Source organism: Eschscholzia californica, unplaced genomic scaffold, assembly GCF_041429995.1.
Source record: "Eschscholzia californica isolate CP2 unplaced genomic scaffold, dmEscCali1.0.p SCAF_2, whole genome shotgun sequence".
Taxonomy (NCBI): domain Eukaryota; kingdom Viridiplantae; phylum Streptophyta; class Magnoliopsida; order Ranunculales; family Papaveraceae; genus Eschscholzia; species Eschscholzia californica.
In genome coordinates this window covers 29,678,277-29,938,092 of record NW_028238309.1, presented here as the reverse complement: position 1 = coordinate 29,938,092, position 259,816 = coordinate 29,678,277, and the positions used below count along the sequence as shown (strand labels likewise).

The window sequence follows — 259,816 nt, the reverse complement described above, 5'->3', positions numbered from 1 at the left end:
ATAGGTAATGAGCTAGCACTACTAAGAGAACTAGACTAATCATTAGTGGAGACTTAACCCAGTGAGGACTTCTGAGCCTTTTTATGTCCTTCGAGTGATCTCTTCTGCATAAACTCCGAGTAGAATGAAGAGCTACTCAACCTCGTAATTTTTAGAAAACTCATTTGATCTCGTGAGTTAAATTCTCCAACCACTGAGGGTGTCATCAGGAATGCGAATAAACCTCATGCTTGTAGTCTGAAAAACTAGATAAACAGTACCATAGTAGAGGATAACAAATCATACAACCGTACCACTTAGTCCAAAAGAAATCTGAGAGGAATCAATAAAAGAAAAGGGAGAAGATGTGAAGATCTCTATTGAAAAAAATGTTACAACCACAAGAAGATGAAAAAGAATAAATTTTCAAAGGAGTAAAGTTCCGATGATATCAAAGAGTCTATATCCTCAAAAAACCAAAAATTCCATTTCGACATCATATCCGTTACCTCTAGGACGGTACTGTTAGATAGTTAATCATGTGAGAAGATGACTGAGCTTCCCCACCCTTAGTAAAGTGGTTGAATTCCTTCCATGAGATCGTTCATCTAAAATTTTAATCCTTTTGAAAATTATGTGTTAAGTCATTTTCCATACTCATACTCACACATGCGAGTAAACCATTCCAAGTGATTTTTATTTCTGAGGGTATGTCCGTGAGGCTGAAGTCGAGACGAAATGTATTATGAAAGGGATTGAAGTTTTGTTTTCTCAGAACTGAAATGGTGCTCGTATTGGCTTGCAACAGATACTTTGAGTCTAGATTACTAGTGAGAAAATTTTAGTACTTGAATAGTGTCTTAAACTTTGATTTTCTTCTATTGGCTTTCTAAAGTCTGACGTTGCACGAACTAAATTCTACTTTGACTCCTTCTATACTCTAAATAGTTTGAACCCTATTGTATTTTGGAATACGAATTTTGTGGGTATATTCACTGGAAACTCTCACGAGACACAACTCGTCCACTAGGGGAAACCTAGGGGTTTAACGGCTTGTTGCACGTGCTAAGTGCAATCGCGATTGCCTGCGAAAGTGAGTTAGGAATTTGTTTTTATTAGTATAGTATTTTTCTGTTTTGCTCAGGGACTAGCAAAATGTAAGTTTGGGGATGTTTGATGAGTACGTAAAGTACTCCCTTTTTGGGCTTTATTTTACAATCTTTACGTGTTAATTTTTGTGGAATTAGTTAAGTTGCATGGTTTTTGTAGGAAACTCCTAAAGATACAAAGAAGTTAATAATTATAAGAAGTTGGTGAAAACATCAAACTGGATCTATGATTTGGTGCTTGAGGGTTGAAGCCGTTCAAGAGAATAGTTAATATAAGATGTATTTGGAAATTAGAGATTTCATATGAGGTTTGGACTTCAAATACTAAGGTCTGGTGGACTCAAATTTGAACCACAGTGGAAGTGGGCATTGCTGGGCACGTGAAGGAGAAATTATAATAGTGATGACATCACTATGACATCATCAATTACTTGGTGCCAAATATATTATGTGGGTCCCACTTAAAAGCTTAATTTAAATTAAAGGGATCTTCTATGTCCGTGGCACGAGAAGAATTCAAAGTTTGCTCATAGCAGTACTTTTGGACCGCCTCCAGCATTACTTCTAATTCAGTGGAAGCAGCAACAGTGAGGCGGCGATTCCCTTGTAATATTCGGTTAACCATTAAAACCTACTGTTTCCAATTTTGTGTGGTTTCTAACATATGGGTTTCCAAATCTTTAACTACTAGGACATTACAAAAGCTAACCAACCCAAGGAATTTAGACACAACTCCACACACCAACATTGAGTTCAACTTTAGAGGAGCAACACAAGAGACTTATTAGCTTCTTGTGGAGTATAATTTTGGGAGATTCTTGAGCTACAATTGTAGATAATTTTTGGAGAAAGACGGGAGTAACGGGCTTCATCAATTATCAATTCGGTTTTATCTTTTTCTCTCTTCTCTTTTCTTTTGCTTGTTTATTATTATTGAACCATGTATTTAATATCCATGAGTTTCTAACTCTTCCACTAGGATAGAGGATGAAACCCTAACAAGATTATTTAAATTCTAGTACCATATTTATATTATTATCTCTTCTAATGTGCCTTAATGTGTTACAATTAATCGTACTTCGGTTAGCCTAAGAAACTAACAACTTAATTCTTAATTGCATGATGTTTTAAGTGAAGTGGGTTATGGGTGTAGTTAATTGAGAAAGGTCTTTTATTGTTTTATCTTCCGAAAATTGAAGATTGATTTCTAACAATTTTTGAGTTATCAAAGAGGGATAATGATTTGAATTAGATATTAGATTCGAATATGATTGTTAGTGGTGAATTCCAATATCCTAGATTTACCATCTCATAGTTTTTCCTCACAACTTTATTTTGTTTGCTACCTATTTTGTTTTCCAAATTCTCCAATTTTTTAGTTTTTCAAATATCTTCTCTAAAATAGATTGTCCACTTTCCTAGTTTGTTAGTAAATTTTAGGTTTAGGTTTAATTCCAAACAAATCCTCGTGGGATCGACTTCGTAATACATACCATATTCACATACGGTTAGTGCACTTGCGAGTTTTATTTTGGTCTAGTTAGCCTATTATTTAGGTTGACTAGATTTCACATCAAGGTCTCCTCTTCACCTCATTGAGGCAAAAAGATAGTGGTTTTCCATAGTTACTGTTCCCAAAGGCAGGTAACTATCATAAGATTTTGAATCAGTAAAAAAGAGTTTAACGGTGCTGAGGTAGGCCTTAGAAGTGTTGAAACACCTTGGTGGACCGCATTATTGTATGTAAAATGGCATAAATTAGTAATGAATATAACAAGCTTTGCTGAAACACATATAGGAAACCCAGAGTATATACATATATATATATATATATATATATATATATATATTCATGAATTCTTCTGCCATGATACATGAAAATGCTAAACCTCTGAACCTGAAATGAAAATCCATAATCAAATTGATAATCAATTTCATAAAACAAAACCCTAAATCAATTTCATAAAGCAAAACCCTATATCGTAGAAGAAATGAAAGAAGAGCGAGAAGAGAAGAAGAAATGAAACCTGCCTGCCAAGATTCATGAATTCTTCTCCCATGATTCATGAATTCTTCTTCCATAATCAATTTGATTGAAGAGGTGAAGAAATGAAATTCCATAATCAATTTGATTGAATAAATGAAGAAATGAAACAATAACCACGAACCCTAAACACCATTTTGAACTACCAACCAAATCTTCTGCCATGATTCATCAAAATCCTAAACACCTGAACCTGAAAGAAAACAATTAAAAACCATAATCTATTTGATTGAATAATAATTTGATGAAGAATTGAAGAGGTGAAGAAATGAAATTCCATAATCAAAACCCTAAACACCTGAAGCTGAAAAGAAAACAACACCATTTTGAACTAACAACCAAATCTTCTGCCATGATTCATCAAAACCCTAAACTCCTGAACCTGGAAAGAAAACAATTAAAAACCATTAGAAACCCATTAAAAACAAAGGAAGGAAACCCTAAATCCCTAAACCAAGAAGATGAAATTCTTCTGCTAAGATTCACCATTTCGATTTGGAGAAATGAAGAAAGGAAAGAGGGGTGAATTCCATAATCAATTTCTTCATCAGCTTTGTAACACCAGGTCATCAATTTCTTCATCAATTTTTGCCATCAATGTTGTAACGCGAGAGGGAAGGAGGAATCTAATCTCTAATCCATTCTACCATTTCTTCATCAATTTTTGCCATCAATTTTTGCCATCAATTTTTGCCTTCAAATTTGCCAAGTCTCAATCAGACGCGACTCCTGCTTTCTCTCTCTACAACTCTCGTTCGAGCATTCTAATCTCTAATCCATTCTACCATTTCTTCTTCGAGTTTTTTGGCTGAAATCACTCTAATTGGACATTAATCTCGAAGCATCTTCAATCTTTGCTTCCATACGAAGGTTTAAGTATGAAAATCTCTTCATGTTCTTAACCGAAAACTTGGGGAAAATTGGGTGCTCGGTTAGGGTTTTTCCAATTGTTGAGGTAAGTTCATCTTGGCTAGGGTTTTGGGAAATTTTATCTTCATTGTTACTTTATTTCATATCATGTGTTGTTTTCTTTCATCTTGTCTAGATTTTTTGAATGATTGAGTTATTGTTGATCTTACTAGGGTTATACCTTATTTCGACTTCATAATTACATTGTTTTATCTTATGTTTTGGTTGTTTGTCTATTTTGGTATGTTAGATTTACCTTATCCGTTGTTGATTTGTCAATTTTGGCTAGGGTTTTACCTTAATCTTATGCATTAGTTACTTTGTTTAACAATGTTCACCATGTGTTTATTCATACTTTATCTTCATTGTTACGGTTATTTATCTTATGTATTGCTTATTTGTCAATTTACATGTTGAATTCATCTTATGTGTTATTGGTTTGTTAATCTTGGCTAGGCTCCACTTTCACCATGTGTTTGTAAGTTATCCTCAGTGGCTACAGTATTCATTGTTTTGGTTGTTAATGTTGTACAATGCCCAACAAGTGTCTGTCAATAATCCCCAATGTGTCGGTGTTGTATATATAGCTTCTAAATGTATCGCTTCTTTTTGTTGATGCTTGACTATCTCCTCCTTGTGTTGGTTAATAATCTTCAAGCATAAAATCCACCTTTTGCGTATTCCTACGAAATTAGTCAGATTTAGAGGTGCATATTGTTTGTAAGTATATTTAAAGTTGGTAGTACTAACAGGGCACCTACTAACAAGTGTTGAATGTCCTTCGCATACGTGTAACTTTCGGATGCCGATGCACGTACTAACATGGTACCTTGATTACATCCACATGCATTTTGTTGCAGTGTGTGGTTCCTCACACAGTTGGCATACCTCGATAGAACTTGAACTACTCAGCGTTTTTAAAATTTGAGACAAAATAAAACATGACAACAATAGAAAGAGAAAAATAAACTTACCAAAGTAGCCTTGTATCCCTTTTATACCCCCAAGGACTTATTGTTTTTTTTATTAAACCATAATTCCATTCATAAGTGATAACAATCACAAGATTACATGATAAATAATTGTTATTCCTCTGAGAACTACATGCGAGTTACCTAAGTAAAGTTCACAGATCTTTCAAATCTAAAGTGCCCCATGAAGGGAAAGGAATTGACAAGACACAGACTCAAAGAAAAGACCCTAAAGGTCGAAAAAAGAGATTCTTAAAATCGAGAATGAAAAGACCCTAAATGTCACAAATTAAAGATCATATAAGATCATCGATAATAAAATAATACTAATAAGATGAAGTTGCATGATGATACTAGAATTGATACCAATTCGATGAAAGATTACTTTGTCAAATCCCGTCGTGTGATTTATTCTTTTAACCCAGATCTTCGTAGTTATTCATTTACGAACCAGATCCAAAAACGATCTTCTCTTCGTAGGTCGACTTTGAAACCTTTAATTTGATTAGTGTCTCTCATGATGATCTACACCGATCGTATGAAACCCATCCATCTCACTCTCAAAGAGAAATAGTAACTTCAAACTTAAACCTAAGACATAGAAAACTCAAATAGAACTTCATCCAATTCAAAACCAAAGGGGACTCCGGCGAAGGAAGGGCTCATTCGCCGGAAAAAAAAACCCAAAAACTAAAATAGTAACTTCAAACTTAAACCCAAGGACTTATTGTTGGCAGACGAAAAAACAAAAATTAATTGTGATTGTACATAAAACAATTTTATATGTTTTTTAAATGGTTTCACCATAACTCCGATTCCTAAAAGTTAAAGTATTTATATTACAAATCAGATCAATGTGACTATGACAAAATGAATGATACTTTTAGTGACTAGGACTGCTTATTAGGACAAATACTTGGACTTAGACAAAAGCTACAATCTGTCTGTCCCAAAGCATATCGATTTTAATCCAAACCACTGATTTAGTTTGGTTCATATAATCTGACTGTCCCTTCATCCAAAATGATGGTCCAAATGTCTAAAATAAGCGCTTCATCTTCAATCGCGCATCCCTTGTTCTTCCACTATCTTTCTCTTCAATCGAACATCCCTTGCTCTTCCACTATGTCTCTCTCTTTCTTCCAAATGAAACTTGATTCTACTTCCTCCTTCCATTGGCAACATAGGTAACATTGACCTAAATTGTTCATTCAGCTAAAGCCCTAATTCTATCTTTATATACATTTTGTCTTGCAATCTCTGAAACTATTGTGATTCTCTGGTAGTTTTTGTTTCAAGTTTTCGCTTGTCAGAATTAGGGAGAGAGGTCTATTATTATTCTTACCATCGGATTTATAGATTTTTTTGTCTAATATGTCCTCTGCATATATCTTATTCATCACCCAAACATTTTCACATGCTTCTTAGTGATTAACGGCGATATTAGTTTATATGATAGTTGATATCATAGATATAAGTTTGTACTAACCTATTATCAACAATGAGTCTAATATAATGGTTGATGTTAATGGTGATTTAGGCCGAATTTATCTTTTGTTTTAGATCATCTTTATAGAGCTCCATTAAATTGAAACTAACCTATTACCAATATTTAGTTTTAATTTGTCTTTATGTCTATGGAACTCTTTACGCACGTTAAGACTTGAGTTGGATTCAATCTGTTTTTTTAGGTCATTTAGGTTGATGATTAATGTTGAGACCTCTTACAGAAAATCATTTGTCATTAAATGCCAATTGTTTGCTTCTTTTTAAATACTGCTACATTTTTTTTTCTTAATTTACAGTTTTTTTTAACTCCAGTGGATCTCCTATAGATTAGTAATTTCTTTTACTTTGATCGTTCGTTTTCATTCAATCTCAATATCTTAATTTTGTTATGTTCATATTAAAATTTTCCGATCGGAGACCTTCGTCGGTGAAGTGAGGAGTGACTTGGAGAGAGAGATGTGAATTGGAGAGAGAGGTGAAGTGTAGAGAGAGAGAGAGGTGAGTTGGAGAGAGAGGCGAGATGGAGAGAGAGATGTGAGTTGGAAAGAGAGGTGAGGTGTAGAGAGAGAGAGGTGAGTTGGAGAGAGAGAGAGGTGAGTTGGAGAGAGAGAGAGGTGATGTGGAGAGATATGTGTGGTAGAGAGGGAAGTGAGGTGGAATTCAAGTTTTTTTTTTTATGTTAAGAAAATATTTATAAGAATGATAATTATGACATTTACATAAAAAAAGGGGGCCATATTTGAATTTACAGAAAATAGGGGGCCATAAAGGAACCTGGTCGCAAAGTAGGGGGTCAAATAGGAATTAACTCTTTAATGTCTTGGTTTGAATCTGTCTTCTTTCTCATTAGTTACGTATTCAAAAGTTGTTCTGATAGGTTAATATTTTGGTCTGAATTTGTCTTCTCTTTCATTGGATACAGATCAAAAAATGTTTTGATTTGAATTTTTTTTTGCTTATTTAATTTTAATGTGAGTTAATTCCATTTTGGCCCCCTAAAGATAACCAACTCACCAAAATGGCCCCCTAAAGATGACCAGCTTCCAATTTGGCCCCCTTTTTCGTTTTTCCGTCTATTGCACCGTTAGACGTTAATGAGGTGGCATTTTCTTTCCATTAATACCCCTACCTGTGTCAGCTCAAAATATTTGGAATCTCAAGACTCTTTATAACATGTCAAATCAGTTTGCTTTTCTCAATTTTCATTTTTTTTCTTCTCTCTCTCCAGCTTCACATCAACTCTTTAAATTTCTACTAAACCTTTATCTCTCTTCATTTCAACCAATTTCCATTAAAACTCCAAAGAGTTAATTCCATTTTGCCCCCTAAAGATGACCAATTCACCAAAATGGCCCCCTAAAGATGACCAACTTCCAAAATAGCCTCAATCACTTTTCCGTCTATTTACCTTTAGACATTAATCTTTTTTCTTTTTCATTACCAGTTTTACCCTCTTGTCATTACTCTCAATGTTTATGGTCCCAAGATCATTAATCACAATTTACAAATCATGTCATTTATTATTTTACCATTTTCATTCAACAATTTGTGTCTTTTTTATTCTTTATTAATCTTTTTCATTTCCTCCATTATCTTGAACATCTTCTCATTTCCACCTTCATCACCTTAGACATTTATTTTTATCTACATCTTCATCATCATCTTCAACATTTTCATTATCATCACCTTTAACATTTTCATTATCATCATCTTCAACATTTTTTTTTATCTCCATCATCTTCAACATTTTTTTTATCTTCATCATCATCTTTAGAGATGAACCTATCATCATCTTAAACAGTTCTTTTTTATCTTCATCACCAACATCGCAAACATATCTTTTTTATCTTCAACATCAACTTCTTCAACATTTATTTTATCTTCAACATTCTAATTGTAATAACCCTAAAAAATTATAGATTAGTTGGTTTTTTCGTACATTAGTTGATTTTTTTCCTTCTTCATACTTTCTCTCTCTAGATTAGGCCTTTTGAAGCAACAAATCTTTACCTTTTCTTCACCTAAATATAATCAATCTTCAACTTGCTAGAGTGGCGATTTATGAGAAAAAATAAACTTAGAAAAAGTGATTAGGAGAAAAATCTAAAAGAAAATATGGAAGATTGTGATGACAAAGATGGTGTAAATATTGAAGATGAAGATGTGGGTAAGAACTTTTGACGATATGAAGAGAGAAGAAACACTAACTAAAAATAAAAAAATTTAATTGTTTAGAGAAAGAAGAAAGTTAGTAATGAATTGACAAGACTTATTAGTTAATGTTTTTGAGACCATAAATAGTAGATAATTAATGTCAGAAGGGTAAAATTGGTAACACAAAAAAGAGATATTAATGTTTCACGGACAAATGGACGGAAAAATAATTTAGGGGGCTATTTTGGAAGTTGGTCATCTTTAGGAGGCTATTTTGGTCAGTTGGTCATCTTTAGGGGGCCAAAATAGAATTAACCAAACTCCAAAACCTCCATTAAAACCACCAAAAGCTTTAGAATGGTTCTTTACATCTTGCATTTGGATTTTTTTGGTTGTTAATTTTGGTCTGCCTTCACTCTTAGTGCTTTCTTTCTTTTATCCTCTCTCATTTTCCCTCTACTCATTTTGGTGAAATTGTAAGAAAATGAGAAATATATATTACATTTGTTTACCTTGGATAATCCTAAATTGGATTTCAAGAGAGAGAATGTGTAAGGTCATTTAGGAGATGGATTTGACTATGAAATCTGAAAAAAAAAATTGGACTTATAGTGGACTTTGAGCAGACCAAGGAGCATAAGCAGTTGTGGTTGGTCGACATCTTAAATTCGAACCATAAGAAGATGATATTATGGATTAAGATTGCATATTCAGTGTTGAAGGTGTGTGCATTTATTATTTGATAATGAAAATCAAAGAGCAATAAACTTTCACTTTCTCTCTCTAAAATCTTTGAATTGAGACTACAACTTGAACCAGATCAAAGATCAAAGATCATGATCTTCTTTTTGTTTGCTACAAATTTCAAGCTTAATCACTAAACAGATACATAATAATGTTAGCATACAAGTACCAAAGTCAATCTTCAGATAGGCATCATGATTCATGATGATTTTATAATTATCTGTTAAGCTAATCATATTTTCGCTTATATATGAATATTGAGTGGAAGTTCTGTAATACATTCCTCTTTAGTCATTCCTTAATCTGTTAACTTATGAACATTAGTGGCCGAGTTCTTCTCTTTAGCTACGGCAACATAAAGTTCTTATAGAATCAAACACGAATGAGTCTCTGAGTCCTATTTAAATTATTGAGAGAGTTGAATTCAAAATCATCCATCTGAAATCCACTACCCCAGTTTTCAAATTTATACCTTAATTGAATCATCAACTTTAAGATCCAGCAAGTGTTATGGCCTATGGGAACCATAAATGATGGAAAATTAACTTGACCTCCCAAAATTTCTTATCTAAAGTTAGAGAGAGAGAAGTTAGAGAGAGAAAGTAAGATATTCCTTTCTTTGTGAGTTAAGAGTCATGGAAGACTGGAGTGAAGTTAGAGAGAGAAAATATAAGAAAAATGGTAGTCTAGGTGATTTTTTGACAAGTATTAATTAGCTTTGGGAGTTGCGACCTGAAAAGTTTAACCTGACAAAGAAGAAATGGTTAGAAGGGTAGATTTGACAAGAAAGTAACATGTCTTTAACCTCTAACGGAGCAATAGACGGAAAAACGAAAAAGGAGGCCAAATTAGAAACTGGTCATCTTTAGGGGGCCATTTTGGTCAGTTGGTCATCTTTAGGGGGCTAAAATGGAATTAACCCTTTTAATGTTAAGGTTTTGAAGGTGTTTGAAGAACTGGCTCGGAGAATTTTGCTTTGTTTCAGGTGTTTGAAGCTTGAAGTTTCTCACTCCCTGTAAATCATATTGGAAAGTTAATATTTTGATTTGAATCGGTCTTCTTTGCCATTGACCAAGAGCATCTCCAATACAACATTCAACAAAAACTCAATTAATTTAATGTGTCAAGTATGAGTTGAGTTTCTCTTTCCAAGGTAGCACTATTGAGATACTTAACTCAAAATACTTCTCCAATGCAACACTAAAAAAACTCACCATTTATTTTGGATTTACTCTTTGTTTATTATTTTAATATATAAAACGATGATGTGGACCAATTGAGGTACAACAATAAATGTTGAGATACTCAAAAGAAAACTCAACAATTGCTGTATAGGTGACCTAAATAACGTTACATCAAACATGTAACGTTACATCAAACATGGAAAAATGGGGTTGTTTTACATCTATCCCTTTTCCTATTCAATTTAAATCTTTCGTATTTCAAGCGGGTTTGATGGATTTGGGCTTCAATAGTCCCGCTTATACATGGACCAACGGCAGATCATACGACCACTTAACAAGAGAAAGACTGGACATAGCCTTATGCAATTATTCCTGGATTCTACAATTTCCTGATAGTGGTCTTTTCCACCTCCCAAGATATAATAGCGATCATTCTCCAATATTGCTTAAACTTAAGACAGAAGGCCACGCAGTGCAAACGATTAACAAATTCGAAGTGTTCTGGTCAAAACATGATCAATACCACACGGTATTTCAAAATAAAATGGAATAACACTCGAGAATCCTTCTACGACAGAGTCAAAGGGGTTAAAGACTCCATTAGAGACTGGAGTAAACATGCATTTGGCCACCTTTCCAACAGAATGAAGATCCTACACAAACGACTCAATGATATACAATATCAGGACTCAACAACAAATTCTTTAGTTATCGAAAGTTCAATTCAGGAGGGATTATTACACCTTGAGGAAATCCATCGGTGCAAATTAGAACAATGATCAACTTATCCACCATTGCATTGATCCCTAAGGTGAGACATCCTAACACGACCTCTGAATTTCGGCCTATTGCCCTTTGCAACTCAATTTATAAATTTATCACTAAAATAGTTGCGAACAGAATTCATCCCTACATAGAAGATGTCATATCTTGGACCCAAGATGCATTTGTCCCAAGTAGACAAGTCCTAGACAATATTGTATTTACTCAGGAACTTCTGCATTCTATGAAGCAATCTAAAGCCCGAAAGGGGACTTTCTCTTTAAAAATCAACATGGCCAAAGCCTACGACCGGGTTAATTGGGACTTCCTAAAACAAGTCCTGATCGCCACAAGTTTTTTCGGCCCTTTGTTAGAGCTCATTCTTTCATGTACCCCTCACTATAAAATTAATATCAACGGTAGTCTCTAGGGGGATTTTGCAGCGACTCGGGGTCTAAGGCAAGGGTGGGTGCCCACTGTCACCATACCTTTTACTCCTAGTTACACAAGCTTTATCACTCCTTATTTCTTATGATGAGTTACAAGGTTCTTACAAAGGTTACAAGATCAACAATTTTAGTCCCACAATCTCGCATTTCCTGTTCGCCGACGACCTCATTCAGTTTGGGAAAGCCACTCAAGACAACCTCCAAGCTATCCATAATATTATGAATACTTACTGTTTTTTTTTCAGGGCAACTAGTCAACTTCAGTAAGCCCTCTATCTTCTTCAGTAAAGGTACCCCTAAGATATTCGCTCCTCATATACCAACTCCCTTCGAGGTCTATTTTAGACATAAGAGAGACGATGTATAACAATATAATTTGGCAGATAGGACACGGAACTACTACTAGCCTCATTCATGATACATAGATCCCTGAGTTAACTAACAAACTTCCTGATCTAGTGCAGAATTCGCCTGATCATGTGTACTGGGTTGCAGACCTCCTCCTTCCAAACCAACAGACTTGGAACATCCCATTGATTTATAGTCTCTTTACTCTTGAAACATGTAGAGCAATTCAGAACATAATTTTACCTACTTATCTTTCTTCTGACAGACTCATATGGACACCAATTGATTCGGGGAAATTTTCCCCTAAATCATTTCACACGTCTATTAGAGTCGGACCTATTTTAAACCCGAGTATAAGTGATTTCCCGTGGTTAAAACTTTGGAAGCAGACCACCATGACCCCTAGAATTATTTTGTTCATCTAGAAATTGATTCATGATGGTCTCCTCACTTTAGAGAATTTAGGAAAACACAATGATTCGGTCCAACAAGTTTGTAAAATGTGCAACTCTTGGGAGTCGGAGTCAACCTATCACCTATTCGACATTTGCCCTAAATTGAGAGATCTAATCTCTCTCACAGGCCATCAAACTACAATCGATTTTGACCTGAATCCAATAGTTAACCTAGATACCATGCTCAATCATATGAATCAAATGGATAATATTTGGGTTATTTATACTCATTTGCTTTGGAGGTGGTGGAAGACCAGGAATGATCTCATTTTCAACCAAACTGCAATCGATTTGAATAGGTGTAGGTGGCTAATTCAAAATGAGGTAAATCTTACTCAAGCTCCATTATTATCTACTTCTAACCTCCTCATGCAGGTAGACCAATGGACTCCTTCTCTACTTGATATCAAAATTAACGTGGATGGAGCATACAAATCTGATCAGGCGACGACAGCTATTGTAGCTTGTAATCATATGGGAGAGATTATAGGGTCGAATTCGGACAAGATTGAAGCCGTTTCCCCCATTTACAGTGAACTTTAAGCCTTTCAAATGGGAGTGAGTTTGGCAGCAGATTTAGGGTTGGAAAGATTTATCTTAGAGGGAGGGAGACTCAGATCTCATGGTGGGACACATCACACGGGTCGATGCTTCCAGACCCTGGCGCATATCAACGGCGGTAAACAACTTACGAGAACAGCTGCGATCATTTAACCTGTCGGTCAAATACTGCCTAGAAGTTGCAATCTGATGGCTCATTATTTGGCTCAGTCGGAATTTGTCTCCCACTTTTGACTATTTGCTATAAGGCCCGTGTTTTGGGGAAATAAGTAAAATTTCCGGAGCAATAAGTTTTGGGTGGAAACAAATTTCTTTTGTTTCCTCCAAACATTAACCCTTTCAATTTTTTATTCCTTCTTTTTCTCCTCTCACCTCAACTAGAACTCCGACGACCTCCACTGGATTCCGACAACTTCCACCATTAATGCCGGCGATCATCATCAACAGAGTTTTTTCTTCTTTCTTCTCTCTCTCCTCTTATCCTCTCTCCCTCTCTCATTATCTCACGAAATTTCGTCTGTAACAAAAAAATATATCTTTTGCTTATCTTATATTCAATTCCAGTAATAGTTTCTAGTTTCCGTTGTTTAATAATCGAAATGAGTACGAGATTTCTCGATAATAACCTAACTTCCACATGTAATCTTCATCGTCCTGTATTTTTCTTGCTTTTTTTGTTTTTATTTTTATTTTCCTCTTTCAAACCCTAATTCTTGTACTGATTTTTTGCTTGAAAATTTGAAGGACTTTTTTAATCTAGAATGGGGGAATTAACTGATCATCTCACCACTTTTGATTCCTATTCAAATTGGGGTGATAACAATAGGGAACCCTCGAGGTGATTCCTTAAACCCTAACTTTTTCGTCCTCTCTTATTAACCTTTTTTTTTTAAACTGCTTCAAATCTCATGTCCGACCATGGCCTCCGAACCCCTTAAATCTCTCTCTATCTTCTTCTTCTTCTTCTTCTTCTTCTCATCATAAAAGTCATTTCTTCAATTTATCATCATCATCGGAATTATGTCCTGCAGCAGCCATAGCTCATCATTCTCCATAAGGGAAGCCACAATCAGTGACATTCAAACGGCTTTCTCACAGAATAAGCTAACATCAAGACAACTAGTAGAATTTTACCTTCAAGAAATCAAATCTCTTAATCCTCTTCTTCCCTCAGTTATTGAAGTGAACCCTAATATACTGAATCAAGCTTATTCCAAACAAAGAGAGAGAAAGAGAAGAGAGAGAAACACGCTGGCCGCCGCCTTTATTCCGGCGACTTGAGGGGAGTGTTTGATTTGAGTTTTTTGGTTTTCCACCGTCTTCCCTGAAAACTTTTCTGCTTTACCCAAAACGACGGCCTTGCTATAATAGTCGCCCCTATGCTTTTTCATTGTACTTGGTCCTTACTTTGTATGTCTGAAGAATTATGCTTTAATGGAATCTTATTTCAAAAAAAAAAACAATATAATTTTCTTAAATCCAAAAACGGCAATAGATGACCATCTTAAAAGAAGTCCAGATACACGACGTACCTGGTTCCCGTCCTAAACCAGAGAAAGTTACTTAATGCGCATCCTCCTTTGCTCCACAACTTATTTCCTTATTACTCGTCGCTGCATACAAGAGGTGACTATTTTTTATGGTCAACGTCCATTATGAAAGCTACAAAACACAAAGATAAAGAGCAACTCAAGCCAATAGAGTACATGTGGAAATGACCTTAGCCTGTTTCCTTCCAACATCATAAATTTTGAGGTGTACGTTGCAGGTTCTTGACGCCTCCTCATCTTTTTTATTTGAATTTGTCAGCGGGTTAAAGGGCCCAGCGCATTACAAAAAATCTAATAAATTCAAAAAGTAATGCAAAGCTAACAAAAGAAAACTATATGTTCTATTTAGTTATGTCTTACTCTAACTACACCTCTCTTATCATCTCGCACAACCACTTGAAGTTCAGCGTAAGTGAATTTGGTAGCAACTCAATAAAACCCGAAGCTGGTTTCATTTTCGAAAGGTGCTGCTTGGTTAATTTCTGTGTACACGTGTGTAATGAAACAATCTTCAAACTGTAGCCATAGTGCTCGGATCTCTCGTACTATCCGGTTAAAGTGCGAAGGAGGTGTGTTCTCTGCATTCGTAAGAATAGAGACTGCTAATGAGGAGTCCGTTGCAATCTTTAAGTTTTGCTTACCAAATTCCGTTCATGATAACCGAGTTACTCTCTATCTCTTGCCTATAACTAAAAGTAATACTTAATTACATTAACCACTTTTTTACAGCTAATCTTGTCTACTTAATCCACACTACTTATACATTTATTTGGAAACGGGGCCCATTCTGCTTTCCTCTCTCACTTATCCAAAAGTGGACCATTCGGGTCTGGAGAGAACTAACATCAAGATCGACAGTACAAAAGCAGAAAGCCCACATGTGGAGAGTAAAAATAATCATAAAAATTGGAACTCATGTAAGAGTCACCAACAAAAGAAGCCACAGACCTGCGGAATGCTTGAAATTACTAAGATTGGAGAAAATCATTAGATGAGAAGTTGATGTCGTTTCGAAAGTGAACATAAAACTGCTTCTTCAATTTCACCACTTTCTCCTTCACTTGTCCTTATATATTAAGTTAGAATGCAAATATGAAGATAAAGTACAGACTACGGAAACGTTCACAGAAATTAAGCTTTAATTCCAATTCCAAACAAAGAGATTTATTTTTTACCATATCGTATCCTTAGCATTGTACAAGTATGGAAGGTCTGGGAGCTCAAAAACAAGTGAGTTTGGGTCCTTAGGAGTCCATTAGAAAGCATAATGGAAGAAGTTTGAACCCTAAAATGGAAAACATAAGTGAGTATAAGCTGAACAAAACAAGTTCAATTGGAATATATAAGTTATCTAGGATTATATCATTGTACTTGCTATCCAAGTTTTCTCCATCAATCAAAACATCTTCCTCACACCCACAACCAATAACTCAATAATTAGTGCTTTAATGTCGATGGAACTACTTCAAATTTAATAAACTATGTTCTCGCGTACTTTTGACAAAAGGTGCATCCGCATGAATTTTATATACCTCGAGGAATAAAAGTAGCACTCGTAATTTTTTCAGTTTCTCATATAGGTAATATGATAACAATTTGTTGATCATCATCAAACATGGAAAATTAGGCAATATGGGATCAACATGTGCTAGTTTTATCCTGAATTAAGGAAATTTTGATATAGAATAAATGGAAAATAAACACTGCCATATAGGCAGTTCTTCTCACACTGAAGGTTCACAAGGTCATGGTTTATACTTTCCTTACCTTTAAATAGCTCAACCATAGTCCCTCAAGCAACCACCAATGTAACCAATTTCACAGGAGACAAAGAAAACAAAAGGTAAGGATGTGATATTAGCAAGCAGACGAGAAAAACGCAAATAATAAACTGGAGTAAATCTAGAAGCATACCTGGTCAGACTAACTCTTTGTACATTAAATCTTGATGCGCGAGTTAAGACTTTTGATGAGAAAATGACATTTAAAATTAGAAAAATCCATATCAAGAAATATATAGATACAAGCATATATTCTTCCCAATAGATTCTAATGTCAAATTATTAGAATACAATGCTAAAATAACATGTTCAATCTTAACGAAACATGAAAGAAGCTCCTTAACAGATATCTCTTATTTACCTTCACAACTGCCTACTGGTGGTTCTCACAAACCTTCCAACCGAGATTCCATTAGTATCACTCTGTCACAAGCCCCAGACAACAAACACACGAGTTGTTAATGATTTGGCGGGACAAGGAAAAAGCGAGATGTAAGCACAAAAACAACTCCTTTACCTTTCCAATCAGTAGTCACGATCAATCAACCACAGTTTCTGCGACTTTCTTGTAAGCGTCTAGCGCGTGAGTTTACATTTACATCAGTAAGAGAACACTGGTTACACTTACATAAATAACTCACTTTAGAGAAGTTATAGGATAGGATTCGACAAATTTTTAGTTACATGGATAAAATAACATGTTCTTAGTTTTCATAACAACGAAGGCAGAGTGAAAAGTTTATACAACCAGTGACATTCAATAACAACACATATACGCTTCAAGAAAAAAGTAAAAAAAACAGATTTCAGTTCCAATATGAATTCAATAAAAGATGACATTCAGATCTGTTAACATGCTTAAAGAATACGAATAACAATCAATTGGATGTCAAATCCATGCGGTCGATCAACATAAGGGGATTCCAATGCTACACACTACACGGTAAATCGATAAAAGATGATTTCAAAGCTACGCGGTCCAATCAATTTCCTTGTAGGATTTTACGATTAGGAAAAGCAACATACTTGTGATTGCATGTACTACTTCGCTCAGGAAACTCGGAACTCACCATAATTCATGAACCTACAAGATTTAAAACTACCGTGTTATACAAAAATTGAGTTCATCATGGATTTAGCTAACTAACCCATTTGTTGTTTACATTTGTAAACAATGAGAACGTCGGTTCCACAAACACAATACCCAAATGGCATTTTTCAGAAGCCTCATATTCATCATATCCTTGAGTAGGATATCGTTCAAATTCTGTGACAAAACAAACCTTAAAAACAAGCAATCTAATATTAGTTGTTAAAGGACAAACCAAAGAGACTATGTAACATCTTCACGAAAGCTTAAACTTGAAATGGTCTCTTCAACATGGTAATCAATAAATCTGCTGCAAAAAACTACCATCAAATACCAAACCACTTGCCTCGATACACAAATCAAAGTCATAAAAGAAAACAAGGTATTTTGAAGCAGGGGGGAACATTTTTACTTAAATGCTTAACCCTCTATTGCCAATATAATTTTCTTACCTCTAGACATGAACGATAACAAATAACCATCTTAAAAGAAGTCTGATTCTAGAATAAAGCCTGCCATGATGCGTCTATCAAAATCTCATGGTTTTTCCCTCGACTCATGACAATAATCTAACCCTCTTGACTCGCCAAATATGCAATTCAAATGAAGTTTTCTAGTTATAAACATAGCTAAAGAAGAGAGATCTCAACTTTCAGAGATTTCACGCAGGTAGATTAAGGGGACAATAAAGGCAACAAGAACAAGATAGCATTTTTCCTAGGCACAAGAACAAGATAGCTTAAACTTGAAATGATCTCTTCAAATGAAGTTTTCTAGTTATAAACATAGCTAAAGAAGAGAAATTTAAATGATAGCATTTTTCCTAGGCACAAGAACAAGATTTTTGAATATGACAGATTCCTGAAAATATTAGGGTAGGTAATTAGGTAATAATATTCTCAAGTCTCAAACACCCTTGAGAGGAAACCAGGTCAAGTCTCGTTGCAAACTTGTAACCCCCTGGGGGCTTCAACTTATTAAGGATGCATCAATTATAACGATTCCAACATGGATAAAAATCAAAGTAGCAAGTTCGGAAGCCCCCTTAACTCAGTTAACTTGGCAGTGTTGACTACAATCCTCCAAGCAAACCAATAGACTATGGCTGAATATGACCAAGCATTCCATCACAAAAATCCCTGATAAGCCTGAATGACATCTCGTTGGAGCAGGTCCGATTCAATGATACCTCGAAAAAGAAAATCAACAAACTAAGATCTTATTGACAAAAAGCAGAATACCAACTGGAGAAAACAACAATCAATTCAAACCATTCTCAAAGTTCAACCCTAGATTAAAGTATCTCATTGATAAATAATTGTTTGTTACAAATAATCCTTCAAATGACCAAGCTGATGTTTTAAAGTTATGCCAACGCGTTTATATAATTATACCCATAAAAGCAATCCATTAATCAGAATGTTTTTTTTAATCAAATCAGCAGGCTTTAAGGGAATGTGGTGGTTATAGATCACTAGAAAGACACCAAACGAAAAGATAAAACAATCTGCTGACAAAGATGATGTTCTAGAGTTATGACAAGCAGCTATACCGATTAGCCCAAACAAATCCAGAGAGGAGACCTATGTACCCGTCAAGAAAACCCCAAGGCAAGAAGAGCACATTCTAGATTAACGCTCGAATGTGCAAGGTTACTTAAATTTAGGTAATAACACCCTCAACACCCTAAGGGAAGAATTTTACAAAACAATGTAAATTAAGAACACCCCCTAAATGGTACTGTCATACCGAGGAAGGCCATAGGCGAAAGATGGAAATTAGATTTTTGAATATCACAGATTCCTGAAAACTATTTGGATAGGTAATTAGGTATTGACACCCTCATACACCGAATACATATGCAACAAGATAAATCAGGAAAAACCCTTCAGAGGAAACTATACCGCGTCATCTTGAGTTGGTCCAAGTTGCAAATCCCTGGAAAATATAAATTGATTTTGCTTCCGTTAATTATAGTTTCTCTAACAAGGACAAAGTCGACGAAGCAAGTTCAGAAAGCCCCCTTCACACAATTAACATAGCAAAGTTGACACCAATCATCCTAGCAACCGAATAAAATCAAATCAATACTTATAACTAATAAGAAATCCCCTAGTATGGAAAGATCTAACATCAACATGGCAGAATATTCTACATTTTTCTTACACCTAATGTGGGGTTTAAGCATGGAACTAGTGTCCATAACTATGCATTTATGTTCGATCTGACCCGGCGACTCGAAAATTGACTCAGGTTGGGAGAAAGTACTAGTCTGTCCTTAGTCCAATTTCCGATTCAGTGGTTCGACGAGCAAGTGAGCAACTCAATGAGTATGGTAGGTTTCTTTTTTCTTGAACAAAAAAATATCAGAAATTAGAAAATAAAACTAACAAGTAATGATTCTTAAAAAAGATGAAGTGAGAGAGCAAAAATTTTCCGCCTTCTTCTTTCTTTCGTTTTGGTGGTGTAGTAGTCTGATGGCTGAAGGTGATAATGTCGATTGGGGTATGTTTAATAATCGTGAAAAGGTGTGGTTGCAGTGGTGGTGTATGTTTAGTAATCGTGACGGTGGGGTAGTGGTGGTTGTTTAGTTATAGTGCGGTGGAGGGGGTCGGTAATGGTGGTATGGTCTTAAAAAGGAGAAATCTTTAGATTCAAAACTATTAAAACTTTAAAAGAAAGTCAAAATTTCATCTAAATGAAGTCGATAGTATTTGCTTTACTAAATAAGTAAAAGACCTATTTCTTTTTTTGTTGCCAAACGACCCTAAATTGTGCCAACTAAAATGGAGTAAGAAAAAATATAATGTAAATAAAAAGATGCATAATGTGGGGATAAAACCTAGGTTGTTTGGTCTCCTTACCAAATCGTCAACCAACTAAGCTAAAGTAGAATATTTGTTACTTCTAGAATTTTTATCTAAATATATAAACAAAGTCGAGGGCCCCCTATATTTCTAATTTTGCATCTTCCCGGGAGGCCCTTTGACCCCTAGGGCTCGAAGCGAGGCTTTGCCCGCTTTGGCCTCAGGGTCGGCCCTGCCAACAAGGATAAAAGTTAAAGAAGCAAGTTAAGAAACACCCCTTCGGCTACATCCCAGTTACATCCTCATAGCTGACCTCTGCGGCCCTTCTTCCTACCAACCAATAAAGTGAAATAATTACTTATAAGGGGACAACAAGCCCACAAAAAGAAAGAAAACAGGTAGATTAAAAAGCCACCGCCCATGGAAACACAGGACGAAGAGGAATAACTATTGCATCACAAAGAGGCCTGGGAAAGAAAATGGAAACACAGTTAGCTATTTTTTATTAGAAGAAATCATCGTTAAGCAGAGAGCTCAACTTCCTCCCGAAGACACCAACTTCCCTGTATAACATCATAAAACTTTTAAAAATGCATATTAGATTAGTAATAATGACCTAAGGAAATTGGAATGCATTGCATAAGCTATTATCCACGTAAAGATTTTCATTTTAGTCCCGCAAGCCTCCCAAGAAAAAGAAAAGCAACAACCTGATATCTTATTGACAAGAAGTAGGACACCAACAAAAGAAAACAACAATCAATTCAAACCATTCTAAAAGTTAAGCCCTTAATCCGAGTATCTACAACTGTTTGTTATGGATATTCGCAAATGGAAACTTAACCTTCTAATGACCAAAATGATGGCTTAAAGTAATGCCAAAGCAACTATACCCAAAACAGTAACCCATTAATCAGAATTTGGTGGTTATAGATCATTATAAAGATATCAAACAAAAAGAATAATCCTTCCGCTCACCAAAATGATGTTCTAAGTTTATGCCAAAGCAACTATATCGACTAGTACAAAAAAATCCGGAGAAGATACCTACGAATCAGTGAAGAAAAACTGAAGGCGATAACTGATTCTAGATTTACAGTTACAGAAGAACTAATCAATTTCAAAAGTTTCTATAGCGACATCCAAATACATCAACAAAGTGATCGTGCGGTTTCCCCGATATCTACCTTGGAGACCATACAGGGAAGGCTTAATAGGACGAATATGAATGTGCTTTACCTGAAGAAAAATCAAGTTTAAGAGACAGAAACACCCTTCAATAAACAACCAATTAGTAATTGGAAAGGACGAAACCTGAAGATGCAAATTTGAAATGGAACTCGTCACGAAGATCTCTTCAAAAAAAAAGAAAACCTCCTCTGAAGTCCAATCATCCTGAAATTGAAAAAGAAAAGAAGTTCATCACATGTTAAGGAATGCAAATATGGAGAAATATGCTGAAAATAAAGCATGCTAGAAACCGAAGAGAAAACTTAACAGCGTACTGTGTACACGAAAGACATGATAAATCAGGACAAACCCCTTCGTAGGAAACTAGATCGCATTTTATTGGAGTCGGGCCAAGTTGCAAATCCCTGGAAAACATCAATTGAGAAGGAAATAAAAGCTTGAAACACAAGTTAAGGAAGCAATGTTACAACTAAACTTTTTATCAGGACAACACTTTCGTCCCGCTATAGGAGCCAAATCCTAAAAGTAACGTGAATGAATTTTGAATACGGTAGCACAAATGGACGCATTGCAAACTAAACTTTCAGAATAGCAACTCCAGTAGGAAGCCCCTTACTATTTAGCAGGCTCAACTTAAATCCGACTCCTGGAATAGCAAACACCAGTGATCATCTGAATCTCAAGAAGCACACAAATACCACCGTTAAATCCAACTGCACCTAGTAGTTGCGGAACTAACATAATGAAACAACAAAAACTTACTCCCACGGAGCAACCAAGGAAAGAAAGGCAACAACCCTTGGCTGGAGTGGTAAGAGGTATAATCTTCCACCTTAGAGGTCAAGGGTTCGAGGCACACGCTGAACAATTCCAAAAAAAAAACCAAGGATAGAAAACTCCCTTCAAAAGAAGAACCATACCAGTTCGTCAAGTGCTAAATCCTAATCAACGCATTGAATGAGCAAGGGATCTTCAGAATAACTAATAGAGAAAATAAGTTTTTAGGGGTCAATTAAAACACTACTGCTTCCTAAATTAGGTTACGACCAGGTATAGAGTGCATAGACTTCCAACAAGAAGAAGGAGAAAGAACAAAGTTAGCATATAGAACCTCCTTTACAACAAAAAACCAAATCGCTCATCATCTGGAAATAATTTAAACAGCTAAGAGATCAAGATTCATTTATCCCATCAAAATGGAGATCATCTGAATTTTAGAAACTAACACTCCATAACGTTGTCCCTGTAATAAAGTGAAGGAATAAATATTGGTCAACATTCGAACGTGATATCAACCGACACAAAAACCAAAAACTCCTCTGAAAAATCCGCTTCAAATTGACTTCCCTGTAGAACATGGTGAAACTTATTATATTGCATATTTTCAGTATTAACAATGAACTGAAAAACCTACAATGCATTGCATATTTTGATGTAGAAGTGTGCTGCCAACTGGACAAAAAACAATCACTTCAAAGACATTCTCAAAATTTAACTCCGGGTTGAAATATACGGATAACCAAGATGTCATGAAGTTATGCGAAACCTAGCATACCCATTAGCACGAACGGAAACCTAAATGTGTAAAGAAAACCCAATCGAGAATAGATTCTAGATAAACAATAACTGAAAAAGTAGATAATGTTTAAGTTTCTATACTCACTAATCTGATACATCGACACAGCTAATCTTACTGTCCGCCTGAAATCTTCCTTGCAAGCCACACAACTGAGGCTCAATTGAAAGAATATGAGTTTATGATTGTAGACACGATAAGATCACTTCATAAAAAAAATACACGATAAGATCAACATCAGAATCAGTATCTAAAGCCATCAAAAAGTAATTATGACTGAACTAATTACCCCCCTCAATATCAAATACAAACTTGAACCCAATTTGTAGTTGAACCCAAAGACAATCGAAATTTGAAAAATTGAGTAACTATCGAATCTGCAAAAGCAATCAACTGATCAAGAATGAAAATCCAACCCATATTATAGTGCGCCTAATCAGAGAAACGATGAAGGAATCAAATCTAGATGTTTGAAACGCAAACCAAAAGCAACAAAAACAAATTAACTACAAAACCTAGATTAGTTGAAAACGAAAGAATGGAACGGCATTGTCATAGTACAGGAAGCATGGAACAGATATCCGCCACTGGAAGATAACTTCCACGACAACAATCAATTAAAAAAGAAAAACAGATTTCAGGTCAAGTGTTAGTATTTTCCACCAGGAAATTATCCGATTTGTAGTAGCTAACACTCCACAATGCTGTCCCAATGACAAGTGGAGGAATCCCAATTGCTCAACAATTGAATCAGTAGGAAACACACAAAACAAAAACCCCACGAAATAATCAACTTGAAACTGAAAACACACAAACCAAAACTTCTGCACATATATCCAAACCATAGAAAGCTACGACTAAGATGAAGTCCAAGACATCTATACCAAATGCAACTAAGCAGCTAGTAGACAAAACATACTTTGAGGTATTATCCAAATGAAACTCAAGACAAAAACTCACTTTTTCCACATTTAACTTCAGACTGGAACCCCATTTAAGAAGATAAATTAGCTTCTCTGTACACCACGGTAGTCCTAGAATACCAACACTAGAGAAAGGGTCCACGCGACATGTTATGGACGAATTGTTAAAGAAAATTCCTCAATTTTTATGCTAGCTAGAAATTACAAGAGAACAAAAGAAATTGAAATGGTATTGTTCTTCCGAAAAAAGGCCATAAGCTAAAGGAAAGCAGATTTTTTAATATTGCAAATTCTTGAAAAAAATTGGATAGCTAATTATGTATTAACTCCCTCATACAGAGAATACTCACGTACCAAGATAAATCTGGAAATCCCCTTCCGGAGGAAACTATTGCGCGTCTTCTTTGAGTTGGTCCGAGTTAAAAATCCCTGGAAAACATCAATTTGCTTCCGCTGAGTATAGTTTCTCTAACAAGGATGAAAATCAAAGATGCAAGTTTAAAAAGCCCCTTGAAGCTTGTTTCATTCAACATTAACATGGCAAAATAAGACTAGACGTCCCGTCAAAGATATGCGTGAGAAAGAGAACAAGAACAAATACAAATACGTACATCAATTCAAGAAGATATGAAGAAAGAAAAGAAACTGAAAGAAGAAAGTCTTATTACATAACCCCATTTCAAAAATAAAAAGAACCTAGTCGTGAGATAGATCACCATTGGAAGGTAGAGTACTTTTTCAGTATTGTAGGGTCCTGAAAAAGTATGATGTAGATTCATTGTTTCTATATTTTCATAACTAACACCGCATTTCACAATTTCCCTAGAATAAGTACGATTTCACATCTCTGAGAAAAAATAAATGAACTTTTCATGCTTCTACAAATACCTCTCTAACAAGTATAAAAATTGAAAAAGCAAGAGAGAGAGAGAGAGAGAGAGAGAGAGAGAGCTGAGGTGGAGAAGTATTTTGCTTTCCCCCTAAATAAAATTGTCAAACAAAATTGACCAATTTTTGACCAAGTCTTCACACCCCGGAAACTATTTAGCTTTCCCCAAAGCGCTGGCCTTAGGTTATAACACTCTCCCTTGAGAGGAAACCAGATTGTGTCTCGTTGTATATCCCTGGAGACGTCAAGTGATATGGCATGTGTTAACTACAACTTCTCCAACATGGATAAAAAAAATCAAAGAAGCAAGTTCAAAAGCCCCCTTCATATAACTTTGACAATGATGACCACAATCTTCCTAGCAAACCAATAGACTATGGCAGAATAGGACTTACCATTCCATCACGAAGATCCTTGATAAAAATAACGAAAATAAATTATTTCTGTCAATTCAAGAGACCACCTAATGAATCACCTAATGAATAAACCGAAAGAGGAAAGTTCAATGAAAAAGACTCAGTTAACAGAAAACAAAAGCACCCAGTTCTCAAATAGAACACCATAACGACTTAGCTGAAATGAATTCACTGGTTTCACCGTTTCTATATTTGCGTAACTAACACCTTCATAAACTACAAATAAGGAAGAAAACTATAGAACAACAGAAGATAGGAAAACACCCCTGGCAAAAAAAAGATGGACTTTGCATGCTTCAATGATTACTCCACCTAACATGGTTAAAAATCAAAGAAGAAAGTTAAAAGACGGGAACCACCCTTCCAAGATAAACAACTCATTGGTGATTATAAAGGACAGAATCATAGAGGCAAATCCTAACAAAATTCAACAGACAAATCCTCTCTAAGGAAAATCTCTCAAAGGCGAATCCTCTCAAAGAGATGTAATTGAAGTCGACTCAAGATGCCACTCATCCTGGAAACCAACAAACACAAAGGAGGAATTCACATCTTAGCGAGTCATAACTCGTAAGATAGAGCAAGGTTCTTAATAGAGCATATTAGAAATTGTGAAGGAAATTTAATATTGTATCGTTGCCAGATGGACATGAAACAATGTTTCAAAATTCGGTAGAGTATTCGCGCATTTATGCAGAACGGGGACCAGATTTTTGAATATTGGAGATTCTTGAAGAATATTTGGATAGGTAATGAGGTGTTAATAGCAGCAATTAAGAGAATACCTATGTAACTAAGTAAATCAGGAAAACTCCCTGTACAGGAAACTAGATCGCGTACCCTTTGAGGAGGTCCAAGTTGCAAATTCCTGGAAAATCAATTGATTTGGCCTCCGTTAACCATAATTTCTCTAACAAGAACAAAAATCAAAGAAGCAAGTTCAGAAATAAATTGATTTGGCTTTCCGTTAATCATGGTTAACTTGACAAAGTTGACCCCAGTCTTCCTAACCAATAGAATAAAGTGAGTACATACAACTATTGAAAACACCCTAGAACGAGTCGAACTAGAATGGCTTTTTAACCCATCGCCTCTTAACATTAACATGTCAGAATCAGGCTAAGAACCAAAACAAAAACAAAAACGAAGTATCAATCACTTCAAGAAGATATGAAGAAAGAAACAAAACTGAAAGAAAAAAGTTCTATTAGATAACCCCCATTCAAAAATTAAATAACCTAGTATCACCATTGGGACGCAAGTACTTTTTAGTATTGTAGGCTCCTGAAATAGTATCAACTAGATTCATTATTTAATACTTACATAACTAACACCTTGCTAAAGCAAGAATAAGGAAGAAGACTTCTATAGGACAATAGAGATCAGCTTTCACCCTGCATTTTACAAACAATGTAATGTCTCCCTAGAATAAGCACAATTCTCACATCCCTGTGAAAAATAGAAATGAACTTTTCATGCTTCTACAAACACATCTGTCACAAGTACAAAAACTGAAAAAGCAAAGAGAGAGTGAGGGAGAAAACCAGCTTCCAATATAAGAAACTCCTTCGTAATTCAAAAGAACTAAACCCAAGAATCAAACTGGCTTGGACCTCAGACAACAAAATCTCTTCTAAGAAAATAAATTAGTGTGTCCCTATAACACCTGTCAACCTGGAAACCAAACCAAAAAGGAGTTCATCACATGTTAGGAATTACAAGATAGAGCAAGAATCTTATAATATAGCACGCTACAGACGAAAGAAAAGGAAACTGAAAACAGAAAGATCAGTCAACAAAACCTGTCACAGAAAATAAAAGAACCCAGTCCTCCAAAATGAAGAACCACAAGAATGCTTTAGAGACTGCAGGTTCCCAGAAAAGTATTCAATAAATTCACTTTCATAAAGAAACAAATAAGGTTATTACTCCCTAGAGAGAGTCCTATTCTCACAAAATAAAAGAAGTTCAAAAAGCGCCTTCACACAGTTAACTTGACAGAGCTGACACCAATCATCGTACCAGACCAATAAAATCAAATCAGTAATTATAACAACAGAAAAGCCCCTAAAAATACAGGAACACGCGTCGCCTCTCTGACATTTTACATTGCAAATTAAGAATAGCCTCCCCAACAAAGAGATGCCTGACATAACTTTAGATGCTCAAAATGATTCTCCAACAAAGAGACTTTAAGGATTTGTGGATATTAATCCCTGTAGCAATTTGTTGGTCCATTTGGATCGCTAGGAACTTAGGCATCTTTAATGATTCTCCTAGGAAATTAGTGGTCGAAGTGGAGGACGTCCTTGGTCTTCTCTTCCATTGGAGTAGAAACATGAGCTGGGCGAAGAGCCTGTCTTACTTAGACTTTATTTCTAATTGGGAGGTTATCATGAAGTAACATCTTCAGTTGTGATACAACCAATTCTTTTGTACATCCTTTCTTCCCTTAATATTAATTCAAACTTTTCAAAAAAAAAAAGATATTAAACAAAAGGACAAACCTTCCGCTCACCAAGATGATGTTCTAAAGTTATGTCAAAGCAACTATATAGGCTAGCATGAACAAATCCAGAGAGTATACTTACGTATCTGTGAAGAATAACCAAAGGCGAGAAAAAATTCTAGATTAACAGTTACAGAGAGACTTGTAAATGTCAAAAGTTTCTATATTGACATATCCTGAAATCTACATCAACAAAGTGACCTTGCGGTTTCCCCGAAATCTACGTTGGAGACCACATAGCAAAGGCTCAATAGAATGACTATAAATGTGCTTTACCTGAAGAAAAATCAAATTAATAAACTGTTGCTGGTTTAAACCACCAGCTTAGCAAGCACGCAAGTTCATCCGGATGTAGATTTTCTCCTGCATATAGTCATGATAAGATCGGCATCAGAACAATATCTAAAACCATTAATAAGTAAATATCAGTGAACTAATAGCACTGTCCTATATCAAATATAAAAGCTAACAAAATTTAGATGCTCAAAATGAAAATCAAAACAAATGACCTTTTCATGATTCGATGACTACCCCTATAACAGTGAAAAAAATTGAAAAAGCAAGTTAAGAGAGATAAAAGCCATTAAAAAGTGAATATCAGTGAACTAATAACACCGTCCTATATCAAATATAAAAGCTAACCAAATTTAGATGCTCAAAATGCAAATCAAAAGAAATGAACTTTTCATGCTTCGATGACTACTCCTATAACAGTGAAAAAATTTGAAATAGTTAAGAGAGAGAAAACACCCTTTCATAAACAACTCATCAGTAATTGGAAACAACTCATTCGAACACTACACCTGCTAACAGGAGAGTGCTTCCATACCGCTACAGGCGCCAAATCCTAGAAGGTGAAGGAATTTTTAAGACGGTAGGAAAAATCGACAAATTGTAAACTAAGCTTTAAGGAGAACAAAAAGTAGAAAACCCCTTGAGTTGAACAAGTCAGCTTAAATCCAAGTCCTAATATACCAAATGTGAGCGATCATCTGAACCTGAACCTGAACCAGCAAAATCACGCAAATAGCACTGTTAAAGCCAACTGCATCTTGTAGCTGTCGCAACGAACATAACCTAAAAATAAAAATTTAGCAACAGAAAACTTCCTTCAAGAAAGAACCATGCCGGTTCTTCAACGGTTAAAGCCTCACAGCGCTGCACAAATGAGGAAGGGAGTTCAAAAGAAGAACAAAAGTGAAACTAACAAAAAAAATTAAGTTTTTAGGGGTCAATCAAACCTTACTGTTTCCTAAATCGATGCAAACAGGTACAGAGTACAACCTCCAATGCAGTCCCTAGAATAAGAAGAAAGAAATTGCATGTACTCAATAGTCAAATAAATAACCTATCAATTAAGAGAACAAGATTTGTTAATCCCCTAGAAATGAGGAAAAAGTAACCAGAAGGAGCGAAAACTAGGTCGTGTCTACTTGGAATTGGCCTAAGTTGCAAATCCCTGAAAAACATCAATTTTATTTTGCTTCCATTAATTATAGTTTCTCTAAAAAGGACAAAAATCACAGAAGCAAGTCAAACAAAATGGCCCTTCACACAGGTGATTTGACAAAGTTGACCCCGATCATCCTAGCAAACCTATAAGAATCAAAGGAGTACTTATATCTATTGAAAACACCGTAAAAAGAAACGAACTAGTGTGGTTTTTTAACCCATCGCCTCTCTGACGTTAACATGAAAAACTAAGACAAGTCGTCCCATGATCCCATCACATCGATACCTCAGAAAGAGAACACAAAACAAATACGTAAATCAATCCAAGAAGATATGAAAAAAGAAAAAAAAAACTGAAAGAAGAAAGTTCAATTAGATAAACCCTTTTTCAAAAAATAAAAAGAACCGAGCCCTTAAATAGATCACCATTAGGACGCGAGAGTAGTTTTGAGTATTTTAGGCTCCTGAAGAAGTGTTAAGTAAATTCATTGTTACAACCTCATACAGTTACAAACGACGACTGATAAAGGATGGACATTGTGGAACCGATGTGAAATAGAAAACCCCGCTCAGACAAAAAAGATAGCCCAATCTTCCTCCCGAAGACATCAACTTTCCTCTATAACATCGTGAAACTTTTAACAATGGATATTAGATTAGTAACAATGAACTAAGAAAATTGGAAGGATTGCACAAGCTACACTCCACGTAAAGATTTACATTTTGGGTCCCAAAACCCTCCCACGAAAAAGAAAATCAATAGACTGATATCTTGTTGAGAAGAAGCAGGTAACCAACTAGAGAAACCAACAATCAACTCAAATGATTCTCGATGTTAAAACCTTGATCCAAGCATCAATAAATAACTGTTTGTTACAGATATTCATAAATCGTATCAACAAACCTTCCAACGACCAAGATCGTAACTTGAACTTATGCCAAAGCAACTATACCCAAAACCGCAATCCATAATCAGAATTTGGTGGTTATAGATCATTATAAAGGTATCAAACCAAAAAATAAACCTTCCCCTCACCAAGATTGTTTTTTGAAGTTATGTCAAAGCAACTATATCGACTAACACAAACAAATCCAGAGACGTGACCTGCCTAACTGTGAATAACAACCAATGGCAATAACAAATTCTAGATTGACAGTAACAGAAAAGCTAGTTAATGTCAAAAGTTTCTATACCGAAATATCCAAATACGTACGAAATCTTCCTTGGAGACCAGATAGCAAAGGCTCAATAGAATGAATATGAATTTGCTTTACCTGAAGAAAAATCATATCAATAAACTATTGTTGGTTTAAACCGCCAGAATAACAATTACGCAAGATCATGCGGATGTGGATCTTATCGCCCATATAGACATGAAAAGATCGCGCATCAGAACAATCTCTAAAGCCATTAAAAAGTAAATATTAGTGAACTAATAACACCCTCCAATATCAAATATAAAAAGAAATGAACTTTTTATTTGCATTTAGATGCTCAAAATGCAAATAAAAAGAAATGAACTTTTCATGCTTCTATAACTACCCCTGTAACAATGAAAAAAAATTGAAAAAGCAAGTTAATAGACACTGAACACCCTTCACAAAACAGGTTACGACCAGATACAAAGTGCAAAGACTTCCAAAAAGGAGAAAGGAATTGCCTGTACTCTATGTAAAGTGAAGGAATAACTATTGGTAAACATTCGAACCTGATAAAAAACTACACAAAAACCAAATACACTCTAAAAAATCCGCTTGAAATTGACTTCCCTGTAGAACGTTGTGAAACTTATCATATTGCATATTTGATATTTCAGTATTGACAATGAACTGAAAAACCTCTAACTCCTTGCATATTTCCCAGTAGAAGTGTGCTACCAACTAGAAAAAACAACAATCACTTCAAAGACATTATCAAATTTTAACTCCAGGTTGCAATATACAGGTGCAAGCAGACCACCTAAATAAAGAAAGAAAGAAAAAGAAACTGAAAGCAGAAAGTTCAATTAACAAAACCCCAACCCAATCCTCAAAAATGGAAAACCACGACGATGTGAGAATAGATACTGCCGGTTCCCAAAAAGGTATTCAATAAATTCACCATTTCTATGTATGTATAACTAACACCTTCATAAACAAACAATAAGACAGAGAACTTCAACAGAACAATATGAGATAAAAAAAAACCTCAATTTTTAAAACAAGGTTATTCCTCCCTAGAGAAAGTCCTATTCTCACAAAATCAAAGAAGCGAGTTGAAATATCCCTTTCACAAAACAACGTAATGTGTCCTTGCTTATATAACAAATGAACTTTTCATGCTTATATAACTACCCCTCTAACAAGGAAAAGTTTGAAAAGGCAATTGACGAAACCCCCTTCCAAATAAAAATGCATTAGTAATTGGAAAGGATGGAACCCTAAGAGGCAAATTTGAATGGAAATTTAAAGAAAAGAAATTAACGTCTCCTCTAAACACCAATCTTCCTCAAATCGAAAAAGAAAAGGAGTTCATCACATGTTAAGGAATGAAAGTAAAACGTAATAGTCACTGTTTCCCTAAGGGGCTTGAGAAAAGCACGGATAGCTGGGTCTTTGGGTATTTGGTTCCCTTAATGATGAAAACAGGAAACCCCCTAGGAGACATCCAAATCATATCTCCTTGGAGTATCTAATTTGTAGATTTCCCTCGGAAAATCCAATGAATTTTGCATGCACAAATTTATTCCTTTAACATGGATAAAAATTAAAGAAGCAGGTTAAGAAAACACCAACTCGTCCTCCAAACCGAAAAATAACATAATGGAAGACTGCACGGAGTGGAAAATATTGCAAGATTCAAAAATAATGGCTCAATAGAAAAAAAAACCAGGAATATATATTAGTAATGTTTTCCCGTGGGGCATGAGAAACACATGGACAGCTGGACCAATCAATAGATTAAAAGTTATTAACATAAATAGGTGAACCCTGACGCAGAAGGATAAACCAACGATATGGGAGAGCTTTATGCAACCTATGGAAACCAAAGCGATACAATTAACACAAACAGATACCTAAACTTTTGTAAAGAAAAATCCAAAGCAAATAAAGTTCTCAGATTAACAGTACCAGAAAAAGTAGATTATGTTTAAGTTTGTATACCTGACATATCCAAATACATTAACACAGCTAATCTTACTATTTGCCGAAAGCTTCCTCCCAAGCTATGCAACTGGGGCTCAATTCGAAGAATTCCCCCTGAAGAGCAATCAAATCAATAAACTGTTATTGGTTGAAACCACCACTAGAGCAAGTATTGAAGGTGATTCTGATGTGAAACCACCACCATAGACATGAAAAGATTGGCATCAGAATCATTCTCTAAAGCCATTAAAAACTAATTATTAATAAAAAAAATAACCCCCTTTCATATCAAATACAAACTTGAATCCCTTTCGTAGTTGAATCCAATTGACGATGGAAATCTCCAAAATTGAATAACTATGGAATCTGCAGAAGAAATAAAATGATCAAGAACGAAATCCAACCCATATTGTACTACCCTAATCAGAGAAACGATGAAAGAATGAAATCTAGATGTTGGAAACGCAAACAGAAAACAACGAACCCAAATTAACCACGAAACCCTAGATTAGTCAAATAGCAAATACGCTTGCAAGCATCGCCTGGACAGCGAAAGTTCCTGCAACGAAAATGGAAAAATAAGGAAAAAAAATACCCTAACAGAGGAAGGAAGAAACGGAGAGAGTAGAAAGATAAAACGAAAGGGGAACAACAAAAACTCTAACAGAGAGTATAAGAGAAAATGAAAGAGGAAAAGTAAGCAAATACCTTGACAAATGAAGGAAGAGGAAGAGAGTAGATAGAGAAAACTGAAATCGTAAAGCAAACCTTCTTCGAGAAGAAACCATGAAACTATGTCAACCAAATCCCATGCTGCAGAAAAGATATCAAGAAAGATAGTCTTCATGAAAATACAAGAAATTTTGTGGAACTTGTAGCATAAAAACCTATAATGAAATGCATATTATCCTATATAAGTGTGCTACCAATTGGACAAAAAAAATTTCTAATCCAGGTTGAAATATACAGGTTCAAGTAGAAACTCCCTTCAAAATAAGAACCATACCAGTTCGTCATGTATTAAATCCTAATCACTGTGGAAAATGAGCAAGGGAGGTTCAGAAGAAGAAAGTAAAACTAATAAAAGCTCAAGTAGACCACCTAAAGAAGAAAGAAAAAGAAACTGAAAGTAGAAAGCTCAACAGAATTAACTAAAAATAAAAGAAACCAGTTCTTAAAAATGGAAAACCAAAACGACACGAGAAAACCCTCTATGTTGATATAACTACGACCCGACCTTCATAAACAAACAGTAAGGAAGAGAACTTCAAAATTACAATAGGAGATAAAAATAAACCCTCAATTCTCAAAACAAGGTTATTCCTCCCTGGAGAGAAAACCCTATTCTCACAAAATCAAAGTAAATTCTAATAGCCCTTTCACAAAACAATGTAATGTCTCCCAGGAATAAGTCCAATTCTCAAAACAAGGGTTTACCCATACCTCGATCAAGAAATCGACATTACCAGGTAAGAAAGTTCTTGACCACGAAAAACATGAATCCCATTCCATAGATCAAAATGGATGCTCAAACAATGTTGAGGTTCGTACTCTCATAACACCTGAGGAACAATTTAATGGCACTGTCATAGTGCCGGAGCCCAAAATACCGAATAGAACGATAACTTCCACATAAGAAATCAGTTAGGGGAAAAAACAGATTTCCAAGTGGGACTTCAAGCGTTATCGTTTTCAACATCAACAAATTATCCCATTTTTTTTAGCTAACACTCTGTTAAGCTGCCCCTATAGAAGGAAACCAATTGGTTCAACAATTGAATCAGATGAAAACCTACACACCAATAAAACACCATCTAAGTAATCAACTTTGTTTTTTTTAACAACTCCTCAGAACCTAGACTTGTCCACATGTAATCCAAGCCCCATATAACAACCAACCAAAATGAAATAAGTCCAAGACAAAGAAAAAGAATTTAGATCCATACCCAAATGAAAACTTGCCCCCATCTCCACCCGAATGAGAGTTGAAACAGAAACCCCTAATAAGAAAATAATTTAAGTTCTCTATGCATACCTCAGTTGTCTAAAGTATCGACCATCAACAAAAGGGTCCACACGACATGTTAGTGGACGAAAAAGACATGCAAATTTCTCAGTTTCTACAAGTTAGAAACTAAAAAGAACATAAGAAATTTAAATGGTATTGTTCACCTTGAGGGTATTGGAGGAAGACAAGAAGCTGATTCTTTTCACCACAATTAGACACTTGCACACTGCAAAATCAGGAGACATCCAATATTCTCTTCCAACCAGGACATGAGCCAAATATAGATTGTGATCTTCCAAATTGGATGCCCTGAAAGTAGTTGAAAAGATTGTTTATTTGATGCTAAAATTAGATATACCTCACAAAAGAATGAAATAGCAAGTTAGAACAAAAACACCCAGGCGGTCTATCTGCAGCATCCAACAGAAAACCTTCGGCTACAAACATGACAGAAAACCTTCAGCTCTAAGAGAATTACTCCATTTAACTAGAAATAATTGTTATCTTCTCAAAACTTATCCAGCTATAACTCTTACGTCATAATATAACATTAAAAAGGAAGAAAGCTAAAAGAGAATGTACACTGTCAAATAAATTAGCCGCACATCCCTCCTAATCAATCTATCTTGTTATCTTGATGCCCCACTAGAGAGGACAACAAGTGACCATGCAAACGAAAAAATCAAAATAAAATAAAAAGGGTTAACTCAATTTTGTCCCCTAAAGATGACCAGCTCACCAAAATGGCTCCCTAAAGATGACCAACTTCCAAAATAGCCCCCTAAATCACTTTGCCGTCTGTTTACCTTTAGAAATTAAATTTTTTCTTTTTCATTACCAATTTTACCCTTCTGACATTCTTCCATTATTTATGGTTTCAAGATCATTAATCATAAATCATGTCATTCATTATTAAAATATGGCACGAAATAACAACTTCCGTCCCTACAAAAAAGTGAAGGAATTACAAAAGAAGAAGCGCACATGTTAGGATGGATACAACAAGAATCTTAAAATATGGATACAAATTGTGGTATCTCCAAAAAATAGGAAAACCCCCAAAAGAGAGAACCAAATCACATCTTCGTAAAGTAAGTCCACTTCGAAGATCCCTGCAAAAATCAAATAAATGCATGCTTTGTTTGTTGTTTCTCTAATAAGGAAATAAACTAAGGTTGCAACTTGCAAGTTAAAAGACAGAAAATGCATTGCCAGAGAAGTCATAACTAATTGAAAAGAAAACCATATCAGAGGCCTGTTCAAAGTTTTCAAAAAATATTAAAGGTCATGCACCTCCAAACAGAAATCATTTCTATGAAGAAGCTTCGACAAGACACCAGCCATCCTAGAAACTTACAAATAATACTCAGGAGGACCAGACAACTTAGGAAATGAAAAGGCATAAAAAGATTCTTAAAATATGCCATGCAATAACCAAAGATAGGTAGTACTACTACTTTTCAGAGAGCCAAAGCAAATAACACGAAGAGCCGGTCTTTAGATGTCGCATGTTATTGACCAAGGATCAAAGAGTCCTGCGTGTGGAAAGCAGACATCCGCATGGTCTGGAAACAATTTGGTGTAACTGTAAGCAACATGTTTGCATAGATATTCCCCTATAAAAACATGGAAATGTACAAAAAGTTGGGCTAGAAAACCTCCTGCAAGAAGGAATTGCCGCGCTCCTCCTAGGAAAAGAAGATAATACAGAATGATAGTTTTTACACCACTTCAAGCAATGCAAAGAAACAAGCTAACAGGATTAGGGTTTCTCAGGAAGAAATTCAAATGTTGTGAGCAAACTTCCATGCGCCAGGCGCGAACCCCTAAAAATTAATATGAACAGATAATAAATCGCAAAAAACTAAACTCAGCTGCCATTAAAGAAACTTTAGTAGAAAGCCCCCTTTACGACAAAAGCGGATTAGCGTAAATCCAAGTCCTAGAATACCGATTGCCAGTGAGCATCTGAAACTGGACAAAAGGAATACCCAAATAGCACTGATAACTCCAACTGCATCTTGAAGTTGGAACAAGCATAACCCACACAAAAATGCAGCAAGCTGTTACAGAAAAATTCCTTCAAGATAAGAACCCATGTGTAATTCCTTCACTGTTATAACAGAGTGAAGGAACTACACAAGAAGAACCGCAAATGTTAGGGTCGATATAACAAGAATCTTAAAATATGGGATGCTCGGAAGTCGGAACCAGAAAAGAAATTTAACGGTTCTATCACTTATTTTCATGGAAAGAAGAAATAAATAGACAATAGGAAACAATTGTGGATTCTACGTAAAGTATGAAAACCCCCACAAGAGAGAACCGAATGACATCTCCTTGAAGTCCAATTCGAAGATCCTCGCAAAAATAAAATGAGTGCATGCTTCAACTATTATTCCTCTGATAAGGAAAACATTAAAGTAGCAAGTTAAAGATAGAAAACACCTTCAAAGATAATGTCATAACTAAATGAAAAGGAAAGAATATTAGAGGAAATCTGGAGGACCACAAGACCAGTCTTGGAAACCAACATGTAATACACAGGAGGACCACATAAGAAAGGAAAGGAAATGGTTTAGAAAGATTCTTACAAATGGCATGCAATAAACCAAAATAAGTTACTAGTACTATTTTCTCGAGAGACATGCAAACAACACGGACAGGGCTGAGGATGTTGCATATTATTGAGAAGTATTAACTGTTATCGACATAGTTAGTTAAACCTTCATATAAAAGAATAAACCGACACTAGAGAAGAGTTTTATGGAAGTATAATATGGGAAAGAGAACGCTATAAAGAAAATGCCAACCTATAAAACCCCTTTAGTTAAAACAAGAAACCCCTTACAAAGACAGTGACATCTCTACAACGTCGTTTACGTCACGTATCAACCATTAGTAACACATAACTAAATAAAATATATAATGCAGTGAATATAATCTCCCCTCACTTAAATATTTACCTTTTCGGTCACGAGGAACTCCAAGAAAAAAATTGAACAGACTGAAATCCCATAAAAAAAGAAGCTTGCTGCCAACTGCAGATAACAACAATACATAACTATTCTCAGAATTCTACTTTTGGTTGAAATATCTCAGCAGTAAAACAATGACTGCTAAAAAAAAAGTTTATCTCATTACAGATTTTGATAGATTGGAAAGGATCAATCTTGGCCAATATGATGTCCTACAATTACAGAACCGCAACTGTACCCAATAAAACTCAACATGAATACCTAAGCTTTCGAGGAAAGCCCAAAGGTGCAAATAGGTTCCACATTAACAGTAACAGAAAATGATGATCAAGTTCAAGTTCCAAAACCAACATCTCTGATGCATCACAGGGTCATCTTATTAGAAAACACAAATAAGAGCTCATTGGGAAGAATTTGAAAGTGTACAGTACTACAGTTTCCTAAACAGTTGGATCTTATCGTGCACACAGCAAGAAAACTTATTTTTTGGTTAACAAAATCACCATGCACACTGTAACAATTCAGAGCAGATAAGCAAACAGAAAACCTAGATAGAGTGTAAACCTACTATTAGCATAAAATTTTCAATAGTCAATACTGAAGAAGGGAAAATCAAAAATGCCCAACGAGGAACCAGTTAGGGGAACTTATAATAAAGCCACCAACCAAACACTGCGAGTTGAGAGAAGTGGTTCACTCTCGATGTACATGAGCCAAATCAGATCACAGACATCTTAAATAGTCTCTGAAGCCGATAATTCTTCAACCACAAGAGTCCCTGGGAAAAACAAAAAGCAAAGCCAAAAAATAAGGTCACAAAACACTAAGAAATTAAAAAAACACTTCCACAGTCCACATCCTAACACGAAGGGTACATCATGCTATACTATGTATATTCAATGAATTGAAGAAGAGTACTTCAAGACAACTACCCCGCGTAATATAACTTCTATCCCTACAACAGAGTGAAGGAATTGCAAAAGAAGCGCACAAGTTAAGGTGGATACAACACGAATCATAAAATATGGCACACTTGGAACCAGAAATGAAATTTAATAGTTCTGTTTTTGTCTGACGGGTATGAGAAAAACTAAAACAGATGATCTATGGATACTATATTTTCATGTAAAGTAATAAGACAATAGGGACGAATTGTGGATTCTATGTTTTTTTTTATGAAAAGGATTCTATGTAAAATAGGAAAACCCCCACAAGTTAGAACCAAATCACATCTCCTTAGAGTAAGTCCAATTCAAAGATCCCTACAAAAATCAAATTAATGCTTACTTTAATTGTTATTCCTCTAATAAGGAAATTAATGGAGGTAGCAAGTTAAAAGATAGAAAACGCCTTTACCAGATGAAGTCATAACTAATAGAAAATAAGACTATTGGAGGTCTGGAGTGCACCTCCAAGCAGAAATCGTTTCTAAGAAGATGTTTCTAGAAGACACCAGTGGTCCTGAAAACTACTAAATAACACATATGAGGACCAGATGACTAAGGAAATGAAAAGGTATAGGAAGATTATTAAATCATGCCATGCAATAAACCAAAAAAAGGTAATACTACAACTTTCCCGAGAGGCATGCAGATAACAAGGAGAGCCAGTTTTTGGACGTCGAATATTATTGTGAAGTGTTAAATGTTAACAACATAGACCGGCACTAGAGAAGAATTTTATGGAATCTGTGCATAATGTGGGAACTCCCTTGAGAGAGAACGCTGAAAAGACCAACTCTAACCTAGACAACTCCTTCAGTCAAAACAAGAAACCCCATTTTCCCTTACAAAGACAGTGACTTCTTTACAACATCATAAAAACATTTCAATTGCGTATCAACCAAGAAACTTCAATTTCCCTTACAAAGACAGTGACTTCTTTACAACATCATAAAAACATATCAATTGCGGATCAACCAAGAAACCCCAATTTCCCTTACAAAGACAGTGACTTCTCTACAACATCATAAAAACATTTCAATTGCGTATCAACCATTAGTAACGCAAAACTAAATAAAATCAATAGTGCAGTTTAATATAAACTCCCTTCACTTAAAGATTTACTTTTTTTGGTCAAGAACTAACCGATGAGAACATTTGAACAACCAGAAATCCCATCAAGAAGAAGCTTGTTACCAAGTGGAGATAACAACAATCTATACAAAACTATTGTCAAAATTTTCTACTCTCAGTTGAAATCTCATCAATAAAAGAATTACTGCTAGAAAGAAGAAAAGTTTTTCTCATCACCAATTTTGATAAATTCGAAAAGTTAACCTTGACCAAGATGATGTCCTACAATTACGCAACAATAACAACTTTAACGAATAAACCTAAAAAAATCAATTAGGATACTAAGCTTTTGATGAAAGCCGCAATGAGAGAATAGATTCCACATTAATAGTAACTGAAAACCATAATCATGTCCAGAGATCCACTAGCATCATATCTGATGCATCACAAAGTGATCTTACCTTTTTCCCGAAAACTTTATTGGAGAACACAAATAGGAGCTGCTCAATGGGAAGAATTTCGAAGTGTGTTTTCCCTACACAACAACTGGATCAATAAACCGATGAAGATGCAAATCCAACCCTGAGTCCCAAATCAAAGAACAAAATTAAGAGCCAAATCAGAACCAAAACTTCTAGATGCTCGAGATGCAAACAAATACCAAACAAACCAGTTAGATCACGAAATCAACACTGTTTCAAACGCAAATATGTTTCAGGCACACCACCAATCACCAAACAACATGGAACTGTTCATACCAAATTCACAACTTTAGTCCTCGCATCAACTTCAGAGAACAACAATCAATTCAAAACAGTTCTACGATTAAACTTTTGGTTCAAGTATCTTGTTACAAACCAAAGTTAAAAATTTTATTATGTATAGTTTCTATAGCGTCAAATTCACACTTGCAACAGATTGATGTTCATGTTTCCCTCAAGGCTCTAATAAAAACAGGGTTGAACTGCGAGATTATGAATATGTGGACTCCCCAAAGAGTAATCAGATTAATAAAAACTTTGGTGGTCTAAAGCATCAACAAAACCATTCTGAGATCGGCAGCATTATCCCTAAAGCCTTTAAAAATACTACCAATAAATTAGGACCCCCTCAACTAAACTTCGTTTAACAGGATAAAAATCAAAGAGTAAAAAATATTACAATACATTCAGAGTTTCACAAAAAAGATAAAAAATCAAAGAAGTGGGGTAAAAGACCAAAAAAACCCTCCCAATAGGGCGTATTTGATAACATTACATTTCAGCAACTTTCAGTTGGCGAACACTATCTGGAAGTTGGCCCCTGAAATTTAAAAAAGGTGGATTCTAAACGACCCTCCAGATATTACTAACTCACTATTATATGTTGCGCAAGGAACAACCAATTGGCACATCTAAAATCAGATGAAGTAGAATTGAAACAGCCATTAATATGTCACAAAATCTTAATATCCAATATAAATTAGTAGCAGGCAATAACTGAATTGATTCACAATCGAAGAAGAAAAGAATTTGGAGACAAGATTAGAAGGTGAGATGGTCATTCCTAGCTAATAATAAGACTATACGAGCAACAAGCCAACAACTACTCAAGCGTTAGAGCTCATGTTACATACAAATAACACTAGATTATGTCTCAGGCAAGGAGCAACATAAGACACAGCTAAAATAAGATGAAGTAGATTTGCAAAAGCTAACCTCCCAAGTAAGTATACCAACCGAAGTTGAAAATGAAAAACCTACGGAAAAGTTTGCATCAACATGATAGTGCTCCTAAGATAGCATGTCTTCTAAATTACCTTTAAAAGTCAGAAAATAAAGGAAAAGGTAAAGAACTTTGGCACTACGGATTTTACTCATGGATCTGGAATAGGACTGAAAATACTTGAGTTACCCATTATAAAGGAAATTAGTTCAGTTTGAAATCTTCTAACCCTATCCTACATCAAGAAAAGACCACCAACGATTTTACAGATGTAGATAACCTAGACACGACATTTTAAAACGGAAAAAGATAACAAAAACTATATCCTGATGACAACCAGGGAATATAATAGCAACATCAAGCAAGTTCCAGCAACCCCGACAAGAAAGATTTTCCATTTTGTAAAACCAATCCAACATCTTTTAGAAACAAAGGAACACAACCAAAATAGAGAGAATAACAAAAATCATCATGTACATTATAACAAATTACCTATTTGGAGAAAATGAGCAAACAGAAAACCTAGAAAAAAGTGCAAAACTGTGATTAGCATAAAACTCAAAACTGAAGAAGGGAAAATGAAGAATTGCCGATGAGGAACCACTAAGGAAACTTAGGATAACGTGACCAAACACTACCGCGTAAGAAAGTTGGTTCACTCACGATTGACATGAGCCAAATATGGATCGCAGACATCTCAAATAACGTACCCAAGAAACCAAACCAAATCATCAAGCAATAAAGAATCCTTCGGAAAAAAAAATAACCAAAGAAAAATAAGGATCCAGCACACTAAGAAATTTAAAAGAAACCCCACAAGGTTGAGCAAGTCAAAAAACAAATACTAACACAGAAATAGGTGGCAAGCAAGACTCGTAACTCCATATTTTCCCCTCCCCACGTCAGATATTGAACTCAGTATTGATATCTACCAACCTGTAGCTCATACCCCTAAACATCAGGCGGGAAAAAAAATATTTGTACTATAATAAAAATCTATCAATAAACTTCCTCACTAGCAACTTGAAATAAAAACTCCTTTGGGAGACACTCAAGTCAGAATCCCTTGTCCTCCAACAACCGGAAGAATGACAGAATCTGCACAGTGGATATCACCGGTCACACATTGTGAACATAATTTAAAGTAAATGTGAACAAATAGCTTGAAGAAATGACCTCTGTACGAAATGTAACTGCAAGTTTATATAAGAAAGAAACCCTTCGAAGAAACCCAAGAACCATGGAAACCTAATCATCCATTAAACAAAGATAATCCAGCAAGATAAGTTCTTCCACCACTGCAAGAAACGCAAAGCAAGTTAATTTTTCCGTGACAAAACGTGTGACACGCTAACCCTTCCAGGTCCTAACCACATATTCTTAAAAGTAAGGTTAAGGAATTTCGTATTACGTATAGGAAAAAGATCTGAAAGACTAAAATAAACTTCCATGAAAGCACCTTAACTAGAGATCCCCCTTTAAGCCCCGTTCAAGATTACCAACCGTCGGAGGATGTCTGAAATGGCGGCCACCCATACCTGAACACAGTTACATGCAATCAAATCTTAAAGGTAGAAGAGATATATAACATAAGCAAACAATCTCTCTCAGGGAACAAGCTAGTATAGAAAACACCCTCCCTTCACAACAGACAAACCAAACCTCTTCTGCAAGTATTTAAATCCTGAGGGTTCGGACAGGAAATAATACTGCCAAATTTTGATCTTTTTCCCAAATCACGAAATGATTGAGGTAAGGATTCCATAACAAATCCCTAATGATAAGGAGAGAAATTTTTACCACTCAATATCTTAATAGCGAAGAAAATGAATTTAAAGCCCCGTGCTTGGGTAGAGAACCAATTTCAAAATAAAAATGGAATCGCTCTTTAGGCAAAAACCATATCATCTAGGAAATGAAGATTACGAGGAATCACGTAATTGAGAAGGCAAAGCCAGATAAGAACATCAAAATGCTCCTTCCCCCATCGAAAGTTGAGCCTGTATATTTAGGGATTAAGAGTAAAAATGTTAACAAACTTCCGGGAATCAAGTAATAAGCAGAAAGCTTTTTTGAAGAAAGCAGAGTAGTTTTTAAATTATAATTACCGCTCGGATCCAAGAAAATGTTACTCCCATGCAATAACTCCCTTCAAGAGAAGAACCAACTAGTTCTCCATGAATTAAATCCTTATCATCTGGGATCCAAGAAAATAGTCTAGCCAAAGGTTGATCTCTCCAAAACTGAGAGAGACAATCTAATTGAGCAGAAAGAGAAAAAAATCTAATCACACTATAAGTTTGTACGGGGAATAAGACTGTTACTTTTTCGTAAATCAAGAAATAACCAAGTATCGGTAGGTAACACTTCCATAACAAATCCCTGCAATATTGGGAGAGAATTGGTATATTAAATATTTGAATAAAGAAACAATGAACTTAAGATATAAACCTGAAGTACCCAAGTTCGCATATAAAACTCTACAACAATGAAAACGTAATCGCTTCCCCAGGTAGATCCTATCACCCAGGAAACAGACAACAGCCAAGATGATTCCCATACCTGCAGAAATGAGGAAAAGGAAACCAGCTTGAGTGGAAGAAAATAGAAACCAAGTATGTGGTATCCACTGTTTCACTTCCGGCATGAAGAGGTCAGACGACTATTTAAACTTCCAGAATCATTTTCCAATCACCAAGTGTCTGTGATCATGTTATTCAATGATTAAATAAAGAACACTGCAAAACATAATTAGTACACGGATAAAAAAAAAGAAAAGCAAGTAAGGAAAGACCCATACGAATACAGCCTATAGAACTCCTATGACTCCACCCCTCTTTTTTTTTTTGAAACTTTGAATTAATATTAAAAAGGAAAAACTATACAAGTGGGGGGAGGTTAGTGGATATGTTAACCGATCCACGCCTCCCAATTGAAAACGACATCATTAAAATGTGCAGAGCCAATACAATTTAAATTTTTAGCCCATCCAAAAATAACAGACTTAATGTCCTCCACATCATTAAAATAACAGACTTAATGACTCCACCCCTCTTACTAAACAATCAAGCAAAATAAAGCATAATTAGTACTTGGACAACTAAAAAGCCGAAAGTTTAAAGCCACCATCCACTTTTCATTTTAAAAGGTCACGCTCGAGAGAAGAAAAGAAAAAGAACTGAAACGAAAGAACACCTACTATCCTAAAGAACATAGTGAGACTTTATACTATGCGTATTCCATTACTAACAAAGAACTAAAAATACTGCAATGCATTAGATATAGACTCCTCTCACGTAAAGGTTTAACATACTGGATTGCAACAACTACCCCATGAAATCTACACAGACTGAAATTCTGTCGACAAGAAGCATCACCAATTGAAGAGAACAACAGTCAATTTAAAACAACTTTGAAAATATTAACTCTTAGCAGAAATATCTCATCAATAATTGATGACTGCTAGAAAGAAGAAAAATTGAAGGTTGGTGAATCCAAATAAGCTTAACAGAAAACTAGATCAGGTTTAAGTTTCTATACTGACTAATCTAACATATCACAGAGTCATCTAATATAGGATCAATACCTTTACTAGCTAAACCCGCAGTGAAGCAAGTATTTAGGATGATCCTGATGTGAGATCGACATCAGAATAATCTCTAACTCCAAATTAATTATCAATGAGTATTAACTCTTAGCTGAAATGTCGCATCAGTAATTGATGACTGCTAGAAAGGAGAAATATTGGTAAATCGTGAAAGGACACTGAACCAAATGCAACCTTCCCACTACAACGACCAACTAATCATGTTATACAAAACGTTTTTAGGATAGCAAATCGAAACGATTAACGTTATAATGACCAAGATGTTATGCCAAAACAGAAGTATTTAAGATGATCATGATGCGGTATGGCATCAGAATCATCTTTAAATCCATTAGAAGTAATTACCAATGAATTAGTAACCCCCTTCAATCTCAAATATAAACTCAAGGGCGATGTGTAGTCGAATCTGGATAAGCCACCAACTGATCAAGTACTAATATCCAACCCATATATTCTTTTCTTCCTAACCAAAGAAAAAATTCAACTTAGAACCAGATCAAAATCAAACTTTTTAGATGCTTGAGATGCAAGCCGAAAAAACAAACTGAATAGATTAGATTGATTGAGAAACCATAGATTACTAAAAAAAAGCAAACCGCTTTTAGGCACCACCAATCAATCAGCAAAAGCTTGAATAGCTTGAACTGTTCACACCAAATTCAGAGAACAACAATCAAGTCAAAACCAATCAAGTCAAAACCATTCTCAAATTGTAACACATGCTTCAGATTGTAACACATGCTTCAGATATATCATCAACAAAACAACAGGTAGATGGACAGTAATCTTTAGGCTGTTAATACTGTGGTAAATAACTACACAAGCTAATACCCCCAAATTCAAAGAGAGAAAGTGCAGCTTCTATATACAACCCACAAGTTAGAAGCAATTCCAAATTAACAAGAAGTAAAAACTAAATCATGTATAGTTTCTATACCGAAAGATTTGATACACCAACAGAGTGATCTTACTTATTTGATACAACTACCCCATAGCAACTGTAACAGTTCAAAATATATTTAAAAAAACTCAACAAGAATACCTAAGCTTCTATAAAAAAAAAAAAAAAAAAAAAAAAAAAAAAAAATATAACCAAGGCAGAAAATCATGCATAAAGCACGTAAAAAAATGGCTAATAAAGATGACATCAATTATGTAAAAACATAGGATAACAAGTTTTTCTACTTTACTACCATAGTATAAAGATCTGAAGTATTGCCAAACAACTAAAAATAACAGTGAAAAGGAAAACCAAAACTTCTAAAGAGGTTATTGGATTCGAAAAACACAAACATCGATAATGGCTTAAAATACGTATGCTTCGAGGCGGGCCTCCAGGCATACACCTCAACCGTTTTTCAAACATTCAAGCATGGTTTATTAAGGAAATCTCGAAACTTTACTCATTCCCTGAAATACAATGGCATAAGAAATCAATAAGCAGGGTTCAGTAGAGCAAGTATTTAAGATGATCCATATGCGGATCTTATCCTGCACACGGGCCTGATAAGATTGCGGGCAGTATCATCTTTAAATCTATTAAAAGTAATTACCAATTTTTTTCATGATTGCTTCCATATAAAATTTCGAGAGGCAAATCAATCAATCAAGAGAAAAATCCAAACCTACTATGCAATGCCTGATCAGAGAAAAGAACTGAGAAGCAAATCAAGATAAAAACTTTTGGACAGTGTTATCAAAATCGTGCGAAAAGAATTTCTTACGTGAAGCCTTTTTCTGGGCTAGGGGCCGCCAACTTCAAATATAGAACTTGGCTTCAGCAGAGTTAAAAACATTGATCAGTTGTGAGTGTCACACCACCTCAGGACTTGACACAACTCATATAACTTCACATAGACACGTTGACCACAATTGCAACAACTATTAATACATCGCACCAAACAATATCCAATATAATATGTCGCATCTCAGGACATGACACAACTCATAACTTCACACACACATATTGACCACAAGTGAAACAACTACAGAAGCAGAAATGAGTTTGGAGGCAAGATAAGTGAGGCGGTCACAGCTGGCTACCAATAAGACTATAAGACCGACAAGCAAAAAACTCGAAGTGTTAGCGCTTATGTTGCAAACATTAGCACTAGATTATATTTTTAGCAAGGAGCAACATACTGACACAGCGAAAATAAGATCAAGTACGATTTCGAAAGCAAATTTAAGTTAGTAATACAAACCGAAGTTGAAAAGAAAAATCTATCAAGCAGCTTGCACCAGCATGACGAAGCTCCTACAATAGCAAGAAAATCTTCTAACATATCTTTAAAAGTCAAAAAATGAAGGAAACAAAAGGTGAAAAACTTAGGAACCATGGATTTACTACTCATGGATCTGCAATAGGACTGCAAATACTCAATTTACACAAGATGAAACATAAAACTCCGGTGTTTTTTTGTGTCAAAAGTCAGCAAATTGTGATTCTCTCCACTACGATTCAGGAAAGTAGTTTTGTCCACTCAACATATATCGGATATAGATAGCAGACTGTCCACATTGTCCTACAAATAGTTGAATGAAACTATATATCGGATATAGATAGGAAAAAAGATTGCACAAAGAGAAAACTAAACTCTCATGAAAACACTTAAATAAAGATCCTGCTTCAAACCCCGTCGGTGAATGTCTGAATGTGGATAGCGGCCACCCATACCCAGAACACAGTTAAAGCCTAAAGGCACTTACATATTAAAGGTGGAAGAGACGTAGCCTAAGCAAAACATTTTTCATGGAACAAGCTACTATAGGAAACTCCATCTTAAAGGTGGAAGAGACAAAGCCTAAGCAAAACAGTTTCGGGAAACACCTTATAAACAGAAAGCTTTATCGAAGAAACATATAGATTTTTAAATTATAAATACCACTCAGAAACCAAGGATCAGGGTGAACACTCAAAACATAGCAGCTACTTAATTGAGGATTCCGAATTTGAAGTAAATTGGCTTCATGAAATGAACATGGACAGAATAAAAAATCTTATCTGAAGGCATTGTTTAGAACAACCAATGAAGGACCCCCTTCTAATATCATACTTACAGTTGAATTAGATTTCAAGTGGAATCATTGACAATATCAATTTCCAAAATGGCATAGATATCAAATCTGCAGAAAGAATATCAAGAACATAATTTGAACCCTCGTTTTACGAAACGTCAGACCTAAATAACCAAATTGAAAGGAAACTGATAGATGCTTAAAAACATAAACCAAGAAACACAAAATGAAATCAACCTGACAAACCAATATTAATATAAACACAAACAGCGAGGAACCAGCTAAAGCTTCAATAACTTGAAAGAAGCCTGCAACAGATACCAAGAAATCAGGAAGAACACAACCGTAGATAGATCAGTTAAGGGGAGACAGAGAGAGGGGGCCAAGGATTTATAATGCAAGATTCATTTTGTTTGTGAGGGATAAAGGTTTTAGTTTTGACCTACCTTCCCCAAACAATAAAAGCAAAATAAAAACTTAGGAACCATGGATTTACTACTCATGGATCTGCAATAGGAGTGCAAATACTTAACTTACACATGATGAAGGAAATGAGTCCAGTTCGGAGTCTTCTGACCAATCGACCCAGCACCAGAAAACTGTTTTTTGTCCGTTCTACTAAATTCCACATATCCTATCAACATGATGGAGTTTCTGAGAAAACAAAACTTCTAACACACCTTTGAAAGACAAAATGACGGGAACAAGAACTTGGAACCTTGAACCCAGCAATCCACGTAAATTGCTGAAAAAAATGTAGACCAAGCCAAGGAAATGATATCAGTTCCAACCCATCCACCCAGCACCGGAAAGTTAAATCTTCTCCCGTCGAATTGGGAAGTTCCGCATATCCTACATCATGATAAGACCATCAATATTTTTACACATTTACTTCATCTAGAGTCTAGACATAGAACTTGAAAAGTGAAAAAAGAAAAGATAGAATTTTATCCTCATAACATCCAGGTGATCTAGTTGTAGTATCCAGCAAATTCTCTCAAACCAGAACAATTTACCAAGCAAAGTAATGGCTACCAACATGACAGACCTTCTATTCTGAGAGAGTTATCTATGTGGAACATAGCTGTTATCACCTCAAACTTTATCCACTGCAAATCTTATGTTATAATATCACATAAAAAGAAGGACCACAGCTAAAGATAATGTCCTGTGTCTAATAAATTAGCAGCACATCCCGCCTCTCTCCCATTAGTACTAATGCCCAAGTAGAGAGGACAAAAAGTGACCATGCACCAACTACCTAATCAATCACATGCAAACAGAACGGACCAAGATAAACGCATAAAACTAAGGGATCTTTCATTTGTTGTGTCAATAATCAGCAAATTGTGATTCTACACTACGAGTTCAGGAAAGTAACTCCGCCCACTCAACATATGTCGGATACAGATAGCAGACTCTCCACATTGTCTACCCTACAAGTAGTTGAACGAAACTATATGCCTATTTTTAAAGAGAGGTATGCTCGAGAAAGAACATAAATGCAAGTTAGAACAGAAGACCCCTGTTCGTGGAGAAACCTAATCAAATCTGAAGGTAAATAATATGTCCGTTGAAAAACAAAACAACAAAGCCAAAATAATGTTTGAGAGCACTAAAAGAAATTTAAAAGAAACCTACCAAACCCTATAACTCATAATCTACACAAAACGATGAAAAAGAATTTTACTATCAAATAAAAGATATATCAATAAACTTCCTAACCAGCAACTTGAGATAGAAACTCCCTTCAAAGAGACCGAGTAAGATTTCATTATAATTCCCAGTCGTTCAACAACCAGAAAGAGTGACTAAATCTGCAAAGCACACATCCCCGAAAACAATTTGTGAACATAATAATGTAAACAAAATGTGTAATTACACAGAAGACCCCTGTAAAAACGTAACTGCAAGTTTACAAAAGAAAACCGCCACTCGAAGAAACAAAAGCTCTCCCACAATCCAGTAAGATAAGTTCTACAACCTTTTCAAGAAGTACATATCCCTAAAAGAGAGGTTAAGGAATTACATATTACGACTAGGAAAAAGATTGCACAAAGAGGAAACTAAACTGTCATGAAAAACCTTAAATAGAGGTCCTCCTTGAAACCCCTATCCAAGAATATCAACCGTCAGTGAATGTCTGAATGTGGACAGCAGTCATGCATACCCGAAACACAGTTAATGGCACATTTTAAAGGTGGAAGACATAGCCTAAGCAAAAAAATTTCAGGAAACAAGCTACTATAGAGAACTCCATCTTAAAGGTGGAAGAGACATAGCCTAAAAAAAACACTTTCGGGAAACAATTTATAAACAGAAAGCTTTATTAGAGACACGGAGTGATTTCTAAATTATAAATAACAATCAAATACCAAGGACCAATGTGAACCCTCAGAACAGACTAGCTACTTAATTAAGGATTGCGGATTTGAAGTACATCGCCTTCCTGAAATGAACATGGGCAGAATAGGACTAGCCATCCCACAACAAATATCCTTAGGAAACGCAAAGCAAACCGATCACCTATCTTCAAAACAAAAGATAGCCTCGACAGAAAAAGGGAAAAAAATTGAAAGAGGTAGTTTCAATTTTGCACAAAAGAGAAACACCCTTCCTGAAATAAATCAGCATTGGAACATAACAGTACCTAAGAAATTGCAACTGCACTCAAACCGCAATCCCTGGAGAAAATTTGAAATTCTTAAGGTTGTGTATTCCATTGTTAACAGAGAACAATAAACACTTATAATGATAAGAGAAAGCTCCTTTAATTAAGTCATTTCTTTGACAAACTTAGAGAACGACAATTACTTCAAACCTGTTTTGTATAAGAAATCAATACTAATGTAAACAACTGCACCTGCTATTTTGCTAATACCCCCAAATTCGGATGGAAACCACAAATCCTATATACAACTCACGAACCAGAACAGATTCCAGATTAACACTATCAGTAAGTTAAAAAATCCATTATGATAATATCTCTACCACCAAATTAAATTCAACAACAAATTGACGTACCTCAAATTTTTGTGCCCTCAAAGTAGTAGAAAGAGACTGTTTGCTTAATGTTGAACATAGATACCCCGCACAAAACAACACAATAGCAAGTTAGAACAGAAATCATATCCCCAACTAAATACTGGATCTTTTAAAAACAAATGCAGTCAGAATAATGTGCCAGGATCTCTAAGAAATGAGAAGGGTAACCAGAATAGATTCACCAAACCCAGAAATAGCTGCCAGTGGGAACTCCCAAGTGTTCCTCCTTGCTCCAAGTGATGGACTGAGTATGAACAGCTAGAACTTAATGCATACCCCCGAAAATAAGCTAAAAAAGTTTTGTACATTCAAAATTGGAGTTAGTACAAATTTAGAAAGAATCAACAAAAATACATAAGGAACTTCAAATAGAAAACACCATACGGACATGCCAAGTAACTTTTTAGCATAACCCATAGTCCTAGAGTAGCAAGGATCAAAGAGTGCTGGACATTGAAAGCAGACATGTCCTCGAAATAGAGTAACATAAAACTAAATCTGGTTTAAGTTTCTACACCAACTAAATCTAATATATCACGAAGTAATCTAATGTAGGATCAATACCTTTACTGGCACAGACCACAGTAGAGCAAGTATTTAAGATGATCATGATGTGGGAATTCGGATTGACATCAAAATCATCTTTTAATTCATAAGTAATTCCCAACGAATTAATAACCCTCTTCAATCGCGATTATAAACTCAAGCTTGATGGGTAGTTGAATCGTTTGACAACTGAATTTTCCTAGACTGCGTGTAGATATTGAATTGCAAAAGAAACCAACTGATCAAGTACTACGATCCAACCCATATTTTTTCCTGCAAAATCAAAGAAATAATTAAACTGAGAACCAAATTGAAATCAAAACTTTTTAGATGCAAGCCAAAAACCAAACAGAATTGATTGATTGATTGATTGATTGATTGAGAAACCCTAGATTAATAACCTATTTCAAGCACCACCACTCAATTTCCAAAATTTGCAATATAAGATCGGCATCGGAATCATAACTAAAGGCATTATAAAGACCAATCAATGGAGAACCCCCACTCAATATCATACTTACAGGCGAGTTAGATTTCAAATGGAATCATTGACAATCTCAATTTCCTAAACTGCATAGACATCAAATCTGCAGAAAGCATTCGATCAAGAACACATATTGAACCATCGTTTCACGAAATGTCAGGCCTCAATAACCAAATTGAAAGGACAATGATAGAGGCTTAAAAACATAAACCAAGAAATACAAAAAAAAAAAAAACAATCACACAACCTATACTAATATAAACACAAACAGTGAGGAACCAGCTAATCAAATAATGGTTAATAACTTGAAAGAAGCCTGCAACACATACCAAAAAATCAGGAAGAACACAACCCTAGACAGATCAGTTAAGGGGAGAGTGAGAGAGGGGGCCAAGGATATATAAGGTAAGATTCATTTTATTTGTGAGGGCTAAGGGTTTTAGTTTTGACTAATATGAAGAAATGGGGGACTGAAGATCTAAATCTAAAAAGACTGGACTGAAGATCTAAAAAGACCTAACTTCCCCAAACAATAAAAGCAAAATAAATTCATAAAACTACTAAAAAGACCAAAAAATCCAACCCTATTATGCAATGCCTGATCAAAGAATCCAATTGAGAACCAAATCAAAATAATCATGGAATTAAATCTGTAGAAGCATCTAAATCTAGGGTTTTAGATGCTTGAGACGAAAAAGAAAAACAAACCAGAGGTAACGAAACCCTAGATTACCACAAACTCAAATAGCTTTCAGACACCACCGAATCAGCAAACCCTACAAAATCGAAGCCATGAATCGTCAAATCTCTAATCGAGAAAGCAAAACTTACAAACCTAATCAATCTCTTCAAGAAAGGACTAAGGAAGTCCATCCCTTTTCTTCTTCTCACTGGCAAACAAGTAATGCTCGATATCCATTCTCCATTTCAAGGGTTAGAAGTGATTGTTAATCAAGAGAGGGGGAGATTAGAACGCAAAGGCACTCTAACGGCTATAATTTTAGACGAATCTGATGAGCGGTGGACTGAAAGATGTAATGATTTATGGGACAAAAGGATAGGTAATTTTTAGAAAGGTCAAAATAATATTGAAAATGAGTAGAAAAGCACAAAATATTTGAAAATTATTATTCAGGTCAAAAAGTGTGCAAATACTAAAATACCCTTTTTTGTCATTTTGTGTAACTAAATTCTTTTATTTTTCTTTAAATTTTAAATCGATATAACTTTTGTTTGAGATGTCGGATTTCTATAAAAATTATATATATAGAAATGATTTTTCATTAGCTTTCTAACAAGATCCACTTTCAATATTTTTTTCAAAAATAAAAACCCAGAAAAAAACGGCATTTTTTCCTTTACGTTTTTCTGCAAACGTGTTTGCAACAATCTGTTATGCAAACGTGTTTGCAACAATCTTTTATGCAAACGTGTTTGCAAAAATCTGTTATGCAAACGTGTTTGCAACAATCTGTTATGCAAACGTGTTTGCAACAATCTGTTATGCAAACGTGTGTTTGCATGATATAAACTGCAAATGTGTTTGCAAAATATAGATTGCAAACATGATTTGCAAGCTTTGCAGAATATCATTTTGAGTTGCATATATTGCAAACTCGATTTGCAAATCGAGAATATAAACTAAGTATGTGTCTACGAAATTTTGAGTTTGGAATTGATTTCATCATTCATCATATAAAACTCATGAAGAAATTTTGTGATCGAGTTTAAGATCAAACCTTCAAAATTTTTATTATTTTTCTACTTTAAGATTACACCTTCAATACTTCAGGATGAAATAATGTAGAAAGGGGAGAAACTTGATCAATGAATATATACATAAACACACCAAGAAACAAGAAGAAAGAAACAAATGAATAATAGGTCAATGCAAAATCGAGGCAAATAATGGAGCCATTCACGGTTTATCGAACGCTTTTGAGAAGGTTTCATATCTCCAGACATGATTCAATTCCCTCTAGTTTCATTTTTTAAAACATTTTATCGAACACCTTCTGAGCAATATCTATATCACCAAGTTTTGACAAATCCGTTGTGTAACACGAGCGCCTTGTGATGCAGCTTGTTGAGTTAATGCTAATCCGATACCACTGATCCACCAGTAATGAAGACATAGCGGTTTTTGAGTTGGATCTTAACTGGTCTAGAGCAAACAATTATAGTTTTGTTTTTGAATGAAAGCTTTATGTCCTGATACCACAGTAAGAAATATAGTTGTTTAAGCAAAATAACCCATAAACCTGCTACCCCAAATAAACATACTAACCAGCAGCTGAAGTTATTAAGTATGTCAACTCCTCCTTAGGAAGTGGATGGAGCAACAAAAAGTAATATAACCCGATTATTTTGGAAGAACTATCATAAAGAAGTACTGTGTGCAATTAAGAAAGAATGTATTGAGTGGCGGAGTCAACAATGTACCTTTTTGCACTCTTGGATCCCGGAATTGCATCTTCAACTTTTGACAAATCCGCTATGTAATATGAGCGCCAAAGAAGCAAAACAGTTTTAGAGTTTAGCTGCCACATCCAGCAATCAGTTCTTTCACAAATTGAAGCAGGGCCAATCATCACGGGCAGCTTCTACCTCCTCTCAGAGCTCAAGGTTGATGAACTCGTATCAACAACTCGTAAGGGAGAGAAAACATCATCAATGTATAAAGACAACTGGCAAAAGTTGTGGGATGATACTGAACTAAGAACCAACTCCATCAACGTTAACCAATTAGAGTTCAAAACTGATCTTGAGTGGAATTTATAAAAGATAGTCATTTATCAACTTCCGGAAATTGCGTGAGCATAAATATTGTCTTGCCCGAGAACAAAAGCTGCATTTGCTGATATTGAAACTAGTTCCTGAATCTTTTCATTTGTGAATACTGCTTGGCTAGCTGAAATCTAGATAACACAAAACCGATAAGAAAACCATCAACTGAGAGACAAAATTTAGAACACCTGCAGCTTTTGAGACAATTGATTTGCCAATCGAGAACATTAAGCTTGAACTACCACTACAAAAAAAACGGTCAATAGGGACACACATTTTTACGTCTGTCCCTAATATATATATGATAGGGACAATTTTTTACTATTTGTCCCTAACAAAATTTTATCTGGGACAATTGAAAAAGGGCGCAAAATTTCGGCCAAATAAACTGGCGCAAAAAATACGCAACTTCCCTCTTTTTATTTTCAAAAAGAAAAAAATTCCCTCTTTTTATTTTCCTTTTTTTTCTCCTCTCTTTCCCCCTTCCCTCTAGCACGACAGAGAACATGGCTTCTTCTTCTACTCGTTAGGGTTAGGGTTTGTTGTCTTCCTCCTGTTCATCTCTTCCTCAATCTATCTCCTGAGCGTGGGTCTTTGTTTATCTTCTACTTCTAGGGTTTTCTGGTGGGGTCATAGTGCGATTTGCACCACCAGGTATGTTTTTATTCTTCATCATCTTCTCCTTCTTCTTCTTTCAAATAAATCGATCAAGAATTTGAGTAACTAAGTGCAAAACCACGGTTTGCACCCTAGTTCGGTTTTGCAGAAAATCGTTTCGGTTCATTGTTTAACACACTCAGATTGTTCCAAGGTACCAATGTTTCTTTCAAAACCACGACCAGGTTGTTGTTGTTCTTCATATTCATCTTCTTCTTCTTGTTCTTCTTCAAGTTAAGCAACTAAGTGCTTAATTATGACATAAATTCCTAATTCGACTTTAAATCGATTTTATTCAGTTTGATTGTTCCAGGACCAGGATTTTGCAGCAGAACCACACAAGGTTTGTTGTTTTTGTTCCTCTTATTCAGTTTGATTGTCGCAGCAACCCAAGGGTTGTAGTTGCAGCTACTTGTTATCCCTGTTTTTAAATGAGTGATTTAAAGGGTCCAGAACTGAACAAACACACGAGTGATTTGAAGTCTACTCTTTTAGTATAAAGTTATTTACTTGTTTTTTAATACCTATCTGATTGTCTGTCAATTATAAACCACAAGGAACTGCAGGAGTTGCAATAGCTGATCTTTTGGGAGTTGTTCGAGCATAGGGAAAACCATTGATAAACTTCCCGAAGAAAGATGAAACCATACACAACTACGTTGTTGCTTCAACTCAATCCTAGCTAAGTCCAGAGTCCTGACCAATGGCTTGGTTAAGATCTTTCTACTTTAGGGTTCCTACAAGATTTTCTTCTTCGCAGCGTGTTTATCTTTACTTACTTGGTAATTTGCAGTAACACTGAACAGTGGAGGTTTTGATGCTATATTTTACATACTTTACGGTACCTTGTGCTTAGGCCTTAACTTGGTTTTACTGAATAGCCTATCTATTAATTTTTCAAACAGGTCCAATGTTGGTAGTGTATGTTTAAAGGGACAAGAATATAACTGGTTTATCTTAATTTCTCAAATAAACCTTCATATATTCAATTACAATGTAATATCTTTCAGAGTTCTTGTTTGTGATCATATATTCCATTATCGCTATATTATATATTGTCTGTCACCCGTTTCAGTATTTTACAAGCATGACTTTTTCTTATATTATTTTTGCCTTCTCCATTCGGACATTAGGGTCCACTTTCATTTTCTGGTATCTCATTTATGATTACTTAGAAAGTTCTAACTGATGCATATATACATATTTTTTGTAGAAGAAACTCTCTTCAGAAACCTAAAATAGGGATTTGTTCTCAAGGTAATCAACTTAGAAAAAGGGAAGTATGATCTATACAAACAAAGGAAGAAATGATTCCTGGTAATATTTACTTTTATCCTTTTTTTCAATTTCTCATTATTTGGTTTGACTTGTAGTTGTGGGATTAAGCAAATTGAGTGAACTCCGTAATAATCTCCTGCTATTTTTTAGGTTTTATGTTTAATTTCATGAATTCTAATTATTTTGACTGATATTCTAGTCTATATATATTACTGGTCGTTTATTTTAGGGTAATCTCTACTTGTTCTTGTCCTTAAAAGGGAAATTAAATTATTGATATCTCTATGATTGATGACATTGATTAAACTAGTTCAAGACTTGCTTGTTAGAGGAGTTGGCTGCTGCAATGCAAAAGAGGAGAGGATAAACCCTTCTCTCTTTTTTAATGTCATTGATATGGGAATCTTAATTAACCAACTTGAATAATACATCTGGCTTCTTTAGTATGGTGTTTTCAAAGCATTTACGGTTTCTAGTTTCATATTACTTTTTCTCTCAAGGTCTGGTATTCTAATTAGTATCTTGCTAGTTTTGTAGTGAAAGAAAAGGTTTGCTTAATGTTGTAAAATTGACCCACCAACTGTTTACCTATTGGACATTGGCAGACTCGTTCATTTCCATTTGCTTGTAAATTTGCACTAAGGTCATATTAACGAGTCCTCTGCTTCTGCTGCAGCGTCGCAGCAGCTCATGGGTTGCTTCTACTGCGGTGATTGATTGTGTTCTGACATGAAAATTTTGTCGATAGGTTATAAGTTTTCTGAGTTATGATAGAAGTCAGTGGTGATAGTACTTGATTGACTTTCCCATATTTAAAGCTTTTTTATATTACTAATTTATCTTTCAGTGTTGGGGAGTTTTTTTTTTCAATTTTAGTTCCCTTATCTTTTGTTTCAATTTTAGTTCCCTTATCTTTTGTGTGAGAAATGTTTATCTTGTTAATGAAAAATTGTGAGATTATCTTTATTGTGGATGTTTCATCTTAGTTATGTGTTACCTGCAGGAATTGATGATTATCAGTTATTGAAGGCATTCACAACTACAATATCAAAGTTATAGAAGATTTGGAACGACATTTTTGTTGCTTGCCATGATTTTTGTGATGGAGATTCAAGTGAATAGCATGTTTAATAACATCTGTAATATTTTTTTTGATAATATCTTAAGTATGTTAGTAAATGTTTTGATTGACAATAGCTACATATGAAATACATTGTCGTTCGGTATAACCAGAACATTTTGATTATCAATGTTGGGACTCATTTTAAGTGGAAGCATCTAATTTATTGGATTAGAGACAATTTCAATTAAAAATGGAAAGGAAATTTGTGCAATATTCTTTGGGATAACTCTTACTTCCCTAAATGCAAGCTAGAGAAAATTCATGCCAAATTCATAGGACGGCTATTACCTGTCTGAAATACGAGGGAGAGAAGTTCCCCTTAAACTTTAAGGACAGACACTAATTGTCCCCAATATATGCAATATGAAATTCTGCGAAATTTTTAGGGACAGCTAATAACTGTCCCTAATAACTGTATGTTATAGGGACAACTCAAAGTCGTCCCGAGTACATTATCTGGGACAAAAGGAATCTGTCGGTATAACTGTCCCCAATACCATTTGGGACGCCACTTTCTGGGACGGACAAAAACCGTCCCCATTAATCTATTAGGGACGGATTTTACACTTTTGGGACGGTTTTTTGCTGTCCCTAATGGCCATGTTTTTTGTAGTGTACCACTTAAAAGCGATTTACTACTAGCAAACACATGTTTCGAAAGATTCATCCCTTGAATAGCAAACCATTTTGCCTTCTCAACTAGATCTTCCCTGCTAATAAGTAGTTCACTGAAAATGACATTTAACTCTGTATAAATTTGCCCCCATTCTCGGCTGCTAATAAGCTTTCTAAGACTCACAAGCTTTACAACATACAGGGACTGACTCACCGGAACGGCCGAAGGTTCTGATGAGTTCACGGGAGGCGGAGTTCTCACAAAACGCTTAACCCCGGTAACAAGTTCAGTCAAGTTATACTGCATTGCCAAACCATCCACGGTTTCGTAAAATTGTGCACTATACTTGTCCATTAATCTAGGAACATCGTTTTCTTCCATCCATTTCATAAAACCCATACTATCTGCATAGTTACTACTCTTCATGTGGGATTTTAGTGTAACTATAGAATCTTTACCCTCAACTCCTATCGTATAAGAGAAGAAAATCCCACCAACCAAAGATCCGACGATCATCCAAACAATCAACCCAATAGCCACAATGGTTTTCAACCTTTTAAGAATCCCACTAGTCAAGTAAGAACTCAACCTGTAACGGCGAAAACTAGTGCTTCTCAAACCAGCATTACTATTAGCAAATAAAAACCCTAAAAGTATAAGCGAAAGAGACCCATAACCACCAAATTGTTCATAAACAATCACAAATGCCCCAAATGCAACTAACCATCTAACAACTTTAGCAAAACCAGTTCTACTTTTCCCTGAAACTTGTACTTCATTTCGAATACGAGTTATTCGAAAAAGGGCATACTTTAAATCAATAAGGGTACCTAAATAAACCCTAAAAAGAGCAATAGGAATGGCTAAAATAGTTTGGGTAAGGCCTAGCTTTAAGGGTTCAGACCAAAATTCAACAAAAGCATCTTGAATCCGTCTGAGAGGAATTGAACATAAAATAGCCCATTGAATTGGACGAAGATATTGTTCAAGTAATTTATAAACACCAAAAAGTAAGAAGAGAGCAAAACCAAGACCAGCATGAGCCATGGCTATGTAAACAGCAAGACGTACCTGATGATCATCATCACCCAAACGGGTATTCTGGTTGGAATTTTGGGTTTCAGAAGCTAAATTTTCCATTGATGGAGTATGATTTTGTAGTGAAGAAAATGGAATGGTTTGTGAGATTGGGTCAGGTTTTCGAACTGAGGCGGATCGAAACATATCTTGCCAGGGGAGATTAGAAGAAGATGAATTATTATAAGATGAATCTGGCATATTATATCACACGAACCTGAATAAACTTTGTCGAATCAAGAAGACGAAGAAGTCCAAGAACGAGAAGCACCGAAGAAGAATCGAGAGAAGAGGAATTGGAGAAGAAGAAAAATAATCGGAGAAGAAGACCCTAAAGTTCAATATTTCTTTTACAGAGGGAATTTAGTTTTATTGTGTAAGGTTATTTTGGGAATGAAACAAAAAGAAAATGACCTTATTGATAATTATCAATAATATTTTAAACTCTACATGTTATTACACATAAAATTTTGGTAACTTATACTTAATAGGAAAAAATCTAGGCTTTTTTGGTTATTATGATAATTTTTCCAACCTAAATAGTTATTTTCTCTAATCACTATGGGTGAGCAAAAACGGAATTGGCCGAACCGCACCGATCAATTTTTGGGTTGAGCCCATCATCGTTTGACTCGGTCCGGCCGACAAACTGAACAACCCAAATCGGTCTGGTTTGGCCTCGACTTGAGTTTCTAAAAACCGCCCAAACTAACCGAACCCTAAGGAAAAATGAATAATAATTTTATAAATTTAATAATAATTTTATAAAGTTAGAAAATGTTAAACTAAAAAAGAAAAAATTTAGAAAATCCTAATCAAAGTCTTGCATATCATTGTCCGTCCTCTTTTTTAGTTGTTGTTGTCGGCATCATCAACCACAACCTATTCAACTTGATTGAAAGGTTTTCTATCTACTACAACTTATTCTTAGTTAGTAACTTAAAATAGTAGTCGTTTCATTAGCACTTCTAATTCTTTTTTTGTCATGGTAGAAAAGTACGATGAATTTTTAATTTTTTTTTTCAGTGTATGCAATGGTGGAAAAGTACACGATGGATCCTTAATTTTATTTCGGTATATGCAATGAAAAGAATAACATTACTTAACAATTTTATCTAAATTATGTTCGGTTAAACCGAGTCGAACCGAGTGGAACTATGTCGGTCGGCCGAATGATCGGCTCGACCACTTAGCCAGACCGCCACTTATTGGTTCGGCTTCGGCTCGAACCAAAACTGATAAAAAACGACAGTTGCTCACCCCTAGTCACCATAGGATTTTTTTTTGTGGATGTTTTGGGGAAATAAGGATATTTTCTGGGGAAATTTTTTTGGACGGAAACACATTTATTTGTTTCCTCCATGCACTACCCACTTCTTGTGTTATTATTTTCTTCTTCCTCCGTCTTCCTTCTCACCACCATCAATTCCGACGACCCATTAATTCCCGCGACAACAACTTTAGTCATCTCTCGCCCTCTCTTTCTTCATCCATCTCTGTCTCTCTTCATCCCTCTTTTTTCTATTCTTCTTTATTCATGGTTCCAGGTAAAAGACCATTCCCTTTGCCAGAACTTAGAGAGAGAGTGAGAAGATAGAGACAGTGAAGGGAGAGAGATAAGGTGCGTTTGGTGACTTGTCTTTTTAGCTTTCCACCTTTTTCCCGGGAATATTTTTTATTCCCCTGAAACACCGACCTTTTTTTCTGCTTCTTTTTTGCATTCATTTATGGGATATATTTTTTTAGTCGAAAAATTTACTTGTCAAACTTTTTCCTTAATCTTCATCCCTCTCTCTCTCTTTCCTTCTCTCTTTCTCTCTCGACTCTTCACTGTCTCTCTCTCGTTCTTCTACTCTCTCCCAATCTCTCATTGTTTTCCTTCAATCTCCTAATGTTCCTCTTTCGATTACATCTCTCTCTGTCGTTTTCCTACTCTCTGCCAATCTCTTGTTTTTCTCTCAATCTCCCAATGTTTCTCTTTCGATCTCTATCTGTCTATCTCTTTCTCCCCCTAGGAAATCCCATAATTTCGGCGAACTGAAGTATTCCACTCGCCGGAACCAGTCCTCGCTTCTAGCGAAACTTTCCTCGACGGTTTCGTGGTTGATTGACCAAGAAACACTTTGTGAATGGTCGCCCATGAAATTTTTTTATTGTTGGTCACCACGAAACACTCGAGGAAGGTTTCTCTTCCTCGAGGTCCCCTTCGCCTCAAACGAAGGGGGTTCCAGAATTGTATGAGAGAGGGGAAATGGTGAGATAGAGATAGGCGAATGAGATAGAGATAGGCGAGTGAGATAGAATCAGTGAGAGAGAGAGAAAAAACAGTGACAAATTGAGATGGAGCGGGAAACATAAAGAGAAAAAAAGAAGGTGGCACATACGTGGGCAACCGTTTTTCTTATATGGACAACTATTTTATGTGGATAAGCAGAAAAATAAAAAATTTATATGGACAAACTTCAGTGTATCAAGCAAATAGTCATAAGACCGATGAGATTCCCAGAGGACAGCTGTATTAAACATTCGGGAAGAAAATTAAGTCCATGTGATATTTGTGAAAATATTTTGGAGAGTACAGAGAGTTCCACGATACGAAAGATGAGTGTCAGGAGAACAAAGAGAAAATGATCTAGAGAGTTGGTAAGAAAAAGAATCTCATATGTCGAGACAGTGGTACAACAATTTTTGCACCAGAAAGACGCAACGAATTGATGACGTGCATTAAGTGCAGAATAAAATATGTTCCCGATAAGATCGACATATTAAGCGCAATGAACCTTTATGTTTTTTAATTACATTATGCTTTTGATATATTGATCAATACGTTTTTATTTTGACATTACAATTTACTTGGAAAAATTTAGTGTTAGGGTCAACGTAAAGTACCAACATTAGTATTTGGGTCACAAACTAACGGTTGTTAACGACTGTCTCTAGTCAACTGGGTCAACAGTTAGTCTGTGACCTAGACTCTATAACGGATAAACTCTTGACCCAAGTGCTAATGTCAGTACTTTTCTTTGACTCAAACACTAAATATCCCTTTATTTTAACTCCTTCTTTTTTACATAAACTCTAAGTTTGGTCTTCTTCTTCTTCTACTACTTCTTCTTCATCTTCTACTACTTCGTCTTCATCACCGACACCAAAGTTTATAGAGAGAGATTTTTTAGCGAGGCATTGTTGATTACGACACCAAACAAAGGGAAGGGAATTGTTGAAAAATCTTCACAAAGAGAGAGGTTTTATCTAAGTCTTCTTCATTAGGCTTAACTATGACTTTATTTCATATCCAACCCCTTGCTCCCTTTGTCCACGAACCTGGAATAGTTTTCATAGAAGTGTCGACAAAATATACATTATCCTGTCATATACAATTTTTTATCACGATGAAAGTATTTATTGCATTGTTAAAACTTAAAGTAACTACAGAAGGAAAATTTGTCAATTAAATCACCAGGCATAGACATTTTTATTAAAAAAAAATGTCGTACTAGATAGCCTAGATTAACGATAAATATAAACTGAGTTCAATATACAAGATCAAATGAAAAAAATAGAGAGACATGATAAATAAGCACAAAATCGGCAACAGAGAATTCCCATTTCATTATTTTCCACAATATCCATCCTTTGAAGCCATCACCTCAGTATAGAGGTATCAACCACTTCGGCACTTATATTCTGGATAACATGTAATTGTAGTTTTATACACATGCCAGTTATTTATTCATCACGAACATGAAGAAAAATGCACATGCGCATAACAATCTTCCCTTTATTACTTACGAGCAACTGGAAATCTGACAAGGTAAGTTATCTGATCTACCTTATCTTACAGCTATAAAAAATTAACAAAAAGAAGTGTACACAAACAAGTCAAAAATTTTTAACAACAAGCCCTTGCCATTTAAAAGGACTATTACTAACGAGGCTTTTTTCCCTGAAACTGGTTATAATTTCGCTCCATAACTAAGCAAATTTTATGCACTATATATGGAAAAGAATTTAGAGGACTGAAAAAGTAGAGAATCGTGAAAGCCACGAAGCATATATTTTGCAGTGCTAAAACTGAAGTAGCCAAGACATGACATGTACAAATAAACTACGACATTATTTGAAGAAGAAAGACTTATGAAGAGATCCGAGTTCGCCGGTACCAAATAAACTGCGACGGAAGGGAGATACTAAAAAATCACCATGGTGTTTCAGAAGTCACAATTAATATTTGGTGACATATAGTATTATCAATCAATTTTAGGTTTTGAGCATTATGCCTTAATTGCTGACATGTAACACCACCAGAACGCTTTGCATTTCTAATTAGGTACAAATTTAAGTTGAAACTAAAAAAGATTACTTCGAATGCAAATTGGACCATCCATTTTAGTGTGCTTTTTCTTCTTCTCTTTTGAATCCTACAGGCTTTCATTATCCTGGTCTATATAGAAAAATCAAGTTGAGTGCAAAAAAAATAAATATTTACTTCATGGGAAAAAAGGAAATACCTTCCAAGTAATATAACAGAACAACCCCTTCTCGCTATCCTCAACGGTTGTTTGGTTAAGCTCCTGTCATCCAGAGAATTTTGAAATTAGCGTACAACATGAGAGCCATTTGAATAAAGTAAAAATTAATCCAACCGATAACTTTCTCATCATTGGATTAACCTAAATAAGTCAAAAAGGTTAACAACTCCAAAATACGAGTTGAAATGTGCAGTTTAAAAAATTCAATCGCATCAATTCTTGATGAACTTAGATTTTTTAACGCCAAAAAGCATTTATTTTTGTCTGTTGTTGTCACTTCTTCTATCCAGCGATTGAAGATCTCGGTATCGAAGACTATACCACTTGAAAATGGAATCTCCTCTAATTAGGGAATCTAGAACATAACCAGCATATTCAAGTGTAGGGGAGGACGCGAATTTGACAGGTGAAACAAGTACAAAACTTGGGGTAGGGGAGCGAGAAATGGTTGTTAGTGAGGTAGTGCCAAATTCCATAACATTTAATTCCAATGCCTAACTTGGCATACACAACATGATCTATACACAACATCTGAAACAAGTATTAATGTAAAATATTTACATGATCTATACACAACATTTAATTCCCATCATTAATCTACTCATGTCTAACATGTTCGATTACTCCCACTGGACTCATCACCTATATGATGTGTTTGTTGGAGGAAGATGAGAAACTATTTCTCAACTTCTTTATGGTCATCAAATTTTTGACTTAAATATTCACCATCTCGATCCAATCGAATGACTTATATTTTTGTCAAGTGGATTCTGGTTAACTCTAGTTAGTGTATTAATAGTTTTTCATACATCCGTATGTACGAAGACTTATTAATTCACTAGTCATAGATTCATTTCGAAAAGGTGACTTTGTCAAATAGTCCTTTTGAACAAAATTCACATGTGTCGTATGATTCAAAATCATTAGACTTGGAAGTCCATACCATTGGATCTTCCTCATGTGTCTTATGTCAATTAGACGCAATGACAAAACCAGAGTTGACCGGTTTGACTCCTTCGATCTTTCTCTCTCGATTCTTCACTGTCTCTCTCTCGTTCTTCTACTCTCTCCCAATCTCTCACTGTTTTCCTTCAATCTCCTAATGTTCCTCTTTCGATTATATCTCTTTCTGTCGTTCTCCTACTCTCTGCCAATCTCTTGTTTTTCTCTCAATCTCCCAATGTTTCTCTTTTGATCTCTATTTGTCTATCTCTTCCCCCCTCTTTCCAGCCTACAATTTCGGCGAACAGAAGTATTCCCCTCGTCGGAACCAGTCCTCGAGGAGGGCTTCTGGCGAAACCTTCCTCGACGGTTTCGTGGTTGATTGACCAGGAAACTTTCAAGGTCGGGCCGCTAAAAATTTTTTTTTGGTCCAACGACCACGAAACACTTTGTGGATGGTCGGCCATGAAATTTTTTTGTTGTTGGTCCCCTTAGCCTCAGACGAAGGGGGCTCCAGAATTGTATGAGAGAGGGGAAATGGTGAGATAGAGATAGGCGAATGAGATAGAGATAGGCGAGTGAGATAGAATCAGTGAGAGAGAGAAAAAAAAAACAGTGACAAATTGAGATAGAGCGGAAACATAAAGATAAAAAAAAAGGCGGCCCTCACGTGGGCAACCGTTTTTCTTATATGGATAACAGAAGAGAAGACGAGAATGTTTAGAGATAGAAACTTTATTTGTACACCATCTTATTAGATGGTAACTGAAGAAAGTACGAACTAGAACAAACCCGAGTATCATCATAAAAGGTGATCATGTAAAGGAACATGTGAAAGAGACGAAAAGATAATCTCTAGAAATGTAAAGACAATAGACTTACAAACCAGAGATTGAAGTGACCTAAAAAATTGAATTTTTAGTCGCCATCTACGAGTCTCTTATCTGAACTGACTGTTAAATTTTGTGTGTATCTAATACAACTATCTAGTGTTCTAAGCGGAATCTCAAACATCTATATGTTAACACTAGATTACCAGGATCGGTAAAGCATGAACTAATCAATGAACTAGAAGAGGGATAAATACCTTGAACGTGTTTTTCCCTCGAACCTTTCCAATCACGTGTGAAGATCGAGAGCTTCACAGTTTGGTCATCGTTATCCTAGCTGAAAAATTGATCGCATTGCCATCTTGGTCGAAGGACACTCCTTCGGAAGGACATCTCCTTCAGACCGAACGGATATATCCTTCACTGACATCCCCAATTCCCTCACTCTCAGAAGCTTAATGGTTTTTTTTCATCTTGCCGTGGGAATTACAGGAACAGTAATCTCATCTTCAACTCAGTTAGTTCTCCTTCCATTAAGAAGAGTCTCTGCTTTACTTAAATTTCTAAAGGATTTGAGTGTTCTGAAGACCATTTATTCATATACAGAAATGTCACATTACATTGAGGATTAATAAAAACCCTAAAATTGAAAACCCAAATTTTAAAACCTAAAAGGTTAAAACACAGTAATTGATACAAGGAACATAAGGTTAATATAGATCAAAGCTTCAACTAAGATAGGTTACCACTTTCTCTCTCATCATCATCATATTTTCATTCCCATGAATCTTCAAAATTTGTAGTCCATTAACACAAGATCATTCATCTCCATTAGAAAAACTTTGAACATTTGAATCAACAACTTTATCAGATACCTCCTCACATTTCTGGTTTTTCCTACTGTTGGGTTATAGTGTCTCCTAGTGTTGGTAACGGAATCTCAGAAATCTAACATGTCTAACACTGGTATCCCCAGGATCTCATGCATAAGCTAATAATGAACTAAGAGTTAGTGATTACCTTAATCGTTAAATTTTCCCTCGAACCTTTCCAATCGAATGTGAAGACGAAGAACTCTAATTATTGTTCCTCTACACAAGACACCCGAATGATCAACATGATCTCCCTCCTTGTTTCTAGCTAGAACTCCAATGGTGGTTTGATGAAGAACACTTCTTCTTTTGACTAGATAAATAGTTTAGGAATTATCTCTCTTTCTTTCTCTACTTGATGTTGTAAAGAAGAGAACTCCTTGAGAATTTTTCTGCACCTTATTCAAGTCCTAATAGACATTATATAGAACCCTAAGTTAGAGTCCAACCCTGATTAGGTTTCCCAAAAAGTCCCTTTTGAATAAGATTAAGGATTTTATCAAAAAGAGAAACTAGTTTCTATTTCTTAATTACCCTAGCATGGCCGGTCATATGAAGCCCTTCTTGGGCAGATCTGGTCGGCCCCTTTATGGTCCCCAAAACATGTCTTTTGGTAACCGACCCAAATCCCTTTTTTTGGGCCTTTTGCACTATCTTTGCCTAAACTTCTTTTAGGCTTTTGGGACATATTTATGGGACTCTCCCATGATTATATGTCTCGTCCCTCTAGTCATATCATCCGATCAAATCGTCATTCTTTGGTGTAACCCGATGTAGGATCCGGTCGAGGTTAGCCGCTAATTACATAGTAATTCGACGATCGTAGTTGGTTTCTAGCTAAACACTACGACGCCTAAATCGTCCAGATTTGATGATCTTCTTCATCAATTGTCCTATCCGACAAATTACTCGTATTGCATCTTTGGTCGAAAGACATCTCCTTCACCTACCACCAACAATAACTTCACCACGGAGAGCTTTCGGCAAGAAGAGATGATGAGAGGGAGATATCTGTCCCCTATTAAATCAAAGTCAGCTAAGTCAATCATAGTTGACTCGCACTGGACCCGCAAATAGTTGTCCACATAAGATATTTGGTTGTCCATATATTGACCAATTTTTTGGCTTATAGCTAAAAAAACGGGTCCTAATACCAGATATAGTCCTCTCTAATCCTATAAAGGGTTTCAAAACCAAAAAATAATATAAATGGATATCTAGTTCATTTGGTCTCATCTAGAGAGAAAACACAAATCCCTATAATACATATTAATTTATAATACCTATACTAACCTTCTTTATATATAAAATCTGATTTACATTCTAAAATCCAAAATATTTTTTTTCCATTTTTATCTCCACATTCTCTCTCCAATCACGTTTAAATTCAAAGTAACCACTATCTTTAATATCTTCCGTAACTGAAATCTGGAAACTTTCTCTCTCTAAAAACGAAAGCTCCAATAAACCTCCATTAATCTCACCAGCAGCAGTACAAACCTCTATTGTATCATCTTCATTACAGCAGCAGTAAAAATCTCCATTGTTTATCAGGTTTTAAACTGTGAAACTCTTTCTTCGAACCATTGATAAGATCTAATATTGCTTCTCAGGTTAAAGAATCATATTCTCTCTATCTTTTTAACATTAAACATATCAGATTTTGATTTTGTTTTCAAATGTTTGTTTACTAATTCATTAACTTCGTATTTGTGAGGTTTACTTTCTAGTACATTGCGCAAACATCTTCCGTACTATGTCTTTATAAGAGAACGTAAAATACGCGTAATTTCTTATACATTATATATAATTTATAATAAATTCTAAAACATCGTATAAGTGCACATAAATTATGTATTATTTATTTACCATTACGCGTACTTTTCATCCAAAACAGTATCCTTGTTAAGCTTACCAAATTACTCAAAACCTTCGAATATTGCCAAATTTGACAAACATTATACATAATTTACGAACTGTACATGTAGTTTATAATACAATATATGATTTTTCGTTTAATGTATGTGTATTTATGTGTGTAGATTTGATATAACAGATGGAATTTCAAACTGAATCATCAAATCAAAGTAAGTCAACGAAACTAGAATCTGATGGCTGGGATAAAATATTTACTGAAGTTGGTCAGTTGTTTCTTGGTGGTGCAAAAGCATTTGGATATGCTCTTCGACAATATAGTGTAACCGTTGTTTGTCCTGCTCAAGACAACAAATGGTGAGTACATGGATGGGCACCATATTTGAACTAGAGAAGATTTTGTACGTTTTTTTTTGTAACGTAAAAGAAATTATATGTAATTTATTGAACATGACCCACATACATTTGATAAATTACATTGTGTACATGACAAATGATGGTTTCCTCGTCATAAATACCACATAATTTACGTATTTGTTTCATAATTTGTATTCGATGTGTATTTATGTATGAGTAAAAACGAAACAAATTCTGCTGTAATGTTCCCAGAAAAATATACTATTTCCAAATCTGAAAGTTAAATGAGAGAAAGTGATCTATACGTTTTGTATAGGCCGCGACTTTGGGGAATAAAGAAAATTCTCCTGTGAATAAATTCTCGAGGGAATCCAGATTTTTTTGAAAGTTCTCCGGGGAATAAATTTTTATGGGGAATACAGAATACATTTTTTTTGAAAGTTCTCCTCCATCTCATCTGTTTTCTCTGCCACTTCATCTTCACGCCACCTCATCTTCTTCGGCGAAGGTCGCCGGCCGACCAATTTTCCGGCCGGCGACCTTCAAACATAAAAAATAATAAAAAAAAAAATTTCTCTTCCCCTCTCTCTCTCTCTAATACTCCGGCGAGGGGAGACCTTCGCCGGAGGTCTGGTCTGTCCATGAACAGACCTTGAAGGTCTGTTCACGAACAGATCCGGTCTGTCCATGAACAGACCTTGAAGGTCTGTTCACGAACAGATCCGGTCTGTCCACGAACAGATCCGGTCTGTCCACGAACAGACCAGACCTCCGGCGAAGGTCTCCCTTCGCCGGAGTGTTAGAGAGAAAATAAAATAAAATAAAATAAAATAATTTTTGTTTGAAGCGGGCCGGCGACGACCTTCGCCGGAGAAGATGATGAGGTGGCGTGAAGATGAGGTGGTAGAGAGAGGTGATGAGATGGAGGAGCCTTCTAAAATTTGTTTTATTTTGAACTCTCAAAATTACAAGCCCCTTAGCAATAAAAAGAAACATAAAGGTCAATCTTATTTGACTAATTTTAAGAAAAGTCTTTATTCCCCGGAGAATTTTCTTTATTCCCCAAAGCTGCGGCCTTTGTATATTAACCCCTAAAACACGCTAAATTGATCCCAGAAAATATACTCTTTCCAAACTTGAAAGTTAAGTGAGAGAAAAAGATTATTGGAAAGAGAAAATTTGATTTCCAACTCTATTTAGAGGAGAGACAAATTATGATTTGGGAAAATATTTGATTTCCAAAACGGTTTAGAAGAGAGAGAAAAATCAATTTTTCTCTTGCTACCATTGCCAGCTTTAAATCCCCCAAATCATGGCCGCTCACATTAGAAACTTTCCGGAAAATTAAAAATCCCGCGATTTTTTTGGGAGGGACGTGGACGGTATAATTTCATAAAGTATGTGTTATTTCTATCCATAATGTAAAAGGACTAAATATCCATATTTTGGGAAGATTGGATCATATACCTTTTTTGAACATTATTTTGGTCTATATACCCATGGACCCTTAAATTTATAACATTTTATTTGATATTAATCACAAAAATATAATAGAAATTTACAGAAAATTATAACTTGTCGAGGTACAACGCTAAGAACAAAATTGTTCAATTTCCAAAATGTCGTATTGAGATAATTAAACATCAAATTAAGTGCAAATCACACTATTCAGTAATCAAATCCTAAAATGTTTAACGGGTAAATATAAGATTTATCTTTATGAATCCATCTTAATGCCAGTACTTGAGTGAAATTGAAGCATACAAACATTATACACCTAATTTACTTTGATATCCTTCAAAATTAATTATCTACGGATTTAACTCAAACCAACGAATCCATTTGTATCTTCACGTCACAAAGACTTAACTCAAGCTCCGGTTCAACCACTTCAACACTATTTACAAAAAATCAAACATAAAAACTAATTCATATCCACTAGTGGTATTTCTAAGATCCCATACATTTACAAAGTAAGAGTTTGATGACGACTTACCTTGATTAAATCTTTTACTCGGAATCACTAGTTGCAGTTTTCTTTTACAATGACAAATGAACACGATTACTTTCAAAAAGGTCATCACATCCAAAGGCATATACAAACCTGAAAATTTAGTTGAACCCACATAGGTGATACTTCAAATAAACTATGTGTTGAAAGTGTCTTGAATATGTGTTGATTTTCTTGGTTTACTTGATTTCGTCACAATACTACGTAAATGATACTACTATTTATTGACCCTAAGCTTTTATGTGATTTTAGTTACTTACCTCTAAAATTATTAGTATCTTTTTTTTCAAGACATAATGAATACTCCAAAATGCCAATGTAAAGATAATCATGAGCTTTCTCGTACTCCTTACTCCTTCCAAGGGTTTACAAGTAACTATTCCCCACAAGGAAATATGCTCTAGAGATTTTGCAAATAAACTTGGATTTTAAAGAAGATTTGTTCCTCCAAGATTTTTCTTTACTTCCGAAAGTCGCGACCATTATAAAGTGTCAAGCGGTTCAGATATTAGCTTTTAGTTAAAAAAAAGGAAACAAAAGAGTAGTGGTGTATTTAAATTAGAAGCTAAGTTCGAAGGGTTTTATTAAGACACCTTTTTTCTCTTCCTCTCTCTCCTTTATCTCACTGATTTCTCTAGCATGATTTTAGCATCGTGATCTTCTATTTCTTCCGTCCACTCTGCATTTTTTTAACTTTATCACCACAACATATTCGTGCACGCACACGTAAAGTGCTCGACGGAAGTGTATGTGTCGGAGGCAAAGGTCATATATAGTATTTCATGAAGTAGAAAAAGAAATTTATAGTCATTAAAAAAATATGCGAAAAACTATTCTAAAATACAAATTTTTAAAATGAAGTAAAAATGACCCGACAAAATGAACCGTGTTCAAGTATTACACCAAAACGAAAAACGCTTAATCGATCGCTTAAAACTTTAGGAGCACTTTTCCTGGTTGATTACTTTTTTCTTAAATTGTAGCTTGTCGTGCTTCGGAACTCTATAATACAAAACGAAAACCCTAAACTACAGGTTTAAGAAAAATAATTTTTAGGTTGAGTATCAGTCTGATAATTATAAAGTAGAATGTACCTTATAATCCCTCCTGAAGATACTTCAACTCTTACTAGAAGTGTAAAAAACAAAAAACCCTCAACATGAACATTAGAGGAAGCCAATGCTAGTTCAAATGTGATTCAAAATTGAACACAAGGAACCCAATCATTTTAATCGAAAGTAAGCGAGAGAGCCAAGGTCTAGAAAAAGAAGAAGAAAGATAAGCTCGGCTCATCCATTATACTAAGGTAATTATAGACATAACCTCAATAAGATAAACATATAAAAAAGAGTCTTATTATAGACAAAATATTAATAAAATCAGAGTGATTAACAAAAACTGAAAAAAAACTAATACCATCAACTAACCAAGCAAATCAAATCAATCAATCTATAAACTATAAGCTTGATGCTGGATCAAGATAGAAAGGAGTACCTGAAGCAATTCGGGAAAGCCAAAGAGCCACAAATCCAAAAACAACAATATTTAAAGGACGAGAGAAAAGTAATCAAACAAATCTTATTAATTTCTTCACTGTTAAAAGAAGGTTTGTGGAGAGATTGATTTGAGAGACAATTTCATGACTAATGAGATCGTAAGAGGGAACTTTCGTTGACGAATTGGTTCCCATCAGTTAGGAAGAAAGTAAAAAGTTCAGGATGTTAATAGAGAGAGGAAGTGTAGAGAACAAAACTGAAAATAAGCATTAATAAAATTTGATATTAATGTGTGATATGGTATGCAAGAATTGGGTGGTGGAGATTTAGTCTAAAATTGGTATCAATCGTTTTGTATAAGAGATTTGATTTGAACCTTTGATATGTCCAAATTAATAGAAAGGGCTATTGCAAAAATAAAGGGTCTCTAGAAAATATCTTTTATTAAGAAACTAGAAATAACCCGTGCCCTCGGCACAGACATTCCCCTTTCCGGATTGCACTATATAGTAGTGAACCTCTCGTTATAAAAAATAAATAACTTTCACTTGGTACAAATTTATCCCAAAATTAGAATTGGTTACATCTATAATATTTGGTTTCAAAAACTACATAATGTGTAACAAAAATGTTGAACTTCTTTGAGTTCAATACTTTTGCAACATTTTCTGAACACAACATTCTTCAAACATTCATAGTATATGGAGTACAAAATTAGAAAGCTTAAATGTTAGAACTACAAAGAAGATAATAAAATAAAGGGTTGATCTCAACATAAGTACATGAAAGTTTTTCATCAAAAAAAATACATGAAAGTTCTCTTGTATGACAACCAAAGAAGGTAAAAAGAAATGCAAAAATTTGCGAAGTTCCTTTCTAATGTAATCTATGTTTGATTTTCGCACCTTCGTTCCTTGCCCAATGATGGGTTATGAGAAATACTATAAGACCTGACAAAATCACTATAGAAGGATATCATACTTGAGGGTCGTTTACCTTCATATTTGTACATGTTACACAGAAAGTGAGTAAACATAACAATTATTATTTTGCAACGAAAAACGTGGGCTGAGTCTTGCTAAGATTTAAGCTCATTTGATTCTGCTTTATTTATATTAAACAGATAAACACCTGCGATATTTGTAGCAAAATTGAAGTAATTCAAACCATTTCTGTCCAGCAAATGAAGTAAATAACTTCTACAATGAATTGAGGTTACCTTGGAAATCTCCAATTGAACAAAATTTGATGCTACAATGGGAGATTATCAACCATATTAAGCATATGCTTCCCAGTTTTGGTGCAAGATAACACCATAGTATTATTCCTTCGAGCAAGCTTACAGTTCGTAACTTCCTAGATTTCACATTTTTTGGAAAAAGGTGATACCAATGTCTTATATCACGTTTAGGAATAATTTCATCGCCACTCTTACTTTTGATACTCATGTCATAAGTAAGTGCTAAAAAAACATTTAGATATTTTATTCTACTCATATTCATTTTTTTTTCTTTCTAAGTTTAGTTCCAAACTATATATATATGGTTGTTTGAAATAATTAAATAAGTTCAGATTTTACCTCAAAAGTGATCCATGTTGCACTAAAATTCAGAAATTTAATTCAGTTATGTTCCTGAAAAATACATAGTTTGGAACTAAACTTAGAAAGAAAAAAAAATGAAACTAAAACGTAGTTTATCGCGACAGAAGAATTACGAAGACTAAGTCACATGTATCTTATGCTTATTATAGGATAAGAATATAGGCAGAGCACATACCCAAATCCAAAATCAGAGGCTTGATTTTAGTACGTCTTTCCCCTTAAAGATATACTACCATATGACATACGGAAGAATGTATGGTTGAGGAGCTCACTCATCCATGTGCGCTTTTCATTTTTTTCTTACTTCGTTCATATTGACCAAGCTACTTAGACTCCTTCAGTTATTCTTCAATTTGTAATTTTGTTAATAAAGTTACCCTGTCGCGTTGCATAGCAGCAAATGAAATGCATCATTACATTTCAAGCATCTCCTCTACCACATCAATGTAACCATAGCAGTTTCTCCAGATTGGTTAGGTTTCCTGCTCGTGCCGCAGAATGCAAGGGTGTGTCTCCTCGTTTTCTTTCAACTGTTTCGCCATTTTCTTCCGATTAGAGCTTTTTTGACTCGTCGGAACAACCATCTCTTACCTAGTTGCAAGAAAACTTCCAGAACCAGTTTCAGCTATTTAGACAAAATCTTTTACTCCATGATCAACCCAGATCATCAAACTCCAATTTTTCACATGATAAATTATGGATTTTGTAATTCCTAAATCTCAGAATTCTTCACCCCTATTAGTTACCTGTTAACAACCCACTTTGATCATCATCTTAAACATGAAAATAAGATTAAAATGTGAAGGGCACACTTTCCCAACTTATAATATTATAAACTCAAAATCTTCTCAACCAAAGCAAGTAAATGTGTTTTGTTTCTTTGATTGAAATCCACAACATAATCATACAAAATGGGAAATGGTTATCCATGGAATTGTAAGAAAAAAACATAAATGTCAGTGAAGAAAAGATTTGCTTACTTGAGTTAAAAATGAAATAGCTAGTCTTCATCTCTTGTCCATCTTGAAACAACTATAAATTAACCATTTCTAATTTCCACCTTGAAACAACCATAAATTAACCATTTTATTCAGAGAACCATATTAGTGTCAAATAACCTTATTCTCTAACGGATGTCATTTCATCATATTTGAATAAAAGAGCTATGCAATGTAATGAATCCAGTCTGAAGCTATGTAAATGGGTCATTTAACTACAAGTGTTAGTCTACACTGCAGATCTAATTCAGAGTTAAAGTGGAAATCTCGGAAACTAACTTATGGACATTGAGGATCCTTGAATTCGTTATGTTTCAATCAACCACCAAAAACAACAGAATCTCCAATAACAACCTGCTTTTCACCAGGAGGCATTTGGTTGCTGCTATCTGGGATACCTTTGACCGTTACCCAATGTCAATTCCATCTCAGTTTCCATGATCGATCCTCATCGACAGGGTATTTGAAATGAAAAAAAAAACATGTCAAAAGTCAAATCAACAAGACTAACGAATAATACAAACATAATTATCCAATATATAACTTACTTGCAGTCACGAACTTATATCGACTGCAACACTTTTGGTGGCTACAAGGAAGTCAGTAAGAAACTCTATAACATAATTGCACTGGAGAAACAATTGAAAAGGCATGAGCAAAACAAAACTTCGTCAAAACTTTTCTGAAAAAATTTTCTAAGTAGCATTTTGTATTTTGCATCTTGCGATAAATAAAAACTCAAAAATAATGTGGCAGTAAGAGCAAAAGAAAATCAAAATTAAAAGAAAGATATGTGGATGATGGATCGGATTGAATAAGATATAGTATAGGAGACTGGAAGAAAGAAAATGGAAGAAATGTACCTATCATCAACAATTTAGTACGTGTATCCTGCCCTACAATGACTAAAACAAAAAAAAGTTGGACACCCTTTAACAACAAGAAGGATTTCAAATTTATTAAATCTCACATTAGGTACGAATGATTTTACTTTAAGAAAGAAAAAAAAAATTAAAAGAGAAAAATGTTTTCTAACATACCAATTATGTGTCACAGAGACATTTTAACAAACACTTAGTATACACATATTATTAGAACCATGATAAATTGACATGAGATTCTCATTCAAGAGTGGTGTGAACAAGTGGAGCAAAATCACATTCCGGGGTTTGTGATTCAGTGAGCTAATCCAATTACTATAACTTTGAAACTTGATAAATGAAATAGAAATAAGGAAACAAACCGATTTGCAACGTTTAGCAGAAGTACCAAACCAATTTGCAACGTTTAGCAGAAGGATCTGGTTCATGTCATGATACAATCTGCAAGAGGAGAAAAACCCTAGAATTACTAAAAAAAACTCACAATGAATTGAGAAAATAAACAGAGACAAAGTGATAAAAAAACACAGATAGATGATGAATAAGAAGAAATTTTTTACTTCACTCTATTAAAGAAGGAGAAGAGGAAATGAAGGGCTTAGGCGTTTGGAAATCTAATTTTCTTTTCTGTATGTAACTCCTTTTCTATATCTTTAACTCGTTTTCTCTATCTTTAACTCCGGTTTAAGGTGCTTGGCCGTTTGGGCGTTTCATAGAATCACAGAGTAAATGGAGAGAGAGAGTTATATTTAAATGGCCGTTCAAACATTGTTGACGGTGTAGATCAAAACGATGAGGGGATTTTGAGGGTCTAGATTTATCATGTTGTTGACATTCTCTCATTGAGTGGGTTAACAAATCTTCATTTTTAAGGGTGGTAATAGATCTAGTGATTTAGATTTGTAGAAAAATACAACGAACGACCGAATTTGTCTTTCGGTTTGTCCCAGTCAGCAAAAAACTTTGCGTTTTATATAATAGACTAGGGATAACCCGTGCCCATAGGGCACGACCCATTTGTTCGATTACAATGTGAAGCATCCAACCAAATGAAATCAGGTGACACTCTAATGAAAGTTTTAGAGTTGAACCAGTTTGAAAGATAATAACTAATGAATGGTATTGAATTTTAAGAAGTTATAGTCAAATTTATCAAGTAAATGGAAACAAAATTTATGTACAGCTTAAATCTTTTCGAGACAAAGGGTACTTAAAGAGAATGTAAGTGTATTTACTGGAAGAAAGTATAAACAACCTCAAAATGAAAAAGTTCAACAAAAAAAAAACCTCAAAATAAATAAGAAGTGTGGAGGGTGAAAAAAAATGGCACGTTTAAAAACTTGGTTCATCTCCAGACTATTCTAATTTGGGTGAACTAAATAATCAATTTTATTATATATCCTAATATGTACCAGGAAATTTATAAATGTGTTCAATAACATTATGATTGTACATTCATTTTTTTCTTACAAAATTGATTGCATCTCGGCAAATATTTCATCTACATAAGGAAGAAAAATAGAAAAAGACTTGGAGTAGTAACAAAAAAATAAAGAATTGAAATATATAGTTGTCATAAATTCAAATACTATAACTCTAAATTTACCGTCCTATCACGTTTTCAATGCCAAAATATGAGGGATTTGAAACTTACTAATTATTCTTTTCTTTTTCTACATAGGCAACCACCTGACCTTCACAGGCAACCACCTGAACTTCACCGGCAACCACCTTCTTTAACAAAAAATACTAACTAAAAGTTGGGACGATGACACAACCGACGTTGATCGTAACCAAATTAAGATATATCACAGTAATTTGTCCGGAGACTTCTTTCATCACCACATAATTACACACATGTTCTATAGGATGAACAAAGAACAAAAATAAGGGTATAGGAAACCATATGTTAGAACATTTACTTAACCTTATAGCATTATCCCATAGATGATAATGTTTCAAACTCTACCATAAGAAGATAACCAATGTAGTAATAATAGTCAAACATATCTGAAATGCTTGAATATCTCCAGATAAATGGAATGCCCACAAAAAATTTGACCATATGATTCATACCTAACAACTTTTTAGCTGCCTCACAATAGGTCCTTATTTTACTTTTGCTTAATTGAGCTCCAAACCCATGCTTCACAGCTTCATAGAAAATTAAATGCAAAAGAAACATATGAAAATCAATTTCTTTAGTTGATTAACTGAAATAGAAATGATTCATATCAAACAAAGAAAGGGTTGCAAAACAAACCCTTGAACAACAAGTAGCATGATCTGAAATTGTAGTATTAGACGTCGCAATTGCTCATGTCTATCGGCGTAAAACAATTAGCCTCATCTTAATTAACTTCCTCCATTCCCCTTGAGAATTAGTTGTAAAAAAAAAAAGACTAAGCTGAATCTTTAACTTGCATCTTGATGGGCCTAGAAAGGTTACCCTAAATAGGTATACACCCGCAAGTGCACGGGTGTCAAGTTGTAATAATTTCCGGTAAGACCGGTTCGTTCCTCAGAGACTAAGTGAAACCTATTCTAAGACTTGGAAGTAAGACGGTTTTTGTTTTTGAAAATTTGTTTTGGTGATAAAATAAAATATATAAAATATTAAAACAAATAAAAAGATGAACTCAAATGGGGGGAGAAGTCTAGGGGTTTCGGAATCTATCACATAAAATCATCTTTAGAACAAATAGTTAACTAGTCAATTCTCCCTTTTTTATAACTCGGAATTTCAGATAATGAACTATCTTAATTCCGGAAGATGTTTTCGTTTAAAACCAATAATCTATAACAATGTAATTGTTTATTTCGAAAATAAAATCTATAAACTATTGTTTATCAATCTATAAGCATATATCATCAAAGAATCTAATCTAAGCATGATATATCAAATTTAAAAGTATAAACAATGAAAAGAAAATCAATTCTACAAATTAAAACAATTTTAACTTTGAATCACAATCAAGATATTAACAAAATAAAAATATGTCTCTAAAGGCTCAAGAATGAGTTGTTGGGATTTAAACCCTTATACTAGTGTTTATAGCGGATAACGACATCTAATGTCTAACACTAGTATCCCCAAGATCATCATGCAAAACTAGTAATTAAACTAATGGAGATAGTAGATTACCTTAATCGCTTTTCCCTCGAACCTTTCCAATTGCTTATGAGAAGATCAAGAGCTTCAAGTGTAGCTCCTCTACTTGGGACATGAGCAATCAATTTGATCTCCCACCTTGTTGTATAGCTAGCACACCAATGGTGGTTGGAAGAAGAACTTCTTTCTTCTTGACTAGATAGATAGTTAATGGGAATTAGCTCACTTTCTCCTCTCTACTTGATGTGGTAGAGTAAGAAAGCTTAGAGAGAAATTCCACACCTTATTCTCTGCCCTAAGAGTGTTTATATAGAACCCTAATAAGAATCCACCTCCTTTTAGGTTTCCCAAAACACCCTTTAGAATAAGATTTAGGGAAATAGTCGAAAATAGCAACTATTGATATTTTCTCAATTCCCTAAGGAGGAGCTGTCCAAACACCACGAAAATTTGCAGATATAATGTTTATTATATCAGCAACTAACCCTCCAAAATTCAGCCCAATCCGAGTCCTAGAAGTACCCGAACCGGTCTAGGCCCAAAAACCCTGTTTTTGGCCTTTTTGTACTATCTTTGCCTAATTCCTTTTTAGGCCTATGAGATATGTTTTTGGGACACTCCCATGATTATATCTCACTCCCACTAGTCATATCCTAGATCAATTTGTCACTCTTATGTGTAACCCGTTGTAGGATCCGATCGAAGTTAGCCGCGAATTACTTCGTAATTCGACGATCGTAGTTGGTCTCTAGCTACAACTCTACGATCCCTAAATCAATCGGACTTGATGATCTTCCACATCAATTATCCTATCCGACAAATTGTTCGCATTGTCACCTTGGTCGAAGGACATCTCCTTCAACTCCTTCATGAGTTTCATCCTAAAACCCTAGATGGAGAAAATTAGCTACTCATGAGATAAAAGATAAACATTTAAAAATATATAAGTATGAGAGTAAAGAAACTTAATTTTCCTTCTGATTTGCAACCAAACAGACCCTAGAAGATGTATTTTCCTGCTGTTCTTTCCGAAATTCTGCCAAACAGACCCTTAGGGAAAATAATTTTCTCGTCTTTCCGGAAACGATTTCCTGGTGAGAAAATTATTTTCCTCGACTGGTTTTCTCTCTCTCTCTCTCGGTTTTCTCTTTCTTTCTCACTCTAAACTTTCTCTTTCTCTCTCTAAACAATAATATAACTCTCTCTTTCTTTCTCTAACAGGAACAGTAAAGGGAGAAGAAGATGAAATGATTTTAATGTAGTTTTCAAATTAATTCAATCTCTCTCTCTCTACAAACCATGAGCTTTCTCTCTCTCTACTCTTTCAATCTGATCTTCTCTCTCTCTCACAAAGAGAAGAAGCAGAAAACAGTAAACTCGAATTCCTTCTCTCTCTCTAAACCTCTTTCTTCTTCTTTTGCCGTCAGATGATCTAACACCGAGAGCTCTTTACATCACTCTCTCTCTTTAATATAGTCGGTTTTGGTTGAGCTACCAGAGGAAGACCCCCCAGTCGAGATGTCCTGTTGTTTCCCTGTTCTGTAATATATAAGAAAAAGAAAAGATAAAAACTCTCTGTGATATATTTGTTCTTCAATCAGTCTCCTTTTGAATCTCTCTTCCTCTGAAATTTCTATATACCACCTTGATTCTCTGATTTCTATAGAAGAAAAGAAATCAGGAGAGAATAATAGTAGGTCCTGTCTTCATTGCTCCTCACGGTTCTCTCTCTCTAAAGTATATGTCATAAAGAGAAACCGACCGGCTAATACCCTAAATCCATCTCAATCGAAATCTCCCCGCGATTTCTATCCGTCTTCATCTCTCTCTCCGAAAATTTCCACTATCTCTAATATATCTCGACTTTCCTTCTCTGTTCTAAACCTCTTTCTCTTTCTTCATGTCCTCTGTTTTGCTCCCATCTTCTGTTTTAATTTCTATTATTATATAGATTTTTGAAGACAGCTAGAGAAGATAAGAGAGAGGATCAATCGGTTAGCATTGCTGGCAAGTGGAGAAGATTGATTCAGTACATTGCGGGCTAGCTTAGAACATTAAGGCGCCATCTCAGATAATCCCACGCGTCACTTCATCACCAGAAACCGTCCGATGCGCTTCGGGACACGGCAACATAATGAGTTCTGGGGTACTGAATCGGTAACCCCATTGAATTCCCGAGACACACCCATAATGACCGAACATAGCCCACGTAACGTTGTCACCGTCTGATCTGGTACCATCTTGTGCGCCATGTGTCATTGAAAACCTTAGGTTGACTTGATTTTGACCACAACTTTGACTCGCTCTATTTTCTCCATCCGGACACCGATCCGACCTCTGTTTTCGCCTACGGACTCTTCATGGACCCCACTTCTCATCCGAGCACCAACGTTGGTTAAGAATTTCAAGAGCACCAATACCAAGAAATGACCAAAATATCCCTCACACGTCTTTCTCTTGATTTTATCCGTTTTACGCACTGAACTCCATAAAAAGACACCTGGGAAAGAGAAACAAACAATTCATCATAATAACGGCTCGAACCGGACTAACTACCCCGAGTTAAGAGATTCAGATGGGACATTTTCATGTCTCATCAAACATCCCCAAACTTAGATTTTGCTAGTCCTCGAGCAAAACAGAAAAGTAAAACTAAACCACTTTCACCACTTTCGTAGGGGATCACGATTGCACTTAGCACGTGCAACAAGCCGTTAAACCTCTAGGTTGCCCTAGAGGACGAGTTTTATCTCGTGAGGGTTTGCAGTGAATCTACCCACAAAATTCGAAAAAACGCAAAAGGGTCTAAATATGATAAGGACTAAAAATGTTTATCCAGTAGATTTTCGAAAGTTAATAGAAATGAAATCCAAATCGACCAAACCATACAAATGCTAAAAATTCCTTCACTAGTAATCAAGACTCGAAGTGCACGTGACCAGCCAATATGAGTATCATTTCGGTTCTGAAAAGACAAGACTTTGATTACCGTCTCGATACATTTCGCCTCGACTACTGCCTCACGGTCATTTCTAATATAATCTCGCAACTTTTCAATTAATAAACAAAGAGACTGAGAGACCAAAGCGTAGAGATAAGGTGACAGTGGACAAGATTATCTTAAATCTCTAGATGATTTGAACTCCCCATATTGTTTACCAAATTACCATTGATGATGATGCTGAATGTGAGTGAAGTAACACAAATCTTATAGTTGTTACCTTAAACGGAAAGTAACGAAGGCATCTGCATGGGATCTAGTTTTCACCCTCGTCGGTCAAGAGTTTGAGGGTGGGGTTTAAGCCTTGAGAGGCTCTTGGTCATTACTTTATTAGTATTGAAAAAATGTTACAAATTTATAAAGAATGATCGATATAGGATGACGGTTGGTTATAGGCCCAAAAGGGATCTATTCCCGCAAGTATACGGGATCTTTAAATCTCAAATTGACAACCCATTTATTAATCTTGGTTTTTTTTGGAAAATGATTTAATAAGAAAACACTAATATATAGATTAATGAAGAATGAAATCAAGATAGGAAAGAAATCTAGGGTTTTTTTATTCCACCACATAAATAGACTTCCTAAAAATACACTTAATTAACTAATCATTTTTTTTATATAACTTAAAATCTAACATAATGAACTATTTAGATTTTGGAAGATATTCTTTATTAACACATTTCCTAATCATGTATTTCTAATTGACTATCATTTAAAGACTATATACTCTTTTAACTATCATTCATCATCTAACGACCTATTTCATATAACAACTTAACGAAAGCATGAGATATCTTGAAGCATGAACAATAAAAATATTATAAAATATATATTGAATGACAATTAGCAGACACTAAAACTCAATAAAAGGATTTAATTAATTAATAACATATTTCAAAAAGACCAAGTATGGGTTTTCCTTAGATACAAGATTAGCTAGTCGTTGAATTTAAAGACATATACCTTCTCTTTCTTTTGAGGAGAAGAAATTACATTCATAAAAGAAAGTTACATTGTTCAGTCTGGAGGACTAACTTGAAACAAAAGACAAGTTACTAAGGACCAAGTTGTAACGAAATTAACCAAAATGTACTAATAAAGAAATCACCCAAATCCTTACTACATATGTTCTCCAACTATGATCCAAATTATATTCCAAATTCCAAGTGCTAGATCTTTGGTTGATTAGAGAAAGTAGGATGTAGAAAAGAAACGGGAAAAGAAAATATGATAGAAATAAAATGTAGTTTTAGAAATTAGAAATAGAAAGAAATTGAACAGAATAGATGAAGGTAGCTAGAGAAAATTGAAAAAGATAATTTTAGGATTTTACTATTAGAAAAGGGAGGGGGAGAGAGAGAGAGCGAGAGAGGCCAACAACTAGTAATAAGTAATAGGATACGTGATATAAGACGGATCAAAAATAAGAAATCCAACGATCAAGATGAGTTCCAGACATAATAAACGTGTGTAACACGTGTAAACACGTAACGGATCGAGAAGACGATATCCGACGATCAAGAAGAATTCAGAATATTTCAAGATATGTGAAGATCTATAACATTTAGCATAATATATTCAGAATATCTCTTGTAACTGTCTAATGGTAATATTAGATAGATTTTATATTATTTTCTTGTTTAATTTTAGAGATTTTCCGGGGAAATAAATTTTAAAGGGAATATGTATAATTTTAGAGATTTTCCGGGGAAATAAATTTTAAGGGGAAATAAAAAAAAACACTCCACCTCACCTCAATCTATCTCCACCTCACCTCACTCTCTCTCCACCTCACCTCTTTGTCTTCACCGATTTGGTCGCCGGCCGGAAAATTTTCCGGCCGATGACCATTAAAAAAAAAAAAAAAAAAAAATTTCACTCTCTATCTCTCTAAACTCCGGCGAAGGGGTTTCCCTTCGCCGGAGTCCCGGTCTGTTGAAGAACAGACCGGACTGGTCTGTTCTTCAACAGACCACTTCCGGTCTGTTGAAGAACAGACCGATCTGGTCTGTTCTTCAACAGGCCAGATCTGGTCTGTTGAAGAACAGACCGGAACTCCGGCGAAGGGAAACCCCTTCGCCGGAGTTTCTAGAGAGAGAGAGTGAAATTTTTATTTTTTTTTTTTTATGGTCGCCGGCCGGAAAATTTTCCGGCCGGCGACCTAATCGGAGAAGATAGAGGTGAGGTGGAGAGAGAGAAGTGAGGTGGAGAAAGAGAGAGGTGAGGTGGAGAAGCTATTTTGCTTTCCCCTAAATAAAATTGTCAAACAAATTTGACCAATTTTTGACCAAGTCTTCACACCCCGGAAACTTTTTAGCTTTCCACAAAGCGCTGGCCTAAAAATATTATAAAATATATATTGAATGACAATTAGTAGACACTAAAACTCAATAAAAAGATTTATTAATTAATAACATATTTCAAAAAGACCAAGTATGGGTTTTCCTTAGATACAAGATTAGCTACTCATTGAATTTAAAGACGTATACATTTTCTTTTTTTGAGGAGAAGAAATTACATTTATAAAAGAAAGTTACATTGTTCAGTCTGGAGGACTAACTTGAAACAAAAGACAAGTTACTAAGGACCAAGTTGTAACGAAATTAACCAAAATTTATTAATAAAGAAATCACCTAAATCCTTGCTACATATGTTCTCCAAGTATGATCCAAATTATACTCCAAATTCGAAGTGCTAGATCTTTGGTTGATGAGAGAAAGTAGATTTAGAAAAGAAAATGAAGAGAAATAAGTTGTAGAAAAGAAACGGGAGAAGAAAATATGATAGAAATAAAATGTAGATTTAGAAATTAGAAATAGAAAGAAATTGAACAGAATAGATGAAGGTGGGTTAGAGAAAATTGAAAAAGATAATTTTAGGATTTTACTATTAGAAGAGGGAGGGGGGAGAGAGAGCGCGAGAGAGGCCAACAACTAGTAATAAGTAATAGGATACGTGATATAAGACGGATCAAAAATAAGAAATCCAGCGATCAAGATGAGTTCCAGACATAATAAACGTGTGTAACACGTGTAAGCACGTAACGGATCGAGAAGACGATATCCGACGATCAAGAAGAATTCAGAATATTTCAAGATACGTGAAGATCTATAATATTTAGCATATATATTCAGAATATCTCTTGTAACTGTCTAATGGTAATATTAGGTAGATTTTATATTATTTTCTCGTTTAATTAGGAGAAACTAGGAAACCCCAAATCCTAAGTTATTAATAAACATGAGAGGATCTAGGGATTAAATCATCGAATTATGCCCGACAAATGTGGTGGGCTTTTACTTCTCTAGAACTCAGATTTTAATATTACTATTAACTTTTCTTCCAGTAAACTTAATCATGTTAAAGATCCTAATGGTTCCCCAGAATGGAACCTTTTATGTATTTACGATCCCCCTAGAATCAGAGAGGGGGTTATTTTCTGGCCCAATTTAATTACCGTGATTAATGCTATTACTAATCCGATTTGCTGTATAGGAGACTTAAATAACGTTACATCTAACATGGAAAAATGGGGACGTTCAACATCTATCCCTTTTGCTAATCAATTTAAATTTTTCGCATCTCAGGCGGGTTTTGATGGATTTGGGCTTCAATAGTCCTACTTATACATGGACCAGCTGCAAATCATACGATCACTTAACAAGAGAAAGACTGGACAGAGCCTTATACAATTATTCCTGGATTCTACAATTTCCTGATGCTGGATTTTTCCACCTCCCAAGATATAATAGCGATCATTCTTCGATATTGCTTCAACTAAAGACAGAAGGACACGCAGTGCAAACGATTAACAAATTCGAAGTGTTATGGTCAAAACATGATCAATACCACACGGTATTTCAAAATAAATGGAATGACACTCAAAGATCCTTCTACGATAGTCAAAGGGGGTTAAAGACTCCATTAGAGATTGGAGTAAACATGCATTTGGCCACCTTTCAAACAGAATGAAGATCCTACATAAACGGCTCAATGATGTACAATATGAAGACCCAACAACTAATTCAATAGTTATCGAAAGTTCAATTCAGGAGGAATTATTACACCTTGAGGGAATCCATCGGTGCAAATTAGAACAACGATCTCGATCCAAATGGGCCTAAAATGAAGATCGCAAGTCGAGGGCCTTTCATGTCTCCATGTCCCAGAGAAGACAAAAAAGATCGGATCCATCAACTAACATTGCAAATAGGTAGTATTTTTACAAATGAAATTGAAATAGCTAACGATTTGGTGGACTATTTTCAGAATTTATTTTCAGCTGAATTGATAGGCCCAACGCCGTTAGTGATCCTCCAAGCTTATAAAGTGATTTCAACCGATAATTCGAGTCATATGTCTAGGATCCCCACAACAAATGAGATTAAAGAAGTGGTAATGGAGATGGGATTGATCAAGAGTCCGAGCCCGGATGAACTCCCATGTTTCTTCTAACAACATAATTGGGAAACAATTAGCCCACACCTAATCAGGTATATTCAATCCGCTTTCTGTACATGTACTATGTACCCTACTATCAACTTGACTACCATTGCATTGATCCCTAAGGTAAGACATCCTAACACGGCCTCTGAATTCCAACCTATTGCCCTTTGCAACTCAATTTATAAATTTATCACTAAAATAGTTGCGAACAAAATTCGTCCCTACCTAGAAGATGTCATATCTTGGACCCAAAATGCATTCGTCCCGAGTAGACAAATCCTAGACAATATTGTAATTACTCTAGAACTTATGCATTCTATGAAGCAATCTAAAGCCCGAAAGGGGACTTTCTCTTTAAAAATCGACATGGCCAAAGCCTACGACCGGATTAATTGGGACTTCCTAAAACAAGTCCTGATCGCTACAGGTCTTTTTGGCCCTTTGTTAGAGCTCTTTCTTTCATGTATTACTACCCCTCACTATAACATTCAGATCAACGGTAGTTTCCACGGGGATTTTGTGGCGACTCGGGGTCTGAGCTAGGCAAGGGTGTCCACAGTCACCCTACCTTTTTCTCCTAGTCACACAAGCTTTATCTCTCCTTATTTCTAATGATGAGTTACACGTTCTTACAAAGGTTACAAGATCAACAATTTTAGTCCCACAATCTCGCATTTGCTGTTCGCCGACGACCTCATTCTGTTTAGGAAAGCCACTCAAGACAACCTCCAAGCTATCCATAATATTATGAATAGTTATTGTTCTTTTTCAGGGCAACTAGTCAACTTCAGTAAGTTCTCTATCTTCTTCAGTAAAGGTACCTCCCAAGATATTCGCTCCTCTTATACCAACTCCCTTCAAGCTCCTATTATGACCGATCAAGCTAAATACCTCGGATCTCTTATCCTTAAACCTGGTAACAGAGTGAACAGTTACAATTGGTTAATAGAAAAGTTCGACAAAACTCTAGCAGGATGGAAACAAAAGCTAACTTCCCAAGCGGGTCGGACGGTGCTAATTAAATCTGTCATGGGAAGCTATTCTACATATCCTTTTAGCTATCAAATTATCCCCAAGCAGGTTATCAATCAACTAGAAAAGGCAGAAAGAGGCTTCTGGTGGGGTCATGAGAAAGGGGAGAGAAAATTACACTTCATCAACTGGGATATTATAACTTCCTCAAGGAAACATGGTGGATTGAGTGTAAGGTCATAACATGAAGTTAATCTATCTCTATTAGGCAAAATGCTCTAGCGATTTCTTACCAACAAGAAAGCTGTCTGGGTCAAACTGATGCATTCCAAATATATGGTTCAGACAATTTTTGGACCAGTAATACTCATAGAGTTGCTTCTCCATTTTGGAGGTCTATCTTAGGCATAAGAGAGACGATGTATAACAATAAAATTTGGCAGATAGGCGACGGAACTACTCCTAGCCTCATTCATGATCCATGGATCCCTGAGTTAACTAACAAACTTCCTGATCTAGTGCAGAATTCACCTGATCATGTTTACTGGGTTGCAGACCTCCTCCTTCCAAACCAACAGACTTGGAACATCCAATTGATTCATAGTCTCTTTACTCCTGAAACATGTAGAGCAATTCAAAACATAATTTTACTTACTTATCTTTCTTCTGACAGACTCATATGGACACCAATTGATTCGGGGAAATTTCCCCTAAATCATTTTAACGTCTATTACAGTCAGACTTATTTTAAACCCGAGTATAAGTGATTTCCAGTGGTCAAAACTTTGGAAGCAGGCCACCGAGTATAATTGATTTATAATGGTCTCCCCACTTTAGAGAATTTAGGAAAACACAATGATTCTGTTCAACAAGTTTGTAAAATGTGCAACTCTGGGGAGTCGGAGTCAACCTATCACCTATTCGGCACTTGCCCTATATTCAGAGATTTAATCTCTCTCACAGGCCATCAAATTATAATCGATTTTGACCTGAATCCAGTAGTTAACCTAGATATCATGCTCAATCATATGAATCAAATAGATAATATTTGTGTTATTTATACTCATCTGCTTTGGAGGTGGTCGAAGACAAGAAATGATCTCATTTTCAACCAAACTGCAATCGATCTGAATAGGTGTTGGTGGCTAATTCAAAATGAGGTAAATCTTACTCAAGCTCCATTATTATCTATATACTTCTAACCACCACATGCAGGTAGACCAATGGACTCCTCCTTCTCCACTTGATATCAAAATTAACGTGGATGGAGCATACAAATCTGATCAGACGACGACAGCTGCTGTAGCTTGTAATCATATAGGAGAGATTATAGGGTCGAAATCAGACAAAATTGAATCCGTTTCCCCTATTTACAGGAACTTCAAGCCTTTCAAATGGGAGTGAGTTCGGCAGCAGATTTAGGGTTGGAAAGATTTATCTTAGAGGGAGACTCAGATCTCATGGTGGGATACATCACACAGGTCGATGCTTCCATACCTTGGCGGATATCAACGGCGGTAAACAACTTACGAGAACGACTGGGATCATTTAACGTGTCGGTCAAATACTGCCCTAGAAGTTGCAATCTAGTGGCTCATTATTTGGCTCAGTCGGAATTTGTCCCCCAATTTTGACTATTTGCTATAATAGTCCCCCTATGATTTTCATTGTAGTTGTTCCTTACTTTGTATGTCTGAACAATTATGCTTTAATGGAATCTTATTTAAAAAAAACAATATAATTTTCTTACCTCCAAAAACGGCAATAGATGACCATCTTAAAAGAAGTCCAGATACACGTGCTACATACCTGGTTCCCGTCCTAGGCCAGAGAAAGTTACTTAATGCGCATATTCCTTTGCTCCACAACTTATTTCCTTATTACTCGTCGCTGCATACAAGAGGTGACTATTTTTTATGGTCAACGTCCATTATAAAAGCTACAAAACAAAAAGATAAAGAGCAACTCAAGCCAATAGAATACCTGTGGAAATGACTTTAGCCTATTTCCTTCTAACATCATAAATTTTGAGGCCTACGTTGCAGGTTTTTGACGCCTCCTCATCTTTTTCGTTTGAATTTGTCAACGGGTTAAAGGGCCCGCCGCATTACAAAAAATCTAAGAAATTCAAAAAGTAATGCAAAGCTAACAAAAGAAAACTATACGTTCTATTTAGGTATGTTTTACTCTAAATACACCTCTCTTATCATCTCGGACAATCACTTGAAGTTCAGCGGGAAGTGAATTTGGTAGCAACTCAATAAAACCCGAAGCTGGTTTCATTTTCGAAAGGTAGTCTGTCGCTTGGTTAATTTCCCTGTACACGTGTGTAATGGAACAATCTTTAAACTGTAGCCATAGTGCTCGGATCTCTCGTATTATCCGGTTAAGGTGCCAAGGAGGTGTGTTCTCTGCATTCGTCAGAATAGAGACTGCTAATGAAGAGTCTGTTGCAGTATTTAAGTTTTGCATACCAAATTTCATTCATGATAACCGAGTTGCTCTCTGTCTCTTGCCTATAACTAAATGTAATACTTAAATACATTAACCACATTTTACAGCTAATCTTGTCTACTTATCCACACTACTTACACATTTATTTGGAAACGTGACCCATTCTGCTTTGCTCTCTCACTTATCCAAAAGTGGACCATTCTGGTTTGGAGATAACTAACATCAAGATCGACAGTACAAAAGCAGAAAGCCCACACGTGGAGAGTCAAAAAAATTTTAAAGATTGGAACTCATAAAAGAGTCATCAACAAAAGAAGCCACAGACCTGCGGAATGCTTGAATTTACTAAGATTGGAGAAAATCATTAGATGAGAAGTTGATGTCGTTTCGAAAGTGAACATAAAACTGCTTCAATTTCACCACTTTCTCCTCTACTTGTCCTTATATATTAAGTTAAAATGCAAATATGAAGATAAAGTACAGACTACGAAAAAGTTCACAGAAATTAAGATTTAGTTCCAATTCCAAACAAAGAGATTTATTTTTTACCATATCGTATCCTTAGCATTGTACAAGTATGGAAGGTCTGGGAGCTGAAAAAACAAGTGAGTTTGGGTCCTTAGGAGTCCATAAGAAAGCATAATGGAAGAAGTTTGAATCCTAAAATGGAAAACATGCGTGAGTATAAGCTGAACAAAACAAGTTCAATTGGAATACATAAGTTAAGATTAATAAGAAAAGCTCGAAGATTAGGGTTTCAGGGATCAAATAAGGATACCTCAAGACAACTGCATTATCTAGGATTATATCATTGTACTTGCTATCCAAGTTTTCTCCATCAAACAAAACATCTTCCTCACACCCACAACCAATAACTCAATAATTATGCTTCAATGTCGATGGAACTACTTCAAATTTAATAAATTATGTTTTCGCGTACTTTTGACAAAAGGTGCATCTGGCGAACAAAATCCGCATGAATTTTATATACCTCGAGGAATAAAAGTAGCACTCGTAATATTTTCAGTTTCTCATATAGGTAATATGATAACAATTTGGTGATCATCATCAAACATGGATAATTAGGCAATATGGGAGCAACGTGTGCTAGTTTTATCCTGAATTAAGGATATTTTGATATAGAATAAATGGAAAATAAATACTGCCATATAGGCAGTTCTTCTCACACTGAAGGTTCACAAGGTCATGGTTTATACTTTCCTACTTACCTTTAAATAGTTCAACCGTACCCTCAAGCAACCACCAATGTACCCAATTTCACACGAGACAAAGAAAACAAAAAGTAAGGATGTGATATTAGCAAGCAGACAAGAAAAACACAAATAATAAACTGGAGTAAATCTAGAAGCATACCTGGTCAGACTAACTTTTTGTACATTAAATCTTGATGCGCGAGTTAAGGCTTTTGATGAGAAAATGACATTTAAAATTAGAAAAACCCATATCAAGAAATATATAGATACAAGCATATATTCTTCCCAATAGATTCTAATGTCAAATTATTAGAATACAATGCTACAATAACATGTTCAGTCTTAACGAAACATGAAAAGAATCTCCTTAACAGATCTCTTAGTTACCTTCACAACTGCCTACTGGTGGTTCTCGCAAACCTTACAACCGATATTCCATTAGTATCACTCTGTCACAAGCCCAGACAACAAACACACGAGTTGTTAATCAATAAACTTGAAATGATCTCTTCAACATGGTAATCAATAAATCTTCTGCAAACAACTACCATCAAGTACCAAACCACTTGCCTCGATACACAAATCAAAGTCATAAAAGAAAACAAGGTATTTTGAAGCAGGCGGGAACATTTTTACTTAAATGCTTAACCCTCTATCGCCAATATAATATTCTTACCTCTAGACATGAACAATAACAAATAACCATCTTAAAAGAAGTCTGATTCTAGAATAAAGCCTGCCATGATGCGTCTATCAAAATCTCATGTTTTTTCCCTCGACTCATGACGATAATCTAACCCTCTTGACTCGCCATATATGCAATTCAAATGAAGTTTTCTAGTTATAAACATAGTTAAAGAAGAGAGATCTGAACTTTGAGAGATTTCACGCAGGTAGATTAAGGGGACAATAAAGGCCACAAGAACAAGATAGCATTTTTCCTAGGCACAAGAACAAGATAGGTTAAACTTGAAATGATCTCTTCAAATGAAGTTTTCTAGTTATAAACATAGCTAAGGAAGAGAAATTTAAATGATAGCATTTTTCCTAGGCACAAGAGCAAGATTTTTGAATATGACAGATTCCTGAAAATATTAAGGTAGGTAATTAGGTAATAATCCTCTGTCTCAACACCCTTGAGAGGAAACCAGGTCAAGTCTCGTTGCAAACTTGTAACCCCCTGGGGCTTCCACTTATTATGGGTGCATCAATTATAGCGTTTCCACCATGGATAAAAATCAAAGTAGCAAGTTGCGAAGCCCCCTTAACGCAGTTAACTAGGCAGTGTTGACTACAATCCTCCAAGCAAACCAATAGACTATGGCTGAATAGGACCAAGCATTCCATCACAAAAATCCCTGATAAGCCTGAATGACATCTCGTTGGAGCAGGTCCGATTCAATGATACCTCGAAAAAGAAAATCAACAAACTAAGATCTTATTGACAAATAATCCTTCAAATGACCAAGCTGATGTTTTAAAGTTATGCCAACGCGTTTATACCCATAAAAGCAATCCAGTAATCAGAATGTTTCTTTTTTTATTAAATCAGCAGGCGTTAAGGGAATGTGGTGGTTATAGATCACTACAAAGACACCAAACGAAAAGAACAATCTGCTGACAAAGATGATGTTCTAGAGTTATGACAAGCAGCTATACCGATTAGCCCTAACAAATCCAGAGAAGGGACCTATGTACCCGTCAAGAAAACCCCAAGGCAAGAAGAGCATATTCTAGATTAATGCTCGGATGTGCAAGGTTACTGAAATTTAGGTAATAACACCCTCAACACCCTAAGGGAAGAATTTTACAAAACAATGTAAATTAAGAAAACCCCTAAAAAGAAAAATAGATCGCGTTGCAAATCCCTAGGGGCATCAAATGATTTTATTCTTGTTCGGATAAAAATCACACAAGGATGAAAATCAAAGAAGCTGGGGCTAAATTGAAAAAATATGAATCAATGACTACCATCACAGCAAGCACTGAAAGTAATCCTTTGATGTTATCAAGCACAAAGAGATAAGAAGATCCACGTAGGGATCAATTTATAAGGTCATTAAAAAGCAATTGTCGATAGACTAATAACCCCTTCATTATCAGATACAAACTTGCCCTAATTGTGATTGAATCCAGTAACACTCAAAATTCCCAAAATTGAATGACTATGGAATTTGCAAAAGTAATCAACTGAGCAAGAACGAAAATCCAACCAATATTAGACTACACCTAATTAGAGAAACAATAAAAGAATCAAATCTAGATGTTCAAAACACGCACCAAAAACAACAAAACTAAATTAACTACGAAACCCTAGATTAAACAATGGAATGGCGCTGTCATAGCACAGGAAGCATAGAACAAATATCCCCCGCAAGAAGTTAACTTTCATCTAAAAAACCAATTAAACAAGAAAAGATAATTTAGAGAGGGAGTTCAAGAGTTACTAGTTTGCACCAGGAGATTAGCCGTTTTTTATTAGCTAACACACCATAATGCAGTCATGCTGATATGCGGAAGAATCCCAATTGCCAGAACCAGTAAAAACCCTACACAAAGCAAATACACCTCTCAATAATCAACTACAAATTCAAAACCCTCTTAGAGAACCAAGAATTCCGCACATGTATGCAAACCCTATAAAGCAACGACCAAGATGAAGTCCAAGACACGTACACAAACTAAGCAACTACAGGACATAAAAATTTTAGAAGTATTCTCCGGATGGAAGTTAAGACTATAAACTCGCATTGAACTTGAGATGGGAACCCCATTTAAGAAGATAAATTAACTCCTACATACACGAGTACACGAACGTGTTCCTAGAGAAGACAATAAAGAAAAGGGTCCATGTGGCGTGTTAGGAACAATCTATAGAGAATATTCCTCAATGTTTATGCTAACTACAAACTAAAAGAGAACAAAAGAAATTTAAATGGTACTGTTATACCGAGGAGGGCCATAGGCGAAAGATGGAAACTAGATTTTTGAATATCACAAATTCCTGAAAACTATTTAGATAGGTAACTAGGTATTGACACCCTCATACAACGAATACATATGCAACAAGATAACCAAGAAAAACCCTTCAGAGGAAACTATACCGCGTCATCTTGAGTTGGTCCAAGTTGAAAATCCATGGAAAATATAAATTGATTTTGCTTCCGTCAATTATAGCTTCTCTAACAAAGACAAAAATCAAAGAAGCAAGTTCAGAAAGCCCCCTTCACACAATTAACATGGCAAAGTTGACACCGATCATCCTAGCAACCGAATAAAATCAAATCAATACTTATAACTAATAAGAAATCCCCTAGTATGGAAAGATCTAACATCAACATGGCAGAATAAGACTAGACATCCCATGACAAAGTTGCCTGAGAAAAAGAACAAAACAATAAGGAAGAAGACTAACATAACTAACACCTTCATAAAGCAACAATTAGGAAGAAGACTTGTACACGACAGTAGAGGATAGGAAAACCTGCATTTCCCTGAAATAAGTACAACTCTCACATTGCTGCGAAAAAGGAAATGAACTTGTCATGCTTCTACAAAAACATCTCTAACAAGAATAAAAATTGAAAACACAAAGAGGGAGGGGAAGAGAGAGAGGGGGAAATCCCTCTTCCAGAATCAAATTGCATGTGGCAACTATTATTCCTCATTTCCTCCAACAAGGCAACAAGGATAAAAGTTAAAGAAGCAAGTTAAGAAACACCCCTTCGGCTACATCCCAGTTACATCCTCATAGCTGACCTCTGCGGCCCTTCTTCCTACCAACCAATAAAGTGAAATAATTACTCATAAGGGGACAATAAAGGCCACAAAAAGAATGAAAGCAGGTAGATTAAAAAGCCACCGCCCGTGGAAACACAGGATGACGAGGAATAACTATTGCATCCCTGGGAAAGAAAATGGAAACATAGTTACCGATTTTTTATTAGAAGAAATCATCGTTAAGCAGAGAGCTCAACTTCCTCCCAAAGACACCAACTTCCCTGTATAACATCATAAAACTTTTAAAAATGCATATTAGATTAGTAATAATGACCTAAGGAAATCGGAATGCATTGCATAAGCTATTATCCACGTAAAGATTTTCATTTTGGTCCCGCAAGCCTCCCAAGAAAAAGAAAAGCAACAACCTGATATCTTATTTACAAGAAGTAGGACACCAACAAAAGAAAACAACAATCAATTCAAACCATTCTCAAAGTTAAGTCCTTAATCCGAGTATCTATAACTGTTTGTTATGGATATTCGCAAATCGAAACTTAAACTTCTAATGACCAAATTGATGGCTTAAAGTAATGCCAAAGCAACTATACCCAAAACAGCAACCTATTAATCAGAATTTGGTGGTTATAGATCATTATAAAGATATCAAACAAAAAGAATAATCCTTCCGCTCACCAAAATGATGTTCTAAGTTTATGCCAAAGCAACTATATCGACTAGTACAAAAAAATCCGGAGAGGATACCTACGAATCAGTGAAGAAAAACCGAAGGCGATAACTGATTCTAGATTTACAGTTACAGAAGAACTAATCAATTTCAAAAGTTTATATAGCGACATCCAAATACATCAACAAAGTGATCCCCGATATCTACCTTGGAGACCATACAGGGAAGGCTCAATAGGATGAATATGAATGTGCTTTACCTGAAGAAAAATCAAGTTTAAGAGACAGAAACACCCTTCAATAAACAACCAATTAGTAATTGGAAAGGACAAAACCTGAAGATGCAAATTTGAAATGGAACTCGTCATGAAGATTTCTTCAAACAAAAGAAAACCTCCTTTGAAGTCCAATCATCCTGAAATTGAAAAAGAAAAGAAGTTCATCACATGTTAAGAAATGCAAATATGGAGAAATATGCTGAAAATAAAGGATGCTAGAAACCGAAGAGAAAACTTAATAGCGTACTGTTTACACGAAAGACATGATAAATCAGGACAAACCCCTTCGTAGGAAACTAGATCGCATTTTATTGGAGTTGGGCCAAGTTGCAAATCCCTGGAAAACATCAATTGAGAAGGAAATAAAAGCTTGAAACACAAGTTAAGGAAGCAATGTTACAACTAAACTTTTTATCAGGACAACACTTTCGTCCCGCTATAGGAGCCAAATCCTAAAAGTAGCGTGAAGGAATTTTGAATACGGTAGCAAAAATGGACGCGTTGCAAACTAAACTTTCAGAATAGCAACTCCAGTAGAAAGCCCCTTACTATTTAGCAGGCTCAACTTAAATCCGACTCCTCGAATACCAAACACCAATTATCATCTGAATCTCAAGAAGCAAAATCACACAAATACCACCGTTAAATCCAACTGCACCTAGTAATTGCGGAACTAACATAATGAAACAACAAAAACTTACTCCCATGGAGCAACCAAGGATAGAAAGGCAACAACCCTTGGTTGGAGTGGTAAGAGGTATAATCTTCCACCTTAGAGGTCAAGGGTTCGAGGCACACGCTGAACAATTCCAAAAAAAAAACCAAGGATAGAAAACTCCCTTCAAAAGAAGAACCATACCAGTTCGTCAAGTGCTAAATCCTAATCAACGCATTGAATGAGGAAGGGATGTTCAGAAGAACTAATATTACGACCAGGTATAGAGTGCATAGCTTTCCAACAAGAAGGAGAAAGAAATTTCCTGTACTCAATAGTACAAAAAGAACCTATGAACTAAAGAACAAAGTTAGCATATAGAACCTCCTTTACAACAAAAAACCAAATCGCTCATCATCTGGAAATAATTTAAACAGCCAAGAGATCAAGATTCATTTATCCCATCAAAATGGAGATCATCTGAATTTTAGAAACTAACACTCCATAATGTTGTCCCTGTAATAAAGTGAAGGAATAAATATTGGTCAACATTCGAACGTGATAACAACCGACACAAAAACCAAAAACTCCTCTAAAAAATCCGCTTGAAATTGACTTCCCTATAGAACATGGTGAAACTTATTATATTTCATATTTTCAGTATTAACAATGAACTGAAAAACCTACAATGCATTGCATATTTTAATGTAGAAGTGTGCTGCCAACTGGACAAAAAACAAACACTTCAAAGACATTCTCAAAATTTAACTCCGGGTTGAAATATACGGATAACCATGATGTCATGAAGTTATGCGAAACCTGGCATACCCATTAGCACGAACGGAAACCTAAATGTCTGTAAAGAAAACCCAATTGAGAATAGATTCTAGATAAACAATAACTGAAAAAGTAGATAATGTTTAAGTCTCTATACTCACATATCTGATACATCGACACAGCTGATCTTACTGTCCGCCTGAAATCTTCCTTGCAAGCCACACAACTGAGGCTCAATTAAAAGAATATGAGTTTATGATTGTAGACACGATAAGATCACTTCATAAAAAAAAAAGACACGACAAGATCAACATCAGAATCAGTATCTAAAGCCATCAAAAAGTAATTATGACTGAACTAATTACCCCCCTCAATATCAAATACAAACTTGAACCCAATTTGTAGTTGAACCCAAAGACAACCGAAATTTGAAAAATTGAGTAACTATCGAATCTGCAAAAGCAATCAACTGATCAAGAATGAAAATCCAACCCATATTATAGTGCGCCTAATCAGAGAAACGATGAAGGAATCAAATCTAGATGTTTGAAACGCAAACCAAAAGCAACAAAAACAAATTAACTACAAAACCTAAATTAGTTGAAAATGAAAGAATGGAACGGCATTGTCATAGTACGGGAAGCATGGAATAGATATCCCCCACTGGAAGATAACTTCCACTCCAACAATCAATTAAAAAAGAAAAACAGATTTCAGGTCAAGTGTTAGTATTTTCCACCAGGAAATTATCCGATTTGTAGTAGCTAACACTCCACAATGCTGTCCCAATGACAAGTGGAGGAATCCCAATTGCTCAACAATTGAATCAGTAAGAAACACACAAAACAAAAACCCCACGAAATAATCAACTTGAAATTACAAACACACAAACCAAAACTCCTGCACATATATCCAAACCATATAAAGCTACGACTAAGATGAAGTCCAAGACATCTATACAAAATGCAACTAAGCAGCTAGTAGACAAAAAATACTTTGAGGTATTATCCAAATGAAACTCAAGACAAAAACTCACTTCTTCCACATTAAACTTCAGACTAGAACCCCATTTAACAAGATAAATTAGCTTCTCTGTACACCACGGTAGTCCTAGAATACCAACACTAGAGAAAGGGTCCACGCGACATGTTATGGACGAATTGTTAAAGAAAATTCCTCAATTTTTATGCTAGCTAGAAATTACAAGAGAACAAAAGAAATTGAAATGGTATTGTTCTTCCGAAAAAAGGCCATAAGCTAAAGGAAAGCAGATTTTTTAATATCGCAAATTCTTGAAAAAAATTGGATAGGTAATTATGTATTAACTCCCTCATACAGAGAATACTTACGTACCAAGATAAATCTGGAAATCCCCTTCCGGAGGAAACTATAGCGCGTCTTCTTTGAGTTGGTCCGAGTTAAAAATCCCTGGAAAACATCAATTTGATAGTTTCTCTAAAAGGGATGAAAATCAAATATGCAAGTTTAAAAAGCCCCTTGAATGAAACAAGCTAGAATGGCGTTTTAACCTATCGCCTCTTTAACATTAACATGGCAAAATAAGACTAGACGTCCCGTCAAAGATATGCGTGAGAAAGAGAACAAGAACAAATACAAATACGTACATCAATTCAAGAAGATATGAAGAAAGAAAAGAAACTGAAAGAAGAAAGTCTTATTACATAACCCCATTTCAAAAATAAAAAGAACCTAGTCGTCAGATAGATCACCATTGGGAAGGTAGAGTACTTTTTCAGTATTGTAGGGTCCTGAAAAAGTATGAAGTAGATTCATTGTTTCTATATTTTCATAACTAACACCGCATTTCACAAAACAATGTAGTTTCCCTAAAATATGTACGATTTCACATCTCTGAGAAAAAATAAATAAACTTTTCATGCTTCTACAAATACCTCTCTAACAAGTATAAAAACTGAAAAAGCAAGAGATTGAGAGAGAGAGAGAGAGAGGGAAAGAGAGAGAGAAAGATTGAGAGAGAGAAACCCCTTCCGTTATAAAAAACTACTTAGTAATTGAAAAGGACAGAACTTTAAAGGCAAAACGGCTTGGACCTTGGACAGGAAAATCTCTTCTAAGAAATTAAATTAACGTCTCCCCGTAACAGCAGTTATCCTCTGAACCAGAAAAAAGGAATTCATCAGATGTTAGGGAATGGAAAGATATAAGAAGATTCTTAGCTGAAAACTGATAAGTAATACCCAGGGACATGAGAAAAGCATGGAAAGCTGATCTTCGGGTAGAACATATGAACTAAAGAACCAAGATAGCATATAAATCCTCCTTTACAACAACAATCAAATTTCTTCTCCAGGTAGATCCTATCAAATAAGTAATACAGCTAAGAGATCGACATTAATTTATCCCCTCAAAATGAGAGAAAAGTAACCAGACTTAGTGGAAGAACAGAAAAACTGAAGATGAGACAATATTTCCACATTCAAAAAAAGAAAGCAGATTTCAGAGTGGGAGTTCAAGTGTTACTCTTTTCTATAAGAGGATATCGTTCGATTTTTATAAACTAACAATCCTTAACGTTGCCCCAGTAAAAAGAGTGAAGGAATAACTATTAGTCAACATTCGAATGTGATAAAAACCTACACAAAAAATAAATACCTCTCTTAATAATCAGCTTGAAATAGAAAAATCCTTCCGACTCTACCCGTTTCAGTCCCTACAAGACAATCGACCAATGTGAAGGAAGTCCAAGCCACGCAAAAGAAAAGACAACTAACAACTACAACACAGAAATGTCTAGAGGTATACCCATATGAGGCTTGGGCACAAAAGCCGCTACCGAATCGAAACTTGAGGACGCACCGACTTCCCTCCGTAAAGAAAGAGTCAGTTGTCCTAAAATACAAGCAGTTAGGGAAAAGATCCAGACAACATGTTAAGGAGTGGAAAAGATACAGAGTGCTTCCATAGTTTGAAGAAATTACCTCTGTACGAAATGTAACTGCAAGTTTATATAAGAAAGAAACCCTTCGAAGAAACCAAAGCGCTCCCACCATGGAAACCTAATCCTCCAGTAAACAAAGATGATCCAGCAAGATAAGTTCTACCACCACTGCAAGAAATGCCAAGCAAGTTATTTTTTCCGTGGTAAAACGTGTGACACGCTAACCCTTCCAGGTCCATACCACATATTCTTAAAAGTAAGGTTAAGAAATTTTGTATTACGAATAGGAAAAAGATTGCAGAAAGACTAAAATAAACTTCCACAAAAGCCCCTTAACTAGAGATCCCCCTTTAAGCCCCGTTCAAGGTTACCAACCGTCGAGGAATGTCTGAAATGGCGGCCACCCACACCTGAACACAGTTACATGCAATCAAATCTTAAAGGTAGAAGAGACATAACATAAGCAAACAATCTCTCTCAGGGAACAAGCTAGTATAGAAAACACCCTCCCTTCACAACAGACAAACCAAACCTCTTCTGCAAGTATTTAAACCCTGAGGTTTCGGATAGGAAATAATACTGCCAAATTTTGATCTTTTTCCCAAATCACGAAATGATTGAGGTAAGGATTCCACAACAAATCCCTAATGATAAGGAGAGAAATTTTTACCACTCAATATCTTAATAGCGAAGAAAATGAATTTAAATCCCCATGTTTAGATAGAGAACCACTTTCAAAATAAAAATGGAGTCGCTCTCTGAGCAAAAACCATATCATCCAGGAACAAAGATTACAAGGAATCACATAATTGAGAAGGCAAAGCCACATAAGAACATCAAAATGCTCCTTCCCCCATCAAAAGTTGAGCCTGTATATTTAAGAATTAAGAGTAAAAATGTTAACAAACTTCTGGGAATCAAGTAATAAGCAGAAAGCTTTTTTCAAGAAAGCAGAGTAGTTTTTAAATTATAAATACCACTCGGATCCAAGAGAATGTTACTCCCATGCAATAACTCCCTTCAAGAGAAGAACCAACTAGTTCTCCATGAATTAAATCCTTATCATCTGGGATCCAAGAAAATAGTCTAGCCAAAGGTTGATCTCTCCAAAACTGAGAGAGACAATCTAATATAATTGAGCAGAAAGAGAAAAAAATCTAATCAAACTATAAGTTTGTAAGGGGAATAAGACTTACTTTTTCGTAAATCAAGAAATAACCAAGTATCGGTAGCTAACACTTCCATAACAAATCCCTGCAATATTGGGAGAGAATTGGTATATTAAATATTTGAATAAAGAAACAATGAACTTAGGATATAAAACAGAAGTACCCAGGTTCGTATATAAAACTCTACAACAATAAAAACGTAATCACTTCTCCAGGTAGATCCTAACATCCAGGATACAGACAACAGCCAAGATGATTCCCATACCTGCAGAAATGAGGAAAAAGAAACCAGATTGAGTGGAAGAAAATAGAAACCAAGTATGCGGTATCCACTGTTACACTTCCGGCATGAAGAGGTCAGACAACTATTTCAACTTCCAGAATCAGTTTCCAATCACCAAGTGTCTGTGATCATGTTATTCAATGATTAAATAAAGAATACTGCAAAACATAATTAGTACACGGATAAAAAAAAAAAGCAAGTAAAGAAAGACCCATACGAATACAGCCTATAGAACTCCATTGACTCCACCCCTCTTACTAAACAATCAAGCAAAATATATACTTGGACAACTAAAAGGCCGAAGGTTTAAAGCCACCATCCACTTTTCATTTTAAAAGGTCACGCTCGAGAGAAGAAAAGAAAAAGAACTGAAACGAAAACACCTATTATCCTAAAGAACATAGTGAGACTTTATACTATGCGTATTCCATTAGTAACAAAGAACTAAAAATACTGCAATGCATTAGATATAGACTCCTCTCATGTAAAGGTTTCCCATATTGGATTGCAACAACTACCCCATGAAATCTACACAGACTGAAATTCTGTCGACAAGAAGCACCACCAACTGAAGAGAACAACAGACAATTCAAAACAACTTTGAAAATATTAACTCTTAGCAGAAATATCTCATCAATAATTGATGACTGCTAGAAAGAAGAAAAATTGAAGGTGAATCCAAATAAGCTTAACAGAAAACTAGATCAGGTTTAAGTTTCTATACTGACTAATCTACCATATCACAGAGTCATCTAATATAGGATCAATACCTTTACAAGCTAAAACCGCAGTGAGGCAAATATTTAAGATGATCCTGATGTGAGATCGACATCAGAATAATCTCTAACTCCAAAGTAATTATCTATGAGTATTAACTCTTGCCTGAAATGTCGCATCAGTAATTGATGACTGCTAGAAAGGAGAAATATTGGTAAATCGTGAAAGGACACTAAACCAAATGCAACCTTCCAACTACAACGAACAACTAATCATGTTATACAAAACGTTTTTAGGATAGCAAATCGAAACGATTAACGTTACAATGACCGAGATGTTATGCCAAAACAGAAGTATTTAAGATGATCATGATGCGGTATGGCATCAGAATCATCTTTCAATCCATTAGAAGTAATTACCAATGAATTAGTAACCCCCTTCAATCTCAAATATAAACTCATGGGTGATGTGTAGTCGAATCTGCATAAGCCACCAACTGATCAAGTACTAATATCCAACCCATATATTCTTTTCTCCCTAACCAAAGAAAAAATTCAACTTAGAACCAGATCGAAAGCAAACTTTTTAGATGCTTGAGATGCAAGCCGAAAAAAGAAACTGAATAGATTAGATAGATTGAGAAACCATAGATTACTAAAAAAACAAACCGCTTTTTAGGCACCACCAATCAATCAGCAAAAGCTTGAATAGCTTGAACTGTTCACACCAAATTCAGAGAACAACAATCAAGTCAAAACCATTCTCAAACTGTAACACATGCTTCAAATATATCATCAACAAAACAACTGGTAGATGGACAGTTAACTTTAGGCTGTTAATACTGTGGTAAATAGTTACACAAGCTAATACCCCCAAATTTAAAGAGAGAGAGAGAGAGAGAGCGCAACGTCTATATACAACCCACAAGTTAGAAGCTAATACCCCCACAATCGTGCGATTTAGAATTTCTTACGTGAAGCCTTTTTCTGGGCTAGGGGCCGCCAACTTCAAATATAGAACTTGGCTTCAGCAGAGTTAAAAACATTGATCAGTTGTGAGTGTGGCACCACCTCAGGACTTGACACAACTCATATAACTTCACATAGACACGTTGACCACAATTGAAATAACTATTAATACATCGCACCAAACAATATGTCGCATCTCAGGACATGACACAACTCATAACTTCACACACACATTGACCACAAGTGAAACAACTACAGAAGCAGAAATGAGTTTGGAGGCAAGATAAGTGAGGCGGCCATAGCTGGCTAACAATAAGACTATAAGACCGACAAGCAAAAAACTCAAAGTGTTAGCGCTTATGTTGCAAACAATTAGCACTAGATTATATTTTTAGCAAGGAGCAACATACTGCCACAGCGAAAATAAGATCAAGTACGATTTCGAAAGCAAACTTAAGTTAGTAATACGAACCGAAGTTGAAACGAAAAATCTATCAAGCAGTTTGCACCAGCATGATGGAGCTCCTACAATAGCAAGCAAATCTTTGAACATATCTTTAAAAGTCAAAAAATGAAGGAAACGAAAGGTAAACAACTTAGGAACCATGGATTTACTACTCATGGATCTGCAATAGGACTGCAAATACTTAATTTACACAAGATGAAGCATAAAACTCCGGTGTTATTTTGTGTCAAAAGTCAGCAAATTGTGATTCTCTCTACTACGATTCAGGAAAGTAGTTCTGTCCACTCAACATATACCGGATATAGATAGCAGATTGTCCACATTGTCCTACAAATAGTTGAAAGAAACTATATGCCTACTGTTAACGAGAGGTATGCTCGAGAAAGAACAGAAATGCAAGTTAGAACAGAAGACCCCCTTTCCTGGAGAAACCGAATCAAACCTTCATGTAAATAATAAGTCCCTTGAAAAACAAAACAACAAAGCCAAAATAATGTCTCAAAACACTAAAAGATATTTGGAGGAAACCTACCAACTCTATAACTCATATTCTACACAATTGCATGATGAACAGAGTATTGATATCTAACAACCCAATAACTCATACTCTACACAAATAGGATGAAAAAAAGGTAATATCAAATAAAAATCTATCGCTAAACTTCCTCACCACCAACTTGAAATAAAAACTCCCTTCAAGGAGACTGAGTCAGAGTTCATTATAATTCCCAGTCAGTCAACAACCGGAACAAGTGACTGAATCTGCAAAGGAGACATCACCGGTAACACTTCATGAATATAATTTAAAGTGAATGTGAAAAAAATGTTTCTACAAATGATCCCTGTACAAAATGTAACTGTAGCTTTATATAAGAAAAAACACTTTCGAAGAAACAAAAGCACTCCCACTATGGAAACCTAATCCTCAGTAAACAAAGATAATCCAGTAAGATAAGTTCTACAACCTCTTGAAGAAATACATATCCCTAAAAGCGAGGCTAAGGAATTACATATTACGATTAGGAAAAGAGATTGCACAAAGAGAAACCTAAACTCTCATGAAAACCCTTGAATAAAGATCCTGCTTCAAACCCCGTCGGTGAATGTCTGAATGTGGATAGTGACCACCCATACCCAGAACACAGTTAAAGCCTAAACGCACTTACATATTAAAGGTGGAAGAGACGTAGCCTAAGCAAAACATTTTTCATGGAACAAGCTATTATAGGAAACTCCAGACAAAGCCCTAAGCAAAACAGTTTCGGGAAACACCTTATAAACAGAAAGCTTTATCGAAGAAACGTATAGATTTTTAAATTATAAATACCACTCAGATACCAAGGATCAGGGTGAACACTCAAAACATAGCAACTATTTAATTGAGGATTCCGAATTTAAGTAAAGTGGCTTCATGGAATGAACATGGGCAGAATAAAAAATCTTATCTGAAGGCATTATAAAGAACAACCAATGAAGAACCCCCTTTTAATATCATACTTACAGTTGAATTAGATTTAAAGTGGCATCATTGACAATCTCAATTTCCAAAATGGCATAGATATCAAATCTGCAGAAAGCATTCAATCAAGAACATAATTTGAACCCCTCATTTTACGAAACGTCAGACCTAAATAACCAAATTGAAAGGAAACTAATAGATGCTTAAGAACATAAATCAAGAAACACAAAATGAAGTCAACCTGACAACCTATATTAATATAAACACGAACAGCGAGGAACCAGCTAAAGCTTCAATAACTTGAAAGAAGCCTGCAACAGATACCAAAAAATCAGGAAAAACACAACCGTAGATAGATCAGTTAAGGGGGGACAGAGAGAGGGGCCAAGGATTTATAATGCAAGATTCATTTTGTTTGTGAGGGATAAAGGTTTTAGTTTTGACCTACCTTCCCCAAATAATAAAAGCAAAATAAATGAAGGAAACAAACGGTAAAGAACTTAGGAACCATGGATTCACTACTCATGGATCAGGACTGCAAATACTTAACTTACACATGATGAAGGAAATGAGTCCAGTTCAGAGTCTTCCGACCAATCGACCCAGCACTAGAAAGCTGATTTTTGTCTGTTCGACTTGAAATTGCACATATCCTATCAACATGATGGAGTTTCTGAGATAGCAAAACTTCTAACACACCTTTGAAAGACAAAATGACGGGAACGAGAACTGAAGAACTTGAAAACTAGAACCCAGCAACTTTGGATCCATGTAAATTGCTGAAAAAAATGTAGACCAAGCCAAGGAAATGACATCAATTCAAACCCATCCACCCAGCACTGAAAAGTTGAATCTTCTCCCGTCGAATTAGGAAGTTCCGCATATCCTACATCAAGATAAAACCATCAATACTTTTACACATTTACTTCATCTAGACATGGCACTTGAAAAGAGAAAAAAGAAAAGATAGAATTTTATCCTCATAACCTACATCAAAGATAAGACCATCAATATTTTTACACATTTACTTCATCTAGACATGGAACAGGAAAAGTGAAAAAAAAAAAAAAAAGATAAAATTTTATCCTCATAACACCCAGGCAATCTAGTTGTAGTATCCAGCAAATTCTCTCATACCAGAACGATTTACCAAGCAAAGTAATGGCTACCAACATGACAGACCTTCTATTTTGAGAGAGTTATCTATGTGGGAATATAGGTGTTATTACCTCAAAACTTATCCAGCTGCAAATCTTATGTTATAATAATGTTGAAAAAGTCGGGACTAGTCCCCTGCTAGTCCCCGACTACTCCTCAGTCCCCACTTTGCCGACTCGCCTAGGGTTGAAAACCCTAGTCGGGCCTAATTTCGCCTAAAGCCCCGACTCGGCCCGACTAGGGTCGAGTTGACTAGTCCGACTAGTCGGGACTTATAAGGGACAGCATGTACGGAATATTTTTTATTTTATTTTCTATTTTCCAACGAGAAGACTGCTCTAGGGTTTGAAGCTTTGCCTTCTTCACTCATCCTCTCATCTCCAAACATCAACCAAACAAGATTCAAGTAGATTTTGAAGCTATCCTCTTCTTCAAACAAGATTTCAAGCTAGTTTCTCTCTTTATTTTCTTCATTTTCTTTTAACTACCTTTCGCTCTCTAGAGACCATATGTTGTTTTTTTTTTACTGATTTCTTAGTCTTTTAAAGTTGAAAGCATGTTTATAATTGGAATGTAGTTATTAGGGTTTGAATATATCCGTGATTGTTGAATGATTTCATAGCGTTTCATCTAGTATGATGTTAGAATACTTTGGTTGGTTTGAATTTGTCTCAAATGTTTATATTTATACCTATAATAATTACTTATACAAAATAAATTATATATTTATATTATACGACTAGTCCTGTGTAAATACGACTATTAGCGACTAAGCCCAGTCCCGGGTCCGCCGACTAGTCCCCGTTGCCGACTTTTTCAACATAGATAATATCACATGAAAAGTGAAAAAAGAAAAGATAAAATTTTATCCTCATAACATCCAGGCAATCTAGTTGTAGTATCCAGCAAATTCTCTCAAACCAGAACGATTTACCAAGCAAAGATATGGCTACCAACATGACAGACCTTCTATTCTGAGAGAGTTATCTATGTGGAAAATAGCTGTTATCACCTCAAAATTTATCCAGCTGCAAATCTTATGTTATAATATCACATAAAGAGAAGGAACACAATTAAAAGATAATGTCCTCTGTCAAATAAATTAGCAGCACATAAAAAAGAAGGAACACAACTAAAAGATAATGCCCAAGTAGAGAGGACAAAAAGTGACCATGCACCATCTGCCTAATCACATGCAAACAGAAAGGACCAAGATAAAAGCATAAAACTCAGGGGTCTTTCATTTGTTGTGTCAATAATCAGGAAATTGTGATTCTCCACTACGAGTTCAGGAAAGTAGTTCCGTGGGCTCAACATATGTCGGATATAGATAGCAGACTCTCCACATTGTCTACCCCACAAGTAGTTGAACGAAACTATATGCCTGCTGTTAAAAAGAGGTATGCTCGAGAAAGAACATAAATGCAAGTTAGAACAGAAGACCCACTTTTGTGGAAAAACCTAATCAAATATGTAGGTAAATATTAAGGCCCTTGAAAAACAGAACAACAAAGCCAAAATAATGTTTCAGACCACTAAAAGAAATTTAAAAGAAACCTACCAAACCCTATAACTCATAATCTACACAAAAGGATGGAAAAGAATTGTACTATCAAATAAAAGATATATTGGTAAACTTCCTAACCAGCAACTTGAAATAGAAACTCCCTTCAAAGAGACCGAGTAAGATTTCAGTATAATTCCCAGTCGTTCAACAACCAGAAAGAGTGACTGAATCTGCAAAGCACACATCCCCAATAACAATTCATGAATATAACTGCAGTTTACATAAGAAAAACCCCTTCCAAGAAACAAAAGCACTCCCACAATCCAGTAAGATAAGTTCTACAACCTTTTAAGAAATAAATAACCCTAAAAGCGAGGTTAAGGAATTACATATTACAACTAGGAAAAAGATTGCACAAAGAGGAAAGTAAACTGTCATGAAAAACCTTAAATAGAGATACTCCTTAAAACCCCGGTCTAAGAATACCAACCATCAGTGAATGTCTGAATGTGGATCCATGCATACCCAGAACACAGTTAATGGCACATTTTAAAGGTGGAAGACATATAGCCTAAGCAAAAATTTTCAGAAGACATGCTACTATAGAAAACTCCATCTTAAAGGTGGAAGAGACATAGCCTAAGAAAAACACTTTCGGGAAACAACTTATAAACATAAAGCTTTATTAAAGACACAGAGTGATTTCTAAAATCCTCAAAACAGAGTAGCTACTTAATTAAGGATTGCGGATTTAAAGTACATCGCCTTCCTGAAATGAACATGGGCAGAATAGGACTAGCCATCCCATAACAAACATCCCTAGGAAACACAAAGCATACCGACCAACTATCTTCAAAACAAAATATAACCTCGACGGAAAAAGGGAAAAAATTTGAAAGAGGTAAGTTCAATTTTGCACAAAAGAGAAACAGCCTTCCTGAAATAAATCAACATTGGAACACAACAGTACCTAAGAAATTGCAACTGCACCCAAACCGTAATCCCTGGAGAAAATTTGAAATTCTTAAGGTTGTGTATTCCATTGTTAGAGAACAATAAACACTTATAATGATAAGAGAAAGCTCCTTTAATTAAATCACTTCAAACCTGTTTTGTACAGGAAATCACTACTAATGTAAACAACTGTACCTGCCATTCTGCTAATCCCCCAAACCCCAAATTCAGATGGAAACCACAGATCCTATATACAACTCACGAACCAGAAAGTTAAAAAATCCATTATGTTAGTATCTCTACCACCAAACTAAATTCAGCAACAAATTGACGTACCTCAAATTTCTGTGCCCTCAAAGTAGTAGAAAGAGTCTGTTTGCTTAATGTTGAACATATATATCCCGCACAAAACAACATAATAGCAAGTTAGAAGAGAAATCACATCCCCAACTAAATACTGCATCTTTTAACAACAAATGCAGTCAAAATAATGTTCCGAGATCTCTAGGAAATGAGAAGGGTAACCGGAATAGATTCACCAAACCGAGAAATAGCTGGCCGTGGGAACTCCCAAGTGTTCCTCCTTCCTGCTCCAAGTGATGGACTGAGTATGAACAGCTAGACCTTAATGCATATCCCTGAAAATAAGCTAAAGAAGTTTTGTACATTCAAAAGTGGACTTAGTACAAATTTAGAAAGAATCAACAAAAATACATAAGGAACTTCAAATAGAAAACACCATCCGGACAGGCCAAGTAACTTTTTAGCATAACCCATAGACCTAGAGTAGCGAGGATCAAAGAGTGCTGGACATCGAAAGCAGACATGTCCTCGAAATAATGTGATGTAAAGGACCCACTTAAAGAAGAACCTGAACACTAGATTCTAGAATAGAGTAACGGAAAACTAGATTCCTGAATATAGTCACATAAAACTAATCAGGTTTAAGTTTCTACACCAACTAATCTAATATATCACAAAGTCATCTAATGCAGGATACCTTTACTGGCATAGACCACAGTGGAGCAAGTGTTTAAGATGATCATGATGTGGGATTGGTAAATCGTGAGAAACCAGCTGATCAAATACTACAATCCAACCCATATTTTTTCCTGCACTATCAAAGAAACAATTAAACTGAGAACCAAATCGAAATCAAAACTTTTTAGGTGCAAGCCAAGAACCAAACAGAATTGATTGATTGAGAAAACTAACCTATTTCAAGCACCACAACTCAATTTCCAAAATTTGCAATATAAGATCGGCATCGGAATCATAACTAAAGGCATTATAAAGACCAATCAATGGAGAACCCCCACTCAATATCATACTTACAGGCAAATTAGATTTCAAATGGAATCATTGACAATCTCAAAAGCCTTAATTGCATAGACATCAAATCTGCAGAAAGCATTCGATCAAGAACACATATTGAACCCTCGTTTCGCGAAATGTCAGGCCTCAATAACCAAATTGAAAGGAAACTGATAGATGCTTAAAAACATAAACCAAGAAATACAAGATAAAACCAACCAGACAACCTATATTAATATAAACACAAACAGTGAGGAACCAGCTAATCAAATAATGGTTAATAACTTGAAAGAAGCCTGCAACACATACCAAAAAATCAGGAAGAACACAACCCTTGACAGATCAGTTAAGGGGAGAGTGAGAGAGGGGGCCAAGGATATATAAGGTAAGATTCATTTTATTTGTGAGGGCTAAGGGTTTTAGTTTTGACTAATATGAAGAAATGGGGGACTGAAGATCTAAATCTAAAAAGACTGGACTGAAGATCTAAAAAGACCTAACTTCCCCAAACAATAAAAGCAAAATAAATTCATAAAACTACTAAAAAGACCAAAAAATCCAACCCTATTATGCAATGCCTGATCAAAGAATCCAATTGAGAACCAAATCAAAATAATCATGGAATTAAATCTGTAGAAGCATCTAAATCTAGGGTTTTAGATGCTTGAGACGAAAAACAAACCAGAGGTAAAGAAACCCTAGATTACCACAAACTCAAATAGCTTTCAGACACCACCGAATCAGCAAACCCTAGATTACCACAAAATCGAAGCCATGAATCGTCACATCTAATCGAAACCAAAACTTACAAACCTAATCGATCTCTTCAAGAAAGGACTGAGGAAGTCCATCCCTTTTCTTCTTCTCACTGGCAAACAAGGAATGCTCGATATCCATTCTGACAAACTAACACTCCATAACGTTGTCCCTGTAATAAGGAATGCTCGATATTCGTCCCGCAACAGGAGCCAAATCCTAAAAGTAACGTGAAGGAATTTTGAATACGGTAGCAAAAATGGACGCATTGCAAACTAAACTTTCAGAAAAGCAACTCCAGTAGAAGCCCCTTGCTATTTAGCAGGCTCAACTTAAATACGACTCCTGGAATACCAAACACCAGTGATCATCTGAATCTCGAGAAGCAAAATCACACAAATAACACCGTTACATCCAACTGCACCTAGTAGTTGCGCCTTGCGGAACTAACATAATGAAACAACAAAAACTTACTCCCATGCTTCTACAAATACCTCTCTAACAAGTATAAAAATTGAAAAATCAAGAGAGAGAGAGAAGAGAGAGAGAGAGAGAGGAGAGAGAGAGAGAGAGAGATCAAGAGAGAGAGAGAGAGAGAGAGAGAGAGAGATCAAGAGAGAGAGAGAGAGAGAGAGAGAGAGAGAGAGAGAGAAACCCCTTCCGTTATGAAAAAACTACTTAGTAATTGAAAAGGACAGAACTTTAAAGGCAAAACGGCTTGGACCTTGGACAGGAAAATCTCTTCTAAGAAATTAAATTAACGTCTCCCCGTAACAGCAGTTATCCTCAGAACCAGAAAAAAGGAGTTCATCAGATGTTAGGGAATGGAAAGATATAAGAAGATTCTTAGCTGAAAACTGATAAATAATACCCAGGGACATGAGAAAAGCATGGAAAGCTGATCTTCGGGTAGAACATATGAACTAAAGAACCAAGATAGCATATAAATCCTCCTTTACAACAACAATCAAATTTCTTCTCCAGGTAGATCCTATCAAATAAGTAATACAGCTAAGAGATCGACATTAATTTATCCCCTCAAAATGAGAGAAAAGTAACCAGACTTAGTGGAAGAAAAGAAAAACTGAAGATGAGACAATATTTCCACATTCAAAAAAAGAAAGCAGATTTCAGAGTGGGAATTCAAGTGTTACTCTTTTCTATAAGAGGATATCGTTCGATTTTTATAAACTAACAATCCTTAACTTTGCCCCAGTAAAAAGAGTGGAGGAATAACTATTAGTCAACATTCGAATGTGATAAAAACCTACACAAAAAATAAATACCTCTCTTAATAATCAGCTTGAAATAGAAAAATCCTTCCGACTCTACCCGTTTCAGTCCCTACAAGACAATCGACCAATGTGAAGGAAGTCCAAGCCACGCAAAAGAAAAGACAACTAACAACTACAACACAGAAATGTCTAGAGGTATACCCATATGAGGCTTGGGCACAAAAGCCGCTACCGAATCGAAACTTGAGACGCTCCGACTTCCCTCCGTAAAGAAAGACTCAGTTGTCCTAAAATACAAGCAGTTAGGGAAAAGATCCATACAACATGTTAGGGAGTGGAAATCGAGCATATTCCTCAGGTTATGCAAGCTAGAAACAAAAAAGACAGAGGAAATTTAAGTGATACTATTTCTCTCGAAAGGTAAAGAAGACTCAAGAGGTTGACGGGATACCAGATGTTTGAATATGACCAGGTTCCTCAAATGTTTAGATAGCTAATTAGGTAATGACACCCTCAGAGAAGAATTATACATTATAAATCAGGAAATTATGCATTATAAATCAGGAAAACCACCTAAAAACGATGCTAGATCACCTAAAAACGATGCTAGACACAAAAAGACAGAAGAAATTTAAGTGATACTATTTCTCCCGAAAGGTAAACAAGACTCAAGAGGTTGACGGGATACCAGATGTTTGAATATGATCACGTTCCATAAATGTTTAGATAGCTAATTAGGTAATGACACACTCAACACCTTCAAAGAAGAATTATACATTATAAATCAGGAAATTATACATTATAAATCAGGGAAACCACCTAAAAACGATGCTAGATCACCCTAGGGACAACAAATGGTTTTGCATGTGTTAATTGTAACTTCTCCAACAAGAATAAGAACCAAAGAAGCTATGTTCAGAGGCCCTTCACACAGGTAACTTGACAATGTTGAACACAACCCTCCTGGAAAACCAATAAACTATGGCTAAACTGAGCAGCCCATTATGAAGATCTCTAAGAAGGAGAAGGAACATACATTATGTCTTAGAGTTCAATTAGACATCATAAAGAAAGAAAAAGAAACTAAAAGAGGGAAGGTCAATCAGAAAAACCCCTTCGCAGGAAACAAAAGAACCTAGCCCTTAAATAGAACACTACTACGACACGAGATACTGATACTTTAGGTACTGAGGGAGATCCATTGTTTCTGTATTTGCATAATTAGCACCTCTTTAAACCACTAATAAGGAACAAGACTGTATAGAACAATAGAAGAAGGAAAACCCCCTCAATTCCCAACACAAGGAAATGCCTCCCTGGGAAGAGTCCAATTCTCACATCCCTGGAATATCAAATGCATTTTGCACACTCCAACATAGATCTTTAACATGGACTCGTTCTAGAGGTAAATTGAAAAGGACTAATAGGTAAACTTCATACGGCAGAAAATCTCGTCTAACGTCTCCACTACACACTAACTCGTCCTCGAAACCAAAAAATAACACTATATAGTTGTAAAGCATTATAAAGATTTCAAACCACAAAAACCTTCCAATGACCAATATGACATAAAGTACGCAAAACAGTCATACCCATCACCACGAGCGGATTCACAAACAATCATGTTCATGTTTCCATACCGACATATCTAACATCAACTAGCACTTTCAGAAGGCGAAAAAAGAAAAAAAAAAAAAAAAAAAAAAAAGGAGGAAACAAAGGGTAAAGGACCTGGCTAGAAGCTTTAACTCCTGCTAAGACTGGACAAGAAAATAGCCTGCAGATCCTCATCACATCACAAATCCACTAGAACTGGACCACCAGTCAGCATATAACTGCAAAAGGAAGACAGAACTAAAGAAAGCAATAGACCCTTATCCTCCTGGAACAAAAAAAAGTAACTTCACATAAACAATCACAGGAGACATACAAATAGCAAATAGAAAAGAGACAGCCAATTGTTTTTTTCACATCAGCACACGACCCAAATATAGATTGTGATTGTCTAAATCAGGCACCCTGAAGTAATAGCAGAAAACTGTATGCCTTCAATTGGAAAATATATATGTCGCACAAAAGAAGACGAGCGCAAGTTACAACTTTCAAATCTTCACCTAAAATCCTCATAAAAACAAAAAATGCAGCAAGAACAATTCCCCAAGATATTAAGGAAATCCCGACCAGATGGTGCACACAAGACATAAGCCACCAGGAGAACACAAAATGTTTCTCTTAATCGCGGACAGCAGCAACTACCGTAATGCGAATTCCTAAAAATAACGAAAGGATCAACACACTGCTACACAGACAACCTAAAGTAACGACTCCCTCAAGTAAGACCAAGTCATGTTTCAACGCGATGTGTAGTCCTTGAATATGGAGGATGAAGATGAGTGCTGGATGGCAAACATCCACGGAAATTTCCTCGAATAGTTTGATGCAATTTCTCTAACAGTATGTTGTAAAGATACCGCGGCAATACAAAAATTCAATGCACTTAAAGATAAAAAAGACAAAGAAAACAAAAGTTTCAGACCAATTTTAAGGAAGAAATTTGAGCACCAGACTTTTTATGATGAGAACACTTTCATGCTGCAACAGGCGCCAACTCCTAAAAGTAAGGTGAAGGAATTTTAATACGCTAGCAAAGATGGACGAATTGTAAACTAAGCTTTCACAAAAGCAAAAAGTAGAAAGCCCCCTTACGATTAAACAACCTCAGCTTAAATCCGGGTCCTAGAATATCAAATGCCAGTGATCATCTGAACGATCATAACCCAAAAACAAAAACTTACTCCGATGGAACAAGGAGAAAACTCACTTCTTAAAAAGAAGAACCTTACCAGTTCTCCAAGAGTTAAATCCTAATCACCGCGGGAATATGAGGAAGGGAGGTTTAGAAGAGGAAGGAAACTGAAAGTAATGAAAACAAATTAAGCTTTTAGGGGTCAATCAAAACATTGCTGGTGACAAAATCGGCGTGTCCAGGTACGGAATGCTAAAACCTCCAACGGAGTCCCTAGAATAAGGCGAAAGAAATTGCATGTACTCAATAGTCAAATAAAGAACCTATGAACTAAAGAACCAAGTTATCACATAAAACCTTCTTTACAACAACAAATCGCTTCTCCAAGTAGATCCCATCATCTGTAAATAAGTAATACAGCTCAGAGATCAAAATTAATTTTTTGTCCCCTCGAAATGTGGAAAAAGTAACCAGACTGAGCGGAAGAAAAGAGAAACTGATAAGACAATATTTATACAACCAATCAAAAAAGTGAGCAGATTTTAGGGTGAGAGTTAAAGTATTACTCTTTTCTACATCAGCACATCGTCAGATTTTGACAAACTAACACTCCATAACGTTGTCCCTGTAATAAGGTGAAGATATACCTACAAAAAAAAAATATACCCATTTAAATAATCAACTTGATAGAGAAAAACCCTTCAGACTCTAGATGTATTCAATCCATACAAGACAATCCACCAAGATGAAGCCAGACCAAGACACTTAAAGAAAACACACCTAATAACTACAACACATAAAAGTTAAAGGTATACCCAAATGAAACTTTGGAAGCAAACTTTATGCAAAAAAGAAAAACTTCGGAAACAAACCTGTTTTTCGAATGAAACTTGAGACAAAACTGATTTCTCTCCATAAACCTTAGTTTACCTAAAATACCAGCAATTAAGAGAAGGGTCCAAACACAACATGTTAGGGAATGAAAATAGAGCAAATTTGTCAATATATGCAAGCTAGAAACTAAAAAGCAAAAAATGTAAGTGATATTGTACGACACATGACAAGAGGACGAAGGGAATCAGATTTTCGAATATAACAGATTCCTGAAAATATTTGGATCGGTGAAGGTACTAACACCCTAAGAGAAGAATTTATTATAAAAAAATATTTGTATTTGAATCCAATGGCAACCGAAATTTCCAAAATTGAATACTATTTGCAGAAGCAATCAACTTATCAGGAACGAAAATCCAAGCCGTATTATACTACGCCTAACCAGAGAAAGATTAAAGAATCAAATCTAGATGTTCAGAACGCAAACAAAAAACAACAACACAAAATTAAATACGAAACCCTAGATTAGTCGAAAAGAAAAACCATGGAAGAACGCCTTCATAGTACAGGAAACATATAATAGATATCGCTCACTGTAAGGTAATTTCAATTGAAACATCCATGCTTCTACAGTTATAATCAGTGTTGTTAAAATCGTGCGATTTGGGATTCAAATCGCACGATTTAAATCGAGTCGGTTGTATTTCGATTCGAATCGCTCTTCAAATCGGATCTGACCTAAAATCGTGGGATTTTCTTATTAAATCGTTTAATGAGTCGAGAATCGTGGGATTTATTGTGAATCCCACGATTCAAAATTGGACCAGAATTTCAAGGGTTTTGGCTTCTGAATTAGAAATCCAACTCCCAGTTAAAGAAATAAAGGGGGAAATCAGAAGAAGTAAGAATAGAAAACCCTAATAACTTTGAGCTCTGATCTTTGATTTCTGGTTCCTGGTTCTTTAACTCCTTTTCATGGTGTCTCCTCTCTCTCTCTCTCTCTAGAAAAATATACATAGCTCTCTCTCTCTCTAGAATGACGAGTCTCTCTCTCTAAAGTCTATCTTTCATCTACTGTAATGTTTTTTTATTTACTTGCCTTTTTTATTATTATATTAGATTAATTGTTATATTAGATAATAGTAGGACACGTCAACAACGTTACTGTTTTTGTCTTCTTACTTTTACCAGTTATTATATTATTAATAAAAGTTACTGTTTATCTTCCTTTTATACCCATGTCTGATTTCCAGTTTTTTCTTTTCTTTCTTTACTCTTTTTTTTTATGAAATTCTTTCTTTACTCAATACTTTTTTTTATGGTATAATAATAACTATAATAATATGTTATTGCTTATTATATTAGATAAGTATAAAAATCAGTAACTTACAATTATATTAGATTATACTCGTATAAATCAATAACTTATTAATATAGCAATAAATTAATATATATATATATATATATAAATCCTACGATTTTCGATTCACAGATACGATACGATTTAGTAAATTGAAAAACGATTTACGATACGATTGACGATTTGACAACATTGGTTATAATGTCCTCCTGGAATGAACTTCCATGCTTCTACAATTAAATGATAGTGTTTTGCCTAGGCACAAGAGGAAGACAAGAACCAGATTTTTAAATAAGACAGACACCTAAAAATATTAGGGTAGATAATTAGGTTATAACACCCTCAACACCCTTGAGAGGAAACCAGATTGTGCCTCGTTGCGTATCCCTGGAGACGTCAAGTGATATGGCATGTGTTAACTAAAACTTCTCCAACATGGATAAAAAATCAAAGAAGCAAGTTCAAAAGCCCCCTTCTTACATATAACTTGACAATGTTGACCACAATCTTCCTAGCAAACCAATAGACTATGGCAGAATAGGACTAACCATTCCATCACGAAGATCCCTCATAAAAAGAACGAAAATAAATTATTTCTGTCAATTCAAGATACCACCTAATGAATAAACCGAAAGAGGATAGTTCAATGAGAAAGACTCAGTTAACAGAAAACAAAATAACCCAGTTTTTAAATAGAACACCATAGGAAGAAAACTATAGAACAACTCATAGCAGCAATTAAGAGAATACTTTTGTAACTAAGTAAATCAGGAAACTCCCTTTAGAGGAAACTTGATCGCGTACCCTTTGAGGAGGTCCAAGTTGCAAATCCCTGAAAAATCAATTGATTTGGCCTTTGTTAATCATAATTTCTCTAACAAGAACAAAAATCAAAGAAGCAAGTTCAGAAATAAATTGATTTGGCTTTCCGTTAATCATGGTTAACTTGAAAAAGTTGACCACAGTCTTCCTAACCAATAGAATAAAGTGAGTATATATAACTATTAAAAACACCCAAGAACGAGACGAACTAGAATGGCTTTTTAAACCCATCGCCTCTTAACATTAACATGTCAGAATCAGGCTAAGAACCAAAACAAAAACAAAAACGAAGTATCAATCACTTCAAGAAGATATGAAGAAAGAAACAAAACTGAAAGAAAAAAGTTCAATTAGATAACCCCCTTTCAAAAATAAAAAAACCTAGCATCACCATTGGAACGCAGGTACTTTTTAGTATTGTAGGCTCCTGAACTAGTATCAACTAGACTCATTCTTTAATACTTACATAACAATGTAATGTCTCCCTAGAATAAGCACAATTCTCACATCCCTGTGAAAAATAGAAATGAACTTTTCATGCTTCTACAAACACATCTCTCACAAGTACAAAAACTGAAAAAGCAAAGAGAGTGAGGGAGAAAACCTGCTTCCAATATAAGAAACTCCTTCTTAATTGAAAAGAACTAAACCCTAGAATCAAACTGGCTTGGACCTCAAAACAAAATCTCTTCTAAGAAAACAAATTAACGTGTCCCTATAACACCTGTAAACGTGAAAACCAAAACAAAAAGGAGTTCATCACATGTTAGGTAATTACAAGATAGAGCAAGAATCTTATAATATAGCACGCTACAGAGGAAAGAAAAGGAAACTGAAAACAGAAAGATCAGTCAACAAAACCTGTCACAGAAAATAAAAGAACCCAGTCCTCCAAAATGGAAAACCACGAAAATGCTTTAAAGACTTGCAGGTTCCCAGAAAAGTATTCAGTAAATTCACCTTCATAAAGAAACAAATAAGGTTATTACTCCTAGAGAGAGTCCTATTCTCACAAAATAAAAGAAGTTCAAAAAGCGCTTTCACACAGTTAACTTGAAGAAAGAAAAGAAACTCAAATATGGAAAGTTCAATCAGGTAACACCCTTTCCACAAAACAAAAGAGCCTAGCCCTGAAATTGATCACCCTTCGCGAAAAATATTAAGTAGATTCATTATGTCTATTTACATGACTTTTTTTTCTTGAAAAGTTTGAATTAATTAGAGAAAGGAGAATGTACAAAAGAATTGGTAGGATCACAGATGAAGATGTGCTACTTCATTATATCCTCTTAACTAGAAAAGAAATCAAAATAGAACAGCTTATGAGCTCAACCAATATTTCTACTCCAGTGGAATAGGAGACCTAGGACATCTTCTGCTTCTATTATAAGACTATGAGCTAAATCATTAAAAGTGCTATCCTTTCTAGCTTTCCAAATGGACTAGCAAATGGAAAAAGGGATTAAAACCCACAGCTCCCTCTTGGTTCTTTTGTGGGATTAAAACCCAATTACCCAAAGCTAATGGCAAAAGGGATTAAAACCCACAGCTAATGGCAAAAGGGATTAAAACCCACATGTTGTTTATTTACATAACTAACACCTTCATAAAGAAACGATAAGGAAGAAGGCTTCTTTTGGACAATAAAGGATCGGAATACCCAGTTAGTTCATTAACAATGTAATATCTCTCTGGAATAAGTCCAGTTCTCACATCACATTGAAAACAAATGAACTTTTCATGCTTCCATGACACCCCTCTAACAAGGAAAAGATTGAAAAAACAAGTGACAGCAAACCCCCTTCCAAATAAACAATGCATTAGTAAGTAAAAAAGGCAAATCGAATGGAAATTCGACAGGAAGATCTCCTTCAAGAAAACCAACAGTTAACGCAATGAAGGCCTCCAAATATCGGGAAATGAAAATTACCAAGATTCTTTATATATTGCACACTAGAAACCAGCTATGTTTCCCTAGGGGAGGAGAAAAACACAGACAACCTACCTATGGATATCGCACATTGCTTGGATTATTCAATAAATTCAATGTTATTAACATAATAACGGCAACCCTAGATAAGTAAAGAGTTTTATGATATATGCAAAAGAGGAAAACCTCTTCGAGAGCAAACTGAATCACATCTCTTTGGAGTCAGTCCAATTCGAAGATCCCTGGAGAAAAACAAAAGAGACCAATCTTCCTCCCGAAGAACCAAATTCCCTGTATTACACCATGAAACTTTTAATAATGCATATCAGATTAGTAACAATGAACTAACAAAATTGGAATTCAATGCATAAGCTACACCCTATGGAAGAAATATCATTTTTGATCCCGAAACCCTCCCATGAAATAGAAAATCAACAAACTAAGATCTTGTTGACAAGAAGCAAGAACCAACTGATCAACTGTTGAAAACAACAATCAATTCAAACCATTCTTAAAGTTAAACCCTTAATAGGAGTATCAATAAATCGAAATGATAGACCTTCCAATGACAAAGGCTTAAAGTTATGCCAAAACAAATATACCCAAAAAAGCAATCCTTATCAGAATTTGGTGGTCATACATCATTATCAAGATATTAAACAAAAGGATAAACCTTCGCTCACCAAGATGATGTTCTAAAGTTATGTCAACGCAACTATATAGACTTGCATGAACAAATCCATAGAGTATACCTACGTATCTGTGAAGAATAACCGAAGGCGAGAACAAATTCTAGATTAACAGTTACAGAGAGACTAGTAAATGTCAAAAGTTTCTATATTGACATATCCCGAAATCAACATCAACAAAGTGACCTTGCGGTTTCCCCGAAATCTACGTTGGAGACCACATAGCAAAGGCTCAATAGAATGATTATAAATGTGCTTTACCCAAAGAAAAATCAGATTAATAAATTGTGGCTGGTTTAAACCACCAGCTTAGCAAGCACGCAAGTTCATCCGGATGTAGATTTTCTCCTGCATATAGTCATGATAAGATCGGCATCAGAACAATCTCTAAAGCCATTAAAAAACTAATAACACTGTCCTATATCAAATATAAAAGCTAACAACATTTAGTCGCTCAAAATGAAAATCAACACAAATGACCTTTTCATGATTCGATGACTACCCCTATAACAGTGAAAAAAATTGAAAAAGCAAGCTAAGAGAGATAAAACAATTTATAAAGCCATTAAAAAGTGAATATCAGTGAACTAATAACACCGTCCTATATCAAATATAAAAGCTAACCAAATTTAGATGCTCAAAATGAAAATCAAAACAAATGACCTTTTCATGATTCGATGACTACCCCTATAACAGTGAAAAAAATTGAAAAAGCAAGCTAAGAGAGATAAAACAATTTCTAAAGCCATTAAAAAGTGAATATCAGTGAACCAATAACACCGTCCTATATCAAATATAAAAGCTAACCAAATTTAGATGCTCAAAATGCAAATCAAAAGAAATGAACTTTTCATGCTTCGATGACTACCCCTGCAACAGTAAAAATATTTGAAAAAGGAAGTTAAGAGAGAGAAAACAATCTTCCATAAACAAATCATTAGTAATTGGAAACAACTCATTCGAACACTATACCTGCTAACAGGAGAGTGCTTCCATATCGCTACAGGCGCCCTATCCTAGGAGGTGAAGGAAATTATAAGACGGTAGGAAAAATCGACAAATTGTAAACTAAGCTTTAAGGAGAACAAAAAGTAGAAAACCCCTTGAGTTGAACAAGTCAGCTAAAATCCAAGTTGTAATATACTAAATGTGAGCGATCATCTGAACCTGGACCAGCAAAATCACGCAAATAGCACTGTTAAAGCTAACTTCATCTTGTATCTGTCGCAACGAACATAACCTAAAAATAAAAATTTAGCAACAGAAAACTTTCTTCAAGAAAGAACCATGCCGGTTCTTCAAGGGTTAAAGCCTAATAACACTGGAAAAATGAGGAAGGGAGTTCAAAAGAAGAACAAAAGTGAAACTAATAAAAAGTTAAGTTTTTAGGGGTCAATCAAACCTTACTGTTTCCTAAATCGATTGCAAACAGGTACAAAGTACAACCTCCAATGCAGTCCCTAGAATAAGAAGAAAGAAATTGCATGTACTCAATAGTCAAATAAATAACCTATGAACTAAGAGAACAAGATTTATTATTCCCCTAGAAATGAGGAAAAAGTAACCAGAACGAACGAAAACTAGGTCGTGTCTACTTGGAATTGGCCCAAGTTGCAAATCCCTGAAAAACATCAATTTGATTTTGCTTCCATTAATTATAGTTTCTCTAAAAAGGACAAAAATCACAGAAGCAAGTTAAAATAAATGGCCCTTCACACAGGTAATTTGACAAAGTTGACCCCAATCATCCTAGCAAACCAATAAGAATCAAATGAGTACTTATATCTATTGAAACACCGTAAAAGGAAACGAACTAGTGTGGTTTTTTAACCCATCGCCTCTCTGACATTAACATGGAAAACTAAGATAAGTCGCCCCATGATCCCATCACATCGATACCTGAGAAAGAGAACACAAAACAAATACGTAAATCAATTCAAGAAGATAAGAAAAAAGAAACTGAAAGAAGAAAGTTCAATTAGATAGAACCTAGCCCTTAAATAGATCACCATGAGGACGCGAGAGTAGTTTTGAGTATTTTAGGCTCCTGAAATAGTGTAAAGTAAATTCATTGTTACAACCTGATACAGTTACAAACGACGAATGATAAAGAATGGACATTGTGGAACTGATGTGAAATAGAATACCCCCTTCAGACAAAATGCAGAGCCCAATCTTCCTCCCGAAGACACCAACTTTCCTCTATAACATCGTGAAACTTTTAACAATGGATATTAGATTAGTAACAATGAACTAAGAAAACTGGAAGGATTGCACAAACTACACTCCACGTAAAGATTTACATTTTGGGTCCCAAAACCCTCCCACGAAAAAGAAAATCAATAGACTGATATCTTGTTGACAAGAAGCAGGTAACCAACTAGAGAAAACAACAATCAATTCAAATGATTCTCAGTGTAAAAACCTTGATCCAAGCATCAATAGATAACTGTTTGCTACAGATATTCTAAGATCGAATAAACAAACCTTCCAATGACCAAGATCGTAACTTAAAGTTATGCTTAAGCAACTATACCCTAAACCGCAATCCATAATCAGAATTCGGTGGTTATAGATCATATAAAGGTATCAAACAAAAAAATAAACCTTCCCCTCACCAAGATGGTTTTTTGAAGTTACGTCAAAGCAACTATATCGACTAACACAAACAAATCCAGAGACGTTACCTGCTTAACTGTGAATAACAACCAATGGCAATAACAGATTCTAGATTGACAGTAACAGAAAAACTAGTTAATGTCAAAAGTTTCTATACCGAAATATCCAAATACATACGAAATCTTCCTTGGAGACCACACAGCAAAGGCTCAATAGAATGAATATGAATTTGCTATACCTGAAGAAAAATCATATCAGAAAACTACTGTTGGTTTAAACCGCCAAAATAACATTTACGCAAGATCATGCGGATGTGGATCTTATCGTCCATATAGACATGATAAGATCGCGCATCAGAACCATCTCTAAAGCCATTAAAAAGTAAATATCAGTGAACTAATAACACCCTCCAATATCAAATATAAAAGCGAACCACATTTAGATGCTCAAAATGCAAATAAAAAGAAATGAACTTTTCATGCTTCTATAACTACCTCTGTAACAATGAAAAAAAATTGAAAAAGCAGGTTAAGACCAGATACAAAGTGCAAAGACTTCCAAAAGGATAAAGGAATTGCATGTACTCTATGTAAAGTGAAAAAAATTGAAAAAGCAAGTTACGACCAGATACAAAGTGCAAAGACTTCCAAAAGGAGAAAGGAATTGCATGTACTCTATGTAAAGTGAAGGAATAACTATTGGTAAACATTCGAACCTGATAAAAAACTACACAAAAACCAAATACACTCTAAATAATCCGCTTGAAATTGACTTCCCTGTTTGCATATTTGATATTTCAGTATTTACAATGAACTGAAAAACCTCTAACTCATTGCATATTTCCCAATAGAAGTGTGCTACCAACTGGAAAAAACAACAATCACTTCAAAGACGTTATCAAATTTTAACTCCAGGTTGCAATATACAGGTGCAAGCAGACCACCTAAAGAACGAAAGAAAAAGAAACTGAAAGCAGAAAGTTCAATCAATTCACCGTTTCTATGTATGTATAACTAACACCTTCATAAACAAACAATAAGGCAGAGAACTTCAACAAAACAATATGAGATAAAAAAAAAAACCTCAATTTTTAAAAGAAGGTTATTCCTCCCTGGAGAAAGTCCTATTCTCACAAAATCAAAGAAGCGAGTTGAAATATCCCTTTCACAAAACACCGTAATGTGTCCTTGCTTATATAACAAATGAACTTATCATGCTTATATAACTACCCCTCTAACAAGGAAAAGTTTGAAAAGGCAATTGACAAAACCTTTCCAAATAAAAATGCATTAGTAATTGGAAAGGAGGGAACCCTAAGAGGCAAATTTGAATGGAAATTCAAAGAAAATAAGTTAACGTATCCTCTAAACACCAATCTTCCTCAAATCTAAAAAGAAAAGGAGTTCAGCACATGTTAAGGAATGAAAGTAAAACTTAATAGTTCACTGTTTCCCTAAGGGGCTTGAGAAAAGCACGGATAGTTGGGTCTTTGGGTATTTGGCTCCTTTAATGATGAAAACAGGAAACCCAATCTTCCTCAAATCTAAAAAGAAAAGGAGTTCAGCACATGTTAAGGAATGAAAGTAAAACTTAATAGTTCACTGTTTCCCTAAGGGGCTTGAGAAAAGCACGGATAGTTGGGTCTTTGGGTATTTGGCTCCTTTAATGATGAAAACAGGAAACCCCCCTAGGAGACATCCAAATAATATCCCCTGGGAGTATCTAATTTGTAGATTTCTCTAGGAAAATCATATGAATCTTGCATGCACAAATTATTATTCCTTTAACATGGAGAAAAATTAAAGAGGCAGGTTAAAAAACACCAACTCGTCCTCCAAACCGAAAAATAACATAATGGAGACTGCACGGAGTGGAAAAGTATTGCAAGATTCTAAAATAATGACTCAATAGAAAAAACCAAGAATATATATTAGTACCGTTTTCCCGCGGGGCATGAGAAACACATGGACAGCTGGACCAATCAATAGATTAAAAGTTATTAACATAAATAGGTGAACCCTGATGCAGAAGGATAAACCAACGATATGGGAGAGCTTTATGCAACCTATGGAAACCAAAGCGATACAATTAACACAAACAAATACCTAAACTTTTGTAAAGAAAAATTGAAAGCAAAAAAAGTTCTCAGATTAACAGTACCAGAAAAAGTAGATTATGTTTAAGTTTGTATACCTGACATATCCAATACATTAACACAGCTGATCTTACTGTTTGCCGAAGGCTTCCTCCCAAGCTATGCAACTGGAGCTCAATTGGAAGAATTTCCCCCTGAAGAGCAATCAAATCAATAAACTGTTATTGGTTGAAACCACCACTAGAGCAAGTATTGAAGGTGATTCTCATGTGAAACCACCACCATAGAGATTAAAAGATTGGCATCAGAATCATTTTCTAAAGCCATTAAAAACTATCTGTTGATGAAAAAATAACCCCCTTTCATATCAAATTCAAACTTGAATCCCTTTCGTAGTTGAATCCAATTGATGATGGAAATCTTCAAAATTGAATAACTATGGAATCTGCAGAAGCAATCAAATGATCAAGAACGAAACCCAACCCATATTGTACTACCGTAATCAGAGAAACGATGAAAGAATGAATCTAGATGTTGGAAATGCAAACAGAAAACAACGAAACCAAATTAACCACGAAACCCTAGATTAGTCAAAGAGCAAATACGCTTGCAACATCGCCTGGACAGCGAAAGTTCCCGCAACGAAAATGGAAAGATAAGGAAAAAAGATACCCTAACAGAGGAAGGAAGAAACGGAGAGACTATAAAGATAAAACGAAAGGAGAACAACAAAAACTCTAACAGAGAGTACAAGAGAAAATGAAAGAGGAAAAGTAAGCAAATGCCTTGACAAATGAAGGAAGAGTGGAAGAGAGTAGATAGAGAAAACTGAAATCGTAAAGCAAACGTTCTTCGAGAAGAAACCATGAAACTATGTCAAACAAATTCCATGCTGCAGAAAAGATATCAAGAAAGATAGTCTTCATGAAAATACAAGAAATTCTGTGGAACTTGTAGCATAAAAACCTATAATGCAATGCATATTATCCTGTAGAAGTGTGCTAGTAACTGGACAAAACAAATTTCTAATCCAGGTTGAAATATACAGGTTCAAGTAGAAAACTCCCTTCAAAATAAGAACCATACCAGTTCGTCATGTATTAAATCCTAATCATCGTGGAAAATGAGCTCAAGTAGACTACCTAAAGAAGAAAGAAAAAGAAACTGAAAGCAGAAAGCTCAACAGAACCCCTTAACTAAAAATAAAAGAAACCAGTCCTTAAAAATGGAAAACCAAAACGACGCGAGAAAACCCTCTATATTGATATAACCACGACCCGATCTTCATAAACAAACAGTAAGGAAGAGAACTTCAACATTACAATAGGAGATAAAAAAAACCCTCAATTCACAAAACAAGGTTATTCCTCCCTGGAGAGAAAACCCTATTCTCACAAAATCAAAGTAAATTCTAATAGCCCTTTCACAAAACAATGTAATGTCTCCCAGGAATAAGTCCAATTCTCAAAGCAAGGGTATACCCATACCTCGAGCAAGAAATCGACATTACCAGGTAAGGAAAGTTCTTGACCACGAAAAATATGAATACCATTCCATAGATCAAGATGGATGCTCAAACATAGTTGAGGTTCGTACTCCCATAACACCTGAGGAACAATTTAATGGCACTGTCATAGTGCCGGAGTCCAAAATACCGAATAGAACGATTACTTCCACATAAGAAATCAGTTAGGGGGAAAAACAGATTTCCAAGTGGGAGTTCAAGCGTTATCGTTTTCAACATTAACAAATTATCCCATTTTTTGTAGCTAACACTCCGTTAAGCTGCCCCTATAGAAGGAAACCAATTTGTTCAACAATTGAATCAGACGAAAACCTACAAACCAATAAAACACCATCTAAGTAATCAACTTTGTTTTTTTATTAACTCCTCAGAACCTAGACTTATCCACATGTAATCCAAGCCCCATATAACAACCAACCAAAATCAAATAAGTCCAAGACAAAGAAAAAGAATTTAGATCTATATCCAAATGAAAGTTGAAACAGAAACCCCTAAGAAGAAAATAATTTAAGTTCTCTATGTATACCTCAGTTGTCTTAAGTATCAAGTATCAACCATCAACAAAAGGGTCTACACGACATGTTAGTGGACGAAAAAGACATGCAAATTTCTCCATTTATACTGGTTAGAAACTAAAAAGAACATAAGAAATTTAAATGGTATTGTTCACCTGGAGGGTATTGGAGGAAGACAAGAACAATTAGACACTTGCACACTGCGAAATCAGGAGAGACATCAATATTCTCTTCCCACCAGGACATGAGCCAAATATAGATTGTGATCTTCCAAATTGGATGCCCTGAAAGTTATCTGCAGCATCCAACAAATTCACTCGAACTAGAACAATTTACCAAGCAATGTAATGGCTTCATATATGACAGAAAACCTTCGGCTCTAAGAGAGTTACTTAACTAGAAATAATTGTTATCTCCTCAAAACTTATCCAGTTGTAACTCTTATGTTATAATATAACATTAAAAAGGAAGAAAGCTAAAAGAGAATGTACACTATCAAATAAATTAGCCGCGTATCCCTCCTAATCAATCTATCTTGTTATCTTGATGCCCCACTAGAGAGGACAACAAGTGACCATGCAAACGAAAACATCAAAATAAAATAAAAAGGGTTAACTCAATTTTGGCTCCCCTAAAGCTGACCATCTCACCAAAATGGCTCCCCGCAAAAATCCAATTCGAAGATCCCCGCAAAAATAAGCATGCGATATCCAATTCGAAAATCCAATTTTGGATATCGCATGCTTAGTTTGTTATTCCTCTAATAAGGAATAAACTAAGGTTGCAAGTTAAAAGACAGAAAATGCATTGCCAGAGAAGTCATAACTAATTGAAAAGAAAAGTATATCGGAGGCCTGTTCAAAGTTTTCAAAAAATATTAAAGGTCATGCACCTCCAAACAGAAACCATTTCTATGAAGAAGCTTCGACAAGACACCAGCCATCGTAGAAACTTACAAATAATACCCAGGAGGATCAGACAACTTAGAAAATGAAAAGGTATAAAAAGATTCTTAAAATATGCCATGCAATAACCAAAGATAGGTAGTACTACTACTTTTCAGAGAGCCAAAGCAAATAACACTAAGAGCCGGTCTATGGATGTCGCATGTTATTGACCAAGGATCAAAGAGTCCTGCGTATGGAAAGCAGACATCCGCATGGTCTGGAAACAGTTTGGTGTAACTGTAAGCAAAATGTTTGCATAGATATTCCCCTATAAAAACACGGAAATGTACAAGAAGTTGGGCTAGAGAACCCCCTGCAAGAAGGAATTGTTGCGCTCCCCCTAGTAAAATAAGATAATACAGAATGATAGTTTTCACACCACTTCAAGCAATGCAAAGGAACAAGCTAACAGGATTAGGGTTTCTCAGGAAGAAATTCAAATGTTGTGAGCAAACTTCCATGCGCCTGGCGCGAACCCCTAAAAATTGATATGAACAGATAATAAATAGCAAAAAAGTAAACTCAGCTGCCATCAAAGAAACTTTAGTAGAAAACCCCCTTCACAACAAAAGCAGATCAGCGTAAATCCATGTCCTAAAATACCGATTGCCAATGAGCATCTGAAACTGGACAGAAGGAATACCCAAATAACACTGATAACTCCAACTGCATCTTGAAGTTGGAACAAGCATAACCCAGACAAAAATGCAACAAGCTGTTACAAAAAATTCCCTTCAAGATAAGAACCCATTTGTAATTCCTTCACTGTTATAACAGAGTGAAGGAACTACACAAGAAGAACCGCAAATGTTAGTGTCGATGTAACAAGAATCTTAAAATACGGGATGCTCGGCAGTCGGAACCAGAAAAGAAATTTAATGGAAAGAACAAATAAATAGACAATAGGAAACAATTGTGGATTCTACGTAAAGTATGAAACCCCCCACAAGAGAGAACCACATGACATCTCCTTAAAGTCCAATTCGAAGATCCCCGCAAAAATAAAATGAGTGCATGCTTCAGCTATTATTCCTCTGATAAGGAAAACATTAAAGTAGCAAGTTAAAGACAGAAAACACCTTCAAAGATAATGTCATAACTAAATGAAAAGGAAAGAATATTAGAGGAAATCTGGAGTGCGACTCCAAACAGATATCACTTCCAAGAAGAGGCTTCCACAAGACCAGTCTTGGAAACCAACATGTAATACACAGGAGGACCACATAAGAAAGGAAAGGAAATGGTTTAGAAAGATTCTTACAAATGGCATGCAATAAACCAAAATAAGTTACTAGTACTATTTTCTCGAGAGACATGCAAACAACACGGACAGGACTTTGGATGTTGCATATTATTGAGAAGTATTAACTGTTACGGACATAGTTAGTTAAACCTTCATATAGAAGAATAAACCGACACTAGAGAAGAGTTGTATGGAAGTATAATATGGGAAAGAGAACGCTGTAAAGAAAATGCAAACCTATAAAACCCCTTTAGTCAAAACAAGAAACCCCTTACAAAGACGGTGACATCTCTACAACGTCGATTACGTCACGTATCAACCATTAGTGACACATAACTAAATAAAATCTATAATGCAGTGAACATAATCTCCCCTCACTTAAATATTTACCTTTTCGGTCACGAACAACTCCAAAAAAAAAAATTGAACGGACTGAAATCCCATAAAAAAAGAAGCTTGCTGCCAACTGCATATAACAACAATACATAACTATTCTCAGAATTCTACTTTTGGTTAAAATATCTCAGCAGTAAAACAATGACTGCTAAAAAAAATTTCTCATTACAGATTTTGATAGATTGGAAAGGATCAATCTTGGCCATAATGATGTCCTACAATTACAGAACCGCAGGTCCGCTACTGTACCCATTAAAACTAAAAAAACTCAACATAAATACCTAACCTTTCGAGGAAAGCCCAAAGGAGCAAATTGGTTCCACGTTCACAGTAACAGAAAATGATGATCAAGTTCAAGTTCCGAAGCCAACATCTCTGATGCATCACAGGGTCATCTTATTAGGAAACACAAATAAGAGCTCATTGGGAAGAATTTGAAAGTGTACAGTTTCCTAAACAACAATTGGATCTTATCGTGCACACAGCCAAGAGAAAACTTATTTTTTGGTTAAATAAATTAGCAGCACATTCTGCTGAATCTATAAGGAATAATGCCCAAGTAAAGGAACTTAAAAATCACCATGCACATAGTAACAATTGAGAGCAAATAAGCAAACAGAAAACCTAGATAGAGTGTAAACCTACTATTAGCATAAAACTCAATAGTCAATACTGAAGAAGGGAAATCAAGAATGCCCAACGAGGAACCATTTAGGGGAACTTATAATAAAGCTACCAACCAAACACTGCGAGTTGAGAGAAGTGGTTCACTCTCGATGTACATGAGCCAAATCAGATCACAGACATCTTAAATAGTCTCTGAAGCCGAAAATCTTCAACCACAAGAGTCCCTGGGAAAAACAAAAAGCAAAGCCAAAAAATAAGGTCCCAAAACACTAAGAAATTTAAAAAACACTTCCACGATCCACATCCTAACACGAAGGGTACATCATGCTATACTATGTATATTCAATGAACTTCTGAAGAGTACTTCAAGACAACTACCCTACGTAATATAACTTCTATCCCTACAACAGAGTGAAGATATTACAAAAGAAGCGGACAAGTTAAGGTGGATACAACACGAATCATAAAATATGGCACACTTGGAACCAGAAATGAAATTTAATAGTTATGTTTTTGTCCGACGGGTATGAGAAAAACTAAGACAGTTGATCTATGGATAATAAATTTTCATGTAAAGTAATAAGACAATAGGCACGAATTGTGGATTCTATGTTTTTTTTATGAAAAGGATTCTATGTAAAATAGGAAAACCCCCACAAGTTAGAACCAAATCACATCCCCTTACAGTAAGTCCAATTCATAGATCCTTACAAAAATCAAAATAATGCTTACTTTAATTGTTATTCCTCTAATAAGGAAATTAATGGAGGTAGCAAGTTAAAAGATAGAAAACGCCTTTACCAGATGAATTCATAACTAATAGAAAAGAAGACTATTAGAGGTCTGGAGTGCACCTCCAAGCAGAAATCATTTCTAAGAAGACGTTTCCAGAAGACACCAGTCGTCCTGAAAACTACTAAATAACACATATGAGGACCAGACGACTAAGGAAATGAAAAGGTATAGAAAGACTCTTAAATCATGCCATGCAATAAAGCAAAAAAAGGTAATACTACAACTTTCTCGAGAGGCATGCAGATAACAAGGACAGCCAGTTTTTGGACGTCGAATATTATTGTGAAGTGTTAAATGTTAACAACATAGACCGGCACTAGAGAAGAATTTTATGGAACCTGTGCATAATATGGGAACTCCCTTGAGAGAGAACACTGAAAAGAAAACATTAACCTAGACAACTCCTTCAGTCAAAACAAGAAAACCCAATTTCCCTTACAAAGACAGTGACTTCTCTACAACATCAGAAAAAAATTTCAATTGCGTATCAACCATTAGTAACGCAAAACTAAATAAAATCGATAGTGCAGTTTAATATAAACTCCCTTCACTTAAAGATTTACTTTTTTGGTCAAGAACTAACCCATGAGAACATTTGAACAACCTGAAATCCCATCAAGAAGAAGCTTGTTACCAAGTGGAGACAACAACAATCTATACAAAACTGTTGTCAAAATTTTCTACTCTTGGTTGAAATCTCAGCAATAAAATAATTATTGCTAGAAAGAAGAAAAGTTTTTCTCATCACCAATTTTGATAAATCCGAAAGGTTAACCTTGACCAAGATGATGTCCTACAGTTAAGCTTTTGAGGAAAGCCGCAATGAGAGAATAGATTCCACATTAACAGTAACAGAAAACCATAATCATGTCCAGAGATCCACTAGAAACATATCTGATACATCACAAAGTGATCTTACCTTTTCCCCGAAACTTTATTGGAGAACACAAATAGGAGCTGCTCAATGGGAAGAATTTCAAAGTGTGTTTTCCCTACACAACAACTGAATCAATAAACCGATGAAGATGTAAACCCAACCCTGAGTCCCAAAACAAAGAACAAAAGTAAGAGCCAAATCAGAACCAAAACTTCTAGATGCTCGAGATGCAAACAAATACCAGAAAAACCAGTTAGATCACGAAATCAACATTGTTTCAAACGCAAATATGTTTCAGGCACACCACCAATCACCAAACAACATGGAACTGTTCATACCAAATTCAGAACTTTAGTCCTCACACCAACTTCAGAGAACAACAATCAATTCAAAACAGTTACAAATCAAGAAGTTAAATATTTTATTATGTATAGTTTCTATAGCGTCAAATTCACACTTGCAACATATTGATGTTCATGTTTCCCTCAAGGCTCTAATAACAACAGGGTTGAACTGCGAGATTAAGAATATGTGGATTCCCCAAAGAGTAATCAGATTAATAAAAACTTTGGTGGTCTAAAGCATCAACAAAACCATTCTGATGTGCATCAAGTCATTCACATATATATAATAAGATCGGCAGCATTATCTCTAAAGCCTTTAAAAATACTACCAATAAATTAGGACCCCCTCAACTAAACTTCGTTTAACAGGATTAAAATCAAAAAGTAAAAAAGATTACAATTCATTCAGAGTTTCACAAAAAAGATAAAAACCAAAGAAGTGGAGTAAAAGACCAAAAAAAACCCTCCCAAGATGAACAACGCATTAGGAATTGAAAATGGCAGAATTTTAGACGCAAATTTTAATGGAACTTGAGACACAAAAATCTCTTCCCAGAAAATGCTTCCTCTAGACAGAAGCCGTCCTTGAAACAAACAATAAAACAAATTTAAACGTATTTAATAGCAGTTCCGCTGAGGCTTATTTAACGAACAACACGAAGTAGTAGAGTGAAGATCTACAGTTCCAATAGGGCGTATTTGGTAACATTACATTTCAACACCTTTCAGTTGGCAAACACTATCTGGAAGTTGGCCCCTGAAATTTAAAAAAGGTGGATTCTAAACGACCCTCCAGATATTACTAACTCACTATTATATGTTGTGCAAGGAACAACCAATTGGCACATCTAAAATCAGATGAAGTGGAATTGAAACAGCTATTAATATGTCACATAAAATCTTAATATTCAATATAAATTAGTAGCAGGCGCGCAATAACTGAATTGATTCACAATCGAAGAAGAAAAAAATTTGGAGACAAGATTAGAAGGTGAGATGGTCATTCCTAGCTAACAATAAGACTATACGAGCAACAAGCCAACAACTACTCAAGCGTTAGAGCTCATGTTACATACAAATAACACTAGATTATGTCTTAGGCAAGGAGCAACATAAGACACAGCTAAAATAAGATGAAGTAGAATTGCAAAAGCTAACCTCCCAAGTTAGTAAGCATACCAACCGAAGTTGAAAATGAAAAACCTATGGAACAATTTGCATCAACATGATAGCGCTCCTAAGATAGCATGTCTTCTAAATTACCTTTAAAAGTCAGAAAATAAAGGAAAAGGTAAAGAACTTTGGCACTACGGATTTTACTCATGGATCTGGAGTTATTCTGGAATAGGACTGAAAATACTTGACTTACACATTATAAAGGAAATTAGTTCAGTTCGAAATCTTCTGACCCGTCCAGCAAGCACCAAAAAGTTGTTCCGTTGGACTTGGAAGTCCACCTATCCTACATCAAGATAAGACCATAAACGATTTTACAAATGTAGATAACCTAGACAGGACACTTTAAAACTGAAAAAGATAAAAAAAAAAAAAAAAAAAAAAAAAAAAAAAAAAAAAAAAAAAACTATATCCTGATGACAACCAGGGAATATAATACCAACATCAAGCAAGTTCCAGCAACCCCGACAAGAAAGATTTTCCATTTTGTAAAACCAATCCAACATCTTTTAGAAACGAAGGAACACAACCAAAATAAAGAGAATAACAAAAATCATCATGTACATTATAACAAATTACCTATTTGGAGAAAATGAGCAAACAGAAAACCTAGAAAAAAGTGCAAAACTGTGATTAGCATAAAACTCAAAACTGAAGAAGGGAAAATGAAGAATTGCCGATGAGGAACCACTAAGGAAACTTAGGATAACGTGACCAAACACTACCGCCTAAGAAAGTTGGTTCACTCACGATTGACATGAGCCAAATATGGATCGCAGACATCTCAAATAACGTACTCCAAGAAACCAAACCAAATCGTCAAGCAATAAAGAATTCTTCGGAAAAGAAAACAACAAAAGAAAAATAAGGATCCAGCACATTAAGAAATTTAAAAGAAACCCCAACAAGGTTGAGCAAGTCAAAAAACAAATACGAACACAGAAATAGGTGGCAAGCAAGACTCGTAACTCCATATTTTCCCCTCCCCACGTCAGATATTGAACTCAGTATTGATATCTACCAACCTGTAGCTCATACCCCTAAACATCAGGCGGGAAAAAAAAATTTGTACTATAATAAAAATCTATCAATAAACTTCCTCACTAGCAACTTGAAATAAAAATTCCTTCGGGAGAGACTCAAGTCAGAATTCCTTGTCCTCCAACAACCAGAAGAGTGACAGAATCTGCACAGCGGATATCACCAGTCACACATTGTGGACATAATTTAAAGTAAATGTGAACAAATAGTTTGAAGAAATGACCTCTGTATGAAATGTAACTGCAAGTTTATAGAAGAAAGAAACCCTTCGAAGAAACCAAAGCGCTCCCACCATGGAAACCTAATCCTCCAGTAAACAAAGATAATCCAGAAAGATAAGTTCTACCACCACTGCAAGAAATGCAAAGCAAGTTATTTTTCCCGTGACAAAACGTGTGACACGCTAACCCTTCCAGGTCCATACCACATATTTTTAAAAGTAAGGTAAAGGAATTTCGTATTACGAATATGAAGATTGCAGAAAGACTAAAATAAACTTCCATGAAAGCCCCTTAACTAGAGATCCCCTTTTAAGCCCCGTTCAAGGTTACCAACCGTCGGGGAATGTCTGAAATGGCAGCCACCCATACCTGAACACAATTACCTGCAATCAAATCTTAAAGGTAGAAGAGACATAACATAAGCAAACAATCTAGTATAGAAAACACCCTCCCTTCACAGCAGACAAACCAAACCTCTTCTGCAAGTATTTAAATCCTGAGGGTTTGGATAGGAAATAATACTGCCAAATTTTGATCTTTTCCCCAAATCACGAAATGATTTAGGCAAGGATTCCACAACAAATCCCTAATGATAAGGAGAGAAATTTTTACCACTCAATATCTTAATAGCGAAGAAAATGAATTTAAAGCCCCATGTTTGGATAGGGAACTCCTTTCAAAATAAAAATGGAGTCGCTCTCTAGGCAAAAACCATATCATCTAGGAAACAAAGATTACAAGGAATCACATAATTGAGAAGGCAAAGCCAGATAAGAACATCAAAATTTAAGCAGAAGAACCAACTAGTTCTCCATGAATTAAATCCTTATAGTCTAGCCAAAGGTTGATCTCTCAAACTCAAATAGCTTTCAGACACCACCGAATCAGCAAACCCTAGATTACCACAAAATCGAAGCCATCAAAAGCAAAACTTACAAACCTAATCGATCTCTTCAAGAAAGGACTGAGGAAGTCCATCCCTTTTCTTCTTCTCACTGGCAAACAAGGAATGCTCGATATCCATTCTCCATTTCTAGCGAATCAGCAAACCCTAGATTACCACAAAATCGAAGCCATGAATCGTCAAATCTCTAATCGAGAAAGCAAAACTTACAAACCTAATCAATCTCTTCAAGAAAGGACTAAGGAAGTCCATCCCTTTTCTTCTTCTCACTGGCAAACAAGTAATGCTCGATATCCATTCTCCATTTCGAGGGTTAGAAGTGATTGTTAATCAAGAGAGGGGGAGATTAGAACGCAAAGGCACTCTAACGGCTATAATTTTAGACGAATCTGATGAAGCGGTGGACTGAAAGATGTAATGATTTATGGGACACAAGGATAATCACTATTAGGGGTGAGCAAAAATCGAATTGGCCCAACCAAACCAAGTCAAACCGCACCGATCAATTTTTGGGTCGAGCCCATCATCGTTCGACTCGGTCCGGCCGAAAAACTGAACAACCTAAATCTGTCTGGTTTGGCCTCGACTTGAGTTTCTAAAAACCGTACAAACCAACCGAACTCTAAGGAAAAATGAATAATAATTTTGTAAAGTTAATAATAATTTTATAAAGTTAGAAAATGTTAAACTAAAAAAGAAAAAAATTTAGAAAATCCCTAATCAAAGTCTTCCATATCATTGTCTGTCCTCTTTCTTAGTTGTTGTTGTCGGCATCATCAACCACAACCTATTCAACTTGATTGAAAGGTTTTCTATCTACTACAACCTATTCTTAGTTAGTAACTTAAACTTGTAGTCATTTCATTAGAACTTCTAGTTCTTTTTTTCTGTCATGGTAGAAAAGTACGATGAATTTTTAACATTTATTTTCGGTATATGCAATGGTGGAAAAGTACGATAGATTCTTAATTTTTATTTTCAGTATATGCAATGAAAAGAATAACATTACTTAACAATTGTATCTAAATTATGTTCGGTTAAACCGATCAACCGAACTCAACCGAGTCAAATTATGTCGGTCGGCCGATCATTCGGCTCGACTTCGACCGACCATTTAGCCAGACCGCCACTTATTGGTTCGGCTTTGGCTCGAACCAAAACCGAAAAAACTGACCGTTGCTCACACCTAGTCACCATAGGACATTTTTTTTTGTGGATGTTTTGGGGAAATAAGAATATTTTCTAGGAATTTTTTTTTGATGGAAACACATTTTTTGATTTCCTCCAAGCACTACCCACTATTTATGTTATTATTTTCTTCTTCCTCCGTCTTCCTTCTCACCACCATCAATTCCGATGACCATTAATTCCCGCGACAACAACTTCAGTCATCTCTCGCGCTCTCTTTCTTCATCTCTCTCTCCCTCTCTTCATCCCTCTTTTTTCTCTTCTCTTTCTTTCTATTCTTTTTTTTCATGGTTCCAGCGAAAAGACCATTCCCTTTGTCAAAACTTAGAAAGAGAGTGAGAAGATAAAGATAGTGAAGGGAGAGAAGAGGGAGATAAGGTGCGTTTGGTGACTTGTCTTTTTAGCTTTCCACCTTTTTTCCCAGAATATTTTTTATTCCCCTGAAACACGGACCTTTTTTTCTACTTTTTTTTGCATTCATTTATGGGATATATTTTCTTTTAGTCGAAAAATTTACTTGTCAAACTGTGTCCTTAATTTTAATCTCTCTCTCTCTCTCTCTTTCATTCTCTCTTTCTCTCTCGACTCCTCATTGTCTCTTTCTCGTTCTTCTACTCTCTCCCAATCTCTCACTGTTTTCCTTTAATCTCCTAATGTTCCTTTTTCGATTATATCTCTCTTTCTCGTTCTTCTACTCTCTGTCAATCCCCAATGTTTCTCTTTCGATCGCTATCTGTCTATCTCTTTCTCCCCCTCTTTTCAGCTCACAATTTCGGCAAACAAAAGTGTTCCCCTCGCCGGAACCAGTCCTCCAGGAAGGCTTCTGGCAAAACCTTCCTCGACGGTTTCGTGGTTGATTGACTAGGAAACTATTGAGGTCGGGCCGCTAAAAAAAATTTCGTGGTCTAACGACCACGAAACACTTTGTGGATGGTCGGCCATGAATTCTTTTTGTTGCTGGTCACCACAAATCACTCGAGGATTGTTTCTCCTCCTCGAGGTCCCCTTCGCCTCAAATGAAGGGGGTTCCGGAATCGTATGAGAGAGGAGAAATGGTGAGATAGAGGTAGGCGAATGAGATAGAGAAGCGAGTGAGATAAAATCAGTGAGAGAAAAAAAAAACAGTGACAAATTAAGATGAAGCGGGAAACATAAAGAGAGGAAAAAAAAGAAGGTGGCCCATACGTGGGCAACCGTTTTTCTTATATGGACAACTATTTTATGTGGATAACCAGAAAAAATAAAAAATTTATATGGACAACAATTTTTAAGGGGACAACTCTCTACTGTTTTCACTCAAGTCCTCTTAGATTTAGATGTTTTATTTTAGGGATATTTAGCGTTAGGGTAAAAAAAAAAGTACCGACACTAGTATTTGGGTCAAGAGTTTATCCGTTATAGGGTTTGGGTCATAGACTAACCGTTGACCCAGTTGACTAAAGATGGTCGTTAACCACCGTTAGTTTGTGACCCAAATGCTAATGACGGTACTTTTTCATTGACCCTAACGTTAACTTTACCTTTTAATCAATGGAAGTTAACATGGACGTTCTTAAGAGAAATTAGTGAAACATAGGTGGGTTTCATGGGTGTTAACAACGGTCACTCGGATCTACTGATTAGCATAAACCCCTTCAGTGTATCAAGCAAATAGTCATAAGACCGATGAGATTCCTAGAGGACAACTGGTCAACTGTATTAAACACTCGGGAAGAAAATTAAGTCCATTTGATATTTGTAAAAATATTTTGGAAAGTATAGGGAGTTCCACGATACGAAAGATAAGTGTCAGGAGAACAAAGAGAAAATGATCTAGAAAGTTGGTATGAAAAAGAATCTCATATTTCGAGACAGTGGTACAACGATTTTTGCACCAGAAAGACGCAACGAATTGATGACATGCATTAAATGCAGAATAAAATATGTTCCCGATAAGATCGGCATATTAAGTGCAATGAACCTTTATTTTTTTGAATTACATTATACTTTTGATAGATTGATCAATACGTTTTTATTTTGACATTACAATTTACTTTGAAAAATTTAGTGTTAGGGTCAACGTAAAGTACCAACATTAGTATTTGGGTCGCAAACTAACGGTTGTTAACGACTGTCTTTAGTCAACTAGGTCAGTGGTTAGTCTGTGACCTAGAATCTATAACGGGCAAATTTTTGACCCAATTGCTAATGTCGGTACATTTCTTTGACTCAAACACTAAATATCCCTTTATTTTAACTCCTCCTTCTTTTTTACATAAACTCTAAGTTTGGTCTTCTTCTACTACTTCTTCTGCATCATCGACACCCAAGTTTTTAGACAGAGAATTTTTGGTGAGGCATTGTTGATTACGACACCAAACAAAGGGAAGGGAATTGTTGAAAAATCTTCACAAAGAGAGAGGTTTTATCTAAGTCTTCTTCATTAGGCTTAACTATGACTTCATTTCATATCCAACCCCTTGCTCCCTTTGTCCACGAACCTGAAATAGTTTTCTTAAAAGTGTCGATAAAATCTACATTATCCTGTCATATACAATTTTTTATCACGATGAAAGTATTTATTGCATTGTTAAAACTTAAAGTAATTACAGAAGGAAAATTTATCAATTAAATCACCAGGTATAGATATTTTTATTAAAAAATGTCGTTCTAGATAGCCTAGATTAACGATAGTAATATAAACTGAGTTCAATATACAAGATCAAATGAAAAAAAATAGAGAGACATGATGAATACGCACAAAATCGGCAACAGAGAATTTCCATTTCATTATTTTCCACAATATCCATCCTTTGAAGCCATCACCTCAGTATAGAGGTATCAACCACTTCGACACTTATATTCTGGATAACATGTAATTGTAGTTTTATACACATGCCAGTTATTTATTCATCACGAACATGAAGAAAAATGCACATGCGCATAACAATCTTCCCCTTATTACTTACGAGCAACTGCAAATCTGACAAGGTAAGTTATCTGATCTACCTTATCTTACAGCTATAAAAAATGAACAAAAAGAAGTCTACACAAAAAAGTCAAATTTTTTAACAACAAGCCCTTGCAATTTAAAACGACTATTACTAACAAGGCTTTTTTCCCTGAAACTGGTTATAATTTCGCTCCATAACTAAGCAAATTTTATGCACTATATACGGAAAAGAATTTAGAGGACTGAAAAAGTAGAGAATCGTGAAAGCCACGAAGCATATATTTTGCAGTGCTAAAACTGAAGTAGCCAAGACATAACCTGTACAAATAAACTACGCCATTATTTGAAGAAGAAAGATTTATAAAGAGATCCAAGTTCGCCGGTACTAAATAAACTACGACGGAAGGGAGAGACTAAAAATTCACCATGGTGTTTCAGAAGTCACAATTAATATTTGGTGACATATAGTATTATCAATCAATTTTAGGTTTTGAGCATTATGCCTTAATTGCTGACGTGTAACACCACCAGAACGCTTTGCATTTCTAATTAGGTACAAATTTAAGTTGAAACTAAAAAAGATTACCTGGAATGTAAATTGGACCATCCATTTTAGTGCGCTTTTTCTTCTTCTCTTTTGAATCCTACAGGCTTTCATTATCTCGATCCAATAGAATGACTTATATTTTTGTCAAGTGGATTCTGGTTAACTCTAGTTAGTGTATTAATAGTTTTTCATACATCCGTATGTACGAAGACTTATTAATTCACTAGTCATAGCTTCATTTTGAAAAAGTGACTTTGTCAAATAGTCCTTTTGCACAAAATTCACATGTGTCGTATGATTCAAAATCATTAGACTTTGAAGTCCATACCATTGGATCTTCCTCATGTGTCTTATGTTAATTAGACGCAATGAGAAAACCAGAGTTGACCGGTTTGAATCCTTCGATTTTTCTCTCTCGACTCTTCACTGTCTCTCTCTCGTTCTTCTACTCTCTCCCAATCTCTCACTGTTTTCCTTCAATCTCCTAATGTTCCTCTTTTGATTATATCTCTTTCTGTCGTTCTCCTACTCTCTGCCAATCTCTTGTTTTTCTCTCAATCTCCCAATGTTTCTCTTTCGATCTCTATCTGTCTATCTCTTCCCCCCCTCTTTCCAGCCTACAATTTAGGCGAACGGAAGTATTCCCCTCGTCGGAACCAATCCTTGATGGGCCTAGAAGGTTACCCTAAATAGGTCACAACCCGCAAGTATACGGGCGTCAAGTAATAGTTCTGGTAAGACCGGTTCGTTCCTCAGAGACTAAGTCAATCTATTCTAAGACTTAGAAGTTACACGGTTTTGCTTCTGAAATCAATTTGATTTTGGTGATGAAATAATAAAATAATAAAACAAACAATAAAAATGAACTCAAATGGGGGAGAAATCAAAGTTTTCTGGATATACCTCAAACTATGATAAACAAATTCTCCTTAACTAAATCATGATTTCTGACTTTATAACTCAACATTTGGTAAATTACTATTATCCAAATATCGGAAGATTTATCTTCTCAAAAGAACATATCCACTAACTAGATAGCTAAACCTATTTCTATTAAAATATAATAACAATTCAACTATTGATTATCAATCATTAAGCATATATCATTAAAGAAGATTTTCTAAACATGACATATCAAATTAAAAGAATAACTAATGAAGAACATGTTATTAGTCGAAGAAATCGAATAAGGCTATTTTTGTCTACAGCTAAACACCAATCGAGAAAATCATGAAAAGATGAAAGAAAAAGTATTTAATCAAGTATGGGGTTTCATCTTCCACTCTAGATGAAGGCTTAGAGATTCATGACTACAATAAAGAAATCAAACACAAGAGATAAAAAAACAAAGATCAGAAATACTTCACCAAATCAGATTCTAATCCTCCTTTCTGATTTCAACTCTTTGTTACAAGTCTCTCTTTCTACAAAATTCCCTTTTCTCTCTCACAAAGAAAAGAAGAGATGAAGAATGTGATGAAGTCTCTATTCCTCACTTTCTCTAACTCCCTCTCTCTCTCTATTAATCTCTCTTTCTCTCACAAAAAGAAAGAAAATAGAAGAAGAACGATTGAAAATAAATTAAATTACATTACTCCACTGTTTCAACTTTGAATCTCTGCTCATCTCTCTCTCTCTCTCTGTTATTTTAATTCCTCTCTGTCACTAAAAGAAATGCTGTAAAAGAAGAAGATAGGTGATGGTCTCTCTCTCTGAATTTTTTCCTGTTCTTGTTGAGCTAAAGAGAGAACCCCCCAAAGATGAGATGTTTTTCCATGATGATGAATGCTCCCATTATATAGAAAGAAAACAAGTACAGCTCTCTGTAAAAATCTCACTGACTTATCTCTCTAGGTTCTCAAAAATATCTCTGAAATATATTTCAGCCATATGAAATCTTCAGCTAAAATCTTTCCAATTAATCTCCATTCTTATCTGCCTCTTTCTTTGTTTGTTTCAATCAAAACCGAGAGCTTCTCTCTCTCTTCCACATTCAGCCGAATCCCAGCTATATCTCCTTCCTTATTTCCCACTATATCTTCTTTGTATTTCTGTTTAAATCTTCAGCTATCTCCTTCAAACAATAGGACATCACATATTTTTACTCGGTTCTCTCTAGATTTAGAACAGCCAAGCGTTTGATCTCATATTCCATATTCACCTCTTACCATATCTATTTTCTAATATATATCTAAAAAGAAAAGAGAAATAAAATCTCTCTATTTGTATCTCTTTATTTCCACTTATATTATCTCTCTACTATTAAAATTAAAAAGGGTTAAATCCTTTTATTTCCTTAAAAGAGATAATATAAAAGGAAGGGAATAAGTATTCAACGTTTGTTTGCTGGCTGGAAGGGCGAGTACGGGGCAGCAGCAACAATTTAAGTAAATGAGACACACAAATTCTGCCCGCTAGATAGAAAGGCTTAAACAAAAGCCGTTAGATCAGTCGGGACTACCGTAGTATTATGCTTCTAAGAGCACTATAGCGCCAACCCTTAGATTCCCGTGATTCATAACTGGCATCAAAGGAAAAATTGAGTGTAGCAGAAGCAACTTTGGTACCGATATTTTAAATTCCCATTCTGGATGCGCGTCAAGTGTCACAAAGTCAACGGATTTGGAACCAAACTTTGACCCATCCTTGTTTTCGCATCCGGACTCCGATTTAGCTTCCGTTTTCACCCTCGAGTTCGTATTGAACTCTAGTTTCATCCAAGTATCAATATTTATCAAAATTTCCTGAATCCCTAAATGACCAATTTGCCCTTTTGTGCGTCTTTCTTCCATTTTTAACCATTTTTCACACCGAACTCCGTAAAAGATCCCTGGAAAAGAGAAACACATAATTTATCAGAGTAACTGCTCTAAATGGACTAACTAACCCGAGTTAAGAGATTCAGATGGGACACTTTCATGTCTCATCAGTCCTCGAGGAGGGCTTCTGGTGAAACCTTCTTCGACGGTTTCGTGGTTGATTGACCATGAAACTTTCAAGGTCGGGCCGCTAAAGAAAATTTTTTGGTCCAACGACCACGAAACACTTTGTGGATGGTCGGCCATGAATTTTTTTTGTTGTTGGTCACCACGAAACTCGCGAAAAGGGTTTCTCCTTCTCGAGGTCCCCTTAGCCTCAGACGAAGGGGGCTCCGGAATTGTATGAGAGAGGGGAAATGGTGAGATAGAGATAGGCGAATGAGATAGAGATAGGCGAGTGAGATACAATCAGTGAGAGAGAAAAAAAAACAGTGACAAATTGAGATAGAGCGGGAAACATAAAGAGAAAAAAAAGGCGACCCATACGTGGGCATCCGTTTTTCTTATATGGATAACAGAAGAGAAGACGGGAATGTTTAGAAATAGAAACTTTATTTGTACACCAGCTTATTAGATGGTAACTGAAGAAAGTACGAACTAGAACAAACCCAAGTATCATCATAAAAGGTGATCATGTAAAGGAACATGTGAAAGACACGAAAAGATAATCTCTAGAAATGTAAAGACAATAGACTTACAAACCAGAGATTGAAGTGACCTAAAAAATTGAATTTTTAGTCGCCATCTACGAGTCTCTTATCTGAACTGACTGTTAGATTTTGTGTGTATCTAATACAATTATCTAGTGTTCTAAGCGGAATCTCAAACATCTATATGTTAACACTAGATTACCAGGATCGATAAAGCATGAACTAATCAATGAACTAGAAGAGTGATGAATACCTTGAACGCGTTTTTCCCTCAAAACTTTCCAATCACGTGTGAAGATCGAGAGCTTCAATTGTAACTCCTCTACTCGAGACACCGAGTGTGTTGACTTGATCTCGCTTCCTTTCAGACTGCGAGGACTTAATAGAAGGTTGAGAAGAACTCTTCTTCTTGACTAGATTGATAGAACGGGAGCTTTTTCTCTACAATCATCTCTCTCCACTAGCTGTATATTGAGAAAGAGAGAGCTGTATATTTTTCCTTCCTTAAAAAAATTACAAAAAAATCCACACCTTTTATGTTCTCTAATGACCCTATATATAGAGAAACCCTAATTAGAATCATATTCAAATTAGGTCTTTCTATTTTCGGGTCACAAAAAAGATAATTACCAAAATACCCTTTTAAGGTATTTTGGCTATCCCCTTTCGTGTGGCCGGCCAAGGCAGCCAACTATGGGCTTTACATGGCCGAACCACTTACCTTGGTCGGCCATCATATGACCGGCCCAAAAAGCCTTGCTCCGGGCACCTCTTTTAGGCCCGGTTCTTTCTATCTTGTTCCGAATCTCCATTCGAACCTTTTCGGCTGATTTAGTTGGATCCAATCCATCTTTAGCATGTTCCCGTCTAGTCAAGTCTCTCCGATCAACTTACCACTCTTATGTGTACCCGTTGTAGGATCCGGTCTATGTTAGCCGCGAATCACCGAAGTGATCCGACGATCGTAGTTGGCTTCTAACAAAGCACTCCGACCCCTAATTGGACAGGACTGGATGATCTTCACAGTATGGTCATCGTTATCCTAGCTGACAAATTGATCGCATTTCCATCTTGGTCGAAGGACACTCCTTCGGAAGGACATTTCCTTCAGACCGAACGGATATATCATTCAGTCTCCCACTTGTACTTAGAACAAGTGCAATGCTCGATTCCCATGTCTCTTTATATCTCATCTGATACGTAATATCTTTCAGACTTTCTTGATCTGGAGAACAACTGTCAAAGCAAATGATTAACCATTAATCCATTTGAGTGTGGCCACACATATTCCAGTTGCTTCTCCTCAAGTGGCCCGGAGATACTTATCCTAACTTAATATGAAGACATCATCCACTCTTGTACTCCCACTTAACTTCATGTATATCCTGTCTCCCCCAGTATTCCGCCTTTATAGCCTCCTTTTACGGCACGACGTTTGATGGTACCAAAGTTCGATATTCCTTACATAAGATGAGTGGAGTACTCATGTTTATGGAATCTCTCCAATCTTGCCTATGAGTGTTCATGACGTTTTTCAACTTTTGAAGAACTCTCATGTTTGGGTTATCCAGTGTATATTCTCCACTCATACACTCATGTAATTGACTTAAATATTATATTCCTATAGCCCATGAAACTGCGCTGTCAGTCAATCTCCCATGCTAGTCTTCATGAGTCATTGTTGTCCATGCAATGACCTGAACTAGGGACTTAATAATGAATCTATTCCAAGTTCACTTAGTAGGGTTTCATTTACCAGATCACGCATCTGATAAACCTACTTGGAATGCTTCACTATTTTTAAATTATCGATTAAACACTAAACCATGATTTAACGACGAAATAATTAACTTATTTCTGATAATAAGAGTTTGTAATATTGAACCTTCCCGTGTAACTCTTACACCCTCAATCTTACTTGTCTAAGCTTAAAGCTTAATGCCTATGACCCTAGTATTGTTTCCATACTTATTCTAAAGTGACAGTTTAGTTAATAGATTAAATCTATATGGATTTTGCTTGTTATCATCTGATGATAATCTTTAGTATCACCATATTAAATTAAAACTTCCCAAGTTTTAACTACTTTCTTTTATTTGTAAAGTTTGCAACAGTCTCTGCCTGTAACCTTTCCAGCTTACTGTTCTTCCATGTCAAGATTGTCATCTTATTCTGGGAGTTTGCAACATATGACTTTTCAACCTTTTATTTTCATACCGAGATCTCACAAGTCCTTCTCAAGTACATTGTGCGGTCCAGATCAGCTTATCTGGATTTGATTGGTGACGATCATAGATACTCCAAGTATTTTGCGATGTCGAGGCGAATGCTAATCATGACCGATCTTCATGCTTTTAGCATAACCATCTTTCTCATGCATGCTTGCTCACAGAATCCTTTAGATTCTGAATCTTGCTAAGCAGTGTGCCATGAGACTTGGGTAGAAAAACTCCTTTTGAGTGTTTCACATTGGACTTTTCAAGACCTTTTCTTGAACAAGTCTTATCACCTTCTCGATCTATCTCTGTAGATCTTTGGTGCCCAAAAGAAATTCGCCTTTATGTGGTCCTTTTATTGAGTCAATTCTAAACTGTTTTCAACATCAGAATGTTGTTCTCAATCTTAGTCTGTCATCTACATACCGGACCAAAGAAAACTGAGTCACTTCCACTAACCTTCTTGAACTTCTTATATTCAAGATTTATCTTCATTCCCAAAGAAACCAACTCCTGATTACTTTGCTGAATTGAAGATTCCAACTCGTACTTGCCCCTTTAATCCCTCGATGGATTTTGAAGCTTGCGTCTTATACCAGCTTTTAAAAGAGTTAACTTCCTCTTGAACGTGTCATGTACACATTCTTAGGCTAGTAATAGATCATTATGGTCTTTGAGCATTATGACACGAGGGATGGTCTTTCATGGTCCATACCACGAATTTTGCGACCTTCTTTCTTAGTCATGCTCTGGGAAACACCAATATTTTCATCCTTGTCTTTTTTTCACTTTGAAAACCTATTTGGACTTAACAGGAACCCTTCCTTTAAGCAAAATATACCAAGTTCCAAACTTGATTTCAGACATGGATTCCATTCTGATCATATGGCTCCAAGCCATGTTTCGGAGTGATTCCGTCACAGCTTTTGTGTAGCTAGCTCTTTTCTTCTTCAGCAGGATCTCCATCCTCTGAGACAGATTTATGAGCTTTCAAGGTCTATAAGGGGTTTGAACAACTTTGAGATGCCCTCAACTCTTTGAGAGTTCTCCTGCGAATCTAATTCGCTTTATGCGGGAGGATCTTCGAGATCTTCCATCTCTACCTCTCTTTCCATGTCTATTGGCTCCGAATAGATAGGAACCGCAATTACTGACATTTGTACATGACTGTCAATTTGTTGCTCAGATCGAATTTCTTCGATATCTAATATTTCTCCCACTTGTCTTCTTGAAATAACTCTTATTTCCAGGAATACACCACCACGAGCGATAACCACCTTGTTCTCTGATTACTTGGGGAAGAATCCCCTAATATTTCTTTATCCCATAAAGAAATATTATGTTTGATATGTAATATTGGTTCTCAAAAACCATTTACGTTAATTTCATATCCTTAGACCTTAAGAAAAGACTACTTTGGAACCATTCCAAACTCATACTCTTATGGTGTCTTTTCAGCTTTTGACAGAATTTGGTTAGTTAGGATGAACGACAGTGTTTGAGAATATATCCCAAAAAGTGTTCGGAAGATTCGCTTATATCCACCATCAATCGACTCATGTCTAACATGTTCGATTACTCCCACTAGACTCATCACCCATATGATGTGTTTGTGGAGCAAGGTGAGAAACTATTTCTCAACTTCTTTGATGGTCATCAAATTCTTGACTCAAATATTTATCATCTCGATCCAATCGAATGACTTACATTCCGTCAAGTGGATTCAGGTTATCTCTAGTTAGTGTATTAATAGTTTTACGTACATCTGTATGTACAAAGACTATTAGTTTACTAGCCATTTCTCCCTTTAAAAAAGGTGACTTTGTCAAATAGCCTTGTTGAACAAAATTCACATATGTCTTATGATTCCAAAATCATTCAGACTCAGAAGTCCATACTATAGGATCTTCTTTCATGTGTCTTATGTCAATTTGACCAATGACAAAACATGAGTTGACCTCTCTGAATCCTTTGATTATAGCCTATAGTATCATTGTTAATGCTCTTGGTTCTCTAAGAACCTTTTGTTAATTTAGCATTGTTTTAAAACATTTGATGTTTCTAGAAGAACATAACAACGCTTATTAAGTTCTACCTAGATTAGTGTCTGAAAGAAGACTTTGATCCCTTTCAGCATCCTTAGCAACTCTTGCTTCTGCTCCCTCTTGGATCCGTTCTCCTTTTAGTCAAGTAAGTAATTCCCTTGAGCTCCCACTGAGCTGCACATCCGGTCTTTAAACACTTGATGAAGGGAGTCTACAATACTTGCTAGATTAACTAAGTTAACAAAGATATAAGAATCGGAATTCATAATTCCTTTTCTTTTGTCTTCCAGATACTTAGGGTAGTTTCCTTGAATGACCTAGCCATTGCTTAATTAGAAACCTTTACGTCGACCCTTTAACCTTTTGAATTATAAGAACTCTTCTTATATTCTTTTGGTAATTGAATCTTAAGAACGTTTCTTAGATTAACTTTTCTTCAATATTCTTTTCAAGACGACTTTCTTAGAGGCACCGCCCTCTCCCACTACAAAAAAAACGGTCAATAGGGACACACATTTTTACGTCTGTCCCTAATATATATATGATAGGGACAATTTTTTACTATTTGTCCCTAACAAAATTTTATCTGGGACAATTGAAAAAGGGCGCAAAATTTCGGCCAAATAAACTGGCGCAAAAAATACGCAACTTCCCTCTTTTTATTTTCAAAAAGAAAAAAATTCCCTCTTTTTATTTTCCTTTTTTTTCTCCTCTCTTTCCCCCTTCCCTCTAGCACGACAGAGAACATGGCTTCTTCTTCTACTCGTTAGGGTTAGGGTTTGTTGTCTTCCTCCTGTTCATCTCTTCCTCAATCTATCTCCTGAGCGTGGGTCTTTGTTTATCTTCTACTTCTAGGGTTTTCTGGTGGGGTCATAGTGCGATTTGCACCACCAGGTATGTTTTTATTCTTCATCATCTTCTCCTTCTTCTTCTTTCAAATAAATCGATCAAGAATTTGAGTAACTAAGTGCAAAACCACGGTTTGCACCCTAGTTCGGTTTTGCAGAAAATCGTTTCGGTTCATTGTTTAACACACTCAGATTGTTCCAAGGTACCAATGTTTCTTTCAAAACCACGACCAGGTTGTTGTTGTTCTTCATATTCATCTTCTTCTTCTTGTTCTTCTTCAAGTTAAGCAACTAAGTGCTTAATTATGACATAAATTCCTAATTCGACTTTAAATCGATTTTATTCAGTTTGATTGTTCCAGGACCAGGATTTTGCAGCAGAACCACACAAGGTTTGTTGTTTTTGTTCCTCTTATTCAGTTTGATTGTCGCAGCAACCCAAGGGTTGTAGTTGCAGCTACTTGTTATCCCTGTTTTTAAATGAGTGATTTAAAGGGTCCAGAACTGAACAAACACACGAGTGATTTGAAGTCTACTCTTTTAGTATAAAGTTATTTACTTGTTTTTTAATACCTATCTGATTGTCTGTCAATTATAAACCACAAGGAACTGCAGGAGTTGCAATAGCTGATCTTTTGGGAGTTGTTCGAGCATAGGGAAAACCATTGATAAACTTCCCGAAGAAAGATGAAACCATACACAACTACGTTGTTGCTTCAACTCAATCCTAGCTAAGTCCAGAGTCCTGACCAATGGCTTGGTTAAGATCTTTCTACTTTAGGGTTCCTACAAGATTTTCTTCTTCGCAGCGTGTTTATCTTTACTTACTTGGTAATTTGCAGTAACACTGAACAGTGGAGGTTTTGATGCTATATTTTACATACTTTACGGTACCTTGTGCTTAGGCCTTAACTTGGTTTTACTGAATAGCCTATCTATTAATTTTTCAAACAGGTCCAATGTTGGTAGTGTATGTTTAAAGGGACAAGAATATAACTGGTTTATCTTAATTTCTCAAATAAACCTTCATATATTCAATTACAATGTAATATCTTTCAGAGTTCTTGTTTGTGATCATATATTCCATTATCGCTATATTATATATTGTCTGTCACCCGTTTCAGTATTTTACAAGCATGACTTTTTCTTATATTATTTTTGCCTTCTCCATTCGGACATTAGGGTCCACTTTCATTTTCTGGTATCTCATTTATGATTACTTAGAAAGTTCTAACTGATGCATATATACATATTTTTTGTAGAAGAAACTCTCTTCAGAAACCTAAAATAGGGATTTGTTCTCAAGGTAATCAACTTAGAAAAAGGGAAGTATGATCTATACAAACAAAGGAAGAAATGATTCCTGGTAATATTTACTTTTATCCTTTTTTTCAATTTCTCATTATTTGGTTTGACTTGTAGTTGTGGGATTAAGCAAATTGAGTGAACTCCGTAATAATCTCCTGCTATTTTTTAGGTTTTATGTTTAATTTCATGAATTCTAATTATTTTGACTGATATTCTAGTCTATATATATTACTGGTCGTTTATTTTAGGGTAATCTCTACTTGTTCTTGTCCTTAAAAGGGAAATTAAATTATTGATATCTCTATGATTGATGACATTGATTAAACTAGTTCAAGACTTGCTTGTTAGAGGAGTTGGCTGCTGCAATGCAAAAGAGGAGAGGATAAACCCTTCTCTCTTTTTTAATGTCATTGATATGGGAATCTTAATTAACCAACTTGAATAATACATCTGGCTTCTTTAGTATGGTGTTTTCAAAGCATTTACGGTTTCTAGTTTCATATTACTTTTTCTCTCAAGGTCTGGTATTCTAATTAGTATCTTGCTAGTTTTGTAGTGAAAGAAAAGGTTTGCTTAATGTTGTAAAATTGACCCACCAACTGTTTACCTATTGGACATTGGCAGACTCGTTCATTTCCATTTGCTTGTAAATTTGCACTAAGGTCATATTAACGAGTCCTCTGCTTCTGCTGCAGCGTCGCAGCAGCTCATGGGTTGCTTCTACTGCGGTGATTGATTGTGTTCTGACATGAAAATTTTGTCGATAGGTTATAAGTTTTCTGAGTTATGATAGAAGTCAGTGGTGATAGTACTTGATTGACTTTCCCATATTTAAAGCTTTTTTATATTACTAATTTATCTTTCAGTGTTGGGGAGTTTTTTTTTTCAATTTTAGTTCCCTTATCTTTTGTTTCAATTTTAGTTCCCTTATCTTTTGTGTGAGAAATGTTTATCTTGTTAATGAAAAATTGTGAGATTATCTTTATTGTGGATGTTTCATCTTAGTTATGTGTTACCTGCAGGAATTGATGATTATCAGTTATTGAAGGCATTCACAACTACAATATCAAAGTTATAGAAGATTTGGAACGACATTTTTGTTGCTTGCCATGATTTTTGTGATGGAGATTCAAGTGAATAGCATGTTTAATAACATCTGTAATATTTTTTTTGATAATATCTTAAGTATGTTAGTAAATGTTTTGATTGACAATAGCTACATATGAAATACATTGTCGTTCGGTATAACCAGAACATTTTGATTATCAATGTTGGGACTCATTTTAAGTGGAAGCATCTAATTTATTGGATTAGAGACAATTTCAATTAAAAATGGAAAGGAAATTTGTGCAATATTCTTTGGGATAACTCTTACTTCCCTAAATGCAAGCTAGAGAAAATTCATGCCAAATTCATAGGACGGCTATTACCTGTCTGAAATACGAGGGAGAGAAGTTCCCCTTAAACTTTAAGGACAGACACTAATTGTCCCCAATATATGCAATATGAAATTCTGCGAAATTTTTAGGGACAGCTAATAACTGTCCCTAATAACTGTATGTTATAGGGACAACTCAAAGTCGTCCCGAGTACATTATCTGGGACAAAAGGAATCTGTCGGTATAACTGTCCCCAATACCATTTGGGACGCCACTTTCTGGGACGGACAAAAACCGTCCCCATTAATCTATTAGGGACGGATTTTACACTTTTGGGACGGTTTTTTGCTGTCCCTAATGGCCATGTTTTTTGTAGTGTCCATTCACGACATTTAGTGGAACTCTTCCTTAAGTTATCGAATGGTTGTGTATGCATCCATATCATTAATCCCTTCGAGAGAGAAGAATTTTATGGATGTTCACAAAAGAATTTATGGATAATCATATCTTAAGTCGTTTGAAAAAGTAGTGAACATCGGGAATGAGATATTCTCGGACGTTTTCTTTATTTCGAATTCGAGAACGTTTCTCGGATTCTTTTCCAATCATGAAAATTTTTATTTAATTCCTTCTGAAGGAATGAACGAAGGTTGGAAAACTATTTTCTAATAGTCATCCGATTATCACATTTTTCATTAGATTTAGGTTTAAGCTTTTTGATTTTCTGATATTTCTTCACCTCAGATCTTTGGTTTCGTGCAATTTTATGAACCAGGTGTTATTCCGATACGTTTATCATAACAGAATATACAGTATAGGTAATTTACTATAAATTTTCATACTTTCTAGTACATTGCGCAAACATCTTCCGTACTATGTCTTTATAAGAGAATGTAAAATACGCGTAATTTTCTTATACATTATATATAATTTATAATAAATTCTAAAACATCGTATAAGTGCACATAAATTATGTATTATTTATTTACCATTACGCGTACTTTTCATCCAAAACAGTAGCCTTGTTAAGCTTACCAAATTACTCAAAACCTTCGAATATTGCCAAATTTGACAAACATTATACATAATTTACGGAACTGTACATGTAGTTTATAATACAATATATGATTTTTTGTTTAATGTATGTGTATTTATGTGTGTAGATTTGATATAACAGATGGAATTTCAAACTGAATCATCAAATCAAAGTAAGTCAACGAAACTAGAATCTGATGGCTGGGATAAAATATTTACTGAAGTTGGTCAGTTGTTTCTTGGTGGTGCAAAAGCATTTGGATATGCTCTTCGACAATATAGTGTAACGGTTGTTTGTCCTGCTCAAGACTACAAATGGTGAGTACATGGATGGGCACCATATTTGAACTAGAGAAGATTTTGTACATTTTTTTTTGTAACGGAATGTAAACGATGTGTAATGTAAAAGAAATTATGTGTAATTTATTGAACATGACCCACATACATTTGATAAATTAAATTGTGTACATGACAAATGATGGTTTCCTCGTCATAAATACCACATAATTTACGTATTTGTTTCATAATTTGTATTCGATGTGTATTTATGTATGAGTAAAAATGAACCAAATGCTGCTGTAATGTTCCCAGAAAAATATACTATTTCCAAATCTAAGAAAGTGATATATACGTTTTGTATAGGCCGCGGCTTTGGGGAATAAAGAAAATTCTCTGGGGAATAAATTCTCGAGGGAATCCAAATTTTTTTGAAAGTCCTCCGGGGAATAAATTTTTATGGGGAATACATAATACATTTTTTGTGAAAGTTCTCCTCCATCTCATCTATTCTCTCTGCCACTTCGTCTTCTCGCCACCTCATCTTCTCCGGCGGAGGTCGCCGGCCGACCAATTTTCCGGCCGGCGACCTTCAAACATAAAAAATAAAAATAAAAATTTTTCTCTCTTCCCCCATCTCTCTCTCTCTAATACTCCGGCGAAGGGAAACCTTCGCCGGAGGTCTGGTCTGTCCAGGAACAGACCTTCGGCCGGCGACCTTCAAACATAAAAAATAAAAATAAAAATTTTTCTCTCTTCCCCCCTCTCTCTCTCTAATACTCCGGCGAAGGGAGACCTTCGCCGGAGGTCTGGTCTGTCCACGAACAGACCTTGAAGGTCTGTCCACGAACAAATACGGCGAAGGTCTCCCTTCGCCGGAGTGTTAGAGAGAGAGAGAGAGAGGAAGAGAGGAAATAAAATAAAATAAAAATTTATGTTTGAAGGTCGCGGACCAGGGACGACCTTCGCCGGAGAAGATGTTGAGGTGGCGTGAAGATGAGGTGGTAGAGAGAGGTGATGAGATGGAGGAGCCTTCTAAAATTTGTTTTATTTTGAACTCCCAAAATTACAAGCCCCTTAGCAATAAAAAGAAACATAAAAGTCAATCTTTTTGACTAATTTTAAGAAAAGTCTTTATTCCCCGGAGAATTTTCTTTATTCCCCAAAGCCGCGGCCTTTGTATATTAACCCCCAAATCATGCTAAATTGATCCCAGAAAATATACTCTTTCCAAATCTGAAAGTTAAGTGAGAGAAAAAGATTATAGGAAAGAGAAAATTTGATTTCCAACTCTATTTAGAGGAAAGAGAAATTATGATTTGGGAAAATATTTGATTTCCAAAACGGTTTAGAAGAGAGAGAAAAATCAATTTTGCTCTTGTTACCATTGCCAGCTTTAAATCCCCCAAATCATGGCAGCTCACATTAGAAACTTTCCGGATTCATCCGGAAAATTAAAAACCCCGCGATTTTTTTGGGAGGGACATGGACGGTATAATTTCATAGAGTATGTGTTATTTCTATCCATAATGTAAAAGGACTAAATATCCATATTTTGGGAAGATTGGATCATATACCTTTTTTGAACATTATTTTGGTCTATATACCCATGGACCCTTAAATTTATAACATTTTATTTGATATTAATCACAAAAATATAATAGAAATTTATAGAAAATTATAACTTGTCGAGGTACAACGCTAAGAACAAAATTGTTCAATTCCAAAATGTCGTATTGAGATAATTAAACATGAAATTAAGTGCAAATCACAGTATTCAGTAATCAAATCCTAAAATGTTTAACGGGTAAATATAAGATTTATCTTTATGAATCCATCTTAATGCGAGTACTTAAGTGAAATTGAAGCATACAAACATTATACACCTAATTCACTTTGATATCCTTCAAAATTAATTATCTACGGATTTAACTCAAACCAACGAATCCATTTGTATCTTCACGTCAAAAAGACTTAACTCAAGCTCCGATTCAACCACTTCCACACTATTTACAAAAAATCAAACATAAAAATTAATTCATATCCACTAGTGGTATTTCTAAGATCCCATACATTTATAAAGTAAGAGTTTGATGACGACTTACCTTGATTAAATCTTTCACTCGGGATCACTAGTTGCAGTTTTCTTTTACAATGACAAATGAACACGATTACTTTCAAGAAGGTCATCACATCCAAAGGCATATACAAACCTAAAAATTTAGTTGAACCCACATATGTGATACTTCAATTAAACTATGTGTTGAAGGTGTCTTGAATATGTGTTGATTATCCTGGTTTACTTGATTTCGTCACAATACTACGTAAATGATACTACTATTTATTGACTCTAAGCTTTTATGTGATTTTAGTTACTTACCTCTGAAATTATTAGTATCTTTTTTTTTCAAGACATAATGAATACTCCAAAATGCCAATGTAAAGATAATCATGAGCTTTCTCGTACTCCTTACTCCTTCCAAGGGTTTAGAAGTAACTATTCCTCACAAGAAAATATGCTCTAGAGATTTTGCAAATAAACATGGATTTTAAAGAAGATTTGTTCCTCCAAGATTTTTCTTTACTTCCGAAAGTCGCGGCCATTATAAAGTGTCAAGCGGTTCAGATCAGTACAAAAATGCGCTCTATTGCCGACGGAATACACAAATGCCGTCGGGGATAAGAGTATCACCCAGAGCTCCCTATTTAGTCGTCGCCAGTAGTGCACTCCACCGACGGCTTTTATAGAAAACCGTCGGCAATTAACAGCTCGGTACCAACTTTCACCGACAACTTGGACGTTGCCCTGGAAAATCGTAGTTAGAAGTACTTTGGCCGAAATAAAGAAATAGCGCGAATTTTCCCGGTTGTGAAAACCTTCTACAAATTCATTTCGGAAAAAATTCTGGAAACTATTTTCCCGACGGAAAATAGTTTACTCACCGTCGGCGGTGGAAATGATGTGGCGGAAATATTTTCCGCGAAACCATTGGGCCGACGGATTTCTCGAAGCCCGTCGGCCCTGACCCTGACCCTCTTACGCCCTAGCTCGACGGATTACTCATCTCTCTTTTCCTCTCTTGCTCGAAGGATTTGGGGAAAACCTTCATCACTCAAACAACTCAAATCTCTCAAACAACTCAAACAACTCAAATCTCTCAAATCTCTCAAACAACTCAAATCTCTTGCTCGAAGGTATTCTTCAATTACTCTTTCCCTTTTTCTTCAAACTTCTTTTTAGAACTTTTTTTTCTACTTCTGATTTTCGTGTTGGAAAACTCAAGTCTAGGGTTTGTTTTTATCATTTCCTACCCTTGAGTTGAGGGACATTTGACGTTTCAGGTTTTCTGTTAGCTTATGGAACTCACTTTCTCCATTGTGGTTTTCACTGTCTGTCACCTTGGAAGAATGATCAGATTCCGAGTCTGAACTAGATGAAGATGTCTCATCTGTTTTTTCTTTGTGATGAATTTTTCTCCACAAATCGCCTGTTAAACTAGTGTAAAGTGAATAGAGGGATTCATACTGTTGGTGGATATCCTCGACGAGTTTAACAATTTCTGACCCTGTATCTGACTTTGCTAGTAGGTCCCCCTCATCATTCTCTACTTCTGTCATCAGCTTCATTATTTTAATCTTCTTATTCTCAACATCTGCAATATTCACAAGAAGCTTCTCAACAATATGTCCTATACCATACTGATGAACACGCACGACACTAAATACTATGAAGTTGTTGACATATTTAATGTTTACTATCGAAAAAATGCATAATTTCCAAGTTCAATTGACTATCACATGTATAAGTAAAGCGGAGTTTAATACTCCATAATTTATAAACAATAGACATGATTCGAATGTTAAATTGATGATTTCTACAAATTAAGGATTGAAAGGATCCTAGAGCAAGGGAAGATCTGATCTAAACCAAAACAATTAGTATGTATTGATAAGAATACTAGTAACTTACCACTAATGATGCTATATCTAGATTAGAAGTAATTGTTTCAAGGGGAAGGGGAAGTGGGGGGGGATAAGACATTCTAATAACAACATGTAATTCTTTATCTGTAATGGAAATGAAAATCATAGTTACCTGTTCTGTTGTTTTCCTGCTCTTGAGCTTTATCATCATCAATATAATCTTCAAAATACGATGATCATCAATATAATCTTCAAAATACGATGATTTCCCACTTTAGTAAAGTGGGGTTTTTCTCATTCTTGTTTATGGTTGAGTTTTGTGGATCCGTATCTATTACTACTGAGGATTACTAATTTATTTGAGGTAGAAAGCTTTAAAGAAGACATGGCTTTGTGACTTTCGTCCAAAAGTATGTTTTCTGGCTTAATATCACAATGGACGATACAATCTCGACATTCTTCGTGCAAGTATGTTATACCCTTTGCAGTTCCTAGGGCAATATTGAATCGTGTCTCTCGATTCAACATTTTATTGGAATTTCCTTTGTCGGCAACCAACCGATACTAGTTTCAGTTGAATTGAATGTTTTGTTGTCTTCTTTAGTTCTAATAATAATTTTTTAGATTTTATTGGCCTAATCGTAGAAGACTATTAGGCCATATAAATGGGGTTCTTGATAGATTTTTGTTTTGTATTTTCTATAGAGAGAGAGAGAGAGAGAGAGAGACAGAGAGAGAGAGAGAGGGAGAGAGAGGGTGGGTGGGTGGATGCCTTGGTGGTGTTGTATCCAACTCGAAGATAAGAAAATTGCTTTGTACTGGTAGTTTGATTATGTATTAACTGTTCTGATTACCTTGAATTGAATGTTTGATTTTTAGGTATTCCTTTTTTGAATTTCAGTTGTTCGTTCTCAAATCTCTCATCAACAATTTGCATGGTTGAACTCGACATCCAGATCCCCTCCGCCTTTGGTACGTATCCCTCATTTTTTTACCCCATTCTAATGCAAATGATTTATTCTGCGCTTTAAATATTGTATAGTAGTTGATAATAGTGTATGACCCGTGATTAGAGTTTTTTTTTTAAATCTAAAAAATGATAGAACAGGCTAAAAAATCTAGACCTAGGCCCTCCATTAAGAGAGTGAGAAAGTCATTGATTTCCTTTTGATCGAACCTTGGACTATATCCTTCTCTTTTAGGGTTCCTTTTAATATCTTTAGGGCTCGTAATAAGCCTTTCAGATCCAAGTCTTGGAATCGGTATAATTCGAGAGGGCATATTTGGTGTCTTTATGTGGTTTTAGACCTCTTCCAGCCTGAAACTAGTATCGGTTGGCTGCCCAGATATTTGATACTTTTTTTTTCATATAAGTAAAAAAAGGTTCTCACTATTATAGTACTACACTACTAATTTCCTACTTTCATCCTAGTGAAGTTAATGGCTTTGTTTGTTTTTATCATTTCCTACTTTTATACCGTTGTTTCTTAACCTGCTTCGTGTTTGGATCACTTTCTTGTTCATATAGTTTGAGGATAACGTGTTCCTGCGAAATAGAAGCTCAAATCTCTCTACTCACTCATCACTCAACAACTCAAACACCATAAGCAAATAGGTACAAATTTTTCTTTTTTTCAATTTATCTTCTCTGATTTTATCTGCTTTTCATTTTATGAATTTTCTGCGGTTCACTTTGTTTTTTGTTGCATCTGTTTGTGTTGAGGGTTTAAGGTTTGTAATAGAATTGAAAGTCTCATTATCAGCTATTTTGTGTTGGTTTTTATTTAGGATTTTATCTATGATGAAATAGTCAGTTTGATTTTACGACCGAACCACATTGTTATTCCATGGTTTGTCTATGATTTTCTTTTATTATCATGTTAGGTTCTGTCTTCGGCTTTAGATCATTTTTAGTGGTAGTTCAGCGATGAAATACCGTTTTACCATTGTTATTCCATTACATGAGTACTAACAGCCATGGACTGCGACCCAATCTTTTTTATGTTATCTAAGTCTTGTATATGTGAAGATAAAGTTGGGTTTAGGTTTGTAGTACTTTTGCTTTTGAAGGAGTTCAATGTTGTTAATATTATCCTTAGGACATAGATATAGTTTTTTCATGCTTTAAACCCTCAAAAACAAAAATAAATAAGCTTTACTTATCACTTAAGTCCTTAAATGCTAGTTTAGATGTTGTTTTTCAGGTTTTCAATTGTTTGTATTCGTTCTTTGGTTGTTAAGTTGGATATGACTAAGTTGGTCAAATAGTACAAGTTTCATTAGAAACTTCTAAGTTGGCTGGAGGAATTTGTATACGCATTTACCTATAACCTAAGGAAGGAATCGAGTAATTTGCACTTCCTCTGTCACCATTTAATACACCTAGTTGTTTGCAAGCTTAAAATTTTGGAAAAGCTGAATTTTGATCATGATATCGGATCCTATGGTGGGTTGGTTATTGCGTGTACTTCCTATGAACTTTCTGAATTTAGAGAATCCTAACAGTTTTGTCAGGAGAAATGTATCAGCTCCTTATCCCTTTTATCAAATTGGGACTGTTATTAACTTGATGTTCTTACTATGTTCATTAAGGATTATATATACGTATTAATTCATCACGATATTCATGTTATTTATCAATAACATATATGAACAACCTTAGTTCTTTTGCTTAAGTATGAATAATGGCATATTCTTTATCCTTTAAATTTCGCGTTAAATGTATTTCATACATAGAATTAGTTCATGTCATACTAACACGGGGTTGTATTAATGAAGTTAGCTTTCATGGATAAGTCGTGGCTGAACTTTGACAAAAGATCAAAACAATACGAAGATGGTGTCGTTTCTTTCTTGGATTATGCGTTTAGTCACGGGGTAGTTACTGAAGATAATAAAATAAAATGTCCATGTGTTAAATGCTTAAGTACAAAGTATGCCGATAGAGAAACAGTTGAGAGACATTTGTTTTGGAATGGGATGATGAGAAATTATGTAACTTGGTTTTGTCACGGAGAAGATAGATCTACAACTTGTCGTATGCACACAACAACCGAGGTTACAAATGAACAAGTTTTAGAAGATGCTGACGATGATGAAGACCTAGAAGGTATGGTGCGACATTTGTGGAGTTTATAACATTGGCGGAGATACCAATAGTGCAGCTGATGGGGTAGAAAACGACAATTCTTCGAACAACAAGTTTGCTAGATTGTTAGAACAATCGAAGAAACAGTTATACCCTGGTTGTGATAAGATGACTATGTTATCTTTTTTTATGAAATTATGGAACTATAAATGCATTGGAGGTTGGAGTGACAAGTCATTCAAGTTATTACTCCAGTTACTGAGAAATGCTCTACCTGACGGGTGTACTTTGCCTGAGAATTTTACCCAATGCAAAAAGTTGATTTCAGATTTGGGATTGAACTATGTTAAAATCGATGCATGTCCGAATGATTGTATGTTGTATTACAAAGAAAATTCTGGGCTAGAAAAGTGTACGAGGTGTGGCGAGTCTCGCTATAAAGATGAGAAAAAAAAGACACCTGCAAAGATTCTTCGTCACTTCCCCTTGAAACCAAGATTACAACGACTGTACATGTCATCAAAGAGTGCAACAGATATGAGATGGCATGATGAAGTTCGCAACAAAGATGGGGTGTTAAGGCATCCTGCAGATTCTGAAGCTTGGAAAGATTTCGATGTTAAGAATCCAACATTTGCTGCAGACTCAAGAAATGTGAGATTGAGTTTGGCAAGTGATGGTTTCAATCCCTTCGGAACAATGAGCGTTTCGCACAGCACATGGCCTGTGGTCCTTATTCCTTACAATTTACCCCGTGGTTGTGCATGAAACAACCTAACATGATACTATCTTTGCTTATACCTGGACCTCATAGTCCGGGAAATGACATAGACGTGTATTTGAGGCCTTTGATTGATGAACTCAAAGAATTGTGGGAAGAAGGGATAGACACTTCTGATGCTTCTAAAAATGAAATATTCAGTTTGCGTGCGGGTTTGTTATAGACCATAAGTGATTATCCAGGACTTGCCATGTTATCAGGTTGGAGTACGAAGGGTAAAATGGCTTGCTCAACATGTCGTGAGGAAACATGTCATAGTTATTTGTCTAATTGGCGGAAGACATGTTATATGGGTCATAGACGATTTTTACCTTTGAATCATAGGTTTCGTAAGATGAAAAACAAATTTGATGGAACTACTGAACGAAGACCACCTCCAAACCCTCTAATTGGAAATGATATCTTACAAAAGTTAAGAGAGTTTCCACATGTATTTGGTAAAAAATTTGAGGAGAATTTGAGAGGTGATGTTGGTTGTAGAAAAAGAAGAAGAATTACCAAAGAGACAAATGTTATGCCGGATAACTGGAAGAAACTCAGTATATTCTACGAATTGCCTTACTGGGAACATAATATGCTAAAACACAATTTAGATGTTATGCATATTGAGAAGAACATTTGTGATAATATTCTTGGTACTCTTATGGATATTGAGGGGAAAACAAAAGATAATATGAAGGCAAGATTAGACCTCGTGAAAATGGGAATCAGATTTGAGCTCCACCCTAAAGAAAAGGCGTATGATAAACTTTATATTCCAGTTGCATGTTATACTATGGACAAGTCACGTAAAGAATTGTTTTGCTATGTGTTGAAGAACCTCAAGATTCCAGATGGTTACTCTTCGAATTTTGCTCGGCGTGTTAATATCAAAGATCAAAAGATATATGGTTTGAAGAGTCATGATTCACATGTCACCATGCAACAATTGTTACCTTTGGCAATTCGAAAGACTTTACCGAAGGAAGTTTGCTCTACACTAATAGAGTTTAGCATATTCTTTCGTGACTTGTGCTCAAAAGTAGGTCGTGTTGAAGATTATGAACGACTAGAGGATAAAATCCCATTTATCTTGTGCAAGTTGGAGAAGATATTTCCGCCTAGCTTCTTTGACATAATGATTCACTTGTCAATTCATTTACCCATGGAGGCACGGATGGGTGGTCCCGTCCATTTTCGATGGATGTATCCCATTGAAAGGTATAGAATTTGTATTTTTTCAATATATTATGTTTATATTTCTTGTCTACTCGTTTAATGACAGTTTATTCTTGTGTTACTAGATTTTTGTGTACTCTAAAAAAATACGTCCGTAATAGAGCTCAACCAGAGGGTTGCATTGCCGATGCATATATTGCCGACGAGTGTGTCTCATTTGTGACAAGATATATGGAAAATGTTGAGTCACGCTCAAATAGACCAGTCCGTTATACGGACAACACCCAGATAGGAAACGGTGTCTCATTGACACTTGATGCAGCTGAGTTTGATCGGGTGCATTATTATATCTTGTCAAATGCTAAGGATGCATAAAAATTTATCGAGTAAGTATGCTTTTAAGTAATTCTTTCCTCTATGATAACGTCTAAGGTGATGAAGATGATAAAACCTTTATTCCGTTTACAGCAATCACAAACAACTTTTAGCGATAAAGCACAAAAAATTGAGTGCCCTTGCAACTCACAAAAAACACTCAGAAGAATTTGCTCAGTGGCTTAAGGATCATCTCAAAAAACTGAAGGGAGCTAAACAGTCATCATATCCTGAAGAACTGGACATCCTTGTCGCAGGTCCACTTCCACGTGTCGTACGATTCAAGGGTTATACAATTAATGGGTACAATTTCAAAACTGTTGCAAAAGAGATAGGAAGTACGACGCAGAATAGTGGTGTCGCACTTGATGCGAGTCAGACTTATTTCGCAAGTGCAAAAGATTCAAATCCAGTTGATGCTGTTTTGACGCATTATGGACGTGTCACTGACATACTTGAAATTACATATCGACGTGACCGTCGATTTGTATTATTCAAATGTGACTGGGTTAACATCAATAAAAACAAAGGTTTAAAGGTTGATCAATGTGGTTTTACACTTGTTAACTTCTCTCATCTGTTGCGAACCCAAAATGAAGATCCTTATGTGTTGGCATCTCAAGTCAGCCAGGTTTTTTATGTTCAAGATCCGATTGAACTTGAATGACATGTTGTGGTGAAGAATAGACCAAGAGATACTTACGAAATGAATGAAAATTCAGGTGATGACCTACCACTTGATAGTGAGTTGATTTTAGATCATACCAATGTTTGTGATAATGAGGATGAGGAAGACGTTGCGATGATGGACGACGAAGACAATGCAGTTCAAGAAGGTGATGAAGACGAGCCCGAGGAAGAGTGTGAGGAGGAAGAGTCTGATGAGGAAGAGTATGAGGAGGAAGAGTTTGATGAGAAAGAGGACGAGGAACCCAGTGAGGATGAGGAAGACGGTGAAGAGGATGATTAGGAAGACGACAACTCTTTTGTTTAGTTTTTACCTTTCGAATAACAAATGTGTTAGTTCTGAATGGTTTTAAGAGTTTTCTTTTCGATTATCATTTGTGGATTTTGGGATATTGTTGCTTCCTTTTTTATGGTAATGCTATTAAGCTTACTTATACATTAAATATATTTTGATTCATCTTTTATTTGGGGCTTCAATTTAATCTGTTTAGAATATAAATTTTGTTCCTTGATATATTTTATAAGTAGAGTTCATGCTTGCTTTGTTCAGTTTTTGTTTTGTTAATTGAAATTTGGTTTGGTTATTTCCTAGGGCACATTACCGATGTTGCTTATGTGCTCGAGAACTTAATGATATTCTTATATGTTTGTCTTGTTTATGCAGATTTTGAAGAAACATGTCTGAACCGCCAAGAAAGAGGGGAAGGGGGGCGAACAAGAACGCGTGGTTGAATGACCTTAAAGAAGGGGAAAAACTTCATATTGAGTTAGATGAAGAAAACAAGCTGGTTGGACCTAACCAACCAAAATTGGCGCAATACATCGGAATATTGGCAAGGGATGTTACCTGATTCCCAATAACAAGACCAGATTGGAGCTTAATTGACGAAGAAAATAAAAAGAAAGCCATTAGTGACATTAAGGTAATACATTTGGCATCAATATAGGTAATCTCTTTTCTATTTATGTTGTTTTATCTGCTTACTCTACTTATTTGTTTTTCAAGGAATACATTGATGTTCCGAATGACTTAGATGGTTACTTAACTAAGGAATTAAACAGTAAGTGGAAAGACCACAAATGTGCTACGAAGAGAAAATATTATACGGATGTTGAAGACAAAAGTGAGTGTGGAAAAACGGTCCCTCCGGGAATTGTTCCTTCTCAGTGGTTCAATATGCTTGAACTCTGGGAAAATGATGATGATGTTAAGGTAAAGATTTCTTTTCTTCATATTACATTTTGTTCAAAGCTTTATTATGTATTTGCAACTAAGTTTTTAAAAAAAAATAGAACCTAGCAGCACGAAATGCAAGAAATAGGGCTGCTCTGAAGCTTTGTCACACTCTTGGGTCTAGATCTCTCGCACAAGTCTCTCATGAGGTACAACTCGCATAAGTTTCTTGAAATACTATGTGATTAACTCTTTTTAATGTTATTAACTCCTGAACTATTGTGTGTGTGTGTGTGTCGGGAAATACTATGTGCTTGTCTGCCCATGGACTTTGTTTTTATCATATTTCTTTTATTGTTTATCATAGTTAACTCCTTAACTATTGTGGTGCTTTTGTTGAATTTTACAGTTTCGACATCAAAATAATAGAAACCCTACTCGAGTGGATCTATTTCAAAAATGTTATACAAGTAAAGACGAAGGAGTAGTAGTAAACCCCATTGCTGCTGAACTACTAGTAATAGTTTTACATTTCATAATGTTTTATTATTCATAATGATTATGTAGATAAAATTATAGACACTGATCAAGTTTATTCTATTTTACAGAAAAAGATGGAGAACAAGAGGGATAATGCAATACAGAGTACTGATGGAGAAGTAGACGACTCGCCAGGTCCTAACGACATCTTTGCGCAGGTCATGGGACGAGAACGAGGTGGTCAAATTCGGCTCATGCCACATGTGAAGCCAAAAGACCTATTTCCTCGGAAATCTTCTGTAACTAATAAGAAAATAGATCAAGAGATTTCGAACATGAAGCAGGAGAATGTGGAGTTACGAGAGGAACTTTCTTCTTTGAAAGCACAAATGAAAGAACTTATGAATATGATGCGATCACGGGGTGCTGGTTCTTCATCACAGGGTGCTGGTTCTTCATCACAGGGTGCTGGTTCTTCATCACATGGAGTTGGTTCTTCATCACAGGTATATCTAACTTATTTTTCTCAAATAAGTATTGAAATGTCGTCGACTTAACATATTTTGATGATTTATTTGTATTGGAGTTTTAACAGGGGCAGTAGGTTGTTAGCAGGGAATACATCGTCGACCTTCACAAGCGCCTTCATGGATGGTATGCTATTACTTAATCTTCACATTTTCTTAACTATGTTTTCAAGGATAGTTGGATCCCGTAGTCTCTAACATTGTATGAAAATTAGTTTTTCATTTATGATAATCGAACTAGAAGTCACTGATCCAACTACTTGTATTTTTTAGAGTATGCTAATAACAGTATTTAGCTATATAAAACCAACTTACCTACACTGAATTTACGTCGATCTTTTGTTAAGGTTCGATAACAATAACTTGAATTTGTCTTAATGTTTCTTTCGTATATCATTTCTTGAACTCCAATGCTCCTTGTAAGTAGTTCAATTCTATAAGCAATTGATCATGAATATGTCATTTGAGTTTTGTGCTACAAATGTGATAGATATGAATCAGCTATCCTCTTTCCTTTCCAGAACCAATTACTCCTAGTCTAGCAAGACTTTGAATCAAATTCAATGTTAAGCCATTCGATACTAAGATATGTATTGTTTCTTTTTCATTGTAAGTTCACGATGTAAGTTCAGCAACTATGATTAGTAGTTACTTTCTTATAGGTTACATGTTTTGGCTGAGGTAAACTTGCTATGCAAGTTAGGACTACTACAGATAGAATTTAGGTTATTTAGGTTTCCTGAGCACAGTTGCTGAAGCTAATCCCATTAGTGCTAATTTTATTCATGTTATTCATGCCTTCTAGTTGTTAGCCTAGCTATAGTTCTAGTATAATATTAGTCTTCATGCTGCTCATTAAGTCTTTAGGTGGAATCGTGGAATGCTGAACCATGAGAGAATTGAGAAGTTTTGAGTCTCATTTGTGGGTCCTGATTGTGGAGAGAATATAGGAAGAAAATATATCTTAAGTGGACCGAATTGATAGGTGGTCCTGAATGTGGAAGTAAGTTCTAAACTTAACTATTGTGACTATTTTATACTGCATTTGGAGAGAATGGTTTTGTCCAGGCCATACCACAATGTCTTGCACTCTTGCTTATTAGTTAATCTATATCCATTTCGGCTACGGAACCATTATATTCTTACTGTTCCTCCAGAAAGATTGATTCAAATTCATGATTACGTCTGAGAGTACTAATTGCTATAGTTGTTTTTTTTTATTTTGATATAATTGCTATAGTTGTTGTTTGGTGAACTCTGAATCAAACTCAATGTTAAGCCATTCGATACTAAGATATGTGTTGTTTCTTTTTCATTGTAGGGATTGAAATCGATGACGAAAAGTATGAATTTTGAAGAAAGGAGTTTTGTTATATACATGAATGCTTTGTGAATGATTTTGATGTTGGACGGTTTAAGAAAGGAGTTTTGTTATATATATGAATGCTTTGAATGATTTTGATGTTGGACGGTTGAAGAAAGGAGTTTTGTTATATATATGAATGCTTTAGGTTATTTTGTTATGAATTTCTTTCGAATTTATGTTTATCAGGTAATTGTTCATTATGTTGCTGCAGTTTATGGATCACATACTGCAGCAATGGGTGACAAAAATCGATTTTTAAAAACAGTTAAGAAAATTATTGCCGACGGTATAAATTCCGTCGACAAAAATTGGTAGCGACGGCTAACAGGCGTCGGCAGAATAAGGGCAACTATAAAGGGCTCGAAAAAAATTTGGCACAAAAATCCATTGTCGGCAGTGATTTTAAAAGGAAACACCGTCGGCAATAAAAATTAGTTACGAATCCCTACGAATCCTGCCGACGGCAGGGAGAAGTTATGATCCCGTCGGTAATACAAGGACCGACAACCTTTGTACCGTCGGCAGTGTCGTCGGCAGTATTATTGCCTACCGCTTTAAAGCCGACACTCTTGTGCCGTCGGCAAAGTATACTGCCGACGGTATTTCCTATGTTACCGACAGTTTCTCGCCGTCGGCAATAGCCTTCATTTTTGTAGTGGATATTAGCTTTTAATTTAAAAAAGGAAACAAAAGATTAGTGGTGTATTCAAATTAAAAGCTAAGTTCGAAGGGTTTTATTAAGAGACCTTTTTTCTCTTCCTCTCTCTCCTTTATCTCACTGATTTCTCTAGCATGATTTTAGCGTCTCCACTTTGCATTTTTTAACTTTATCACCACAACATATTCGTGCACGCACAAGTAAAGTGCTCGACGGAAGTGTATGTGTCGGAGGCAAAGGTCATATATAGTATTTCATGAAGTAGAAAAAGAAATTAGTAGTCATTAAAAAAATATGCGAAAATTAAACTATTCTAAAATACAAATTTTTAAAATGAAGTAAAACTGACCTGACAAAATGAACCGTGTTCAAGTATTACACCAAAACGAAAAACGCTTAATCGATCGCTTAAAACTTTAGGAGCACTTTTCCTGGTTGATTACTTTTTTCTTAAATTGTAGCTTGTTGTGCTTCGGAACTCTATATCAAATAGAAAACGAAAACCCTAAACTACAGGTTTAAGAAAAATAATTTTTAGGTTGAGTATCAGTTTGATAATTATAAAGTAGAATGTACCTTATAATCCCTCCTGAAGATACTTCAACTCTTACTAGAAATGTAAAAAACAACAAACCCATAATGATAAACATGAACATTAGAGGAAGCCAATGCTAGATCAAATGTGATTCAAAATTGAATACAAGGAACCCAATCATTTTAATCGAAAGTAAGCGAGAGAGCCAGGGTCTAGAAAAAAAAGAAGAAAGATAAGCTCCGCTCATCCATTATAGTAAGGTAACTATAGACATAACCTCAATAAGATAAACATATAAAAAGAGTCCTATTATAGACAAAATATTAATAAAATCACTCGATTAACAAAAACTGAAAAAAAAAACTAATACCATCAACTAACCAAACAAATCAAATCAATCAATCTATAAACTATAAGTTTGATGCTGGATCAAGATAGAAAGGAGTACCTGAAGCAATTCGGAAAAGTCAAAGAGCCACAAATCCAAAAACAACAATATTTAGAGGATGAGGGAAAAGTAATCAAACAAATCTTATTAATTTCTTCACTGTTAAACGAAGGTTTGTGGAGAGATTGATTTGAGAGACAATTTCATGACTAATAAGATCGTGAGAGGGAACTTTCGTTTACGAATTGGTTCCCATCAGTTACGAAGAAAGTAAAAAATTCAGGATGTTAATAGAGAGAGGAAGTGTAGAGAACAAAACTGAAAATAAGCATTAATGAAAATTGATATTAATGTGGGATATGGTATGCAAGAATTGGGTGGTGAAGATTTAGTCTGAAATTGGTATCAATCGTTCTGTATAAGAGATTTGATTTGAACCTTTGATATGTCCAAATTAATAGAAAGGTCTATTGCAATATAAAGGGTCTCTAGAAAACATCTTTTATTAAGAAACTAGGAATAACCCGTACCTTCGGCACGGACATTCCCCTTTCCGGATTGCACTATATAGTAGTGGACCTCTCGTTATCAAAATAAATAACTTTCGCTTGGTACAAATTTATCCCAAAATTAGAATTAGTTACATCTATAATATTTGGTTTCAAAAACTACATAATATGTAACAAAAATGTTGAACTTCTTTGAGTTCAATAGTTTTGCAACATTTTCTGAACACAACATTCTTCAAACATTCATAGTATATGGAGTACGAAATTAGAAAACTTAAATGTTAGAACTACAAAGAAGATAGTTAAATAAAGGGTTGATCTCAACATAAATACATGAAAGTTTTTCATCAAAAAAAAAAATGAAAGTTCTCTTGTATGACAACCAAAGAAGGTAAAAAACAATGCAAAAATTTGCGAAGTTCCTTTCTAATGTAATCTATGTTTGATTTTCGCACCTTCGTTCCTTGCCCAATGATGGGTTATGAGAAATACTATAAGACCTGACAAAATCACTATAGAATGATATCATACTTCAGGGTCGTTTACCTTCATATTTGTACATGTTACACAGAAAGTGAGTAACATAACAATTATTATTTTGCAACGAAAAACGTGACTGAGTCTTGCTAAGATTTAAGCTCATTTGATTCTGCTTTATTTATATTTAACAGATAAACACCTGCAATATTTGTAGCAAAATTGAAGTAATTCAAACCATTTCTGTCCAGCAAATGAAGTAAATAACTTCTACAATCTATTGAGGTTACCTTGGAAATCTCCAATTGAACAAAATTTGATGCTACAATGGCAGATTATCAACCATATTAAGCATATGCTCCCCAGTTTTGGTGCAAGATAACACCATAGTATTATTCCTTCGAACAAGCTTACAGTTCGTAACTTCCTAGATTTCATATTTTTTGGAAAAAGGTGATACCAATGTCTTATATCACGCTTAGGAATAATTTCATCGCCAATCTTACTTTTGATACTCATAGTAGTTGAAACACTTCGAACAATCCCAACCACACATGAAGATTTAACCATAAAAATTAAACACAAAAATTCCACCAAACACCTAACTACAATGCATAGAGAAATACAAAAACAAATCAAAGGGAGTAAATGTGAGTAATGGAGGGTTTTACGTACAAGATGTTCCCCATTTGTATAAGTAGGAAACCGGTCAATTTTTACAAAATGGTATACTTGCAGCAACTGTATTCTACAACAAAATCATGTCAGAAGTAAGTGATAAAAAACATTTAGATATTTTCTTCTGATCATATATATATATGGTTGTTTGAAATAATCAAATAAGTTCTGATTTTACCTCAAAAGTGATCCATGTTGCACTAAAATTCAGAAATTTAATTCAGTTATGTTCCTGAAAAATACATAGTTTGGAACTAAACTTAGAAAGAAAAAAAATGAAACTAAAACGTAGTTTATCGCGACAGAAGAATTACGAAGACTAAGTCACATGTATCTTATGCTTATTATAGGATAAGAATATAGGCAGAGCACATACCCAAATCCAAAATCAGAGGCTTGATTTTAGTACGTCTTTCCCCTTAAAGATATACTACCATATGACACACGGAAGAATGTATGGTTGAAGAGCTCACTCATCCATGTGCGCTTTTCATTTTTTTCTTACTTCGTTCATATTGACCAAGCTACTTAGACTCCTTCAGTTATTCTTCAATTTGTAATTTTGTTTATAAAGTTACCCTGTCGCGTTGCTCAGCAGCAAATGAAATGCATCATAACATTTCAAGCATCTCCTCTACCACATCAATGTAACCATAGCAGTTTCTCCAGATTGGTTAGGTTTCCTGCTCGTGCCGCAAAATGCAAGGGTGTGTCTCCTCGTTTTCTTTCAACTGTTTCGCCATTTTCTTCCGATTAGAGCTCTTTTGACTCGTCGGAACAACCATCTCTTACCTAGTTGCAAGAAAAATTCCAGAACCAGTTTCAGCTATTTAGACAAAATCTTTTACTCCATGAACAACCCAGATCATCAAACTCCAATTTTTCACATGATAAATTAGGGATTGTGTAATTCCTAAATCTCAGAATTCTTCACCCCTATTAGTTACCTGTTAACAACCCACTTTGATCATCATCTTAAACATAAAAATAAGATTAAAATGTGAAGGGGACACTTTCCCAACTTATAATATTATAAACTCAAAATCTTCTCAACCAAAGCAAGTAAATGGGTTTTGTTTCTTTGATTGAAATCCACAATATAATCATAAAAAATGGGAAATGGTTATCCATGAAATTGTAAGAAAAAAACATAAATGTCAGTGAAGAAAAGATTTGCTTACTTGAGTTAAAAATGAAATAGCTTGTCTTCATCTCTTGTCCATCTTGAAACAACCATAAATTAACCATTTCTAATTTCCACCTTGAAACAACCATAAATTAACCATTTTATTCAGAGAACCATATTAGTGTCAAATAACCTTATTCTCTAACGGATGTCATTTCATCATATTTGAATAAAAGAGCTATGCAATGTAATGAATCTAGTCTGAAGCTATGTAAATGGGTCATTTAACTACTAGTGTTAGTCTAAACTGCAGATCTAATTCAGAGTTAAAGTGGAAATCTCAGAAACTAACTTATGGACATTGAGGATCCTTGAATTCGTTATGTTTCAATTGACCACCAAAAACAACAGAAACTCCAATAACAACTTGCTTTTCACCAGGAGGCATTTGGTTGCTGCTATCTGGGATACCTTTGACCGTTACCCAATGTCAATTCCATCTCAGTTTCCATGATCGATCCTCATCGACAGGGTATTTGAAATGAAAAAAAAACATGTCAAAAGTCAAATCAACAAGACTAACGAATAATACAAACATAATTATCCAATATATAACGTACTTGCAGTCACGAACTTATATCGACTGCAACACTTTTGGTGGCTACAAGGAAGTCAGTAAGAAACTATATAACATAATTGCATTGGAGAAACAATTGAAAATGCATGAGCAAAACAAAACTTCGTCAAAAATTTTCTGAAAAAATTTTCTAAGTAGCATTTCGTATTTTGCATCTTGCGATAAATAAAAACTCAAAAATATTGTGGCAGTAAGAGCAAAAGAAAATCAAAATTAAAAGAAAGATATGTGGATGATGGATCGGATTGAATAAGATATAGTATAGGAGACTGGAAGAAAGAAAATGGAAGAAATGTACCTATCATCAACAATTTAGTACGTGTATCCTGCCCTACAATGACTAAAACAAAAAAAAGTTGGACACCCTTTAACAACAAGAAGGATTTCAAATTTATTAAATCTCACATTGGGTACGAATGATTTTACATTAAGAAAGAAAAAAAATTAAAAGAAAAAAAATGTTTTCTAACATACCAAAATCACATTCCGAGGTCTGTGATTCAGTGAGCTAATCCAATTACTATAACTTTGAAACTTGATAAATGAAATAGAAATAAGGAAACAAACCGATTTGCAACGTTTAGCAGAAGTACCAAACCAATTTGCAACGTTTAGCAGAAGGATCTGGGTCATGTCATGATACAATCTGCAACAGGAGAAAAACCCTAGAATTACTAAAAAAAAACTCACGATGAATTGAGAAAATAAACGGAGACAAAGTGATAAAAAACACATATAGATGACGAATAAGAAGAAATTTTCTACTTCACTCTATTAAAGAAGGAGAAGAGGAAATGAAGGGCTTAGGCGTTTGGAAATCTGATTTTCTTTTCTGTATGTAACTCCTTTTCTCTATCTTTAACTCGTTTTCTCTATCTTTAACTCTGGTTTAAGGTGCTTGGCCGTTTGGGCATTTCATAGAATCACAGAGTAAATGGAGAGAGAGAGTTATATTTAAATGGTCGTTCAAACATCGTTGACGGTGTAGATTAAAAAGATGAGGGGATTTTGAGGGTCTAGATTTATCATGTTGTTGACATTCTCTCATTGAGTGGGTTAACAAATCTTCATTTTTAAGGGAGGTAATAGATCTAGTGATTTAGATTTGTAGAAAAATATAACGAACGACCGGATTTGTCTTCGGTTTGTCCCAGTCAGCAAAAAACTTTGCGTTTTATATAATAGATTAAAGATGTTTGACCTAGTCAGAATGTTTCCTTCTATTTTACTATTGTATAGATTTTAAATTAGTGGAGAATCAGTATATTTAGTAATTTTATATTTTTTAAGAAAACTTTTGGGATCTATATCTAAATATTTCTTATTTAGAATGTCTTTCATTTATAAATTAATAAATTTTTCCTTGAGGAAATTATTTTCACTCTTAGTTAGTAAGTTTTCATTGTTTCTACGATTATGCACGTTAGCTATTTAAAAGTTGTTATTCGAATTTGATTAGGTTTAGAAACCCTAAAACTATATAAAACTTTTATATAGTTGTTTAATTTATTCAATTTTATCAATAAAACTACAATAGTTTCTCTACTGTTTGTGAGTTTAAAATTTACCTTTTTCTTAGTTTTAGACATAAAGATAAAGTTTTTCTAGATTTTCTGCAGCGTCACTTAAGGTTGATTTTTTACATAACAACGAACACACTAATTAAAAATAATAGGTTTACATAACAAGAAGAAGAAAATAGTTCATCATCTCTCTTATTTCGGACAACTTTATCTCCTCAGTGAAAATCCTAAAATTCTCCTGATTATGTTAATCTCCAAATTTGTCACTAAAATTTTATCCCTCATCACTTTAAATAACACCCTAATTTGCTAATTGAAAATTGTGAAACTAAGGTTTCTCATGTGCTAATTAAAGCAGGGAGTTATCGAATTTGGTTTGTAATGTGCTAACTAAAATCAGTGAGTGATCGAATTTAGTTTGTAACTAGGTTCCCTCCCCGTCCTACGGACGGGGAAGATCCTTCTTGGCTAACGCCTTCGAGGAGAACAAAAATAAATTGTAGGTTAAACCGAGAAGACACGATTTCTCTGAGATAATTAAAAACATTTCTCTGAGATAATTAAATGAGTTATGATATTTTGGATTTAAAAGTGAAAGAAGGTGCAGAGTATAATGGTAGCTATAATTAAGGAGATCTGTTAGGCAGAGTTAAAAACAAATTTGGAGGTTTTGATTTCATGAGAAAATTAAGAAACTTTTTAACTTGAAATTAGAAATGTGCAAAGGTAGGTAGTTTTGGCCGCAGGTATTAGGTAGTTTTTTTTATATTGTAACCGAATAACCAAAAATAATTAATTGTTTACACTAATACCCTTGTTGTTTAAGTCAAATTACACTAAGAAGATTTTATATCAGTCGTTCGATCTAATCAAAGGTAATAAAATGAACGGTCAGACTTATCCCCTGGATAACCGCCTGACCTGTTTTAATATAATAGATGCTGCTAATTATAATTGTGTAACTAAACTTTGTAATGTGTAATTGAAACTTAAAAGGTTGTACGGTGCTAACTGAAGAAGATGAGAGCTCTTCATGGTGCCAAAATAAAATCCCACACCTCCCCTATAAGTTGGATTTTTAATGCTCCTCCCTCTTTGAATCTTATCGAACTTATTTCTTTAATCACTCTCTTCTATGAAAGTTTATCTTGCATCACTCCCTCTGAAAATTTCCCTCTTTCACATCTCTCATTTTTTGTTCTGGAAATCTTCCTCAAATATTTGTCACCAATATAAGACCAAAGATATTCTTCAAGAAATTAAAGAAGTGTTGAGCTCCGTACTAGTCAAATGTAGTTGGTCATACGGACTTTTTTACATTGTAAAAACTGGGCTAAGGTCAAAAAATGACCCGCTAATAAGATCCACCCCCCGACATAGAACGAAATAAGGCGCATGTCCTTTTGTCAGGAAAAGTACTTTCCAGCTGTACTTTTCCTTTCTTTCTTCTTCATCATTAACCCTTGCATCGTACATTAAGCGATAAACTTTCCATCTCTTATTTTTCTTTTCATATTTTCTTCACCATCTCTTTCTCTCTTTCTCCCTCAACAAAAAAAAAAAAAAAAAAAAAAAAATCTCTTTCTCTCTTTCTCTAAAATTTGTGGAACTTTTATCTCTCTCTCTCTCTCTAAAATTTGCGATAAACTTTCCATCTATTATTTTTCTTTTTCATATTTTCTTCACCATCTCTTTCTCTCTCTCTCTAAAATTAGAGAAACTTTTATTTCCCCTCTCTCTAAAATTTTATTTACAAATCAATGAGGCAAAGATTAATGGGGTTTTAAGAACAGATCTGCAAGATTTGACATCAAAATTACATGAAGTATTTCTTGAACAGATTTGAATTTTTTCTTGAACAGATTTGAATTTTTTTTTGAACATATTTGGATTTTTTCTTGAACAAATCTGGAAGTTTTGTAACAGATTTGCACTATAAATTTCGTTTTAGAAGATTAAGGATTAAAGTGTAGCTTATTTCGGTTGCATAAATTTTAGTGTATGAGGATGATAATGATATTAGGAAGATCTGATCCAATAAATTTCTTCATCTTGTAAATATGATCTCTTCTTAATTTTATCTTATTTTTGTATCTACATTTCTCTATCTTACAAATCATCGTTGTTAGATCTAAATTTTTTTGTACTAGATCGATCTAATAAAATTGTTATTTTCTTTTTTGTGTGTATGATGATATTGGAAGATCGATCTAAAGTTTTGTGTGTATGAAGATGATGATAATGTTGCAAAGGACATTGTACTTTTTTTTTCTTTTTTTGGTGTGTAAGATGTTGTTGTTGATAATGATGATCAATACAGGGGGGTTGCTTTGTAATTCATTAGTTGATTTGATTGTTAGAATCTGTAAGAAATTAGAGAAGTGTGGAAGCCATAATTATATATAACATTTTTTTACTCCAACAACATTCTTATATATAACATACGTTTGGAGTTGCTTAAATTAGGTGAACAAAATATTAAACATTTCTAATATAATCTTGCAACTTTTCAATTAATAAACAAAGAGACTGAGAGACCAAAGCGTAGAGATAAGGTGACAGTGGACACGATATCTTAAATCTCTAGATGATTTGAACTCCCCATATTGTTTACCAAATTACCATTGATGATGATGCTGAATGTGAGTGAAGTAACACAAATCTTATAGTTGTTACCTTAAACTGAAAGTAACGAAGGTATCTGCATGGGGTCTAGTTTTCACCCTCGTCGGTCAAGAGTTTGAGGGTGGGGTTTAAGCCTTGAGAGGCTCTTGGTCATTACTTTATCAGTATTGAAAAAAAGCTACAAATTTATAAAGAATGATCGATGTATATGGGTCTATTCCCGCAAGTATACGGGACCTTTAAATTTCAAATTGACACCCCATTTATTAATCTTGGTTTTGTTTGGAAAATGATTTAATAAGAAAACACTAATATATAGATTAATGAAGAATGAAATCAAGGTAGGAAAGAAATCTAGGGTTTTGTTATTCCACCACATAAATAGACTTCCTAAAAATGCACTTAATTAACTAATCATTTTTTTCATATAACTTAAAATCTAACATAATGAACTATTTAGATTTCGGAAGATATTCTTTATTAACACATTTCCTAATCATGTATTTCCAATTGACTATCATTTAAAGACCATATACTCTTTTAACTATCATTCATCATCTAACGACCTATTTCATATAACAACTTAACGAAAGCATGAGATATCTTGAAGCATGAACAATAAAAATATTATAAAATATATATTGAATGACAATTAGTAGACACTAAAACTCAATAAAAGGATTTAATTAATTAATAACATATTTCAAAAAGACCAAGTATGGGTTTTCCTTAGATACAAGATTAGCTAGTCGTTGAATTTAAAGACATATACCTTCTCTTTTTTTTGAGGAGAAGAAATTACATTCATAAAAGAAAGTTACATTGTTCAGTCTGGAGGACTAACTTGAAACAAAAGACAAGTTACTAAGGACCAAGTTGTAACGAAATTAACCAAAATGTACTAATAAAGAAATCACCCAAATCCTTACTACATATGTTCTCCAACTATGATCCAAATTATACTCCAAATTCCAAGTGCTAGATCTTTGGTTGATTAGAGAAAGTAGGGTGTAGAAAAGAAACGGGAAAAGAAAATATGATAGAAATAAAATGTAGTTTTAGAAATTAGAAATAGAAAGAAATTGAACAGAATAGATGAAGGTAGCTAGAGAAAATTGAAAAAGATAATTTTAGGATTTTACTATTAGAAAAGGGAGGGGGAGAGAGAGAGAGCGAGAGAGGCCAACAACTAGATTTTAAGATACCCGACGATCAAGAAGAATTCAGAATATTTCAAGATATGTGAAGATCTATAACATTTAGCATAATATATTCAGAATATCTCTTGTAACTGTCTAATGGTAATATTAGATAGATTTTATGTTATTTTCTTGTTTAATTAGGAGAAACTAGGAAACCCCAAATCCTAAGTTGTCAATAAACATGAGAGTATCTAGGGATTAAATCATCGAGTTATGCCCGACAAATGTAAGGGAGAGGTGGTGGGCTTTTACATCTCTGGAACTCAGATTTTAATATTACTATTAACTTTTCTTCCAGTAAACTTATTCATGTTAAAGATCCTGATGGTTCCCCAAAATGGAACCTTTTATGTATTTACGGTCCCCCTAGAATCAGAGACAGGGTTATTTTCTGGCCCAATTTTGAATTGAAGATTCAAACTCTTGCGTGCTTTTAATCCGTTGATGGATTTCTGAAGCATGCCTATGGACATAACTTGATTGGAAGAATCTTATTCTTCTTGTCTAGTTTCGGGAAACATGAATGTTTCCATCCTTCTCAGTTTTCTACTTTGGAAAACCAATTTAGGTCTTCCGTTGACTTAAATTATCAAGCTTCATGTCTTGACGAGATATGGATTCCATGATGATTTTGGCTTCTAGCCAAAATCTAGAGTCAGTTTCCGTTTCTGCGCAGGTCTTTTATCTCTTCAGAAATAACCTTTATTTTCTGAGTCTTTGAGATTTTACTTTTGACCTTTTAGGGCTTTTGAACAACAATTTGGAATTTTCTCAACTACTTTGAGATATTCCTACAGAGACACTTTCACTTGCTTTGAGAGTTCTCCTGCGAATGACATTCGCTTTTGTGCGGTGGGTTTATAAGATCATATCTTTAACCTTTCCTTATCGGAGGAGCCGCAGTTTGTTGCTCTTGGTCGAATTTAATCGTCTTGTACAAGTTCCATGATTGTTCTTCATGACTCTTCATGATTTTTCTCATGATCGAATTAAATCGACTTGTACTTTTCTCCCACTTATTCTTGTAATATTAGTACTTTTTCCAGACCACTAAGTGTGCTAATTACTAGAAGAATACTATCATGAGCAACAAACACTTTGTTCTCTTGATTGGTTGTGGAAGAAGCCCAAATTTCTTCTAAAGAAATTGAGTCAGACTTGTAGCTAATTTTGTAACACTTTTACAAGCTTAACTATTAGACGGACTTTGGTAAGTGTGAAAACAATCGTTTCTAGAATATATCCCAAAAATATTCAGAAGACTGGTTTAAACCCATCATGAATCATGCATAGCAGTGTTCGATTACTCCCACTGAATCCACCATCCCTCAGATGTGTTCCATGTAGCGAGTTGGGAAACCGTTTCTCAACTCCTTTGATGGTTATCAAGTATTTGACTCAAGTTTTTACCACTCCAAACTAATCGGATGACTTAAACTCTCTTGTCAAAAATGATTTTTTGCTTCGGTTTGTACTATGTTTGAATCTTTCAAACATTCCGACTTATACTTTATGATTTGTACATTCCCATACTTCATGAAGTTGTCAGAGTACGTATTGAAGTTTCCCTTGTTAGCTTCTGCAAGTAAACTTATAGGTATGCATAACAATGTATGAGTCCTAATAGATTACTAGTCTCTATGCCTTTTGAAAAGGGTGACTATGTTAATTTAGTCCTTAAGACCTAATTGATAATGCTGAAGTTAATGAGTTTGAATCTCTTGATATCAGCCATTATCAATGTTAACCTTTAGTTAATTTACCACTGGTTTAAAATATCAGATGTTTCTAGAAGAACAAAATGATCACTATTAAGTTCTAAGCTAAACAGTGTCTAAAAGAAGACTTTGATCCCTTTCAGCATCCCTAGCATTACTGCTTCTGCTCCCTCCTGGATCTTTACTTCTTTTGGTCAAGTATGTAATTCCCTTAAGCTCCCATTGAGCCGCTCATCCGGTCTTAAATACCTGATGATGGAATTCTATAATACTTGTTTAACTTTGTTAACAAGGATACTGGAACCGGAATTCATAATTCCATTCCTTTTGTCCTCCAGGTGCTAAGGGTAGTTTCCTCTTAAATGGTCTAGCCATTGTTTGGAAACATTCACGGTAATGAGGAATATTCTTGATCATATACTCAGCAACTGTTTGCTTTTTCTTTGATCAAATGTTTTTTCTCACTTTACTAACCCTTTGCCCTTTTGAATCTCAAGAACTCTTTCTTACATTCCTTTCATTGAATCTCAAGAACTGTTTCTTAGAGTCGAAGTTCCCGTGTGTTTTGCTCAGTTGTTCATAACAATCTGAGTGACTCATCTAAGGTCTTATCTATCTTTGTTCAATCGATATTGAATTGGGTGATAGATGAATTATGTTGTCTTCCATTAGGATGACATTCAGATTGCCTTGGAGGTCTCGTACCTCTCTATTTGTGACTTCTGTAGGAACCTCTTCCTCAATTTGTCTTAATGGTCGTGCTAGCATCCATTACTCTTCCAAAGATAATGTTATATGATTGCTTGCAAATGGCTTTTGACCTTATCTGGTATGAGTCAACATTGGGATTGGGTATTCTAGACGCTTTCCTTTTGAATCTGAGAACTATTCCCCGCTTTATTCTTCCATTCTAGGAAGTTGATCAGCACCTCCCTTAGGTGTGATTCAATGTTGAAACCGTTTTCATGTGTCATCTTAAAACTACATAAAAGAAATGGCAAAGTTTTAAAACTCGTTATCGTTTTGAAAAACTTAGTTTTCCCACATTATTCAATAAAAATCGTCCCCGATTGAATAAGTGATTCCAAGATCCCAATTCTTCGGAGTAAAGAGGACGAAGGCCCTACCCTTTGACTCTGTTGTTCCGGGTGAGTGAACCACTTCACTGATCATACCTTATGACTCTTGGTTGATAGATTTCATTAATGAATGACTAATCTATCCTTTTGCCTCAAGTATCCAAGACTCTCTTGCTGATCTCGTTGAGTAGAACTATTTAGACGTGCAGGCCTCTTCTATAGACCTACCCGCATTGTCCCAAGGTAGAGGAGGTACTCTACGAAGGCCGACCCACCTTCCTCGAACAAGGGCGCCACGAGTGTCTTAATCTGGATAGGCGATTACTCAAGGTTACGTTTTGGAGACTTTTACGCTAGTCTGGCATTTGTTATAGTGAACTATTTAGCCTAACTAACATCCACGACATAAAGCGTAAATAAGTAAGTAAATGCGCGCGAGAAAATAAATCAAGCAGACGTGGATCCTAGTATGGCCCCTAACTTAGAAGATCTAATCTCCTTTAGTTTGCTTCTTGTTTCGCCTTTTGGTTCGTCTAGATCCCCATCTTTGGAACCTCCATTGATTTCTCCCACTCGCCTTTGGATTCCTTCCTTGAGTTTCTTCAATGGACTCATAGACCCTAAACTCTAATTACAAGACTTTAATGATTCGCAGATCGTATAAACTTGAAATTAAAATTAATTACAAATATGCACCCATCCGTGCTTAAAACAAGAATATAGAAACAAATCTATGACCATACTAGTTTCCCGCATTCACATCACATGCATTCATATAATATATTAAGGCTAAGAATTATGTATGCATGATTATCTTGGGAGACACTTTTTGTCGACATCACGTGTTACATTACGGACCTTAAGTCTAAATTCGAAGAATTCGACTAATGGTGCGTTCCGGTTTTATCTTTTATGATTTCTAAAATCATCTTTAAGAAAAACTCCGTTTTTGGGCTCGAGAAAGCCCGGGTCAATTTCGGAAAAAACTTAGTTCGATTCTTAATGATTTCATAAATCAAAATAAAGAGAAATCCGTTTTGGCCTTCTGGATGACCCGGATTAATTTTGGAATTATTTGGTTGGAATCGGAAGAAAATTTTGCAAAAAACTCCATCTCGAATGATGGTCCCTTTTCGTGGTCAGAAAAGCCTCGAAAAAGCCCGGGACAAGTCCTAGACAAGTCCCGGCCCAAGCCCACAAAAGGGCTCGGACAAGGTCCGGACATAGCACGGCCCATAGGGTCGGCATGTCCAGGTCGAGGCCTATCAAGGCCTGGTCTCGTCCTGGCCGGAGCCAGGACGTTAGTCCATGTACCAGATGCGTCTGGTGCTGGACCAGACTAGCACTAGGTGTCTCGAACCTAGTCCGAGACACCCAGAACCTCCCAGACGCGTCTCCAAGACGTGTCTGGTCGAGAGCTCTGGACGCGTCCTAGACGCGTCCAGGAAGCTACCAGTGCAGCTTCTGGTCGCGTCTTAAGACGCGTCCAGATGCTTCCATCGCAGCTGGTGGTCGGGTCCTAGACTCGACCTGGAAGGGACTCCAAGACGCGTCCCAGCTGCTCTTGACGCATCCTAGACGCGTCCAGTAGCAATCTGGTTGCAACTGCTGGACGCGTCTCCTGGACGCGTCTCAACAGCTGCTCTGGACGCGTCCAGGAGCTTCTGTCCGGCCAGGAAGCTTCCTGGCCGGCCACTAGGGTTTCCAAAACCCTAGTTTCCAAATTTTTTTTTTTTGTGTGCAAATATCTATTTACTAACTTCCAATTTTTAAAATTCTTTCTAAATTTTGAAATCATTTTAGAACACTTCTAAAAATTTTCAAAACTTTTAGAAACTTTTAAATTTTCCAAATTTTGTTTTGGGAGTTTCCTAAAACTCAAAAACAACTCTTTTAATCAACCAATTTTAGATCAAAATTCTAGGTTTTTGAAACTCTTTCAAAACAATTTTGAAAACAAATTCAAAATCAATGAAATTCAATGTTTTGAAACAATTTCAATCATCAATTTCGATTTTTAATTTGAAAACTAGTTGAATCATATTCATTGTAATCAAATCATGAGTTTATAATACCTTTTAAAACTTAATAAACTCAAACTATCAAACTATCAAGCATATTAAATATCAATTAGTTCGATTCTTAGCAAAAACTAGTTAATTGCAAGAGGCTCTGACGCCACTGTAGGGATTTATACCCTTATACTAGTGTTCATAGCGGATAACGACATCTAATGTCTAACACTAGTATCCCCAAGATCATCATGCAAAACTAGTAATTAACTAATAAGAAGATAGTAGATTACCTTAATCGCTATTTCCTTCGAGCTAGTTGAATAGATTAAAGAAGACCAAGAGCTTCAAACGTAGCTCCTCTACTTGGAACACCGAATAGTGTATTTAATCTCCCTCCTTGAAAGCTCGCTAGCACTCCAAAGGTGGTTTGATAATAAGAAGACCTTCTTCTTGCTTGACTAGAAGATAGCTTGGGAATTAGCTCACTTTCTCCTCTCTATTTGATGTGGTAGAGTAAGAAAGCTTTGAGAGAAATTCTACACCTTATTCTCTGCCTAAGAGTGTTTATAAAGAACCCTAATAAGAATCAACCTCCTTTTAGGTTTCCTAAAACACCCTTTAGAATAAGATTTAGGGAAATTGTCGAAAATAGCAACTATTGATATTTTCTCAATTCCCTAAGGAGGAGGTGTCCAAACACCAGGAAAACTGGCAGATATAATGCTTATTATATCAGCAACTAACCCTCCAAAATTCAGCCCAATCCGAGTCCTAGAATTACCCGAATCGGTCTAGGCCCAAAACCCTTATTTCGGGCCTTTTTGCTATCTTTTGCCCAAATTCTATTTAGGCCTGTGAGATATGTTTATGGGACATTCCCAATGTTATATCACACTCCCACTAGTCATATCATCCGATTAAATACCCATTCTTATGTGTAACCCGATGTAGGATTCGATCGAAGTTAGCCGCGGATTACTTCGTAATTCGACGATCGTAGTTGGTTTCTAGCTAAACACTACGACCCCTAAATCAATCGGACTTGATGATCTTCTTCATCAATTGTCCTAGCCGACATATTGCTCGCATTGCCATCTTGGTCAAAGGACATCTCCTTCAACTACTTCACCTACCGCGAGGAACCACTTTACGTGGAGGGAACACTTGAGCAGATTGATCCACTATCTGCTTTTTGCCCCTACATACCAATAAAGAGCCATATGAATCAAATAAGATGGTTACATATTCCTATATAATCATAAACAACATCATCGTATTCTCTTCTCAAAGCTAGAAGCATAAGAAATTTCAAAGAACATCGTGGAGATTATTTTCAAAAGAAGAGACTTCAAATGTAAAGATTTATTAACCTAGAAGCATCAAAACTCCAGCAATATCTTGAAGACGATTATCAAAACAAGAACCACCCCAAAAAGTTATAAAATTCCAACAACATTTTAAGGTTTTTTACTACTAACGAACATCTTAAAGGCAGCAGCAGTCTTCTTTTCTTTGTTGATTGCCAAGTTTTAGTTTTAAAAGTCAATACTTGGCAATCAACCAACAAAAAACAAGTAAGCAGTGAAATAATACATAAACATGTTCATAATCTCTAATTCACAGGCAGAAACCAAATCATACATAATTAACAACTTCTAGTTATCTATTTACTAGTTTGAATGTTGAAACAGAAAAATGAAAGGGTAGGAGGAATTTCACTTACCCATTACCGAACAAGTAGTATAGATCATGGGACTAATTAAAGATCAAGATTAAATATCATGGGACTAATTCAATATCAAGTAGTACAGAAAAATGAAGGCGATAAATGGTGTTTTGTTAGTTTAAGAACCACGAAAATTTCGTGGGTTCTGAGAACCACGAAATTTACGTGGTTTATGAGAATCACGACCCTGTTCGTGCTCCTCTTCTGCATGAACTTTTCGTGGTTCTCAGAAACTTTGAACTGTTCGCGCTTCTCTCTTGAAGATTTAAACACCCAAACAGAACCCTAGTTATCTAAACACTCAAACAAAACCTTAGTTGTTTACTTACTCATTTTCAAACTTACCCAAACAAACACAAAAGAATCATCCATTATACCCTTGTAGATCTAAACGCTCAATGTTACAAAAATCAAAACCCTAGATTTAATGGGAAGAATGGGTACCTCTCTCGAAGATTAGTGCTTGAAGAAGCCTTTGAACGAACCATGATTACTACTAAAGAAGATTGTTGATGCTTGATGTATTTTTCTTGATGAAGTAGATTCTCTTGTTTAACTAGAAACTATTGAACACAAAACTTATTGTGTCTTCCTTGATGAAGAGCACATAAATCAATCTATATATATATGTACAATAGACCCTAATTAGGATCGTTACTTGATTTATAGGATACAATTTAACAACAGAAACCATATATTTTGAGATATGGAGAATTAACACCGGGTTCTGGAATCACTGAACTATGGAAAGAGGATATGAGATGATATGAGATTCTCTCTTATCCTTGTGAATCAGTATATTCAACATCCCCCCTCAAGTGGGCGGGGGTTGAACCACCGTCAACTTGTCTCGAAGAAAACAAAATCGATCTTTAGGTAGCGGTTTGGTTAAGATATCAACAACTTGATCTTTTGAGGAGACAAACCGAACATCCAACTGACCATTTGTTACTCGTTCCCGAACAAAATGGTAATCGATTTCAATGTGCTTTGTACGACCATGAAATACTGGATTCATTGTGAGATATGTGGCTCCCAAACTATCACACCATAAAAGTGGGGTTGCAGACAAGGTGACCTTGAGTTCTTTAAGAAGGGATTCTACCCACATTAGTTCTGCTGCAGCAATAGCAAGACCCCTATATTTTGCCTCAGTGCTTGACTTTGAAACCGTCTTTTGTTTGCGGCAACTCCAAGAAATAAGGTTGTTTCTTAAGTAGACACAATAACCGCTAGTAGACCGACGATCGACAGGGTCACCTGCCCAGTCTGCATCAGTATAAGTCTGGACTGAAAAAGACAGTGATGGTGCAAGTTGTAGAAAAATACCGTAGGTCGAGGTGTGATGTAGGTAACCCAAAATGCATTTGACAAGACCCATATGAGTTTCAGTAGGGTTTTGCATGTGTTGGCATACTTTATTCACACAGAAGGCAATTTCCGGTGTAGTGAACATCAAATATTGAAGACCCCCTACAAGATTGTGATATAACGTCGAATCAGTAAGTGTAGAACTAGCAATAAGATCACTTGGAGAGTTAGTAGCCATAGGTGTTGTAACTGGTTTCGCACCGAGCATGTTGGCCCGAGTTAACAAGTCCTCAATATATCGTTGTTGAGTTAGAAAAAGACCACCTGAGACTTTAACAACCTCTATGCCTATAAACTATGATAGTTCACCAAGATCCTTAATGGCAAATTCGTCTGCAATAAAGAGATTAAAGAAGAAAGGCATGAGTCAGATGATGCAGTCACGATTATATCGTCGACATAGACCAAGGTATATATAATGCCATCAGAAGAACGACGGATAAATAGAGAGGAATCTGACTTAGATGATGTAAAGCCAATATGATTAAGGTATGCGCTGAGACGGTGATACCAAGCATGAGGGGCCTGTTTAAGGCCATATAATGAACGATGAAGTTTGCACACATAATTAGGAAGGCGAGGATCTAGAAACCCTGGAGGTTGTTTCATGTAGACAACCTCATCAAGAAACCCATGTAAGAATGCATTCTGAACATCCAGTTGACGAATAACCCAATTGTAAGTGAGTGCAAGTGTGAGAACAACTCTGATAGTGCAAGGTTTAACCACGGGACTGAAGGTTTCGCCAAAATCAATCCCTTCTTGTTGATTGTAACCCTTCGCGACAAGGCGAGCTTTATGGCGTTGAATAGAGCCATCATTATTTCGTTTTATTCGAAAAACCCATTTGCAACCAACGAAGTTCATCTGCGGATGAGGAGGAACTAAAGACCAAGTATTATTCTTTAAAAGGGCATTGACCTCGTCATCCATTGCTTTCCTCCAAGATGGATCACTATTTGCCTGAGTGAAACAAGGAGGCTCAAACATGTTGTCAGTTACAAGTGTGTGTTTTGAAGCTTGTAGAGCCTTTGGTTTAAATATACCATTCATTGAACGAGTCACTACACGATCAAGTGGGGGGAGAGGTTATGGTGGGAGAGGTTATGGTGGGAGAGGTGATGGTGGGAGAGGAGTTTCAAAACAATTGGGGTTAGGGATGGTGGTATGTCTAGATCTAGGTTTGGTGGGTTGAGGTGGTAAAAAAGTGGTTAAAGGAACGACCATGGGTTCCGGACTTTGGTCGGAACTATGGGTTGGTGGGCTTGGAGGTGGACTTAGAGGAGGGTTTGACACATTAATGGTTGGGTTTGGAGACATTATGCTTGGAGTAGCATGAGATTCAGTATTGGATGACATATGAATAAAATGAGGGGGAGAGTTTACCTGAGAAGTAGTCGATGGCGATGAAGGAGATCCTTGGGCGACTGCATAAGGGAAGGAATCTTCGACGAAGACAACATGTCGTGATATGTAAATCCGGTTTGAGGGGGTAGATGTAGACATTTGTACCCTTTTTTAGAGGAATTGTAGCCTAAAAAGAGACAAGGGGAGGAGCGTGGCTGAAGCTTGTTAGACCTTTATGAACAAAGGTGAGGATAACAAAGACAACCAAAGGTGCGAAGAGAGAGATAGTCTGGAAGTCGTTTGAATAATAGTTCATATGGAGAAGAGAGACCAGTCGGGGAGGTAGGAACACGATTCATTAGAAAACAAGTTGTGTGACATGCATCATACCAAAAACGATTAGGTAGAGAAGCGGTGGACATTAATGCAAGTGCAGTTTCAATAAAATGTCTATGACGCCTTTAGCGAGACCATTTTGTTCAGAAGTGTGAGGACACATGAATCAGTGTTCAGTTCCATTTTCATGTAAAAGAGTCGTGAAACGCTTAAATTCTCCGCCATTGTCGGATTGGAATATTTTTATTTTAGTTCCAAACAAGTTTTGCACATGTTTATAAAAGACATTGAAAATATTAAAAGCATAAGATTTTGCAGACATAGGGAAAACTCATGTGAAGCGACTAAAAGAGTCAATAAAAATGATATAATATCGATACCCTTCATTACAATGAACTGGAGATGGACCCCAGACATCTGACACAACTAAATCCAATGGACTAGAATGAGTACTGGTACTTTTGTTGAATGGCAACTTATGACTTTTATTTTCCCGACATGAAGAACAAATGAAAAAGTATTACTAGAACTAGACAAACTGTGCCGCGAAACGACAGATTTGACAGTGTTAAGCATAGGGTAGCGAAGACGGTGATGCCAACCATGAAGAGATGTACGTTCTCCAACAAAAGCTTTAATAGGAGAATTAGAGGAGAATGTAAGACGGTAGAGTCCTTTCAAATCAGCCGGCCCGCGAAGGACCTCCTTCCTTGTCCATCGATCCTTCACAATACAAAAGTCAGGGTGAAACTCAAAAAATACATTGTTATCACGAGCAAAACGAGATACAGATAAAAGACATTGTGTTAGAGATGGAACATGAAGCATTTTAGAGAGGTGAAACTTACGGGTGGGAGTGGGAAAAGTAGAGGAACCGACGTGGGAAATAGGTAAAGTGTTACCGTCTCCCACCTTTACCTGATTTGCGCCATTGTACTCATAATGGTGTTGAATATCAGCAAGGTTATCCATCATATGATTGGTAGCTCCTGTGTCAGCAGTGGCAGTCCAATCATATGTATATCCGCCAGAATTTTGAGCTACATAAGCTATTGGTGGACGAAAGTGGGAGGGTGGTTTATTTTTCTGTGGCCTGAAATTTTTGTCAAATCTGTTCCAGCATTGCCATGCTTGATGATTACCTCTGCCACAAAGTTGACATACATGTTCATTAAGATCAGCAGTAGATTGCAAATGGAAGAATCGACCCCTTCCTCTACCACCACCACGACCTCGAGAAGTATTACCATTGCCACGACCATGGTCAGGCTGAGAACGAGATGTATTTGTGTAATGTGCATGTGGATGGGAAACTAGAGCAGAATTTTGTGTATCCAATCTTAATTCATAAGTGTATAAAAAAGATGCAAAATCATCAAAGTTAAACTGGTGCATAGTTGTTGTTAAAGAGGAGACAATGGAATCATATGAACTACCCAAACCATCGAGAATAACATGTTGAAGTTCAAGTGTGGAGATAGCATAATCGGACGCTGCAAGAGTGTCGGCCAAGAATCGGGCGTGAGAAATAAACTCATGCATGGTTCGATTACCCTTTTTAATTGAATTAAGCTCACGTTTGAAATGTCGTAAATGAGCAGAAGATTTGGAAGAAAACTGTTGCTCCAAGGAAGTTTAAACAGCAGATGCGGTTTGACAACGAATAACTTGACGAAGAACTGGTTCGGAGAGAGACGATAATAACCACGCAAGGACTACCTTGTCCTTCTTTTGCCACAACAGAAACATTGGATTAACAGATCCATCACTTAGTAGTGGGTATGGAGGAGACTTCGAACCATCAATAATATCTTCAAGATCAAAGCTTTGAAGCGACGGTAGAAATTGAGCTTTCCACACTAAATAATTAGTAGAATCCAATTTAATGTTGACGAATGAATGGGGTTGAGTAAAAGGGAAGGATGGGGTACTATTTGATGGTGGGACAGTTACTCCCCTGGATTCTGTACGCTGCTCTGCTACCATGTTGAACTAGAAATTATTGAACTACTGAACTATTAAACTATTGAACACAAAACTTATTGTGTCTTCCTTGATGAAGAGCACATAATTCAATCTATAATAATAGATGTACAATAGACCCTAATTAGGGTTGTTACTTGATTTACAGGATACAATTTAGAGTTAATTCCTATTTGGCCCCCTACTTTGTGACCAGCTTCAAATATGGCCCCCTACTTTGTGACCAGCTTCAAATATGGCCCCCAAATTTCTGTAAATTCAAATATGGCCCCCTATTTTCATACAAATGCCATAACTACCCCTCTTATTAATGTATTTTCAAAATAAAATAAAAAAGAAAACCTAAATTCCACCTCACTTCCCTCTCCACCACGTCACCTCTCTCCACGTCACCTCTCTCTCCAACTCACCTCTCTTTCTCTCCACCTCACTAGTCTCTTCTCCGATGAAGGTCGGCGGCTAGAAAATTTTCCGGCCGGCGACCTTCAAACTAAAAAAAAAAAAAAAGTTCTCTCGTCTCTCTCTCTCTCTCTCTAAAAACTCCGCAAAGGGGGTTTCCCTTCGCCGGAGTTCTGGTCTGTTGAAGAACAGACCAGATCTTTTTTTTTTAGTTTGAAGTTCGCTGGCCGGAAAATTTTCCGTCCGGCGACCTTCATCGGAGAAGAGACTGGTGAGGTGGAGAGAGAGGTATGTTGGAGAGAGAGTGACGTGGAGAGAAATGAGTGGTGGAGAGGGAAGTGAGGTAGGTTTTGTTTTTTATTTTATTTTGAAAATACATTAACAGGAGGGGTAGTTATGGCATTTTTATGAAAATTGGGGGCAATATTTGAATTTACAAAAATTTGGGGGCCATATTTGAAGCTGGTCACAAAGTAGGGGGCTAAATAGGAATTAAATCTACAATTTAACAATATTAAGAAACCATATATTTTGAGATATTGAGAATTAACACAGGATTGTGGAATCACTAGACTATGGAAAGAGAATATGAGATTCTCTCTTATCCTTGTGAATCAGTATATTCAACATCTCTCTCTCTAAATTTCTCTTTCTCTCTCTCTAGATTTTTGGCTGAAAGAAGAAGGTTAGCACAAGGGGGGAAAATGGGACTTAGGTTAAATGAGAGAATGACCTATGACGAAAAGGTAAATAGTGTTTGGACTTGGTAAAAAGTATTCCCCATAAAATGTGTTTCTCCGGAAAATTTACAAATTTTTGCATATTCACTATAAAATTTCACACCCCGGAAACTATCTTGCTTTCCTCAAAGCGCTATCTTAAAAATAGTTTTTGTTTTATAAGATGGTGCGGACCAGCCTTTTGTATCTTGCCTTTTTTTTTTAATTCTCTTATGAGAAAATGACTAAATGAGTTCAGAAAAATATTATAATAACTAAAAAAACCTATATTTTTTTCTATTGATTAAAAGTTGTCAAAATATTATGATTAATGATGTATAAAGTGCAAAATAATATGAATAATTATTGTTAAGGTCATTTTCTGTTTTTCACATTCCGAAAATGTCCTTATCTGTTAAAATTCACTTTCTCAAACTAAAAGTTTTAGGGTTTTCTTCTTCTCCTCCTTTGTGTAGAGTCGAGTCCTCCATCTTGTTAGTCTGTGTTTGTGGTCTTCTCCATCTTATTCTTTATGAGTTCATGATCTTCTTCTCCCTCTTCTTCCTTATAAGTTCATGATTTTCTTTGCATCATCGTCTTCATCCAGATCTTCTTCTCCAATCATCTTCTTCGCCATCGTCTTCAATGTTCACGAATCTAGCCTTTCTGCATTTTCAATTGTATGATTCATGAAGTTTTCTACCATGGTATTCAAGATGAGGACTGTACTTTAGTCCACTTTGTTCAGACTTTGTTAGATTGAAAATCTTTAAGAGTGGTGCCATCAAACAATAGATTACCATGGAAGTGATGCATAGAGTGAATGGAAGGAATGGTAACTGCTCACTTCAAATGATAATGTTAGAAAGAATGGATGAGATTTGGTTTTTCTTCACATAGATCTTTGCTTATAACTTTACATTAGTGTTATGTTGTTATGATTGGAAGGTAATGTATGTTTCAGAGATCCAGGTGAGGTGTAACACTTCGAAAGTAAATTACAAGTATAAGGAAGAAGAAACTCTTCAAAACTTGGAAAATTTTGTTCACTCCTCTAAGGTGTTTGACAAAATGCCTTAAAGACAAGCTCAACCTGAAAAATCTACAAAATTGTTCATGTCAGACTTTGAAATTTGGATTAGATTAGAAGGAAAGTTTAGTCTTGTTCGAGCAAAGAATTCTTCTTCTTCTGTTTAGATATTAGACAGAGAGAGAGTTCGTTGTTGTATTTGTTTGATGATGAGAGGTTTAGTTTTAGTTTATGAGGGTAAATTCGTTGTAGTTCTTTTCGGATGAGAAACCATAAAATAAATTTGTTAATGGTGATGAATCATATATTGATGATGATGCGAAAACATATGTGAAACCCTAATTTATATGATGATGAAGAAGAAATTTTTTAGATTTGAAGAAGGAACTTCAATTTTTTTTTCCCGATTTGCAAATCGAGTTTGCAAGATAACTCAAAATTATATTCTGTAAAGCTTGCAAATCATGTTTGCAGTCTATATTTTGCAAACACATTTTGCAGTTTTACATTATGCAAACACATGTTTGCATACTAGATTGTGGTTTGCAGCTCGGGTTTTCATCTCTTTATCTCTAACACCACCACCAGATATCTAAGAGCAGCTCAGGTTTTCAAACTTATTTTGCGTTGTCGCACATGCAAACGCAGTTTGCAATATCGCAAATGCAAACACATGTTTGCAATATCGCAAATGCAAACACATGTTTGCAATATCGCAAATGCAAACACATGTTTGCAATATCGCAAATGCAAACACACGTTTGCATGACAGATTGTTGCAAACACACGTTTGCATGACAGATTGTTGCAAACACGTTTGCATGACAGATTGTTGCAAACACGTTTGCAGAAAAACGTAAAGGAAAAAAACGCCGTTTTTTTCTGGGATTTTTTTTTTTGGAAAAAAGTATTGAAAGTGGATCTTGTTAGAAAGCTAATGAAAAATCATTTCTAAATATATAATTTTTATAGAAATCCGACATCTCAAACAAAAATTATATCGATTTAAAGTTTAATGAAAAATAAAAGAATTTAGTTACACAAAATGACAAAAATGGGTATTTTAGTATTTGCACACTTTTTGACCTGAATAATAATTTTCAAATGTTTAGTGCTTTTCTACTCATTTTCAATATTATTTTGACCTTTCTAGTAATTACCTCTTCTCTTATTTCAACCCAAGATATTGTCCCCAACATATTTCTTTATTTCCCCGTAACATCAACCATGAATAAATCAACCATAAAAAAACAAAGCAAGGGTTTTCTACTTGTTTTTCTTTGTTGTTGAAAGGGTTTTCCCCTTGTTTGATTTTCATTTCTATAAGAATCCTTAGAGAGAAAAACGAACTGTGAAGGGGAGAGAGTTATGGCATTGGCTGAAGCAACGGGAGTTGTTTATGGCTCTAATGAAGGAGAGATTAACAATAATTGGTCGTCATCGTCAGTTGTTGGTGAAGAAGAAGTTGAAGAAGGTGAGATCTTAGGCGATGAATCTGATATTTCGAAGGTATCGTTAGCTACTACCCTTCATGAACCTCACGTTTTGGAGCATTCCTGGACTTTCTGGTTTGATAATCCATCTGCTAAAACAAATCAAACAGCTTGGGGTAGCTCTATTCGCCCAATTCATACATTCGGTACCGTGGAGGAATTTTGGAGGTTATATTTTTCTCTTCTTCTCTTTCTTGTTTGGTTTTTATCTCTAATAGGAACACGAATTGTTCTTGTTTTAAAGATCTCCACAGAAAACATTCATCCAATCTATTTAGGTATATGTATTGAAAATTAGGAAAATTTTGTCTCGTCAAAACCTTTAGGTTTTGTTTCCTGTATCAAAGGAAGGTTTTTTGGTACTCCGATTTACAACTATTCTGGCTGAGCATATGTTGTTTGTTCAAGATTTTTGTAATCTGGGGCGGAGCCAGGAATCAGCTTAAGCCCGGGTTGAAAAAGTGAAGTCAACAAAATATATCTTTTTATAACATAAGTGCACGATAAATTTTCAATCTTTATCTAATATCATACGAATTTCTAACTCATTTTGTACAAATTCATGTGCTAATTAGTGTTAATAAAATGAGATGTTTGTAGAATAAATTAAAATGTCTATACCTGCAAGATCTTATTTATATTCAGAAATTATCCATGTTTAGATCATGAAGGCAATTGGTACTTTGATAGGTTTTGTTTGATTTGTGCTAAAATAATTAAAGTGAAGTCAACTCTAAGATCAAAGCTATGAATTTTTAAAACATATGACTGAATGAGGTGAACTTAAAATCACCTTACCAAGGCTAGACTTGTGATAAGAATACTAACCCTTCTTTAATATTTGGTAGGTTGACCCGGGCTGCAGCCCGGGTTAGCCTACTAACAGCTCCGCCCATATTTGTAAATTGTAATCAAATGAAACGGATTTGAGTGGGTTTTCGATAATCAAATTGATTTTCAGATAGAATGAGAGTAAGGTTGTCCCGGAAGTTATCTAAAGTTAGTAGGGTTGTGGGACACAACCAAATGTATACTTATGCAGTTATATATGGTTATCTTACACCTAATGTATAAAATATGTGTATTTGATATACAATACACAAAAGAAAGTACTCAATTAAGTCAATAGATGAACGATATATTAGTGAATTGTAGAAAAGAGGGTCATATAGATGGCCAAACACAAGTCTGTACTACCGTCACTCAAAAAAGGAGGTAAATCAGATGTTGGGTGCGCAAAATGTGTAATATATCTTTTAGAGCCATGATAACCACATTGACAACTTAAGAAGCAGAGAGAAATAATAGCTAAACACTTCTAACAAGTTGGGGTCCTTCGATATAGCGTTGCATGTTGCCGACCATTGGCGAAAGAACAAAGTAACCTCATAATCGTTCAGTTCAATAGATTCGTAATCCCAAATGGGGTTCACACTAACCTTGGTGCGAAGAACAGCATACCCTTGCCTGAATGGAAGAATATCGAACTCCGTGGACCCCAAGATACTATGAACCGCCCTACCAGCTCCAGACCAGTCCTCAATGGGAGGATACATCTCCAAAATAACTGTTTTCTTCCAGTTGATGTCACCGTGAGCTGAGACCGCCATTGAGGAGCTAGAGGGTTTAGAGAGAGAAGGTGAAGAGTGAGAAGGAAAGAGGTTTGGGGTTTCTGGAGAGGCCAAGGATATTTATATAGGTTGATGGAGTGAGTATACCCATATTTCTTTGGACCAACTCTGGGGCATGGAGTAAACCCAGACGCAAATGCACCTGGCTTTGAGGGTCTCGAAAGTTGCTAGGTGTCCTTGAGCCTTTTAAACCTTCGGCTGGGATAGAAGACTCGAAGGTTGAATGATTGGGAGATCCCTATCATCTCCAACTTGCTAGGTGTCCTTGAGCCTTTTAAACCTTCGGCTGGGATAGAAGACTCGAAGGTTTGGACCAATGAAGACAAAGACGCAATCTCAGTCAAGCAATGCTATTCTAGGCTGAGCAAGGACAACGATAGGGTAACCTCGAGTTTTGACTTTAAGTCTATTTGGTCTAGCAGTATCCCTCCCAGAATCAGTTTCATTATTTGGGCTGCAATCTTGGGTAAGTTGCCCACGATTGATAATCTTCAGAAGAGAGGGATGTTAATCCCAAATTGGTGTTCTAGATGCAAGAAGTGTGAGGAATCTACTCCCCACCTATTTTTGCATTGTGAGGAGGCTTCGAAGCTGTGGACTTTCTTCCTTCAATCCCGTAACTTCTCTGGATGTCTACCTTACTCCTTAGCTCAGCTCTTGGAGCAATGGGGGAAGGTACCAGTTAAGAAAACTAAGAGAGATCTATGGAATCTGGTTCCCTATGCCATATGTTGGTCTATTTGAAAAGCAAGGAATGATGGCATCTTTAGAGATTCAAGTTCGTTGGCTAGGGTGGAAAAGGAAGACGTGCTTGGCGTCCTCTTTTCGTGGAGTAGAAACATAGGATGGGCTACATCGTTCTCTTATTTAGATTTTGTTTCTAGTTGGGGGGATATCCTTAGATGATGTAACTCTCAAGAGCCCCCTCTTTTTCTTTATTCCTTTGGCTATTCTTTTTCCTCTGTAACCCCCTCTTCTTTCTTTCTTCAATATTAATTCAAAGTATTCAAAAAAAAATAAATAGCTAAACACTGGTATGTTTTTTTCGTTACAACTTACAACTTAAAATGGATCAACATTGGGTTCTTGTCGTACTTTTAACTAATAGAACTATCACGATTGCATCTAATAAGTTCTATTATTCTGCGCCAGCATTAATGGTCTGCTGATAATATTTATCTATTTGTCGTACCCAGTTGTTATCAGCTTAAGCATTAATAATCGGTGCCTAGGCATGCCTAGGCACCGAGTAATCAGCAGGCGCTGCTAAGCCGATTGACTAGGGAACTTGGCTCTAGTTGTTTCTTTAACCGACTCAATCGGCGCCTTAGGAGCCACCTAGAGTCGAAACTTCTAGGCGCGATTTAGCCAGCTCAGGATAGCTGCTCTGTTTTTCTTTTTTTACAATTACAGTACAAAACTTGATTTTAAAGTTGGGTCTAAGGTTTTTCCACTGCTTTGGCGAACAAACTCTTTCACTTATTTTCTTCAAGGTTTTAACCTCCATTCTTACTTGCTATTAAATTTCTCTCATCAATTTGTATTTCTCGCCTTTCTCCTTCTATCTCATTTTTCCTCTATCTCTCTCTAGTTTAGTGTTTCTAACTTGTTTCTTGTTTTTTTAATCTTATGTCTCACTCTTATGATTAGATTTCTCTTCTTCCTCACCACATATCGTTCTTCTTTTCTTCAATTTTTTTATTTTAAGGCTTACAAACTCGCACTTCTTATTGTTTTTGGATTGTTCCAGTTTATTAATGGATCAAATATGTCTGTAATTGCAGCTATGTGGTTTGGAGTTTATGGACTGATTTTGTAGCTCTTTGCTGCCCTAACTTGACATATACATGGGAATCTTTAGTTTATTAATGGATGAAACATGAGTTTATGGACTGATTTTAGCTCTTCAGTGCATTAATCCAAATCTTATGCTATGGTTTGTAATTATTTTAGTGATCGTACACCTCCGTTGAAGCTTCCACCAATGAGTTTACATCAAAGAACTTCTTTGTCATCCCTTAGATGGAAGCTAACAAAATCTATATCCTGAAGGTTTATGCCATTTGAATATACTTTAACTTCATTTGCATGTTCAACTAATTTCAGCCTCTACAACAATATCCATCATCCAAGCAAGTTAGCCGTTGGAGCGGATTTCCATTGTTTTAAAAACAAGATTGAACCAAAATGGGAAGATCCTATTTGTGCTAATGGTGGGAAATGGACCATAAGTTTCTCTAGAGGAAAATCTGATCAATCGTGGTTGTATACGGTATGCTTCACAGATTACTTTAATAATTATTTTGAATATATGCGTCATATACATAGAAGCACTGACACACACAAACACACACAACATGGATTCTAAATTCTGTCTATCCACTAGTTGCTGGCGATGATTGGAGAGCAGTTCGATAATGGCGATGAGATATGTGGGGCTGTTGTTAATGTCAGGGCTAAACAGGAAAAAATAGCTTTATGGACAAAAAATGCTTCAAATGAAAATGCACAGGTAACAACAATCAAGCATACGCAGGAAGCTTTTGCGAGTTCAACTAATAATCTGTATAAGGCAGTTATTTTGTTTCATATTTAGCATGTGTTGTTCTATATACTGGCGCACTACAATAGGTGTGATATACTTGGGAGGGAAATCCAAATGAATACTAGCAAAGGTGACAGTAGCACATAAATTGTTTCCCATGGAAGCATTATCTATGTAGCAGATTTTTCTCTTTTTTTCAAACTTATGTTTGGGGCAAAAGGTGTGGTCTGGCAAAGGAAACTGAAATTAGGGGGCTATACGTGGTGGGGCGGTGAGAGCCTGGGCAAACCAATTACATGACAGAGATGTATATAGTTATTCACGCCTCTTTCTATAGATTATGTCTATTTGGTTAACATTGTCATAATGAATCAGTCAACTAGTCAACTAAATGAAATGTTAGTGTATATATTGGATATACTTAGCTGAACGACCAAACACAAAGTTAATTATTGGCACTGCGATGACGCTAATTCTGGAAGGCCAGGTATCAAAATATAAAAATCTGAAAGGTGGAGGTTTTGTGTGGCCTCTGACAACAAAGTTCCAAATATAGTGTATGCTATGTGGTTGGTATAGTGTGATAAATTGTTTGTAAAACCATTTAGAGTTGTTGTAACTAAGAAATGGTGACTTTGACAATAAACTGATAACATATTTAGTGTTTAGTGTTTAGTCGTTTACGAGATTTGTACTCACAAGTGAATCTAACTCTGTTCCTATAAGTGTCTCTTTTCTCATCCATTAGGGCAGTAACATAATAAGTACAGATATCATGTTTTCCAAACTAAATATGATAACATCTGTTTATGTCTCGAACGAATTAAGAACCTACTCTATGCATTTTCCAGTACAAATTATGCAATCCATGCCTGAGTTTTTTTGTTGTACATCTCTCAATTATATAATGGCGATCGGTGGCATACGAGAGTTTCCTCTGTATGACTTCATGATTAATTTACTGATCTTTGATTGGATAACGATGACCAATATCTGATTTATAAATTTTACGTGAAGTATCCTTTTTAATGTTCATAGTAAACTCAGCCTAAATGTCTTCAATTTAATCGTGAAGTATCATTGTGTCGGCTCTAAAATAGAACCCATTTCTTCTTACTTGAGATTCTTATTATACAGATAAACATTGGGAAGCAGTGGAAGGAGTTTCTTGATTACAATGAAAGCATAGGGTTCATTATCCATGTAAGTGAATTCCAAAATGACATTTCTGCGCATGTCTGTGATTTGTAGGTGTGAGAACATTATTTAGTTGCGACCATTTCTTAGTCAACCAAAGCAAGTAAGCCTTTCAGCCGATTATATTCGGTATTGTTTGGTTTGGTTGGAAAATCAATCGATTTAGTTCGGACCAGTTCGGTTGAACCAGTTCAGTCTATTTTTGCTTACTCCTAGTGGTTTGGTTCTTCTATAAGTTTCGAAATGACACTTTTGTTAATAATGCCAGGATGATGCTAAGAAGAACGGCAGATTCGCCAAGAACAAATACACCATTTGAGCCGATCTTGCTCCCTGGCAAATCATTTACAGTCAGACTGGCTGTTTCTTATGGGTTTCCTATTTTTATTTGGTAAAATATCAAGAAGTATCAGTGGAATTATATAACTTAGCTCAAAAAGGGTTGGGCAGGCCTGGCTATGTTGTAATATGAGTAACCTCTGTTAGATTAGAAGTTTGAAATTTTTTTCTTTTGAAGTTTTGGTGTTGCAGTAGCTGTTGAGGTAGGTTGGCATTGAAGTATGGTGCAGACTCTAATAGCGCATCCTCGTGACCATTAGACTCAGTTTTTCTCTGTCTAAAAGTCTCTGTAAGATACCTCACCCAAAACCTCCCAAATGAATGTTATTTCATCACAAAATAAAGAAAAGAAGTAAGAAAATATACATGATTAAGACTGTCAAAGCAAGACGACTTGTGTTATTGTTGCAACTCTAGACCTGGTGGGTATTGCCCAGTTTGGCGTTTGGGTGCGCATAACCATGTGAGCTGATGGGCTGAAATCTTGCCCCTCAGGTTGTGTTTTATCATTTTGCGGATCTGAAATCTAAATCAGTCTACTTCATATTTAGATGTTTGATGTTTTCATTCGAGGAAGGGGAGAATGTTAGGGGGGGAGATTTGATGTTTGGACCCCCTTTCGTATAATTGGCATATAGGTTTACAGGCATATGCGTTTTAAAATTGCCATATACGTGTACAGGCACAATAGATAAAATCAATTTTTACAAAAGCACGTACATTTGCTTGTGCTCACACTTGGCCTTATTCCTCAAAATCTGGGTGCCGATCTCTTATCCAAATTTCATAGACACAGCAAACTCTCTCTCTCAGGATCTAAACTCTCTACCTCTATCTCCATCTCTCCTATAACGTTCAAAAAGGAATTCAAATGTCTTCAATTTGGAGGTTTTAGTATGTTTGAAATCTGGGTTTGGAACTAATTTTCTCATGTATAGGGTTCGTGGTGGGTACTTCATAAAGCGAATTATTTTTATTTTTTGTTTAAATATTTCATAAAGCAATTACCAGGTGGGTAACCAAAGCAAGCCATGGCAAGAACGTTCTTGTTAGCTAGTTGTAAATGACTACTCAGAGTCAGAGGATGGCCGGTCCACTCTAGCTGAGGTGGCCTATACAGATTTTGGTCAAAAATTCAAAATGGCGTGGGAATCGGACCGGACAGGCAGTCCGTGGACAACTACTCTCCCGGTCTGCGCGGAACGGATACATGCTACCATTGACCGCTCGAACAATCGGATTAAACGGTTGGACTAAACGGAAATTACGTGGTGAAAAAGCCCGTCCATGATCGTTTTTTTTGCCGGACATCAGTCGGACGGGACCGGGGTATAAAGTCCAAAACAGAACAAAAATTGACTAATGTATTAAAAATTCTTCTTCACTCGAAACTATAAGAATGAAGTCATGAAGATCCAAATCTGAAGTTGGATCTCCATTTGACAAAAACAAAAGATTACACATTGATATTGTTTCATTACCATAATTCCACACAAGAAAACATAAAGTGCAACATCATCAAGTAGCAACATTGAGTAGCAGCACCAAGGAGCAATACTGCAGCAACAAATAGACAAGAAATCGAAGAAGAAGATGAAAAAAAAACATCAAAACATAGGCAAGAAATCGAAGAAGAAGATGAAAAAAAAAAACAAATCGAAGAGGAAGAGAAACAAAGGATACTGACAATGTGTTGAAGATTAGAGTTTGTGAGGATGAAGTTAATTTTCAGATTCAGAGTGACAAAAAAACAAAGAAATTTTCCACATTATCAAATAATCGAAAAAGATGGAAATGAAAATAACAATAAAAGAAAAGTAATAAACTAAGAAGAATAAGAAGTTACTTACAGAGATTCATATATGAAAGGGGTCGAAATCTCGAAGAGAGCAAGTCCGTGAAGATCTTCGACTAAGAGATTCGGTCGGTCGATTAGAATGAGAATGTAAAAGTAATAAACTAAGAAGAATAAGAAGTTACTTACAGAGATTCATATATGAAAGGGGTCGAAATCTCGAAGAAAGCAAGTCCGTGAATATCTTCGACTAAGAGATTCGGTCGGTCGATTAGAATGAGAATGTTTAGGCTTTAGGAATTGAAGATCTTCGACTGATTAGATTTAGGAACTGAAGAAGAAGAAGAACTAAGGAGGAAACTAAAAGAGGCAGTAGAGAGAGAGAGAGGTTCGGTTGATTAGAATGGGTTGTTCAGAGTTAAAAGTTTCAATACCTGTTTATATATGGTTACCCTAGGATTAATCTACTGTTCATATTAAAACCCTAGTTAATCTAAGGGACGAAATCTATTCGGACTAACGGGTGGTCTTTCGGTCGGGCAGACTGCCGGGTAAGGGTTGATGCCCGCGTACGTCCACTTAACCCTTCCTGGACGGTCGGGTTTTGTCCGGGCCGGTTACCGGGCGTCCACGGACCCTGGTGGACCCGGGCGTCCGTGGGCGGATCCGAGCCACGGATCAAAACCCCACCCCTATTCATCCTCGTATATCAACTAAGTGTCGTATAAATCATGTAGCGTTAAGTAGTCGTAGCGGGTGGAAAAATGAAAGAACTAGAAATATGAGGGGTCGGACAAATGGGCGGACAGAATGAGACTTGCTCTAGGAGTAGATCAAGGTCGTGGCTGAGGATTTGGAGGCCCGTGCCAAATTCTACTAGGACCTCGTTATATAACAATGTGAAAAGTCGAAAGCAATGAAAAATTCTAAATGATTTATGTACAATAGAATAGCTAAACCGTAAAAAACCATAATTTATCTACTAGTTATATTGTTTTGCTTTTTAAATTTAAATATATAATTGTTTCATACAATCAGATTTCAATAAAATTTATATATGTTGTCAGCATTTAGCCATTTTTTCTTGTTTTCTTACTTACGCAGATTGCCCCCTATGTAGTTTGGTTGCGCGCAACTTCCCTACCCCCCCCCCCCCCCCCCCCCCCTCTCCCCTCTTTCTACTCCATCGTTGTTGGTCTTTTAGTATTTTTATTATTTTCCGACAAGATTCGTTGCAAATCAATACAAAAATCATCGTTTTGTCCAAATTTGTTTTTTACGAGATTGTTTGAAAGAATTTAATTTAAGAAGATCACAAAACTCGTCAAATTCAAACTTGACAAAGACTATAAACAATTAGAGTGAAAACTAAGGGTTTTCTTTTTATAAACCAGAATTTCATTCAAATGATAGAAACTAATCCAATACATTACATGGTTAAGAGAGTTTTGACTCCTTTAAGTACAACAAGGATTTACTAAAGTAAATTAGAACAAGAACTTACAAAAATATAGGGCAACATGAAGGTAAAGGAGTACAATATAACAAAAACGAAATGAAAAGACCCTAAAAGTCACAAAACTAAAAGATCTTAAAGATCGCAGATGAAAAGACCCTAAAGGTCGTAAACTTGTTATACTAACATAGCAATTAGTGGAGAATTTAGAGATTGGATGAGGCGGTGGATTGAAGTTGTTGTTCGAATACGATATTGTCTTCTTAATGTCGTATATTCGTTGAGTCATTTGATTATCCAAACCCAACATAAAAAACTAGGCTTGTGAATTTGAATAAACCATCTTTAGATTTGGTAACCCTAAATGAGATAGGGGACACCATTTGAAGATATTTTCATTGGCTAACGAAGATGGAGATGATTTTTCAAGATCAGAGAGACTTGTACTCATGTTAACTTCCTCTTTCCTTTTCGTTTCAACTCTTTGTTACTCCAAAAACTAAGGTGTCGTTTGGCAACACTATAATAAGTTATTTTTTTGCTTATTTAAGTAGAAAAGTCAAAAAGTTAGTTTGGTACACAAAAATTATCGACTTCATTTAAGTTAAAATTTGACTTTTTTTAGAAGTTAAAATTTTTAACTTTTGACTTCAAAGTAAAGTAACTTTTTTTTGAGACATGTATGAATTTTACTTGACGAATTTTTTTTGTCTATGCCAGCTCCACTACCACAAGTAAACTTCTATCATACCATTCTACCCTCACCACCACCACAACAAGTATTGCACCTCTCCCACCAACCTACCTCAACTAGCACCACCACACCTTAACCACCACCTTCGTACCACCACCACCATACACAACCACACCTCGACAACAACCACCTCGTAGCTCCACCACCACCACTATCACCGTACCTTCACCACCACCACGGTACCTTCACCACCACCACGGTACCTTCACCACCACCACCACCACCGTACCTTCACCGCCACCACCACCATACCTTCACCACCACCACGGTACCTTCACCACCACTACCACCACCATACCTCCATCAGTACCACCTACATACCTTATCCACCACCTTTACTGATGCACCCGAAAAGGTTGCAAACCCAAGCGGAGGTATCAAGTAGTAATCCGGCAAAGCCGGGATCGATCCAAGGATAGGAATGTAGCTTGGATATCGAATAATCTTATTCGTCGGTTTAGATATCAAAGGCTTACTTAGACAAAAGCGAAAATAAACGAAGATAATGAGAGGTTTTTAAACGCATAAGCAATAAGAGAATAAAACAAGTAAAACAAACTAAATTAGCAATGTAAACAAGCGAGAGAGATTCGAGAGAGGAGTTGAAGGAACAATAGTAGGGAGGCAACAAATAAGTGAGAGAAGTGTCGAGGTCCGGGAATCCTTTGTGGTGAACCTACAACTATTTACGGTTCAATCGAATGGATTGATACAAACCTAGTCTCGATTCCTACGGTGGATGTTCATAAGCACTACGTATGTCCGGAGATAATACTTAGTCAAACAAACTTCATAAACGATTAAAATCGAATCATCGAAAATGTCGTTTAGCCGCCTAACTATGTGAAGTGCATGACAAGACACATGAAATTTGGATCTAGACTACGATCGATATCGATCACTTTGCCTAATCGATTAACTATGCGAAGTACTTGATAAGACACATGAAAAACGATTGAAACAAGTAATCAAAATAAGAGAACATCAATTTATAATCAAGCTCATTAAATCATCTCAAACATAGTCATAAAATTCATCACATTTCATCCCATAATCGACACACTTGATTTAGCTAAACATGGTGAATGAGTAATAAATGAAAAGAAAATGATAAGAGAATCCCCCTTTTCCGATATGGTTCAAGGCTAGGTTCGTCGGAAAATTTGAGTAGTTAAGGTGCAGCCGATCTCCCCTTAGCAAATTCTGGGTTCCCCATAGCGACCATCATCATCTTCTCCATTTAGAACACAAACTCCATTAAAGCTTCACCAAGCTTTCTCTCTCTAGACATTTCAAATCCAAAATCAAATCAAACCACATGGGAAGCAAGCCAAGAGGATGGGGAACAAAAGCCCTAAGGTTTCCGGCCAAGAAAGTGGCCGGAAAACCCTTCAAAATCCGGTCAAAGAAGTGAAGATTCCGGCCAAATATGGAGTTTCCGGCCAAATCAAGCAAATTCGAGCCGCAGCCGCACATCCCATGCAAGGTCCGATCTGTCTGAGCAACTCCCGTGCGCCGCAATGAAGATCCCGTGTACAGCAATGAAGATCCCGTGTACAGCAGCTCCAGCCCGTGCTGTCTCGTGCACGGTTTTGAGCTCCGACCAATCTGTTCCGCTCCATGCCGTGCACTGATGATGCTGCTGTCGCATGCTATGCCCGTGTACAGCAGCTTCAGTCGCAACCCTCGGTACAGCAGTTCCGAGCTGCTGCTCGTGTTGCAGCTCGAGCTGCTGCTCGGAGCTGCAACACGAGACAGCAGCCTCCTCCTTCTTCCTCTCTTGCTCTCTCTATCAAACTCTCACTTTAAGAACACCAACCCCTCTTCCAAACCCCTAGCTTTCTCTCCCTTCTCCCTTCCTTTGTGCTTGGTCAAGAAGATGATGAATAGTGTCCTCACTTGATTCCTTTTTCTCACTTGTGTATACACAACCCTAGACTTAGTCAAACTTGACTAAGTCTTAGGACACTTTGACTTGGACCAAAAAAGGTGCCCGTAGAATCTCTATTATTTTCTTCCTCTTTGGGCTTTTGAGTTGGGCTTCTTTCTAAAGCAAGGGAGTGCCTTCATCTTGTCTCTACATTTAGAACCAAGGGGGGGGGGGGGGGGGGGGGGTGCTTTCATAGAATCCTTGTTTCGAGACCGAACCTCGACTTCTTTCATTCACAACTTCTCCGTCCGAACTCCGAATCGACTTCCGTTTTCACCGTCGGACTCGTCATTGACCTCACTTTTTGTTTGAATTCAGATTTTTGACCAAAATGACCAATATGACCAAAATGACCACCTGGTGCTCTTTTCTTCCCTTTTGCCGCATAAGATGAAAATGTGATAATTCGCTCTCTTTATTCCTAATTACACGCCAAATCCCAAATAAACTACCTAGCAGTAAAAACACATAAATAATTAGAAATAAAATTCGATAAGAACTAACTAATCAAATTTAAGTGACCTAAATGTGGCATTTTCACGCCACATCAACATCCCTAAACTTAGAATTTGCTAGTCCTCGAGCAAACAAACAAAACAAGACAATAAAGTAAACCTAGCTCAATTTCGGAGGACTCCCGGTTGCATTTAGCGTATGCAACAAGCCTTTAAACCCTTCGGTTACCCCTAAAGGACGAGTTTTGTCTCGTGAGGGTTTCCAGTGAATACACCCACAAAGTTCTTGATTCCAAGGGACAAAAGAGTTCAACTATCGATGCAAATAAGGTGATGATCAACAAGTGAGAGACTAAAATATGTCAAAGATACGAATCAAACCAATAAACACAAAAGCATGCTAAGAGTCTCCTCACTAATAGTTTTATACTCAAATGTAAGTATCCCATCATCATGAGTATCATCCAAAGCTAAAGTAACAAAACCTTGTTTCCTATCATAGCACATTTCGCCTCGACTTTAGCCTCACAGTCATACGCTCTTAAACATGAAATCACTCAAAATCGAATCGTAATGGTTCACTCTCAGGTGTGAGCATGGAATAAAGTAAACTCAACACAACAAAATTAAATGAGGATAACAAGTTATAAAACGAAATGATCTCTTAGGAATGGAAATAACCACTAACGGAATGGGGAAGCTCACTCACTCTTCTCACCCACTCTACCCTCTAATAATGTCTCCTAAAGGTCAACGGATACAAGTGATGGAATGGAAGATGATGAAATCCCGAGAATGTCGACGCCTTCAACGATAAAAGAACACTCAAACAACCTTTAAACTTAACTTCTTGCATTGAATACTTTATTTCCATAACACTTACACAAACACAAAATAACACATATAAACAAACTTTCTTTTTTTTTTTTTTTTTTTCTTTTTTTTTCTTTCTTTTCTCTTTTTCTTTTTTTTCTTTCTTTTTCACTTTTTCACTTTTTCTTTTATTTTTTTGCACACATATCCAAACACCAAAATAAAAATACAACTAGTATTCTCAACAAATCACCTTTACTTTCACATTTTGTTTTCACATTCTTTCTTCTTTACTTCTCATGCCTTCACTCTCGGGATAGTATGATGAATGAATGGGTGAAATATCCGTTTCCGTAAAGTTGACACCATTATTGGGTTTCATGGACTACAAGAGTGAGGTTTATTCGCTATTCTGATGTCACTCTCGGTGGCTAAGAAAGTTGAGCTCATGAGATCGTCTAAGCTCTTTTGAAAGTTGCAAAGTTGAGTAGCTCTTCATTCTACTCGGAGTTAGCGCGGAAGAGTACACTCAAAAGCAATAGAAAGGCTCAGATATCTCACATGGGTTTAAGTCTCCGCTAATGACTATTTTAGGTCACTTAGAAGTGTTCCTTCTTCCTTAAGATGATACTCACATGATAAGACACCAACACCAAAGGACTTAACATTCATGAAAAGACTAAGAGCATGCATAAGATTTATCAAGAAAGAACCACATGCATCAACATACTCAAGAATACCACTAGAGTCATACCAAATCTACCCAAAATTTTTTAAATTTGGTCAATTTGTTGAACCTTCTTGTCTTTTGAAATCTAAGGTCATGATGTCATGCGACCAAAAGGTCGTATCCCCATCCCCAAACTTAAAACTAACATTGTCCTCAATGTTCTAAGCATATGTTCACTAAAATATAAGAGGTACAATAAGTTAAAGAGAAGAGTGGAAGGATATTACCATAGCCGAAGGAGATAAAAGTGATACTACCAAGAATTATGTAGTCGAGTTCCAAGTTGATGATAAGCCCATCGTCATCCCCAAACTTGGAACGAACCACGCCCTAAAAGTATACAGATTGAGAAACACTCTGAAGACATCAATAAATAGAATAAGAATGAAGCATAAGCATGACCATATAAAAATGACCTCTCACGCATGATCACTCGATTGCATTAAGCTATGCAACTAGCCATTGAGTCTCTCGTATGCACGAGAGCACGAGTTTTGTCTCGTGGAGGGTTTCCAGAGATGATACCCACAAACATCAAAGGCCATCTTAATCGGTTCAACGATCATAGAGCAAAAGACGAAAGATTTGGGGGTCTACCCAAAGGAAAGATGTAACTGGTAAGAACCGTCTCACAACAATGTAATGGCGTTGGTACATTAGTGAGGCGGCCACAAGGAAGAGGTAATCCCCAAACTTGAATGAGGAAAAGACAACAAAGTTTGGCATACTAATAGAGGGGACATGCATTTCACCAAAATGATCTACAAAGGTCTCAGGAATCAAACTAGTCATGTTGTTATGGTCCTCTTGAGCATTAATAGTATTGTCCCTTTGAACTACTGGTGCAAGCACATATATATCACAGGTAGGGAATAATTGTTGAGAGAATGAGGGTTTAGGTCTATCAACTGGTTGTGGTTCAGATTTCGACTTTAAAGCCTCGTTATGTTCATCTCCTCTCTCAGAATTTGTAAGATCCTCGGGTATATCTACCTTCATAGGGGTCTTCAAGTTAGATACTTCATCTATTTCGAGAGTGGAACTAAACGTAACACATTTAACACTAGCACTAGGTGTATTACCCTCACCTATACCCTTGGAATTTGTTGGATTTTGGGGTTGGGAAACCCTTTTCTCGATGTCTTTCAATTTTTCCTCCATCTCTTTAAGGGCGTGGAAGGTGCTTTGGCTAATCTGAGTTTCTGCCCCATAAAATGATTTCGAAACATCTTCAAGAGTCCTCTCATGATGAGACGCATAAGAACCAACTAAGGGCTCTTGAAGATTCTCATAATCATTGGTAAAGACATCACTCCTCGAACTTACGGGCTTCATATGAGTGTTTACGACATTTGTGCAACCTAGCGAGACATCTCGACAAAGAGAAATAGTATGACATTTACTCGCTAGGTGTTCTCGACTTCCACAAATGCTACAGACACTATCAATCGCTAAATCACCATCATGCATATCTATAAATTCTTTCCGAGCCGTGTAGGCAATTTTATCTTCTACTTCCCCGTTCTCCTTTAAAAAGCATATGCCTCCTTTTGAGTATTGGTTTCCTTCGGCTATATCTCCGTCACTCTTAACGGGTGTGTCCCAATCTTGGGCCTTCTCCGCTAAGCAGTCGAGATACTCCCAAGCCTCATTAGGACTTTTACTCATAAACTCTCCGTTGCACATCACTTCCACGAAGTGTTTCATTTTGGAGGTCAAGACATCGTAAAATAACCCGATAACCCTCCATATTTCATAGTTATGATGTGGGCATGCGAGAAGGAGGTCTTTAAATCTCTTCCAACACCCAAAGAAGGTCTCCTCTTTGTGTTGCTCAAAATTCATAATTTCTCTTCTTAAGGTGTTGGTTCGATGGATTGGGAAAAACTTTTTCAAAAACGCCCTAGTCATCTCATCCCAACTTCTTATAGTCCTAGGCCTTAGAGAATGAAACCATATCTTCGACTTTTCTTTCAATGATAATGGAAATAGTTTGAGTTTAGCGACTTCCTCAAGTACTCCATTGATTGGGAGTATCGAGCAAATCTCATCGAACTCTCTCAAATGAAAATATGGATCTTCATTCTCTAGGCCTCGAAATATAGGAAGTAATGGAATAATCTCAGGGTCTATGTCTAAATTACACTCATAACTCGGAAATATGATGCATGAAGGTATGCTAGCCATATTAGGTTCAAGGTAGTCTCTAAGACTTCTAAGTGGTCGATGAACCTTATACCCATCATTCCAACTATCATTCCCATAAACATCCATTGAAGCACAATTAAAGAAAAATGCAAGCAATCACAAGTGTTCAATTCAACTACTACTATCAATAATAGACAAGATGCAAATGCACTTAAGCCGCTCAAATAGGTAAAGGTTAGGGAATGATACTAGAGGTGGCGCGTTCGTTACCACAATTTGATCCTCTTCCCTTTTCTTGTTTCTCCCTTTATATCCCAAACTTATTAGCTTTCGTCCTTTAAAGCTCCTTGGATGAGTACCTCAAAGAAAACAAGAATTAAAAAGAAGCTTAAAAAAACAAAGAAAATAAACGTCCAAGTAAGCAAATAACACTAATCTAATGAACAAAACACGTAGAAGATGTCTAAACTACTAAACCTTCCCCGGCAGCGGCGCCAAAAACTTAATGCAACCGAAAAGATTGCAAACCCAAGCGGAGGTATCAAGTAGTAATCCGGAAAAGCCGGGATCGATCCAAGGATAGGAATGTAGCTTGGATATCGAATAATCTTATTCGTCGGTTTAGAGTTCAAAGGCTTACTTAGACAAAAGCGAAAATAAACGAAGATAATGAGAGGTTTTTAAACGCATAAGCAATAAGAGAATAAAACAAGTAAAACAAACTAAACTAGCAATGTAAACAAGCGAGAGAGATTCGAGAGAGGAGTTGAAGGAACAAAAGTAGGGAGGCAACAAATAAGTGAGAGAAGTGTCGAGGTCCGGGAATCCTTTGTGGTGAACCTACAACTATTTACTGTTCAATCGAATGGATTGATACAAACCTAGTCTCGATTCCTACGGTGGATGTTCATAAGCACTACGTATGTCCGGAGATAATACTTAGTCAAAGAAACTTCATACATGATTAAAATCGAATCATCGAAAATGTCGTCTAGCCGCCTAACTATGTGAAGTGCATGACAAGACACATGAAATTTGGATCTAGACTACGATCGATATCGATCACTTTGCCTAATCGATTAACTATGCGAAGTACTTGATAAGACATATGAAAAACGATTGAAACAAGTAATCAAAATAAGAGAACATCAATTTATTATCAAGCTCATTAAATCATCTCAAACATAGTCATAAAATTCATCACATTTTATCCCATAATCGACACACTTGATTTAGCTAAACATGGTGAATGAGTAATAAATGAAAAGAAAATGATAAGAGAATCCCCCTTTTCCGATATGGTTCAAGGCTAGGTTCGTCGGAAAATTTGAGTAGTTAAGGTGCAGCCGATCTCCCCTTAGCAAATTATGGGTTCCCCATAGCGACCATCATCATCTTCTCCATTTAGAACACAAACTCCATTAAAGCTTCACCAAGCTTTCTCTCTCTAGACATTTCAAATCCAAAATCAAATCAAACCACATGGGAAGCAAGCCAAGAGGATGGGGAACAAAAGCCCTAAGGTTTCCGGCCAAGAAAGTGGCCGGAAAACCCTTCAAAATCCGGTCAAAGAAGTGAAGATTCCGGCCAGATATGGAGTTTCCGGCCAAATCAAGCAAATTCAAGCCGCAGCCGCACATCCCATGCAAGGTCCGATCTGTCCGAGCAACTCCCGTGCGCAGCAATGAAGATCCCGTGTACAGCAGCTCCATCCCGTGCTGTCCCGTGCACGGTTTTGAGCTCCGACCAGTCTGTTCCGCTCCATGCCGTGCACTGATGATGCTGATGTCGCATGCTATGCCCGTGTACAGCAGCTTCAGCCGCAACCCTCGGTACAGCAGTTCCGAGCTGCTGCTCGTGTTGCAGCTGGAGCTGCTGCTCGGAGCTGCAACACGAGACAGCAGCCTCCTCCTTCTTCCTCTCTTGCTCTCTCTATCAAACTCTCACTTTAAGAACACCAACCCCTCTTTAAAACCCTAGCTTTCTCTCCCTTCTCCCTTCCTTTGTGCTTGGTCAAGAAGATGATGAATAGTGTCCTCACTTGATTCCTTTTTCTCACTTGTATATACACAACCTTAGACTTAGTCAAACTTGACTAAGTCTTAGGAAACTTTCACTTGGACCAAAAAAGGTGCCCGTAGAATCTCTATTATTCTCTTCCTCTTTGAGCTTTTGAGTTGGGCTTCTTTCTAAAGCAAGGGAGTGCCTTCATCTTGTCTCTACATTTAGAACCAAGGGGGGTGCTTTTATAGAATCCTTGTTTCAAGGCCGAACCTCGGCTTTTTTCATTCACAACTTCTCCGTCCGAACTCCGAATCGACTTCCGTTTTCACCATCGGACTCGTCATTGACCTCACTTTTTGTTTGACTTCTGATTTTTGACCAAAATGACCAAAATATCCCCTGGTGCTCTTTTCTTCCCTTTTGCCGCATAAGATGAAAATGTGATAATTCGCTCTCTTTATTCCGAATTACACGCCAAATCCCAAATAAACTACCTAGCAATAAAAACACATAAATAATTAGAAATAAAATTCGAAAAGAACCAACTAATCAAAGTTAAGTGACCTAAATGTGGCATTTTCACGCCACATCATTTGCCACGATCACCATACCACCACCACCATAACATCGTCACTATCACTCATATACCTTATCCACCACCACCAACGTATTTCCACCATTACCACCACCGTACTTCCACCACCACCATACTTCCACCACCATCGCCACCATCATACCTCCACCATAACTCCGTCATTATCACTCACATACCTTATCCACCACCACCACCGTATCCCAACCACCACCGTATTTCCACCATCACCACCACTGTACTTCCACCATCACCACCACCACCGTACTTCCACCACCATCGCCACCATCATACCTCCACCACCACCGCTGCCACCATTATACCTCTCTACCACCACCACCATCAAACCTCAACCATCACCATCAAACCTCAACCACCACCACAATCCATAACCATAACTTCATGGCACCACCACTACTATCAATATCACCACTACTTCGTATACAAGACTAATCGTGAAAATCATGAATAAATTCAAATTAAAATCAAGTATCTGTATGAGAAAGAAAAATAAAATTATCAAAAGTAAATTAAGTTACCAAACTATCTTTTTGACTTTTGTACTTATAAGTAACATTTTTGCCAAATATACTTAAATTTTTTTTTTCTTTTTTAAGCAAAAGAACTTCTACTACAAGCAAAAGTACTTCTACTTCTGGTTTCCAAACGAGACCTAAGACTAGATTTAACATAAAATTAAAACTTTAACTTCCTCTTCAAAAGTGAAGGGGATTCCGGAGAAGGGAGAAATCCCCCCGCCGGAAAAACCAAGATTTTGTGGCATTTGGGTGGAGAGGTTAAGGAAACCGTTATGTGGAGAGAATTTTGTGGGAGAGAGAGAAGAGAGGATCACAATTTAATAGAAAAAACAGAAAAAGTCTAAGGTTTTTTTTGTTAAGATAATACAAGGAAAATAAACAGAACTGGAAATAAAAGAAGGTAAGCCGGCCCAAATTTTCCTCTGGCGATTCTTCCTCCTCCATTTAGCCAATGCATCCGCTATCAAGTTGTAATCTCTAGGAATGTAGGAGAATTTCGACTCGGTGAATCTGTCCTTCAGTTGTAATATTTCGAACAGATGTTTTCCTGGATTGTCAATGAGTGGTGAAAGTTTGATCCTCCATAAAGGAAACGATATTCATATCCATTAAAAGAACTCAAGAGTATGGTTCACAAGGTTATCCAATATCACATTAATAGCTAATGTTTGCAATCGACCAATATGTTAGGACAACCATTCTTAGTTCCGACTAGCCTATGCTTTCTAGGTTAACAACCTTAAGCAATATAATACGTATACATTCAAAGTATTTATGCCCCTAATTGACAGACCTATCATCTCATACATCAAACAAATAAGAAACGATAAATATCAAATATCATTATAACTCATTACGACGAGTTTACTTTCATAAGTATGTCTAGAGATGCAAAATACTACATCATATATATCTTAAACTTCAATTGTCAATGTCAAAACACAAATAAAAGTAATTTTTAGCATCTAGGTTGTGTATGGGCAAAAATCTGTCATCAAGAGCGCCCTTAGAAATCCGCAATTAATAGGGTCGCAAGAGGGCCAAACCCATTAACCAAATAACAAATGGGCCTGACCCATTCATCTTCAGGCACCTAAAATAAAAACAAGATACACGTGCATTAAACATGGATAATCAGCCCTGGTTGAAGAGGTCAGCCCTTCACAAAAGGGTTGGTCGTTATTTCCTAAACATATACCCGTTAAGGCGTTGCTCTTATTCAAGGTAACGGTTGGCCAAAAATATCATCAACATATCCGTTGGATGGGAGTTACGGTGTCCGCATTCATGTCCAAGCGTTACCATATTGAAGACGACAACCCAAGACCAGTGACAATTGACCAAGAAAGACAGTTGACCACGAAACACTATATAAGGGGCATCAGATGATCGACTTAGGCATCCAAAGACGGATAACAACACCTGACGTCCAATTCACCCGCAATCAACTAACCACTTACTTTCTCTCTCACATCGATCATCCAAACCTTTGACAGGCAACCATCGACTGCTACTATCTAAAGGATATAGTCCTTCGTTCTGAAGGAGATGTCCTTCCGAAGGAGTGTCCTTCGACCAAGATGGCAACGCGTACAATTTGTCAGTTAGTAACGATGAATTTATCCGGAATATCATCTAATCCGGTCAAATTAGGGGTTGTAATGCTTAGCTAGAAGCCGCTTACGATCATCGGGTCACTTTGGTAATCCGCGGCTAACATAGACCGGATCCTACAACGGGTTACACATAAGAAAGGTAACTTGAATAGTGAGAATAGACTGATGGGAACTAGCCTATAGATGGATATGATCCAATCTGCTAATGCTTAAAAGATAGAAAAAAATCAGGCTCGAAAAGGAAGTCTGAAAAAAGCAAAACTCACTTTTAAGGGCAAACAAGGGATTCCCATAGAGGGAGATCCCTGGCCGGCCACTTAAGGGGATTGGGCCGGACAGACTAAGCCCATAAAAGGCTAGTCTGGCCGGCCATAGCATAAGGAAACCCTAATCAAGGTTTTATTCCTAATTAGGAGTTTCAGTTAGATTAAACTCTAACGCATGCTTATCTTTTTGAGGGACTTTTAGGATTCCTTATTTGAGTAGAACTTTTAGGATTCATATATAAGGACCAGTTATGAGTTCAGAAAAAGTGTGGAAATTTCTCAGAAGGAAATCCCTTTCTTCACACAACTAATGGAGAGAGAAGATTTTAGAGAAGAAGTTCTCAATCTATCTATCAAGTCTGGAATAAGGAGTTCTTCATCTCAACCTTCAAGAAGGTCCTAACTAACTGATAGGAGGGAGTTCAAGTTTTACATTCGGTGTCTCAAGTAGAGGAGTTACACTTGAAGCTCTATATCTTCCGAATTCTGGTCGAGATTTAGTTCGTGGGAAAGCGGATCCAGGTATTCGTCTTTTTCTAGTTCATTATTAGTCCATGCATATGATCTTGCATAACTAGTGTTAATCATATGAGATTGAGATTTCGCTTACAACATTAGTTAGATGATTATGTGTATTAGATACAGACAAAACTCTACAGTCGCATCACGAGCCGTTTGCATGTAACTAGTTTTGGCTAGAATGAAATAGATTCAGACTTAATTTATTAGATAGATTAGTTTGAATAAATATTCGGACACGTTCTTGATTAGTTTGAATTAGATTTAGACGTAATCAAACGACCACTTGAAACTATTTCAATGAGTATAATCATTAGATTTTGAGTTTGTTGAAAAAAGTTTTCTAAAACGGATCTAATGGGTTATAGATTTTGAAAAACAAGTTTCAAAATCACGAGTTTTTGGTGACGATTATCACAAAAATCGTAGTTTTTGGTGAAGAATAACTAAAAAACTGTTGGGTTTTATATGTATCTAATACACTTAATCATCTAACTAATAATGTAAGCGGAATCTCAATCATCATATGATTAACACTAGCTATTTAGGATCATATGCAAGAACTAATAATGAACTAGAAACTGAAAGAAGAATACCTGGATTCGTTTTCCTACGAACTAGATTCCAATGACTTTATCCCGAAGAAGATGAGAGCTCCAATTGTCGCTCCTCTACTTGAGATACCCGAGTAAATAACTTGATCTCCCTTCCTAGTTGTCTGCTAGAACTCCATTGAAGGTTGAGAAGAAGAACCATTCTTCTGTTGACTCCATAGATAGATTGGGAGTTTTTTCTTTAAAACCCTCTCTCTCCACTTAGCTGTATATTGTGAGAGAGATGAAATTTTCTCCTGAGAAAAATCCAACCTTTTTTCTACTCTAATGAGTCTTATATAGAGAAACCCAAATTAGAATTTGGATCCAATTAGGTTTCCATAAGTGGCCAAGAAAAGATAAACACGTCAGAACTCTTTCTGACTAAAATTAGGGTTTCCCCTAATTAGTGTGTGGCCGGCCACTTAAGCCCACTGATGAGCTCGCCCTGGCTGGCCCACCCTAGTCTTATGGACGGTCTTGATCAACTCCCTAATGGGCTTGATCAGGACACTCCATAAGTGGGTTTTCCCACCTTTTCGGGTTCCTCTTTTGGGCCCGATTTTTTCTATCTTTTTGGCACTATCAGAGTGGATCATATCCATCTGTAGGCAAGCTCTCACGAGTCAACTCTCTCCGATCAAGCTACCACTCTTTGGTGTAACACGTTGTAGGATCCGGTCTATGTTAGCAACGGATTACCGAAGTGATCAGACGGTCGTAAGCGGCTTCTAGCTAAGCATTACGATCCCTAATTGGACCGGACTAGATGATCTTCTGGATAAAGTCATCGTTATCCTAACTGACAAATTGTACGCATCGCCATCTCGGTCGAAGGACACTCCTTCGGAAGGATATCTACTTCAGACCGAAAGACTATATCCTTCAGTCTCCCACTTGTACTTAGAACAAGTGCAATGCTCGATTCCCATGTCACTTCGCATCTCATCTGATACGTCATACCTTTTCAGACTTTCTTGATCTGGAGAACAATTGTCAAAGCTAATGATTAACTATTAATCCATTAGAGTACAGTCGTACAATTTTCAGTTGCTTCTCCTCAAGTGGCTCGGAGATACTAATCCTAACCTAGTTAGGAGGACATAATGATGCAGGGAGATTTTCAGAAGATTTTCTGAAAGTCCTAGATATCATCAAATCAAGTTATTTTAGTAGTTTCCTTTATATCTCCGTCTTAAGACTTGTAGAACCAAAACTAATAGGATTAAACTAATATACTGAATTTTATTAATCAACTGGAATTTATAAAACAACTACTGAATCCCCTTTATATAGACATTAGAGTTTTCCTAAACCTAAACAAACTCTAATTAACCATTTCTAATAAACAAAATACTAGTTTCCTAAACCTAATCAAATTCTAATAACAACTTCTAAATATATAAAATACTAGAATATAAAACCCAGAAGGTTTCTTAAAAATATAAAACTGCTAAAACTAACAATTATCTACTAAAAAAATAGGAAACTACTAAAATAACTTGATTTGATGATATATAGGATTTTCAGAAAATCTCCCTACATCACATAATCTAGTCTTGTAATCCCACTTAACTTCATGTCCATCGTGTCATTCCCGGTAATCCGTTTTTGTGACCTCCTTTTACGACACGGCGTTTGGCGGTACTAAATTTTGACACTCCTTACATAAGATGAGTGGAACACTCATGTTTAAGGAATCTTTCCAATCTTGCCTATGAGAGTTCATGACGTTTTTCATAACTTGAAGAGCTCTCATATTGGGCTATCCATGAAGGAGTTGAAGGAGATATCCTTCGACCAAGGTGACAATGCGAACAATTTGTCGGATAGGACAATTGATGTAGAGGATCATCAAGTCCGATTGATTTAGGGATCGTAGAGTTGTAGCTAGAGACCAACTACGATCGTCGAATTACGAAGTATTTCGCGGCTAACTTCGATCGGATCCTACAATGGGTTACACATAAGAGTGACAAATTGATCTAGGATATGACTAGTGGGAGTGAGATATAATCATAGGAGTCTCCCATAAATATATCTCATAGGCCTACAAAGGAATTAGGCAAAGATAGTACAAAAAGGCCAAAAATAGGGTTTTTGGGCCTAGACCGGTTCGGGTACTTCTAGGACTCGGATTGAGATGAATTTTGGAGGGTTAGTTTATGATATAATAAATATTATATCTGCCAATTTTCGTGTTGTTTGGACGCTCCCTCCTTAGGGAATTGAGAAAATATCAATAGTTGTTATTTTCAACTATTTCCCTAAATCTTATTCTAAAGGGTGTTTTAGGAAACCTAAAAGGAGGTGGATTCTTATTAGGGTTCTATATAAACACTCTTAGGGCAGAGAATAAGGTGTGGAATTTCTCTCTAAGCTTTCTTACTCTACCACATCAAGTAGAGAGGAGAAAGTGAGCTAATTCCCATTACTATCTATCTAGTCAAGAAGAAAGGTGTTCTTCTTCCAACCACCATTGGTGTGCTAGCTAAACAACAAGGTGGGAGATCAATTTGATTGCTCGTGTCCCAAGTAGAGGAGCTACGCTTCTCTTGGTCTTCCCATAAGCAATTGGAAAGGTTCGAGGGAAAACTAGCGAATAAGGTATTTATCTTTCTAGTTTTACTTAGTATTATTATGGGCTTATGCATGTGATCCTGGGAATACTAGTGTAGACATTAGATGTCTTATTATCGCTATAAACACTAGTAAAAGGGTGTAAAACCCGACAGTGGTATCAGAGCGTCTTGCAATTAGCCTATCTTATCTAAGTTTTGGACCAATCCCATGCTTTTCTAGATAGATAATGGTGTTTAAAAGTGTTTTAAACACAAATTTGATTAACCGTGAATGAGATTCAAGAATTCTTCAAGTTGTTTTCAAAATTTGTTCTTGAAAGTGTTTCAAAAACCAAGATTTTGATCCAATCTATGCTTGTTCTAGATAGATTGGAATGTTTAAAAGAAGTTTCAAACATAAAATTTGATTAATTTTGAATGGGATTCAAAAAAATTTCAAATTGGTTTCAAAATTATTCTTGAAAAAGGTTTCAAAAACCTAGATTTTGATCCAAAATTGGTTTGATTAAAGAGTTGTTTTTGAGTTTTAGGTAACTTTTAGGAAACTCACAAAAACAAAAAAAAAATTGGAATTTTAGAAGTGTTCTAAAAGAGTTGTTTGAGTTTTAGGAAACTCTCAAAAACAAAATTTGGGAAATTTAAAAGTTTCTGAAAGTTTTGAAAAGTTTTAGAAGTGTTCTAAAAGGATTTCAAAAATTTAGAAAGAGTTTTAAAATTGGAAAAAGCAACTTAGAGTTGCAAAAGAAAAAAAAAGGGAAACTATTGGGTTTTAGAAACTCAATAGGTCCGGCCAGGAAGTTCCTAGACTGCTGGTGGACGCGTCTGGAGACGCGTCCAGCTACTGGGTGGACGCATCTTCCAGACGCGTCCAGCTACTCTAGGTCGCGTCTTCCAGACGCGACCAGTAGCTTAACCAGGACGCGTCTGGGACGCGACCAGTAGCTTAACCAGGACGCGTCTGGGACGCGTCCAGTAGCTACCACCAGACGCGTCTTGGAGACGCGTCTGGGGTCCTGGGTGTCTCGGACTAGGTCCGAGACACCTAGTGCTGGTCCGGTCCAGCACCAGACACGTCTAAGACGCGTCTGGTGCATGGACTAGCGTCCTGGCTCCGGCCAGGACGAGACCAGGCCTTGGTAGGCCTCGGCCAGGACATGTCGGCCCTATGGGCCGTGCCATGTCCGGACCTTGTCCGAGCCCTTTTGTGGGTTTGGGTCGGGACTTGTCTAGGACTTGTCCCGGGCTTTTTTGAGGCTTTTCGGACCACGAAAAGGGACCATCATTCGAGTGGGAGTTTTTCCTAAATTTTCTTCCAATTCCAACCAAATAATTCCAAAGTTAATCCGGGCCATCCGGAAAGCCAAAATGGATTTCTCTTTAAATAGATTTATGAAATCATTAAGAATCGAACCAAGTTTTTCCCGAAATTGACCCGGGCTTTCTCGAGCCCAAAACAGAGTTTTTCCTAAAGTTGATTTTAGAAATCATAAAAGATAAAACGAGAACGCACCATTAGTCGAATTCTTCGAATTTAGACTTAAGGTCCGTAATGTGACATGGGATGTCGACAAAAGTATCTCCCGGATTATCATGCATATATAATTTTTAGCCTTGATATATTATATGATTGCATGTGATGTGAATGCGGGAAACTAGTATGGCCATAGAAAGTGTTTCTTTATTCTTGTTTAAGCACAAATGGGTGCATGGTTTGTAATTAATTTTAATTTCAAGTTTATACGATCTGCGAATCGTTAGAGTCTTGTAATTAGAGTTTAGGGTCAATTAGTCCATTGAAGAAGCTCGAGGAAGGAATCTAAAGGCGAGTGGGAGAAATCAATGGAGGTTCAGAGATGGCGATCTAAGACGAACCAAAAGGCGAAACAAGAAGAAAACCAAAGGAGATTAGATCTTCTAGGTTAGGGGCCATACTAGGATCCATGTCTGCTTGATTTACTTTCTCGCGCCGCGCATTTACTTACTTATTTACGCTTTATGTCGTGGATGTTAGTTAGGCTAAATAGTTCACTATAACAAACGTCAGACTAGCGTAAAAGTCCTCAAAAGTAATTTTGAGTAAAGTGCCTATCCAAAATAAGACACTCGTTGCACCCTTGTTCTAGGAAGGTGGGTCGGCCTTCGCGGAGTACCTCCTCTACCTTGAGACGATGCAGGTAGGTCTATAGAAGAGGCCTACATGTCTAAATGGTTTTACTCAACGAGAACAGTAAGAGAGTCTTGGATACTCGAGGCAAAAGGATAGATTAGTCATTTATCAGTGAGATCTATCAACCAAGAGTCATAAGGTATAATCAGTGAAGTAGTTCGCTCACCCGGAACGACGGAGTCAAAAACGATAACGAGTTTTAAAAGTTTGCCATTTCTTTATGTAGTATTAAGATGACACAAACGAGTTCAACTCTAAATCACACCTAAGGGAGGTGTTGATTAACTTCTTAGAATGGAAGAATAAATCGAGAATGGTTTTCAGATTTAAAAGGAAAGCGTACTAGAATACCCAATCCCAATGTTGACTCATACCAAAGAAGGTCAAAAGCCATTTGCAAGCAATCGTATAACATTCTCTTTGGAAGAGTAATGGATGCTAGCATAACCATTAAGACAAACTGAGGAAGAAATTCCTACTGAAGTCATAAATGGGGAGTTACGAGACCTCCAAGGCAATCTCAAAGTCATCCTAAGGGAAGACGACAGAATACACCTATCACCCAATTCAATATCGATTGAACAAAAACAAATAAGACCTTAGATGAGTCACTCAGGTTGTTACGAACAAACTGAGCAGAACATACAGGAATATCCAGTCTAAGAAAGGTTCTTGAGATTTGGTACAAAGAATCTAAGAAAGAGCTCTTGAGATTCAAAAGGGCAAAAGGATCAGTCAAGTGAGACAAATATTTGATCAAAGAAAAGCAGTTGCCAAGTACTTGATCAAGAGTATTCCTCATTACTGTGAATGTTTCCAAACAATGGCTAGACCATTTAAAAGGAAACTACCTTTAGCACCAGGAGGACAAAAGGAATGGAATTATGAATTCCGGTTCCGTATCCTTGTTAACACAGTTAAAAACAAGTATCGTAAAATTCCTTCATCAAGTATTTTAAACCGGATGTGCGGCTCAGTAGAGCTCAAGGAAATTACATACTTGACTAAAAGAAGTAAAGATCCAAGAGGGAGCGGAAGCAGTAATGCTAGGGATGCTGAAAGGGATTGAAGTCTTCTTTTAGACACTGATCTAGCTTAGAACTTAATAATAGTTATATTGTTCTTCTAGGAACCAGTGGTAAAATTAACTGAAGGTTAACATTGATAATGGCTGATATCAAGAGATTCAAACTCATTAAACTTCAACAGTGTCAATTCGGTCGTAAGGACTAGATTGACAAAGTCACCCTTCTCAAAAGGCATAGAGACTAGTAATCTATTAGGACTCATACAGTGTTATGCAGACCTATAAGTTTACTTGCAGAAGCTAACGAGAGAAACTTCAAATACGTACTCTGACAACTTCATAAAGTGTTAGTCGGAATGTTTGAATGGTTCAAACAAAGTACAAACCGAAGTAAAGAATCACTTTGACATAGAAAGTTTAAGCCATCCGGTTAGATTGGAGTGGTGAAAACTTGAGTCAAACACTTGATAACCATCAAAGGAGTTGAGAAACGGTTCAGAACTCGCTCCATGGAACACATCTGAGGGATGGTGGATTCAGTGGGAGTAATCGAGCACTGTTATGCATGATTCGATCAATGATGGGTTTAAGCCAGTCTTCCGAATATTTTAAGATATATATTTTAGAAACGATTGTTTTCACACTTACCAAAGTCCGTCTAACAGCTAAGCTTGTAAAAGCGTTACAAAAATTAGCTAAAGTCCGACGCGATTTCTTTAGAAGAAATTTGGGCTTTTCCACTAGCAATCAAGAGAACAAAGTGTTTGTTGCTCATGATAGTATTCTTATAGTAATTAGCACACCTAGTAGTCTGGGAGAAATGTACTAATTATTACAAGAATAAGTGGGAGAAAAGTACAAGTCGAATTAATTCGATCATGAGAAAACTAATGAAGAGTCATGAAGAACAATCATGAAACTTGTACAGGACGATTAAGTTCGACCAAGAGCAACAAAACTGTTGAAAGACAGTAAAACCGCGGTTCCTCGAAAAGGAAAAGGTAAAAGATTGGATCTTAAAAACCTACCGCACAAAAGCGAATGTAATTCGCAGGAGAACTCTCAAAGTAGTTGAAAGTGTCTCTAAAGGAATATCTCAAAGCCGTTGAGAATATCCCAAATTGTTGTTCAAAAGCCCTAAAAGGTCAAAAGTAAAATCTCAAAGATTCAGAAGATAAAGGTTATTTCTGAAGAGATAAAAAGACCGGCGCAGAGACGGAAAACTGACTCTAATTTTGGCATCTAGCAAAAACAATATGGAATCCACATCTTGTCAAGACATGTAGCTTGATAATTTAAGTCAACGGAAGACCTAAATTAGTTTTTCAGAGTAGATAACTGAGAAGGATGGAAACATTCGAGTTTCCCGAAACTAGACAAAAGGAATTGGATTTCCCCAGTCTAGCTATGTCCACACGCATGCTTCAGGAATCCATCGACGGATTAAAGCACGCAAGAGTCGGAATCTTCGATTTCCCCAGTAAACAAACCTTCCGGGTCCGTATGCAGAGTACATACAAAAGATTGAGTACGACATAAGATGTTGTATAACAATAACGAACTGACTCAATAAAGGACCACACACAAAAGGATAAAATGCCATTTTGGGCATCTAAAGGTCTACAAGCGTAGATCAAGAAAGATGATAAGATTAGAAAGACTCAGTACGCTAAGACGCTTGAGATCCGAAACCGAAAATCTAAGACTCAGGAAAAGTCTAAAATAATTTCGACCCAAAAGCTCATGACAGAGAGCGTTGTAAAACTCGGAGTTAGAAAAGACACCGATAAGCAAGCACGTATGAGAGAGACATTTATGTTAAAAAACATAAAGTCAATCATGTTGGACATGATTAGCATTTAGATATCCAAATTCGGATTGGAAAACCGAAAACACTACTTTGAATATCCTAGAAGGCTAAAGGATAAAGTAGTACAAAAGTTGAGCATGTCATCGTAGCAAACTTCCAGACATGGAAGGAAAGTAGGCTAAAAGTGTTTAAGCCGGAAACTGTTGCAAATACTACACAAAGAATTAATAGCCTTAACTCTACTAAAAGTTACTAGAAATTATCAAGGTTGAAGAAAGCAATCTTCAAATTAATTGATAATTAGCAAAGTTTAAAAAGGACTACATACGTAGTCCAACTAAACTGTCCCCTAAGACATAGTATGAGACTCATACACAGTCTAAGACATGAGGTAAATTTGGAATAAACCTCGACGAGTAAAACTGAGTGGGTAAAAGGAGTTTTACGGAAGAGGCTCAGATTTACAACTCTCGTTATCGGAAATAATAGAGTTATTTCACAGTTGTCTAAATTTGGTTTAGTATTTAAACGACAGTCCATCGATAATAAAACGTTCCGAATAGGTTTGTCAGATACGTGATCTGATGAATGAAACCCTATTAAGTGAACTTGGAATATTTATTATCAAATCCCTGGTTCAGGTCATTGCATGGACAACAATGACTCGCGAAGACTAGCACGGGAGTCGTAGGATAACGCAGTTTCATGGGCTATAGGAATAGTATATTATATTCGACTTCGTGGGTGTGTAAAAGGTTTATACACTGGATAACCCTCAAAATGAGAAGTACATCACTCGTGATGATTGTCAATACTTCTCATAAAGACAAGATTGGAGAGATTTCTCAAAACATGAGTGCTCCACTCATCTTATGTAAGGAATGCCCAACTTTGGTTCCGTCAAACGCCGCGCCGTAAAAGGAGGTTATAAAAACGGATACTGGGAAGGACAGGATAGACATGAAGTTAAGTGGGAGCGCAACAATGGATTGTGTCATCCTAATCACATTAGGTACAAAGTGTCTCGAGGCCACTTGATGAGTAGCAACTGAAAATGCGTGGCCACGCTCAAACGGGTTAGGAGTTAATCATTTGTCTTTTACAGTTGTACTCGGATATCAAGAAAGTCTGAATGACGTGACTTATCAGATGGGATACTAATTGACACGGGAATCGAGCATTGCACTTGTTCTAAGTCCAAGTGGGAGTCTGAAGGAGTTGAAGGAGATGTCCTTCGACCAAGGTGACAATGCGAACAATTTGTCGGATAGGACAATTTATCTAGAGGATCATCAAGTCCGATTGATTTAGGGATCGTAGAGTTGTAGCTAGAGACCAACTACGATCGTCGAATTACGAAGTAATACGCGGCTAACTTCGAACGGATCTTACAACGGGTTACACATAAGAGTGACAAATTGATCTAGGCTATGACTAGTGGGAGTGAGATATAAACATGGGACTGTCCCATAAACATATCTCATAGGCCTAAAAAGGAATTAGGCAAAGATAGTACAAAAAGGCCAACAACAAGTTTTTTGGGCCTAGATCGGTTCAGGTACTTCTAGGACTCGGATTGGGCTGAATTTTGGTGGGTTTCTGATATAATAAAAATTATATCTGCCAATTTTCGTGGTTTTTGGACGCTCCCTCCTTAGGGAATTGAGAAAATATCAATAGTTGCTATTTTTGACTATTTTCCTAAATCTTATTCTAAAGGGTGTTTTAGGAAACCTAAAAGGAGGTGGATTCTTATTAGGGTTCTATATAAACACTCTTAGGGCAGAGAATAAGGTGTGGAATTTCTCTCTAAGCTTTCTTACTCTACCACATCAAGTTGAGAGGAGAAAGTGAGCTAATTCCCATTACTATCTATCTAGTCAAGAAGAAAGGTGTTCTTCTTCCAACCACCATTGATATGCTAGCTAAACAACAAGGTGGGAGATCAAGTTGATTGCTCGTGTCCCAAGTAGAGGAGCTACGCTTGAAGCTCTTGGTCTTCTCATAAGCAATTGGAAAGGTTCGAGGGAAAACTAGCGAATAAGGTATTTATCTTTCTAGTTTTACTTAGTATTATTATGGGCTTATGCATGTGATCCTGGGAATACTAGTGTAGACATTAGATGTCTTATTTCCGCTATAAACACTAGTAGAAGGGTATAAAACCCAACAATCCTGTGTATATTCCCAATCATACACCTATGTAATTAACTCGAATTCTCAATTCGTATAGCCCATGAAACTGCGCTATCAGTCAATCTCACATGCTAGTCTTCGTAAGTCATTGTTGTCCATGCAATGACCTAGACAAGGGACTTAATAATGAATCTATTCCAAATTCACTTAGTAGGGTTTCATTCACCAGATTACGTATCTGATAATCTACTTGGAATGCTTCACTATTTTTGGATTGTCGGTTATGTACTAAACCATGATTTAACGACGAAATAATTAACTTATTTCTAATAATAAGAGTTTGTAAGTATTGAGCCTTCCCGTATAACTCCTTACACCCTCAATTTTACATGTCTGAGATTTTCAGAAAAGCTCAATACCTATGACCGTAGTATGACTTCTATACTTAGTCTAAGGTGACAGTTTAGTTAATGGACCTTATCTATTTGGATTTTGCTGGTTATCATCCTGATGATAATCTTTAGTATTTTAATACTAAATTAAAGCTTCTCAAGCTTTAACTATTTTCTTTTATTCGTAGAGTTTGCAACAGTCTCTTCTTGGAACCTTTCCAGCTTACTGTTCTTCCACGTCAAGATTGTCATCTTATTCTGGAAGTTTGCAACATATGACTGTTTTGTTTTATTTCCTTGCATTGTACTAAGAATTTATCACAAGTCTTTCTCAAGTACTTTATGATATTTCTTAGTTGCTATCCAGATCAGCTATCCAGGTTTGATTGGTGATGACCATAAATAAAAGGGTTATTTCCCTAATGGCCCCCAACTTTGTGACCAGCTTCCCGCCTGGCCCCCTACTTTACGAGAAATACCCATATGGCCCCCTTCCGTTATAACACCGTCACTCTCTCTCCTCCATCATGTTTTCTCTCTCTACCAACTCACGCCAAATTTCCGGCCGGCGACCTTCAAACTAAAATAAAAAATAAAAAAATTCTCTCTTCCTCTCTCTCTAAATTTTTATTTTTTTTAGTTTGAAGGTCGCCGCCCGGCGACCTCTGCCGGAGAAGGTGATGAGGTGGCGTAATAGATGATGTGGCGTGAGTTGATAGAGAGAGAAAACATGAAGGAGGAGAGAGAGTGACGGTGTTATAACGGAAGGGGGCCATATGGGTATTTCTCGTAACGTAGGGGGCCAGGCGGGAAGCTGGTCACAAAGTTGGGGGGCATTAGGGAAATAACCCTAAATAAAACAAGTATTTAAGACGTCAAGGTGAACGCTAATCATGTCTAACATGGCCGATCTTATGCTTTCAGCATAACCATCTTTTATCATGCATGCTTGTTCATCAGAATATCTCGAATTCTGAATTATGCCAAGCTATGTTTCCTGAGACTTGGGTAGAATTACTCTTTTGAGTCTTTCACATTAGACTTTTCAAGACTTTTCTTGAATAAGTCTTATCATCTTATCGATCTATTCCTATAGATCTTTGATGCCCAAAAGTCTTTCACCTTTGTGTGTGGTCCTTTTTATTGACCTAGTTCTAAACTACTTTCAACATCAGAATGTTGTTTTCAATCTCTAGTAAGTCGTCTACATACCGGACCAAAGAAAACTGGGTCACTCCCACTAACCTTCTTGAACTATCTGAATTCAAAATTTCTTTTCATTCTTAAAGAAACCAACTTTTGATTACTTTGCAGAATCGAAGATTCCTACTCTTACTTGCATGCTTCAATCCTTCGATGGATTTTTAAAGCTTGCAATTGTCACTTAGCTTTCAGGATGGTCAACTCCCTTTCGGAATGTGTCATGTGTACATTCTATTGCTTAGTGATTGACCATTATAGCATTAAGCATCGTGACTTGAGAGATGGTTTTTTCATGGTCTACACCAAAACTCTTTAGCCTTCTTTTCTAGTCTAGCTCTAGGAAACACTAATGTTTCCATCCTTGTCTGTTTTTCGTATTCTTTGAAAAAACCTATTTGTACTTAATAGGAACTATTCCCTTAAGAAAATAGATCAAGTTCCAAACTTGATTTCAAACGTGGATTCCATTCTGATCTTATGACTCCAAGCCATATTTCGAAGTGATTCCGTCATAACTTTTGTGTAGGTAGTTCATCTCTTCTTCAGTAGGATTTAGTCCTCTGAGACAGATATATGAGTCTTCAAGGCCTGCGAGGGGTTTGAACAACTTTGAGATGCTCTCAACTTCTTGAGGGCTCTCCTGCGACTCTAATTCGACCTATGCGGAAGGATCTCCGAGATCTACTATCTCTACCTATATTTCCACATCTATCGGCTAGAATAGATAGGAACTGCAATTTCTGACATTCTTAAACCACCGTTGGTTTGTAATACCATTGTCAGTTTGTTTCTTTTATCGAATTTCTTCAATATCTTAAATTTCTCCCACTTGTCTTATTGGAATAACTCTTATTTCAAGGAAACATCACGAGCAACAAACTATTTGTTCTCTGATGGTTGTTGAAGAATCCCCTATATTTCTTTATTCATAAAGAAAAACTTTGTCTTTCAGCTTTTAGACGGAATGTGGTTAGGTAGGAAGAAAGACCGTGTTGGAGAATATATCCCTGAAAGTGTTTGGAAGATTGGCCTATACCCATCATTATTCGACTCATGTCTAACACGTTCGATTACTCCCACTGCACTTATCACCCATATGATGTGATTGTTGGAGTAAGATTAGAAACTATTTCTCAACTTCTTTTATGCTTATCAAATTCTTGACTCAAATATTCATCATCTCGATCCAATCGAATGACTTATATTTTCGCTCAAGTGGATCCTGGTTAACTCTATTTAGTGTATTAATAGTTTTACATACATCCATGTCCGAATCTTTATTCAAACTAATCTATCTAATCAATAAAGTCTGAATCTAATTCGTTCTAGCCAAAACTAGTTACATGCAAACGGCTCATGATGCCACTGTTGGGTTTTGTATGTATCTAATATACATAATCATCTAACTAATGTTGTAAGCAGAATCTCAATCATCATATGATTAACACTAGTTATCCAGGATCATATCGATGAACTAATAATGAACTAAAAACTGAAAAGAGAATACCTGGATTCGCTTTCCCACGAACTAGATTCCAATGACTTTATCCCGAAGAAGATGAGAGCTTCAATTGTCGCTCCTCTACTTGAGACACCAAAGTAAATAACTTGGTCTCCCTTCTTTGTTGTCTGCTAGAACTCCATTGAAGGTTGAGAAGAAGAATTATTCTTCTTTTGACTCCATAGATATATTGGGAGTTTTTTCTCTAAAACCCTCTCTCTCCACTTAGCTCTATATTGTGAGAGAGATGAAGTTTTCTCCTGAGAAAAATTCAACCCTTTTTTCTGAACTCCAATGACCCTTATATAGGGAAACCCTAATTAGAATTTTGGTCCAATTAGGTTTCCATAAGAGTCTTAATAAAGATAAACACGTCAGAACTCTTTCTGACTAAAATTAGGGTTTCCCCTAATTAGTGTGTGGCCGGACACTTAAGCCCACTGATGCGCTCGGCCTGGCTGACCCACCCTACTCTTATGGCTGGTCCTGATCAACTCCCTAATGGGCTTGATCAGGACACCCCATAAGTGGGGTTTTCCACCTTTTCGGGTTCTTTTTTTGAGCCCGATTCTTTCTATCTTTTTGGCACTATCAGATTGGATCATATCCATCTATAGGCAAGCTCCCACGAGTTAACTCTCTCCGATCAAGCTACCATTCTTTGGTGTAACCCGTTGTAGGATCCGTTCTATGTTAGCAGCGGATTTCCAAAGTGATCCGACGTTCATAAGCGGCTTCTAGCTAAGCATTACGATCCCTAATTGGACCAGACTAGATGATCTTCCGGATAAAGTCATTGCTATCGTAACTGACAAATTGTACGCATCGCCATCTTGGTCGAAGGACACTGCTTCGAAAGGACACCCTTTAGACCGAAGAACTATATCCTTCAAAAACAGCAGCTAAAGTTGGTTGGAAGAAGAAAAAGAAGGGGCAAAAATAGCATTTGCTATTTAGTCGGACTAGTCAGGGCGCGTCCTAGGACGTGTCTGACCAGTCGCGGCCAGCTCAGGGCACGCCCCAGGCCATCTCGAACTGGGTGTCCGAGATTGTCTCGGACGGGAATCTCGGGAGATTCGCGTCCGAGCATGTCGGGTCGTGCCTAAGACGCGACCGACTGTCCCTACCAGACGCGTCTGGGCATACCTAAGTCATCTCGACTTGGAGTCCAAGATGATCTAGGATGCGAAAGTCTCAGTCTAGGACCCAGACCTCGACCATGCTCCCAGACGCGTCTGGTGCATCCTAACTTCTCGTATTTCTTATCCGAGAAGGCTTCAACTCGGTCAGACGCGTCCAGGACGCGTCTGGCCTAGTGTCAGGACGAGTCCAAGCCTATGGACCCGACACGTTTGGAACGTGCCGTTCCGGTCCGGCAGTGCTAGGCCTTGGTGCTAGACTTGTCATGGGGCAACACGGGCTAGTCAAAGAGCATGTTGACCATGTTTTACATGGGTCTTCCGAGTGTGACTCGAGCCTTAATCCGAGTGGGAGGTCTTGACTTTTCTTTTTCGAACTTCAACAACTTTTTTCTGACATTGACCCGGACCATTGATGCACCCGAAAAGGTTGCACGCCTAAGCGGAGGTATCAAGTAGTAATCCGGCAAAGCCGGGATCAATCCAAGGATAGGAAGGTAGTTTGGATAACTAAGGGCCTTATCCATCGTCTAGGTATCACAAGCAAACTTAGACAAAAATAAAAAGAGAACAAAGATAAACGGGGGTTTTGGATCCATTAAGTAACAAAAGAGATAACTAAACTTAAACTATTAACTAAATCTTAGTGGGAGGCTGGTTTTATTCAGAATATGAGAGAGGTCAAGGATTTGGGAATTCATCTTGAAATGATCATGTGTATGTTTACTTTGGTCCGAATTCGAATTCGAGCTATTCTCGACCTTAAGGTAGGCAACTTAAATACTAGCGTTTATCTCGTGATGATACCTAGTTAAAGGATGCCATGTTCAAGTAACATCGAGTCTTCATCGAGAATAATGCATGCCTAACGAATAACTATGATGGATGCATGACATACAACATGAAATGGGCTTATCGAAAATGAGATGTGCATCAAATTCAAGAATCATACCAAAATAAACACACACAATAACATATCAATACTTTGTCACAAACCCCTATACAAGAGACTTAGATACTCATGGATTCATTCATACATAAACATTCAATCGGAAGTGAGATCGAGTCTAAAATCATGGTCATGGCATAGTACTTGACTTAAATCACTTATACCTACTAGTAAGAATAAGAAACCACATAGTAATTAAGAACTAGGGATATTATTAGACATAATTCAATCACTTATAAGAGGATTCAATCATAGATATATCACAAATGTGCATGAAAGCATGAATTACTCTTATTTGGTACGTTATCTCCCTACAAATTAACAACTATTGTAGCTAAAGTGACCCTAGAATTAATCAAGATAACTTTAAATAAACCTAGAATGCTCATTTTGATTTCTTCAAGCTATTTTGACTTCTTTTTTTGACCCCAATTAGCTTTAGCTTGACCCATAGACTCTCTAACTTGACCCAAGGTTGTAAAATGACCACTTTGCTTTTATCTCTTAACTTGCTCATTTCTTCTCTAGTCTTCACCAAGGTGACCATCATGCTCTTAAGACTTCATAGACCTTTTTAAACTCTCTTTTGACCCTCTTAGGTACAAAATGACCAAAATACCCTTCGTATTCTTTTCTCTCTCTTTTGCCTCATTTTGCTCTTTTGGTTCTAGGGGCCTCTTCTTAGATTCTTTTAAGCGCGCTTGACTCTTCTAGGGGTCTTTTGAGCTCATTTCCTTGCATATTTCTTTTGTGGTACCTTGTCATTAATATAAACAAAACTTATTAGAATTAAAACATAAAATTGACTAACTCGTCTAGATTAAGTGACATAAATGTGGTGATTTCACACCACATCAGCCTTCCGAGGGTCCAAACGGAGTTTTTCCTGGAATCGATTTTAGAAATCATTAAGGAAGAAACATAACGTGCCATTAGTTCATATTTTACAGAAATAAACCTAAAAGCCCATTAAACATAGAGATGTCACAATTTCCCACAAATAGCAAACCTAGAAACGAATCTAGAATACGTACTTTATTTTATGAATGTCATATTTCGTGTGTATGTATATGTGAATGCGTAGAGTAGTATTTCCTTTAGACAAGTAATCGACTCTTTTTACTAGGCACAAGTGAGTATGTGCCCGAATAATACTTAGAGTATAGCGTCATAGGATCCATTGATGAACCGAACGATGAGATTATGGTTCAAGTGGGAGTAATCAATGGAGGTTCAATGACGTAAACCAAAACGAACCATAGGCAAACAAGAGGTAACCTAAAAGATTAGATCTTTTAGGGGTTATACTAGGAACTAATTAGTTCCTTGCGCAAACTGACATAAACTTTACGTATTAAAGTCATGAATGGTTACGATAGAGTTCACAGTAACGCATACTTGATAAATTACATAAAAGTCCCCCAAAAGAATTTTGAGTAAAGCCTAGCTAGATTAAGACACCTGCTGAGCCCATTTTCATCGATGGTGGGTCTGCCTCCGCAGGGTGCCATCTTTTACCTTGGGACAGTACGGGTAGATCTATGAAGAGGTCTACATGTCTAACTGGTTATTCTCAACGAGTCAGCAAAAGGATGTTGGATTTCGAGGCAAAGGATGGATTTAACACATAAACGTATTATTCATCAACCAAGAGTCATAGGAGTATGACCAGTAAAGAGTTACTCACCCAGGACGACGGGGCTAAGGGCAGTGCCCTAATACGCTTAACATCGAAGAAATGGGGTCTTGGAATCGCATTATTCAACCGGGGACGATTTTCATTGAATAATATAGCAAAACTGTGTCTTTGCAATGATAATAAGTTTTAGGATTTTGCTTTTTCTTTTAGTGTAGAGTATATAAATGACTATTAGAAAATAGTTTTTTAACCTTCATTCATTCCATCAGAAGGAATGAAACGAAACTTATTTCCTTGATTGGATTAGAATCCGAGAAACGCTCTCGAATTCGAAACAAAGAAAACATCCGAGAATATCCCATTCCTAATGTTCGTTGTTACCTCAGTTTGTGAAGACAACTAAAAAGAACATTAAGGAACGTTTGAATCTAAGAAACAAGTTCTTCAGATTAAACAACCAAAGGAATATAAGAAGAGTTCTTATGATTCATAAGGCATAAGGGTCAAAGTTTTAAAAGCAATGGCTAGGCCATTACAGGAAACTACCAAAAGTACTTAGAAGACAAAGAAACGGAATTGAGAATCCCGGTTCTTGTATCTTTGTAAACAAAGTTAGTTGGAAAGTGTAGTAGAGTCCCTTCATCAGGTGTTTAAAACCGGATGTGCAGCTCAGTAGGAGCTCACGGGAATTACATACTTGACTAAAAGGAGAAGAGGTCCAAGATGGAGCAGAAGCAAGTGATTGCTAAGGATGCTGAATTGGATCAAAGTCTTCTTTTAGACACCGATCTAGCTTAGAACTTAATAAGTGTTATTATGTTCTTCTAGAAACATATGTTTTAAACCAGTGCTAAATTAACAAAGTCGGTTCTAGGAGAACTGAAAACGTTAACAAGGATTCTAGAGGCTACAATCAAAGGATTCAATCGGGTCAGCCCTGGTTTTGTCATTGCGTCAAACTAACATAAGACACATGAGGAAGATCCAATGGTATGGACTTCTAAGTCCAATGACTTAGAATCATACGACACATGTGAATTTTGTTACAAAGGACTATTTGATAAAGTCACCTTTTAGAAAGGAAGATATGACTAGTGAACTAATAGTCTTCATGCATACGGATGTATGTAAAACTATTAATACACTAACTAGAGTTAACCAGAATCCACTTGAGCCAAAATATAAGTCATTCGATTGGATCAAGATGATGAATATTTAAGTCAAGAATTTGATGACCATCAAAGAAGTTGAGAATTAGTTTCTCATCTTGCTCCAACAAACATATCATATGGGTGATGAGTCCAGTGGGAGTAATCGAACATGCTAGACATGAGTCGATTAATGATGGGTATATGCCAATCATCCGAACACTTTCTGGGATATATTCTCAAACAAGGTTGTTCTTCCTACCTGACCACATTCCGTCTAAAAGCTGAAAGACAAAGTATTTCTTTATAAATAAAGAAATATAGGGGATTCTTCTACAACCCATCAAAGAACAAAGCATTTGTTGTTCGTGATGTGTCTTCCTTGAAATAATGGTTATTTCCAAGAAGACAAGTGGGAGACATTTAAGATATCGAAGAAATTCGATAAGAGCAACAAACTGACAATGGTATTCCAAACCATCGGCGGTATACGAATGTGAGAAATTGCGGTTTCTATCTCTTTTAGCTTATAGATATGGAAATAGAGGTAGAGATAGTAGATCTCTGAGATCCTTCCGTATAAGTCGAATTAGATTTGCAGGAGAGCCCTCAAGGAGTTGAGAGCGTCTCAATGATGAAATTGAAAAAGGTCTGAAATTGAAAAAGGTTGTGAAAACTCTAAGGAAGAAGAAACCTACCTGATTTGTAGCACAAAAAAGATGAAATCCAAACCCTAGCCAAGCCCCTTTGATGTTCCTTCTTCCTCCTCATCTCTCTTTAGAATTCAATTTTATCTTTCTAGGTTGGTCTCCCTCTCAAACTAGGGTGCAACTGTCGTGAGAGGGAGATAAGAAAAGAGAAGTGGGGATTAAGGGTTTATATTTCCACACCACATTAGGTGGAGTGGGTATTACACATACTCAGTGATGAAGGCAGAATCAATCAACACTAGAGGCAAAATTAGTGAAAAAGGCGAACCAAAAACAATCATAGAAGGAGTTCAATGGGCAAAACCTTAAAAAATGCAATATTTTATCATTAAATGAGACAATCAAGCAATTATAAATCAATCATATGGGAGAAACACAAGCAAACACTCATCGTATCTCTAGAGCGTGTGGACCCTAAATCTATCTATTTGGATCCCTATTTTCAAATATGTTCCTCTTTTAGCTTTTCGTCTTCTTTGTAAATTTGATTTTGACCCGTTTTATCATAATAATTACATCTAAATTTTGTTCGAACTACTTTTTCTTTATATTATTCCTATGCATTTGTTGGGGTCCCTCCTTATAATTAAAGGACTCCTAGTTGGAATAGGATTTCCCTCATTCCTTGTTTGGGGAAAAAATAGAAGTTTCTATTTTTTCAAGCCTAAAAAGGAATTCCTATTTCTATTGGTAAACCTCCCTATTTATCATTATAAAAGGGAATGAAAGGGAAGAGATTATAAACAACAACTTCCAGAAGAAAGAGAAGTCAGAGAAAGAGAGATTTCTGAAGTGGTTCTTTTAAGAGAGATTGAAAGAGCAGAATATTGGTTTGAAGAAAAGAAGATTATTAATCTTGTGAAGCAATTTAGGTTGTGGTTATCTTCTTCAACCTTTAGTAATCTAGGATTTGTTCAAATCCTAAGGAGTAAGAGATTTTATTTCTTTGTTTCTTTGTTCAGTTTATCCACCATAGGTTTGGTGAAGAGTTGTGTAACCCATTATTATCATTATAGTGGAAGATTTCTGGACTAGGTCCCGTGTTTTTTTACCTTCTATCTTGGAGGGGTTTTTTGTCACGTTAAATAATCTTGGTGTCTCTACTTTTACTTTCACATCGTTTATCTTCATATTCCTGAACAAGTTAATTAGGTTATTTTTCCTAACAAGTGGTACCAGAGCTAAGGTTGGATTTATTGTTCAGAAATATGGAAGTAAATATTAATCGAATGATTAGTTTAGATGGAGAAAACTACTTGATGTGGAAAGTAAAAATGGAAGATTTGTTATACTGCAAAGACCTAGCTGCACCCATTGAAAATCACGGTACAAAACCGATGAAGATAGATAAAGAAGACTGGAAGGTATTAGATCGTAAGGTTGTTGGATTTATTCGACAATGGGTTGAACCCAGTGTGTTTCATCATGTATCGACGGAGACTTCCGCTTTTAGTCTATGGAGGAAAATAGAAGAATTATATTATCAGAAGACAGCTGCCAAAAAGGCTTACTTGTTCAGAAAGCTAGGAAAATTACAATATAAAGAAGGAACCTCAATTGCTCAACACTTGAATGAGATGAAAAGTCTAGTAAATCAGCTTTCTGCAATGAAGTTAGTTTTGGATGATGAGTTGCAAACCTTACTTCTTCTATATTCTTTACCAGATAGTTGGGAGACATTGGTGGTGTCTCTTAGCAATTCTGCTCCTCATGGCATAATGCGTATGAATCACGTAACAGGTAGTTTGTTGAATGAAGAAACAAGAAGGAAATCATCGTCAGACGAGTCTCATTCAGAGGCACTTGTTACAGAAAGACGGGGGAGAGGTAAAAGTAGAAAACCTCATAACCGTGATAAGTCAAGGGGAAGAACAAAACCAAAGAAAGAAGTTAGATGTTTTGGTTGTGGAAAAATGGGTCATTACAAGAGTGATTGCAGGAAACCAAAGAAGGAAAATAAAAAGGATGATGAAAAACAAGATAATGTTGCGGCAGTTGCCTCAAGTGATGACATTATCTTACTCTTAGGTTGTGGAGACACTTGCTTAAGTAGGACTGAGTCAGAACCAGAACCAACATGGTTGGTTGATTCAGGTGCTTCGTATCATGTTATTCCATGTAAGGATTTCTTTAACTCTTACAGAACTGGTGACCTTGGCAAAGTAAGGATGGGAAACTTAGGTTTCTCAAAAATCGTAGGAATTGGAGAAGTGAAAATTGAGACGAGCACAGGGAGTACATTGATTCTGAAGAATGTGAGGCATATACCAGATCTTCGATATAACCTAATCTCTACCGGAGTATTAGATGATGAAGGGTACCACAGTCACTTTGGTGATGGAAAGTGGAAGCTCACAAAAGGGTCAATGGTGATAGCAAGGGGGAAGAAGTGTTGTACTTTATACAGGACTCAAGTAAAACTGTGTAAAGGAGAATTGAATGCAGTTGAAAAAGATTCTTCCACTGATCTTTGGCATAGAAGACTCGGGCACATGAGCGAGAAAGGACTTCAAATCCTTGCTAAACGACAAGACTTACCGAACATAAAAGGTATAAATTTAAACACTTGTTCTCATTGTTTAGTAGGAAAGCAACATAGAGTTTCCTTTCAAAAGAATGCATCTGAAAGAAAATCCAGTGTTTTGGAGCTTGTTTATTCTGACGTTTGTGGACCTTTAAAGGTCAAAACACTTGGTGGTGCTTTGTATTTCGTTACTTTTATATATGATGCGTCCAGGAAAGTTTGGGCATATGCCATAAAGACCAAAGATCAGGTACTTGCAGTTTTTCAAGAATTTCCACAACATGGTAGAACGGGAGACAGGAAAACCATTGAAGTGCATTCGCACTGACAATGGAGGAGAATACATCGGGTCGTTTGAAGAGTATTGCAAAACCCATGGTATTCGACATGAACAGACAGTTCTCAAAACTCCACAGCAAAATGGTGTAGCAGAACGCATGAATCGCACTATTGTGGAGAGGATCAGATGTATGCTCTCAGAAGCTAAGTTGCCTAAAAGCTTCTGGTGAAGCAATGCGTACTGCATGTTATCTGATTAATTTATCACCTTCAGCACCATTAGATGGAGATGTAGCTGAGAGAGTGTGGGCTGGGAAAGAAGTCAGTTATGAACACTTAAGTGTGTTTGGTTGCAGGGCTTTTGTGCATATACCTAAAGATCAAAGAGCAAAGCTTGATGATAAAGCCAAGCAATGCATCTTTTTAGGGTATGCAAATGAGAAATTCGGATACAGGTTATGGGATCCAGTCGATAAGAAGATTATTAGAAGTAGAGATGTGGTCTTTCTTGAAAATCAAACTATTGAGGACTTCGGGAAAGTTGAGAAGCATGAGAATCATAGTAATGATCTCATTGATCTAGATCCACATATCTCTTCTAAGGTTATGCATGATAATGCAGGTGAAGAACAAAATCATGAAGATGAAGCTCATGAAGATGTTCCTATGGGTGATGATGTTGAGCAAGGAATGGAAGTTCAACATGAAGCACCAGCTGAATTGAGAAGATCGACTAGAGAGAGAGCACCATCTACCAAGTATCCTCCACACGAGTATGTGATGGTTACAGATAGTGGAGAACCACAGTGTTATGAAGAAGCCATAGATGATGAACACAAGAAGGAGTGGTTGAAAGCTATGGAAGATGAGATTGAATCATTGCATAAGAACAACACTTTTAAGTTGGTTGAAAAACCTAAGAATAAGAAAATTCTTAAAAATAAGTGGGTTTTCAAAATCAAAACCGAAGAAAGAAATTCACAACCACGGTATAAGGCACGCCTAGTGGTGAAAGGATTTGGGCAGAAGAAGGGTATTGATTTTGATGAGATTTTCTCTCCGGTGGTGAAGATGTCCTCTATACGGTTAGTATTGGGATTGGCTGCAAGTATGAACCTAGAAATTAAACAACTAGATGTCAAGACCGCTTTCCTTCATGGTGACTTGGAGGAAGATGTGTATATGGAACAACCAACAGGGTTTGAAGTTAAAGGTAAGGAACACTTGGTTTGTAAGTTAGAGAAGAGTTTATATGGGCTGAAACAAGCACCAAGACAGTGGTACAAAAAGTTTGAATCATTCATGAAGGATCAAGGGTATCACAGGACAGCTTCAGATCATTATGTTTTCGTTCATAAATTTCCTGATGGAGATTTGATTATACTTTTGGTTTATGTTGATGATATGTTGATTGTTGGTCAGGATGCTAATAAAATTAGCAGGTTAAAGAAGGAACTAAACAAGTATTTCGATATGAAAGACTTGGGTCCAGCAAAACAAATTCTTGGCATGCATATCTCTCGTGATAGAAAAGCTGGAAAACTTTGGCTATCACAAGAAAGATACATTGAGAAGGTTCTAAAAAGGTTCAATATGGACAAGACAAAACCCGTGAGTTGTCCATTAGCCAGTCACTTCAAGTTGACTCGTGATCAGTGTCCATCAACTAGAAGTGAGAAAGAAGAAATGGAGAAAATTCCTTATGCTTCAGCTGTAGGAAGCTTGATGTATGCAATGGTGTGTACAAGACCGGACATTGCATTTGCAGTTGGAGTAGTAAGCAGATTTCTTGCTAATTCAGGCAAAGAGCATTGGTTAGCAGTGAAGTGGATTCTGAAGTATCTTAGAGGTACGTCTAAAGCTCGTATATGTTTTGGTAATGATAAGCCAGTATTAGTCAGTTACACAGACGCAGACATGGCAGGAGATGTAGACTCCAAAAGGTCCACATCAAGCTACCTATTTACATTTTCAGGGAGAGCAGTGTCGTGGCAATCTAAATTACAAAAGTGTGTAGCTTTATCTACTACAGAGGCAGAATATATTGCCATTACAGAATGTTGCAAAGAGATGTTATGGATGAAGAGGCTGTTAGAAGAACTTAGTATGAAACAGGATAATTATGTTATTTATTGCGACAGTCAAAGTGCCATCTACCTCAGTAAGAATTCTAGTTTCCATTCAAAGTCCAAGCATATAAATGTGAGATACCAATGGATCCAAGATGTTCTTGAAGAAAAGGTGTTGAAGATCGAGAAAATCCATACTGACGACAATGGTTCAGATATGATGACAAAACCATTACCCAAAGGCAAACACGAGCTATGTAGCAGTGTTGCAGGTTTAGGGATGGTAGGTCCTTCTTCATAAGTCGGGAGGGGGAGTTTGTTGGGGTCCCTCCTTATAATTAAAGGACTTCTAGTTGGAATAGGACTTCCCTTATTCCTTGTTTGGGGAAAAAATAGAAGTTTCTATTTTTTCAAGCCTAAAAAGGAATTCCTATTTCTATTGGTAAACCTCCCTATTTATCATTATAAAAGGGAATGAAAGGGAAGAGATTATAAACAACAACTTCCAGAAGAAAGAGAAGTCTGAGAAAGAGAGATTTCTGAAGTGGTTCTTTCAAGAGAGATTGAAAGAGCAGAATATTGGTTTGAAGAAAAGAAGATTATTAATCTTGTGAAACAATTTAGTTTGTGGTTATCTTCTTCAACCTTTAGTAATCTAGGATTTGTTCAAATCCTAAGGAGTAAGAGATTTTATTTCTTTGTTTCTTTGTTCAGTTTATCCACCATAGGTTTGGTGAAGAGTTGTGTAACCCATTATTATCATTATAGTGGAAGATTTCTGGACTAGGTCCGTGGTTTTTTACCTTCTATCTTGGAGGAGTTTTTTGCCACGTTAAATAATCTTGGTGTCTCTACTTTTACTTACACATCGTTTATCTTCATATTCCGGAACAAGTTAATTAGGTTATTTTTCCTAACAGCATTTTCTTTCTAAAATTGTTATGAATCTCTTTACCTAAGTTAGACGTAAACCGTAGTTATTTTTTCAAGACACAAATGACTCTCGTTCTTTTGAACAAAAGTGACTCTCCAGGCCCGGCCCTGGCCCAAAGCGAGCAATGCCTCGCTTTGGGCCACCAAATTTTGAGGGCCACATTTGAGACGGTGTATATATAACCTTTGTCAATTAAATGTTTTCAACCAGCTTTCCAGGTCCAGCCCGTAGCTAAAATAAAGGCGCCCATTCAAGATGCCTTGGCGGCTGGCCTCTTTGTTTCATTTTCAAAAATGGGCCCCACCAAAATTTCAAACTTTTTGAACGAGATAACCTGTGTCACTATTTCTCATCCTATCCCCATCTTCATCTCTCAATTTTTATATGTATATGTTTATTAGTTATCTTATTATCTAGTCTCTTTTTTTTTTGTTGAAAATTTTTATTATCTATTCTAGAACTGGTTATCGAGTTTCGAAATTTATACAAAAAATATAATTTTTTTAGTAGATATGTAGCTTTACCTTTTCATCAGTGTTGGATATAGTTATAATATATTAAGGTTATCATAGTATGAGTTTCACTTATTAATTTCGGCATACCTGTAGAGTAAAATAATTTAGGTACCGTTATTGGACGGCTTTCATATTTTTTGTCCTGCTAAAATTACATAAAACGCGAGTTGGTGAAAAATTAAGGTTTTTCAACCGTTCCAAATAGTACACTTCCTTATAACCAAATCAGATTATTCTCGTCATGAGAGGTTGAGAAGTTTGGCCCCGTGGCATGGTACTTTATGGTCGTCCCTTTAGTGTGTAAAACATAAAATAATTTTTATACATAATGTAGTTAACAAAAATTCAGAATTATACAAGTTAGATAAACTTTATTTTACCATAGATTAATCTAAATGATCATCTTTGTTAGGGGGGGGGGGGGGGTCTCATTCTGATTTAATATGAGATCTCAAACGCAATTTTAAGAAGTCGCTCGAGGAAGATAACAAAAATACATCACTAAATCTTATTGCCACTTGACTTCCAAATATGTTATAACGATAGGTCCTGTTTCTAGGTACAAAACGTAGTTTGAGAACTAAAATTACCTCATGCTTTAAGTCACCGAATGAAGCCCTAAAATTTTGATGCCTAAAGCAAGTGATCTAGAAAACCAAAGACAAAATCGTCAAACTATTCTCTAGTCTCATTTTAATTAGCATCGCAAAAAAAGTACACCTATGTCTGTTGGCTAAATATTACGATGAATCGAACCTATATTAAATGGATAGAAATTATATTGTGCAAACATTTTTAAATGGTGGGAAAGATGTTCGGCTTCTATATAATACGAGGGGCCTCATTTTTGGACTTCGCTTCGGGCCACCAAAAAGTCAGGGCCGGCCCTGTGACTCTCGTTCTAAAATTGTTATGAATCTCTTTATCAAACTATCTTACTGCAATACGAAATATAACGAAAACGTTTATTCTAATCAAAATCTTTGTTTTGTTATAGTTACATGATCAATATCTTTGTTTTGTTATAGTTTTTGACAACAACAGAAAGAATAGCTCACCACGACTCATATTAACTTTGGACGAAGCCCGCCCAGGGGATTGCTTTTCTTTCTTCTTTGTGACACCACTTGGAAGAATATTCAATCTATAGCTATTCAAAGGACATTGAAAGCTTAAAATTGTATATAATTTGGGTGGTTGATGATAGAAAACGTTGGGCAATACTAAGAAAAAAAAAAAAAGTGGTGCCGCTATAACTTTGGTGAAGGTCATGAGAATCCAATTTCTACCAAAATAAAGATAGAAAGAAAAAAAGTATTTGAAAAAAATGGTCGGTCCAGTTTCAACCCACTACCATTACTGCTACCCCGTCATCAATAGCCATCTCTTGCTTTCTCAGATTTCCCAATTCACCAACAATCTTGCCTCCGTTAATACCAGTTTCAGTACTACTTGCAATATAAGTATTAGTAGTAGCAGTATTAGAAGAAGAAGATATATTTCATTTTCTCATACTAAAAACCACAAAAACCCTAGTCTTAAAACAGAGGATAACAAAAGTTCACTCCTTTTTAGCCCCAACAAGGACCCAGGAAACAAAACCCTAGAAGAAGAACAACAAGGGAATAAGATTAGCCATCGAAAAGTGAGTTTAACAAACATGGGGTGGAGTAATTTTAAGGCAGCATTGGGGCAAAGATTGAATTTTGAAGGAATTACATCTGCAATTTCTGTGGTAGTTAAAGATTCTCATCTAGCTATTCCTCATTTAACTGTACAAGATATTAGATGGATTGATTGGGCAGAGATGAAAAAGAAGGGTTTTGAAGGTGTTGTGTTTGATAAAGATAATACTTTAACTGTTCCTTATTCTCTCTCATTATGGTCTCCTCTTTCTTCTTCTTTGGATAAGTGTAGATCTGTTTTCGGTGATAATGTTGTTGTTTTCAGTAATTCAGCTGGTAATATTTCTAACTTGATTATTCAATGTTTTATCTTTGTTTTCATAGTTATAGTTTGTTCTTTTATCTCTAAATTATGTAAAATTAGGGTTACGTCAATATGATGCTGATGGTAGTAAAGCTAGAGCTGTTGAGGAATCCATTGGAATTCATGTCTTGAGACACTGTAAGTCACTCAAACTTCTCTACTAGTGCACTTTTGTTGGTTACAAATAGACTTTCACTTAGAAAGTCTATTTGGATAACTACAGGTACAACACGTTGGTTTAGAACAGTTTAATGCCTAGTTTTTTGAAGTGCACAAACCCAACCTAACCCAATTCAACTAACTCTCTGGATTTCAACGTATTGAACTCACTGTAAACTCGTCATCCACAATTTCGCGTCACATCTATCACTTCCCTTTCTCTCAAAAATACATTTATTTTTTGAGTGTGGTCTAGTTATTCTAGACTTCAAATTTAATCGCGTGAGATGTATATTGACAAAAAATTCATTTATTTTTTGGGTGTGGTCTAGTTGATACTTTTTTTCTCTAGGAGAGCTAACTTGAGTGATAGATATTTATGAAAACAAAACTGAGGTTAGAGGTTTGAGAACAAGATTATGTAGATTTGAGTTAGGGATTCTTAATATTGTAGCTCCTTTTCTCTTCTTTGTTTGCCTATCATGTCTTACCCGTCGCAGACATAACCAGTGTCTTCCAGGAGTTTCACAATCGATTAATGGGCTGCCATAAAAATCATTGACCAGTACCCAATATCCATATTTCTAACCAATGTTATATAATTTGCTAGAAATTATTAGGGTTTTGCTTATCATTGATAGATCCTTTGTTAGAAGAGGTTGCAGCCGATGCAACTGATCAACGGCTGTCAACGTTGCTCTTATCTCCATTTACAGTGCATTTGTCAACCTAAAACCTCATGTACAAGATACAACTAAACATACATCGAACTGTAGGCATTTAGGAGAATAATTTCGTCATCTTCATGGGTCGAAAAAATAGTGGCAATATATTAAACTCTGACACGATACTACCATACTAGACAAATAAACATGACTGTGAACAATGTTGATGATAAAATCTCTGCGATTTTACTAAATCATTCAAAAAGTAGTGTTCGGATATGCATTACTTGTCCAACGTTAATTATGGGTTCATTCGAATTTGGCCTCCAATAGAAAATTTCGGCCCCCATATTTGTCCAACGTTCCAATTTAGCCTCCTGCAACGGCTGAAATGTCATTAATCATTATCGGTGACCTTTAACAAACTTTTTTTTTTCAATTTTTCTCTCACCATCATCATCTATCTTTCTCTCTAAAACTCTCCCTCCCTTTCTCTCTCCCTCTCTTTCTCTCTGAAGCTTTCGTTGAGGCTTCCAAGGAAGATTTAGAGAGAGGGAAGGAGCAGAGTTTTAGTTAAAGAAAGTCTCAGAGAGAGAGAAAGAGCTTTAAAGAGATGATGGTGGTGGTAAATGAAGAGAGAGACTGAAAAAACTACTTGTTAAAGGTTGTTGGGGACATTTTCGGGTGACCTTTTTTTTGGCAATAAGAAAGAGAAACCTTTTGAAATAAAGGGAAAAAAATTGTTGATTGAATGTATAAGTTTGACTAACAAAATCATGGTCTAGATATATCGATATTGATCGGTATTGGTTATATTTCTCATGATTGTTTCATCTTTTTGTCCTTTGTTCGACGATAATCTTATTGGTCAAATCCCTAGCGGTGATACTTGAAATAAGTTATAACCTGGTATTGTGCCTGGACTACTTGGCACATGCTTGATCTTGAATGTCTTCACTTCATATTGTTCTAACTTTTAATCTAGTTTCTCATATTCAAATTCAGCGGTGAAGAAGCCCGGTGGAGAAGCTGAAGAAATCGAGAAATACTTTGGTTGTGGGACTTCTCAGCTTATCATGGTAAACATATTTAAACATGTCAAGATTTGTTTGTTTTTGTTGTTTTTGTTTGACTAGTATGAATTATTTGTGCACGCTAGGTTGGTGACAGGCTTTTCACGGATATTGTATATGGTAATAGAAATGGTTTTTTAACGATTTTGACAAAACCATTGAGTCTTGCCGAGGAGCCTTTCGTTGTTAAACAGGTTCATCTTCTTACACTTCATTTCCTTTGCTACAATTTACATCATATAATTAGGTGAGTAGAAAACTTTGAAATGGTGATGATTGAAAATTTTATGGAAAAACTTTATAACGGAAGCATTTGAAGATGGGAATTGATCCCAAACACCTTTTGGTATAAAAGAGCTTACCAAGTCCTCTTGGCTAACTCAGCTTACTCTTTTAGGTAGAGCTTAAGATGCTGAAACTGTAAATTTTGTTCATGATCGACAAACATAATTTAAAAACTAAAATAACAAATAAACATGTATAGTTCAAGCAAGTTTCTTTCATATATTTCTAGTGTCTAGAAGCTAGTAGAAGAAAAGAGAACATAAATTTTGTTACAGTTATGGCTTTTTCTTTTTAATCTTTAAATCTAACAGTAGATATGAAAACAGTTTCTATGAGATACTAGATTAAGATTACACTCGACCTAAATTAATCTTTCGAAAAAATGGAAGGGGATCTTAGTTTGCATATTGGATTCTTAAGTAAGGAATTACATGTCTTCTACCTGAAGATATATTAAAATTTCATGTTGAAAGATGTAATGTTTGTAATGTATTTAAGTTTCACGTTGGACTTCGCTCATACTTGTGGATTTATGGGGTGTATACATTTTCAGGTCAGAAAATTTGAATCTTATCTTGTGAGCCGTTGGTATCAGAGAGGATTGAAGCCCAAAAGCCATAATTTACTTTCAGAAGCGAAGCAATGTGTGAAAAGTCCACTGCCCGATTTGTAGGATGTATGGCATTAGCGCAGATTAATTATTATCTTTATAGGAAAGCTCGGTTTTGACATTGTTAGGAAGGTTGTGGAGCAGACGACCCATATAGAAAATGAATCTGGCACAGAAGGAGTAAGAATAAACTTACATGTAGAGTTCGAATATCCTTTTCTTTAACAAATCAAGTTTAAAGTTTCAAGCAAGATTGTGTTCTTTCATATTAAAAAAAAAAAAAAAAAAAAAAAAGCAAAATTGTGTATGGAGGAACTGAGATGTTTTGCATATATTCATGTGTACTGGTTATCAAGATCATGGGACCCCATTATGGGTCAAGTTTGAAGTGGTGAAGAGTGCGGACGAAGTTCGCAGATATATCTTCACGTTGAGAATCTAGTCTAAATTCAAAATTAAGCATGTCGAGCAAACTTAGGTGCTGTTTGTTTTTTCAAATTTTCAGATCTGAAATCTGAATTGTGTCACAATTCAGATTTCAGATGTTTTTCTATTTATTTTAGCAAAATCTGAAAATTGAGCTGAATTAGGTATTTGTCTGAATGGGCTGAAAACAAGCCATCTCATTTCAGACTTTAAATAAGTCCGAAAAGAGTGCCCAACTTCTGAAATGTGTCAAAGTACTATTTTACCCCTGCGAAAATAGAAAATGCTTTTGTATATCCCTCTTCATCTTTCTCACCTACCACCATCGACAACACTCCGACGACACCACCACCACCACCACCGACGACACCACCACTACTGATTTTAGAAACGCAGATCCAATCTCCACCACCGACCTAAGAAACACAGATTCGCTCCCCACTGAGAACCACAAAACAACCTTAGATACTCAGATCTGGTCACTAGTTTCAAAGTAACCTTTCAAACTAGATTTTTTTTTTTTTTGAAACTTTGAATTAATATTAATTGAAAGGGGAACTATACAAAGTGAGGAGGGAGGGTGGTGGCCTTAAGCGATCCACGCCTCCCAATTGAAAACAACATCAGTAAAAGAAATAGAGCTGAACAAAGGAAGGTTTTTAGCCCAACCAAAAATGACAGACTTTATATCCTCCACATCAAGGGTCGAGTTTTCATTCGCGTCCTTGAATATCTTGCTATTGCGATCCTTCCAAATGCTCCACACTATAGCTGCTGGGATTAAGTCCCAAATCTCCTTCTTTCCTCTTGGCTTAGGGGTGTTCTCCCATCGTTTGAACAAGCTGGCGACCGTCGAAGGCAAGCACTAGTTGATACCGGCTGATTTGAGAAAATATGACCAAAGGCCTTGCGCCACCTTACAATGAATGAACAAATGATCGCTCGATTCCTCATCTGCCTTGCACATGATGCGTCGATTGACAATCATGAAGCCCCTGTGTCTGAGGGCGTCCACCGTCGGGATCCTATCAATAAAGGTCGCCCAAAGCATGAATCCAACTCTCGGAGGGATGCCCTTCCTCTTGAGAATATTCACTAGTGTTGGATGCATGATTTGGTCTCCTGATTCCATCGACGAATAGCACTGTTTAACCGACATCTTCTCTTTCTCCTCCCGCCTCCATACTCTGGTATCCAGGTCACTTTCCAGCCTCACCTCCTAGAGGGTCTCGAGTAACTCCACATAATCTATTACCTCCCAATCGTTAAGGCTTCTTCTTGTTTTGATGACCCAAACTCCGGCCTCTAAATTGTACATATTACACACCCTCACCTTCTTCTCCATCGCAATAGAATATATGCTAGGGAATCGATCTTTTATATAGGGTCGTATTCCCCACCCAAGTATCTTCCCAAAACAAAATCTTTTGACCATTACCCACTTTCCACTTAGTTGTACTTCTGAATTTGAACGAGTTATTTTGAATGTCTTTCCAGACTCCACACCCATAAGATGAATTTTTAACCTTCTTTGCCCAATCATCCGGGTCCAGTCCATACTTCTCTCCAATGACATCCTTCCATAATTTTCCATCTTCCTGATCAAACCTCCATAACCACTTGATGAGAAGAGCCTGGTTCATGAGCTTGAGGTTCTTAATTCCCAACCCTCCCTTTGATCGAGTTGTCTTTACTTTGCTCCAAGCAGCCCAGTGGAGCCTTTTGGACTCTGACTTGCCACTCCACAGAAAATTGCACATTTTAGAGTCAATCTCCTTCAACACGCCCATGGGGATAGAGAAAAGAGATAAATAGTATGTGGGGAACGCTTGAATCACCAATTTTAAAAGTGTTATCTTACCACCTCTAGATAAAACATGCCCTTTCCAAGAAGCCAGCTTGCTGCTCACCCCCTTCATGACTGAGTCCCATAAGGACTTAGCCTTGTATCTATGGCCAAGAGGTAATCCCAAGTATGACGTGGGAAGAATATCCATAGGGCATCCAAATTCCTTCAACATTTCATGGTTCCTATTCCTCTCCTCTACCTCAGTAACCTCATAAATGAAGGATTTGTTGAGGTTCACTTTCAACACTGAGCATAACTCATACCATACCAAAATTGTAAGGATTTATACCCTTATACTAGTGTTTATAGCGGAAATAAGACATCTAATGTCTACACTAGTATCCCCAGGATCACATGCAAAACTAGTAATTAAACTAATGGAGATAGTAGATTACCTTAATCGCTTTTCCCTCGAACTAGTTGAATTGATTGAAGAAGACCAAGAGCTTCAAGTGTAGCTCCTCTACTTGGGACACGAGCAATCAACTTGATCTCCCACCTTGTTGTATAGCTAGCACACCAATGGTGGTTGGAAGAAGAACTCCTTTCTTCTTGTCTAGATAGATAGTTAATGGGAATTAGCTCACTTTCTCCTCTCTACTTGATGTGGTAGAGTAAGAAAGCTTAGAGAGAAATTCCACACCTTATTCTCTGCCCTAAGAGTTTTTATATAGAACCCTAATAAGAATCCACCTCCTTTTAGGTTTCCCAAAACACCCTTTAGAATAAGATTTAGGGAAATAGTCGAAAATAGCAACTATTGATATTTTCTCAATTCCCTAAGGAAATGACGTCCAAACCCAGCTAAAATTGGCAGATTTTATGTTCATAACATAAGGAAACGTCCCTCCGAAAATCAGCCGAATCCGAGCCCTAAAAGTACCCGAACCGGTCTACGCCCAAAAACCCTGTTTTTGGCTTTTTTGTACTATCTTTGCCTAATTCCTTTTTAGGCCTATGAGATATGTTTATGGGACACTCCATGATTATATCTCACTCCCACTAGTCATATCCTAGATCAATTTGTCACTCTTATGTGTAACCCGTTGTAGGATCCGATCGAAGTTAGCCGCGAATTACTTCGTAATTCGACGATCGTAGTTGGTCTCTAGCTACAACTCTACGATCCCTAAATCAATCGGACTTGATGATCTTCCACATAAATTATCCTATCCGACAAATTGTTCGCATTGTCACCTTGGTCGAAGGACATCTCCTTCAACTCCTTCAGACTCCCACTTGGACTTAGAACAAGTGCAATGCCTCGATTCCCGTATCAATTTAGTATCCCATCTGATACGTCACGTCATTCAGACTTTCTTGATATCCGAGTACAACTGTAAAAGACAAACGATTAACTTTTAATCCGTTTGAGCGCGGCCACGCATTTTCAGTTGCTACTCATCAAGTGGCCTTGAGACACTTTGTACCTAATGTGATTAGGGTGACACAATCCATTCTTGCGCTCCCACTTAACTTCATGTCTATCCTGTCCTTCCCAATATCCGTCTTTATAACCTCCTTTTACGGCGCGGCGTTTGACGGAATCAAAGTCGGACATTCCTTTCATAAGATGAGTGGAGCACTCATGTTTTGAGGAATCTCTCCAATTGTCTTTATGAGAAGTATTGACGTTCATCACGAGTGATGTACTTCTCATTTGAGGGTTATCCAGTGTATAAACCTTTTACACACCCACGTAGTCGAATAGAATATACTATTCCTATAGCCCATGAAACTGCGCTATCCCATCGACTCCCGTGCTAGTCTTCGTGAGTCATTGTTGTCCATGCAATGACCTGGATCAGGGATTTGATAATAAATATTCCAAGTTCACTTAATAGAGTTTCATTCATCAGATCACGTATCTGACAAACCTATTCGGAATGTTTTATCATCAATGGACTGTCGTTTAAACACTAAACCAAATTTAGACGACAGGTGAAATAACTCTATTATTTCTGATAACGAGAGTTGTAAATCTGAGCCTCTTCTGTAAAACTCTTTTTACCCACTCAGTTTTACTTGTCGAGGTTTAAAATTATACCTCATGCCTTAGACTCGTCTATGACTCTCATACTTTGTCTTAGGTGACAGTTTAGTTTGACAACGGATGTAATCCGTTTAAACTTTGCTAATTATCAATTAATTTGAAGACCGTTATCTTCAACCTTGATAATTCCTAGTAACTTTTACTAGAGTTAAGACTTTTAATTCTTTATGTAGTATTTGCAACAGTTCCCGGCTTAAAACACTTTTAGCCTACTTTCCTTCCATGTCTGAAAGTTTGCTACGATGACATGTTCAACTTTTATACTACTTTATCCTTTAGCCTTCTAGGATATTCAAAGTAGTGTCTTCGGTTTTCTAATCCGAATTTGGATATCTAAATGCTATTCATGTCCAATATGATTGACTTTATGTTTTCGAACATAAATGTCTCTCTCATGCGTGCTAGCTCATCGGTGTCTTTTCAGACTCCGAGTTTTGCAACGCCCTCTGTCATGAGTTTTTGGGTCGAAATTCTTTTAGACTTTTCGAGTCTTAGATTTTCTGTTTCGGATCTCAAGCATCTCAGCGTACTGAGTTTCTCCAATCCTATCATCCTTTTGATCTATGCTTATAGATCTTCAGATGCCCAAAATGGCATTTCATCCTTGTGTGTGGTCCTTTTATTGAGTCAGTGTGTTCACTGTTACACAACATCTTATGTCGTACTTAATCTTTTGTATGTACTCAGCATACGGACCCGGAAGGTTTGTTTCTCCCACTTACCTTCTTGAAACTCGTGATTCAAGATTTTCTTCATTCCTCAGGAATCAAACTTCTTTGATTGCCTTTTTGAAGATTCTAACTCTTGCGTGCTTTTAATCCGTCGATAGATTTCTGAAGCATGCTTATGGACATAACTTGATTGGAAGAATCTTATTCTTCTTCTCTAGTTTCGGGAAACATGAATGTTTCCATCCTTCTCAGTTTTCTACTTTGGAAAACCAATTTAGGTCTTCTGTTGACTTAAATTGTCAAGCTTCATGTCTTGACGAGATATGGATTCCACGATGATTTTGGCTTCTAGCCACAATCTAGAGTCAGTTTCCGTTTCTGCGCAGGTCTTTTATCTCTTCAGAAATAACCTTTATTTTCCGAGTCTTTGAGATTTGACCTTTTAGGGCTTTTGAACAACAATTTGAAATTTTCTCAACTACTTTGAGATATTCCTTTAGAGACACTTTCACTTGCTTTGAGAGTTTTCCTGCGAATGACATTCGCTTTTGTGCGGTGGGTTTATAAGATCATATCTTTAACCTTTCCTTATCCGAGGAGCCGCGGTTTGTTGCTCTTGGTCGAATTTAATCGTCTTGTACAAGTTTCATGATTGTTCTTCATGACTCTTCATGATTCTTCTCATGATCAAATTAAATTGACTTGTACTTTTCTCCCACTTATTCTTGTAACAATTAGTGCTTTTCTCCCAGGCTACTAGGTGTGCTAATTATTAGAAGAATACTATCATGAGCAACAACCACTTCTCTTGATTGGTTGTGGAAGAAGCCCAAATTTCTTTCAAAAAGAAATTGCGTCAGATATTAGCTAGTTTAGTAACTCTTTTACAAATTTAGCTTTAGACGGAATTTTGGTAGTTTTGTGAGAAGCTATGTCTAGACTAATGGATTTTGGGGGATAGAGTTTGATTCGTGTTCTTCATCTTAATCCTTATGGATAGGTTAGAAGTACGTTTGAAGATCAATCTCTGTTTCTGACTCAAGACTTTCTTTCTTGTCAGTTTGATTCATGTTTTGGTTATAGTGGACCTGTTGTCCTCATCCCTTTCCGATTGGGATGAACCTATCTTATAGGTTTTTGACCAAGTTTAGAATCTTTTGGTATAGTTTGTTAAATCTAGCACTTATTAACATCCCAATTTAGAAATAAAGTTCTTTATTGATTCTCCGTAATACTTAGTACAGAGATGATGTTAAAAACTAGAAAAACTATTAATCTAGAATAGTGCCTAAAGTAGACTTCGATCCCTTTCAGCATCCTTAGCAGTCGAGGCTTCTGCTCCCTCTTGGATCTTGTCTTCCTTAGCCAAATACTCAGTTCCCAACTGCGCCTGCACATTCACAATGATAGGGCAATTTTAGGTATCATATACCAAAGTTTGGGAATTTTACAGTAATTGATAAGTTAACTGTTTATACCTGAATTGGAAGCCACTGTTCCATTCTTTTTGTCCTCCAAGAACTTAGGGCAGTTTCTTTTCCGGTGGCCCTTGCCATCACAGTAGAAACATTTGGTGTCAGGAGGAGGACCTTTGTCTTTAGGTTTGGCAACTCGTTTGCCTTTTCCTTTTGACGCGGTTTTCTTCTTCTGTTTTCTACCTTTCTTGAACCCTTTGTCCTTTTGTACCATAAGAACGTCCTTCTTAGTCTCCACTATAGCGACGTCCTTTTCGGCTGTTAGAAGCATAGAATGAAGTTCCTCCAACGTTTTATCCCATCCATTCATGTTGTAGTTCATCTTAAACTGATTAAAACCACTATGGAGGGAATGAAGGATAGTGTCGGTAGCCGTCTGTTGGCTATAAGGGAAACCTAGTTTTGCCAGCTTGCCCATGAGCCTGATCATTTGACGAACATGAGGCCCAACTGGTTTTCCCTTTTCAAGGCGCATGTCCATAATTGCTTTAGAGGTTTCAAACCTCTCCAATCTCGACTGTTTCTGGAACATTTCCCGAAGTTGTCGCATCATGGAGTAAGCATCCATGTCTATGAACTGTTCTTGCAGAGTCGGTTCCATGGTTGCTAGCATTAAGCAAGTTATAGGCTCTGCCTTTTTCCGCACACTCCTTTCTTCATCTATCTCTTCTTTAGTCGAATTATCATCCAATACAGGAATTGGAGTTTATAGTACATGTTGTTTTCCTTCCATCCTGAGAACTATTCCCAGGTTCCTTTCCCAGTCAAGGAAGTTGTGCTCATTCAGCTTCTCCTTGTCGAGAAGTGAGCGGAAGTTGAAAATATCTTTTGTCATCTTTGAACTACATAAAAGAAATGGCAAAGTTTTAAAACTCGTTATCGTTTTTGAAAAACTTAGTTTTCCCACATTATTCAATAAAAATCGTCCCCGATTGAATAAGTGATTCCAAGACCCCAGTTCTTCGGAGTAAAGCGGACGAAGGCCCTACCCTTTGACTCCGTCGTTCCGGGTGAGTGAACTACTTCACTGATCATACCTTATGACTCTTGGTTGATAGATTTCATTAATGAATGACTGATCTATCCTTTTGCCTCGAGTATCCAAGACTCTCTTGCTGATCTCGTTGAGTAGAACCATTTAGACGTGTAGGCCTCTTCTATAGACCTACCCGCATTGTCCCAAGGTAGAGGAGGTACTCTGCGAAGGCCGACCCACCTTCCTCGAACAAGGGCGCAACGAGTGTCTTAATCTGGATAGGCGATTACTCAAGATTACGTTTTGGGGACTTTTACGCTAGTCTGGCGTTTGTTATAGTGAACTATTTAGCCTAACTAACACCCACGACATAAAGCGTAAAAAGTAAGTAAATGCGCGCGAGAAAGTAAATCAAGCAGATATGGATCCTAGTATGTCCCCTAACCTAGAAGATCTAATCTCCTTTGGTTTTCTTCTTGTTTCGCCTTTTGGTTCGTCTTAGATCGCCATCTTTGAACCTCCATTGATTTCTCCCACTCGACTTTGAATTTCATCCTCGAGTTTCTTCAATGGACTTATAGACCCTTAAACTCTAATTACAAGACTCTAACGATTCGCAGATCGTATAAACTTGAAATTAAAATTAATTACAAAGCATGCACCCATCCGTGCTTAAAACAAGAATAAGATATAAATCTATGGCCATACTAGTTTCCCGCATTCACATCACATGCAATCATATAATATATCAAGCCTAAGAATTATATATGCATGATTATCTTGGGAGATACTTTTGTTGACATCACATGTCACATTACGGACCTTAAGTCTAAATTCGAAGAATTCAACTAATGGTGCGTTCCGGTTTTATCTTTTATGATTTCTAAAATCATCTTTAAAAAAAACTCCGTTTCGGGTTCTGAAAGCCCGGGTCAATTTCGGAAAAAATATTGGTTCGATTCTTAATGATTTCATAAATCAATTTAAAGAGAAATCCGTTTTGGCCTTCTAGATGGCCCGGATTGATTTTTGGAATTATTTGGTTGGAATCGGAAGAAATTTTGGCAAAAACTCCCATTCAAATGATGGTCCCTTTTTGTGGTCCGAAAAGCCTCGAAAAAAGCCCGGGACAAGTCCTAGACAAGTCCCGGCCCAAGCCCACAAAAGGGCTCGGACAAGGTCCGGACATAGCACGGCCCATAGGGCCGGCATGTCCTGGCCGAGGCCTATTAAGGCCTGGTCTCGTCCTGGCCGGAGCCAGGACGCTAGTCCATGTACCAGACGCGTCCTAGACATGTCTGGTGCTGGACCGGACCAGCACTAGGTGTCTCGGACTAGTCCGAGACACCCAGAACCTCCCAGACGCAACTCTAAGACGCGGCTGGTCGAGAGCTCTGGACGCGTCTCAGACGCGTCCAGGAAGCTACCAGTGCAGCTTCTGGTCGCGTCCTAGACGCTTTCGAGCTGCTCTGGACGCGTCTCCAAGACGCGTCCAGATGCTTCCATTACAGCTAGTGGTCGAGTCCTAGACTCGACCTGGACGCGTCTCCAAGACGCGTCCCAGCTGCTCTGGACGCGTCCTAGACGCGACCATTGGCAATCTGGTTGCAGCTGCTGGACGCGTCTCCTGGACGTGTCTCAGCAGCTGCTCTGGACGCGTCCAGTGGACGCGACCAGCAGCTTCTGTCCGGCCAGGAAGCTTCCTGGCCGGACACTAGGGTTTCCAAAACCCTAGTTTCCAAAATTTTTTTTTTTTTGTTGTGCAAATCTTATTTGCTAACTTCCAATTTTAAAACTCTTTCTAAATTTTGAAATCTTTTAGAACACTTCTAAAATTTTACAAAACTTGTAGAAACTTTTAAAATTTTCCAAATTTTGTTTTGAGAGTTTCTTAAAACTCAAAACACTTCTTTTAGAACACTTCTAAATTCCAAATTTTGTTTTTTCAAAAGTTTCCAAAACTTAAAAACAACTCTTAATCAAACCAATTTTGGATCAAAGTCTAGGTTTTTGAAATTTTTCAAAGAACAATTTTGAAATCAATTTGAAAAATCTTTGAATCCAATTCAAAATTAATCAAATTTTATGTTTAAAATCTTTTTAAACATAACTATCAATTTAATCAAGCATGGATTAGTTTGATATTCAATCAAATTGAGACTTTTAAAAATACTTTTAACAATTTGATTCTCAATATGAAATTCATTGAATCCCATTCAATAATATCAAATTGTGAGTTTAAATAATTTTTAAAACACTTTTAAAATACTTTTATAAATTCAATTTATCAAACTATTAATCATATCTAATATGAACTAGTTCGATTCTTAGCAAAAACTAGTTCATTGCAAGAGGCTCTGACGCCACTGTAAGGATTTATACCCTTATACTAGTGTTTATAGCGGAAATAAGACATCTATTGTCTACACTAGTATCCCCAGGATCACATGCAAAACTAGTAATTAAACTAATGGAGATAGTAGATTACCTTAATCGCTTTTCCCTCGAACTAGTTGAATTGATTGAAGAAGACCAAGAACTTCAAGTGTAGCTCCTCTACTTGGGACACGAGCAATCAACTTGATCTCCTACCTTGTTGTATAGCTAGCACACCAATGGTGGTTGGAAGAAGAACTCCTTTCTTCTTGTCTAGATAGATAGTTAATGAGAATTAGCTCACTTTCTCCTCTCTACTTGACGTGGTAGAGTAAGAAAGCTTAGAGAGAAATTCCACACCTTATTCTCTGCCCTAAGAGTGTTTATATAGAACCCTAATAAGAATTCACCTCCTTTTAGGTTTCCCAAAACACCCTTTAGAATACGATTTAGGGAAATAGTCGAAAATAGTAACTATTGATATTTTCTCAATTCCCTAAGGAGATGACGTCCAAACCCAGCCAAAATTCTCAGATTTTATGTTAATAATATAAGGAAACGTCCCTCCAAAAATCAGCCCAATCCGAGCCCTAAAAGTACCCGAACCGGTCTAGGCCCAAAAACCCTGTTTTTGGCCTTTTTGTACTATCTTTGCCTAATTCCTTTTTAGGCCTATGAGATATGTTTATGGGACACTCCCATGATTATATCTCACTCCCACTAGTCATATCCTAGATCAATTTGTCACTCTTATGCGTAACCCGTTGTAGGATCCGATCGAAGTTAGCCGCGAATTACTTCGTAATTCGACGATCGTAGTTGGTCTCTAGCTACAACTCTACGATCCCTAAATCAATCGGACTTGATGATCTTCCACATCAATTATCCTATCCGACAAATTGTTCACATTGTCACCTTGGTCGAAGGACATCTCCTTCAACTCCTTCAAAAATGTCACGAAGTTTATTAATCTGATCCAAGTGTTCACCAAGGAAGAACAAGGTATCATCCACGAACTGAAGATGATTAATCTTTCTGCTGTTAGCTGCTACCTGAAATCCAAAAATCCAATCTCTTTCTTCCGCTTGTTGCATACACTGACTCAATACTTAGCTAACCAACAGGAACAGGAGGGGGGAGATAGGGTCCCCTGTCTAATCCGACGAGATACAAACATAAATCCAAGCCCGCCATTTATAATCGAAACCCATGCGGTTCATGATTTGGTAAAGGAAATCCCAGTTGATACGATCATATGCCTTCTCCAAATCTGCCTTAATGATGATGCCTCTTCGCCCTTCTTTTCTTCTTGACTCAATTAGTTCGTTAGCTATCATTACTCCATCTAGGATTTGTCTCCCTCCTATAAAAGCTCCTTGAAACGGAGACACCACTTTATCCATAACCGAGGCCAGCCTAGAAGCTAACACCTTTGATATGATTTTGTAAGCCCCTCCCACCAAGCTGATGGGTCTGAAATCCGTGAAATAGGAGCTTTGCTTTTTCTTGGGAATCCGAACAATAAAAGTCTGATTGAGTCTCCAATCAAGTTCTGCCGATTTCGAGAAGGCCTCTACCATAGCCATAAAATCTTCCTTGATGATTCCCCAGCATCTACTATATAAAGGGATTGGAAACCCATCTGGGCCCGGAGCCTTATCTTTGGCCAATTCAGCTATTGCCTTTCGCACTTCTTCCTCTGATAAGTCTATTTCTAGCCCGTCTGCCTCGTCGGGCATAATGTGAGGGAGACTCATACCTTCAATGCCCGGTCTCCAGAATGTGGGTTCACTGTATAGCTTGCTAAAGTAGTCTACTGCTTCTTTCATTATTTCTTCTTCCTTGGTAATGTTACCATTATCCTGAATGATGATGCTGATTCTGTTTTGCCTTGCCCTACACTTCATGATTTTGTGAAAATAGGTTGTGTTTATGTCTCCCTCTTTGAGCCATATTGCTCTTGATTTTTGACGCAAGCTAATCTCCTCCTGAGACATCAATTTCTCCAGCTCTCTTTTCATCTTCTTCCTTTTCACGAACTCTGGTTCCGTCAAAGTCTGATGCTCCTCCTTCTTGTCAAGCTCACATATATCGGACTGCAGTTGTAAGAAAGCCTTATGAAACTTGTTACATTTGTCCCTTGACCATCCTTTGTGTTTACCCTTCAAAAACTTTACTTTCTTCCAGAAAGTATGGTTGGGGGACGACCCTTTGGGAGCTTCCACCCACCACGCTGCTACAACGTCCATGAAATCCGCCTCCCGCATCCATCTTTCCTCCAAACTGAAAGGAGGTGGATTGGATTGGACAAACTCAGACCTCAACAGAATGGGTGCGTGGTCTGATATAGGCCTAGGGAGGATCAACTGTTCCACCTTAGAGTATTTGTCTTCCCAGGTTCCATTGATGAGGAATCTATCCAGAACATTAAGAACTAGATCGCATTGATTGTTAGTCCAGGAGAACTCCATCCCTTGTTTGGGTAGATCCATTAAGCCATTCCGATCGATCCACTCCCCAAACTCCTTCATACTGGTCGTTACTTTCCTCCCCCGTTTCTTTTCATGGATGAAACTAATGACATTAAAGCCACCCCCCACACACCATGGGATCTTCCACTTGGTCGAAATAAGATCCAACTCCTTCCAAAATTCTGTTCTGAGATTTCTCTGGCAAGGCCCGTGATGTGACACGAAAATGTCACATTTGGAGAGCCTAACTTAGACTAATTAGTCATTTTCGAGTGTTATCAATAATATTTTATATGTTTATCATGTTAGGTACTTATTTTGGAGTTAAGCGTGTAAACCGGAATAAAGGGAACGAATTGTCACTATCATTTCATGTGCCGAAAACGAGAGAAAAAGATTTCAAGCAAATCATATGACAATAGGAGTCAAAGACGAGTCTAACGATGAAAACGGAAGTCAATTCCGAGTTCGGATGGGGAAGTAGTGGAAGAAAGAAGTCGAGGTTCGGTCTTAAAACAAAGATTCTATGAAGGCACCCCCCTTGATTTCCAAGTGAAGATTAAAGCCCAAGTCTAAAACCCAAGAGCCTAGATATGAAGGAACAAAACCCAAGCCCAAAGAAGATGAAAGAAGGAAGAGATTTTGGAGGCACCTTCTTTATGGACTCAAGTTTGAGTCAAAGTCAAGTCTTGACTAAGTCTAGGGTTTGAGTAAAAAGAGAGGGTCAAGACACTATTCATCTTCTTCATCATTCAAGAACCAAGGAAGGGAGAGAGAGAAGGAGGCAAAGGGCTAGGGTTCTTCATCACCAAAAGAAGAGTTTGAAGAGAAAGACAAGAGAGAAGAAGAAGGAGGATCCGACCAAAGCATAGGCCGGCCTAGCTTTGGCCGGCCGAGCAGCAGCTCGGGCTGCAACACAAGCAGCTGCTCGGGTCTTCAAGGTAACAGTCGAGAGGAAGCACGCACAGACGGGAGCAGCAGGCATAGCACGGGAGCAGCTGCAGACGCGACCAGCAGCAGCTCCGGGACGCATCTGCAGCTCGGACGTCAATGGAGGATGCGGCTGCTGTTCCGGGACGCATCTGCAGCTCGGGACGTGGGGCATCCGGCAGGGACAGCACCTATGTGGCCGGATTTCATGGTTGGCCGGAATTTCTACAATCTTTGGCCGGATCTTTCTTGACATTTCCGGCCACTTTCTTGGCCGGAAATCATAGGGCTTTTACTCCCCATGTCATTGCCTTGCTTCCCTTGTTGTTTGATTTTGGTTTGAGCTAGAAATTGCTAGAGAGAGAAAGCTAGGGTTAGCTTTAATGGAGGTTTGTGTTAAATGGAGAAGATGATGGTGGTCGCTATGGGGAACCCAGAATTTTGCTAAGGGGAGATCGGCTGTACCTTAAAGACTCATATTTTCCGACGATCTTAGCCTCGAACCATCATCGAAAAAGGGGGATTCTCTCATCATTTTCTTTCCATTTCTTATTCAATCACCATGTTTAGCTAACTTTAGTGTGTCGATTATATGAGATGAAATGTGATGAATTTGTGATTATGTTTAATATGACTTGATGTTTTGATTATGAATTATTGTTCATTTAATTCGATTATCGTTTTGATCGTATTTTCATGTGTATTGTCAAGCACTTCGCATAGTTAATAGACGAAACGAAGTATTCGATATCGATCGTAGTCTAAGACATATTTTCATGTGTCTTGTCATGCACTTCACATAGTTAGGCGACTAGACAACACTTTCGTTGACTCGGGATTAACCGATTATGATGTTTTTTTGACTAAGTATGATCTCCGGATATACGTAGTGCTTATAGACATCACCTTAAGAGTCGAACATCGGTTATACTTTGAACATTAGGTCGGACCATACATAGTTGTAGGTTTATCATTATCGGATTCTCGGTTCGACACCTCTCTCACTTATTTATCTCCTGACTCTTGTTGCCTCCCGAGTCTTGTTTCTCCGACACTTCTCTTAAATCTCTCTCACCCGTTTAGTTTATCGTTTAGTTTAGTATTGCTTGCTTTCTTCTTTTATTTCTTAATCAATATCAAAACCCTCATTTATCTTTGTTTCATTTCCTATTTAGTCTAAGTTAGCTTTTAATATCTAGACCGAGGGATAAGACCCTTCGAGATCCAAGCTACCTTCCTATCCTTGGATCGATCCCGGTTTTGCCGGATTACTACTTGATACCTCCGCTTGGGTGTGCAACCTTTTCGGGTGCATCAAGTTTTTGGCGTCGCTGCCGGGGATAGATTTAGTAGTTAGGATAGCGTTTGTTGTTTTGTTCATTAGTCTTGTGTTAGTTGCTTTCTTAGACGTTTTCTCTTTATTTATTTTTGTAGTTTTTTATCTTCTTTTTAGGTACCGTTTTCGAGAAAAGAGCCAAAAGTGACATAAAGGCGAAGGAAAAGGAAGGAATCGAGAAGCCAAGGAAAAGGCGAACGAAAGGACAGAAGCACTCGATAGTATCACATTCTATCTCTTCCTTTTTAACTTGTGTGTGATTGTTAGTCTATAAGTGTTTGTTCCCATTTTGCGATTGTGTGTTAGTATCCTTGAACATTGTGAGATCATGGCACGTTGGTCATTTGATGAGAATGACCTTATGCGAACCCTTTCCAACACTAGTCGACCATCTACAAGTCATCAGGACTACTTAAATTTATATAGGAATGTTACGACTAGTGATAGGAATAGGCGAGTTGAGTCTGACCGACCTAGGATGACCATGGGTGATTATCGACGGATGTATGGAGTCGGTCAGACTCGTCATGAACATGGTTTTAGGGATTCTGAGCATAAGGGTAATCAGCCCCGTAAGAGTCTTCGAGACTATCGACAAGAATTTGGGATGACCATACCTTCATGTATGAATTTGTCATTTGATGAGGACCGTAGTTCTATTAATATTGATCGACCACGTCGAAGTCTTCGTGACTATCGACAAGCATATATGAACGGTTCATTTAGTGATGACAATTCCCGACTCGATGATTCCACTCAAAGAGTCGAGTCTAGATATCTACATGAAGGTAGTGAAGAAAGGACCATGGAGACCATTAACCCGGTTCGTGCTATTTGTGCGAGCTTAGACCATTTGACCGAGTATTGTCCCATGATCCGTGTTCCGCGAGAGTCTTCGTCTAGTTATACTCATGTGCCTTATTACGAGGAGATGTCTGAAGATACTCTCCAAGCAATTTTAGAGTATCAAACTAGATTCAATAGAGATATAAAAGAGATCACGGAACGGCTTCTCAACATTGTTGATAGAATTGAGTCGGAGCCTATCATCGACGAGGAAGGGGTTCGCGCACCCCAAACTCAAGAGGAGACTATGAATGATGGTGAGGGTAATACACCTAACTCTAGTCTTAAGTTAAATGTCGAAGAAGCTCTTGATAGACCCTTAGAGCATGAACTGACCGATGAACCTTATTGCTCAATCCCTCGACCATTGTCATCTCTCCATGATCCGACTACATTAGATTTTAATGTTCAGGATGATAGATCTACGAGCAAGTTTGGGGATCACACGATGTTGAACTTTCCAACTTTTACCACTTGTGATTATCTGGATGGGTTCTGTAGAATGGAAGGTGTTATGCCTAACTTTGAGGCTCCCGATGCCTTTAAGGATGTCGATAACATAGTAGTTGAAGAGATAACTGATAGCTTGTTGGATTATTTACCTAAGGAACTTATGGAACTTGACTTGGTCCCCGAGCCTATTGCATTACCCTTAGAGTCTAGTTCGACCTTCCACGTGATCTCAGACTCGGTTGTTGACCCCTTCTGGGACACTTCGGACGTCTTCCCTGGCATGTCTAGGGACTTAGTGGATATTCTATCCACTAAGCTTGAGGATGACTTCTTGCCTTCGACTGACCTCCTCCCACTTCACTTATATGTCGACCCTTTTGACGACTTTTTA

The 259,816-nt window shown here is 36.3% G+C and overlaps 5 protein-coding genes, 5 long non-coding RNA genes and 1 pseudogene across 19 annotated transcripts; 4 read left to right on the top strand and 7 right to left on the bottom strand.

Annotated features, from left to right (window-relative positions):
- Nucleotides 1-18,338: 18,338 nt before the first annotated feature.
- Nucleotides 18,339-24,812, bottom strand: LOC147557319 (uncharacterized). 4 transcript variants are annotated; one of them, XR_015233918.1, is made up of 5 exons: nt 22,214-24,812; nt 21,912-22,001; nt 21,721-21,801; nt 21,594-21,645; nt 18,339-20,969 (listed from the first exon to the last, which is right to left on the bottom strand). It is a non-coding gene; the product is annotated as an uncharacterized LOC147557319 (long non-coding RNA). The 4 variants fall into 4 exon arrangements; XR_015233916.1 differs by having other exon boundaries at nt 21,947-24,812; XR_015233919.1 differs by lacking the exon at nt 18,339-20,969 and having other exon boundaries at nt 21,316-21,645.
- A 3,196-nt stretch (nt 24,813-28,008) lies between these two features.
- Nucleotides 28,009-52,915, bottom strand: LOC147557318 (uncharacterized). The gene is made up of 25 exons (XR_015233915.1): nt 52,729-52,915; nt 51,811-51,996; nt 51,428-51,682; nt 50,843-51,152; nt 50,469-50,727; nt 49,544-49,635; nt 48,537-48,670; nt 48,356-48,452; nt 48,056-48,126; nt 47,861-47,926; nt 47,005-47,057; nt 43,645-43,755; nt 43,302-43,450; nt 43,120-43,193; nt 42,653-42,731; nt 42,370-42,491; nt 42,043-42,291; nt 39,951-41,428; nt 38,141-38,252; nt 32,973-37,537; nt 32,789-32,854; nt 29,649-32,602; nt 29,152-29,526; nt 28,420-29,068; nt 28,009-28,312 (listed from the first exon to the last, which is right to left on the bottom strand). It is a non-coding gene; the product is annotated as an uncharacterized LOC147557318 (long non-coding RNA).
- On the bottom strand, nt 38,487-136,167 carry LOC147557314 (uncharacterized). Its single transcript, XR_015233920.1, has 8 exons — nt 134,858-136,167; nt 134,698-134,779; nt 134,532-134,618; nt 133,787-134,429; nt 130,420-133,680; nt 130,061-130,149; nt 127,929-129,844; nt 38,487-38,756 (listed from the first exon to the last, which is right to left on the bottom strand). It is a non-coding gene; the product is annotated as an uncharacterized LOC147557314 (long non-coding RNA).
- Nucleotides 53,625-59,772, bottom strand: LOC147557317 (uncharacterized). 2 transcript variants are annotated; one of them, XR_015233914.1, is made up of 3 exons: nt 58,360-59,772; nt 54,336-54,924; nt 53,625-54,104 (listed from the first exon to the last, which is right to left on the bottom strand). XR_015233914.1 is itself a non-coding variant. In XM_086658253.1 (2 exons), the coding sequence occupies exons 1-2, from the start codon at nt 59,630-59,632 to the stop codon at nt 54,908-54,910; spliced, it is 1,290 nt and encodes a 429-aa protein (XP_086514379.1). In that variant the 5' UTR covers nt 59,633-59,771; the 3' UTR covers nt 53,625-54,907. The 2 variants fall into 2 exon arrangements, 1 of the variants encoding a protein (XP_086514379.1); XM_086658253.1 differs by having other exon boundaries at nt 53,625-54,924; nt 58,360-59,771.
- LOC147557316 (uncharacterized) lies at nt 73,920-76,239 on the bottom strand. Of its 2 annotated transcripts, XR_015235165.1 has the most exons (5): nt 76,191-76,239; nt 75,302-75,852; nt 74,930-75,009; nt 74,125-74,540; nt 73,920-73,979 (listed from the first exon to the last, which is right to left on the bottom strand). It is a non-coding gene; the product is annotated as an uncharacterized LOC147557316 (long non-coding RNA). The 2 variants fall into 2 exon arrangements; XR_015235164.1 differs by lacking the exon at nt 76,191-76,239 and having other exon boundaries at nt 75,302-75,955.
- LOC147557315 (uncharacterized) lies at nt 86,686-127,808 on the bottom strand. Its single transcript, XM_086658254.1, has 46 exons — nt 124,991-127,808; nt 122,582-123,917; nt 122,424-122,481; nt 121,407-122,333; nt 120,696-121,304; nt 119,932-120,036; nt 118,677-118,775; nt 118,420-118,539; nt 118,282-118,326; nt 117,798-117,825; nt 115,672-115,729; nt 115,366-115,446; nt 115,157-115,200; nt 114,590-114,966; nt 113,785-113,888; nt 112,255-112,340; nt 112,105-112,162; nt 109,749-110,149; nt 109,288-109,386; nt 109,085-109,120; nt 108,902-108,995; nt 108,765-108,798; nt 107,933-108,024; nt 105,675-106,015; nt 105,172-105,440; nt 104,341-104,432; nt 103,677-103,729; nt 102,905-102,953; nt 101,264-102,773; nt 101,045-101,179; nt 100,405-100,936; nt 100,108-100,235; nt 99,932-100,018; nt 99,367-99,839; nt 99,220-99,282; nt 98,501-98,575; nt 95,963-97,373; nt 95,773-95,852; nt 95,646-95,697; nt 94,964-95,031; nt 94,457-94,806; nt 94,135-94,212; nt 89,346-93,579; nt 88,566-89,252; nt 87,894-87,977; nt 86,686-87,303 (listed from the first exon to the last, which is right to left on the bottom strand). The coding sequence occupies exons 18-23, from the start codon at nt 109,758-109,760 to the stop codon at nt 107,979-107,981; spliced, it is 321 nt and encodes a 106-aa protein (XP_086514380.1). The 5' UTR covers nt 109,761-110,149; nt 112,105-112,162; nt 112,255-112,340; nt 113,785-113,888; nt 114,590-114,966; nt 115,157-115,200; nt 115,366-115,446; nt 115,672-115,729; nt 117,798-117,825; nt 118,282-118,326; nt 118,420-118,539; nt 118,677-118,775; nt 119,932-120,036; nt 120,696-121,304; nt 121,407-122,333; nt 122,424-122,481; nt 122,582-123,917; nt 124,991-127,808; the 3' UTR covers nt 86,686-87,303; nt 87,894-87,977; nt 88,566-89,252; nt 89,346-93,579; nt 94,135-94,212; nt 94,457-94,806; nt 94,964-95,031; nt 95,646-95,697; nt 95,773-95,852; nt 95,963-97,373; nt 98,501-98,575; nt 99,220-99,282; nt 99,367-99,839; nt 99,932-100,018; nt 100,108-100,235; nt 100,405-100,936; nt 101,045-101,179; nt 101,264-102,773; nt 102,905-102,953; nt 103,677-103,729; nt 104,341-104,432; nt 105,172-105,440; nt 105,675-106,015; nt 107,933-107,978.
- Nucleotides 136,168-156,061: 19,894 nt separating the features above from the next.
- On the top strand, nt 156,062-166,717 carry LOC147557312 (uncharacterized). Of its 4 annotated transcripts, XM_086658249.1 has the most exons (10): nt 156,078-156,197; nt 157,806-157,898; nt 158,455-158,541; nt 163,680-163,938; nt 164,022-164,228; nt 164,309-164,398; nt 164,599-164,706; nt 164,798-165,175; nt 165,265-165,323; nt 166,518-166,717. In XM_086658249.1, exons 5-9 carry the CDS (start codon nt 164,193-164,195, stop codon nt 165,271-165,273), a joined length of 621 nt encoding a protein of 206 aa, XP_086514375.1. In that variant the 5' UTR covers nt 156,078-156,197; nt 157,806-157,898; nt 158,455-158,541; nt 163,680-163,938; nt 164,022-164,192; the 3' UTR covers nt 165,274-165,323; nt 166,518-166,717. The 4 variants fall into 4 exon arrangements, with proteins under 4 accessions (XP_086514378.1, XP_086514375.1, XP_086514377.1 ...); XM_086658251.1 differs by lacking the exon at nt 156,078-156,197 and having other exon boundaries at nt 157,751-157,902; XM_086658252.1 differs by lacking the exons at nt 157,806-157,898; nt 158,455-158,541 and having other exon boundaries at nt 156,062-156,189.
- Nucleotides 160,065-163,298, top strand: LOC147557313 (uncharacterized; annotated as a pseudogene).
- Nucleotides 166,718-169,045: 2,328 nt separating the features above from the next.
- On the bottom strand, nt 169,046-172,226 carry LOC147557311 (uncharacterized). Its single transcript, XR_015235162.1, has 6 exons — nt 171,286-172,226; nt 170,989-171,068; nt 170,184-170,599; nt 169,986-170,039; nt 169,420-169,877; nt 169,046-169,331 (listed from the first exon to the last, which is right to left on the bottom strand). It is a non-coding gene; the product is annotated as an uncharacterized LOC147557311 (long non-coding RNA).
- A 19,647-nt stretch (nt 172,227-191,873) lies between these two features.
- On the top strand, nt 191,874-198,025 carry LOC147557310 (eukaryotic translation initiation factor 4E-2-like). The gene is made up of 5 exons (XM_086658248.1): nt 191,874-192,304; nt 195,874-196,039; nt 196,154-196,279; nt 197,450-197,515; nt 197,778-198,025. Exons 1-5 carry the CDS (start codon nt 192,012-192,014, stop codon nt 197,826-197,828), a joined length of 702 nt encoding a protein of 233 aa, XP_086514374.1. The 5' UTR covers nt 191,874-192,011; the 3' UTR covers nt 197,829-198,025.
- Nucleotides 198,026-239,964: 41,939 nt separating this feature from the next.
- Nucleotides 239,965-243,893, top strand: LOC147557309 (haloacid dehalogenase (HAD) superfamily protein). 2 transcript variants are annotated; one of them, XR_015233913.1, is made up of 6 exons: nt 239,965-240,743; nt 240,832-240,909; nt 242,601-242,674; nt 242,755-242,862; nt 243,507-243,803; nt 243,859-243,893. XR_015233913.1 is itself a non-coding variant. In XM_086658247.1 (5 exons), the coding sequence occupies exons 1-5, from the start codon at nt 240,110-240,112 to the stop codon at nt 243,624-243,626; spliced, it is 1,014 nt and encodes a 337-aa protein (XP_086514373.1). In that variant the 5' UTR covers nt 239,965-240,109; the 3' UTR covers nt 243,627-243,805. The 2 variants fall into 2 exon arrangements, 1 of the variants encoding a protein (XP_086514373.1); XM_086658247.1 differs by lacking the exon at nt 243,859-243,893 and having other exon boundaries at nt 243,507-243,805.
- Nucleotides 243,894-259,816: the final 15,923 nt, after the last annotated feature.

Excerpts from the sequence above, each read along its gene's own strand:
- LOC147557315 (XM_086658254.1), bottom strand. Across the intron at positions 109,121-109,287 it reads GCCAGCTATTTCTCGGTTTG|ACTCTTTCTACTACTTTGAG; the intron begins GTGAATCTATTC and ends TTAAGCAAACAG. Across the intron at positions 108,996-109,084 it reads TGAGGGCACAGAAATTTGAG|GATCTGTGGTTTCCATCTGA; the intron begins GTACGTCAATTT and ends AGTTGTATATAG.
- LOC147557310 (XM_086658248.1), top strand. The coding sequence starts at position 192,012 with ATGGCATTGGCTGAAGCAACGGGAGTTGTTTATGGCTCTAATGAAGGA. Across the intron at positions 196,040-196,153 it reads ATCAATCGTGGTTGTATACG|TTGCTGGCGATGATTGGAGA; the intron begins GTATGCTTCACA and ends TCTATCCACTAG. Across the intron at positions 196,280-197,449 it reads CTTCAAATGAAAATGCACAG|ATAAACATTGGGAAGCAGTG; the intron begins GTAACAACAATC and ends CTTATTATACAG.
- LOC147557309 (XM_086658247.1), top strand. The coding sequence starts at position 240,110 with ATGGTCGGTCCAGTTTCAACCCACTACCATTACTGCTACCCCGTCATC. Across the intron at positions 240,744-240,831 it reads TGTTTTCAGTAATTCAGCTG|GGTTACGTCAATATGATGCT; the intron begins GTAATATTTCTA and ends ATGTAAAATTAG. Across the intron at positions 242,675-242,754 it reads GGACTTCTCAGCTTATCATG|GTTGGTGACAGGCTTTTCAC; the intron begins GTAAACATATTT and ends TGTGCACGCTAG.
- LOC147557312 (XM_086658252.1), top strand. The coding sequence starts at position 164,193 with ATGCTTGAACTCTGGGAAAATGATGATGATGTTAAG. Across the intron at positions 164,229-164,308 it reads AAAATGATGATGATGTTAAG|AACCTAGCAGCACGAAATGC; the intron begins GTAAAGATTTCT and ends AAAAAAAAATAG. Across the intron at positions 164,399-164,598 it reads TCGCACAAGTCTCTCATGAG|TTTCGACATCAAAATAATAG; the intron begins GTACAACTCGCA and ends TGAATTTTACAG.
- LOC147557317 (XM_086658253.1), bottom strand. The coding sequence starts at position 59,632 with ATGCCAGATTCATCTTATAATAATTCATCTTCTTCTAATCTCCCCTGG.